Source organism: Lissotriton helveticus, chromosome 2_1 (genome assembly GCF_964261635.1).
Source record: "Lissotriton helveticus chromosome 2_1, aLisHel1.1, whole genome shotgun sequence".
Taxonomy (NCBI): domain Eukaryota; kingdom Metazoa; phylum Chordata; class Amphibia; order Caudata; family Salamandridae; genus Lissotriton; species Lissotriton helveticus.
In genome coordinates, this window is record NC_136059.1 from 1,714,544,190 (window position 1) to 1,714,832,547 (window position 288,358).

Consider the following 288,358-nt stretch of genomic DNA (forward strand, 5'->3'; position numbering starts at 1 on the left):
TACACTACGCAAACAATACAACACTACCCTAAACCCTAAAACACTACCCCCAGCATGACCCTACACTACGCAAACACTACAACACTACCCTAAACCTTAAAACACTACCCCCAGCATGACCCTACACTACGCAAACACTACAACACTACCCTAAACCCTAAAACACTACACCCCAGCATGACCCTACACTACGCAAACACTACAACACTACCCTAAACCCTAAAACACTACCCCCAGCATGACCCTACACTACGCAAACACTACAACACTACCCTAAACCCTAAAACACTACCCCCCAGCATGACCCTACACTACGCAAACACTACAACACTACCCTAAACCCTAAAACACTACCCCCAGCATGACCCTACACTACGCAAACACTACAACACTACCCAAAACCCTAAAACACTACCCCCAGCATGACCCTACACTACTCAAACACTACAACACTACCCTACACCCTAAAACACTACCCCCAGCATGACCCTACACTACGCAAACACTACAACACTACCCTAAACCCTATAACACAACCCCCAGCATGACCCTACACTACGCAAACACTACAACACTACCCTAAACCCTAAAACACTACACCCAGCATGACCCTACACTACGCAAACACTACAACACTACCCTAAACCCTAAAACACTACCCCCCAGCATGACCCTACACTACGCAAACACTACAACACTACCCTAAACCCTAAAACACTACCCCCAGCATGACCCTACACTACGCAAACACTACAACACTACCCTACACCCTAAAACACTACCCCCAGCATGACCCTACACTACGCAAACACTACAACACTACCCTAAACCCTAAAACACTAGCCCCAGCATGACCCTACACTACGCAAACACTACAACACAACCCTAAACCCTAAAACACTACCCCCAGCATGACCCTACACTAAACAACCACCACAACTCTACACTACACTAACACAACACTACACTACACAACACTACACTACACAATCACTAACCCACGAAAAAATTAACACAAACCCACTTACCTCTCTCGTCATCGTGGTTTTCACAACGCAAATGCATTTACCATACATGCCTTTAAAACGTAATTCTTTGTAAAGGCATGCGCGATAAATGCACATGCGTTTTGAAAAAATGCGGGATAATGGTATGCGAGGTCAATGACCTTGCGGGATAATGGTATGCGGACTGAAAGTCTGCGGGATAAAAAATGCGGGAAAATGGCTGCAAACCATGATTAGCAGCAGACTTCCCTGGTGAGCACTAGCTTTACTACAGTGATCTAATGAGCAACTAGAGTGCTAACATTCAGAATTTATGGCAAATGTGTGACACATCTGAATGCCTTCTTGATAGAACCAAAGTAAACAAGCATTGAAAATGCAATAGATCTCGCCCTCGTTTAAGTTAAAGCCATTCTGTTTGTAATGAGGTGGCTTTTTAGCTTTGCTTTTATTAGTGTTTTTAAAACTTTCATGTAAATAACATGCATATGTATGCATATATGTATATGTATGCATGCATTTATATTTATATAGATATGCAGATTATATATGTTTATATATGTATATTACCTACTGGCGATAGCCAGTGGGTATATATAGTTAGGATTTTTTCTCTATGGGATTTCTGAAACTTCTATGTCTAATAACTTTGGCGTTTGTGGACGGAATTGGCTGAAATTTTCAGGAAAATGGCACATTTTGTTTCTGAGCAGCCCCTAAAAATTTGGGGGGGTTTCGTCAAGGGGGGGCCGAGAATAAAGGGGGGTCCCAAAACGCGTTTTTCCCATTCATTTTTCCATAGGGCGGTTGGACTCACTTTTAGCTCGAACGGCTGAATAGATTTACATGAAACTTGGCAAAATTGTAGATATGGTTTGCCCGACGTGCCTTTGCTATGTCTCAATATATGTGCTCCAGTGGATTTTGAGAAATTAACGTTTAAAAAAATATATATATCTGTGACAGCGCTCCGGTTAGCGCCCCGGTTCGCGTACCTGACGCGTAACGGAACTTCGCGAAGTGAAGCTGATTGGCTCTCCGGTGTCTGTCAACATTCTAAACAGTCCGGAGCGGCCGCCATCTTGTCTCTCGGTAGGATCGAGAGACAAGATGTGGTGAAAAACGAAGGGGGAAATGAAGGAAAGGGGGCAAGGTAGACCCCTCCTGACCCCCTAGGATTGATGAGGGGGATATTAAAGTGCCCCGCGGGGCAAAAAATAAAAAAACATTTTTTTTTGCGATTTTACGCCGTAGAGGCGCGTCCCGGTATGCGAACCAGGCAGCTCACCGGGCAGCTAACCGAGCAGCTAACCGGCAGCGTAGCTGTCAACATTGTAAACAGTCCGGAGCGGCCGCCATCTTGTCTCTCGGTAGGTTCGAGAGACAAGATGTGGTGAAAAAAGAAGGGGGAAATGAAGGAAAGTGGGCAAGGTAAACCCCTCCTGACCCCCTAGGATTGATGAGGGGGATATTAAAGTCCCCCGCGATTTTTCGCGGTAGAGGCGCTTCCCGGTACGCTAACCGGGCAGCTAACCGGCAGCATAACGGGAGTCCGCCATCTTGTGTTTTTGGAGCGTCCGGTTCGCGTACCGGGTAGCGTCCCGGTAAGCGTTACAAGGGGAAAACCAAGAGAAACAGTAAAAAAAAAATGAAGGGAATAGATTTCCAGCAAACTTGGCAAAATTGTAGGGACTGTTTGTTTGATGTGCCTTTGCAAGGCCTCAAGATATGTGCACGTGTGGATTTTGTCTAATTAAGGTTAAAAAAAATATATATATCTGTAAGCGTGCTCCGGCACGCTTACGTTACGGGTTTTGTTTGCGCTGCAGAGCCGATACGTCACGGTTATGCGACGCGTCATGAGGCGTCTCACGTGGCTACGTGATACGTCACGTAATAAAGAATATATTTTACAGCTATAGATATTAGCTTTTAAAAAACCAATGAAATTCACTGAAAAAACCATAGGTTATAGACCATATATAGTTAGGAATTTGCATTTACAAAACCTTGAAAATTCACTGAAAAAACCATAGGTTAGAGACCATATATAGTTAGCTGGACATTTTATTGACATAAAACCAATGAAATTCCATATATAGTTAGTTGCACTAACTATATATCGCGCACCCGCAATCCACTGCTGATGATGTCACATATTACATCATTCATGACATGGTCAGTGACATCACTGATGACATCACTGATGACATCTCAAATGACATCACTGATGACATCTCAAATGACATCACTGATGACATCATGACACACCAATACCAGTTACTACATACGCACTCACTGATTCCTACGTCTACACACACATTCACTCATTCACCCATACAATCACTCATACATACAGTCACTCATTATTACAACACTATCATATGCACTCATACACCTATGCAGACACTCACACACTGCCACTCATCCATGGAGTTACTCACACACCTAGTCAGTCCTGTAAAGAATCAATCACACTTCCATTTCCTCATCTATACAGTTAAACACAGAACACCATACTTCAGTGACATCACTGATGACATCACTGATGACATCTCAAATGACATCACTGATGAAATCTCAAATGACATCACTGATGACATCATGACACACCAATACCAGTTACTACATACGCACTCACTGATTCCTACGTCTACACACACATTCACTCATTCACCCATACAATCACTCATACATACAGTCACTCATTATTACAACACTATCATATGCACTCATACACCTAGTCAGTCCTGTGAAGAATCAATCACACTTCGATTTCCTCATCTATACAGTTAAACACAGAACACCATACTTTTTCACACATATACTAACACATACTTACTCTCTTATACAATCACTGATACAAGTACACATTGATATGCACAGAGTCACACACCTCCCAGCTAGCCACACACACACTCAGTCTTCCATACATCCACTCATTCTTCAATATATAAAACATATTTAAACTTTACAAAAACACACAGACACTAGATGATGTCATCAGTGATGTCATTTGAGATGTCATCAGTGATGTCATCAGTGATGTCATTTGAGATGTCATCAGTGATGTCATCAGTGATGTCACTGACCATGTCATGAATGATGTAATATGTGACATCATCAGCAGTGGATTGCGGGTGCGCGATATATAGTTAGTGCAACTAACTATATATGGAATTTCATTGGTTTTATGTCAATAAAATATCCAGCTAACTATATATGGTCTCTAACCTATGTTTTTTTCAGTGAATATATATATATATAGATATATAAATATATACATATATGTGTGTGTGTGTATATATATATCTATATATCAATGCTCGAAGGTGTCCACCTTTGAGTAGCACGCAAACAGCAGCTTGGTTTATGTATAGGTGAGGACGGGGATCCACTCGTGGACGCCGCTCCATATGGAATCTGCCCGACGCGTTTCGAAGCTCCATATGCTTCTCTTCAGGGGCTTTAACGGAAGCTGTGTGCGGTGTGCGCAACCACCGACCCACTTCTCCATTTCATATGTAACACTAACCATTTTGGCGAAAAGATCAATACAGTTGACTCTCCACCAAACCAGCCTTAAATTATCAGTAGATGCTGTCAAATCCCTTGCACCACATTCATTATTATAGTTTGGTTTAGGGGTGATTCGTAGTTCTATCATGATTGAATTATGGTCGCCATAAATGGCAGAGACAACCATAGCTTGGGTTAAACAATCCTCGATAGTAGGAGAAATGAAAACATAATCAATGGTGGTGGCACTACCCCTTCCTCTAAATGTTGGTTCCAGGGTATCCCCATTAAAATTTACCTCAGCAATTTCCATCACATTTAACAAGTTGTGTTTATACAAGTGGTCACGTAATTCAATACCCCCATGACATTAATGTACCTTGTTACTAATCCCAATGGGTGTCATAAAATATAGGCATTTTAGCATTAAAATCCCCCCCCACACAAATACCCATAGTGTTACTGAGCTGTAGGGATGCAATGAAATTAAGCAAATTAATAAAGTTCATATTAGGTATTGAATAGAAATCATATATTATCGCTTGGAATTTATCATCTTTAGTATCTAACACCTTTACGGTGCCTCCAGCCGTAGTGCTCACCCAGATTGAAAGGCCTCCAGATGGATAGCCAAGCCTTGGAGTAAGGGCTAGTATATTATGACATTCAAACACGTCAATCTAAAGACCTTTGGTAGCCCATGTCTCCTGAAACAACAGAATGTCCTGCTCCTGTACAAAATGTATCCACTCTGGTAAAATCAAAATATTGTAAATGAGGCTCTTGAACTGTAAAAAGAAGGAAGACAATCAAACCATCAGCAAGCAATGCTGGCAGGCAAGGCTTTGGCCCAGATTTATCACAATTTGACACAACGCAGCAAAACTTGCTGCGCTGCACTGCATACAACGGGGTAGACAGGAATGCACCGTATCTATGAGTTCCTGCTCTCTCTTTGCCCTGGCACATTATGTGCATCATAGAAGCAACGCTGGCACCCATGGGCCATGGTGCAAGGGTGCCTGCATTGGAGGCAGGATTGCTTTTGGGCGGGAAGGCACACCTTACTCACAAACACAATCCTTAAATACTTTTTTTCCTCTTTCTAAATCTGCTGCACAATTTAGCACACTTAGAATGAGGAAACAACTACAAAGAGGAAAAATAAATATATTACTCCTCATTGCATCTCTATCGGGAAGGTATAGCATTCTGAGGTTTACCAGTCTTGGAAATCTGGGCATACACCAAAATCCATGGGTGGAAGCATGGGAACCATCACATTCCACCCATGAAATGCCTCTTTAGGGCAAAGTAATGCAAGGGAGTGACTTGTGCAGCCCTGCATTATTCCAGATTTACCGAGCAATGCAGGGGCACGCAAGGAGGCCTTGCTTTGTTTGTTAAATCTGACTTAAGGATTGTGTTTCCTTTGTGACATAATGCACAATGCAAGGGCAATGCTAATAAATCTGGCCCTTGGTATTTAAAAACAAATGCAGTCATGTCTGCTTAAGTATGGCCTATAAATTGCAGAGCAAGATCTCATCTGTTCTGATTGAGGAACGTTTCTAGGAAAACTAACTTTCGCCTTCCTTCATGCTTCAAGGATCAATGAATCTGCTTCTGCAAGTCAGTTGTGAGAAGTATCGTAGGGCAGGTATCTAAGCATGCATACACAGTAATATCTCCTCCATGTATAATGTATATCTTTATGCACTTGGAACACAAATATCATTGTTAAAAACGTTGATTTTAACTCTGTCGAAAACAAATAGATTGCGTACAAAATTATTGTTACATTTAAATAAAAATATAAGTCAAAAATATTGAATCACACAATATCGATTGCAATTTTATCATTAACATAATGTAATAATGATCATTAAATATATGAAAACACTTTTTACATCAAACAATGACAAATACACTCAAAATATTTTATACACAAAGCTAAATAAACTAAAAATATACTACAAAAATTTTACTATTCACTCCCAAAAATATATAATTAAAAATACAACACTCAACAAATATTTACATGAACTACAAACATTTAAACTACAACCACCGTACTCACTATGGCAGTCTGACTGCCATGTCCTTGGCAAACTGATTCGTACCATTGCAGTCAGACTAGGATCCCATGCCGGTGTTGGTGGGGAAAGGCGTGATCTGTGGCGCCATGAGATCCCAACCTTTCTTTCCACTGACCTTTTCATGGTGGGGACCTGCCACGAAAATGTTTGTGGGAAGGAAGGTAGGGGCCCCAAACAGGGCAACAGTGCACTCGACAATGGAGGCACTGCAGTGTGGCGGCATTTCCTTCAGGATCTGTATATGAGTCAAAACATGCCATCACAGCCACTGGCACACTGCTAACCTGGTGATAAAGTCAATATCCAGTGGTCGGGATACAACCGGCCTGGCAGCGTTCTCCCGACTGCCGACGGGGCAGCCTGGCGGTTCAACCACCAAGGTCATGCTCAGGCCCTAAAGCTAAACCAACCAATAAAATAAAACTATAAACAACTTTACCCAATAAAATTAAGCAAATAATGAAATTAACAAAATAAAATACACACTAATTTAAACAACTACCTACTTAAAAAATGACACATGCTGCAAGATGAGGAAATACATCAAATTTTCTCATCAGACGTTAAAGAAAAAATATACATTTCAACAACTACTAAGTAAAATTCATATTTAAACTAACACGTAATTGCTATTAGAGTTAAAAATGTTAAATAACAAATAATTAACAAGTATTTAACAAAACATTCTCCAACTTCTTTTTCTTTACATAGAATTCCTTAAAAAAAACACGATTTGAAAATGCGATAATCTTCCAGAAAATTATAATTATCACAAACTAAGAAACATTTTTGAAAGTTAGTATATATAAGTAAATACAAACGTATAAAATCACCCAAATAACGAGTAAAACAAAACCTAATGACTTCAACTTCTAAAAACTTCCAACAAATTAAGATTTAAAATGAAACTTACAATTTTTTTCATCCAACAGAAAAGAAAGCACCTGTTCCACATTTGAACACCCCCAAGAGAAAATCTGTAAAACAGTGTGTAACATCTACACAGAAAACACATGTAAGTATACAAAATAGAAGTTGCATATTTTTACATGTAAATAGCAAACTTTAAAATATTATGGCCCACATGCATCAAGCATTTTTGTAGTCGCAAACGGTGCGATTCCTTAAAATCGGACGTTTGCGAATGCAAAAGTGCTGTTTGGGATGCATCATGCCATTTTAGAAGTCGCATCTTTTTTACGATTTCTAAAATTGCGTTAGCATATAAGAAATCGCAATTGTGCGATTTCTTAAATGCTATGCATCATTACTGAAAAATGTGCGATTTTTAAAATTGGAAGTGCAAATTACCACAATTGCGAAATTGTTTAAAAATGCACAAAAATGCATTTTTTAAACTGTTAAGCTACAGACACACATGTCCTTAGGACATGTGTGTATGTAACTTATGCTGAAAAGTACATTTCATGGGTGCAGGGGGGGGTCATTTTGACCCCCCTCTCCACCCTTGAAATGCATTGATGAATTGCAATTGCACATTGTGAATTCGCAATTCCCATTCATTCCTATGGGCATTTTGGCCCATAGGAATGAATGGGAATTGTGAATTCGCAATTGAAAATTTGCATTTTTTTTGCAAATCGGTAAAAATAGCGATTTTTACCGAATTGCAAAAAAAAAAAAATATTCATGCATAGGCTTTTGCGAATTCTAAATTGCGAATCGTTATTTTTCGCAATTTAGAACTCGCAAAAGCCGATATTGATGCATGTGGGCCTATATGTATTTATATTATTAAACTACTTTCAGATTCAATGACAGAAGCTGCAAAGTAAATTACTTCACTGAAATGAAAGCAGTTACTAGCTCACATGGGCAAAATCTACAGCCAGGAAAGTGTCACATGGAAATATACTAAATGTTATTCTAAAACATGTTATGGGAGGGCAACTACAAAATATGATATTGTAATTCATGTAAGAGAGCACAACCCTCACCCAAATGTAACATAAATAGAAGTAAGGGAGATATTGCAGGATATAAAAGAGGGAAGCACTAGCTCACTGGAACCCAGAAACCCACACAGAAAACCCTTAAAAATATACTACCTAATGTCCCTGAACACATTACAGGCCAACTACCATCTATTCACACTTTAAATTGCTTGAGTTAAAAGCCAACAGCGATCCCCTGCCTGCAGCTAGAAGATACCAAGACAAACACATACCTGAATATGTAGCAATGACACATAATTAGGAACCTTTCCTTTTACATGACAAGCCCTATAATGAAAAAATAATCCTAATATTCTCTACAACAGGGGCTTATTTATGAGAGGCTTGCGCTGCCAGAGCATCAGTTTTTCCGGCGGCACAAAACTCTCAATCATATCTATGATGGCCTCATTGATAGAAGTGAGGCAAGGCAGACCAAGTCGTTGCGCTGCCTTACTCTGTGCTGGGGAGGCTTTCCATGGGTGTTGCAGTGGGTTTTTCCATGCAAAACCCATGGATTTTGATGCAGACCCAGATTTACCTAATCGCGTAAACCTGGAGCAACACCAAAACCTTATGTTTCACCACAGATGTGTAACGAGGAGAAATATTTTTATTTCTCCTGGTTATTTTTCTCTTTACATGTGTGCTTCATTCTGAAGCACACTTGGAAGGAGGAAAATGCCTTGTGCCCCTACCCGCATAAAAAACAATCTTGCATGCAACAGAATCACCTTTGCACCATGGTGCAAGGGTGCCTGTGTTGGTGCTAGGCAGCAAATTGTGCAGTAGAGCAGGCCAAAAATACAGGAATGCACTGGTGCATTCCTGCCCTTTCACATTGGCGAAGAGCAGTACAACAAGAAGCCTTGTGGCATTGCCCTATGCAAAATACCCATAAATTAGTATTTTAGAGTATTTGGTCAATACCATTTTGTCTGGTAAAACACCATGCCGGGCGGGAAGCTATCTGACAGCTTGTTGGAGGGTTTCCTCCTGAGATCGTTGGTTTCACTCTGACAACCATATTAAAATGACAGTGGTCGGAGGGAAACCTGCAGTGGGACTCAGCTGCACTGTCCACGGGTTCAAGGTGCCCATCGGAGAGTCAGAAAGACTCAGAATCCCATAAGGAAGGCGGAGCCAGCCTCGGCTCCACCGTCAGGATTATGATGTCCCTTTCCCACAGCCTTTCCATCTCAGCCTTTCCAATTAGTTATGTAATTTACAATCAAATATGTAATATGTGTTTTTTTCTATTTTAGGTGAGGGTTGCTAGGTTTGTAAGGGTATAAGGTGGCAAGTTAATTAGGCAAATATTAATTCACCATTATTTTTTCATTGAAAAATATTTATTACATATTTTATGAATTTTGTAAATTGGTTAATAGTATTTTACTTTTTTATAAGATATGTATATTTTATGTTGAGTACTAATGTTTATATTAAGAGTTTTATATTTTTCTAAATGAATATGTTTCTTTAAATATGTAACGTTTCGTAAGTGAAGTAGTTTACCTACTGCTGAGCATACTGGAGTCAGAATAGTAAATATTACCCCTCTAAATACCAGCACTTTCTCTACTGTTGCTTAGACTGGAGTACGAATAGTATTTTAACCACTCCAAAGTCCCACACTTTCCCTACATTTGCACAGACTTGAGTGAGAATAGTAAATTCCACCCCTCAAAAGTCCAACGCTTACCCTTCTGCTGCACAGACTGGAGTGGGAATAGTAAATGTAACCCCCGAAAGTTGAACGCTTTCCCAAATGTTGCACAGACTGGAGTGGGAATGGTAAATTTTACTCCTTTAAAGTCCCAACACTTTCCCTATTGTTGCTTAGACTGGGGTGGGAATAGTCATTTTAACCTCTCTGAAATCCAATACTTTCCCTAATGTTGCACAGACTGGAGTGATAATAGTAAATTTACCCCTCTTAATGTCTGAGGTTTTCCCTACTGTTGCACGGACTGGAGAGGAACTAGTAAATTTAACCCCTCAGAAGTCCACCGCTGTCCCTGCTATTGCACAGACTGGAGTTGGAACAGAAAATCTCACTGCTCCGATGTCCAACAATTTCCCTGCTGTTGCATAGATCAGGGTGGGAATAGTAAACTCCCCATGCCTCCAAAGTCCAAGGCTTTCCCTATTGTTGCATAGTTTGGAGTGGGAACAGTAACTTTAACCCATTCAAAGTCCAATGCTTCCCCTGCTGTTGCACAGACGGGAGTAAGAAGAGTAAATATAACCCCTCCAAAGTCCTACACTTTCTCTACTGTTGCATAATATGGAGTGAAAATAGTGTATGTATTATTCCCAGGCTTGAATATATTTCATAATGATGGTTAAATATATTTATTATTAATAGTTATGTTTGTTTATCATTTTAATTTGTGTTTATATTTTTATTTGTTTCTATATTTTTACCTATTTTTTGATAATTCTTTTTAATTTTTTAATTTTAATTGTTTAGCAGTTTATTTAATGTTTTGGAATTAAATAGTTATTATTTGTTACAATTTCTAATATATATATATATATATATAAATATATATATATATATGTGTGTGTGTGTGTGCGTGTGTGTATATATATATATATATATCAATGCTCGAAGGTGTTCACCTTTGAGTAGCACGCGAACAGCAGCTTTGTTTATGTATAGGTGAGGACGGGGATCCACTCGTAGACGCCGCTCCGTACGGGATCTGCCCGACGCGTTTCGAAGCTCCATATGCTTCTCTTCATGGGCTTTAACGGAAGCGGTGTGCGCAATCACCGACCCACTTCTCCATTTTATATGTAACACACCCACCAATGGGAGGCTCAAATGAGACTGTGCATTCTGGGAAGTGTGGTCAGGGAAGCACACAATCAAGTCCTGTATTGACTCCACAAGTGGGCCCGTTCTCGATTCCAAGTACGACTGCTGCTTCACTTTCGTGACCCCCAGGGTACCGGGGTGGTGTATACTCCGCGGCTGGACGACCGCGTATAAATCAATGCTCGAAGGTGTCCACCTTTGAGTAGCACGCGAACAGCAGCTTGGTTCATGTATAGGTGAGGACGGGGATCCACTCGTAGACGCCGCTCCGTATGGGATCTGCCCGACGCGTTTCGAAGCTCCATATGCTTCTCTTCAGGGGCTTTAACGGAAGCGGTGTGCGCAACCGCCGACCCACTTCTCCATTTTATATGTAACACACCCACAGATGGGAGGCTCAAATGAGACTGTGTATTCTGGGAAGTGTGGTCCGGGAAGCACACAATCAAGTCCTGTATGGACTCCACAAGTGGGCCCGTCCTCGATTCCAAGTACGACTGCTGCTTCACTTTCGTGACCCCCAGGGTACCGGGGTGGTGCATACTCCGCGGCTGGACGGCCGCGTATAAATCAATGCTCGAAGGTGTCCACCTTTGAGTAGCATGCGAACAGCAGCTTGGTTTATGTATAGGTGAGGACGGGGATCCATTCGTAGACGCCGCTTCGTACGGGATCTGCCCGACGCGTTTCGAAGCTCCATATGCTTCTCTTCAGGGGCTTTAACAGAAACTTCCCATGATGCACAGTCTCATTTGAGCCTCCCATTGGTGGGTGTGTCATATGGAAAATAGAGAAGTGGGTTAGCGGTTGCGCACACCGCTTCCGTTAAAGCCCCTGAAGAGAAGCATATGGAGCTTCGAAAGGCGTCAGGCAGATCCATTACGGAGCGGCATCTACAAGCGGATCCCCGCCCTCACCTACACATAAATCAAGCTGCTGCTCGTGTGCTACTCAAAGGTGGACAACCTTGGAGCGACAATATATATATATATACATATATATATATATATATATATATCCAACACAAGTTGCCTGCTGTAAGGGAGCCACCTCAAGTCGATTTCATTACGCTGTCAAATTTATTGCAGGAACGACAATATTCAAACAGCAGGACAGCCTCACACAATGAACTGCTGCCGACGCATTTCGTACTGTCCGTACTTCTTCGTAGGCTGCAAGCAAATACCAGCTAAGTTTCACGGACGTTTATAAAGCACTAAATAAGTACTTCAGTCCCCGCCCGGTTGGGCGTGGCCATCCACATGGCCTGATGGTTACTGTAGTGCCATAGTTTTACTTCAGTGAGTCGCCGTGTACTTGCTGTCTTTTATGCAAAAATAAATCCCAGGTGGGTTGTAATGACTAATCAAACTGTTCGTCATGTCAAATCACATTCCTGCAATCAGCCGACTTGTTCTGTAAGCTGCAACGCAGGATAGCGTCGCAGCCAGACCACACCGAGGCATGGCGGGGCACCCCTCGCGGCTCAGGCGGGGCCGCACCACAAATCCAACACAAGTTGCCTGCTGTAAGGGAGCCACCTCAAGTCGATTTTATTACGCTGTCAAATTTATTGCAGGAACGACAATATTCAAACAGCAGGACAGCCTCTCACAATGAACTGCTGTCAACGAGTTTCGTACTGTCCGTACTTCTTCATAGGCTGCAAGTAAATACCAGCTAAGTTTCACGGACGTTTTTAAAGCACTAAATGAGTACTTCAGTCCCCGCCCGGTTGGGCGTGGCCATCCACATGGCCTGATGGTTACTGTAGTGCCATAGTTTTACTTCAGTGAGTCGCCGTGTACTTGCTGTCTTTTATGCAAAAATAAATCCCAGGTGGGTTGTGATGACTAATCAAACTGTTCGTCATGTCAAATCACATTCCCACAATCAGCCGACTTGTTCTGTAAGCTGCAACGCAGGATGGCGTCGCAGCCAGACCACACCGAGGCATGGCGGGGCACCCCTCGCGGGTCAGGCGGGGCCGCACTACAAATCCAACACAAGTTGCCTGCTGTGAGGGAGCCGCCTCAAGTCGATTTCATTACGCTGTCAAATTTATTGCAGGAACGACAATGTTCAAACAGCAGGACAGCCTCACACAATGAAATGCTGTCGACGCATTTCGTACTGTCCGTACTTCTTCATAGGCTGCAAGCAAATACCAGCTAAGTTTCACGGACGTTTTTAAAGCACTAAATGAGTACTTCAGTCCCCGCCCGGTTGGGCGTGGCCATCCACATGGCCTGATGGTTACTGTTGTGCCATAGTTTTACTTCAGTGAGTTGCCGTGTACTTACTGTCTTTTATGCAAAAATAAATCCCAGGTGGGTTGTGATGACTAATCAAACTGTTCGTCATGTCAAATCACATTCCCGCAATCAGCCGACTTGTTCTGTAAGCTGCAACGCAGGATGGCGTCGCAGCCAGACCACACCGAGGCATGGCGGGGCACCCCTCGCAGCTCAGGCGGGGCCGCACTACAAATGCAACACAAGTTGCCTGCTGTAAGGGAGCCACCTCAAGTCGATTTTGTTACGCTGTCAAATTTATTCCAGGAACGACAATATTCAAATAGCAGGACAGCCTCACACAATGAACTGCTGCCGACACGTTTCGTACTGTCCATACTTCTTCATAGGCTGCAAGCAAATACCAGCTAAGTTTCACGGATGGTTTTAAAGCACTAAATGAGTACTTCAGTCCCCGCCCGGTTGGGCCTGGCCATCCACATGGCCTGATGGTTACTGTAGTGCCATTGTTTTACTTCAGTGAGTCGCCGTGTACTTGCTGTCTTTTATGCAAAAATAAATCCCAGGTGGGTTGTGATGACTAATCAAACTGTTCGTCATGTCAAATCACATTCCCCAATCAGCCGACTTGTTCTGTAAGCTGCAACGCAGGATGGCGTCGCAGCCAGACCACACCGAGGCATGGCGGGGCACCCCTCGTGGCTCAGGCGGGGCCGCAATACAAATCCAACACAAGTTGCCTGCTGTAAGGGAGCCACCTCAAGTCGATTTCATTACGCTGTCAAATTTATTGCAGGAACGACAATATTCAAACAGCAGGACAGCCTCACACAATGAACTGCTGCTGACGCATTTCGTACTGTCCGTACTTCTTCATAGGCCGCAAGCAAATACTAGCTAAGTTTCACGGACGAGGGGCAAGTACTGCAGATCGAGGATGTGAGCAGCTGGACGAGCAGCAGTTGTCGGCAGCGCAACCCACATGGGACACACAAGCCCAAAATCTGTGACAGCCTGGCAACTCACTAGAGGAAATAACGGCACTACAATTTCCAAAAGGCCACGGGGTGGCCACGCCCATGGGGGCGGAGTGAATTACTTTAAATTGCCATTACCAGAATCTGCCGAGCTTTCACTGCGAATTGTCCTGCGACCCTGAAGAAATGCTGGCAAAGCATGAAACGCGTTGGGAAGGACGTTTTATTTCAGCACAGCGCTGCAGCTGTTTGGACTCAGCTTTCCTCTATCCATAAAGTTGGCTTACGAAAAAGTACCAGTGAGAGGCTCTCCTTCAGCAGGCATCTGTTGATATATATATATATATATATTCACTGAAAAAACCATAGGTTTGAGACCATATATAGTTAGGAATTTGCATTTATAAAACCTTGAAAATTCACTGAAAAAACCATAGGTTTGAAACCATATATAGTTAGCTGGATAATTTAATCATACAAAGCCATTGAAATTCCCATATATAGTTAGTTGCACTAACTATATATTTTGCGCACCCGCAATCCACTGCTGATGATGTCACATATTACATCATTCATGACATGGTCAGTGACATCACTGATGATATCACTGATGACATCTCAAATGACATCACTGATGACATCACTGATGACATCTCAAATGACATCACTGATGACATCACTGATGACATCTCAGTTGACATTACTGATCACATCACTGATGACATCATTCATGTGATAATACGATGAACCTCTACAGACTCTAATATAACCTTAGAAACACTCAGTGTAAACAGACACTCACACACTGTCACTCATCCATGGAGTTACTCACACACCTAGTCAGTCATGCAAAGAATCAATCACACCTCCATTTCCTCAACTATACAGTTATACACACCTTACTTATTCAAACATATACTAACACATACTTACTCTCTTATACAATCCCTGATACAAGTTCACAATGATCCATACAGCCACTCACACATTCACTGGCTCTCATGCACAGTTATTTATATATGCCAACTCTCACATGTACTGTGTTTTACTTATGTACTTACTTTGACATGTAGCATTGAGATATCCATTCACTCATCAATACACTCATGCACACAGTCATTCGCCAATACAGCTGTTTCTACATGCACTCTTGAACCCATACATCTAGTGAATCAACTGCTCACACATCTATGCACAGAGTCACACACCTCCCAGCCACCCACACACACACTCAGTCTCCCGTACAATTACTTGGGCAACCAATCAATAACCCATATAGTCACTCATATAGCTACTGTTCAACACATGCAGCAGTTTACACAACAACAGACATACTGATGCACAAATTGAGACAGTTTATTCACTAACCCATGCATTCAGTGAGACACATTAAATCACTCACTCATACAGTCAGTCATACACCTACTAAATCCTTCATCCAGACAGTTATACATTCACTCATTCTTCAATCTGTAAAACATATTTAAACTTTACAGAAACATACAATGACTCGATGATGTCATCAGTGATGTCATCAGTGATGTCATTTGAGATGTCATCAGTGATATCATCAGTGATGTCACTGACCATGTCATGAATGATGTAATATGTGACATCATCAGCAGTGGATTGCGGGTGCGCGAAATATATAGTTAGTGCAACTAACTATATATGGGAATTTCAATGGTTTTGTATGATTAAATTATCCAGCTAACTATATATGGTTTCAAACCTATGGTTTTTTCAGTGAATTTTCAAGGTTTTGTAAATGCAAATTCCTAACTATATATGGTCTCAAACCTATGGTTTTTTCAGTGAATTTCAATAGTTTTTTAATAGCAAATATCTATAGCTGTAAAATATATTCTTCTTTATAATGAAGACTATATTTTCTATGCATATTTCAATTGTTTTGTGTGAGTAAAATATCAACTTTAAAGGTTTTCTAAATGCTAATTCCTAACTATATATGGTCTAAAACCTATGGTTTTTTCATTTTATATATATATATATATATATATAGCAATCCGCATTGAAGAATAAGTGGATGTATAAGTGTCTAGATGGAGGATTTAGTAGCAGTGTGATTGACTGTTTACTTGACTAATTTGTAGTGTGTCACTAAATATATTGGATAGTGACTAAACTGTGTGAATACTATTTTTTCTATGTATTTAATATTTTTTTTTGGATGTATGAAAGTATTTTTTATTTTTTTATTTTTTTGCTTCGGTACGCTTCCGATGCGTTCCCCGGGGAGCGCCCCGTTAGCGTAACTTTGCATCGTGCCCCGGTTCGCGCCCCGGGAAACGTTCCGTTAGCGCAACTGATGTGATCGAAAACAACATCGTGACGCGTCGCGTAAGTGTGACCTATCGCGTAGCCGCGTTATGCGTCTTATGACGCGCTGCGTTAGCGCACCCGTTAGTGCTCCGGAGCGCTACAGAGCACGACACGCAGCGCCCCGGAAGCGCTCCGGGGCGCGGCGCGGGGCGCGTAACGTAAGCGTAACAGGTCATGTGACCTGAAAATAACACTTTTCATTGGTTCAGACATTTTTTTTTTCAAAATGATGAAAGCCCCCACCTTTTTACCTCATTCTTACTTTATACTTCCAGAGAGCAAGACCTGTTTTTGACAATGGCTTCTGTAATAGCTGCAGCTGCTGCTTCTCAGCAACCACCACCATCACCACCACCACCACCAAAAGGACCACCTCCAACACTGGACTTTGGTGCAGAGGGAGATAATGAGGACGAACAGGAGGAGGAGGAGGAAGAACAAGTAAGGAAGTTCCTGCCAGAAACACCAAGGCAGAGCCATATTAAAGAGCACTACATATGGCAATTTTTTTAATTTCCATCTGGACAAAAGAAGTTCAATGCACCCCAGGTGTCTTGTTTGATATGTAAAAATGTACTTTCTCGTGGCAACCCCAACAAGAAATACAGCTTTGGGAATCATACAATGATTCGCCACATGGAGCGGTGGCATCCTAATAATCTTTCCCAAGCACAAGTAAGGGATCTTGCTGCCAACCCCCCAAATGTCATCCTCAGCACCTCCAGTGGACAAAGCTCATTCGCCGGACCAGAAGGCCGAGAAATGATCCACAATATTCAAACTCCTTTTGAAAACTACAAAATAGTTTGTATATATTGTGGAGGAACTATTTGTTATGGAGAGAAGAGTATTACTTTGATTAACCGAGCTGGAGAAAATCATGAATGCAACAAGAAGAGAAAACAATGAATCCTTTTTATTTTTTTTTGCTCCTGTTGAGACATGTTCAAACCCTGCTTTTTTGTTATTTCCCCTAAAAAAACACTAAAAAAACACAAAATAGTTTTCAAAAATCTTAAAAAATCAAAAAAAAATTCAGAAAATTAATTTAAAAAATTGAAAAAAAGAAAAAGAATAAAAAAACAGTTCTTTTCAGAACTACCTTCCATTTCTAACAAAATTGCTAACATTTTTATACCCTGTGTTTCTTTTTTTTCTCTTTGTTGCGCTTCCCGGAGCGCTGCCCGGTTTTGTACCGGACGCTTAACCCGCGAAAATAAAAAAATTGTTGTTTTTTTTTGCTTTATATGGGCCCTTTCAACCACCCACAGTAAACCCAGGGGGTCAGAGGGTGTCTACCATGCCCCCTTTTACCCATTCCCAACATTCTTTGCCCTCCATCTTGTGTATAAATTCTATCGAAACATAAGATGGTGGACTCCCGTAGCTATCCGGTGCGCGAACCAGGCGCTTAACCCGCGAAAATAATAATATTTTTTTTTTTTGCTTTATATGGGCCTTTTCAGCCACCCACTTCAAATCTAGGGGGTCAGGGGGTGTCTACCCTGCCCCTTTTATTCATTTCCCCTTTCGTTATTGCCACCTCTTGTCTCTCGATCTTACAGAGAGACAAGATGGTGTCCGCTCCGGACTGTTTGGAATGTTGACAGGCACCGGAGAGCCAATCCGCTTCTCCTCGCGAAGTTCCGTTACGCGTCAGGTACGCGAACCGGGGCGCTGCCCGGAGCGCGCTTACAGATATATATTTTTTTGAACGTTAATTTCTCAAAATCCACTGGAGCACATATATTGAGACCTAGCAAAGGCACATCAGGCTACCAGTACCTACAATTTTGCCAAGTTTCGTGGAAATCCATTCAGCCGTTCGAGCTAAAAGTGAGGCCAACCGCCCTATGGAAAATTGCATGGGAAAAATGCGTTTTGGGACCCCCCTTTTTTCTCGGCCCCCCCTTGACGAAACCCCCCCAAATTTTCAGGGGCTGCTCAGAAACAAAATGTTCCATTTTCCTGAAAATTTCAGCCAATTCCGTCCTCAAACGCCAAAGTTATTCGACATAGAATTTTCAAAAATCCCATAGAGAAAAAATCCTAACTATATATACCTACTGGCGACCGCCAGTAGGTAATGTATATATATATATATATATATATAGTGTACGAGTGAAATTCCCATCTAACTATAGCACCTCTGAAACCTATGCTTTTTCAGTGACTATTCCTAACTATGACAGGCCTGAAAATTATGGTTTTATCAATAAATTTTAAAGATTTTTTTAATGATAGTTTTTAAACGTATTAATTGTTACATTTATTTTTTTCGTATTGTTTTAATATATATTTTTTAATCTATTTATTTTTAGATATCTTATTTTTTAAATTACATTACATATTTTTAATACAATATATATTTTTTAAAAAGGTAAAAATATTTAATTTTTATTTTTTTATATTTTTTAAAATATATTTATAATATTTCCTTCATTGTTTTTTTTCCCAACTTTTTGCGGGAGTTGCGCACCCAAAGCGCACCTTAATCGACTACCACGTGGAACTTAGGATTGTTGTGTAGGATCCGCATAGGGTGTGCGATGGGTGCGTATTTTCCTGTGTGATCTCTATGCGACCCGTACACGACTTCAAGCACGTACGCGACATATATATATTACGCTATGCGACGCTCGCGCCTTTCCGCTTGACGTCATCAACGTGTTCGCCGCGGTGGGTGCGCGACGTCCGCTAATTTTTTTAATGTACAAAATGATATATATATGTATTTAATATAAATATTAAGGCAAGACATTATCTGAACTAATTCTTTTTGTTTTAACAAACTTATATTACTTTTAAATGCAATTTTGCGAAGTCGCGCTGGGTGCGTGCTGCGTGTACGCACACAACGCGGATCCCATGTGACCAAAAAAAGAGAGATTTGAATGGTTCATAATACTTCCTATTTTAACTATGGAAGAACCCCACCCATTTCAATCACTCTTCTTAGACCTTCCTTGGGTGAAAACCTCTCCTGAGAAGAACCTCACTTTTTCTTCATTGGAGACCTTAATTTCCTTTTTGGGGAGACAAATGGCTACATCACTGGTAGAATCATCTGATTCTTATCATTCTGTTGCTGAAGAATTTCTACCAGTACCTCCCCCTCCCGAAAGATATACATCCATCGTATGGACATTTTTTACTTTTCCGGAGGGTCAAAAGAAAGTAAATGCAACCAAGGTGACATGCATGATTTGCCAGGCAGTGCTTTCCAGAGGAGATCCTAACAAGAAATACTCCTGTGACACTGCTAGTATGCGCAAGCACCTCCAATCCCTGCATCCTGTGAACTATGCTCACAAAGAATGTAAAAGACTGCGCCAAAATGCACCTCCACCACCGACAATACCAAGTACCTCTGGGGCATCACCCTCAACATTACCACCAGACATACGTTCCCAATTTGAGAAAGTTAAAATGCACTGCGTGAAGTGTAATCGTTTAATTTGTTATGGGGTGCAATCGGTAGACCTGCTTTGCAGAGCAATTGATAACCATTGATGCTAGTTGTTGTTTTTTTTCCTCAAAGGTTATGGTTTTGTTCGTCCTGTTGACCTTTTTATCTTTAAAAAAAACACAAAAAAAGAAAAAAGTTAAAAAAATCAACGAAAATATAGAACTACAAAAAACAAAAAAAAGTTCTTTTCAGAACTAACTACTCTGGTTAAAAAAAGAGCTACATTTGATTGCTAGTCTGTGAAAGTTTAGATGAATGTATGCGTAGTGCATAATTGACTGAAAGAATGCATTTGTGGTGTATGGTGAATGTATAAGTGCAGAACTATAAGAAAGTGCCTTAGCATAACAGCTCCATGTTAACATAAGCTCTTTAGCTACAGCGTGCTGAGGTACTTCCGAAGCACAGGGATGCAACATATGTACATAAATATGTTGCAAGTCTGGGCTTCCCTCTGCACTGCTGCTTAAACTGCAGCCATGTGGTGACACAGGCACCCTTGCACCATGGTGCAAGAATATCTGTGTCATGTGGAGTTTGTTTTTGTGCAGGAAGACACACCTTCTGAACAAAAACAATCAGTGTGCGCATTGTTCTCTTTCAATGTATGCTGTGCATTGTAGCATATACTGAAAGAAAAAAAATGAGGAGAAATGAAAACAATTCTCTGTGTTATGCCTTGCTACACCAATTGGAGGATGGTGCAACATTCACACACATGTCCAGATTTATCGTTTCTGATAAATCTGGTGATTTGTCTTGTTCTATGAGTGTTCTGTGCAAATACGCACAGCAACACTTATAAAAGGCCCTTTCAATGTAAAGTGGTATGTATCATGAGGTCGTATTTACATGGAGAAGAAAAGGTACACAGAGTGCCTTTTCCTCTCTTTGTAAATATGAAAAAGTTTTTTGCGCTATCACTATGTTACAAAAAATGACATATTGTTGGCACAGGATGCTTTCAACACATATCAGGTGGGTTAGTTGGCCCCCAGTGTCACTCAGTATTCATGTTAACTTTATCCTGTAACTTAAAACACCCACAGAGCATCTTTCCACACATACCTGCTCCGTCCTTCTCCACTTTCTTCACCTGTGTGCAAACACAGGTTATTGTGTATTTTAATACTAAGTTAAACTTACAGTCACAGTAATAGAAAAAAAAATGCTAGACTTTGTTTTCCAGTTGTTTTTTATAATATAAATTTGTGAAAATTTGATATTTTAGAATTAGAATCTGTAAAAGAGAAGAGTAAATGCAGTTATAATACATAATAATATATTTTTTACAATACAGCATATTTTTTACATTTTACAAATTATTTTATTTGCCTATTTTGCTGTTCTCAGAATATATTGAATTTGACTAGAAACAGTGATTTCAATCGTACTGATCACATAACAGCGGGCAAAAAAAAAAAAATCAATAAGATTGTTTAAAAAAAATAAGACTGCATCATCAATAACATACCATATAATTGAAATCACACATATATAAAATGCTTACTCCTAAGAAAATGTTCTAACAAGTTTATATACACTGTAAATGTTGTTGTTTAAAAATATATGCTGAGAGAATGTGCAAGAAAAAGTCCGTTATTCAACCATCCACCTTTCTTTGATGCCAAATGGTATTTTTGAAATCCTTTTTATTTAAATTTTCCAATAGTAATCGTATTAAATCATATTAATAAATTCCTCAAAGGCCAAATTATGGGGTCGATTAGGATGGCGGACGGACAAAGTCCGTCTGCCATCCTGTCTGGGGCAGGTAACGTCCGCCACAAGGGCGGAGGAACCGTGCCCCCAATTAGGATGCAACCGCCACAGTGGTGGGTGCATTCCGCGTTTTTAACATTGCGGCGGATGGAGTATAAAGTACCGGCCGCCGCAATGTGAAAAATGCATGTTGTGCGTTTCACAGCACAACATGACAGACACCGCGCGGTGCCTGCCATGTTGTGCTGTGAAAGGCAGGGGGGTACCATAGGTACACCCCATGTGCACCCCCGCCCCCTCCCCCCCTTCACCCTGAGGGCCCCGCAACTGGCCCCAAAGCAGGAACCGTATGCCTTTTCGTGGCGGCATTCCCCTCAGTCCATCCTAATATGGCTGGCGGTGTCTGATAGTCACCGCCACCATATTAGAGCTTTTCCGCCACGGTCGCAAGCCGGCCGCGGCGGAAAAGCGGGGAACGGTCTTCCCGTCCGCCATGGTCCCCCGCGATTGTAATATGGCAGGGGGAAAAAAGGTGGCGGATGGGCAAGGATGGCGGACGGATCGCCACCGCCTGCATGGCGGTGGCGATCCGTCCGCCATCCTAATGGACCCCTTTGTTCCTAAAACTTTTGTTTTAAAAATATTAGGTAGGACTTTGGTAATTCGCTTGGCAAACATTGTTTAGAAACCAACTAAGCATCATTACAATATGTCCAGCCTTTATCAGATTTTAAATAGGCAGTGTAATGTCCAGATGTTGTGGAAGGACCATCATGGAAAATTATTGCTACTGCTACAAAAGTCCTTCCTGATATTGATAGTTGACTTGCTACAAAATGTTTTTTTAAATTGTCCAATTTTCTTCCATCAGCTGTACAACCTTGCATCATTAAAATTATTTATTGTCCATATCTTTGTATTAATAATGTTGATGACAATTCTGATTTGCATTGGCTACACTCCATGTTTTGATTTGCTGCTTTAACTAGTTTATTGAAAGACACTGAATTACAGTCTGGTAATGTCAAATATATTAATAGTTCAGTGTCTATGTTAGTGCTACATGTAGACATACAATTTTCACAATGATGTTCCCATTTATAACAAAGGCCAAAAAGATTTTCAATTTCCATGCCTTCATTTTCCAATATGGTAAGCATATACATTAGAAAGTCCTGAGCATCTTGTTGGATATTCTGCGTAAATTGTGTAGAACCTGAACATACATCCAAAAGATTACGAATATCACAAACGCTTTGTATTTTACTTTTATCAGTTCTCAATTTTTCATAAACAGAATGCAACAAGGAACAAATATTTTTTCCCGTTTCTCCATAATTTGCTGTTGCAAACCTTCTAGAAAAAAAACAACATTGACAACTACATAAGCATAGCGGTTGACTCCTGAACTATTTTCAAACTGATAACCAACAATTTCTTCAACAGTGCCTTTTTTCTTTTTGCTTGCAATGACAACATTATCTTGTTTTCCTTCTCTATACTTTCACTACAGATATTCTCATACCTTCTTTTTCGAGCTACTACACACTTTTCAAATACAGGATATTTACCTAAATTGGGAGTATACACTCTTCTTAACCTATTATACTCTTTTACACAGTTTGCATCTGCAGTAACCTTTGTGTCATCAAAATCAATCAAAAACAAACCAGATAAAGTTCTGACTCGCGACAAAGCAACATATGCCATACCCTTTTTAAACACGGTACTTCCAATGTTCACCAAAGCACTGTCTACACTTAAACCTTGAGATTTATGAATAGTAACTGCATAAACAAGAGAAACTGGAAACTGTTTTCTACGGACATATAAATCTTTAACAAGCAAAAAACGAACTGAACAACGCCCAATTTGTTTCACTTCTTCGATCTGATCAAATTTAATTAAAACAAATTCAATACCATCTTTATTTGGATAACTAACAAAATCCACAACTTTGCCCATTGCTCCATTAACTAAACCTTTTTCTACATCCAAATTATTCCTTAAAATGACCCGACAGTTTCTACATGTATATAGATTCTTTTCTAAATCAGCAGTTTTAGATATCGATTTTTCTAAAGAATCCAATTTTGTTTTCAACTTTTCTCTCAAAATAATAGTGATTCCTTCACGCTCTAGTTTATCAATGGCTTCCATTTTTATTATTTCTTCATTTTCCAACTTCAAAAGTTGTTAGTTGAATATAGAACACTCACGCAGTGTTGGCTTTAAGCAAATTACAGATTTTTTTTCTGCAATTTTCATATATATTTTCTTAGGAACTATATTTTCATTTGAAAACAAATTGGAAAGTAACCAACTCTGCAAAGCTTGTTTGCGATGTTCTGTCAGTACTCCGATTCTTATATCTTGAAGAATAGTTCCATAATCAACATCATTTGCCTGTCGCATATTTGTAATGCGTTCTTTCTATTCAAAATATGACCAAATGTTAACATTTCCAACACTACCCAGAGACTTTCTGGTGTCTTAATGCACAAGTGTTTTAAATTATGGTTGTCCTTTTACGGGAGTAAGTTGCAGTAGATCTCCAAAAACTATGACATGTTTTCCTCCAAATAACACGTCATACTCTGTTTAAGAATTTGCTGCATTCTTAAATGAACAAAAGCAAGCATTAAGTTTGAGACCATGCTTACCTCATCAATAATCAGAAGTTTCATTTTCTTTAGCACTCTTGAAATTTCACAACAAGCTATGGCTTGTAAAATTCCAATTTGATTTCATGCTCCACAGGTAGCATCAGTAAACAAAGTAATGTAAGTGCTTTAATGTTGTGTGCTGCCAACCCAGTTGGAGCAGTTACAACACAAGATACATGTGACTCCGTTGTTCTCTGTAGATAACTGGTGATTACTTTAATTAAGAAACATTTTCCTATTCCAGCTTGTCCACTCACATACATTCGGATAAGTTAGAATGATGTGCATGTGCATTCTTTCTTTTCATGTAGAAATGCATTATTTATTTATTTATTTATTTTATTTTAACGACTTGTAGAGCGCCTGGTGACCCGAAGGCATCCACGCGCTGTAATGATTTTGATATCCAGATGAGATGGAGGAGAAAAAAAAGAAAAGGGGGGGACGTTATTTCGGAAATAGAAGTGTTTTCAATTTTTTTCTGAAAATAAGATAGCTGGGTTCCAGTCTGAGGGTACGGGGGAGTGAGTTCCATTCGGTGGAAGCTTTCACAGAGAAGCGTCGGCCTCCAGTGCGTGTCTTTTTAAATTTGGGGATGTTGGCTACATGTTCATTCTCGGACCGCAGGGATCTGGGAGCTATATAAGGAGTTACCAGGTCGCTGAGAATCGGAGGACCAGCTCCATTAATCAGTTTGTAAGCCGTGCACATGGCTTTGAATTCCACCCTTTGACGCACCGGGAGCCAGTGCAGGGCTTTGATGGCAGGTTTAGCTGACACTCTGGAGGGAAGGTTCATGAGTAGACGGGCTGCAGCGTTCTGTGTTCGTTGTATTTTAGCCAAGGTGGCCTCTGGGGCACCCAGTTAAACCATGTTACTGTAGTCCAACCGTGACAGTATTAGCCCTTGGACTAGGAGTTTTCTGGAGGTGGGCGGGAGTAGGGGAAGAATCTTGCGGGTGGTGCGCATAAGCCCAAAACAGGTTCCTGCAGTTTTGGTCGCTTGTGTTTCCATTGAGAGCTCGGGTTCTAGCCAGACTCCTAGGGTCTTAATTTCTTTTTTCGGGGTGGGAATTTCCCCGAACACGTCTGGCCAGGCTGATGGGGGGATGGTCACCCATTGCTTTCCCATGAGCATCACTTCGGTCTTCGACCCGTTTAATTTGAGTGATGATTCACACATCCAGCCATAGATTTTCGTAAGGCAATTTGCCAAATTGTCTGGGTGGTCGTCTAGTTGGGATAGGGAGACGATCAGCTGTGTGTCATCCGCGTAACTCACTATTTTGATGCCGAGGGGTGTCACCACGTCTTCAAGGGGGGCCATATAAGCATTAAAAAGCGTAGGGCTTAGAGATGATCCCTGGGGGACCCCGCTCATGAGGGGGAGGGTGGACGAGTGGTGATTGCTGTCCCATACCTGGAATGTGCGCCCGGCAAGGAAGGACTCTATCCACCTGAGCGCCATCCCGGTGAGCCCTGCTGCCGCCAGCCGTTGGAGAAGGACACGATGGTTGACTGTGTCGAAGGCTGCACTAAGATCCAGGAGGATCACTGCCACTGACCCTCCTGAATCCAAAATGCGCCTTGCCTCCTCGATAACGGCCAGAAGGGCGGTATCAGTGCCATGACCCGGGCGAAACCCAGTTTGGGATTGCCGTAAGATGTTATTTGCCTCGAGAAACTGAGACAATTGTCTGTTGACCAATTTCTCGGCTACCTTGCTGATGCCAGGGAGGAGTGAGATTGGCCGGTAGTTTGCCATGTCTGCTGGGTCTAGCTGGGGTTTTTTAAGGAGTGCTTTCACGACTGCGCTCTTCCAGCTATCGGGGGACAGATCCTCGGGCAAGCGAGCTGTTAATAAGCTCTGTGATCGTGGGAACTATGACAGGGGCTACGGTTTTGAGGAGTCTAATTGGTGCGGGATCCAGAGGTGATCCGCTTTTCATTTTGGCCAAGGTTGCATCTACCTCGTTGCAGGTTACTGCCCTAAATGTAGCTAGTTGGGGGCGCATGCTGCTTCCTGCTTGGCTGGAGGGTGATTTATTGTCTGTGTGACTAGAGGGACAGGGGGGGGGAAGGGATGTTAAGATTCGGGCAATTTTGTCATTAAAATAGGTGGCTAATTCGTGCTTCGGTCAACAGGGGGGGCGTTGGAGGAAGGAGTGGTTGGTACTTTCAGTAGTTCTTTTACTATTAGGAAGGATTCCCTAGCTAAGTTGGTAGATTCTCTTATCCGAGTGTCGTAATGGGAGGCTTTAGAGCGCTTAATGGAGGCTTTGTATAATCTAACTGAGTTCTGGTAGGCTTCCTTGCTGGCGTGCTGCCAGTCTTTCCTCCATAGCCGTTCGGCTTTCTTGCATTTTTTACGTAGTAATCGAAGTTCCGGGGTATACCACGGGGCGGAACCTGGTTTCCCGTTTTTGTCCTCCCGGGTTCTAAATGGGAGTACGGAATCCAGGGAGGTAGTAATCCACTCTCTGAATTTACTATCTGCATGGGCAGGGGTAGTTGACTCTAGGGTCCTGGCCCAGTCTTCGGTGGGGAGCTTGGACCAGGCCCTGTCCCTGGTGTAAGTGGGAGGTTTTTGAGATTTCCTGAAAGGTCCTGATAGTTGGAAAGAGACTAAAAAGTGGTCCGTCCAGGGGAGGGGGAGGGATTCGCTAAATTGCATGGTGGGGGTGCTTGTGAACACCGGGTCCAGCAAGTGACCTTTGTTGTGTGTAGCTCCGGAGTTTAGGAGGTGGAGGTCGAGAGCCGCCAGATCGGTGATCAAGTCGGCTGCCCCAGTATCTAAAGGGTCATCGAAATGAATGTTCAGGTCTCCTAGTATCATGAAGTTGGTGATGGAGTGGGCCTGTGTTGCTACCGTGTCCAGGAGAGCACTAGAAAAAGAACCAGGGTGACCGGGGGGGGCGGTACAGTAGGATGCCTGTGAGAGAGTTAGTCGGGTCTAACTTAATTGTGAACTGTAGGCTTTCAGAGTCGGGAACCTGCGCGTCGTTGTATTTGCTGGGGAGATAGTCCCGGTGGATAATGGCGACCCCACCACCTCTGCCTAAAGGGCGAGGTAGGGACTGAATGAGGAAGCCCGGAGGGGTAGCTAGAACCATGTCTGACGCCGAGTGTGCATGGTCAATCTGTTGCTTCACTTGCTGATATATTTCTTTCTGTTCAACATTTAGTTATTCTTCCAAGTTTGCTAAGTCCGTTACATCTTCTTGAGCTTGATGCATTGCTGTTTCCACCTCATTCATAGCGATTGCTGCTTCATTTTCAACAATTGGTTGTCCTAGTGGACCTTGACTCAGTGCGGCAGAACTTTGACTGTCTTGAGAACTGTCTCTAGCAATCTCAGCTGCAATAGTAGCTTCTTGATCAATTTCATCGTTCAACATTTCCACATAATTTGCTAAAACAGTGCATTCTATGGTATCTTTACAAGCATTGAAGGAATCTTCATAGCTCTGAAATTCTACAAGTAATTCCAATTCTGAATGCCACGATTTGAACAGTTGCAAAAGAGCTAAATAGTAAAATTCAGTTTTATCAGCAGTCTCTCAACTCAGCTTTCTATGATCAATCAAATTTCCTTTCGTTTGTTTCACCAAACATCCTTCGGAACCAATCACTCCATATTTTCCATCATCGATATTCTCTGTTGCATTCCGTTTAAAAGTGTAGTTTTACAGCACTTCATAGAGACACATTTTCTCAAGATTATGACTTCTGTTTGGGTAATATGTATCCAACATATTCGTTTTCAAAATATCTGTACTTTCTGGATCTTTTTCTGCTAAATATTCAATTACTTGAACAGATTTCAGTACCCAATTTCGCATAGCAGCAAGACCTAGACTCACCCAAATGATTCTTCTAGATTTGGAGTATAGACTTGCAGATGGTAACTGATCTGAGCATTCATATGCTCCAATTTCTCAATGGGATAACATCTTCAAACTGAAACTGTATAATTTCTTACTTAGAGTCTTCTTGCGAGAAATCTCTTTCCACATTTCTTTCAATTCCGTCTTTTCTGATTTTGAAATGTAGGATGTTACATATCGAGCAACAGCAATGGAATTGTCCGCAACGTACTGAATATCCATGGTAGCATTTCACATGGACAGAATAACCAGATTGGAGTCATTTATGTATTTTGACTCTTCGCTTCTTCTCAAATTGTAGGTATTTTTTTGAGACTTTCTTGTGATGGTATGTCTCATAGCTCACATAAAACTGTTCACTCTTCGTTTGGATATTACAGGACGTGGAAAACCAAAACGACATTTGGTATAAAACTTTTCCTTAGACTTGTACTTTCGTTGACAGTATTTTCCAAAATGATGGCTTTGGAATCGTAAGACTTGTTGTCTTAAGTTGTTTTCGTCTGTGCTTTTAAGTACAGTACATGTGGCATATTCTTCAATAAAAGACAAAACAGTATCATCCGAATCTGTTTCAAATTTTGGGGCATCCTTGATCCATAACAGCATATATATATGAGGAGCACCTCTTGCTTGATACTCCTTTCTCCAAAAGAAATCCACAACTTCTCCAAGAGTTTTTTGTATTGCAGATAAAAGACATCATAGCTTCAAATCTATGATTAAAATACCTGCATACATTAGAGCACATCCAAAGACACAATTCTCTAGGTGTCTTGTATTCAATATATTTTATATTGGAATTTGCCTCTTGAAGAAATTCAAGTAAATCATCCCAAGCGTACTCAACACAGTTTAGGGTAAGAAACCATGTAGGAATTCCAACGTTCCATAGCATACATTTAAGTCCTCCATGATGACGGTACCAATATTTATTAGTGCCACACTGACATGCCATCAGATTAATCAGCTGAGATTCTAAGTGATCATTCTCCTGGTGCACTTTATCCATAAAATCCTTTGCAGAAACATTTTGCAGAAGTACTCCTGTATTCAATATGTGGTTGACTGCATATGAAAGTCCAGACGAGTCACTTTCAAACAAAAGATGGAATATATAAGGGATACATTATTAAAATCTTGGATCTTCTGCATATAATCTTGTTGTCTGATATTCAGAAGCAGGAATCTGCACAGGTCGTTCATCATATCGTCCTCCTTTTCCTGTTGGAAACAACTGCGGAAAACAACGAGCTTCCAAGCTCTCTTCCCATACACTCATGGTACTTCCCTTTGCTTTTTTCATTTGGAACAACTCAATAGTGTTCCCCATCACTTCTTTTGAATGAAGTGGATGTACACTGTAATGTTCATAGATTTCTTCACTTCTTGACATGTTCACTTTTTCAATTTGTCCACTTGACGTTTCAGTATCTTTCGCTAAAAGTATTTCTTCTTCTCGCATATATAAACATTTTTATAGCACTCATTGTTTTTTATCAAATACAAAGTTGCCTTTTGCACTTTCCTAACATCCACTAACTCCTGCCAGATTGTATTACTCTTAGTAGGCACAACATTTACTAAAATGACTAGTGGTTCATTTTCTACACACTCTACACCTATAGTTTCAATATTTTTCTTTAAATCTAATGGTAAATATACAACTCTTCCTTTTAATTCTGTTTGTAAATCTGAAGGAGGCAATTTACCTGTTTTAGACTCCATACGAACAATAGCCTGAAACGGGTGTACTCTTTGAATGAGAATAGACTCATAGGTATTTAAATCTATCAGTTCTGGAGGAATAGCAGCCAACTCTAGATTTTTATGGACAGCTCTAGCAGGCCTTTTATTCTCATCTAATTTGTTATAACAATATTTACAAATACGCTGATCATAACCTAAATCAAAACAATTTTCTACCAACAAATAAGTTGCAAATTCCTACCACATATCATTATTTTGTCTTTCACTTGTTAAATACAGATCAACAGTCCTAGTCTGATTTTTATAGTGAGTTTGCCGACAACAAATACAAGAAAGTGTGGCCTTTCACCTGAAATCACCTTAAACTTTGTAATTTGATCATCAACATTTTTTGTACTAGTATGTTCCACATTCTCTTCAATATTTTCTTCTATTAATGTATCAGTTTCGGCAGTCTCTTGTTGAGGACCAAAGTAACAAAACTCAATTCCATCACAAACCATCTTCACATCTGATACTGATCCACACAAAAGAGCATTGTTCAACTCATTTAACATTAGTGCTGGACTTTTTGCATAATACAATCTTCTAACTAGCTTCCACATTTGAGTATGATGTACTGCTAACATCCTGAAATGATGAAAAACACTTTGACAAACTTTTCTAGAAAGACAAGCCAGAGAATGACCTTGAAAACCAGTATTTTTTCTAGCTCTGCAAGGGTCTAGTCCTTGCAACATCTTAATCTTTTGTTTAACAAATTTTTTTTTACTATATTCTCATAAGAAATTACGCAAAAGATCAATAGATTCTTGTCGTACACTACAAATACTACACTGGGGTTTTAGGACGTCTGCCTAGAACTTGATCAGCTATCACTTCTTCTGCATTTCTGGGAACCAATTTTTCTTTGTCAATTGGACAACCATTTCTAACATTATGAGCTCGACCACTGGTGTCAACTGCATGCAACAAATCATTGGTATGAAAATACCTCTCTTCATTAAAGAAAGGCTCTGAACTTGATCTGTGTTTCCACTCCCCCAAAAACACAGAACAAAAATTTGTGCTGTTAATTAATCTTTTTCTCTTACTTTTGGCCTTCATTACATGCATTGGTTTATCTAGTGATCGAATTCTGTTTAAAACTAAAATGAATAGTTTCCTTTTTACTTCAAAAGACTTTTCAACAATGGATTCAATATCCTTCTTCTTTTTATAAAATATTTCTCTCTTTTTATATTTCTTCATATCTTTCAGCAAATTATGTACTACTCTATTATAAAATATTTTTTTGTGTATCTCTTTATACTGATTTTGTCTTCTTTTACTGCATGTTGAATCTTTAGACTGTACAATTGCTTTTTTTCCTTCCCTATTATTTTGATTTCTTTTTCTGGTTGAAGCATTGTCATTGGTTTTAACATTCTGAACATTCTTTTTGGGCCTAGAAAGATTTGTAATAAATTCCTTAGTAGGCTTACCAGAAGATGTTGTCTTTTTAGCCACATTATGTTGGTCATCCAATACTTGTTGTTGAGTTTTCTTCAAGTAACTGTCCTTTTGCTCTCTTTTTCTCTTTCTTGAATTTTCAGGCATGATAACTTTATTTTAATGATGATAAACAATATCTGTAAAAAATAAACATAAATAAATGTATATTAATAACTTTATGAATTATATTTTCTATTACTATACAAACACATTCTATATAGATACTGACAGAGGAATTGTAGACCTTAAATACAAGTGTGAAGGTGGTTAGACCACTACATGCATAGTGCCAAGGAGTTTGAAGCAGTTCATGTCCTGAGACCTGGCTCGTTGCATGAGTACATGCATACTGACTGAATAATTGGAGTAGTACAAGGAAAGACACTGGGTGAAGTTATAACTGGTTGAGTTTTACTTTAGTGAATGGATTAGTACATAGTATTGAAAGAGTCACTATGGCATTGCAAGAGCAGTTACAGGGTGTTTGCTGCAGTGTAGGTATACTGACTGGGGAATTGTAGGCCTGAAACACAACTGTAAAGGTGATTAGACCACTACATGCATTGTGCATAGGAGTTTAAAACAGTCCATGTCCTAAGGCCTGTTTTTTGTTGTTGAAAAAACGGAGAAAATCTGCGCAGGGTGCATGGATCTGCCGTAAAAAAAAAGAAAAAAGAAGCGCGGGCTCCTGTGCTTTTTAAAAAATTAGCTACCTGGGGGGGGGGCAAATCCCAGCATCTAAAATATTAGATTTGATGGTGGTCCAGAAGGGGCCCTGTAGCCCGGGGACTGCCATCCCTCGGTGCTACACAATAAACGGGTGGGGGGGCTCCCATGCGCCATGGGGAGATTGCATTTGTGAAGAAAGGGGCCCCTCCCTGCACAAAAGAAATCACTGCAGGCATTTTCCTCTTTCAATGAAAGAGGAAAAAACAAGGAGGAATGAAAACATTTTGCCTCGTTTCGCTTGGCTACGCCACCCCTATGGTGGCACAGCAAATTGACGCATTTCCAGGTTTCCGATTTCTCGTAAATCTGGAAATGCATCAGTGGACATAGGCATTGTGTGGGAACAGCCACTGCAACACCCAAGTCCCGCCCCTAACACGCAAAATGTTGTGTGAACAGGGGGTATATTTACAAGCACAGGGTAAGTCACGCAGGGTGACTTTAACTGTGCTTGTAAATATCCCTTAGCAGGCTGTGCCACTGGTGCGTCATGCACCGTGATGCACTGGCGGCGCATAGGGCTTGTAAATCTGACCTCACATAATTTAGAAGTGCACTTTAATGTGGAAGCCTTACTCGTTTTACAAATACATAAACAATGACTGCCTTTTAATGCTACTAAAACTTTACATCATTACAAGTTTTAAAGCACTTAGCTGTCAACAAATACATGAAGTTACCAAATGCTTCTCCCACAATGATTCCCAAATGAACACAGTCTCACAATGTGATTCTAGACAACAAAGACTACTCCCTGGACTTTAGCAGAAGAAACACATTAATCGTATTAAAAACAATAACACCACATACAACCCCTCACAAATTAATAACTTACCTTTCAAATTGATTTGTAGATTAACCCTTTGTGTGCAGACGACAGCCCCCGCCCTCCGACATCACTGTGGGCGTGTGCGGAGTACAGCCAGGGGCTGTCCTGACCACCCTCAGTGATAAATCACCCACACCGCGGCGGAATTCCCGCCATGGTCAACGGGTTAAGAAGTATGTCAGTAACACACCAGATTTTCTTATACAGAATGTTTGTACTGCACTACTCAGCAAAACCAAAACATTGCAAACTTTCCCTCTCATTCTGCACACGTATACATGTAAATATCAAATCACATTCCTTACCACATTATTTCAAAAGCTAACACACATATCTATTGGTTACACATTTCAACCCTTTCCAATTGACATAAGTTTCAACCCTACCCCAATCTGCTTACTGCCTATTACCATGGTAACAGTGCATTGAACAGTCAACTGAGCACACAGGTCACAAGTACAGCACACAATGTTGCTAATCCAAACAGCAAGTGTGCTTGACTTTTCAAAATATCACCTTATCTTATGTAATGTTCCATGCAAATAGTTTTTCTTAACCAATAAGAAACATGTTTTGAAAAAACTGGAACATGCACCCTAGTTTTTAATCTAGAATGTTTTCAAACAGCCAATCATTTCTATTCTTTTTTCAAAACTACATCTATCCACCATTTTAGAAAAATCTTACTTTGGAAACTGCCATTTCATTTACAGAGATCATCTGAGTGCATCCAGACCTCCTTTCAAGATGCTTAGAGTTTGGATTATGGGACACAGATATATTTTCTGGAGCCAAAGATACACAGAAAATAGAGTCATTGACAAAGACCTAGGTTTGCCAAATGTAGACATTAAATGGATTGGACAGCGAAGGTTAACGTGGCACCAATTGATACCATTGGTTAAAGGCCTAGCAGGCACCGTCCACCATATTATGATGCTGCCTCCCCACCAGCCAGTGGATGACGGTGAAACCGCCATTCACAGGCTGGCGGCGATTACATTTGGCAGGCCGTAGCGGGCCCCTCTTGTGTTGGGGGAGGTTGGTATGCTCTGGGGGAGATAACTATGGTACCCCTACATTTGCCTGTACCAGGTGGCAGGAACCGCGTGGTGCCTGCCACGTATTGCAGGGTAATACAAACACAGTATTTTTGACATTGCGGTGGGTGCTTCAGCCAGCAGCACCGGCCACAATGTCAGAGATACATGATGTGACCTCCACGGTCGTAATCTTGTGTGCTGCACGGTCACAATCCAGGGGGGCGGTCCCAGTATCCACATCAATGCCATCTGCTATGGTAATGAACCCCATAGTGTACAAAAGCGCAAAATGCCAAACTAGTGAAAAACGATAACAGTAATGTATTTAAATATACCAAACACCCACAAGCAATAAGATACCTACCTTTAAGACTTCCCTCCCAACCTCCCTCTACCCTCAAAACTCTTAAAAAATCCTTAAAAAAGGACTTATCTGTTCCGATATACAGCAGCACCTTAAGACATCATGGTTCTGGGACAATAGACTTAAAATGACACAAATAAATTACAAAATGGAAGGTAGTGGTAACAAATGGCCTCTAAATGAAACAAAAAGAATACTCTCCCCTCACAGAAATGAATGGGAAATATTGCATAGATGTACATAAAATATTGGAAAATATTAAACATGTTAAACATGTCAACATTTTTAGATAAAATGTTAAAAATGTATAAAGGCTTAATAAATTGAGGCAGCTGGTCATGAAGCTGGGATTGGCTGAATGTTTGATCTCCCAGTCCCCACCTCCCAAGCAAGTTGTTAAAAAAATCTATTGGGAGTGGGTACATGCCAAGGAATTAAAGAGCACAAAGCGGGGAGCTCTAACTACTTAATTTTTGGAACATAAGCCCACTAGGAAGCTTGAACCATTCTTAGATTTTGTCCAAATTCCAAAAGACAGATCACTTTTCCTGAAAATGAGGTATGGGACACTCCCTCTTAACAAATTCACAGAGGGCTGGAAAGGAATGCGGGTTCCACATCCTATCTGTCCAAGCTGCTCATGTGTGACTGAATCCTTACCCCACTTCTTGTTCGCCTGCAAAGCATACAAGAGGGCTAGATAAACATGGTTAAAACCAGTGTGCAGGGAGCTGTGTCATCGCATCTTTGGAGGTAGAGCACCAGCTCCCCTAAACAGCCTCATCACCCCTTATAAACCAGAGCGGATGCTTAGATCCTTTGGCACTGGTCTGGCTGTTGTCCCCAAAATCAGTAAAGCTCGTATGGGGGGCAGATCGTTCAGGCTTCTCGCAGCCAAGAATTGGAACCTGCTCCCCACTGAATTACGCCTCGAACCCTCTGAGGCCAAATTTCGCAGAGCCCTCAAAACCTACCTTTTCCGCCTAGCACTGCTCTAACCTCCTTACCTATCTCACATGCTCACTCTCAGCACGGGGACACGCCTGAGCGCGTAACCAAGCGCTTTATAAAATTCCATAATAATAATAATAATAATGGGAGTCAGTGATTATAGGGTTGCCTTACGCATCCTCTCATCAGACACAACATCTTTGTTTATCGTATGTGGGGTTGCAAAATATTTAACAAGTGCCTGGCTCACACGTACTATGCTGATAAATACAAATAAAACCTAGATCTAGCCTGCATAGAAAGTTCATATGTATACCACTGCTGTTGCACTTTAATTCCTGGTATCAGGTTTTTTATAATTGTATATAGTACTTTTATTGTCTTTTATATTTGTGAACTGGATAGATTATTTTAAAAGCGATTTCAGGCTCAGAATGTATGTACTTTTATGATATAATTATATCGAATAAAGTAATTCAAACCATAAGGTATGAATTAAATATTCACATAAAATAAATATACAGCTAAATATGTTAAATTAATATTGAAAATGTTTATATAAAACAAATTAAGAAATGTTAAAAAACTGGTAAACTATGTAAAAGAAAATTTAAAATGTACACCAGAAAATGATTTACATTGTTTTAAATAATAAAAAAAAGTGTTATTTAATTTTATGGGAATGTTTGTTTTTGAGATAGAATACATATAATAAAATTGTTATAATATATAGTAAATAAAAACTTAAAACAAATAAAATTAGAACAATATATGACATATACCTTCATTATACAAAACAAGTAATTAATAATATTGTTTACAAACATGCAGCTAACAATTTTCTTATTATATTTCTAATGACCAACAATAACACAACACAACACAACAAGTAACAGAGTGTTTCTTCAACATACAAATAAAAGTAAAATAAAAGATTGCAGAATAAAATTATAAAATGAAATATTAATACTAATAACTGGGTTGATGGTGATGTGGCAAGTGATGGCGCCTCTGATTCCAACATTAATATAGTCCAACACAAGTTTTCAATGGTGCTACAGGTCAGAGGATAACCCACAACCTCCAAATCAGATCACAGACCTCAAAACATAAATACAGAAGACCTTTGCACACGTAATTTTGAATTTACAGTATTAATACTGAGAGTATTGCAACAATAACACGATCACGAAATATAAGATCCAAATGATGTTTTTCTCCTTTGTCAGGTTTATTAATTTTCCAGGTGCCCAGCCAACACGTGTTTCGTTAGGGTGTAACCCAAGACTTCTTCAGGGCTATTGGACAGATGGCTATAATGTCAAGATACCTCTCCGCCGGTTCTACTTCCGTCCCGGCTGTAACGTCAGACGTATCCGAATAAATAGTTGGGTAAAGCAGTGACTGGTAAGTACCAATGTGGAGCACTAATACAGCTCTCGGCCACGCGGTGTACGAGTGAATCCTCTGGCGGCGTGCTGCTAATTCTGCAACCGGACGCAGGTATCTGACACATCCAACATAAATCATTTAAAAAAAAATGGTTAGGCGCTAAATAAATGAAATCTAATATTCCCGCTCCAATGTAAACCAATCTGGGGAAGCATTTGACACTAAAGGGGTGACATTTACTATTCTGACTCAAATCCAACTATATTGCGGTAAGATGTTAGACACTAAATAGGTGACATTTACTATTCATACTCCATTCTAAACCATTTTGGGGAAGGCATTGGACGCTAAACAGGTGGCATTTGCTATACCCACTCCAATCCAACCATATTGGGGGAAGGTGTTGGACACTAAAGAGGTGACACTTACTATTCCCACTCCAATATAAATCGATTCAGGGAAGGTGTTGACAAAAAAAGAGTTACATTGACTATATCATCTCTAACATAAACCAATTTGTGGAAGGTGTTGGACACTAAAGGGGTGACATTTACTATTCCCAATCCAATCCATCTATATTGAGGGAAGGTGTCGGACAATAAATGAGTGACATTTACGATTCCCACTTTATTTTAATCCAATTTGGAGATAGTGTTGGATACTTAAGAGGTGACAGTTGATATTCCCACTCCAATCTAAAACCAATTTAGGAAAGGTTTTGGACATTAAAGAGGTGACTTTTATTATTATCACTCCAATCCAATCATATTAGGGGAAGGAGTTCAACACTAAAACAGTGACATTTATTTACCCCACTCAAATCTAAGGATGTTGGAAAATGGTGTTAAAGCTAAGGAGGCGAAATTTAGAAAAGCCACTTCAATATAAAACATTTTAAACGAGTCAAACACTTGCTTTCCCATACAATAAAATCAACCAAAACTACAAACCTATATATATTGTGATCAAGGACCTTGACGGGCTGAAACGCGTCAAGGCTATGGAGGTCTTTGGGCAATAAATTATTTACCTTGCTGCACTACTTTGTGGTCCGTGCTACGTTGTTTTTCAGCACCTTAGAGCAATTTTACACAATGATCAAGCCTATCCGGTAGCACGCCATTTTAAAAGATTCCATGACAATAACCTGGCATGTTTGAAATATTACGTGGTAGCGGCCATTTCAAAGTCACGTAGAGGTGGAAATAGAGGTTAAGGTAACTTGAAACCACCATGATTCTGGAATTTGATAGCAAACGGCAGAACTTTTCAATTGCTATTTCAGATCTGAACGATTGCCAATTTATTGTTGGTATCTATTTTTGATGTTTATATTCTATTTATGTGTATTTTATATATATTTTTTAACATACATATATTAGAATACCTGAATAACATGTCCTGACATATTGCCTGTATTCCACTGATGCTCATTGTTCATTTTGATTTCCCAGAGTATCATAGAATCATATAGTTGAAAATGTATAAATATTAAATATTTATAGAAAGAGTGACTTTCCCCAGTTTTCTAACTATATTTCTGCTTTCCATCACCACTTTTTATCACTTTTTTGCACTTTTCTAACTGTGTTTATGATAAAATATTATTTATATGATTTTAATTATGAAATCAGGTGTTCACCTGCTTTTATTGTTATTTATGGCCATATTGAATATTTATCACACAGTCAGCACTTTAGAATATATTTGCACTAGTCTTTTTTGCACAGTTTTGCACTACAACCATACTTGCTGCTTGTTTCAATAGAGAAATTGTACTGTATGCCAAAATGAATTTTCCGTCTATTTTACTATTCATGAATTGTAATGAATCTAAATCATTCTGTTTGCTTTTTATAGAGATTTTAGGATTTATCCTTTGACTTATCTCAATTATAAATGTATTTATACAGATATATGTGGTATTACTATGCATTTATGCCATTATTTAATTATTGATACAGCTAGAATTTGTGTATCAATTTTAAGAATGATGTTATATCAAACATTCACATAATAGTATTTTTTCAGTGTCATTGGATCACGTGATCGGCACTGCTGAAATGTGGAGGCGGGTTCTCTTTAAATATTCAAAGATGGCTTGTGGTTGTTGTTCTCTGCTTGTGAACAAGGGCTTCCGAGCCCGAAACGCGTCATTGCTGCCTACACTTAAAATAAAAATTCCACTTTACCTGATCCTGTGGTCCGTCTCCTGCTTCGCCGATCTACGCGATTGGAAGTAGCCTTGGAATTTGTCCTGCGTATATATATACATATATATATATATATTCTCCAAAATGCAGTTTTCACCCTGTTGCGCTGTGCAAGGAAACGCCAACACAGTTGAGCATAAACACATACTTTATTGTGGGCAGCAGACACAGCACGTGATCCCCACCACAAGTGAGAGGCCAAACATGTTTCGAGCTCCAAGCCCTTGTTCACTGTATGTAATCAACACTGTCCTGGCAGCAGTGAGGACTGTTATCTCAGTGTCCCCGCCCAAATGGGTACCTGATAGGGAGATGAAAAGCATTGTTTTTTAAAAGTGCACATTTCTTTTGTAGAAAAGCATCAATGTGATTGGTTAAGAAAAAGCAGTTTGAACGTGGAGTACATATTACAGGATAAAATTTGATCAACTCAACCACACCTGCTACTTGCATTTGGAATGCAGTTTTCGAACTTAAAACAATTGTGAACTTTTAACCTGCATGTGCCGCTAAGTGTTCGAGAAAATGTTGCAAAACAAATCATTACGTTTAAAAAAATTGATGAACTTTTAACCTCCACATGTTGTAGAATGTACTAGAAAGTATATTAATAGAATACGTTGCATTTCTGACTTGTATGTGTACTTGAATAATAATAAAATTGTTTATGTGGAAAATTAGAAAGATGGTAATAGAGAGAAGTTTTGAAAGCTAAAAGAATCAAGGAAATATTCTAATTTGTTCTTTATTACCTACTGGCGGTAGAGTTAGGACCGAGTTTCCGTAGGAAGAACATTTTTTGTTTTGCTTATAACTTTGGCGTCATTTAATGAATCTTCATGAAATTTTGAAAACTAATTCTTACTTCATATCAGCTCATATGTTGAAAGTGTGGGGGTGATTTGTCAAGGGGGGCCAAGATAAAAGGGGGTCCCAAAATGTGTTTTCTCCATGTTAATTTCCATAGGAAAGTATAGACTAGGCTACAGGTCGAACCGGTGAACGGAATTACCCCAAATTTGGCAGGGAGAAGGGTCTTGGTGTAGAAAGCACGCTTGTGTTTACTAGGTGTAAATCTGTTTAGTAGTTTTTGAGAAATATCGAAATTTACAGATATTGATATTTGGGAATTCTGCCATCTGATTGGCTGAGGCGTTAGGAGCAGGAGCTTGCTGGTAATTGGCTGTGATGGTGCTGCAACTCGGAAGTGTTGGCCGCAATTTTGTGATTCCGTTGAAGCGAGTAGCGGAAAACAGGGCAAAAAAAGTAGGAAAGGAGGGTAGGAGCACTATAAGCTTTGTGGGGGAGTGCGAAGCGAAGTAGTCACTGTTACCGGTCTGACATTGCGGTGTTGGTCATAGTGACATGGTGCTGATATGATATGGTGCTACACTTGGGTATGAAACTGAGAGCCTAAACCGTGAGGTCATTGCTGTAAAGTGATGTGGTCTGGTGTTTGTAGCATTCGTGTGCAACTAGTGTTAGTAGGCGTTTATACCATACAGGGAGTGAGAAGCGAACTACTGACCGCTACTGTGTGTTGATAGTATACCGGAAGCGGGAAGCGAAGTAGTTACGCCTACCGGTGTGGAGACTTGGGGATGAAACCAAGGTGATTGCTGTAAAAGAATGCGCTCTGGGCGCTGTATTATACTTGTGCAAGTAGTGTTAGTTGGCATTTATACCATACACAGAGTGGGAAGCGAACTACTGACCGGTACCGTGCGTTTATACTATACCGGAAGTGGGAAGCTAAGTACTCAGGCTTACCGATGTGAAGTTCCGGGGATCAAACTGAGCAGATTGCGGTAAAGTGATGGGCTCTGGGCGCTGTAGGATACTAGCCGCTGTAGTATAAGTGTGTAAGTATGAGTTTATAGTATATAGGGAGTGGGAAGCGAACTACTCACCCCTGCTGGTGTGAAGACTCAGGGATTAAACCGTAAGCCTAAATTGTGAGCTCATTGCTGTAAAGTGATGTGCTCTGGGTGCTGTAACATACCTGTGGAAATAGTGTTAGTTTGTGTTTATACAATATAGGGAGTGGGAAGCGAAATACTTACCCCTACCGGTCTCAAGAGTCGTGGATGAAACCATGAGCTCATTGCTGTAAAGTCATGTGCTCTGTGTAGTATTCCAATGTAAGTCATAGTAGAATGTTAGTATGTAATTCTACTAGAATCTAAGTATGTAATGTTAGAATGTAGGAATGTCATGAGGGGAACCTTGCAGAGTTTGTATATGGTGCTGGAGAAGAAGGTTGACCTGCTGTGTGCTCCTGTTGGTGGCTGTTTCAGGTGTCTTGTTTTTCTATAATAAACCTACTTATTGGATCAACTGCTGTCTTTGGTTTAAAAAAAAAAATTAGGGGACAGGCCCTGGGGGATGGGGTCCCCAGGTCCAATAAATTACAAATGAAGGGGGGCTACACAGCCCCCTTCTGATAAAAAAAACTTAAAAGACCGTCATTGCGCCGGAGGCCACGCCCCCTTCTTGCAGCACTGCAAACGCACCCCCTGGCGCTTTTGCAGATGGGGAACAAATTCAACTTGAATACTTGGGGTCCCTGGGGCCAACTAGCCCACCAGGAACCTCCAATATGCGCCAGGGGTCTGCGTTGCAGAGAGGTGTTGTAAGGTCACGCCCCTTTTTACACCTTTCTGCAATGCAGCTCTGTGGCGCTTAATGGAGGTAGCTGGTGGGCTTGTTGCACCCCAGAGATGCCCAGGATTCAAGGGGAGTTAATCCCCCAACTTAAAACGCACCACGGGGCGCATCTGCACAGTGGTGAAGGGAGGGGGCGGGCCTGAGGTGACTTAATAATAATAATATTAGGCACATTTATAAAGCGCAATGGTTACACTATGACCAGTGTGTCCCCGCACTGCGGTAATGTTGCAGAGATTCTGCTACCCTCCACCGCCTCCCTCGGGGGAAGAGGAATCTAAATCATTCTGTTTGCTTTTTATAGAGATTTTAGGATTTATCCTTTGACTTATCTCAATTATAAATGTATTTATACAGATATATGTGGTATTACTATGCATTTATGTCAATATTTAATTATTGATACAGCTAGAGTTTGTGTATCAATTTTAAGAATGATGTTATATCAAACATTCACATAATAGTATTTTTTCAGTGTCCTTGGATCACGTGATCGGCACTGCTGAGATGTGGAGGCGGGTTCTCTTTAAATATTCAAAGATGGCTTGTGGTTGTTGTTCTCCGCTTGTGAACAAGGGCTTCCGAGCCCGAAACGCGTCATTGCTGCCTACACTTTAAATAAAAATTCCACTTTACCTGATCCTGTGGTCCGTCTCCTGCTTCGCCGATGTACGCGATTGGAAGTAGCCTTGGAATTTGTCCTGCATATATATATATATATTCTCCAAAATACAGTTTTCACCCTGTTGCGCTGTGCAAGGAAACGCCAACACAGTTGAGCATAAACACATACTTTATTGTGGGCAGCAGACACAGCACGTGATCCCCACCACAAGTGAGAGGCCAAACATGTTTCGAGCTCCAAGCCCTTGTTCACTGTCTGTAATCAACACTGTCCTGGCAGCTGTGAGGACTGTTATCTCAGTGTCCCCGCCCAAATGGGTACCTGATAGGGAGATGAAAAGCATTGTTTTTTTAAAAGTGCTGTTGGAACTGGCCCTTCTTGCAGGGTCATCCCCAAACTTTTTGCTTCTTCCTCCCTTATTTTTCCTGACCCGTGGCTGTTGGCAATTGGACTCTGCGCACTTTACCACTGCTGATCAGTGCTAAAGTGCATATGCTCTCTGTGTAAATTGTTATTCTGATTGGATATACATGTTTGGCATATTTGTATCACCATGAAGTCCCTAGTAAAGTGCACTGGGTGTGCCAGGGCTGGTGATGACAAATGGTACTAGTGGGCCTGCAGCACTGATCGTGCCACCCACAGGAGTAGCCCTAAAATGATGTCTCAGGCCTGACACTGCAGTGCCTGTGTGCAGTTTAGAACTGCCATGTTCTCCTGGTCAGTGTCCCCACTGACCAGGCCTAACCATTCCCTTTTTGTGCACATCAGTCACCCCTATGGAAGGCCCAAGGTACTCCCCTGGGCAGGGTACAGTGTATGTAAAAGGTAGTGCATGTACTAGTGCAGGTGACATGCTCTGGTAGTGAATGGCAGCCATTTTTGTTTTTCACTACTGTAAGGCTATCTTGCTCCATAGGTTAACATGGGGGATGCTGGCTACAGTGGTTAACAGCATTTCTTCCCATAGGAACAAGATAGGACATAAGTATCTAGTATCCCTGAACTCAGAATTTAATAACACATCTTTTAGGAAAGGTTGTTTTTAAATCCTGTGTTTGAGAACAGCACTTTTAGAAAGTTGCTGTTCTCTTGTCTGACCCTTCTGTGTGCCTGGGCCTGTTTGTGTATTGACTGTCTGGTTTGAGAGTGACAGGGGCTGGGGAATTCCCCAGGAGGCTGGATGAGTCAGCACTAGGCTGAATGACTGCAATTGCAACTGGAGTGGTGGGAGGAGTTAGCACCTGGGCTGAATAGGGCTGTGCCTGCCTTCCACAATGCTGGCTCCACCCCCCTGCTGGGCGGCTGATGACCCTGTCCCTCACTCTGAAAGGAAAGATGCAGCCAGCAAAACAAAGTACTCAGGAACCACCCAGAACTGGTTCAGACCGGCCTCAGGGCCCACATGCACCCAGAGAACAAAGACTTTAGGGGTATAAGTACAGGACCCCTGACAACAGAAAATTAGATCATCCTGGAAATCAAGAAGGAACCTCTGCCAAGGAGAAAGCTGAAACTGAAGAAGGAAGACTGTCCTGCTGTTGCTCTGCTGGACTGACCTGTTGCTTTGCTGCCAAGGAGAGGGGAAGGACTTTGCTTTGTGCTGTGTCCCCTTGCTTGAAGGAATCTCCAAGGGCCTGAGAAGAGCTGGCTCCCTGTTTTGAAGTCCCAGGAACAAAAGGACTTCACCCCCAGCTTCCCTGAACTCTGCTGAGAGAGTTCTGTCCTTCCTAGAGTGCTTGATCCAGTTGTGGGGCCTCTGGAAGTTGTACCTGAGCTGGGAAGCTTGAAACTAAGCTTGAGTGACTTTTGAAACTGAAAAGTGTCGCATCGCTCGCTTGCGGAGCGCATCCCCGACAGTGCGAGAAGTTTCCCGCCGCTACGGAGGTCGAGATCGTCTTCGCATCCTTCGTTTGCGGGACGCACCAGACCGGTGCGGGAGAATCGAACATCGCTGCGAGTATCGTCGCAGAGCCTGTCGTCGCTGGGTGAGAACGGCGCACCGCTTGCTTGCGGACCGCATCACGTCGCTGCGAGCATCGTCGGAGAACCATCGCATCGAGGAGCTGCGAGAGAGAGGATCACCGCTGGACTGCGCATCGTCGCCCCGGAGATTGTCGCAGCCCCTACGAGATCGTCGCATCGTGCCTTTGCGAGAACAGACTTCCTACGGAACCTACGCACCGAAATCCATACAAGTGGCCTTCCTCCCCATACAGACCGGATTCGTCGCAACACGCCCGCTGCTGCAGCGGGGCTGTTGCATCGCCTCCCCAGGGTCTCAGGAGCAATGCATTGCTTTTTTTTCACCGCACCAGATTCTGCTTTTGGAACTTTGTTGCAACTAAAAGGTACTGTGAGTAAACGTGACGCAACTGTGAACTTTTCACGCATCAGTAGAGAATTCTATCGGCCCGTGCCCTGGAAGAATTGAATTTGACCTTGGCCCATGAATTAAGAATGAGGAAACTTGAGATGGAGCTCAAGAGGTGTGAGGCCATGAGGGTCTCAGCTGAAGAAGAAACATGGGTAGCTCAAGAGGTGAGCTTTGCTGAGTTGGAGGTGGACTCCAGCTCAGATGGTGGCAGCATTTTTATGATATCTAGTGCTGAGGGAAAGGTACAAACACCCAGAGATGTGGAGCCTGACTTGAGGGAGGGGGTCGACATACACCAGGGGGTTCAGGTTTATGATGTAGTTCCAGTGGAGTGCAGTGTCCCTGAAGTAGATTGGGGGACTGGCACAGGGGACCATATTCCTAGTGGTGGGAGGGACACTCTACTGACTCTAGATGAGAGGTACAGGGAGAGGGGTTCCCCCATGGTAGAAACCTTGGTGTGTGTGTGTGTGAAGACCAGCCAGAAGAGTGTGGGTTGTGTGACAGAGACAGTCAGATACTGTCTTGCCAGTCTCAGAAGAGTGGTGTGGGGTACTTGTGTGAGGCACTGGAGGGTGAAGCAAAGGGTAGCTTGGTTAACAACTGTGGGGGGCTGTGTGATTCATTTGTTGGAGAGCATATTTTAAGTCCCTGTTTTCCAGAGCTATGCCAACACCCGGTAGAGTGTGATCCCAGAGAGCTTGCGCTGGAGGCAGACCTCTTGGTGGATTCCAGAGAGTCTGAAGAGGCATTGGGGAGTGATCCCAAAAGGAGTGGCTTAGATATCTTCCAGACCTGTGAGGTGGAAGAGGTTCAGTGTAGCCCAGTTAGGTCCCAGTGTAGTGGGAGGGGTGTAGGGGCTCATGTCCGGTCTCAGTGGAGAAGGAGTGAGTGTGGGACGGTGTGTCTCATGGTGCCCGAAACCCAGTCTCAGGGCCTGGAGGGTTCCTTAAGGGAACACCAGGTTGGGGACCTAGACTGTACTTGTAGGCCATTTGAGGAGGATCTCCTAGTGTCTGGGGAACGGGGAGTGCCTGTAACCAGGCCTCCATCAGTTCTGGTGCCTGGCAGTGCCGCTCCACTTGGGAGGGTACAGAAGTCCAGACTGAGGGGCAAGAGGGGGAAGGAGTCCCCAGTGGGAGAACCAGTGGGTCAGGGACCAGTCGGAAGGGCTGAGTCCCCAGTGAGTGACCATGGTGACCTCACTTCTGTCCTGGGGGATCTTCCCGCACTGTCAGGTGGACAGGGGTCAGGAGATCTGCGCCAGGCGGACTGTCACAGGACACATGAGTTGTGTGTCGCCCTAAAGGGGGTACTATGTGAGTCCCCAGAAGTCCTGGCGTGCCAGGCAAGTGCACAACCACAGGTATTGGTCCCTGGGTTGGGAGACCAGGTTCAGGATTTGCCTGACCTGGAAGGAAGGACATCTGTAACCAGTGTCCTGACCAATATGGTTCCATGGGGTACCCCTCCAGTAGGGAGGGTGCAGCGCTCTGGAAGGGGGTGCAGAGGGAGGGAGTCCTCGCCCCAGACCCCGGTACAACCTGAGGGGTTAAACCCTAGGTTGGGAGACCAGTTGCTGGAGGGAGGTCCTGAACTGGTAGGAAAGTTGTGTTCTTGGTTGTCTTGGTGGACAGGGTTTCCCCTGGAAGGAGGACAGGAGTCTCACCTTGGGGGTGTACTGGGCCACACCGTTGTGTTGGCCAGGTGGGTACTGTCTACCAGTATAGGCACCTCAGTGAGTGAAGTCCTGGTGCGCCAGGCAAGTGTTCCACTGCAGGGGTTAGTCCCTGGGTGGGGAAGCCAGGTTCAGGTGCTGTCTGACCTGGAGGCTTTGGAGCCTAGGTTTGAGGGCCAGGTCTGGGGTGTCCCCCCTGACCTAGAATACCAGTTGCAGGATAGCACCCCTGACCTGGTGGGTGAATGGTGCAGGATACCTGCCACAGGTGTCCTGACTATTCTAGAAGGGGGTACCGCTCCAGGTTAGAGGGTACAGAGCCCCAAGGAAGAGGAGGGCCGGGTGTGGGGAAGCCCACCCCAGCCTCCTGTCCAGCCACCGGATACTGGTCCGGGACTGGTGGGTCAGTGCCAGGATGTCAGACCTGACCTGACAAGAGAGGGAGTGGACAAAGGGTGCCAAGCACCTGGGGCTACTGCCCCCCACCGTCTGATGCCACAGGGGTTTGAGAGCCATGAGAGGCATGAGGCCTGGGTCTCATCCCTGATCACTGTTGGTGGTCACTGTGGCTTGCTGTCGGTCTGTTGGGACACACCTGTGAGTAAATTAAGGTTAGGTGCTGCACAGGTGTTGTCCACAGGTGAAGAGAAGGTTTCCACATGGATTGGCATGGTGGACTCTGAGAGTATGGATAGAGTGATCCAACTGGGTTTAGGACGGCGTAGACCAGGACTGCCCTGCTGTGTGGGCCAGTTTCCGTGTTCTATCGCCTTAAGCAGGGAATCCCATCGAGGTATCGTTTGGTCTACCCTGGCTTTAGGCTGGAAGGGGGTTGTGTTGGAACTGGCCCTTCTTGCAGGGTCATCCCCAAACATTTTGCTTCTTCCTCCCTTATTTTTCCTGACCCGTGGCTGTTGGCAATAGGACTCTGCGCACTTTACCACTGCTGATCAGTGCTAAAGTGCATATGCTCTCGGTGTAAATTGTTATTCTGATTGGATATACATGTTTGGCATATTTGTATCACCATGAAGTCCCTAGTAAAGTGCACTGGGTGTGCCAGGGCTGGTGATGACAAATGCTACTAGTGGGCCTGCAGCACTGATTGTGCCACCCACAGGAGTAGCCCTAAAATGATGTCTCAGGCCTGACACTGCAGTGCCTGTGTGCAGTTTAGAACTGTCATGTCCTCCTGTTCAGTGTCCCCACTGACCAGGCCTAACCCTTCCCTTTTTGTCCACATCAGTCACCCCTATGGAAGGCCCAAGGTACCCTCCTGGGCAGGGTGCAGTGTATGTAAAAGGTAGAGCATGTACTAGTGCAGGTGACATGCTCTGGTAGTGAATGGCAGCCATTTTCGTTTTTCACTACTGTAAGGCTATCTTGCTCCATAGGTTAACATGGGGGATGCTGGCTACAGTGGTTAACAGCATTTCTTCCCATAGGAACAAGATAGGACATAAGTATCTAGTATCCCTAAACTCAGAATTTAATAACACATCTTTTAGGAAAGGTTGTTTTTAAATCCTGTGTTTGAGAACAGCACTTTTAGAAAGTTGCTGTTCTCTTGTCTACCCTTCTGGGTGCCTGGGCCTGTTTGTGTATTGACTGTCTGGTTTGAGAGTGACAGGGGCTGGGGGATTCCCCAGGAGGCTGGATGAGTCAGCACTAGGCTGAATGACTGCAATTGCAACTGTAGTGGAGGGAGGAGTTAGCTCCTGGGCTGAATAGGGCTGTGCCTGCCTTCCACAATGCTGGCTCTACCCCCTGCTGGGCGGCTGAGGACCCTGCCCCTCACTCTGAATGGAAAGATGCAGCCAGCAAAACAAAGTTCTCAGGAACCACCCAGAACTGGTTCAGACCGGGCTCAGGGCCCCCATGCACCCAGAGAACAAAGACTTTAGGGAATAAGTACAGGACCCCTGACAACAGAAAATTAGATCATCCTGGAAATCAAGAAGGAACTTCTGCCAAGGAGAAAGCTGAAACTGAAGAAGGAAGACTGTCCTGCTGTTGCTCTGCTGGACTGACCTGTTGCTTTGCTGTCAAGGAGAGGGGAAGGACTTTGCTTTGTGCTGTGTCCCCTTGCTTGAAGGAATCTCCAAGGGCCTGAGAAGACCTGGCTCCCTGTTTTGAAGTCCCAGGAACAAAAGGACTTCACCCCCAGCTTCCCTGAACTCTGCTGAGAGAGTTCTGTCCTTCCTAGAGTGCTTGATCCAGTTGTGGGGCCTCTGGAAGTTGTACCTGAGCTGGGAAGCTTGAAACTAAGCTTGAGTGACTTTTGAAACTGAAAAGTATCGCATCGCTCGCTTGCGGAGCGCATCCCCGACAGTGCGAGAAGTTTCCCGCCGCTACGGAGGTCGAGATCGTCGCAGCGCCTGACGCCACTGCCAGAGACGTCGCATCCTTCGTTTGCGGGACGCACCAGACCGGTGCGGGAGAATCGAACATCGCTGCGAGTATCGTCGCAGAGCCTGTCGTCGCTGGTTGAGAACGCCGCACCGCTTGCTTGTGGACCGCATCACGTCGCTGCGAGCATCGTCGCAGATCCATCGCATCGAGGAGCTGTGAGAGAGAGGATCTCCGCTGGACCGCGCATCATCGCCCCGGAGATCGTCGCAGCCCCTACGAGATCATCGCATCGTGCCTTTGCGAGAACAGACTTCCCACGGAACCTACGCACCGGAATCCATACAAGTGGCCTTCCTCCCCATACAGACCGGATTCGTCGCAACACACCCGCTGCTGCAGCGGGGCTGTCGCATCGCCTCCCCAGGGTCTCAGGAGCAACGCATCGCTTGTTTTCCACCGCAACAGCTTCTGCTTTTGGAACTTTGTTGCAACTAAAAGGTACTGTGAGTAAACGTGACGCAACTGTGAACTTTTCACGCATCAGTAGAGAATTCTATCGCAACGTAGAGAATTCTATCGCAACCTTAAGAACTCTTTTGAAACCATAGTCTTGAACTGTGTATGTTGGATTTTTGTCGTTTTGGTCTTGTGTGGGTTTAGATTAAATACCTTTATTTTTCTAAACTGTTGTGGAGTCAGTTTGTGGTGTTTTCACTGTGTTACTGTGAGTGTTGGTACAAATACTTTACGCATTGCCTCTGGTTAGCCTAGACTGCTCATGCCAAGCTACCTAGAGGGTGAGCAGGGGTTATCTCAGAAGGTTATCTCCTTGCCCTGACTAGAAGCAAGGGTCCCTATTTGGATAGTGGTACCTACCTCTGCCAACTAGAGACCCCCAGATCTAACAAGTGCACATTTTTTTTGTGTAAAAGCATCATTGTGATTGGTTAAGAAAAAACAGTTTGAACGTGGAGTATATATTACAGGATAAAATGTGATCAACTCAACCACACCTGCTACTTGCATTTGGAATGCAGTTTTCGAACTTAAAACAATTGTGAACTTTTAACCTGCATGTGCCGCTAAGAGTTCGAGAAAATGTTTGAACGTTTGGGGGTGATTCATCAAGGGGGCTGAGATAAAAGGGGTCCCAAAATGTGTTTTCTCCATGTTAATTTCCATAGGAAAGTTTAGACAAGGCATCAGGTCGAATGGGTGAACGTAATGACCCCAAATTTGGCAGGGAGCAGGGTCTTGGTGTAGAAAGCACGCTTTTTTTTATTTGGTGTAAATCCGTTTAGTAGTTTTTGAGAAATATCGAAATTTACAGATATTGATATTTGGGAATTCTGCCATCTGATTGGCTGAGGCGTTAGGAGCAGGAGCTTGCTGGTATTTGGCTGTGATGGTGCTGCAACTAGGAAGTGTTGGCCGCAATTTTGTGATTCCATTGAAGCGAGTAGCGGAAAACAGGGCAAAAAAAGTAGGAAAGGAGGGTAGGAGCACTGTAAGCTTTGTGGGGGAGTGTGAAGCGAAGTAGTCACTGTTACCGGTCTGAAATTGCGGTGTTGGTCAGAGTGACATGGTGCTGATATGATATGGTGCTACACTTGGGTATGAAACTGAGAGCCTAAACCGTGAGGTCATTGCTGTAAAGTGATGTGGTCTGGTGTTTGTAGCATACGTGTGCAATTAGTGTTAGTAGGCGTTTATACCATACAGGGAGTGAGAAGCGAACTACTGACCGCTACTGTGTGTTGATAGTACTGAAGTGTGTGTGAAGACTTGGGGATGAAACCGAGGTGATTGCTGTAAAAGAATGCGCTCTGGGCGCTGTAGTATACTTGTGCAAGTAGTGTTAGTCGGCGTTTATACCATACACGGAGTGGGAAGCGAACTACTGACCGGTACCGTGCGTTTATACTATACCGGAAGTAGGAAGCTAAGTACTCAGGCTTACCGATGTGAAGTTCCGGGGATCAAACCAAGCAGATTGCGGTAAAGTGATGGACTCTGGGCGCTGTAGGATACTAGCCGCTGTAGTATAAGTGTGTAAGTATGCGTTTATAGTATATAGGGAGTGGGAAGCGAACTACTCACCCCTGCTGGTGTGAAGACTCAGGGATTAAACCGTGAGCCTAAATTGTGAGCTCATTGCTGTAAAGTGATGTGCTCTGAGTGCTGTAACATACCTGTGGAAATAGTGTTAGTTTGTGTTTATACAATATAGGGAGTGGGAAGCGAAATACTTACCCCTACCGGTCTCAAGAGTCGTGGATGAAACCATGAGCTCATTGCTGTAAAGTCATGTGCTCTGTGTAGTATTCCAATGTAAGTCATAGTAGAATGTTAGTATGTAATTCTACTAGAATCTAAGTATGTAATGTTACAATGTAGGAATGTTATGAGGGGAACCTTGCAGAGTTTGTATATGGTGCTGGAGAAGAAGGTTGACTTGCTGTGTGCTCCTGTTGGTGGCTGTTTCAGGTGTCTTGTTTTTCTGTAATAAACCTACTTATTGGATCAACTGCTGTCTTTGGTTTAAAAAAAAAATTAGGGGACAGGCCCTGGGGGATGGGGTCCCCAGGTCCAATAAATTACAAAAAGAAGAGGGGCTACACAGCCCCCTTCTGATAAAAAAAAACTCAAAAGACCGGCATCGCGCCGGAGGCCACGCCCCCTTCTTGCAGCACTGCAAACGCACCCCCTGGCACGTTTGCAGATGGGGAACGAATTCAATTTGGAATTTGGAGGGGTATTTATAAAGCGCGGCGTTCGCTCCGGAAGGAGCATCATGGCGCTGTCAGTCCTTGTACCAGGTTGCGGAGGGATAGAAGAAAAGGACTAGATGGCCGCTTTTGTCCAGTCATCAGGAAGATTGAAAATCCAGGTTTTAAGAAGTTTCCTGAAAGGTTTCTCAAGAGTCTGAAGTCTGAGATGTCTAGGCATGCTGTTCCAGGCTTTAATGGCTAAGGTGGTGAGGGTTTTCCCACCTTTAGACTTCAGATTAAATTTGGTGGGAGTCATGAAATTTTCATGAGAAGATCGGAGGGTGCGAATCGGATTATAATGGGGGAAGCGTCTGGACAAATAGGAGGGACCGGAATTGTTAAAACCCCTAAAGGCTATGATGAGAATTTTGAAGAGTATTCGCTTGTGTAAGGGGAGCCAATGCAGGGTTTTGAGGGCTGCAGAGATTGATGATTTGCTTGGAAGTTTTAAGACAAGGCGGGCAGCGGTGTGCAGAACACTTTGAAGTTTCAAAAGAGTGTACTTCTTAGTCCCTGCAAGAAGACCATTACAGTAGTCTACTCGGGAGAGTATAAGTGCTACCGCCACAGTCTTTCTGGAGTCTAGGGGGAGAAATTCAAAGAACTTTCTCAGGGACTTAATTATGCCGAAGCATCTTCCTGCTACGGTCGAGGCATGGAGGTCGAAAGAGAGGTCGGAATCGAAGAGGACCCCGAGGTTTCTAGCTGATAAGACCGTCTGAGGGGGGGCTGCAGAGTTGTCAGGCCACCATAAGGCGGGGCAGAATGAGGCATTTTTTCCAATGGGGAGGATTTCCGTTTTATTTGAATTGCAGCGTAGATGGTTGGCATCCATCCATTGAAAGACAGCTGTTAGGCAGTGCTTGAGATTGAGCTCTGCCTTGTTGGAATTGTTCTCTAGTGGGATAATAAGCTGAGTATCGTCGGCATAGGAGGTAACAGTTATGCCGAACGATTCTATGAGGGTGAGAAGGGGAATGAGATAAATGTTGAAGAGAAGGGGGCTTAGAATGGATCCCTGAGGGACTCCGGAGGATACCTTTTTCTCATTGGATTGGAAAGGGCCAAGGGTGACGGTTTGGTACCTATCGCTGAGAAAAGATCTGATCCATGACAAGGCTGAATTGGTAATGCCGATGTCCATAAGTCTATTGATCAGAATGGAGTGGGAGATAGTATCGAATGCTGCCGTGAGATCAAGAAGGATCAGGATGGCCTTCTTCCTTTGATCTTGAAGGATTTTAATAGTCTCGGTCAGTTCGATGAGGGCGGTCTCGGTAGAATGTTTAGCCCGAAAACCAGACTGTTGGGGATGAAGTAGGTTATGGGCGTCCAGAAAGGATTTGAGCTCTTTATGGACTAGCTGTTCAGTGATTTTACCAAGAGCAGGTAGCAGAGTGATGGGACGGAAATTAGTCAGATCCGTTGGGGGTTTGGACGCTTTTTTCATGAGCGGCTTGACCACACCTTTTTTCCAAGAGAGTGGGACAGCACCGGAGTTGAGGGAAAGGTTGATTATTTCGTTGATGATGGGGTTGACTTCATCGATGATAAGGTGGAGGATCTTAGGGGGACAGGGATCGGAGGGGGAGCCTGATTTGCAGGAGAGGATCGCCTCTCTGGTCTGAGACAGAGTCACCGGAGTGAAGTTTTTGAGACTGTTAGTAGACGGGCACAATGTGTCCGAGTCCGGAATTACATGCGCCGCAGGGGAGGGGGGAAAGTTTTTTTGAATAGAGGAGATTTTGTCGTCGAAAAAGTCAGAGATCTTGTCACAAAGTTCCTGAGATGGAGGGATTTCAGGTTGGAGGGCTTTGGGGTTGGTGAAGGTTTTGACAATTGAGAAAAGAGTTTTTTGTTTTTGGCTGGCGTCTTTAATGGCGTTTACGTAATAAGTTTTTTTAGCTGCTTTGATGGAGGAGAGATAGTTTTTCCTCTGTAGAGTGTAATGATTGCGGTCATCATTATCATAGGTTCTTCGCCATTTGCGTTCCGCTTTCCTGCAGAGTAGGTGTGCAGCTGCTAGGTCGGATGTGTACCAGGGGGCTTTGATTTTCGTGTTTTTTGACGTATTGTTCAATTGCTTAGGTGGGCATAGTTTGGTGATTTCTTGTGAAAGCCAGCTGTTAAGGCACACTGCGTCAGTATCAATGTTACCGGACAGGAGGGGGGAATTAGTGGGGGAAAAAGGATGAAGTATAAGATTTTTCTGAACAGTTTTCCAGTTTATAGAGGGGGCGTGGTGGAGAGTGCGTTTATTCCTGGTTGGGGGGGGGGTGGCTGAGGATGTGAAAAGGGATCAGGCAGTGATCGGTCCAGATCTGAGGTAAAGGGGGCAGGATGATGATGGACGGGAAGTTGGAGCATACCCCGTCTAAGGTGTGGCCAAGGGAGTGGGTAGGCAGTTTAACATTTTGTGATAGGTTGAAAATTTCCAATGTCTGCAGGAAGCTTCTAGTATGAGAGTCGGTTGGAGTCTCGAGGTGCAAGTTGAAATCTCCCAGTAGGGTAAAGTGTGGGTAGCGGAGTAGGAAGTGCCCAAGAGCGTCGTTCAGGGAGTCGAGGAATTTAGTGGCATTGCCGGGAGGGCGGTAGATTAGGCCGCCAGAGAGGGAGAGAGAATGACTGAGTTTGATGGAAAAGCCTAGTCCCTCTGCATCGGAAAGAGGGTCGAGGCAAAAAGTATGGCAGTTAAAGGTGTTCCTCAGTATGATTGCAACACCTCCTCCTCTACCTTTCTGTCTATCCTGCCTATGGAAGGAATAGCCTGGAGGGAGGGAAATGGCAATGTCAGGGTTACTGTCATTAGTGAGCCAGGTTTCAGTGATCATGAGACAATCGAGGTCATGATCAGTGATGAGGTCGTGAATGTCCTGGCTATGTTTGCACATGGATCTGGCGTTTATCAGGCCACCTGTAAAGAAAGGTCACTGGGTTTTGTGGGGGGTTGTCAGCTGGGAATCGACATTGAGAGTCCAGTGACATTTGTAGCATTTGGTAGAGCCAAGTACTTTTGCCAGGTCGAACCTACAGGGGCAGCCGGACTCGCCTCGGAGTAGGTGAAGGTCGTTGGGGGCATATCTGATGGTGGGGGGGATTAGGGCAGGGGTTCCTGCGCCTGGCGCGGTCTTGGCGCGGACGGGCGCAGACGGGCTTACCTTAGGCGCGCCTTCGGCGCGCAAACGGCGCTCCCGCTGCGCTCGTCCGCTGCGCGTCCTGTGTAAGCACATTTATAGGGCGAGGAAGGGGGCGTGGCCTCAAGTGGGCGGAGTCTGTTTGCACGCCGAAGGTAATGGCGGCAGTAAGCGGTGCGCTGGGGTCGGCGGACAGCTTTTAAAATCAGCTGAGCGCTGAAAAGGTAGGAGCGGGCAAGCGTAGGATTCTGCTTTGTTTAAGTTCGTTTTTTAAAATGTGCAAATAAAGAGGGTGACACCACACAAAGAACTAAGTGCAGTGACACGTACAAGAATAAAAACAATAGAGTACCTCCAACCCCGGCTTTCCGCCTCAGGGTTGGGTCAAGGTTTGATGCAGACCGCTAGTAGTCAGCGGTATATGTAGGGCGAGGAAGGGGGCGTGGCCTCAAGTGGGCGGAGTCTGTTTGCACGCTGAAGGTAATGGCGGCAGTAAGCGGTGCGCTGGGTTCGGCGGACAGCTTTTAAAATCAGCTGAGCGCTGAAAAGGTAGGAGCGGGCAAGCGTAGGATTCTGCTTTGTTTAAGTTCGTTTTTTAAAATGTGCAAATAAAGAGGGTGACACCACACAAAGAACTAAGTGCAGTGACACGTACAAGAATAAAAACAATAGAGTACCTCCAACCCCGGCTTTCCGCCTCAGGGTTGGGTCAAGGTTTGAATTCAACTTGAATACTGGGGGTTCCTGGGGGCCAACTAGCCCACCAGGAACCTCCAATATGCGCCAGGGGTCTGCGTTGCAGAGAGGTGTTCTAAGGTCACGCCCCTTTTTACACCTTTCTGCAAAACAGATCTGTGGCGCTTAATGGAGGTAGCTGGTGGGCTTGTTGCACCCCAGAGACGCCAGGATTCAAGGGGAGTTAATCCCCCAACTTAAAACGCACCACGGGGCGCATCTGCACAGTGGTGAAGTGAGGGGGCGAGCCTGAGGTGACATAATAATAATAATAATAGGCACATTTATAAAGCGCAATGGTTACGCTATGACCAGTGTGTCCCCGCGCTGCGGTAATGTTGCAGAGATTCTGCTACCCTCCACCGCCTCCCTCGGGGGAAGAGGAACGTTTTTAAGTTTTTCCTGAAGCAGCTCTCCTTGACCTCCATACGGAAACCCACCGGGAGAGCATTCCATTGCTTAGCAGCTAGTAAGCGGAAGGACCATCCACCCATCCTAGCTCTCTTGACAACGGGTACACACACCAGACCCACTCCACCCGATCTCAGCTGACGTGTGAGGACATAGGGGGTCAATAGATCAGAAAGGTATGTTTGAGCACTCCCCTGCAGGATCCGGTGATAGACACAGAGTGCCTTGAATATGACTCTTTCCTTTATCGGGAGCCAGTGTAGCGCCGCCCATGCTGCCCTCGCAGACGACCTTCCTGGGCGCATCAGGATTAAGTGGGCTGCCACATTCTGCACTACCTGAAGACGGAGCATACATTTGGTCGTCGCACCTAGATAGAGAATGTTGCCATAATCCAGGCGCGACGTCACCAAGGCATGGACCATGGTCTTCCTGGCCGCCATGGGCAATAGGTCCAGAGTTTTCCACAGGACCTTCAAGACCCCAAAGCAGGTGCCTGCCACTGGCCTGGTTTGATAGTCAAAAGAAAGGTTAGTGTCTAGCCATACTCCCAAATGTTTTGCCTGCGCACAGGGCATGGGTGTCGTCCCCAGATTCTGGGGCCACCATGCCGAGGACCACACTGTCGGTGCTCTTCCCACCACAAGTACCTCCGTCTTGTTGCCATTCAGCTTCAGGCAGTTCTTTGCCATCCATGCAGCCAGTTCTTGCAGGCATGCAGTGAAGTTGGAGGCAGCCGTCTCAGGTGCCTGGGTCAGGGAGACTACAAGCTGTGTGTCATCGGCATAGGATACGACCCTGATCCCAAACCCATCTGCAATCTCCGCGACGGGAGCTACATAGAGATTGAAAAAGGTCAGGACAGGGTCGATCCCTGCGGCACTCCCTAAATTAGCTTGATGACTCTAGAGTAGTGATCACCCTGTCTCACCTGGAAGCAGCGCCCAGACAAAAAAGATTTTAGCCAGCTCAGGGCACTACCCGACACCCCTCCATTCCTCAGACATTGCACCAGCGTATGGTGAGCCACAGTGTCAAAGGCGGCGCTTAGATCCAACAGGATCAAGGCCGCCGTTTGACCTGTGTCCACTAATTGTCTGATGGATTCGGTGGCAAAGAGCAGAGCAGATTCTGTAGAGTACCGTACTCGAAAACCAGACTGGGTGGGGTAAAGGAGATCACATTCCCCAATGTATGCCGTCAGTTCATTCACCACTTTTTCCGCCACCTTCGCAAAGTACGGCAAAAGTGAGATTGGTCGTAGATTGTCTATTTGGTCTAGAACAATATGCAGTTTCTTAGGGAGCGGCAGGACCACAGCTTCCTTCCAGCAGCTGGGTCCTCTACAAGTCCTAAAAGATGTCTGCACCAGATGTCTTATATAGGGCTTCAGGCACTCCAAACTCCCGTTGAGCCTTTTCGGTGGTGCCGGGGCCCTGGGGGATCCGGACTTGATGCTGCTGCAGATTTTAATTAGCAGTTCCGGGAGGGGCATCAGAAATTTCTTCAGCCCCTCTCCCTCCTCCGCAAGTTCTCTCTCCTCCGTCCCTTCCTCTCCAGCTCTGGCCGATTCAGGAAAGCTGGAGTCTATTTTCTCCACTTTATCGGAGAAGTACTTGGCTATCCGATTACAGAGCTCCTCTGAGCCCACAGCCAGTGTAGCTAGAGTAGTAAGGGAGGATATCTCCTTATAGACCTTAAATAGCTCCCGAGTAGAGTTGCTGACTGAGTCAATTCTCTCCAGATAGTGAGCAGCTTTGGCCCTTCTAATTAGTATATGGTACTTCCTTAGTGCATTTTTGTATTGCCCTTTCCCCTGTTCTGAGAAATCTGCCCTCCAATGCCTGTCCAATCGTTTGCACCCGGCTTTCGCTGCTCTCAAGGCGTCTGAGTACCACGGGGCAGATTACTGAGCTCTGCCCGGTTTCCTCTGTGCCCAGGGGGCAGTGCAGTCCAGAACCTCCGTAATCCATCTCTCAAAGTTCTTACATGCCGCTTTGGCATCTGTACCACCAGGAGGGCCCCCCCTGAACCAGGGCATTACTAAAAAGTCCCTGCGAAAATCCCCCCATCTCTGGCAAACTATTGTCTTATTACCAGTCTCTTGTCAATTAGACCCAGGTCGTATTATCGCAAAGGGGACCAGGGAGTGATCTGTCCATGTGACAGGAAGAGAGGGGTGGACTACAATGTCTTCCCAATTCACAAACAGGGAGTCCAGCAGATGTCCCTTTGTGTGGGTAGGGGAGTTGAATCTGAGCCTTAGTTGCAGTGTGGCCATTTCTTGACAGAGTTCAATGGCCGCGGTGCAGGCACTATCCTCAAAATGCAAATTGAGGTCCACAAGCACCATGAATTTCTCATATTGCAATGCCGGTTGAATAAGGTAGTCCAACAAGTTTGCCGAAAAGCCCTTGGAATGGCCAGGTGGTCTATAGATTAGGACCCCCTTTACAATGTAACTCCAGTCCACCTTAATAGTAAAGGCCCCCGCCTCACTATCAGTCAGGTTGAAATCTTCCAGCGTGCATTGAATGGGGTGTTTATGAATAATCGCTATTCCGCCCCCCCTACCGACCCTTCTATCTATTCGGCTAATCGCATAGCCCTTAGGAACAGCCTCTAAAATGTGAGGGGCCGACTCCTCATCCAGCCAGGTCTCAGTGAGAAACATTAAATCAAACTGAACGTCTACCAGCTGGTCATAGACCTCCAGTCTATGTTTCCTAAGGGACCAGCAGTTCAAAACATGTGTGCAAACAAGCCCTGTGGCGCGTTTTAAGTTGAGGAATTAATTCCTCTTCAATCCTGAGGGTGCCTGCAGTAAGCGCCACGGAGCTGCGTTGCAGGGTGTTGTAAAAAGGGGCATGGCCTCTGAACACCTCTCTGCAATGCAGCTTTCTGGTGCATACTGGAGGTACCTGGTGGGCTAGTTGCCCCCCAGGGACCCTCAGGATTGAGGAGGAATTAATTATCCAACTTAAAACATGCCACAGGGCATGTTTGCAGACATGTCAGCTCAGGCCACGCCCACTTCCTTCACCATTGCGCAAACACACCCTGTGGTGATTTGTAAGTTGGGGAATTATTTCTCTTTCAATACTGAGAGTCCCTGAGGTCCAACTATACCAACAGGTATATCCAGTATGCGCCAGGGAGCTGCGTTGCAGACAGGTGCTCAGAGGCCACGCCCCTTTTTACACCGCTGTGCAACGCAGCTCTGTGGCGCTTACTGGAGGTACCTAGTAGGCTAGTTGGACCCCAGGGACCCTCAGGATTCAAGGGGACTTATTCCCCCAACTTAAATCGTGCCACAGGGCGTGTTTGCACACATGTCACCTCAGGCCCCCACCTCCCTTCACCAGTGTGCAAACACACTCCGCGGAAAAAAGTTGATGGTACAGGATGATTTTGCAACAAGGCCTCTTTCTGCTCCTCTGCTTGTTATTTCTGCACATCTTCCTTCTTCCTGCACTTGTCTTCGTTTTTGAGGACTTCTGTTGCTTCTTTCTGCATTTCTTTTGCTTCTTTCTGTGTTTTTTCTTCTTTCTTCACACGTCGTACCTCTGTAGGCATTGGTAGAAACTAGCATTTAAAAAACCTTAGAAATTCACAGAAAAAACTATAGGTTTCAGACACGTTATAGTTAGGAATTAGCATTTAAAAAACCCTAGAAATTCACTGAAAAAAACATAGATTTTAGGGGCGTTATAGTTAGTGGGACATTTCACTCGTACAACACCATTGAAATTCCCCCGTTATAGCTAGTTCAGCTAACTATAACTCGCGCACCCGCAATGCACTGCTGATGATGTCACATTTTACATCACTCATGACATGGTCAGTGACATCACTCATGACATCACTGATGACATCTCAAATGACATCACTGATGACCTCATCCTTTGATAGAGTGGCAGACCTCCTCTCACCCTAATATAACCTTTGATACACACACTCAAAAATAGAAACTAACATTTTCAAAACAATGGACATACCAATACCACTGACAACATAGCTATTCAGTAATTACAAAATCTACACACTCATCCACTCATTTACCAACAGTCCTATACAGTCATTCATACATGTACTCACTGATCATCCATACTCATAAACCTATACATCCTGTTACTCAGTGGCACACATCCATAGAGTTACTCACAAACAGTCACACATGCAAAGTATCAAACATCCATTACATTTCATATACAGTTATACACACACACCACCACACTTACTTCTACAGAAACTTACACATACTTACTCTATTGAGCAATCACTTATAGAAACACATACTAATAAATACAGGAACTCTTCCAATCTCTCACTCTCACATATACTAACTTTTATACACCAATACTCACATATACTAGTTTAAAGCATATGTAGTTACTCATAAAGACACTATTGAGACAGCCATTCACTCGCTAACACACCCATATACATACTCATCCACACATACAGTTCTGCAAACATGCTGTCTTCAACACATACAAACAGTGAGTCACTCATTCATGCATCTATGCACTACGTAATACCTCCCACCGAACCATACAGACACTCAGACATTAATACTGATACTCAAAAATCAACTAAAAACCTGTATAGACACTCATGTAGCCACTCACCAACCCATGCATTCAACTTATACACACAGTGAGAGACTGATACAGATATTTACATATTTAAATATAACTCACTAACCCATGTATTCACTAAGATACACTTAATCAGTCAGTTATACAATCATTTTTTTTAAATCATCCATTTAGACACTTATATACCCATTTATTTTTCCATCGACCTTGAGATATAGATATATAAAACATATTTAATTTTCAGAAAAAACACACATTCACTGGGTGATGTCATCAGTGATGTCATTTGAGATGTCATGAGTAATGTCATGAGTGATGTCACTGACCATGTCATGTGTGACGTAATATGTGACGTCATCAGCTGTGCATTGCGGGCGTGCGAGTTATATTTAGCTGAACTAACTATAACGGGGGAATTTCAAATGGTTTTGTACGAGTGAAATGTCCTACTAAGTATAACGCCCCTGAAACCTTTGGTTTTTTCAGTACATTTCTAAGGTTTTTTACATGCTAATTCCTAACTATGACATGCCTGAAACCTATGGTTTTTTAAGTGAATTTATATATAAACACACATTTTAATAATAAAGTAGAATTTTTTTTTATTACTACTAATAGTTAAAATATTTTAGATTTTTGTCCTACCATTCTTAATGTTTAAACCATAAAATAACAAGTACAATATAATTACAAATTTTCCAATCATGAAATATAAAAATATATGATAATTTCGACATATTAATAAATCTAAAATTTATTTTGAAAATAAAATTCTTTTAAAACAAAAATAAAATTATAAAAATATTTTCTAAATATTTCCTTTTATTAAGCATTCTGTTCTATTTTTTAACTTTCTTTAATTGTGTATCATAAATCAATCAATCAATCATAGCATTTATATAGTGCACTACTCACCCGGAGGGTCTCAAGGCGCTTTGGGAGGGGGGGTCCGCTACTGCTCGAACAGCCAGGTCTTGAGCTGCTTCCTGAAGGCGAGGTGGTCTTGGGTCAGGCGGAGGTGGGTCGGGAGGGAGTTCCAGGTGTTGGCGGCCAGGTAGGAGAAGGACCTCCCTCCTGTGGTGGCTCTTCGGATGCGGGGAACGGCGGCGAGGGCGTGGCTGGTCGATCGGAGCTTGCGAGTGGGAGCGTAGAAGTTGAGGCGGCTGTTGAGGTAACTCGGGCCTTAGTTGTGCAGGGCCTTGTGTGCGTGGGTGAGGAGACGGAAGGTGATTCTTTTGTTGACCGGGAGCCAGTGCAGGTCTCTCAGGTGTCCGGAGATGTGGCCGTGATGGGGGACGTCGAGGATGAGTCTCGCCGAGGCGTTCTGGATTCGCTGGAGTCTCTTCTGGAGCTTGGCGGTGGTTCCGGCGTAGAGGGCGTTGCCGTAGTCCAGTCGGCTGGTGAGGAGAGCCTGGGTGACCGTCTTCCTGGTCTCGGTGGGGATCCACCGGAAGATCTAACGTAGCATGCGCAGGATGTTGAAGCAGGACGAGGAGACGGCGTTGACTTGTCTGGTCATGGAGAGGGAGGGGTCCAGGATGAAGCCCAGGTTGCGTGCGTGGTCTGTCGGTTTGGGTGCGGTGCCCAGGGCGGGGGGCCACCAGGAGTCGTCCCAGGCGGAGGACGAGGAGCCGAGGATGAGGACTTCCGTCTTGTCTGAGTTCAGTTTCAGGCGGCTGGTCATCATCCACTCGGCTACGTCTTTCATCCCTTCGTGTAGGTTGGCTCTGGCGGTGGCGGGGTCGTTGGTGAGGGAGAGGATCAGCTGGGTGTCGTCGGCGTAGGAGATGATGTTGAGGTTGTGTTGGCGAGCGATGGCCGCAAGGGGGCTCATGTAGACATTGAAGAGGGTGGGGCTGAGCGAGGAGCCCTGGGGAACGCCGCAGACGACTTCGGTGGCCTCTGATCTGAACGGGGTAGGCAGACTCTCTGTGTCCTTCCAGCGAAGGAAGGAGATGATCCACTCCAGAGCCTTCTCCTGGATTCCGGCGTTGCTGAGGCGCTGCACTAGGGTGCGGTGGCAGACAGTGTCGAATGCCGCGGAGAGATCCAAGAGGATGAGGGCCACTGTTTCTCCATTGTCGAGCAGGGCTCGGATGTCATCGGTGGCTGCGATGAGGGCGGTCTCGGTGCTGTGGTTGGCCCGGAAGCCAGACTGTGAGAAGTCGAGGGATCCATTCGTTTCGAGGAAGGCAGCCAGTTGCATGTTGACGGTCTTCTCGGTGACTTTGGCTGGAAACGGGAGGAGCGAGATGGGGCGGTAGTTTTTGAGTTCGGTGGGGTCTGCTGTTGGTTTCTTCAGTAGAGCGCTGAGTTCGGCGTGCTTCCAGCTCTCTGGGAAGGTGGCGGTGTCAAAGGAGGTGTTGATGATGTCCCGCAGGTGGGGTGCGATGACAGCGTCAGCCTTGTTGAAGACGTGGTGAGGGCAGGGGTCGGTAGGAGATCTGGCGTGGATGGAGTTCATCGTGCGGATGGCGTCTTCGGTGCTGATCGGGGTCCAGGCGCGGAGGGTGGTGGTGGAGGGCGTAGGTGCGGTCGTGGGGAGCGCTGGTTGCGTGCTGAAGCTGTTGTGTATGTCGGCGATCTTGTTGTGGAAGTGAGAGGCGAGGGTTTTGCAGAGGTCTTGAGATGGGGTGATGTCGTTGTTTCCGGCGTTGGGGTTGGAGAGCTCTTTCATGATGTTGAAGAGTTCCTTGCTGTTGTGTGCGTTGTTGTCCAGTCGTTCCTTGAATGCGTTTTTTTTGGTGGTGTGGATCAGATGATGGTGCTTACGGGTGGCGAGTTTGAGGGTGGTCATGTTGTCCGGGGTTGGGTCTCTACGCCAGGCTCTCTCGAGGGCTCGGCAATTCTTCTTGGAGCTCTTAAGTTCGTCGGTGAACCATGGGGCTTTCTTGCTGCCGGGTCTGTTAGGCGGGGTCCTCAGTGGGGCGAGGTCGTCTGCGCAGTTGCTGATCCACTTCGTGAGGTTGTTGGTGGCCTGGCTGGGGTTCGCTGAGCTGGTTGGAGGGTGCTGGGTCAGGGATGCGGCGAGCTGGTCGGCTGTGATCTTGTTCCAGCTTCTGCGAGCAACCTGTTGCTGGTGGTGGTGGGTCGTTGTTCTTCTGAAGCTGAAGTGGACGCAGCTGTGGTCCGTCCAGTGGAGTCCGGTGGCGTGGCTGAAGGTGATGTCTTTGCTCGATGAGAAGACGGGGTCGAGTGTGTGTCCGGCGTAGTGGGTGGGGGTGGTCACCAGCTGCTTGAGACTGAGGTTGGTGAGGTTGTCCAGCAGGGTGGTGGTGTTGCAGCCCTTGTTGTTCTCCAGGTGGAAGTTGAGGTCCCTGAGGAGGATGTAGTCAGCGGAGGGGAGGGCGTGCGGGCTGATGAAGTCGGCGATGTCTTCGCTGAATTGTGTGCGTGGTCCTGGGGGTCTGTAGATGAGGGTGCCTCTGAGGGTGGTCTTGGGGTCGGTGTGGATCTGGAAGTGCAGGTGTTCGGCGGTTGTGAGGGTGCCGTCGGTGTTGGTCGTGATGCGGATGGTGTTCCTGTGGATGATGGTGATGCCTCCTCCCGTCTGGTTGGTGCGGTCCCTCCGGGTGATCTTGTAGCCCTCCGGGATGGTGATTGCGATGTCGGGCGCTGAGGAGGCGTTCATCCAGGTTTCCATGAGGAAGGCAACGTTTGGAGCTGTGGTGTCGAGGAGGTTCCAGATTTTGACGGCGTGTCTGTGGATAGAGCGGGTGTTGAGCAGGATAAATAAATATTCTAACAAGAAAACACAATTTATGAAAAATATCAATGTAACAAAAAACATCTTAACATTGAAAATAATTAATTTGTATATATTTTAAATTATTAACGTACATTTTAATGTAAAATCTCCCCATCCTTATCCCCTAAAAAAACAAATATCCCACAACTAAAAACAAAGTATTAAACAAACAATGATTTATATACATTAGTACAACTAAGGGCCCTATTTCAGTTGTCGGTCAGAGAGCCTCCGACCTCTGGTCTTCAGTTTCTCTTCCAACTGTCAAAAGTTGATGGTACAGGATGATTATGCAACAAGGCCTCTTTCTGCTCCTCTGCTTGTTATTTCTGCACATCTTCCTTCTTCCTGCACTTGTCTTCGTTTTTGAGGACTTCTGTTGCTTCTTTCTGCATTTCTTTTGCTTCTTTCTGTGTGTTTTTCTTCTTTCTTCACACGTCGTACCTCTGTAGGCATTGGTAGAAACTAGCATTTAAAAAACCTTAGAAATTCACTGAAAAAACTATAGGTTTCAGACACGTTATAGTTAGGAATTAGCATTTAAAAAACCTTAGAAATTCACTGAAAAAAATATAGATTTCAGGGGCGTTATAGTTAGTGGGACATTTCACTCGTACAACACCATTGAAATTCCCCCGTTATAGCTAGTTCAGCTAACTATAACTCGCGCACCCGTAATGCACTGTTGATGATGTCACATTTTACATCACTCATGACATGGTCAGTGACATCACTCATGACATCACTGGTGACATCCCAAATGACATCACTGATGACATCACTCATGACATCATCCTTTGATAGAGTGGCAGACCTCCTCTCACCCTAATATAACCTTTGATACACACACTCAAAAATAGAAACTAACATTTTCAAAACAATGGACATACCAATACCACTGACAACATAGCTATTCAGTAATTACAAAATCTACACACTCATCCACTCATTTACCAACAGTCCTATACAGTCATTCATACATGTACTCACTGATCATCCGTACTCATAAACCTATACATCCTGTTACTCAGTGGCACACATCCATAGAGTTATCACACACAATCACACATGCAAAGTATCAAACACCCATTACATTTCATATACAGTTATACACACACACCACTACACTTACTGCTACAGAAACTTACACATACTTACTCTATTAAGCAATCACTTATAGAAACACATACTAATGTATACAGGAACTCTTCCAATCTCTCACTCTCACATATACTTACTTTTATACACCAATACTCACATATACTAGTTGAAAACATATGTAGTTACTCATAAAGACACTATTGAGACAGCCATTCACTCGCTAACACACCCATATACATACTCATCCACACATACAGTTCTGCAAACATGCTGTCTTCAACACATACAAACAGTGAGTCACTCATTCATGCATCTATTCACTACGTAATACCTCCCACCGAACCATACAGACACTCAGACATTAATACTGATACTCAAAAAACAACTAATAACCTGTATAGACACTCATGTAGCCACTCACCAACCCATGCATTCAACTTATACACACAGTGAGAGACTGATACAGATATTTATATATTTAAACATAACTCACTAACCCATGTATTCACTAAGATACACTTAATCTGTCAGTTATACAATCATTTTTTTTTTAAATCATCCATTTAGACACTTATATACCCATTTATTCTTCCATCGACCTTGAGATATAGATATATAAAACATTTAATTTTCAGAAAAAACACACATTCACTGGGTGATGTCATGAGTGATGTCATTTGAGATGTCATGAGCAATGTCATGAGTGATGTCACTGACCATGTCATGAGTGATGTAATATGTGACGTCATCAGCAGTGCATTGCGGGCGTGCGAGTTATATTTAGCTGAACTAACTATACCGGGGGAATTTCAAATGGTTTTGTACGAGTGAAATGTCCTACTAAGTATAACGCCCCTGCAACCTATGGTTTTTTCAGTACATTTCTAAGGCTTTTTACATGTTAATTCCTAACTATGACATGCCTGAAACCTATGGTTTTTAAGTGAATTTATATATAAACACACATTTTAATAATAAAGTAGAATTTTTTTTTAATTACTACTAATAGTTAAAATATTTTAGATTTTTGTCCTACCATTCCTAATGTTTAAACCATAAAATAACAAGTACAATATAATTACAAATTTTCCAATCATGAAATATAAAAATATATAGATAATTTCGACATATTAATAAATCGAAAATTTATTTTGAATTTTTTTTTATTTTAAAACAAAAATAAAATTATAAAAATATTTTCTACATATTTCCTTTTATTAAGCATTCTGTTCTATTTTTTAACTTTCTTTAATTGTGTATCATAAATCAATCAATCAATCATAGCATTTATATAGCGCACTACTCACCCGGAGGGTCTCAAGGCGCTTTGGGAGGGGGGGTCCGCTACTGCTCGAACAGCCAGGTATTGAGCTGCTTCCTGAAGGCGAGGTGGTCTTGGGTCAGGCGGAGGTGAGTCGGGAGGGAGTTCCAGGTCTTGGCGGCCAGGTAGGAGAAGGACCTCCCTCCTGTGGTGGCTCTTCGGATGCGGGGAACGGCGGCGAGGGCGTGGCTGGTCGATCGGAGCTGGCGTGTGGGAGCGTAGAAGTTGAGGCGGCTGTTGAGGTAACTCGGGCCTTGGTTGTGCAGGGCCTTGTGTGCGTGGGTGAGGAGACGGAAGGTGATTCTTTTGTTGACCGGGAGCCAGTGAAGGTCTCTCAGGTGTCCGGAGATGTGGCCGTGATGGGGGACGTCGAGGATGAGTCTCGCCGAGGCGTTCTGGATTCGCTGGAGTCTCTTCTGGAGCTTGACGGTGGTTCCGGCGTAGAGGGCGTTGCCGTAGTCCAGTTGGCTGGTGACGAGAGCCTGGGTGACCGTCTTCCTGGTCTCGGTGGGGATCCACCGGAAGATCTTACGTAGCATGCGCAGGATGTTGAAGCAGGATGAGGAGACGGCGTTGACTTGTCTGGTCATGGAGAGGGAGGGGTCCAGGATGAAGCCCAGGTTGCGTGCGTGGTCTGTCGGTTTGGGTGCGGTGCCCAGGGCGGGGGGCCACCAGGAGTCGTCCCAGGTGGAGGACGAGGAGCCGAGGATGAGGACTTCCGTCTTGTCTGAGTTCAGTTTCAGGCGGCTGGTCATCATCCACTCGGCTACGTCTTTCATCCCTTCCTGTAGGTTGGCTCTGGCGGTGGCGGAGTCGTTGGGGAGGGAGAGGATCAGCTGGGTGTCGTCGGCGTAGGAGATGATGTTGAGGTTGTGTTGGCGAGCGATGGCCGCAAGGGGGCTCATGTAGACATTGAAGAGGGTGGGGCTGAGCGAGGAGCCCTGGGGAACGCCGCAGATGACTTCGGTGGCCTCTGATCTGAACGGGGGTAGGTGGACTCTCTGTGTCCTTCCAGCAAAGGAAGGAGATGATCCACTCCAGAGCCTTCTCCTGGATTCCGGCGTTGCTGAGGCGCTGCACTAGGGTGCGGTGGCAGACAGTGTCAAATGCCGCGGAGAGGTCCAAGAGGATGAGGGCCACTGTTTCTCCGTTGTCGAGCAGGGCTCGGATGTCATCGGTGGCTGCGATGAGGGCGGTCTCGGTACTGTGGTTGGCCCGGAATCCAGACTGTGAGAAGTCGAGGGATCCATTCATTTCGAGGAAGGCAGCCAGTTGCTTGTTGACGGTCCTCTCGGTGACTTTGGCTGGAAACGGGAGGAGCGAGATGGGGCGGTAGTTTTTGAGTTCGGTGGGGTCTGCTGTTGGTTTCTTCAGTAGAGCGCTGAGTTTGGCGTGCTTCCAGCTCTCTGGGAAGGTGGCGGTGTCAAAGGAGGTGTTGATGATGTCCCGCAGGTGGGGTGCGATGACAGCGTCAGCCTTGTTGAAGACGTGGTGAGGGCAGGGGTCGGTAGGAGATCTGGCGTGGATGGAGTTCATCGTGCGGATGGCATCTTCGGTGCTGATCGGGGTCCAGTCGCGGAGGGTGGTGGTGGGGGGCATAGGTGCGGTCGTGGGGAGCGCTGGTTGCGTGCTGAAGCTGTTGTGTATGTCGGCGATCTTGTTGTGGAAGTGGGAGGCGAGGGTTTTGCATAGGTCTTGAGATGGGGTGATGTCGTTGTTTCCGGCGTTGGGGTTGGAGAGCTCTTTCACGATGTTGAAGAGTTCCTTGCTGTTGTGTGCGTTGTTGTCCAGTCGTTCCTTGAATGCGTTTTTTTTGGTGGTGTGGATCAGATGATGGTGCTTACGGGTGGCGAGTTTGAGGGTGGTCATGTTGTCCGGGGTTGGGTCTCTACGCCAGGCTCTCTCGAGGGCTCGGCAATTCTTCTTGGAGCTCTTGAGTTCTTCGGTGAACCATGGGGCTTTCTTGCTGCCGGGTCTGTTAGGCGGGGTCCTCAGTGGGGCGAGGTCGTCTGCGCAGTTGCTGATCCACTTCGTGAGGTTGTTGGTGGCCTGGCTGGGGTTCGCTGAGCTGGTTGGAGGGTGCTGGGTCAGGGATGCGGCGAGCTGGTCGGCTGTGATCTTGTTCCAGCTTCTGCGAGCAACCTGTTGCTGGTGGTGGTGGGTCGTTGTTCTTCTGAAGCTGAAGTGGACGCAGCTGTGGTCCGTCCAGTGGAGTCCGGTGGCGTGGCTGAAGGTGATGTCTTTGCTGGATGAGAAGACGGGGTCGAGTGTGTGTCCGGCGTAGTGGGTGGGGGTGGTCACCAGCTGCTTGAGACTGAGGTTGGCGAGGTTGTCCAGCAGGGTGGTGGTGTTGCGGTCCTTGTTGTTCTCCAGGTGGTAGTTGAGGTCCCCGAGGAGGATGTAGTCAGCGGAGGGGAGGGCGTGCGGGCTGATGAAGTCGGCGATGTCTTCGCTGAATTGTGTGCTTGGTCCTGGGGGTCTGTAGATGAGGGTGCCTCTGAGGGTGGTCTTGGGGTCGGTGTGGATCTGGAAGTGCAGGTGTTCGGCGGTTGTGAGGGTGCCGTCGGTGTTAGTCGTGATGCGGATGGTGTTCCTGTGGATGATGGCGATGCCTCCTCCCGTCTGGTTGGTGCGGTCCCTCCGGGTGATCTTGTAGCCCTCCGGGATGGCGATGGCGATGTCGGGCGCTGCGGAGGTGTTCATCCAGGTTTCCATGAGGAAGGCAACGTCTGGAGCTGTGGTGTCGAGGAGGTTCCAGATTTCGACGGTGTGTCTGTGGATGGAGCGGGTGTTGAGCAGGATAAATAAATATTCTAACAAGAAAACACAATTTATGAAAAATATTAATGTAACAAAAAACATCTTAACATTGAAAATAATTAATTTGTATATATTTAAAATTATTAACGTACATTTTAATGTAAAATCTCCCCATCCTTATCCCCTAAAAAAACAAATATCCCACAACTAAAAGCAAATTATTAAACAAACAATGATTTATATACATTAGTACAACTAAGGGCCCTATTTCAGTTGTCGGTCAGAGAGCCTCTGACCTATGGTCTTCAGTTTCTCTTCCAACTGTCAAACGTTGATGGTACAGGATGATTTTGCAACAAGGCCTCTTTCTGCTCCTCTGCTTGTTATTTCTGCACATCTTCCTTCTTCCTGCACTTGTCTTCGTTTTTGAGGACTTCTGTTGCTTCTTTCTGCATTTCTTTTGCTTCTTTCTGTGTGTTTTTCTTCTTTCTTCACACGTCGTACCTCTGTAGGCATTGGTAGAAACTAGCATTTAAAAAACCTTAGAAATTCACTGGAAAAAACTATAGGTTTCAGACACGTTATAGTTAGGAATTAGCATTTAAAAAACCTTAGAAATTCACTGAAAAAAATATAGATTTCAGGGGCGTTATAGTTAGTGGGACATTTCACTCGTACAACACCATTGAAATTCCCCCGTTATAGCTAGTTCAGCTAACTATAACTCGCGCACCCGTAATGCACTGCTGATGATGTCACATTTTACATCACTCATGACATGGTCAGTGACATCACTCATGACATCACTGGTGACATCTCAAATGACATCACTGATGACATCATCCTTTGATAGAGTGGCAGACCTCCTCTCACCCTAATATAACCTTTGATACACACACTCAAAAATAGAAACTAACATTTTCAAAACAATGGACATACCAATACCACTGACAACATAGCTATTCAGTAATTACAAAATCTACACACTCATCCACTCATTTACCAACAGTCCTATACAGTCATTCATACATGTACTCACTGATCATCCGTACTCATAAACCTATACATCCTGTTACTCAGTGGCACACATCCATAGAGTTATCACACACAATCACACATGCAAAGTATCAAACATCCATTACATTTCCTATACAGTTATACACACACACCACCACACTTACTGCTACAGAAACTTACACATACTTATCCTATTAAGCAATCACTTATAGAAACACATACTAATGTATACAGGAACTCTTCCAATCTCTCACTCTCACATATACTCACTTTTATACACTAATACTCACATATACTAGTTGAAAACATATGTAGTTAATCATAAAGACACTATTGAGACAGCCATTCACTCGCTAACACACCCATATACATACTCATCCACACATACAGTTCTGCAAACATGCTGTCTTCAACACATACAAACAGTGAGTCACTCATTCATGCATCTATTCACTACGTAATACCTCCCACCGAACCATACAGACACTCAGACATTAATACTGATACACAAAAAACAACTAATAACCTGTATAGACACTCATGTAGCCACTCACCAACCCATGCATTCAACTTATACACACAGTGAGAGACTGATACAGATATTTACATATTTAAACATAACTCACTAACCCATGTATTCACTAAGATACACTTAATCAGTCAGTTATACAATCATTTTTTTTTAAATCATCCATTTAGACACTTATATACCCATTTATTCTTGCATCGACCTTGAGATATAGATATATAAAACATATTTAATTTTCAGAAAAAACACACATTCACTGGGTGATGTCATCAGTGATGTCATTTGAGATGTCATGAGTAATGTCATGAGTGATGTCACTGACCATGTCATGAGTGATGTAATATGTGACGTCATCAGCAGTGCATTGCGGGTGTGCGAGTTATATTTAGCTGAAATAACTATACCGGGGGAATTTCAAATGGTTTTGTACGAGTGAAATGTCTTACTAAGTATAACGCCCCTGAAACCTATGGTTTTTTCAGTACATTTCTAAGGTTTTTTACATGTTAATTCCTAACTATGACATGCCTGAAACCTATGGTTTTTAAGTGAATTTATATATAAACACACATTTTAATAATAAAGTAGAATTTCTTTTTTAATTACTACTAATAGTTCAAATATTTTAGATTTTTGTCCTACCATTCCTAATGTTTAAACCATAAAATAACAAGTACAATATAATTACAAATTTTCCAATCATGAAATATAAAAATATATAAATAATTTAGACATATTAATAATTCTAAAATTTATTTTGAAAATAAAATTCTTTTAAAACAAAAATAAAATTATAAAAATATGTTCTAAATATTTCCTTTTATTAAGCATTCTGTTCTAGTTTTAAACTTTCTTTAATTGTGTATCATAAATAAATATTCTAACAAGAAAACACAATTTATGAAAAATATTAATGTAACAAAAAACATCTTAACATTGAAAATAATTAATTTGTATATATTTAAAATTATTAACGTACATTTTAATGTAAAATCTCCCCATCCTTATCCCCTAAAAAACAAATATCCCACAACTAAAAGCAAATTATTGAACAAACAATGATTTATATACATTAGTACAACTAAGGGCCCTATTTCAGTTGTCGGTCAGAGAGCCTCCGACCTCTGGTCTTCAGTTTCTCTTTCAACTGCCGCGTTACAATGCAACGGTCAAAAGGGAAACTGGACGGTCATTCCAGCTGGATTCCAACAGGCTCATAGAGCCCGTCAGCCAGATGGAGGCCCCACCGTGATTCCTGTGGACAGCGTTTTTGCCGTTGGAATTATGTTGTCCTAAAGGCTTTCCATGTCTGGCCTTCCGACATGGAAATCCTGTCAGAAAATGACTTTGGGGGCCCCTAGTAGGGCCCCCTTCTCCCTGCAGCCTCTGGTTGGGGGCTCTGTTAATCTCTGCACCGGGTTGAACAGATTCTCTCATTTCTCTATGGGAGCTTGTGCCACGTCGGGAGAAATTGGAGTATGCGACCGCACCATGTACTGTTGCCTTGTAATACTGTATTTGGGACCGCCAACTGGAGGTCTGTCGGTCCGGGTACTGCAATGGTGTCGGTCGGACGTGAGTCTGCCCAACATCGTAACAAGGCCCTATATTAACAAATCCCAACTATTTCATAACTAAAATTATCTTATAAAAATCACAAAGAAAAAAAAGAATCAACAGATAGAATAAAATACAATACATTAAATACATACTAATCATCACTTACAAACGATATTGCATACATTGATATTTTCTACATCAATATTTTTGACTATGTTAAAAATAACACTAAAAATACAGTATTTTTGCCTTCAATATTCCATGATATATTTGATATCCCTATATTCTTGACACAATAATTTTGTATCACAATATTTGTTTCCAATATTATGTTCAATTAACTAGTGAAGAAATACTTTTCTTGAAAACTCCACAAAACATTGGAGACTTAGGGGCTGATTTCGATGGGGGTGGGATTTCCATGCCCGACAAGCAGGCTGCGGTCTGACCGCTGCATTTCGATATGACCACCATGCTGGTGGTCAGAAAATGCTCTGCATCATGGTGGTTTGTGCTGCAGCCCAAAAAAAAGACAGCTGCACAAGCCGCTGTGGTATAGAGCACCTCTTGCACATCAAATGAGGCCAATACATGTGCACCCAGGGCCACTTTACACTGGCCCACGACACCCGGGGCCCTGTTATGTGGCCCCAATATCCCTTTACAACAGCATTTTCATGGCGTTCTTCCTGACATGAAAAGACCGTCGGAAAGGGATATTGTAATCCTGATGGCTGCTTCCCTCAGCACCACCACCATTCAAGAATATAACTCTGACCGCCACCCCATCGGGATCTCTGATCCTGGCAGAGGCAGTGATCTTCCCTCCGACCACTGTGGGCCCGACCGCTCAAGTTGTAATCTGGCCGTCGGACCGAAGGGCTATTGGCAGTTGGACTGCCAATGACGGCCTGTCAGTGGCCATCCGACTGCCTGCGTAATCAGCCCTTAGTATACATTATACGGCATTTTGGCATACTTACTTCAGTGTTGCTTAGGAGTACATTTATGTGCGCAAATAGGGTAAAATTAAACTTTAGGGGCCTCGTTTTGATGTGGGTCGGAAAACCTCCGACCGGATTTTGAAGACAGTCGGAAAGCCTCCAACCTGAATTCGGAGGCTTTCAGACTGGCATAATCAGTTTCACTTTTGACTAGTGTATTACAATGACCGCGGTCGGAAGTGAAACCAGAGGGTCATTCCAGCTGGCTTCCAATGGGCTCAAGGAGCCCATCGGCCAGTCGGAACCGTCACATAATACCTTAAAGAAGGCGTTTAAGCTGTCAGGATTACAATGTCAGTTTCCCACAGGCTTTTCATGTCGGACTTTCCGACATGAAAAGCCTGTCGGAAAAGCGACTTTGGGGGCCCCTAGAAGGGCTCCCTTCTCCCTAAGGCCTCTGTCTGGAGGCTGAGGTATCCCTTTGTTAATCCCTGCAACATGAGGCAGGCACTGTGAACAGGGATTTACACAAACTCCCATTTCTCTATGCGAACTTGTGCTGCGGGTGAGAAATGGGAGTTTACGACCGCATTATGTCAGTGTCCCAATATCGATATAAGGCCCTAGGTATGAGCTATAATTTTCTGGGTGTTCATCACATTCAAATTTGTCATTCCTGCACAGCTAACTCTGACCTAGTGATTGGAGAATCCAGCAGATTGTCCAATTAAAAAAAGAAAACAAAAAGAATTTCAAATATTTTTCTGTCTGCACGTCTACTAATCCCAAATGTGCATTTTATGCACTGTATAAAAGTAACACACACATAGGGTTGGCAATACAATTATAAATACTTTTTTGTACATACCAGAACAGGACAATGCATGCATTATAACTGTCTCTACCTACACATGAAAGTTCTAATTGCAGAATTTGGGTCGATTAGTTAATAAAGAAAATTAGTATTGTGAACGAGTGAGATCCACAAGGTGTTTGTTACATTCGTTTTTATTAGCATGGTCATTATGGATACTTTGACTTAGAATGATTTTGCAAATGTTCAATTCTCTGGTTCAGATTAGCATATCTCCTCTTCCTTAGAAGAGTGTGCCTTGCATTGTATTTCATGACTCCACATATGCAGAAAAGTTTCAGTGTAGAAAGAAATATATTACTTATCATTAAAAATCTGACTTACGGTTTGCATCGCTCATGTACTATGTTGCATGGTGCAAGAGCGACGCAAACCGGGTCATAAATATGGCCCACAGTATTTGCCTTATTTTAAGAAGTGACAGCGTGTCTCCATTGCACAAATACTGCCCTGTTTAGAATTCAGGATATGGTCTCAAACCGCTGCCTTATTAGAAGTATTCATACTATCCATAAAAACTTGTGCAGCTCAGTTGAAAAGTCGAATTACTGTCCATGTGAGTATAGCAACTCTTTTAAGTGGTACTGGTATCATGCATGGAAATATAATGCAGCCCCGCAGAGAAGAGGTAGACCAGGTTTTCTGAATGAAGCTGGAAACCCCTTACAGGCAGTGTGACTTGTGAGTCACAGCTTCAAATCTTGGCAATACATCCTTTTGAGTTCTGAGATTGATACATTGGTTCTTGTACATTGGGTAGTAGTAACATCCAATATTTATAGTACTAACAAACAAAGAAAGCTGTCATGTGTTAATAATCCCATGTACAAATATGTTAATATGGTAAAAGGTAATGCAATGTTGAAGAGAATTGTTAGTGCTGTGGCAAAGGTTAATACTGTGCCTTTTAAAGTATAGCAGCACTGATGAGATGGGCTTCTAATGTTAATGATGTATAGGAGCCCTTCGAAGAATGTGTGTGCTGGCCAACAAAAGCATGTGCACTGCATCCTGGGGTTTATCTTGTTTAGGCATAAAGGGGAAGGAGCAGAAATCATTATAGAAAAAAGTGCCCTCACAAGCTGTGAATTGTGTCTTTTTCTATATACACCACACTAAGACACAATTCATTGTGTTTCAAATTATTATGTTGTTAAATATGTAGCCCTATTAGTTAACATAGCTTCATCACATATAAAATGTACAAGACAAACAATATTTAACATAAATCATAAAAAGAATACTACAGAAACATCTATCTAACAATTAAAATGATGCTGATTGTTTCACTGCAAGGTGTGAAGGTGAGTAAAGATAAGTTTTGCCTTACATGCTTCCTTTTCTGCCAGCTCAGGTGTGGAAGCTTAACTGCCACAGTCATGTCAGCAGTAAGTCTTATCGTGATAGGGCGGGTGGGGGAACTGGCGGTCCGCCCTCAAACAGACGCATTGGCCTATCTTGCCGCAGTCAAGATTTTCTGGTGGTGGTGGCTGTACAGTGCATTTTTCCGCCTATGGGAGTGCATGCATCATAATAGGGCGGTCGGACTGCCAACTCGGCACCGGTGATTCTGACACTGTTTTTATGGCAGTCGCGTTACCGACAAACTCGTAATCAGGCCCAGTGTCCTAAATAGGAACTGTTCATGGCATTACAATTTAGAAAAAGTAAGTACTCTTAGGTGCAGTTCATGGAGTCCCTTGGTGAGGGCTGTTTTCCTTCAAAGAACAAGGCATTTTTTTAAATAAAAATGATTGTTCATCATGTGGAATATTAAGTGAATGGTTTAATTCTCCTCTATCCTAGATGATGTACCAATGCGTTTTGACCTCCGAGGGTAGGGTGCTAATTCTGGTTGAGGTCTTCCTCAGGGCAATGTCCAACTTACATGTTAGGGCACAACTCTGCAATTTTGAGGTGCATGAAAATTTTAAGTAAAGAAAATATACCAAAGAATATGCAAGTTAGTGGCCATGTGCATGAAAACCCTCACCACACTTCTTTGTGTAACTGTGTGAATTCAAAACTCTCCTTCGAGAAAGATCATATGAAAATCACTTTAAATAATATATGTGTGTACCCAGTGATTGTACACTCACATTTTGTAACAGTACTGCTAATACAAAATGAACCTATGATTTTACTTGTTCCCTGGTACTTTCAAAGGGTCTAACACTTTATTCTTGTGGCTTTTCAAAGTGCGTGTAGTACAGTAGCGGCCATGCTCTTACCTCGTGATGTACCTGATAACGGGGTGCTTTCTCAGATGCCTCTTCAGCCTGTCTGCTGTTCTCGCCAGGCTGGAGGTGAATCCTGATAATTTCTCTTTCTGCTGTGTCTCGTTTTCTTTTCTGTGTTGTAGTTATTGATTACTCATCTTGTCATATGTTTTTAGTATTTAGAATGGCAACTTTTGCAGTTTAGGAATTGTAGTCCCCTCAATGATTGTTATCACTTACTTCTTTAAACATTATACAGAGCAAACTTTCTTGACATGGGTGAGCTAATTCTTCAATATGAAGCCATAAGTGCGATTCCACAATAGTTTAGATATAGCAGATGGACCGTCCTGACTGCAATTCTCAATGGCATTTAGTTCTCCCATTCCATAGCTCTCCTGTTATTTGGCCAAAATTAGAGAATCTTCAAAAAAGATATATATTTCACAAATACTTGATGGGCTAGGAGGTCTTGGCTGCACGACGAAAACTAAGTAGCCCCTGTAATAAAAAGAAATATAGCTGATCTCGGATAGTTTGTTGAGCCCTGTTTCCACAGTTCTAACTTCTTGTTGTAGTAAGTGTGTTTCTGTGTTGCCTACATTATTCGCAAATTGTCTTAGTTCCATCCATTTAAGGTAATCCACAGAGTCGTCTTTGCTTCAGAAATGTTTCACGAGTGGGGCAGCCCTAATTTTGTATCTTATCCTCAATTCATGCTGCGCAATTCTTCTTGTGATTTCCTGATTTGGATTTGCCTATATAAGCTTTGTCACTTGGGCCGTTTACCAGGTATTCAACATTCCTTGTGTTGCAATTAATGAATTCAGGATGTTCTATATTCATATTGTTGTAGAAACTTTCTGACTTATGGATAATGTGCAACTGAGTCAAGTACATCTTCAGCACTTGACACTAAGTAGTAGCATGGGTCGAGCAGTCGAAGGGCCTGATTACGACTTTGGCAACCTAAAGCGGACAGGGCCACGCGCTGTCTGCTGTAGGACCGCAAAAGCCACTGGGGTTCTGTCTGCCAGATTGGGACTTCAATCTGGTCAGGCAGGCGGTCCTGCAGCATCCTGACAGCGGTGGTCTGTTAGTCTCATAGAAGAGCCTAACATGCAGATCGCCACTGCCAGAGAGCCAACTTCACCTTCCTGCATGGTGTGGCATACATGCCACACCGTGCAGGAACTGGGGTTGAAAAAATCCAGGGGGGCACAATATGTGCCACCCCACATGCATCCCCAGGACCAGAGGCACCAGGGGACCCCCTTTGTTGCCTCTCAATGAACATTTTCATGGTGAACTCACCGCTATAAAGAGGGCAGGGGAGAGGCAGCTCGAAATATGCTCGGTGGTACCGCTGTGGCACCACCTGCATATTTCAGACTCTGACCACTGCACGACTGCCACGGGTCCTGGATCCTAACGTCACTTTGGTCCGACTGCTACACCTGTAATACTGCGGGCGGTCCCACAGTGTGGCAGTAGTCGGACCACCACCACAAGGTTGGCGGTCCTATGGACTACTCCTCGCAATCAGGCCCCAAGTCTGCTCGGGGGGAGTTAGCTGCAGCGGGGTGAGCACAGACTCACAACTCAATACACATTCTATAGAAGTAATTAATGATTGTCAATTCAAATACTTGCTTTTATGAAAAATACAGCATTAACCTACAATACACACAGTCCCCTAAAGTCAGGGCTAAAGAGCTCGAAAGGCAGGTCTCTAAGCTCCACTTACCTTTCCCTAATGGTAGTGGTTATTCCCTATTCACTATAGGCAATATTCAGTTTAAGCCTCACTCATATATTAGTCCCAGGAGTCCAAATCGGACTCTTTTTTAAAGTCAAACGTTTTCCTGCGTCTGTAGCATTGAGTAGCAGGAAAAGTTCACCCATAGCCTTCCACTCCTACAAGAGTCTTATCTGCTCCTGCAAGCGTTGTGCGACTGGAGTCCCCAGGAGCGTTTCACTTGCGGGCATCGTGGAGGATTGCAGCAGCTGCTACTGAAGAGTAACACTTGTGGCTCTGCACAGATAGCAGCTGGGCATCCACCTTGCTTCCTCCAGAGAGACTGTAACTTCCTTTGATCCTTCGCATATGTGGGAGGGGGTCGACTGCTCTTGTTCTGATCCTCAGTTGGGGTCCGGACCTGCAAGGGTCACCACAGCAGCCTCTCCTCTCAACATTCTCTTGAAACAGGCAACAATCCCTGTCTTTCCCAGTGGCCCCCTGTGGCATACGAGGTCATTGTCCTCACTACACACACAGGCCACGGCCCGATTGGTACAGCTGCGAATTCCTCTTCACAACAGTCCCCTCTGGCATACATGGTCACTGACTTCACTCTGAACGTGGGCTATGGCCTAGTTGTCACAGCATTAATTTTCACGGCCGCCCCTCAGACATACCATGTTACTTACTTCACTCTGCCCACGGGCAAAGGCCCAATTGGTGTTTACCATGGGTAACTTCATGTTGGCCCCCTCTGGCATACTTGGTCTCCAAATTGAACGTACACATGGGCGACAGCCCAATCGGTGCCGCATTTGTCTCCTCACACCTCGCTACAGGGATCCAATCACAGGATCCCCCACTGGACCTAGCACCGTCAAAGTGCTCTCCTTTCTCAAAGGGCACAATGGTCTAGGCAAGCAGACAGGCACTGGTGTTCCAAGCTAAATGGGCAGGTGGCCTTGCATTTTCCTGGCTGATGTTCCTTCACCCAGCTGGGAGGCTGAAATGCCTTATCCCACAGCCCTGGTGACAGGCTAAAGGCTTGCAATGTGTACCCTTCTTGCACAGAGCACCTGGCTGCTTGACATTTGACAATTTTGGGTGCCTCGAGTTCCCCTTCTTATAGTCCATCTTCAGACAGCAAGGGCCGCGTTATAGGTGCTGGGCATTTCCCTTCATTGTGCTGGGCACACCTTTTTACATGAAAAATTGCACTGCCCCCAGGACAGCCGTGAACTCGCGCTGCCCCGAGGGCAACACATTCATGTGAAAACCGGAGCAGCTGCAAGCAGCCGCTTCATGTTTCAACAGTGCAGGTAGCAACCCGCCTGCACTTTGAAAGGGGTTTAGAGATCCCCTTGCAGGTGGGTGCAGTCAGTGACTGCACCTCTTTGCAAGGGGATGTCTGGGGGTCCATAGGATCCCCTTTACCTCCTGCAGAGGGCTGCTCTCAGCAGGTGCACTGCCAGTGCGCCTCCTGAGGGTGTCTCTGCGCCCATGTCTTTAATACGACGTAGGCGCAGAGGCAAGGGTTTTCCCTCATTTGCATGCGGCACGGTCCCATGCAAATGAGGGCACGCCCCCTTGAAGATAGAGATGGCAGTGTATGTGTGCCAGCGCTATTGGTATTACAGAAGGAGGCGCACAACTGTCTGCGGCCCCTTCTGTAATACCAAGGTGCCCCAGGGGCGGGCAAAGCAGGAGCAAATTCCTGTTGTGCCCGAGGGGGCGTGTTGTGTAATACGACCCCAAATGTGATTTAGGAACTGGAAGTCTGGGAATGACTGGAGTGGAGGGGCTACCCAATACAACATGAAACCAACCAACAGCCCCCATGGTCTGGCTACAGCACAACTCGAAACGGACACCGCAACAGAAGAAACAGTCGACTCCTACCAAAGATCAGTTGCAGCAGGAACTGTCTAAGGTGGTACAAGAATTGAAAGAGGGCAATCCCTGAACTGTGGCCACCACATGTTTAACGTCCCCCCGGGACTCCATTGACTTAGAGGCCATCAATGATGGCTCAGAGGCAGAGGCTGGGGACACCGATCCACCCATAGTGACACCAATGACACAAATTAAATTATTTGAAGCTCCTGAATTAAGGGCGGTTGATGCAGTGGAGTTTCATTGTGACCAATCAAGGGGCACAAGTTGACTGTCAGGCCTGCGGGTCCAGACTCCTTCACATGAATTGTTCTATATTTGATGTCTGTTGCTGAGTTGACCACAAATTTTAAAGAGGTGGTGACAAGTACCTCAGCCATTTGGGAGCTGGGTAGTTCAAACTTCTCAGCATGAGGGGACGGGAAGGGTACTGAGTCAGAAAGGAACTCTAGGGCTACAATGCAGAAGGAACAGATGTGTAGGCTATTGTTGGATAACCCCAAATGGTGGGTCACTGGGCGCACCACATCAAATACCGACATGGTCCACACGCAAAGGGTTCACAGTAACACACGAACACCCCTCAAGATCCTTTCATGGAATGGACTGGGGAACAAACTGAACAGAGAAATGGTGATGAAATATCTAGCACTGTGTGCCATGGACCTTGTTCTGCTGCAAGAAACCCACCTACAAAGTTATAACTGCAAATTTCTAAGATGGGACAGATATACACTCATGGCTCACTCAGGCTTCACCACAGGCTCCAGGGGTACATGTATCCTGAAGCAGATGCTGGCTACAATGAAGTCAAGCATCTGACCAAGGTCATTTAAGACCATACTCCGCTGAGTCTATGGTTGACGTAGCCCTCTCACCACATTGCCATGGGTTTGGGACTTGACCCCTGGGTGCTGACAGACCAGTCAACCAAAAAGTTCACCTAGTAGACATCGGACTTATTTTTTCAGGAAAATGAGGGTTCTGCGACATCTAGGGTTTGTCTGTGGCAGGAGGACAAAACGGTAATAAGGGGCCACCTCATTGCCCATGGAGCTTGAAACAGAAAAGATAGGGACAGACAGACTAAGGTGCTGTAACTGGAAACCTGGGAAACCCAATACACCCGGCATCTAGATTGGGTTACCTATATTCCTACTGGGCCGCACAGTCCTATACAAAATCATTAATGTCCCTAAATACATATATGCACTTCAGAACTCTCTCTCCCCGGTCCGCAAATATTTCTTCAGAAAGGCGGAAGCTGTCACCAGGCTACTCTTGTATAATAGGGGTGCCCACGAGTAGCACTGTCAACGCTCCCCCGGACGACCATTGATGGTGGCATAGCCCAACCAAACATATGTCTCTATTCTGGGCAACCCAACTGGTGGTAATAAATGACTGGGCCAGCATGCCATTGACCTTCTGGGGTGCTTCAGGTAGGTTTACAGATGGGGAGGTTGGGATCATTCCCATCTCTAACAGCGATGGTGATCCAAGCATGGAAGGAGGCCAAAAAAAAAGATGGGCTGAAATAGCAAAATTACAGTGGAAATGCCTTTGTGGGATGCAGTAACCTTGGATCTGTTGCTGCAAGTGGAGGGTGATCGGAAATGGAACCTCTGAGGAATATCAAATGTGGGGGATATTTGGCCTGAGACAGGCATGTTGTCCTTTGCAGATCTCCAGATGCTTTCTGAACGCATTAGCACCCAATACCTGTGACATCTTCAAGTCAGGCGCATCTTTTTGAAATGCATAGACACACCAGAGGTACCAGAGGAGAGCCCCCTAGAGGATAGAGTGCTGGGGTCTCCACTACACCGCCATGCAATCTCATAGATTCACAGCACCCTAGGGAGGGCTTCGACTTATCCAACTCAAAATCCTCCAAACAGCTTACTACTCTAGAATGCCTCTATACGTGACGGGTAAGGCCTCATCGGATCAGTACCAGACAGTGTGTGCGCAGCTGGGCACTCTAAGGCACACGTAATGGAACTGTTAGAAGTTGAGCCCCTTATGGACGGGGGTCCAAAACAGAATAATATAGGCACTTGAACAGCCCTGGAACTCAACCCTAAACCGGGACTCTTAGGAATTTGGGGGAGCAAACACAGGGCAGATAGACACTCCTATTTTGCAACATCGCCTTAATGGTGGCTAGGCAAGCTATTGTTGAATTATAGGGGCAGCAACCATGCTAAATGTAGACAGGTGGGAAGCAAACATGGATTGGTGCATGAAAGCTGAGTGACAAATCTACAAGGCCAGAGCATGCCCAAGTAAATTTACCAAGATATGGTGCCCCTGGCAGGGCCTAATGGAGGACATGGGCTAAGTGGTCTACCCCAGGAAGTCTGGAACTGACTCATATCACAGGCATCTGGAGACCATGAAGCAATCACCCGGGCTCTGAGGGGGACTAAAGTATAGGAAACTGTGCAAAACACTTTTGAACTGAACAACTTTTCTTTTGATCCAGTTGGCCAGCATGTTGTTGAGGGGGGTTGGGAGAGGAGGGTGGACCGGATAGTCCAATGTCATAGTTGTGTTTCTGTATTCGATGCCCAAGTGGGAAACCTTGACTAAACAAATTTTCAAGAAATTTGATTTAAGATCTGAGTCTTTGACATTTGTTATGGGGGTCTCCTTCCTTGTGAAGTGCCGACTCCTCTGTCCTGCTCTCCTCCACAATGCAGTCTGTCACAGCTGAAGGGACTTCAGATCTGATATCTCACAGCTCACGCCACGTGAGTGACTAGTGGTTCACATTTGGATGTCAGCCCAAGTGACACGTTCATTAAAGTGTTACCTCATGGCCCAACCTCACTCTATGATTTTCTTATCAGCCATCATCTCCTTTCTTAGAAGTGCCTCCCCCTTTCCAGTGACCTCTCCCTGAATTAAAGAGCAATCTTTGAAATGTATTGAAGAGCCTGGTTCTTCTTCCTCCTATGGAGAAAGCTTATAAGAATTCAGCAACCCTCAAATCTGTCCGAGGGATTTTGGAAATTGGGACTCTAGTTGGCAAAGGTTTGCACCATGTCAAATAAGGACCACACTCCTAGTCAGGGTAAGCTAGATACACACTAAAAGATGACCTGTGTTCACTTTTGCAACATACATACACTGTTACACAATGAAAACACCACAAAAAGACTTCACACAGGTTTAGAGAAGTAGAGAATATTTATCGGAGTAAAACAAGACCAAAACAACAAAAATCTAATAAGTAGATCCGGAGCTATGAATTGTTAAAAAATAAACCAAAAATAGTGCTTAGTAGTCAATAGCACTAAGGGGTTACTTGAGGTTGCTCTAGACAGGGTAAGATCCAAAGTTCCGACTGACCATGATGGAAGGCAGGCCGGCTACATGACTCAGACAGGTCCCCCTGACAAAGTACCTAGGATGGAGCACGTGTCAATGTAAGTTGATGAAAGCTTTGATGTCGAACCCCTTAACGATGCAGGTGCTGCATCGGTGTCAAACAGCACTGTCCATTGGTATTGAGCCACGCTGTTCATTGAGGCTGAGGCAATGTTTTTGATCGGCTCCTGCGTCGGTGTCGAAAGGCAGTGCATCAGTTCCAATCTGTGCAGGGTTATCACTGCATCAATTTTGATACAAAAACAGCTGAAGAAACCCACTTCTATGGCTTAGGGCTGGAGGAGGCACCTTAAGCAAGGTTAGGACTCACGGATGGCAGAGTTCAGCACCACCAGCAGAATTGCACAAAGTCTTTTATGACCCTAAGACTTCAGAAACATCAGGCAAGCCAGCAAGCCCTTGGAGTCACTATGGGATCAAGTGAGATGGGTCCTGTCCCTGTCTTTAGCAGGGCAGAGATCAGCAGGCAGCTGACAGCTCAGCAATCCTTGTAGCACAGCAGTCCTTACTCCTGGCAGAGCTCTTCACAGGTTCAGAAGTGTACTGTCTTGGTAGGTTCAAAGCCACAGTACTTATACACAAATGTGCCTATGAAGTGAGGGTGACGTTGAAGCAGCTCCTTGAAGCACACAGGTCGGCTTTCATTCCATCCCTGCCTACCAGGCTATCTGTAGGGGGGTAATCAGCATTTTGTGTGGGACATAGGACTCTGCCTATTCAGATGTAAGTGTCAGCTCCCGCTCCTTCTTCCTGCTCAGAACGCAGGTGAATGCAGATGAGCCATCTGTCACACTCACCTGTCCTGTGTTTGTGGCTGTCTAGAGGGAATACACAAAGTGCAGCTGTCACCCAGCCGAGACGTGTATTGGAGACAGAATTCAAGGCTCATACAGCAGTAAGAGCAGAGAAATGTCCGCGTTCTAAAAGTGGCTTTTCCAAAATAGTAATGTTGAATCCAACTTCACCATTAAAGAGGATTTATCATTACCATTCCAAAGATATGAAACACAATGTAGCTACTCCTTTCTAATCATGAATTGATGTAAAAAAAAGTTCATTAAGGAATTCCGAATGCTAGCTTATGAGAAGAGTAGGCCTCGCAGTAGTGAACATGGAATTTAGCTGTTCTCTACCCGGGCTTGTAAAACATAAAAGTATATGTCCTACCTTTTACTTAAATAGCTCCCAGGCCTTACAGCTACCTAGTGTGAGGGCTCAAGCATCATGCAGCATGTTTTGGGACCGGCAGCAGACAGAGTGTTAATGCGTGTCAAATTCCAATAGGTCCACTCTTTGTGGATCTCTCCTTTCCACTGCAACATGGGAATGAATCAGAAACTCTTTTGACATGGTCCCTAACTCACTTAAAGGGACGCATCAGCAGTCAGCCATTGCTTGGCTTACTGATCAGTTCATGTGACCACGCCTCCTTGGTCGAAGTATCAACTTTGTATCCTGTCGAGAATCATCCAGCATTTCCAGATTGTTTGTTTCTTCTGATTACGTGACAGACCCGATTCACGTAACTCTACCGCATTTCCCTCAAGTGTGTGATGCACGCATACGTGCTTCAGCTCAGCTGTCCACTGTTCTTCGATCTGACATTGTGCGTTAACCTTGCGGAGACTCCCCAGCTGCATTGTTTTTTCCCTCCGCTCCTGCTGCTTTAGTAGCCCTATTCCTTTGCCCCTAGGGCAGCGCGCACCCTCTCCTTCCCAGCACTCTACCACTTCCCAATCCCGAGTAGCAGGGAAAGTTAGGATAGTTTTCTCGTACCCTTCCTGCATGTTTATATGCCCCACTGATGCCCTGTATTACCAGGCAATACATGAATAGGGTGTCCCACTCTGTGCCACTCCTTGTCAGCTCCCCACTCTTTTGAGAGTCTTCATATTGAGCTCCTTACAAAAGACTCCGATCACCCTCTTTGAACTGAAGTATCTTCTTATTTTAAATAGAGCAGTGCTCTTTTGTTTTGGTCCAGCCTGCTGTGACGCCACAGAGTAGCCCTGAACTCCATTCTTTCCTTCGGACAGGGAAATGACGTTAACTTGAGCCTGTCTCTTTGGAGGAGGTTATGGACTATTAAGCTGGTGAGTGGACTTTTGCATTTTGCCTGGATTTGACATACATTATCACTGTAAGCTGGGGGACTACACACTTGAGTTGTAGTGTTAATAGGTGTGTATTTTCTTTGCAGCTCACTGTTGTATCCCATTCCTCCACACGGGCGCCACCTGTTTCTACAGCTGGGGAAGAGTGGTGGTCACTCTATGATTTATTTCCGCAACTCCTAGGGAACAGTTACCTGAGAGAGAGTCTGCCTGGACCCCTCGCCCCCCCCCCCCTTAGTATATTCTAGGCAGACCTTGATGTGCTGTGATTCGGCGGCTTGTCCGCTACCCGACAGAGTAAAACTGAAACTCAAATGGGAGGGGCTTCTGAGACCTGATGTAAGCTCTAGGTTGGTAATCAGGGCCACGTCACCAGCCTCTCCATCAATGCAGGCCAGCAGGCAGGGGTGTAGGTTCTCATTACTTAACACCCGCTCCCTACAGAGGCACTGTCTGGAGGTTTTCTCCCTTTTGCATGAGGATAACCTGGACCTTCTTTGTGTCACTGAATCCTGGTTGAACGAATCATCGACGCCAGATCTGGTGGCAGCCCTGCCCCTTAAGTTTACGGCTATTTATGCCAACCGCTCAGATAACATGAGGGGGGGGTGGGGTTGCCTTTCTTTTCAAAGACACTCTGTAAACGGAAATACTCTGTTCGGAGTGCATTGAAGGTGCAGACGTCCTGGGTGTGAAGTTCTGTTCCACCACAGATTGTGTGGTATTCTTCTTGGTATACCGTCCACCTAGCACAACAATTAGGTTCATGGAACCTTTCTTGAAAGTGGTTCATGACCTCCGCACCCGTTATGAAGGATTGGTGGTGCTTGGTGACTTCAATTTTCACTGGGAAATAACCCCGAAGGACGGCCAGGCTAAACAATTTGAAGAGGTTCTAGCTTCTCTGGGACTTACACAGCTGGTGGGGGAGCCTACACATGAGAAGGGCCATACTTTGGACCTGATTTGGTCATCCTGCCCATTTGTGGCCCCGCTTGTGATCTCCCCATGCTCCTGGTCCAATCACTACCTGATTGAAGGCCATTTTGCTCTCCTCACAAGACAGCGGGAAGTTAAACCAGATTGGAAACTGCTGCGTAGCTGGAAGCAGATCAAAGCTTCTGACTTAACAGCCATTCTATCACAATCTGACTATCCCCCGTCTTTGGTGGACAATTTGGAGACTGAAAGTGCTGCCCTGGTGTCTATACTTAAGGAGGCTATTGAGGTAGTTGCTCCGTCCCATACAATTAGATTGAGAGATAAGGGCAAGGGAGCATTATGGTTCAACAAAGCTCTCAGGGAACAAAAACAAGTCCTCCGCCAATTTGAGAGAGCTTGGCGTAAGTCTCGCTTGCCCAGTGCGCGAGAGGCCTATACTATGCAGCTCGCATCATATAAAAAAGCTATTCGTTTGAGGAAGGCCAAATACCATGAAGCAGCAATCCAAGAGGCTGCCAATCCACAGAAAGAAGTATTTAAAGTCTTAAACGACCTACGGACAGTCAAAAGGTCAAATCCGACTTTTAATTTAAAGGACTGTCAAGACTTTCAAAATTTCTTCATGAATAAAATAATGGATCTGATGGTAGAAATCAGGCTGACCCCAAATCTTCTTTGCTCTGTCGATCCTCCCTCTATCCCCTCGAGGCTAATAACGAACGGCCTGACGGGGCTGTCAGCCCTCACCAAGGAGTCTCTATCTACTATAATGAAATCACGTTCTCCAGCGGACCCCTGCCCGCCTAAGATCTTTAAGCTGGGATGGTCTGGGATAGAGGACAAAGTTCTTACCCTGCTGAACCGATCCTTGGAGATGGGACTTGTTCCCTCCAATCTCAAAGAGGCAAGGGTGGTTCCCCTTCTAAAGAAACCAGGTGCTGATCCAAAAAACCTAAAGAACTTTAGGCCAATCTCTCAGCTACCTTTTCTTGCCAAAATCCTGGAGCAACATGTGTTGCATTCTCTCACCCACTTCCTCGAAGGTAATCATCTTCTCGAGCTCAATCAGGCGTGTTTCAGAGCCCATCACAGCACGGAATTGGTGATGCTTCCTGTGCTTGACGACTTGAGACTCAAGGCCGACAAAAAAAACCCTTGTGCCCTGGTCCTCTTGGACTTATCCGCGGCGTTTGATACCGTCAATCATTGCCGACTTTTATCGCGGATTAAGGATCAAGGGATACAGGGCACGGTCCTGGCCTGGCTGACGTCCTTCCTCAAGGACCGCTCGCAACAAATTCAGCTAGCAGACCTAATGTCAAAACCAGCGAAGTTGACATGCGGTGTGCCCCAGGGTTCGGCTCTTTCGCCATTGGTCTTTAACATTTATCTACAGCCTCTGATTGCAGCACTGAACAGGATGGACTGTAGGGTCTATAATTATGCCGACGATACGCAAATTCTAATCCAGATTGACCACTCATCTATGGCCCACTTGAGAATGCAAGACATTCTCAAGTTTACCATCAACTGGATGTCGGAAATAAACCTGGATAAAACGGAGGTTCTGGCAGTCACCACAGCTTCCAATTCCGTGGAGCGATCTGTTCTGGCCGGCCGAACTGGGGCCACTCCCAAAACCGGCAGTAGCAGTAAAAAGCTTAGGTATCAGAATTGATGCCCTGCTATCCATGACACAGCAGGTATCGGCGGTGGTGGGCACCTGTGTTAGTCTGCTGCACCAGCTGCGGAAACTATCTTCACTGTTGTCCTTTTCCACCCTCAGGCTGGCTGTCTCTGCCTTGATCCTGGCACGGCTGGACTATGGCAATTACTTATACTATGGGCTCCCAAAAAACCTTCTGGCCAGACTTCAGACTGTGATGAATGATGCGGCCAGGCTCATTTTTACAAACCTAGGCGAACCCGGGCCTCGCCCCTACTACGCGATCTACATTGGCTGCCAATCGCTCAAAGAGCTAAATTCAAGAGCCTCTGTATTGCACACAAGGCCGTCTATGGCTCAGCCCCCAGCTACATCAAGGACCGGCTCCTCAACTACACGCCAAGTAGTACCCTTCGGTCTGCGGAGGCGTGTAATTTGATATGCCCTCGGTTCAACTTTGCATCCAAGGGTGGCACAGCCTTTTCTAGCACTGACCCCCTGGCATGGAACCTTCTCCCAGCTGAACTCAGGAAAGAACCCAATCTCCTATTCTTTAGGAAAAATCTGAAAACCGTGCTATTCTTGGAGGCATGGGGGCCCCTGTGATCGGGTGGTCTGGTATCCCACTGATGTTGTGTGTCCGCTGATAGCGCTTAGATACCTCTGGGTGATAAAGCGCTCTACAAGCTCGTAATAACATAACATAACATAACATAGTCCTCTAGGTGCTGTTTTGGGAGTTTGGGAGACTCATCTTCGTTCCTGTGGAATTCTGGCTTGGGGGAGGCTGAGACTCTGAATCCTGTACCGGCAGAACCCAACACCTAGGGCCTACCTTAGTGGTGACCTATGTGTAATAAGAAGATAGTTTAAGGCTTGGCAAGTGGTTTTAAATTAAAAGTCAAAGTGGCAGTAAACTGCACACATAGACCTTGCAATGGCAGGGGTGAGACAGGTTTTAAAGGCTACTTGTGTGGGTGGCACAAGCAGTGCTGCAGGCCCAATATTAGCATTTAGATTACAGACCCTTGGTATGTGGTATACCACTTTACAAGGGACTTATAAGCAAATAAAATATGCCAATTAGGTATATTCTAATGTCACCACCTTTTAGAAGAGAAGTACATGCACTTTAGCACTTGTTAGCAGGGGTAGGTGCTCAGAGTTCTAAGGCCAACAAAAAGATACAGCAAAAAATGGAGGTAAGCCAGCAAATTGTTGGGGGAAGATCACTCTAAGGATGACAGGTCCAACAAGGGATTCCTCTATCTCCACATGTCCCTTCCATCAGCCCTGGGTCTACAAAAATGTAGTCCAAAGACTTCCATGTAATGTACAGCTCACAGGCAGACATACACCTAGCATGTGATTGCAACAAACTAACTTGATGTAGGCAAATTGTGAATTATGCACACAGCAGTGGAACTTTACATAAATGAATCCGTAGGCCTCCAACCACTGATACAGGTGAAAAGGCCTGTTCACTTCTACTGATTAATACACAGTACGCTGCCAACACTGCCCTTGTGGTACCTAACTCCTGTAATGGCAGTAGCCTTTCACCACTATGAAGATAGCTCTTTAAGTACCCCTTCTAGTCCATGAGACAGATCTATGTCAAGGTGCACATGCATGATCTGTGTTCACCCATGACAACCAAGATCAACACCAAGGATCCCGATACCATTTCAGCTGGGGCACTTAGGGTAGTGGTGCACGTCCTTCTCCATGTGAGAGACTTTTCTATCCCAAAAGCCACTTAAGGTGGTCACACCGACTAGTTTACTTATATTGTTTTTCTTCTTGTGCACAAGTAGATATTTTCTGGCATTATACTAGACTTGTTTCATTGCTCTCCTCAGCAGTTTATATTGATAAGTTCTCTCATGTAATTCATCCAATAAAGTTTGGTCAAAATAGTCTACTTTTTTCAAGAAATTTCTCCTTTTCCATAACAATTGACTGAATTCTTTGTCACTTAAGTTTTGTTGGTGGAAACTAGAACAATGTAAGAATTAATTCCTATTTGTCTCCTCAGTGTGTTGGCTAGTATACATATGGTCTTGTTAATTTTTGATGACCAGGTCCAGGAATTGAATTTCCTTCCTGCTGTGTTTCATTGAAAACTTTGAATCTTGGGATTTGATGTTTAGCCAATTAAAGAAACCCAGTGGGCCTCTTTCCCTCCTCTCCAATCCGTAATGATATAATTGTTATATCTTTTCCAGTGTGCACGTAGTCCTTGAATGGGTTCTCACTGCATATCCATTTGTCTTTGTAATTTGCCATCAACTTTGCAAAAGGGCATCCCATTGCTGATTCCTTTACTTGCATATAAATGTATCCGTTAAAGTTGAAGAAATTCCTTTTGAAGCAGATATTTGTCAGGGTAAATATTTATGGTGTGGGGATCGGATGTGGTCTAGGTCTTTCTTCTAGGAACTATTCTGTACATTCCAATACCACTTTCTGGTTGATTTTAGTACACAGGCTCACAATGAGGAGAGTTACTAGTAGTTTGTCTTGATCATTGGAGTCCATGTTGTCAAGCTGCTAATGATGTCCATAGCTCACATAGCATGGTATGGCTTTAATCATTGGTTAAAGGCACACATCCATTCCCCACAGAAGCAGCAGACATAGATCGACCACAGAGCTTGTCGGTAATAAGTCACAGGTTGCTACAGCAATACATAAAGGATATTAATCAAACTAAAGTGGGGAGTGATGGTTTTACTGATCACACTTCTAATTGGCATGTGTCGTTCTTTGTGAAGAATTCACGGAAAAGTATTTTGAGTGTGGTGCTGTATGGTACTAGTGCATCTTACTACCCTATATGCACATGGTACAGGTGTAAAAAAACCTCTGTGTTTACACATACAAGACCAGAACTACTTGACCAGATAACCAGCCTTCAAGAAGCCACTTGTGTGACAAAACACGTGTCGGCTGTTCTTCAAATTCAATACAAGCTGCATCACAACACTTGGCTCCTGACTTTCTAATTTGTGGGATGGAGACATCATATGTTGACTGTTGTTTGAGTGCTGTGATACATAAACATTTCTCATATTAAGGATATTGGCTATTAGTAGATTGTGGTGCCTTTAAGAGATGTGAGCAAGGCCTATTGAGTTCGGAGGTTCTATAACATGGGATGATTCTTTGAGTAAATCTTCCAGCACTTCCTCTTATTTCTTTGAGGGACACGCATTCTCGTGTAAACTAGAAGATGTGCCCTAGTGTATAGAAGTGATGCTTCAAGAATTCATAGCAAAACTCATTAATTTTGCTGTGAAGAGAAAGGACAGTTGGGTATAGGTCCTGAAGACGGTGGTTGCCATTTATTGACCTAAACAAATCATCCGCTGGCCATTATCTGAGCTCCCTGGCTGAGACACAACAAAGGAAAGCTTCAAGTAGTGGTCTGACTGTGTATGATTTGGGGGTTTTGGTAGGATCCTGAGAAAGTAGTGGGGTTTTTGATGATTGAATATGATGTTTTTACAAATATGATTAAATAAGAGATGTATCGTGTTGTAGAGAAATTGACATTATCATGCTTTATCATGAAACTTTTATGAAAGAGTTAAAAAGTTAAAAATATTTTTTTTAATGAAATCAAAATAATATTGTGATGATTTTGTTGAGTCAGTGTCTATTGAGGATTAACCTCATGTAAGAAAAATACAGGCTAAGCAGGTATTCTCTGAGGTACTTCAAGGTTAAATGATAATGTATTGCCCTGTATTAAGTTCCCCATATTTGTTCTTCATCTCCAGTTTATCTAATCCTCTCACGTTTGTTTACTCAAAAGAGAGAATTTTAATCAGAGTGATTTGAGAGGGAGGGCGGAATGTAGACGATCGTTTTAAACCTAATAAATCTTGAGTTGGGAAACTTACAATGTTTACATTCTATGTTTTTTTAAGAAATGCATCATCACTATTCTCATTTGGACCACGTCAAAACTCTTGGTTGGCACAAAGGATAAGCCTTTCGCTTAGTGATTCTCAATTTCATCCAGAGTGCTCTGTGAGAGATTGTAGATAGGGATTATGTTTCGTTACCCATCAGTATATTTATTTCTGGGTTTTGATCCCCCATATGCTTTGGCTCTGCATCGCTCTAACTAACACCCTTCCTCTTCCTTGGATTGAACTGGTTGAAGGTTCTAAATCATCGGTGCTGTCAAATGCAGGAAACCTTTGGAAAAAGTGATACATCTTCTAATGCGTGATTCATTTTGTGGGAGAATCGTTGTCTTTTCTGGTTTATTGCAACAGGCCTTTTCCAGATATGGATACACAGCTACAAGGGAAATGTTTGCAATGTTGCAAACTAGTTTTTTCTGTTTCTTCTTTTCAGTATTTGTTTTGAATTCTAATAAGGCGTTGTTGATTTTAGCCAGGAGAGATGTAGCATTCGATATTGCAGCAATTCTTTTGCTAGCCATCTTCAATTCTTTGATGGTTTTAATTCTTTTTTTGTTAACACTTTCAGCAGTTTTCTTGATAAAACATCCAATACATGGCCATTTGGTTGCAATTACACTGAAATCGCTCATATATTCTGCGTCTTCAGCAAATATGACGAGGATGTTTTTTTGAGGCGTAGTCCTTGAGGGATTGCATTAGCTAGTAGATGTTCTAATAATACTTCCACATGTAAGTTGGTTCAAACTTGTTTCTTTTTGAGTCTCATTAACTTATCACGGTCTGTCTGTTGTACACTCGAGGTGCCGTCTCTTGTACTTGTAGTTGTAGTTGAGGGGCATTTAAGCAGTTCCTCAATTTCTTATTCGGTATAGCGCGGGGTTTCTGGTTCTGTCATACTAGTCTCCACAGGGTTGGGCGCAGGCTGGCTGTTCAGTTGATGTCTTCAAAAAGTGTATTCAAAACGTTTAATGAAAAAGAAATTCCCTATGAAAACAGCATTAAATGGAACTTATATTTTCTTGTTCATATATTCCCATAACGTATGTATGAAAAACTCCGACATTAAATAAAAAAAAATACTGTTATAGTGCAATAATACTTGTAATACAAAACCTAAAACTCCCTGATATTGGCCAGTTGGAGTAGCTTATAAATACCTTTACTCTACTACCAACTGCCAATCTTATGAACTCACACTATTTATACCAATAAATGACAGACACTTACAGTTTACATCATAATATAAAACACTTCTCAAAACAATGAAATCATACTGTGTCCCACAATGTCAATAGGTGATTATATAATGTCACCAGTGATGCCATCAATGTAATTCGTGATTTTATATGTCACATCATGTATGAGGTTGTGAGCAGTGCATTTGGTGGGCGAATTATATTTTTCATGGACTGGGCGCATTTTATGGTGACTATAAAGCGTAGTTGTCTGTGGTAAAAAGAAGGAACAAATACCTAATGATGTAATTTAAAATGAAGAATTTTATTTAAAAAATCCTTACTTAGTTAAGAACACATCCTGTGCTTAGCAGTCACAGCTTATTGAAGCTGACCTCTGCTAGGTGCAGCTATCAAAGGGCACTGATTGTAATTAGAACATTCACGTTTTGTTTACCTTTCTTGAATAGAATATTGATTCGATAATGGACAACAGCAAAGCTCGGCAGAGCAATTTGGGGCTGTCATTATGACAATAAACCCTATATTTCGCAAGGACTTTCAAATATTTTGCACATCTTGCATACGTGTTTGTATATTTTGCATCGTAAACTAGATTCATAAGCAGAAACAGAATCATAGCTCTGTGGTAATATTACACTTTATCATGGATAGACCGAAACTGGAGGAATCGTGATATTGTTTATCTGTCCCATTTCTGAAGTGTAGCGTTCAAAATGATAATACTGAACCTGTAAATTCAGCTGTCTGAAATATTAGTATTTCCTGAGTGCCTATTACATCACCAAAATCATGCCTCAATGGAATAAACAGCTTGAACTCTCCTGCACATTAAATTATTGTACATGCCCTTGAAAAGTAATTTATATGAAGCACTTGTATTTATCATCTATATAATGCTGACACCACTCTCCTCTAAGAATGGTAACTTCTATATAGCATTCACAAACATCATCATATCTTGAATATTAATGTGCAGATTGGTCCAACAGTCTAACAGAGTGTGCTGCCATTTCACCTTACCCCCACAGACTGCTTAAAATGATCTACAACAATACAGGAGATGTGGTCTACTGTTTAAATAAATAATCTCTTTTGGTATAGAAAACCAGACTGCTAATCCCATTTCCACAGTCGATTACCAAATTGCGGTCCGTGTCCTTGTGCCTCAGTTCTTTTATTTCACAAACGTGGAATCATTGACAGTTCATCTAAATGTGAGTTTAATGCGACATATTTGCATATATACTCCATCAAGTTAATGGGAAAAAACAGAGAAAGTATCACTAAAAAAAAATGAAAGCACAATATCATATGATTGAAAGAAACTTGCAACCCTAGACCTACTCTCACCAGATTAAGAACCATGCAAGAAACAACAGCTCACACCAGAAGGGCACAATACCTCAAACAGAGTTCCCTTCACCAGAATAAGTCAGTCCCAAAGAAAATATAGTACAACAGAGTTGCTGCAAGTGGTGGTAGACCTGCTGTTAGAAATGGGGCCTCTAGTTGGCAGAGGTAGGTACTTTTGTCCAAGTAGGGACCCTTCTTCCTACTCAGGATAAGGGAGTTACACTTCTAAAATAACCCCTGCTCACCCCCTTGGTAGCTTGGCATGACCAGTCAGTCTTATCTTAGAGGCAGTGTGTAGAGCATCCGCACATAACCAACTGTAATACAGTGTAAGCACTACAAAAGGACACCACAACAGTTTAGGAAAATATCCAATATTTTTATATACTTAAGACAAGACCAAAAACGATTAAAAAAATCCACAATACAGTACTTAGAACTTTTCAGTTAGCAAAATACATTTGAAAAAAAGTTCCTTGAAGTCGATAGCTCCGTCTGGGGATATCATGGCGTCTTGAACAACAAACTCTAAACAGTTTTGGCTGACCGCAGCGTCGCTGGCCAGGTACGGTGTCGTGGAGACCCGCAAAACAGTACCTTTAGATATGCAGGGCGTCGGTGACCTCTCGTTGAGCTTTGAATGCACGGTTTCCGCAGGTGTCGGTTCCGGGGGTCGGTGCAGGAGTCGTCGGCCCTTGAAGTCACAATCTCCTCACAGCTTCTACTGCTCTTCTTCTGGGCAGTCTTCTTGGTCCAAAAGAGTTCTAAAGTTCCGGGGTCTGGGCTCCAATATTTATACCACCAAATTCTTTGTTCTCTGAAGGCAGAGAGTGTCTGTGCCCAGCCAAAACCAGTTCTGTCCTCACTGGTGCAGCTTCCTGGCAGGGAGTGGAGACAGCATTGTGCAGGGCAGACCAGACCCTCCTCCCACTACTCTAAATGCAAACCAGATCTATTCCGCACAGCCCTGACCCATCCAACTTCTGCCCCTCTCCAGCCCCTGTCATCCAAAAGCCAGGCATGCAATACACAAACCTAGCAGAGGCATACTGGAAGGTTAGGCAAGAAAATACCTACTTTCTAAAAGTTGTATTTTCAAACACAGAATGTAAAAATCACATTCACTAAAGGATGCATTTCAACATTCTGAGTTTAGGCTGATGCAGCGCCCATGTAGAAAAACTGTCTCATATACTAATCCATTGGCGACAATAACCAACCATTCCTAAAAACATTCTGACTTGTCTCTGTGTTTTTGGAGGTTGCATTCCCTGAATCATTCTAATTCTCTCAATTGTTACCTGTCTAATTCCTTTTGCAATCCTGTGACCAAGATATTTAACTTCTTGTTTGCAAAACTGTAATTTTGCTGGAGACATTTTATGTCCTTCATCTGCCAAATGATTCAAAAGAGTAATTGTATCTGTAACACAGTTATCTCGTGTTTTTCCAGCTACTAGCAGATCATCAATTTATTGAACCAATGTTGACTTTCCAGGTAAATCTAGATTTTCCAAGGGTTTCTTTAACAACTGATTAAAGATAGATGGACTCTCTGTATACCCTTGAGGGATACAACACCATGTTAGGATGCGATCCTGGAACCTGAACGCAAAAATTTGCTGGCTATCTGGATGCAATGGAACAGTAAAGAACGCATTGCAGAGATCTATGACTGTGTACCATTCTGCATCATGCGGAATCTGATAAAGAATTACCGCAGGGTTTAGAACAACTGGGCAACATGGAACTACAATCTGATTAACTTTTCTCAGGTCTTGAACAATCCTGTAAGTTCCATTTGGCTTCTTTACACCCATAATCGGTGAATTACATGGACTACTTTCAATTTCTTTCAAAACACCTTGTTTTATGAATTTTTCAATCACAGGTATAACACCTTCAATTGTTTCTGCTTTCATTTTATACTGAGGAATGTTTGGAAAATCTACTCCCTGTTTTACTGTAATTTTAACTGGATCCACATTTTTCCATTAAACCCATTTCACTTCCTGTTAAATCCCAAATGTTGGCATTAACTGTCTCTTTTAATTCTTCTGGAAGATTTTCTTTATCAAACACAGGAAATAATTTATTTTCCTCTACTTCAACCATTAACATTGTTAATTAGTAAAGCCCATCTTCCTCTAGAGTTTGAAGCTCAATACCATCTGTCGAGCAATATATTTTGCAATTCATCTTGCACAATATATCTCTCCCTAACAGGTTTACAGGACTGCTGTTACAAACTACAAATCTATGTTTGTCTTTAAATTTACCAATTTCAACATTTACAGGATCTGTTAAATCTGTTTTAATTTGTTGATTAGCTACACCAACTACTTGAATTTGTTCACCCGAGAGGGGAAGGTTTTCTATTTCCACTGATCTAACAGTAGAACGGGTAGCACCTGTGTCCACAAGAAAAGTGATTTCTACATCATTCACTTTACCATTAACAAATGGACCAGATTGGTCTACCTCAAGAGTGGCTCCAAGCACACACTCTTCCTCCTCTCTCAGGCACCGTCATAAGTAATCATCAGAATCACTCCCTCCATTATCATTCAACAAATATTGTTGTGAAACATTTTGCACATTCACTCTTTGCGATCTGTTTACCTGATCACCTCCACAGAATCCCGTCTCAGAATTGTATCTCTGTACATTCACACAATTTGGCAATGGTGGTTGTGGAATCTGACTCTGGTGATTCACTACCTGTCGCTGTACCGGTTGCTGTAGCTGTTGCTGTAGCTGTTGCTGTAGCTGTTGCTGCAGATTTATCTCATTCTGCATCTGTGGATTTAACGATGCATTTTTAAACTTTCTGGGCAGATTTTTACATTCACGCTTCCAGTGTCCAATTTCGCCGCAATTAAAACAAGGGAGCTTTTGTTTCAACTCTTCAATATTAACATTAAACTTTGACTTATTATAATTACCCTTAAATTGACCTTGATTCTGATTTTGATTAACATTGACATTTTTATTTTCCAAATTTGCAATTTGCTGTTCAGCTACCTTCACCTGTGCCCACATTGCCTTTTCTTTAAGCTTCTTTTGCTCCGCGTCTATCTCATCACTGCAGTATTTTGCTTTCCTCAGAATGTCATCAACTGAGAGCGATTGCCAACCAACAATCCCATTTCTAATCATCTCACCAATTTCAGGTCTCAAGCCATAAACAAATCTGTATATAAAGTGACTCATGTCTTTTTTACTTAATTTTTCATAGCCACTGTACTGTTTAAAGACCAACAGTAAGCTTTCATAAAATGAATGTACTGATTCTTTTGGCTCCTGATTTGTTCTATCTATTTTAACCCAATCAACTTCTTTCGGGGGAATCTTGTTTTTCAACCAATAAATTACTTTATCATACAGGCCCATAACTTCTGATGATGGCGCACCTGTTATTGCATCTCGAGCAGGTTCTACTTTTGGCCAACTTACAGAAACTTTACATTCTGTCGAAAGATCTGATAGGACCACAATGTCAAAGAATCCATCAAGATCAATCCACAAAACTTTTGAGAGTTTTATGAATTTATCCACCTGTCGATACCATTCCACTGGTTTTTCTCTCAGTCGAGGAAAATCATTTGTGAACAATAAGATGTCCTGTCTTGACCAAGGAACATGCACATATCCACCTCCTGCTATTTCCCTCATTGGATACTGGTTTGCTATCATGCCCCTTTCTCTCCTTTCTTCCTCTCTTTTCCTTGTCCATTTCACTCTCCATTTGCTTAAATCTCCCAATCGTTTTATATATTCTATCAAATCTTTTATATGCAATATTCTTCCCATTGTGTTGAAGTTCTCAATGTCTCTTTCAGTGAATTCTAATCTGTAGTGTTTACCCAAATTCTTCTGTTTGCCCAAATCAATTTCTAATTCGTTAGCTAACTCTTCCAACTGCTCATATTTGTTTTTCGTTTTTCATTGTACACTTTTACAAATAAATAATAATTCATCATCTTGATAATGCTTTAAATTGTCAGGTCCAATTGTGCCAATTATTAATTCCTCCAATTCTGCTTTTAATCTAGCAACATCAAGTTTTTGGGTCATTGAATCTGTTTTATCAACACTCTTTTCTGGGGTTTCTGTATCAGATTCTGCACCAACTGGTGTTCTACATGATGAACTTTGATTAAAAGTTAAATCAGGCATCCTTATTTTCTCTCTGTGAATTTCAGATAAATCTGAATAAAAATTTTCAGCTACTTTCTGAATTTCTGCATTTAATGGAATAGTTAAAGCTGAATGTCCCATTTCTCTTTGACCAAAAACTGGGTGAACTGGACCAATCGTTATTGGAACCGTTACTGCTTCCATACTTTTAGTTAACTGCTGTATTAATTCTTCTTTCGATCGGAAGTATTCTGAAGTATCTGGTATTTCCTTACTTCTTTCTAATCTCATTACCTTTCTAGAAGTTTCATGTCTTAAAACTGGGGTTTCAGGGAAATTTCTATTTTCACCATATACACTAGAATTAGTTCTCGTTTCTACTCATTCGGGAGTTTCTGTATTATTCTAGTATAATCTGGGTGATTCTTCATTAAGTGGTGGTGCACTTGGAGTAGTTTCTGAAGAAACCATCGGGGTAGACCATGTACAAGCTGGTTTAAAAGGAGTCTGTTTCTAATTTGTAATGTAAATTTCTTCTAAAACTGGATCTTCTAATTCACTATCTTCAATATTATTTTTCTTTTGGGTGTTCTTTTGACCTGGTATCTCTGTAACCATCACTCTTACTGGGTACAAACCATCACACATATCTGCTTGCCTCCATCGACGCATTCTGTCTTCATGAGTTTCTCTATTAATGTTTAACTTTGGACCTCTTATTATACCACTGTTTTCTCGTGCAAGTTCAAACATCTCATCCTCCCATTCAACTAAAGCTTCAAATTGAGTAGGTCTAGGCTTTGGCACAAGAGCCATCATTTTTTCTTTCAAATTTTTCAAGACCCTTATATTAAATGATCCATCTTCCGGCCATGCTCAAACACCATCATCTTTGGTATAATCCATCCAATTATCAAACCAAAGGCACGTATGATAACCATATTCACCTTCCATATAGGCTGCAGGTGTTTTGTACTTATGAAGTAACTTTCCACCTCGCGTTTCAATTTTCCTATCAGGTGTAAATATATTTTTCAATTTCTGAAGCCATGTAAGCTTTTTCTCCTGTTTTTTTGTAGTAATAACTCATGTTTTTAATCAAATCTGCTTATTTCTAAATGTCCGTAAATGTTTCCTAGTTGTTCCGCAAAATCAACCAATCCGTGCGTGAAACACACCAACAAGCCAATCAAGTTAAGCTACGTCACCACCTTGCTCAACCAATAGAAATACTGCTTTCAGGATAAGCCAATCAGCTTACAGCTTGACTTTGTCACCTGAGCCAATCAGTGCGCTTGCTGTGACGTATGTTAGCCAATCACAGCGCGGACCCTTGTGACGTACGCTGCCGCTGCAGCTTCTCTCCTCTCGCTCTTCGAGTTCACCCCTCCTTCACAAAATATTTTCACAGTGCCATTTTAAACCAAATTTTTCAATGAATTTCAATTAGTAACTCCAGAAAAACAAACCATTTGTCTGTTTCGCTAAAATAAAGTGATAGTTTTTACAGTCATACAAGTATTCTTTGCGTGGAATAGACAACGCTATTCTCACAGAATATTCATTCGTTGATAAAGTAAGACTACTCTACCCTTCTTACAGGTAATAACAAACTCGATCCACTCTGAATGCACTTAAAGGGACAATTCAAAGTTTCACTTGAATGTAATTACAAAATCATGTTTGCACATTTAAATGGAAAATATCCCTAACCATACATACATGAAATCTTGGCAGGACTTTAACCAACCACAGATATCCTCACTCGCCAGTAAGAATAGGCGTCACTACCTTACCCTTCACTCAAGCTTGGATAAATTCTACTACTCTTTTCACAGTGAGTTTTAAAACAGGCACCAAGTCCCTATACTCGAAAGCTACAATTTCATAGACAATCCTCACTATGCATTCTACCTAGCACACCTAGAGTCCCTAAACTTGTGCTGTACGTCAACAACGCTAGTGATATATGACAATACCATTATTTTGAAACAAAACAAATGCACTGTGTAACTTCACCTGCTACACTACTCTTGTACCGGTACCAAACCAGGAATTTTCACACTGCTGGAAAAAACCTTTCGACAACATGTAACAAGTGAACAAACTCAACATGTGTTCAAACATTGATCCTATGTAACTACCATGTAGCATGTCCGTTACCATAGTAACCGTCCTCTGCTACCAAGAAATTGATGCAGCGCCCATGTAGAAAAACTGTCTCATATACACTACCTTACACCATAATACTCACCTTTAATCATAAATCTCTCACAAGGCCCATTAGCAACCGAGACAATTTTTGGGCGACTGAATCATGTGACCTAATTAAACAGAACCTATTCACAAACTATTTACACATTTATATACAACTGCAGTATATCCTCTTTTACCATGGTTGTATGCAAATAACGTTTTAATTAAGTCACTTAGGTAAATGGATCAACTAATGGTAATCAGACCTTAAATAAACAAGACCAGCTTGTCATTTCGAAATCTAATTTATTAATTTTATTTCTTCAAGGAAAAAGCATTTCTTTAATAAGTCATTATTTTATTAGCAAAATAGCAGCATTAAATCAGGTAAAGGCATATTAGACTGACATTTTAAAGAATCATCATTTAGCATGAATTAAAGCAAATAAACAGTTTTCCAAAACCTAAGTTCTACTTTCCCTGTCTAAAACTCACTTCATCTAAAAGGAATTAGTCATAAAGGCCTACAATCCTTACATGCTCCAATTGTCCGTCAGCACGTCACGCCATTCAGGATTCAGAAAGCGAGCAGCCCCCTCTTGCCCAAAGGGGCAATTTTTATACCTTTCTAACTAGCTAATCTCACCAAAATGTATTCTTTGTCTCAACCGTTCAGAGTCCGGATTGGCTGACAGATGTCAGTCCATATGAGATCACATCCTTTTCAATCCAAAGGTAAACTTTTCTAAAAGACCATTGTTCACTTTCTCACAAGACCATTAGCTTCCTCGGAAGTGCAACATTTCATTGTGCAACATTTCATTGCTTCCTTTGCTTGGCTGCTTTGCCTTATCCCGTCCTTGAGTTTTGTCACGTTCAGAGCACATCCTGCACAAAAGCCATTTTTCAGTTTTTTCCTTTGACAACAGTCAATGTGGTAAAAGTTTTCCACTCCAGAATACGTGCAGGGCTCCACACTGGACAGGATTCAATTTAGCATCTATCGCAGGTCTCAGGCCTTAGGCCTCCCTCATGGAGAACTAGTATTTAAAGAAACACAAGACATCAATTAATTAGAGCATTGAATACCCTTCTGTTACCCACCCCCTTTGCTAAATATTAACTCGTTAATAAATGTTACCTAGCTTAAGCTCAAGCCTCAGAACTCTCCACGAGCTTAAGCCACAAAAAAGATGAAAAACATAACATAAACACACAAAATAAGCACGTCATTATTAAAACAGCCGCATTTAATTCTGACACATGCAATTGACAAGGTTAATTCATTATTTTCCACAAACTTGCAGTTTGCTACATAAAGCACATATGTTAATCCCCTGTGTCGTGTGGTGCATTTTAATCTAGGTTGATTAGTACATTTCATTCCCAAGCTTATTAATATGATTATATTATGGAAGATTAACTTTACGAGTCAGAATAAAATGTTACTCTGAACCTCGCTCCATCAACTCATACTAAACTTTATTTTCCTACCTTGTTCCCAGGGCCAGTTATGTTTATAAGATGTTCTAAACAAACTCCCCATTCTGTCCCATGAGAACAGGCAGCCTTGCAATGGTGAAAAATTAAATACACTGTAATTCACCACCAGTACATGTCACACACAGCAGTACATGTAATACCTCTAACATACCCAGCACCCTGCCCTCAGGGGTACCCTGGGCCTACCTTGGGGGTGACTGACATGTAGAAAAAGGGGAGGGTGGGGCCCGGCAAATGGGTGCACTTGCCAGGTTGTCATGGCAGTTATAAACTGCGCTCAGACCCTGCGGTGGCAGGTCTGAGTAACCTTTTCAGGGCTACTTCTGAGTGTGGCACAACCAGTGCTACATACCCGCTAGTAGCATTTGATATACCATCACTGGCATCCTCAGTGCATTTTACCAGGGCCTCACCAGTAAATCAAATATGCCAATCATGGAAACACCAATCCATAACATCATTTACAACAGGAGCACTTGCACTTTAACATGGAACAGCAGTGAGAAAGTGTGCAGAGACACTAAACCAGCAAAAACAGAGTCCAAACCGGGAGGTCAGAAAGCAAAAAGACAGGGGAAACCTGCCAAAAGATGCCAAGTCTAACACCTGCTCATTTCCCACTTTATGAGAGCTGTGTACCACAATCCTTCAAACACCCTATGATTCTCCCACTTTTAAAATAGCCCAATCTCGATCCTACTAACTGGGCTAATTTTAGGCCCATCTCCTTGCCGCCTATCTTTTCCAAACCTTTTAGAAAAGCACATAAACTCACCGCATAGCATCTTTGTGGAACCCAGCAGCTTCTTCAATCCTCTCGATTGGCTTTTAGGGCTGGACACAGCACTGAGTCCGCTCTTCTGGGAGTCACTGAACATCCAAAATGGCTCCTGAATGAGGGTGAACCTGCCACGCTGATCTCATCAGATCTCAGCGTGGCCTTCAATACTGTGTCCCACTCCATTCTATTAGACTGACTGATGACAATGGGTCTTGATGGAACAACCCTAGCTTGGTTATCCTCTTTTTTGAAAGACAAGTCATTTCAAGTTTTCTCGTCAGATGCTAGGTCAGGAACTTGTGCCTTGACCTCAGGAGTACGTCAGGGTTCCACGCTGAGCCCTATGCTATTCAGTTTATATGTTTGGCCTCTGTTTAAACAGTGTTAGATGCGCAGCCCATTTCTTGCTCCTTTCTGGTCTGCATATACCTATTGGACAATGTTTGTCTTTCAGTCTGCCAAGAGCTAAAGGGTTGGCTTATATTTACAGATGTACATGCGGGTGTGGCGGCCATCGTGTAATGATGATTATCGAGGCCGTGTACTTTTATAAATGAATAAGAAATGCTTTTCGTTTGATTTTCCCTAAACTAAAACGTTAGTTTCTTTTTGTACATAAATAAATATTCTGATACGCTGGCCGTTTAACTAATGGTGTTCGCAGAAATGGCGTACCTCAAATTTGATATTCGATCTATGTTATGAATCCATCTTATTGCGTAGCCCATTTTTAATATCCTTTAAGGCTGTATATATTTAAAGGATAAACGCTTTGTTTCTAGTCTACTAAGACCTAAAAGCTTTGGCATATACAATGCTTGATCTTATTCTTATAGCCGTGATCGTGCTTACATACCCATATTCGCGGTCATGGTGGCCATCTTATAGTGATGACCGTCGAGGCCGTGCACTTCACAATCAAATAAGCACTGTCATCCGTTTGACTTGCTTAAAATTATAATGATTCGTTTTTAAATGTTGAAAATATGAAAACTTAATGAAAGAGACATGAATATGTATTTCATTTGGTTACAGACCAGGTGCAACTGTACCACATTGGGAGAAATTCGATGACATTTACAACGGGCCCAATAAAAAGAAAACATTTTGACTTATCAAAAATAGAACGGTATGAAAGATTTTTTTATATATTTTAGCACAAACTTTAGCTGCGTTTATTATATGTGATAAAATACTTTTGCAATAGAAGCTGATAACTACAACCCAGTGAATATTTTCTTTCTAGATCTTACTTTTAAAAAGAATATTTCATCTCACCATTGAAGTTTTGACGCTGTGATGCTCTAGTTTTGTTTTTTAATTCAAGAATAGACATAAATACAGAAAGGTATGCATGACAAATTTTAGATTTTTGATCTAAAAAAATGCTGGATGACAATGTTCAATTTAGGCAAAAGGGCAACTTCTAAAATGTGAATGGTCATTTCAAGCTATATGATCTCAACACTATCGAAAAAATTTGAATTGTTATTTTTTAGTCACATTAACATAGACAAAATGATCTAAAACCCTGTAAAACTGTTTTTGTTACCCTCTTGTTATGGAATATGCTGCTGTATATTCAGTGTAAACTTTTTAGTACAGGTATCATGGAAATGGGTCCCCATGTATGTTTCTCGATGTACATGTCACCATTATAGTAAAAAGATGATAAGTTTGAATCATGTACATATATTTTTGTTAAAAATAGAACAATCCCCTTGTATATTTGAAAAGTGTTTTTAATGATCAAAAGAGCAAAGTTTTAAATGTTGCATAACAATTTAAAATTGTTTGAATATTGGTTAACACAAAAAAAATGTGTTTTCCTTACGCACATTCTTATAGCCTTGAAGAAGTCTCATGGAGACAAAACGAGCCGCGTCGGCAATGATGGCTATGATTTTGCACAATATTTTAAATGAATGATCGTCAATCAAAACATTAAATGAAGAAGAAAACAAGTATTTTATCGGCCATTTTGAAGCAATATATTCGAGTAACCTAACGGAAGATGTGTCAGACAGTCTTCCTCCTTCTTACGAGATGCAGGGCGTTGTTTTTGAGGTTTCTGAGGTGGAGAAGGCCATTGATCAGACCCTAAAAAACAAAGCCCCTGGGCCTGACGGAGTCCCTGCTGACTTTTTTAAAATGGAGCCAAAGTTTTGGTCAAGGGTGTTGTGTGGTGTTTTTAATGCCCTAACTAGATTTAGTATCCCGGCCTCCTGGAAGGAGTCTGTAATTATTCCCGTATTTAAGAAGGGAAGTAGGGTAGACCCGGCATGTTATCGCCCGATATCTCTTATTGATTCGTCAGTAAAAATTTTGGGTAGGGTCATCCTACTTAGACTCCAGTCATGGCTGGATAATAGAGGGGTCTTATCCAACCTGCAGTATGGTTTTAGAACTAGACGGGGCACTATGGACCAGTGCCTTAATCTGCAGATGCTAGTGGACAAATATACTAGGGCTAAAGATGGGTCGTTATATTTAGGGTTCATGGATCTGTCTTCGGCCTTTGACCTCGTGAACCGTAATAAATTGTGGCATATCCTTGCAGATCTGGGTCTTGATCGAGCACTTGTAAATCTTCTTGCCGATCTTCACTCAGACCTCCATGCTTCCGTTAGGGTTGACCTTGGGGAGCGACGCACTAGCCATTTCAAGTCCAAAAGAGGGGTGAGGCAGGGGTGCATCTTGGCACCCCTGCTCTTCACAGTTTATATTAACGCCCTTGAATCAGAGTTAAAGACGGCAACACCGGACATACCGCGTATTGGAGAGACTTGTGTCCCTGTCCTCCTGTACGCGGATGACGCGGTGCTCCTGGCCAGTACAGGACTGGGACTACAGCGGTTATTGGATGCATTTGGGCTCTTTATGGCTTCTTTAGATCTCAAAATGAATGCAAAAAAATCTCAAACCATGGTGGTGGGTAAAGGCTCACGCTGTAAGAAAGCTAAAACCTTCTATTGTAGCAACGTGGAAATGCAAAGAGTTTCGACATTCCCATATTTAGGAGTCACGTTTGAGGATAAGGGGAGCTGGTGTCCTCAAATAAGAAACAGAAATAGTGCCCTAATAAGAACATCTTCTGCCATCTTGAGTTTCAGCAGAAGGCTGGGGGCTAGGCCAGTCCCAGCCCTCATGACCATCTATAACGCCAAGTGCGTGTCTGTTGCAACCTATGGCTGTTTACTATGGGGTTATGGATCAATAGATTGTCTTCAGGTTTCTGAAAATAAATTTTTCAGATCAGTTTTGTCTTTACCTCAGTCCACACCGTCTTATTCGGTTCATTCTGAATTAGGGGCCGATTTTATCTCAGATAAAATTCGAGTTGCCCCTTTAATCATGTGGCTTAAAATTTGGCTCAATAACGAATTATCTTTAAATCAGGCAATTTTGAAAGATTGTCTTTTACTTGATAACGCCCATAAAATTAAGTGGTTGACCTACGTTAAAAATGGCTTTAGTGCCCTGGGTCGACCCAATCTCTTTTTCTCACCGGAGTCTATATCCCGGAATGACATTGTTAGAACCAAAAATGAAATGCTTGAGAGGTTGTCATTATTAAGAGAGGAAAAAGAGTTGATAAAACCCTCGGTTAGAGCACATACTTTGGTTGCAACCTTTTCAGGCCCTGAATTTTATTTAAACTTGGTTACCCGCCCTTTTCATAGGTTTTTATTAACTCGTTTCCGCTTCAATATGATTCATCCAATACTAGGTCAGTATACAATTTGGGGTAAACCTGATGAACTTCCACCCTGTACCTGTGATAATTTTTCTATCCAAGATACCACTCATTTCACCATGTTTTGTGATCATTTTATAGTGGAACGGAGGAAGTATCTTGTGCCAACGTTAAAAAAGGCAGGGTTTATGCAAGTAAGACCAGCACTTCTTTATTTGAGCTGTTAAATCATCCCAGTATTGTTTTTTGTGTAGCCAATTTTTTGGTGTGTGCGGTGCGCACCAGGAAAAGACTTATGGAGAACGAGAGATTGGCAACATTGTTATGAAGTCTTTGTACCTAGCACTTTATTAGATAAATACTATCATATACTAAGTATTGGGTTGATAGCGGAATGATGATGTATTTTAAAATTTTAGGACATATCTTTTTATGAAATTAATGATGATCTTAAAAAATTTTAACTCTTTTTGTATTGTTTTTATTTAACCATGATATGCTGTTTTTAAACTCAAAATTGCTTGTTTTTAATAATGTATAATGTGTGTATTTTCTGTATGTACCGTGCCTTTTTTGATATTGATTTATCGAATAAAGATTTTTGACTGACTGACTGACTGAAGTATTTTATCCAAAAATTTGGAGCTTTGCATATTTTCTTTCGGAGGATGGTCTATTGGTTCTTGAATAACTTTGGGCTTGGGATTAATAATCCTGTGATACGCATTATATAATATATGGGTTTGTGCTGATCAGATCTGAACCTTCATTTCAAAGCCCTAAGCTTTATCTTCAAAGGTAGGGTTGGACTAGGCCCCCGTTATGTCCAGGATCTGATCTCCCTGTATCAACCGAGCCAGATGTTGAGATCTGAGAATCAGGCTTTATGCTGTGTGCCCAGAATCTGTCTGGCATGCACAGGAGGTCACTCCTTTGCATACCCATGCCCAAAACTTTTATAATACCCTTCCAGAATCTTTAAGACACTGTACATCTTTGTTACTATTTCACAAGAACCTTAAAACCTGGCTATTCTAATTTCCAGTCAGTCCTTTCTACCTATGCTTAGCGCCGGTAATCCCACTGTGTAGTTGTGCACACTGCAAACGGTAATTATAATAACAGAGGGCTGGAAAGGAACCGAAGTGAATAACAATATATTGAGGTCTAGACAGACAAAGCACATCACTCAGAGTTGCAAACACCACACCAGAGAAAGTTTTCACCCACTTTAAGAAAAAATGTCAAGGGGTGGAAAAAACACTAAATCTCACACTGAACTGTCTACACAGTAGTGTAAGTTATCAACCAAGTAAAATAAAAGACACATATCAGAGGGCTAGAGGGACATAGTACACCATCAAGCGCCGGTCTCATGAAAGCAAGCCATAACCCAAAGAATAGTGACAGAACAGAAATCTTCAAGGAGAAAGTACCTTACCTAGAGTCGCCTGCAAAATGGACACGTACCGATACAAAAAAGAGCAATCCAAAAGAGAACCGGAGGAGCACTGCACTTTCACAAAGCACATTATTACCCTTGAAATGCTGACACACTGAAGGCTGACTAGACTTCAGGCATCTCCCATCCTGCATAATGAGAGTAAGACAAACTGGATTATTATTAGGGGTGGGCGAATGCCCTCCTCAAGCAATAATTACAACTCTTGTCAGGATAAGGCCGCAAAGCCACTAAATTAACCCGAGCTCAACCCCCTCAAAGCCAGGGCACAGAGCAGACAGGCTTACCTTACAGCCATGTGTGAAGTACTTATGCAGTACCAAAATAGTAAGTAAATAAAAATGCCAGCAATAAAAACGCAAAACCTAAATAGAAACATACAGTGAAATGTGAAAAATAAATTAAAACCAAAAAGACAAAAATCCAATAAGGGGAGCCGGAGATATGAATTGTTAAAGTTTTAAGTACACGTAGCACCACAAAGTGCAAAGCACCAATGGCAGTCTTTTGTCATGGGAGACCAGGACCAGTGCTCAATTTCATGCTGACCCCAATGGCATGGCCAAATATAACATCCAGATTTAACTTGGTCAACTATTTTACCTTGTGACTTAGTATGTTAAGTCAAACATTTTTAGGGTTTCTGGAGCAGCTCCTGTGGGTCACTTCTAAGGTACCCATGACCTCAAGGGCAGTACTCAGGGCCCAGGACTTATTCCAGCAGAGGCTACCAGCAAGGTCCAGTTGATCCAGTTGATACTGGTCAGCATGACTCACCAGGGAGCAAGCCTTTTGAAGCTTGTTGTCTCCCTGGAGTTGAGACGAGCTGGCCATTGAAGTCCACTTCGTTGTCCTGGATACAAGAAGGAACAGGTACAGTCACTCAGATTTCCTCTCAGGTTGCAGACAGGAGGTCCAGCCCACTACTGATCTTCCATGCAAACACAAAAATTATGTCTGAGTTGATGAGGCATATTGTTTGATACCAAACATAACATATTTTGGCAGTACCATAATGGAGCTTCCAACCTCAGGGATGCTCATTTGCCAGCCCATGTTATTCTTTGGACCACTGATCACTTATAATAGCCCATAATGGAAAAGGCTACTATAGGGGCAGATAAGCTTGCACTTCTATGTCCTTATTTTCAATATAATGCACCCTGCCTCCTGGCCTCAGGAGGCCTTCCTTAGGGGGGACTGGCATACTAGTGCAATGACCTTGCCACACATGCTAAGGGCAGAGTCGAGTTTGAGCAGTTTGCACTGTTCCTGCATTTTGAAAAGGTAGAACTGCTGTCATCTGTTTACCTGAATCACTCAGGGTGGTATAAAAAGTGCTTCAGGCCCTGGTGACCCCTTTAACTCCCATGCCCTGGGTACCGGTGGGACCATTTACCAGGAACTCATATGAGGGTTAAAGTCATTGCCAATTAGGGTTGCCAATTCACATGTATCAGTTTTAGGGAGAAAGCACTGGTTAGCAGGCTTCAGATAACTGTCTGAGTCGAAAACCCGCATCTAGTAGTCAAACAGTTCCAAAAAGCTGGGTGACTCCAGCAAAAGGGCCTGTTTTCTTCCAGCATCTACCTGTCGAAATTCATATTGGGAAAAGGCTACAAAAAGGCAAAACGTGGAATTCAGTGCATTAAAAACCAGATGTTATGCTTCATTTTTATGTTTATGTTTAAAACTCGGAATAGGGAGCATTTGCCATGTGTGATAAATACCCCACCCTATTCGGACAAACTGATTATGAAGCAAATTCTGGCATACTGGTAATGAGGCATTTAAACATTTGGGCTGTCTGAAAGTCAAAAGAAACAAGTGGAATTAGAATAAAAGATTTTACTGTGACATACTTCCTTTGCACAGCTGATTGGTCTCATGACTTTAAAATGAAAACAGGGTTTCCTACTGAAAAGTACATTATTTACTTTACAAACCTGAAATAACACCCAATGACCTATGAAGTCAGCCGCAGCCATGAACCCGAATTCAGTTTCTGTAACTGTAAGATCTTTCAACATTAGACAACTCCTTCCCACCTCTAAATTTGAAGATACGAGGCTTGAATACAACTGTTAGGAGGTTTTTGCAAAACTTCCTATCTCAGTTCATACAAACAACGTGCAGATGGCAATAACTATTGTTGCATTTGCATTTCAAAAGGCTGGGCTGATCATTGGTAGGATTTCTCCTATTCGTTTTCTGTTAAGAGCAAAGCGGAGAACAGAAAAACAGTGATATCTATTGATACCTCATTAAAAAAATGTAGTTGTCCTTGTATGATCTGTACCTAACATCAAGGAGATTGGAGGCAGCTGGATCAGAAGCCTGACAACTACTATATTGTACTTTCCAAACTAAGGCACATCTGTAGAAAGAAAGAGCAGCTGTAATGGTTCCATGGTGAATAATAGAACTCAGGTGTAGGAGCATAATGACTTGCTCCTCTGTCTCAAAATCTGAGTGGAATTGTATTAAATGCAGCATTTCCAAATGTATAGACGTTGTAAAGCATTGACTGCATGGTTGGAGCCACATAAAATGGTGAAGAGGTGATTTAGAATTGTTCACTATTAAACCATCAAGTAACTTGGTCACTTACTCACTGAGATTCCACTGTGTGCAGCCAGCACTTACTCTTACAGTTATGTAAGGCTAGACACTGGTTGGAGGAGATTGAATTAACAGTTCATTACAGATTCATAAACACCAATGTACCACTTTCCTCAAAACAACTGTCCATCAATGAATCTCAAAATCTAACGTTGCATGCTAAAACCCCCTACCTCATACTGCATGTACAGCATACATTTCACTATAGCAATACCAGGCACATGCACAAGAAAGTCCCCTGCCCTACAGCCACCAAAAACTCCTGGATTATCCAACACAACATAAACCATTTAAAATAAAATTTAAGAGAAAATAAAATTAATAATTAATAGCATCTGATTTTTTTTAGATATAAAGATAGATTATCTTTTTAAGACTGAACGTTATGTAATATCCATCAAAAAATTAAATATCCTGTCTACCCCACCTTTGTAACCTCTGCCTTGCTTAGAAGTTGGGCATGCCCGTTTTCCTGAAAGCTGATTGACTTGCAAACCAATTAGACTGATCACAGGTGAGTACTGCATTGTAGAACCTGTGATATTCATGTCAGCCCAACCAATGTGATTCCGCAATGCTGTTTTCAGTCTTGGGCTGCAATGCTGTTCACAGATGTCAAAATTAGGCAAAAATGCTCTAATGTCCTCCACTTGCTGGGAGAAAACTCTCAGTGTGCAGGAGTATATCATTCTTATTTTTTGAAGACAAGGTAATACTTTGGTGGCCTGCCTTTGGATATGTTTTCCCAAAGTACAGAGTTGACCACCAAGCCTCCCATTGTAAAGTTATTCAGCTTTCTCTTCTTGGTTTTTGGGTGGGCAGTACCTCAACTGCCCGAGAATTCGGCAGCCCACCTACCAAACTCTACATAGCGCACAAATCTTCTCATTCTGCAAGATAATCAATGTTCATAGGCTTTCAGAATTGTAATTGACGTCCTTGCAGAAACACTTGCTTAGTGGCTTGTGCAGAACCTCAGCCATTTCCCTCCACGTTAAAAACTTGCAAACATTCCATATTTTTTCCATTTGCAGTTTTACCAGTTTTGTAGAAATTCTAGAGCCTGATGGGCAGTAGAAATTTAGCACTAATGTTTACCAAGTGCAAGCAGTATTACAGTTGACACTGAACATCACCCTATTTTAAATTATGCCTATGTGTAAACATACTTAAGATTGAACCATTTACCACCTGTTTTCCTACAAATTCCTCTGGGTCTTTGGGGACCTCACCCCCTTCCTATAAAAATATAATTTAATCCCATTGAGTTCAGTATTTGTGAACCGTAAATCATTGCACAATGATGACTAGCACTTTCACAGGGGCAAGTGGAATTCAGAAATTCTCAGTAAAGTTCACTTTATGTAGTTTATCAAGTTCCTACTGATTGTGCTGTTCCAGTGTGCATTGTTATGCCAATCTGACATACCTTTTGACAAAAAACCCTCAGCAGAGAACCTTCAAATCAACAATCAGATCATAGCCTCAATCTGAGTTAATTTTCCCAACAAATACTTATGGCACAGGTTCTTAACATTTTGACATCTGCGGACCACATTAAATCACAACTGGAAGTCAGGATCCCCAAGCCATTTTTAAAATTCGTACCTCTGCAAAAATAAATAACTAAATACACAAACAATTGTGCTCAATTCGAACTCAGCACATCTACGTACTTCTGCCTCATGTTTAAATATGAGAGCTCCTACATGCCGTATTTAGACCCAAGTCATATTCACAAATCAGTATGGAATCATGTGAAATCACTGCTCTCAGAAGAGGGGGGGGACAGAAGTGGTACCTGGATTGACGCTGCCCTCGGACAGACACAGGGGGCCTCATTTATGAAAAGTGACGCATCGCTGCGTGAAAACAGCGATGCGTTACTTTTCACTGCGCCCTCCTTGCACCACCACTGATGCGTCATATTTACAGTATGACGCATCATTGCGCAAGGAGTTACAGATACGTCAGTATTTCTGACGTATCTGTATGGCGCAAAAGTGGCGCATTGCTGGAGTGTGTCACAAAAGTGACGCAACTCCAGCAATGTATCCTTTCACATGGTGCAAGCCCCGTGTGAAAGGGCCTGCGTCAGTCTTACGCCTGCTGTGAGGCAGGCGTAAGAAATTGACGCATTTGTGTCCTAGAAGTGGCGCAGTGAAATCACATAGATTTCACTGCGTCACTTCTACGACCCTTTCTTTCGTCAATACGCCCCCCCTGCATACATTATACCTGGCACAGGTATAATGTGGCGCAGGGGTTTACAAAGTGACGCATCTACTTAGATGCGTCACTTTGTAAATATGGCGCAACAAGGCGCATTTTTTACGCCACTGGTGCATCACAAAAAGTGACGCACCAGCGGCGTAAAAGTGACGCATAGCCTCATAAATGAGGACCAGGGTAGTTAACGAGCTTGGTAGGGACAAAGATGAGGCCAGGCAGGGTCTTGAAGTAAAAAGGTGACAAAGATATTGATTGCTTCAAAGCTAGAAGATGAAGTGCTCATTGTGTCAGAGTACATGGTGCCTACTGGGAAGTTAGACCTGGCTAAAAAGTGCAGCATGTCCCCTTTTGATAAAAGTGTAAGTGCTAGGAATATGTAAGTGCCTTCTCATGTAAAGCAGTGGATGGAGAATTTGCAGCTTCAAAGTGGCTTTTTATGCAGTCTACTGCTTGTACATGAATAGATTACTGAATACATAGAACGCTGGCTCAATAAGTATATATATGTGTATGATTTTCTAGAAAATCATGAGCACTTCAAAATAGTTTTTAGTCTGAACTTGATCACTAGTTCAGGTAGGATTTTGTTTGATTGTAAACAGTGCGTGCAGGGGAAGATTTGGTATGTGCAGGAAGATCCCCCTTCCAGCACATAAACAATCTTGAAATGCAGTTTTGTAACTTCTAGGTGTGCTGCTAAATGCAGCACACATAGAAGTTGCAAAACAGCATTTTTTAATGATTGTTTAGATGCAGGAAGGGGGACCTTCCTGCACATAAACAATCTTAGGCAATTTGCTTTTTTATGTGTGCTGCACAAGGTAGCACACATGGAAACAGCAAAAAGGAGAAATAAAGGATTTCTCCTTTTTGCCTGTCTAAGACCAGGTTTTCCCTTGTCTTAATTTTGGCACTGGCTCCTATTTACGCTGCCCTTGTAAATAGGAGGCAGCGTCAAAATCAATGGGTGTTGAGGGTGGAACGCCCACCGCCAGTGATGCTGTGATGGCAATAGGAGCTTGTAAATATGCCCCCAGGTTTCACCACTTTTCTCGTGTTCTAAGTTGAGATTTTCATGGCATCCATATCTGACTCCCATGTGAGAGCATTAATGACCTATTTTGTGATATGTATTCAGAACCAGTTTTACAATGGATTTACAGATGGACACGATGTACACCTGTGTGCTGGATGCACATCCAACCTCACTCCATTTCTGTGGGACTCTCCTAGCACATAATCTCACTAGTTTGCTGGATAGAAGTCTGGATAAATTGTGTCCTGCCACTTTGCCACAGATGTCTCCTAAGTGTCAGCGATGTCACGTCATTTGCACACACGCCAACTGTGCTGATTTCTTCTAGGTGCTTCCTCAACACTGCTGGTCTTTGGGACAACACAATGCCTTTTACTAAGTATTTTGAGACATGATTGATCTCCACCTGCAGATTGGAACCCAACTGTAAATCTAAAGTCCTGTTGCTTGAGAAATTCTTGTGCTTGACTGCCATGGCATCTAAAGTAGGGTCTCAATTCTGATGGTGCTAGGAAAACTGGTTAACCAGCTCAGAGGAGAGTACTGCCTTTGAGATGCATTTTTGACATTCTTTTAAAGCGAGAGGTCTGGAAGGACATTTCCAAAGAATATGCATGTAAGTGTGGGTCAACTGTAGACTATGACTTGTCTGCAATTCCTAGGAGGGCAGGCTTTCTCTGGAAGTGTTTACTTTCTAATTGGCTCTGGGCACTACGATTATTGTTGACTGCAGAAACCAGAGAACTGACATTAATGAGAGGAGCTAAAAACATTCAAGTATGATTTCAGAGTTGTCATGCAGCCTTTCTGTTTTTCTAAAAAAATTGAATTTTTCCACTATTTTCGAAACGTGCTTTCTAGATGAACATGACATTCGGTTAAGAAGCAACTGTAATGATTTGCAAGCATTTCGTGCTGATAAATTATAAAAGTGTGGATCCAAGCGGAATATATAATGTTCCTGAGAAGTGAATATGCAGGTTTTGCCTCGTATTCAGATGAGCCTTTTGTGTAACGTAGACTCATATGGTTAGGCTTGAATTTTTGAAATTGGATTCTATGATCTTTAATTAAATGTTTATAAAAAGTTCATGAAGATAATAGATGGTTCAGTTACTTCGCATTTTTTTCTGGAATGACAGAAATGAATTAAGAAAGGCTTAATGCATGGCAAAGTCATGCATTATTCATTTGGAATTTTACTGACCTTTTCTATTCATAATTGCTCTTCTATGATTTAAACCCTGCTATACATCTTCCAGAATGGAAGGAAGGCATGGATGTTGCCTAGACTTTCTCACTCAGCATCCTATATATCCATCAATGGTGATAAGAAGAATCATACATGTACGATTGGTTCTTTAGGGTGTGCACCCTGAATATCGATAATATGGGACACAATATTGAGGACAAAATATCAAAAGTAAATTAGTGACAGGTAAGTAAGTCTAAATTTTCCATACCTAACTCAACATTAATATACCTTGATGATATATATAGCTTGCACCCTCACCATACACTGCTAATTAACCCACATATTACATCACTCATGACATTTTCTTTGGCATCATTGATAATAGCACTGCAACATTTGCAGTGAAATTATTGATGATAAAACTGTGCATGGTGGTGGCGAAAGTTATAGTTATCCTAGGGCACAAGTTGTAGTTACTTGAAATATATATAACTATAACTGCTGAATGTATATGGTTTTGTGTGTGTAAAATCTGAATCTAACTAGAACAACCTTGTAACTTAGTATTTTTTACATTCTATTTCCTAATTATAACATTGTCCATGTAACCTTTTGTTTTTTTAGCAAAAAAGCAAAACATTTATACATAAATATATATCTATATATGTGTGTGTGTGTGTGTGTGTGTGTGTGGGGGTGTGTGTGTGTGTGTGTGTGTGTGTGTGCGTGTGTGTGTGCGTGTGTGTTTGTGTATTTCTATCTTCAAGGTACGTAAATGGGGAGTTAGGAAGAGTAAACCAATACTTCCCTATATACGCCCACCTTTTGATATATTGGCCCTCTATATACTGTGCTCGATATTGTTGTCCCACAATTTTCTGGGAGTAGTACTATTGTTCTCTGAATATCTTGATTCTCTTCAGAGGGTGCTAAGGATACACTTCCCTTCTTAAAGCTTAAAGGACCCTACTGAACACAAATATGCTAATTGACTATTAGAATCTGGGGATCAGGGTTCGATCCCCGGCTCCGGCGGCAGGTTAGCCCAGCACCATGCGACTCTGGGCAATAGCTCGCTTAATCTTCCCGACGGCCCCCAGCGCCTAGAGACCCTAACGGGTGATTGTGCGCTATACAAATGTGGATTATTATAATGTAAGTCACCTAATAGTACACCTAGAAAATGATTTGCAGATTACACAAAGCCCATTAGGTGAATAATTGCTCAGGTGAAAAAGTTGCTCTCAGTACTCAAAAATGCATTGTTAGAAAACAATATGTTGCATTAAAGTTAATTGATGCTTTCATTTATGTGAGTCTTAGTCCAGAGGGTACAATTTGTAATAGATACAAATTTACAACATTTTGAGAATTCTGGAAAGATACTTCAAGAAGAAAACTAAGAGGATACTCTGTTGCACTGGGAATAGAGTAGCCTTTGTTCTAAAAGTCTTGGTCTACAAGCCCAATTTTAACCCCATCTGTGTAAACCTACCTCCAACAGCTTAAGTGAGTAGGGACTGTCAGAGGTGAGCTACCTGACTATTCATCCTACTTAAAGTGGACAGTCCGATGGCATTTGTTTACTGTCTGTCACTGCCAGTAATATGCTAGTGGTGATAAACAGTAAACCAAGAATTAAAAATTGACCCCATGCCATGGTGTGGGTCTCATTACTTTTTTATGTTTAAAAAGCTTTATTTGAGGGAGAACATGGCGGCTGCACGTTGAACCGCGGCAGCGCCTGAAAATGTTCACCCGATCCTTCAGCGCTCGTTTAGCCACTCAATGGAGTGCCGTGAATTAATGGCGAAGTAACCAACCTCCTATTGGTGCTCCCTGGGTTTGTTTCTTTCATTTTTTCCCCGTATGTGTAGCAGCGGGCGGCATGTGCGGCAGTGAGGCTGCGGAGGTTGTGTGGTCCTGGGTCCGCGAGTCCCGGATCAGGTTCGGGGCTTGGGGCTCCAGGCTTGGGGCTCAGGGCTGTGTCTCTGGGTGGAAGCGCTCTTTTTGCAGCGATATTGCGAAAGCTGGGGTTAGCTGCTAAAGTTGAGGCTGAGGTGGTGTTTGCCTGCAGACTTGTTCTTGCTTGGGCTCGGTCTTCGGCTCTTTCCCTGGTTTATGCTTTGCCTGGAGTTGGGGGTCCCGCCTCCCACGGATGTATATCCGCAGAGAGTGTGAAGACGAGGGCAGTCTCCCCGGCTTTCCTGGTACGGTTATCAGGACTCGCACCTCTTTGTCCTCTTTTGGTTCAACCTCGCTGGGGGCCGCTGCGCTGCGCTGAAGCTGAGGAGGAGTCGCAGAGTTGCGGCCCATGGTCTCCTCAGGGGAAGCATTAAAGGAGTTGCAGTAGTGGTCAACCTGGAGCGGATCGTGGAGGAGAGGCTTTTGGAGAGGAACTGTGATGGCAGCCACGTACAAAGTTCTTGTAAAGTGGAGTCGGGCCGGTGAAGGCTCCCACTCAGGACACTCAGGACCGCGAAGGCTTGCAGGCTGACGCGGCCAACGGGGGTCCTCCAACCTGGCGGGACGCGCTCCCGCTGAGGGATAAGTGGGGGTGAACATTTCTGTCTCTGCTCCTGCCTCTGCTGTTTACCCTGCCTCTCCCTTGAATAACAGTAAGAGCCATGGGGAGGGTAGGAAGCGTAGGGGGGAGGAGGGCTTGAAAGGATTAAGCCCGTTAAAAAAGCCACTGACCAGCTGCGGTTGAGTAATTTAGGGGGGTCAGATACCAGCAATCTTACCCCTGGGGGCATCTTGAGTGACAGTAATTGCAAGGATCTTGACAGTAGCAATAATGGCAGTAGTGGTGGCACAGATGGGGCTGGCTGGATGGTGAAAACCCGAAAAGGCGGGAAAGTCGGTAAAAAGAGCATCTCTACCTTCTTATCAGGGGAGGTTAAAAAGAAGAACCCCAAACTTTCTAAGGCCAAGACTAAGGGTCCTTTCTCAGATTCTAAGCCAAGGATTACCCCCTCCCTCAGGTCTTATTTTAAGGTTTTGCCAGAAGTACTGTGTCTGGGGGAAGCTGGCAAACCGGTAGGAGAGGTAGGATTTTAGTCAGAACCAGATTCAAGCGAGTCAGGTACCCCTACCTTAGTAAAAGTAAATCCAAGGAACTACAGGCTTGTGGGAGATCGTGCTTCAGTAGACGCAGACAGCCCTGGGCCGGCAGTATGGGACAACAGGATGGAGATAGTGAAAGAAGGTGGAGAGGATTTCGCGGGCGAGACACCTCATGAAGTCACCTCAGGAAACCTTCAGGATACATTCAAAGACCGGAGACCTGTCACTGTGGAAGAATGTTAATATGGAGTGGCGATGGCCCAAAGTTTAGAGGATCTCACCCCAGCTCCAGCCCCAACCCCAGCTCCTGTTCCAGAGGTACACTCAATCTCCTCTTTAGAACTTCTCATGACCTCACTGGTGGTGGATATAAAGAAGGGTTTTGAGGTTTCTGCTTCAAATCAAGCGGAGATTAGAAGCTTTTGTGAGTCACTAGATAAAAAATTAGATCTTCTAAATGTAAGTACAGAAACTTTAGAATCTGAAGTGGGGGCACTAACTGGTCAGCTGAATGTCATGAAGGGGGACTTTGCAGCCTTGAAGAAAGAGGAGGGAACGCTGAGAGATAGTCTTGGAATTATAGGAAACAACTCTCGCAGGAATAATTTACGGGTACTAAATGTCCCAGAGGGCAGTGAGGGGAATGATCTTAAATCCTTTATGACAAACCTTCTAAAAGATTCATTAGATTTAGAGATTTCAGCTGAGGAGTTGGATAGAGACATCCAAAGAATTCATCGGGACCCCGTCAGACGCAACCTGAATCACCCCAAGCCAGGGAAAATCCTTATTAATTTCCAAACCTACTCATGAAAGACAACATTTTGAATTTCCCTCTCAAACTTAAATCACTGAGAGGTAAAGATTTTCCTTTTCCGATCCGATCAGACTTGGCTAGAGCCATGCTAGATTGACAATGGGAGTTGGGGAAGAAGCTGTAAGAATTTAAAAAACTGGGAGCAGTGGCCCAACTCAAATTCCGTGCTTCTTGAGGGTTAAGTGCAAAAATAAGATGTACAATGTAAGATCAGTACAGGAGGCTGAGGACCTACTTGGAAATTTACAGTCGGGCTAAGCACACCTAAGCAATCTGCGATTTCAGCTCCTACATTAGCTCCCAGATTTGCATTTACATATAAAATAAGCACTCCTTTATAAGTACTCATTTATGTAGAAAATTTTGGGAGGATGATCGGTCGGGTTTTTCTAGATAACATGGGAAGAGGGAGGAGGGAGATGAGATAAGGGAGATCAAGACAGTCATTGATCAGGTCTTTCTCTTACCTTCTTGTTTTTCTATTTCTATTCCCACCCCTCTTATAATATGGCAGGCTTATACACATATTTATATTTAAGGTTTAGTGTATTAAGAGGCACATTATGGATGGGTGTGGGCAGGACGGTCTTTTTTTAAGGTGGGGTCTTCTTTTTCCTGTTTTGCACTCTTGGGTGAGTTTTCTTTTTTTTGTGAGGGGTTCTGGGTGGAAATTTCAGGTTGCAATTATCTGGACTACACCTGTCCGGATGATTGGGGGTTGAGTTCTCCAGGGGTGGGGGGCAGAGGGGGTAAAAATGGGTGGAGGGAGGGTGAACATTTAAAAAAAAATCCTCATTTCCGCTATTTCGAATATGTTTTGTCTTGGAATTAAGGTAAAGGGCGTAGGCAAGGTGATGAGGGCATTAACAGCCAACATCTTGCAGTTTGATATGGTAGAGAAGGGGGACCCACCATGACCTCTTTGCAGATTCTTTCCTGGAACATCAATGACCTGCGCACTGGGCCAAGGAGAGATAAGATCTTAAAATATTTGCAAGACTCTACGGCTCAGGTCATTGTCCTCCAGGAAACACATCTATTGGAAGATTGAATGACTTTCCTGTTAAAGCCCCCTACTTGGGTGGGCTCCCATGTCAGCACAAACCAATCAGCAAACATCCGAGGGGTATCAATTATTTTCAAGAAGTCAGCTAGGGCCCATGTCTGCTCTTATATAAAAGACCCAAATGGCAGGTTGATGATTGTTAAAACCTTAATTATAGATACCTTTTTAATCTTAACCCGATACTGCGGCCCTAACCAAGATGACCCTTCCAGTTTAAAAACCATTTTTTCACATTTACTGGATTTCCCAGAGCCAATGGTCCTTGCAGGTGAATTTAACATTGTTTTAAACCCTGTTTTGGACAAATCTCCATCTAACAGGGCAGTGGCCCTGTCTAAGTCTCGAGAGTTTTTGTTGGGGGCTATGAAACAGTAAACTCTATCGGACATTTGGAGAGATAGATCTGGGCAGCAGCAGGGGGTGTCGTATCAGAACTTTAAATATAGACATCAGTCACGTATTGACTTTGTGTTGGTAAGCTACTCACTAAAGAGCTAGGTTAAGTGTATAGTATATTTGGCACCCCACCTTTCGGACCATTCTGGGGTCCTTCTGACCCTCATATGCCAAGCGCCCAGTCCAATCAGGACCTGGTCTTTCAATCGTACTATACTCTGGGAGAAGGAAGAAGAACTCTATCTTTCACAAGAAGTGTCTTGGTTTTTAGAGGTGAATGTTGGCACAGCCTTAATCACCTCATTCTGGGACTCTCTGAAAGCATTCTTACGGGGCAAATTACTAACAGGTCCTGTTACAAGAACATCAGATATAAGGAGGAGATATCAGATATTGAGCATAGGTTGAAGGATGCAGAGGTAGATCTATCTGCTGCCATGCTTTGAAATCCTACAGGAGAAGCAAGATAAGATTAGGGATTTGAAATCCCAGCTCGAAAGAATTTTGAACACAAGGCTTATCCGAAGGTGGGAAGCCAGTAAAATCTCACACTTCGAATATGGGGAAGGAGCGGGCAAACTCCTGGCTTGGAAGAGTAAATCTGACCGAGCAAGGAGCAATATTAGAGAGATCAGAGATGAAAGAGGAACTTCAGCAACGGATGAGGAAATCCAAGATTCTTTTCAGTCCTTCTTCCAGAACAACTTCCTCGAGGATGGCAAAGTAGATAGCCAGAGTGCCCCGAGGTGGCTTGAGGACATGTCGCTTCCCTCCCTTAGTTCGGAGCAGTGGCAAATAATGAAAAAGGTCGAGCAAGGTCACGGGCTGGCCCAGCAAGGATCAGGAGATTCACCACAGCAAGGGGAGTCAGGACAGGCCTGGGGCAACCAGGGGAGCCCAAGAAAAGCAGTGTTGTTGCTCAAATGAACACATAGGATGAAGGCATAGGAGTAGCGAGGGGACCTCTAGCAGTTTCACAAAGTCACAGCTTGCAAGGTACAGAGTACGAGGAGGCCAAAGTCCTTTACATAAAAAGTACACAGAGGTTGGGGCTATTGATAGCCCAATGCACTTTGTTGGGGAACGCCAACAAGCCTATGTACTTACAAGAGTACGCGATGCACAGGGGTTTGGGTTAGGCGGGCCCCACGATGGATACTAGTATCAGACTTGGTGAGAGGGCAGCTTGACCTCAAGGAACATAAGATCCCACCTCCTGTGTTTCTGTAGCCTTTGGAGTCCGCAGGAGCTCAGGATCAGCAGACCGGTCAGTTGCATTATGGTGCCTGCGAATGCAGGGGAGTGACTCCTTCACCCCAAGGAAGACAACTTCCGTTGTCCTTGATACTCCATAGATCCTGCACAGAGCCTGAATGGTGCACAGACACAGACAATGCATTGGACGGAGAGGGAGACGAAACCAGGCCCTGTCGAAGTCAAGCAAAGTCTGGAGTTTCAAGACGGTCGAAGATCAATGGTTTCTTGTTCAGAATCTTGTCCACGTTGAAAATCGGGTCCTACAGCCAGGTAAGCCCTTTTTTACCCATGGAAGAGGGTTGGACAGAATCAGGGGAGGGTCAGGACAGTGGGGAGGATACTCCCATGTCCTCTGTCCAGTTTTGTGCCAGAGCAGGAGCCAGCGGCTCCCAGGAATGGTTTGAGCTGGACTATGCATGGGGACACCAAGTGTGCCTCAGGTGCAGACTTTCAGGTACTTTGGAAGTATACCCACCCAGGCCGTTACTATAAATCCTGTCTGGGGGTGATCACACCAACCCTGTGACAGGATGCCCATTGTCCTGCCTTCCCCTGCTCGAGCTTGGCTCAGCAGCAGGAGGGCAGAAATGTGTCTCTGGTCGGCGGCAACCATTTTGTGATGTCCGGGTCGAGAAGGCTTGTTCTGGGAAGACCAGGGACCCCATGAAGCTCGTTTCAGAAGGGTGGAATCATACCTCCCACACTGGTTACCGGTATGGAGGTATGATTCCAAGGTGTTTGATACCAAACGCAACATGTTTTGTTGCAGCCATTTTCGGATAGCATTTTATGCAAGCATATAATGCATCTCTACCTATATGTCTGGCTGCGTCAACAAAAAACTTGGAGAATGGTCTCTGAAGGATGCAGATGTGCTCTGCTCATGCTGGGGTACCCACTCATGTAAAACCCGACACCCTGCCGCCAGGATTGTCAAGGCCTGCTAGAGGGGTGACTGACTAGTCAAAATGGTGTAACATCAAGCACACAACCCCCCACAAATGTAGGGAGATGAGACTAACCCTGCCCAGTTGAGTCTTCATGTTCTTAGTGGAAATATCTGGAGAGTCCATCTGCATTGGCATGGGGTCTCCCAGGTCTATGTCCCACTGTATAGTCCATCCCTGTAGGGAAATGATGGACCGCCTCAAAAGTTTGGGGTTTTCACCTTTCATCTGTTTTAGCCACAAGAGGGGCTTATGGTTTGTCTGAACAATGAAGTGAGTGTTAAACAAGTATGGCCTCAGCTACTTCAGAACCCAAACCACAGCAAAGGCTTCCCTCCCAATAGCTGACCAACGTTTCTCTCTGGGGGTCAACCTTCTGCTAATAAAAGCGACTGGTTGATCCTGACCCTCTGCATTAAGTTGTGACAACACAGCCCCTACCCGCAACTCATATGCATCTGTTTGGACAATGAACTGTTTGGAATAGTCAGGACTTTGCAGAATGGGGGCAGTGCACATTGCCTGCTTGAGTTCATCAAATGACGTCTGACAGTTAACTTTCCACTGAACTTTATTGGGTATTCTTTTTGAAGTAAGATCATTCAAGGGAGTCACTATTGACCCATATCCTTTCACAAATCTTCTGTAGTACCCATTCAGGCCCAACTATGCACTAACCTGAGTCTGGGTAGTGGGGGCAACCCAGTCCTTGATGGTCTGGATTTTGCTCTGCAATGGTTGAACCTGGCCTCCACCCACAAGGTAGCTCAGGTACACCACCTTATTCTGCCCTATTTGGCACTTGGTGGCCTTGATACCCAGGTGGAGCGAAAGACATCTATATCATCAAAATATGCTGCACTAGAGGCTTCCAGACTTGTAAGGACTTTATTCACCAGCATTTGGAATGTGGCAGGTGCATTCTTCAAACCAAAGGATATGAAAATAAATTGATAATGCCCACAAGGGGTTGAAAATGTTTTGTGTTTGACATCCTCAGCTAGTCTGATTTGCCAATATCAAGCAGTGAGGTCAAATGTGCTCAAGAACTTGACTGAGGCCAAGGTGTCAATGGGTTCATCTGCCCTAGGAATAGGGTGCGCATCAGTCCTAGAGACTTCATTGAGCCCCCTGCAATTTACAAAAAACTCATTTATCGCCTATCACCAGTCATCAGTAGCCATGAGCAAACCCATGTCTGCCCTGTCCACAAAGGGTTTGAGCCTGTTTACATGGCTCTCCTTGGAGTTCCAAGTTCCACCAAGTAGGTGGCCTTTCCCTTCTGCTCATGAATAGTATGGGATCCACTCCACTTGTCTGGGAGGGCTGCTTAGGCCACCTGCTCCAACAACCATACTTTCTGTCCTGGCTGATAAGCAACCAGTGCAGCCTTTTGGTCATGCCAAGCTTTTTGCAATTCTTGACTTGCCTCAAGGTTTGTGCTGGCCTTCTTCATGTACTCGTGGAGAAGTGTGGCTCACTGGTTAGAAGCGGCAGATCCTGAAGCAGAGATCGGCCCGGGACCAGGGTTCGATTCCCGACGTGGCAGGGTCTTGGGTCAATGTCCGCGGACTCGATAATTCTCGCCGAGGTGCCTACGCCAACCATGGGTCCCACTCTGCAACTCTGGGCAATAGCTTGCTTAATCTCCACAACGACCTTATCAGCCCCGGGGAGGCTTGGCTTCACCTTGGAGATGCCCAGGAGGGACCATCTCACAGGGAAAGCCAGCGGTATACAGCGCCAGGACACTCCGAGATGGAGTAACAGTGCGCTTTACAAGTATACTTACCTACCTACCTACTCAGCCATCCTGGAGCAGAGACCAAGTACATAGTCCACAATGTATTGCTTAGGTGGTTTGAGAGGTAACTCCCATCCCTCTTTCACTAAAAACAGGTGACCCCTAATTGGATGCCCAAACAGAAGTTCAAAAGGGCTGTAGCCAACCACCTTCTGTGGGACCTCTCTGTAGGCAAAGAGGAGGCAGGGCAACAGGACATTCCATTTTTGCCTAACCTTTTCTGGGACGCCCTTGATCATGCCCTTGAGGGTTTTGTTGAATCTCCCAACCAACCCATTGCATTGTGGGTGATAGGGTGTGGTGAATTTGTAGTTCACTCCAAACTCCTTCCACGTAATAGTAATATCACTTGACATGAGGGCACTGGCCACCACAGGTGCTGTGGTGGTTGTAAGGGGTATTGCTTCTGGATTCCTAGGGGAATGGTCCACCCCCCATTAATATGTTTCTGTGCCCTGATGCAGTAGGAAGGTTCATGGGACCAATTATGTCAACCCCAACCCTCTCAAAGGGAACCCCTATAACAGGTAGTGGTATGAGGGGGGCCTTTAAGGTACCACCTGACTTACTACTGGCTTGACAGGAGGTACAGGATTGACAAAACTCCTTGGTGTCCTCAAACATGTGAGGCCAGTGAAAGTGAGCAACAAGCCTGTCCCAAGTCTAACTTTTGCCTAGGTGTCCTGCAAAGGGAATGTCATGTGCTAAGGTGAATAGGAAGCCCCTAAACCTCAGAGGAATGACCAACCATCTGGTGGCACCAGTCCTGGGGTCTCTACCCCCTGAGTAAAGGAGTCCCTCGTCCCATAGATCCTGTGGGATCCACTGACACTCCCAGCAGCCTCATCAGCAGCTTGCTGTGTGAGGGGTTAAAGAGCGGGGCAGGTTTGCTGCTCCTGGCTCAGATCTGCCATGAAAGGGCCCCCTGTCCCCAAGAACTCAGCCTGATCAGGTTCTAGTTCCTCTGAGGCAGTTCCTTCACAGGCACTGAGATCGTCTCCCTCAAGAGACTGATCTTCTCTCTGAGCCTGGGGGGTAAACACAACCTTACCCCTCCTGCTACGTCTCTTGGAAGGCACCTGGTCCATGTTTTCAGAATCCTGGGCCTGTTCAGTAGAAGTCAGTTTGGCCTGTGACCTGGTCACAGCAACCACATCTGCAGAGAGGACCAGCATTGCGATATGAGTCCTAAGTTCCACCTCAGCCCAGGCTGAGGTCTCCAAATCATTGCCCAACAAGCATTTCACTGGGAGGTCTGAGCTAACCACAACTTTCTGAGGGCCAGTTATCCCTCCCCAACTGAAATTAACAACTGCCAAGGAATGATAAGTCCTGACATTGTTAGCATTGGTCACTTGGTACATCTCACCAAGTATGATCTAGTCAGGGCCCACGAGATCTTTTGTCACCATAGTGTTACGTGTACCTGTGTCCCTGTAGGCCATGGCCTCCTTGACATATATCAAAGGCTGTTGCCTGTATTTGCCCAGGGTCCTGGGACTGACAAATAAGGTAGCAATATATATGCCACCATCACAAACAAGTAAAGCCTGAGATGGAGCCAATCTCAGAGCCCATGGTTAACCCTACTAAACCATTGTTCCCTGTACCACCACTTGAAATTGTACTAGGGGTGCAGTTGCCTTAGGGGCCTTGGTGGTTGGAGTTGAATCTTTGGCCTGTGGACAATTGGCATCTATTGTTCAATTGGTCTTTTCTTTACATAAGTAACATCATGGTTTCTTTTTGCCATATCCCTTGTTGGACTGTGACCCCCCCCCCCCTCCCCCCAGATGCAGGTCTTTGGGGCCCCGATGAAGACTTTTGATCTTTACCCTGGCCCCTACCCTTATCTGGAGTTTTAGAATCTTGCTTCTTTTGGTCACCATCAGTGTTCTGGTTTTTCTGCTTCACCCTAGTTCTGACCCACGTATCTGCCTTCTTTCCCAATTCTTGGGGAGAAGTCAGATCAGAGTCAACCAGGTATTGATGCAACAACAGATGTTGGCAATTATGGAGGATCTGCTCCCTCATAATCAAATTGCACAATCCTTTAAAATCATTCACTAAAATTAGGACTCCTAACTTTACTACTCCTGAATTGAGAAAAATCCTAACTTTAAGGCTTTCGGTATTCACAGAAGGCACTTAGGAGTCCTAAAGTTAGGAGTCCTAACTTTACTACTCCTAAACTGAGATTATTATTCTTTGTTGCCTAGATATATACAGTGCAACATTCCAAATACAATACCTCGCTGGATGGGGAATTGCTCTTTGAAGTGAACCCCTCCCCCCCTGTTTCCTACAAGTATTTGGAGGGGTTTGACTCCATCCTATTCTAGTACCCTGAAGAAGTCCTGTATAAGGACAAAATGTGTCAGCTGTTCGTTGTGTTGAACGCTGTGTTTTATCCTGAATGGAAATGAGATAGAAATAAAGAAAGAAAAAATAAAACATCAAAGCCTTTTTTGCTTTCTGCATGTGGACAATTTATTTGTTTGTGTTGATATAAGTGTCTCTTTGGATGGTGCACCTTTGCTTCTTTTGAAAAATTGTTAGGTCCCGGTTGGGAACTAGTACTGTGACGGTGGGTACCTAACAGTGTGCGTACAGCTCCCACTTAATTTATTGGGGACATCCTCAATAGAGTTGAAAATCAGGTAAGGTGCTGTAAGCTGGGAGGCTCCGCTGTCAGTTCTTCTGTTTACTGAACTAGGAAAATCATTAGTGAATGAGGCAAGATCACTAATACTCTAAGGTACTAGAACGTAACCTCAAGTAGGTTTCTCTAGTGAAGGTAGAATTGCAGTTCCCTCTCCCCCACTCAAAAAGGAGAGATGGACCCCCATTGACCTCTTGGACTGTTCCTATTTAAGTATCTAACTTTCCACTTATCCAGTGTGCTCCAAATCCGGATTATTTGAATTGATTCCCAAATTTGCATTTTCAACCCCTGCTTTCTCATATTTTCTAAATTCTGATCACAATAGGCCAGTCAGGAATTATTCTGCAAAGCTGTTGTCCATTCCAAATCTATTATATATTTCTGAGCTATTTCAGATACTTTATCATGAGCTTGCCACGTTCTCCTAAAGCATCCTTACTCAAAAACAAAAGTTAATTTTTTGATGTGTCTAATCAAGCCAATTTAAGACTTACACTTATCATTTCATCAAATTTGAGTCTTAATTTAGCTACAGCCACCTACTTAACTTCCAATGTTGACAGAAGCATTCTGTGACTCATCTCTGTGCCCCTACTTTCATTCGAGGTGGTATTAAAAACCTTTATCCATTTATCTAGCTCCTGAGCTTCAGGTATGTGTCCCCGCAGAAGTTTGTGGCACTGGTCCGTCTTTGCTGGTGCTATTTTGCCAACCAGGGGTGGCTCCCAATTAAGTGAACCTAATTCTGGATACCCCCAAAATGACCTCAAAGGTCCATATATGGTCTCACTCGCTGATGGGTCTGCACTGGCACCACAACGGGAACTCACATATATTGGGACCGAGGGGATAAACTTTACATTCAAACTGGAAGAGCCTTCTCTGCGGCTCCTAACTCAGTTGAAACAGCCAAATTATGTGTAACGCTCCCTGTGGGGCTGAGAACATATATAGGTACCACAGGACCAATGATAACCTGAACGGTTCGCACATCGGGAACATTCGTAGTTGCCATAATGTTCGTAACTATGGAGGGGCAGGGGCACAAATCCCCAAACTCCCTCCCATTGAGGTTTGATTCACGTTTGCAGGGGTGCTCTCCATTATATTAGAACTCACAGTTACTGGTGCCATAGGAATTCCAAAATGTCCACTAGTATTAGCACTTTCACCTCCCCTTGTTTGGGTCTCATTGTAGGAGGGCGGACGCTCCGACAACAACACTTCTAAGAGACTATCACTATCATTGCTTTCACTGTTTTGACTCTCTCAGCTGATTCTTTTGTTTCCTTACCTCTTTCTCTATATTACTTCTCTTGTCTACCTTTCTCAAACTTCTCACCTGTCAACACCGGATACAACTCAGCTCCCTCTATCATATCCGTTCTCCACTTCTTCTGTTCTGCGTCCCACCTTGCATCAACATAAATGTGTACTTCCTTTCTAGCACTCCCTGATATCTTTCCTTCTCTCTAGCATGAACTTCACTATTCGAGGCACGTAGCACTTCACACTGTGTAGGTCTAGAATGTGGTTCCATCTCATATAAAATCCTGCTCAAATTTTCAATGATTCACACATTAAATGCACAATAGAACGGAAACGTCAATGCACCTTCTTTCTCAGTGACCTTGTGCCATTGCTTAAGCTTCTTCTCCCTCCCTAAAAGGTATACACACATCTCCCCTAACCAGATTATTTATGACCGTAAAGCGTTTCATTTTTCACATACAATTTCAACATTCAAAATTAAAATTGTTTATTTCAAAATGGAACTCAATAGTCAACTCACAATCCTCGTTCCAAATCAACAACCAATAACAGTGTGGCAGTTTGTGACGAAAACAACCAATAGCAGTGTGTCTTTACACCAACCAACCAATCCCAGTGAGGCACACTGTGACCTCAGTCTCACTCCTTGCAGCAGTTCACTTTACAATTTTCATGAACACACACACTTCATCAATACACATAGAAAATATTCCAATAACATTAAAACAAAGAACAATTGTGTGATTTATTAAAGAACTCAACAGAATTCAATCACTCGTGGTATCATTTGATCTACTCTGACACACATTCAAAAGAAACCTTGACCTGCAAGGAATCACTCTGATCAGTACAGTTTCCCTCTTGGAAAAGGTTCACCACCTCACAGTTACACATAAAGTTATTTTCCCTATCTCAATTGAGCTGTTGATGAGGTCTCTTGAAAAACCCTACAAAACCATAACAGACCATTACAATACAGTGTCTTTTACACTTTTAATATCATCCAGGGATCTTAGGCCACGCTTGACCCGTTGAAAACTTCTACTTCTTGAAATAAACACCACTTTTAAACAACATTGAAAATACCTCCACCAAACATCACATAACTAATATATGTAATATGTATATGTGCAACCCGATTAATACTCTCTCCTCCACTGTTACCACTTCGCCACAAACCACTGGAACTCTGCCAATCTTCCAACTCGAACTATTGGCTATTGAATTGGGACTAGGACCTTGACTATTTTTATTTCAAATCATAGAACATGGACTCCACCTTCCTGGCTCACTGCAAAGGAAAGTTCAAGGTGCCTGAAGGTCTAACTACAATTTACCAATTACAGTGTGACCTATTTGGTCACACAGTAAAGCTCAGAGGCAACTTATAGTACTGAGTATGGATTTATCACAAATTCAAAGCCAAGCTGATATAAAACACCATCAACTGGGCCATCATCAGGGTCCTGTGAGAGGAGCTCCGGGAGTGGGTCATTCTCTTCCTCCTGTCCCACATCAGAGGCCATGAGCAAGCCCATGTCTGACCTGTCCACATAGGGTTTGAGCCTGTTTACATGGTGCTCCTTGGAGTTCCAATAATTATAGTACTAAGTATGGATTTATCACAAATTCAAAGCCAAGCTGATATAAATCTGTTGCAGAAACATAGTATAAACATACAGAATCACTAGAGGATAGCCGAAATAATACAATTGATCCTCAATAACAGTAAACAAATGAGGAATTCAGTGGCTGCTATGCACAGGATAAGGAATACAGTCTGCTGTGTAGATTAAAAGTTCCAATCCTCTTGCCTATACATGAATTTGTCTGGAAAGCCTACCAAACCATATTCTAAAGATTACACATTAGATGCACTTTTCTGTTATTGTTCAAGTGGATTACGTTACATTATCCTGTCAGCATCTTGCCTCCACTGCTATGATACCGTTGCCAGGCTGTTGTATAGGGGCCCCTGGCTCTTCATCTTTTGAATCAATGTCATCCACATTGAGGTGTAGTCCACCCCTGGTCGTTTATTGGGTAAGATGGCACAGTTTGCCACTATTTTGCTCTGGCTATCTCCAGAGAATACTGGAGTGCACCTCCACTTTTGTGAAGGCACCCGAATCTTGATTTGAGCATGCAGAAGGTCCTTTCATTGACAGCTCTAGTGCGTTGATGGAGAATGTTATAACGCCTCTGTCTCATTATGGTCTGCAAGAGCTAGTTCTGGGGTCCCAATCCATGGTCTCACCCAATGAATATGCTCTGTCACCTGGTGCTAAAAATTGTAATTGTGAGCAGAGCAGGACCTAATAATAGAGAGACACATATATACCATCACCTAGTAATATCCATCATCAAACTCCCACATTCCAGGAGTTAGTGTACTCCACTGTGCTTGAAGATATATGCATCACGTGTGCTCCGTGGGTATTTTGTCACTATATCTGTGATGACATTATGAGCATCTCATACCACCTGGATATTGAGAGAACGGGTAGTTTTCCTATTGACGAACAGATACTTGAGATGTGCAGGAGGACAGACAGGAACATGTCTCATCCACATACATTATTACATGTGGGAAGTTAGCTGTCATGTAAAATAGTTTGGAGTTGTGTATTTCCTCTGTATTCCTGGGAAGTTATATGTAGTTGCTCATGTGTAAGGTCCTGGCATCTAGGAACCTTCTAAAGAAACGTGACAAGGCACATTGGGGCAGTCCACCAGAGACAACAAACACCCCATGGTAGCTACCCGAGAGCAAAAGTTGTAGTGAGCACAACACTTGCACATGGGTGGGGATGGCGCAGCTGCACAGGGTACTGCTTTATAGATGAGGTTTAAGCATTTCTATCGACTCTAAGATCACTGAGCTACTCAGCCTGTATTTTTAATATATTTCCTCTTCTGTCTGTTGGAACATAGAGAGCTTGGTTCTCTAGATCCTCTCCTATCACCGCATTCTCCTCCTATGCTGGGCGTCCAGGAATTGTCTCCTCATTGCTATCACACAAAGTGTAGCCATTGTGGAAAACCCTGATGCATTCTGGGGCAGCTTTTATAGTTTGAGGCTACTTACCACCTGAATGGAATCAGTGCTAAATTGCATGTTCAAATAGGCATTTTTGCAACTACGTGCAAATTGCGACACCCTGGAGCATAAGGTTTGCAACTCACAAATACCAATTCTATTTTGGCTGGAATATAACAGATACTGTTAGTCACGAAGAAATGGTTCTTCTTTAAGCTAGCTGATTTTGTAAATTTATAAAGAAGTTTCAATGAAGGTTCTAAAAAGTCCCCTATAGCTGATTCAAAGGGGGATTGATTCCAAACAGAAGTCTGTGATGGAATATTCTGATCATCTGCTTGAACCAACCTTCTGTACCAAATCGAAACTTCCCTCTTTAGCTGTAGAGCCGAAACAAATAGAACCTCTGTGTCCCAGTCTCCCCTTATACCCCCGCTGTCCAACTCAAAACATGATTTCCATTGTAGAAACTTAAATTTAGATAAGCCAGGACCTATCCTGGCTCTCAAAGTTTCCCACGAGTGGATCCCATTCATATCCCCCAAACCTGACCAAATAGAGACTCCAGCTCTCCTAATGGGAGCAGACAATCCGTCTTTAAGGCACAAGGGAGTCCCCGGAGAGTCCCAAACCGGGGCATGGTCATAATAATAACCTATCCCGCACCTAGTCTTTACATTAAACCAAGTTCCTAATGCGTTTTTAACGACCTTCAGGCGCACTCTTTTAAAAGATTTTGATGACCCAAACTTGAAAAGAAGCCCCTCTGCACTACCCCCGTTTTCATTCTTTGCCATTTCACTAAGCAGTGACCCCCAAGCTGAAGCCGCTGGGTTTGTCAAAAGCATCCGAGTAGCTTTAAATTGAAATGCTACCAGGTACCAACTAATATCTGGGAGGGCCAAACCGCCTTTTACTAGCCTCTGCCTCAGTTTCCTCCATGATAGTCTCACTCCCTTATCCCCCCATACAAAGCTCCCTATCTTGCTTTGGATTTTTGAAATGCCCTGTTGAGGAAACATATGGGGAACAGCATTAAAAATATAGGCAAACTTAGGGAGGATAGTCATTTTCACTATATAAAGTTAGGGGGAGATTTTTCCACCTAGCGAACGGGCGCTATAGTTCTTTCGTGACTTTATTAAGATTTAGAAGGACAATCTTCTCGAGATCTTGGACTATGGTAATGCCAAGGTATCTCTGTACTAATCTGCCCCCTCCCCCGCCCTATGTACCAGCACATTACCGCCGTTTTAGATGAATTGGCTAAATAGCCGGAAATTGAGCCAAAATCCTGGAGGAGGGTCTCGACCCGTGGCATTGATACATCCGGATCGCTAGTATATGTTATGTTATGTTAAGTTAGCCGGATTTGTAGAGCGCACAGATGCCCCAGCAAAGGGGCGTCCTGGCGCTGACAGAACAGAAAAACCGGGCAAAAGCAATAACAGGAGCTCAAAACACAACAACACTAAGGGTCTAAAGGAAAAAGGAAAGTTTTAACAGCCTTCCTGAACAACAAGAGTCCGTCAATCATACGGATATGGACAGGAAGGGAGTTCCATAACTTGGCAGCAAGCACTCTAAAAGAGCGGCCGCCAATCCTAGACCTCTTGAAACGCGGTACTGTAGCCAAGTGGAGACCAGAGGACCTCAGAGACCGTGATGGAACATATGAAGAGATGAGGTGGTTCAAAATCTGAGGGGAAGAGTGTTTCAGGATTTTGAACGAAAGACAAAGAGACTTGAACTTAATTCTCTGAGCAACAGGGAGCCAATGGAGCTTGTGGATGATTTTTTTGGCTGAGCAAAATCTTGGTAAGCCAACCAGAACCCTGGCGGCAGCGTTCTGAACGCGTTGAAGTCTAGAGAGTTCAGCCTGATTAGCTCCCAATAGAAGAGAACTGGCATAATCTAACTTCGACAGAATCATAGCTTGTACAATAAGCTGTCTAGTAGGCGCATAAAAGAATTTAAAGATGGATCTAAGCTTACGCAAGGTCCCGAAACACATGGCAGCAACCTTTTTTGTGTGGGTGGTAAAGCTAAGTTTAGAGTCGAACCAGACCCCTAGATTTTTAACCTCAGAAACAGAGATAGGGGTAGGACGGAGCTCTGATGGCCACCAATTGTCGCCCCATAGGTGACTCTGTTTCCCAACAATGAGCACCTCGGTTTTCTTAGCGTTCAATTGAAGGCAATTATCAGTCATCCATCGAGCCACAAAAATAAGCCCCTCACGGAACTTAGCAGCCTCAAGATCGGAAGCACCACTTATTGCAACCGCCAGCTGCATGTCGTCAGCGTAGGACACCATAGTCAGGTTCCCACGCTTGGCGACAGCAGCCAGCGGCTGCACATAGAGGTTGAACAAAGTGGGGCTAAGAGCCGATCCCTACGGGACTCCCTGGGCAAGCGCATAAGGTTTAGATTCAAAAGGTGGAGTGGCAACCTTGAAGGTACGACCAGATAGAAAAGATCGAAACCATTCAAGTGCCATGTTGTCGAGAGTATAGAGGATAGAGTATAGAGGATAATATCATCGAAGTGCCACAGGTGCATGACCGCTAATGCTAATGACATTCATATTTGAGTGTCCAGAACTGGGTCCGTTCTAGAAAGGGATCGGCAGCTATCTGTGCAGGATTTTTAATATAAACATCACGGTTAATGGGTCTTTAGTTTATTTTGCCAACGGTGGCTCCTCATCAATGGGCCTCGCAGCGACAGATAGAGGATCATTGCTATGCCTTATCCTGCTGGCGCGTAGAGAAATATGTATGAAATGGAAAGACCCGAGTCCCCCAAGCAATGGCGCGCCTTGATTTTGTTGACCCCAGTAACACCTTAACTAGCCTCTGGCAACCCCTTATCAAAATAGGCCGGGACTTGAGACTGCTTTGACTCCTTTTGACAGAAGGGTACCGGGTCCTATGATTACACCTTAAACTCCAGCACAAGGAGTTGGTTGGGAGACCTAAGCAAGTGCAGTTGGCTGGAGGGCACCCAGGGCCACAACAACGGCTGTAACATTCTGCAATGTGCTTAAAGGTGAGATGAGGTGAGATTATTTAAAAAAACAAATACCAATTCTATATTTGCAAGTCGCAAAAAACGGCCAGAAAAGAAAACAATTTGCACATTGGCGGCATCACTATTTGTGGATACGAATGGCGTTCGTACATACTGAAAGGCTATAATGGGTTTGCGGCCACTTTGCGACTTGCAAAATGTTTTGTATGTGGCCCTTAGTCACAGCCGTGACAACTGTTGTAGAATAGCTGACTGGGAGAAAAAAGGGTACTTAGGACGTCTAATGTCGCTAGATGGCCCAATTAATAATAATGTTTGCATATGCCTAAATAAACCATGGACAGGTTACAAGAGCAAGAATTAACACTGGCCTGCACACTTCATACTATATTCTGATTTCTTTTTTAAAAGGTTGATTTTATTTTCCAGAGGTTTTAGATCCTTCACTGCTTAACTTTCAATCTACCTCAAATCCTCGCTCACTGAACCTTTTCCCCACTCTGCCATTTATGTGTATAAATGCTAGTTGAAAATGTAATTAAATAAAATAAAAAGGATATATTTAATATCAAGCGAATCATGATGTTCAAACTATGCAAGTAGGTTAATGGCACTTTAAGTCAATACATTTTCAAAGTTGTGTTAATGTATCCAGCACATTATAGTGCTTTAGCAATCTGAATATTTATATTTTAATATATGATACATTGGCTGTGTGATTGATGAATGAATATGAGTACTGTTGATAGGCAGTCTGTTTATTTTGAAGACTCCCTTTGTGGTAGTCTCATTTGTGATTTCAAGGAAAGGTTTTCTTTCGTTCAGACCCCAATACTTGAAGAGAGAAAGCAAACAGAAGGGGGTCAGATGTGGGGCAGAGTAAGGGGAAATGGAACACAGATGTACAGAGGCAGTGAACTGCAGAACAGAGGCAGAGTAAATTAAAGGTTTAAGGTATGGCTCAGAGAGTCCCAGCCAATCGCTAATTGCACAAGCCTGGTCACAATCTAGAGAGGAGCCTTAGAGAAGCCTGAAAGGCAACTGAAAGTGGTACTGATGCTGAGTTGAAGCAGAGGGGGACGTTTTGCCAATAGCTGAGTCCAGTGAAGAGTGTCTGAAAAGTTTCAGCACTCCATCCATCATCTCCTTGTGTTTGCTTTGTTTGCCCTAAGTTGGCAGGGTGTTCCCATAAATGGGTATCTTGATCACTTTGCCACTGGATTCAAGCTAGCCTGGCTGATGAGGGGTGTTACCCCGAAACTGGTCCCTGGATACTTGTTTTCAGTCCAGGGAAGACCTGGCTTGGCAGTTCAGGCTGAACAGTTACCATGAGGCACAGGGTCCAGACTGATTGGCATATGGCTGGGTCTGAGCTGGGGTGGCGAAGTGAGCTAAAGAACGATGATGGATTTAACCCAGATCTGTGTCTGGGGGTGAGTGTCTGAAACGTTTCAGTGCTCCGTCCATCATCTATCTCCTTGTGTTTGCTTTGTTTACCCTAAGTTCGCAGGGTATGCCCATGCGTGGGTCCCTTGCTCACTTTCCTCTTGATTTAAGCGGGGTTCGCTGATGAGGGGTGCTACCCCGAACACAGTCCCAGGATGCTTGTTTTCAGTCTAGTGAAGACCTGGCTGATCAGTTTGGAGTGGACTGTTAAAATGAGGTCCAGGGTCAAGACTGATTTGCATATGGCTGGGGTGGTGAAGAGAGGTAAAGAACAATGATGGATACAACCCAGCTCTGTGACTGGGGTTGAGTGTCTGAAAAGTTTCAGTGCTTCTTCCATCATCTCATTGTGTTTGCTTTGTTTTCCCTAAGTTGGCAGGGTATGCCCAGAAGTGGGTCCTTTGCTCTCTTTGCCACTGGATTCATGCTAGCCTGGCTGATGAGGGGCGTTACTCCAAACCGAGTCCCTGGATGCTTGTTTTCAGTCCAGTGAAGACTTGGCTTTTCAGTTTGGGCTGGACTGTGCCCACGAGGGGTCAAGGCACCGCAAGCCCATTCGACAGGACCCTCAATGACGAAACATCAGGACCTTGCAATTGCAGCGTCCTCGCATCTCAGAACTGATGAATTGCCTCTGCTAGGGCGACACATCTTTGACGCGGATCCAGGCAAACTCTCCATAATCAGGATTTAAGGTACTTTGCTTCAGCAGGCAAACCTATGTGCCTGTAGCCAGCCCATGCTCTATTGCGGTCGGTCTAAACTTTTGACTTTGTGACGGTCTGGTGTGACTAGTTCTCCCAAATAGTGCATTTTGCTTCTGATTGGAATTTTGTCATTTTGGTCTTGTTTTATTTACTAAAGTAAGCTCTATTTTTGTAACCTGGTGTGGAATCTTATTGTGTGGTGTTTTGCTGTTTGAAGTGTTGCACAAATACTTTACACATTGCTTCTAAAGTTAAGCATGACTGCTCTGTACCAAGCTACCAGAGGGTGAATACAGGTTTATTTAGGGTTTGCCTGCCTCTTATGCTGAGTGGGATTGTGGTTATTGCCTGATCAGGGCTTTACACCAGTCAACCAGTAACCCAATTTCTATCATGAACCATCACAAGTGTGGCGAAGAATAGGCCCACAGATGGCCTCAACAGAAACAGTTTGTTTTTATATTTGGTGTGTGGCTAATGTAAAAAAACGTGAATGGGCAAGTGTGCATGGCACAGCGAGACAAACAGTAGGACACAACTATTTTAGCAAGTTGATTGAGTGGTGAGAGATGACCATGAAAGGAAACAAATTCAACTGATGGTCGGCAATAGACCTTGCAATGAGCAATCATATCAAGGGGCCCTTCTTAGAGTTCGGTGAACAGGGTACTCTTTCACAAATGGGAAGGATAACCCGCTCCACCAAACTTTGGACTGCCTGTCCTATCTGCAGTCAGTTTTCCATAAATGATGCCCCTGTTTGGCTTCACTGACAAAAGCTTACTATGACATCCTGGGTGAGTGGTTGCACCCAAGGGATCACACCGCCCGCCCTATTTAGGAATTAGGGTCTGATGGTCATTTTGTCACTGCAGGGGAGAAGATAGTGTTGAACAGAATATTTCTTTTAATGACTCTCATACAAAGGGAAAAACACTCCCTGACTGTGGAGGTCATTATTTATTTGTTCTTCGAAAACAAACTCTCACTTTGAGAGTTTTCTTTTGAAAAATAAACATTTGGTGAATGTCAGTCAAAACCAATGGCATTCATCTGCCAAATTGGGGTACCTTCAGAGATCCACACTGGGCCGGCGGTGGTCTCTAAATTTGGTGGGTGATAGTCCGTCAAGGACGCATACATAATGCCCTTCATCACCCTGATAGACAGGGGGGGTCAGCCTACCAAACCCTATATCAGGCAATATGTCTACAATGGCTGCCTCCATTTCTTAAATGAACAAGATGCCTGCCATGCCTAACCTTTCATTGCCATGCTTGGCTGTCAGTGAAGATTCAAAGGACTGCACTGCTTTATCATGTCTGCCGCTTCTAAGGGAAAGAGACGTGCATACTTAGGTAAATGGACACCACGATTGGAATAGGTAACTTGCATCAATGCATGCCAAAGGATGACTCATGTGATGGATGGGAGGGGCTTAGGTAAACTTGGAAGATAATGTTTTGGTAATCAGTATGGATGAACACTTCCACGTGCCACTGAGGGTGTTACTTGAGTGATCTTTTATTAATTGAAGTTCAGCATCTCTTCGTTCTGTTGAAACCTCTCAATTAATATAGAACAGAATAAGACTCAATTTCCTTCTATTTTCTTCTTCAAGATGTCTGCCTCTCTTTGGAAGATAATCAATATTGAAGTGCTTGCAACAACAACTGTGAGAATGCCTACCTGTAGGAAATGGGACTCAAAGAGGACTACACCTATTGAGTGGAAAAATGTGAATAATTTAAAGTAGTGCAGACTAGTGGCTCAAGATGAAAGTGGTTGTTTACATGGTGGGCAAAGCTACATTTTGGTATTGTTTGGTTGATCAGAGTACATGTAACTAGCTATCTGGTATTGTTACTAGATTGACACTTGTATGTCACACTCTAGCTCCTCATGCACCATTCTTACATTGATTCTCAAATATAATCAGTTTCTTTTTCATTTTTATTCTCACATATTGTCAGTTTCATTTTCATTATAAAGGCTGTCCCCTCCACCAAGAAACACTGATGTGCTCATGTTATCTGGTTTAGCCTTGCCTTTAGTCTTTGTCATTTAGCTTAATGTTATGTTGCAGAATGATAATCCTTTTGCTGGCTCACCTGCTCTATTCGGAGTAACAAGACCCTTTTTTTTCTTGTGACGTTTTCCATGTATGGGTGTGGTAGGGACACCAGCACTTGGTCCCTTTAGCAAAACCCCTACATCAACAATGAGTCTTGGGGGAGGTGGCGGACAATACAATACCATTTATGCTCAGGTAAGAACTGGAAGGAGGGAGTGGTTGGGCTTCGGGTTGAAAGCATATCTAATGTGACACTGTTCCTTGGTGGTGAGTGAATGAAGATGATAGAGCAAGGCACAGCTATTAGTGATAGGAGGGTGGCTGTTCAGTGCTCAATTGACATCAATTCATGAACAGTGGAGCATAAGGTGTGCCTGGTCAGTTTTCTAACACCTATTGCAGGTGGGAGGACTGGAAGTTCGCATTGGAGCTACCTTGGTAAAGATGCTCGGGTCGAACAGGGCCTAAAGAGAAGATGATGATGGTGGCCAATTATACAATTTCTTTTGATTGGCCCCGTACGTGGCTCTGCCTTTGTTGATAGGCAAGAAGGGCATTCTGGTAAAAGAGATGGTACAGTAAAGAGTAAAACAAACTAAACAACTAATAGCCATAATATGCATAAAAATAAAACCCATAATTTGGGGAAAAGCATTTATTCTATACAAAATATAAACCCACCTACAACAGGCCTTTCCCTTTCCCTAAGCCCTAAAAGACACTCATCCAATTCTACTTCTTTCCCAACTGTTTCCACCCACAGCACTGGCAACAGGCCCACCCTATCCCTAGTGAAAACACCCCTCTAAAACTGTAAGTTTATTGGCAATGTCTGTATGGGCCTCCTTGGCCTTTTCTTGACATTTCAAAATGTCCATGTTTCCTCCATGGTGGAGTGGGGGGAAGGGGTTGAGCTGCTCCGAGGGCCATTAGTACACTCGGTCGCCTGCGTGTGTGTGGCAATGTTGGCGCCTTCTGGGTTCTGCTAGCTAGGCACTGGAGGAAGTGGCCTCCTCCATCTAAAGAATAACCACCAACAAAAGGCCATATCTATGGCCTCCATCGACTGGCAGAGCAACAGAACAACTATTTACCACCATCACCGGTCCTCCTTATCCCTGAACTCCAGGGCCGGGCCTTCAGTGGGGACTGCTTGATGGTCAGTGGAAATAATAACAAGCATTTGCAATACAATCGGTCGCACCTTTGGGACCTTATATGTATTTAGCTATGCAGGACATTAGCCTGGGTGCTGAAACATCTAATGTTCTTTAACATGGAGGCACCAACTGCGTGACACACCAAGTATGAGCACACATGGAGAACAATATTGTCTTTCAGCAGGAAATGGTATAGTCCAAAGCTCTGTTTTTAATATAAAATCAGGGCCTTTAATGGTCTCTACACTGAAAATACAAGATTTAAAAAAATAATTATTATCTACAGGTGCTTGGACTATGGACTGGAATCTAGAGAATGCTAAAGTGATTCTGGTATTTTCCTGACCTCTGCTGGTCGTTTGCTATCAAAAAAGTTAAATAGAGGCAGTTGCCAGAAAAATTAACAAAAGAGGCAGTTGAACAGAAAAAAAAGTCTCTAAACGGAAGCAGACAAGTTCCAGGTCTGATTTCCAGAGCCCAGAAAGTACAAACACATATAAGTATATACTAAAGTATGTACTAAAGTATATATACTAAAGTATATACTAAAGTATATACAAGAGGTCTTGAATGCTCGACCTAAAAAACACAGATTGTGATACCCACTGCAAGCATGATTCTAGAGTCTGAAAAGCGTACAAGGTTGCTGGTCCCCAACGGCCTCTGGATTTTAATTTTCTGTGAATCTGTGCCCTTGGCACTTTTTTTACACATAATTCACATAGTATTAATTGAAGAAATGATTAATACACAATCACTTGCAAAATTATTATTATTATAAATGGTTTTTGCTAATATGGATGAAACAAGTGCACCTAGAGATATTCTCACACTGTGGAGATTCACAGCCAGATTCATCATACTAAAATCGGCTCGCAAAGGGCCAGATTCTGAGAATCTGGCCCTTTGCGAGCGCAATTTTTGCATTTGGGATTCATCATCCCAAATGCAAAAATCGCTATACTAGAAATCGCTATATTGCGGAGAATCACATTTAAGGAATCTCAATTAGAGATTCTTTAAATGCTATTCATGAACCTTTTTGAAATTGCGAATTCGCAATATGGGGCCGCTATTTACCGCGAAGTGTAACTTCGTGGTAAATAGCGAGAACTTTGAAAAATGCACTTTAGTGCATTTTTCTAAGTTGTATGTTACACACACACATGTCCTTTGGACATGTGTTTGCGCAACATCAGTCTACATTTTCATTTCAGTGGTGCTACAGGGTGTCCTTTGGACACCCCTGGCACCCTAGAAATCGCTTCCTTATTTGCGATTAGCAATTTGCTAATCGCAAATAAGGAAGCAGTAGAAATCGCAAATAATATTGCGATTTCTACATGAATCCCGTTTTGCGAGTCTTTAATGGCGATTCCTTAATAATCGCTATTAAGGACTCGCAAAATATGACAATGATGAATCTGGGGGTCAGTATACTAAGGGCCTGCTAATCTAAAAAGTGAAATGCATCCATCTTTTGTAAAACAAAATTGCAGAGACTTACTTTTCACAATCACGTTCTCAATAGCTGATGAGTGACAGTGTGGCCCCATCCAGTGACAGATTCTCCAGTGTCTATAGGACCAGGCAATATACCTCTCTTCGTTTCCCTATGGTCATGATATTCCTCTATAATGAAACAGAACGCTAGGCCCTATTCATGGAGCAAGGACTCGTATAAAAGAAAAAGAGACTTGCTTAGATGCAATCCTCTCATAAAAACCCATAACATTGTTTTGATAATGTATTGTGTAACTAATATGCACCACATGACATATTTTTAGCTAGACGAAGCTTGCACATGTGTTTTACTAACATGTAACCCAAGTGGAACTTAAAATGGCTGCTAACGCGGTAAACTGTACTGCGCATGCGTCAACTGCATCTACACAGAATGACGTCTTTAAGCTTGGAGGGAAAATTCTGCTTCTGCGCAAATGCATCTAAAATGGCCGCTTGAACGGTTACATGCTAAGCATCTGCTTTACTGAAATGAAAATGAGCTATTTACTAAATGCTAATGCGGGGAGAGTCCTTATAAGTAAATGGGATTAGAGTAGAGATAGGTGGTATACAGTGAAATCATTTTATTTCGAAATTAATACTTTTTTCTTTTGACCTCCCTATCAGTTAGTATTTGGGCCTCTGAATGATGCTAAAGTCTACACTACATGTGACTCCTCACGCAGGTGCAGTGATGCCAAGCCAGAAGCCATGATGTCAAATCTTGAAACCCGTCCAAGACATTGCCTGGGTACATGTCCTGGGAACCTGCTGAACATCCTGAAAACTCAATTGACAACTGTAATATGTATACATTGTTGTTGATAAAAATGTGAATACGGCTGGGAAATAAAGCTTTGGAAAACAAATTGATGAGCGGGAACATAAAACAAAGAACTAAAGAAAATTACTAAAACTTAGCATGGTGTGATGATCATTCCCCTTGGCTTGTCCAATCAAGGACATAAAGTTAAAACATTTATGGGTGGCAAATGCCCTTAGAAAAGATATAATTGAGGTAGTTTAGTTAGAACAGTGTGGCAGTCGCAGCAAGACTAGAACGCTGAGAGACCGGGATGCGGTCTGAGTGCTGATCGAAAATTGAAGAAGCAAACTTAGAAATTTAAGCAAAAGAATTAGAAGAAGATCGCAGAAGAATTGAGGAGTTAATCTTTTAGAAGAAGATCGCAGAAGAATCGAGGCGGAAGTTAGTGTCAGAGAGGTGTGCAACGCAGGCGTCGAATCCAGAAGAGGTCATCTATCCTATCCTGAATCCTGTCCTGAAGTCTTTGTCACCTGATCTATCCCAGGGGACCCATCATTTTCCTGGCCAAGTGTCCGATTTCCACACCATCCTAGGTAATTATATTTCTGTGTAGTATGTCAATGTGCTGCTCTCTCTATCCTCTTTTTCCTGAGGTACTGGTATTGTGATAATCTCATTTAAAATAGATGAATAAATATTGGGTAAATTGATCTTACTTCCTCAGAGAGATGGAGTTCGTACTGTAATTTGTTTGGCTCATATGGTTTTAACTAGATAAAACATTTAAACTTTTCCCGATTATGTGGTTATTTAATAAAATAGAAGATAAAATAAACCTATGTAATTTCACCATCAACTAGTTCAAACTAACAGGTTCATTGACCAGAGGAAAGAACTTTTTGATCAGTGAACAGATTAGTTAATGAAACAGGTACCATATCTTATTAAAGCATTTATAAAAATTGACCCCCAGGGGAGATAACCAGCCTATGTGAGTGTGTGTTTTTATGGGCCCATGTGAATATGTGGAGATAGAGTTCCTGAGGTTGGTAACCCGCTGGATCACTATATATTGTCTAAAAATATTTTGCGAGGTAAAGATTATGCACACATGGCAGACAGAACTCCTACTTGAACATATGCATGTAAGGGATTCCAACTCTCAGGAAAACGGAGGAAGATGTGTTTTGGCATCCCTGCCAGCTAGCATGTTTGTCATGGAGAGGGGCCTGCCAGAAATGTCCGGTTTATATGAATAATTCCATAGATATTCATGGGAACTTCATTTTAACGTGGTCTTCTAGACAGTCATTAATTAGTAATGCAACCCTGCCCACCCTAACCACCCTACATATCTAAAGGTATGTAAAATCTGAACATCGATCAGTTTGTTTATTTCTTTGCAATCACATGGTTGGTGTCTACATGGTGTCCAAAAAAATGTTTTAGGGATACAATTGAGTAAAAAAACAATATTTGCATTTGAAATATAGAGCCCCTAAATACACCTATGCAAATTACACAGGGACAGGATTCCGACAAGGCTTAGAAGGACCAGGATTTACATCTACTAACATCCAATTTCAGCAGGGATGCTTATTGTAATGCAAGCAGGGGCTTGGAAGTTTTACAATATACATTACAGATTCTACCTCCTCTAAGCCCTCCTGTGTTCTATAAAGAGAAGGGAGAGGCGATCCTGAAGAAATGATGCGGGCTACAAAATGGAAAAGAAGACCGATGGGCCATTGTCAATGCCTGGGAGCTGACAAAACCTCTTCAAAGACACAGGTTTGGCCTAGGGGAACAATTTAAATTAGCCACAGACATTCTCAACTACTGGGGAGATGGAAGGATATCATTTTGTGAGGAATGCTTGTGAAAGTTCTGAAGTGATTGTTTTCTGCAAATCCTTTGATGAAACCGGTCATGCAGAAGAGGGTCAGCCTCCCATCAAAGATTTGTAAATATGTCAAAAAGAAAAAGGTGAGTGTCTTACTGCATTTACTGAAGAATAAGAATTGTTCTCTGAGGTAAAAGAGGCCTACAACATCTTTAGTGCCTCAAAAATATCTGGGCTGGCTTGGAAAACGCTAGGTAGATACCACGAGCACTATGTAAAACATGTCAACTACAAGAGAGTAATCCCCACACAATCTCTTAACTAGACAATCTGGATGCGAGAGGTTTCCAACAGCAAATATTTTTAAAATGTATATACTGCATGAGTTCCCTTTGGTCATTGGGTCATTTTTCAGTGTAGCAAACCAGTGGGATCAAAATAGTAAATATAAAACTTTGCAGTCGAATCAGCTACTGCCTGATGGAAACTGAAGGCAATTATCAACTTTTGAAATAAAGTGCAGAGTTTCTGAAAAAGTAACATTTCTACTTTGTCCTCAGTCCAGACTATCATGGTGACTGAAGCCAATTACCCATCAATTGAGGCATATGGTTGTGGTATCTTTGAAAATGGTTGGTCTGTGATTTGGCAATCATAGATTACTTGAATGCTTGTTAATAGGTCAAAGCTGTGGACCATCCTTTTGGCATATGGGCTGGATGAGCTGTTGGTACACTTTTTAGCGTACCTTCACAAAGATCTCCAGGCACAGGTGAGGATTTGGCATGGGTGGAGAGGTCTCGGGTCCTATTAAGGTAGGAAGGGGGGTAAGACAGGGTTGTGTCTTGGCCCCCTTCTTTTTATTATTTATATTAATGGGTTGAATAGCTTATTGAAAACTGCAACTTATGACGTTCCCCTCGTTAATGGGAAACCAATTCCCGTGTTATTATACGCAGATGATGCGGTTCTTATAGGCCGCACCCCAAATTCTCTGCGTATTCTAGTTCAAACTTTTGTAAGGTATATGGATGACTTGGACCTGTGCGTTAATTTTAACAAATCGTTTTTAATGTCTTGTTGTCTAGGGAGCGACAGTTAAATTCTATTGTAGTGGGCAGTCAGAAATTGACATGCACCCGCATATTTTCCTATTTAGGTTTTATCTTTGCTGCGAACGGCTCCTGGACCCAGCATTTTGCTCACTCCAGGAGCAAGATCTCAAGGGCCATCAATTAAATTCTTAGCCTTCCCCGCCCAAGGACTGCTGGAGCTATTTTAGCCATTCAAAAGATTTACAAATTACAGTGCATTCCTGTGGCTACATATGGGGCTGAGATTTGGGGTATTGCAAATAGTTCATGTATCCAGCTGGAAGAAAACTGGTGCTGCAGAAAACTGCTGGGCATTCCAATTTCTACCCCACAATACATTACCATTGAGAACTTAACCTTAATTTCATATCTGACTTCATACATGCTTGACCTGCGCTTTTTTGGCTATCGATATGAAAGAATTCGGCTGCCTCCCTTACTAGACAAATTATTAATGACTGTGTTATGTGCGAGAAAGGGATGGATATCCCTTGGCTGAGTGGAGTGCAACAAAGATTACGTAGTGTTAATAAGGAACGTATTTTCTCAGATCCAAGCATAGTTGCCCTCTATTCTCTATATAACACAGAAAGGATAGATTTGGAATCTAAGAAATCTACTGTTCTTAGTTATATGACCATAGAACAGTATTATTATCCTTTACCTATATATCTCACTTTATCCATGAGTCACTGGGAAAGGAGCCTATTACTCCGTTTAAGAGCAGGAACTGTCAGATTTGCACTGTGTGTTCCTCTTGGTTACCACTCTAACCTCAATCATACACTATGTCCCTGCGATGGGAAGAGTGATCACTCAATATTACATTTTTTATTTTTTTGTGAATATTATACAAAATATTCAAAGTGGCTTTTAATCCCATTTTTTAAAAAGAGAGGGCCTATTAGTCTGGAGAAGGCATATTCATGCATAGTATCTTTGGCTGATGAAGAGTTGATTTTTCCTACAAGCACATTCCTCAGAATTGCTACTACAGCACGTAAATCAATGTCTGATCCCTGAGATTGTATCTTTGTATCATTGCAGGTTGATAGAATGTTTTTATATTAGTAATTTATTAATCTATTTATTACCAATGAAGTTACTCCTATTTTTGTAATTAATTTACTGTGGTCATATCATTGGGAATTTCCATATTACCTTGTGTTTTCAAAACTCTCTGATTGTCATCTTATTGTTATAATACTGTGCTTTAATGGGAACCAAGTTACCCGAATAAAGTTTATGAATGAATGAATTACTTGAATGTCTCCTAAAGGTGGGGGCCTGCACTGTGTCCAAATTAGAACCCGTGACAGCCCAATCCCCATACCCATCAATAATATACAAATGTCTAGTTTTCTGAAACGTAGCATTTGTGATGGCACACATATTGTACGGTATGCGTAATGTGTAATGCGTCGCTTCAACTTGCTACTGCAACAGCCCTAAGAGAAATACAATGTCTTACAGATATTTACAAATGAATGTATATTGTTTTTTCATGTGTTATCTCACCCCCTACTGGTAATAGCATTGAAGGGTATATTGTTGTAGATAAAGGTGGTTCATAATCTTGGACTGAAGAAACACGTTTGAAAGCTCAGACTGCTTTCTATTTTCATGTCTTCAATTTGCAAGTAACATTAAGGTATCCCTTCTTATATCAGATATACCATTGTATCATGGAACTCATCTGCTCCCTCTTAGCCTCTTCCCAGTCATGGCTAACACAAAACTCATGCAGTCTAAAAAGAAGAGATATACATTGATCTCCATCACCCTCCTTGCGCTTCAATTCTCAACCCTACCTATTGAGTGAGATTTACTCTATATTCTCCTTTCCTCCTTTTATTTCCATCAATGGCGTTAAGACATTTTTATGGGTGGGGCTAAGAGTGGGACACCCAGAGGCACTGCTAAATCTTTCCATTGTGCCACTGTTCTTATTTTAATCCCTGTCAACCAAAGAGGCGCCAAGACGACCCTGGGGCAACAGGTGAGCCATGTATGCAGATCTGGGATACCCCAGCATTCCGTACCACCTGGCTGACCGACCTGCTTCCAGCCTCCCAGATCCATCTCCAGTCTTAACAGTGATGAAGACCTCAATCTGAGTTTACACAATTCATCATGGCAACAACCAAAACAGCAAAATCTGCCTGGGCTTTCTTATCCCCTCGCGAATCTCCTTGTGACTTTCTATCTGATGCCCTGCAGTGCAAGAACATACCACACTTGCCACAACTTCCAATTGTGAGCAGGTTATGACAATGGATGACTTTGAAATGTTTCCGTGTGGTCCAACAGGTGATATTTGCTACATAAGAACAAGAGCACCAAACTAACCTTTAGAAAGTTGCAAAGGGAAGTCACCAGTAGTTTCCAGGCATAAATTGGGTGCCACCTGTGCACAACACAGCTGGTGCAGAGCGAATTGAGATACAATCTGATGCAACACGAAGCACTCCACAGCAACCTTCACAGAGTCTCAGAGGGTTTAATGAGGCTGGGTAGGTTTTGGGAAGTTTGAGCATTGTGTGAGAGGAAGTTAGTGAACTCCCCAACTTCACAATCTCTTCGACCTCCACTCAAGCCATGCCGCACTGCCAAGCTGCCTTCTAGCTGGTGAAGATTAACCACTCTTGTTTTTGCCACTTTTCAGCTTTCTGTATGGTAAAAACAGCACTCGAAGAAATGTGAATGCACACCATCAAAGGATTTGAGCATGACAAACCACTGTTTTTGTTGTAGTAGTCGTTGAGAGCAATGCCACTTTGTTATTTCATTGGGCCAAACTTGCAACCATTTTCCCATTTGTGATTGGTCTTTTTATAAATTAGTTTAGCAAAGTTATCTTAGTTAAGCCTTCTAGATCGGTGGTTCTTAATATATGGTTGGGGTCACCTGGGGTCTGCAAAGCCTACTCAAGGCTCCACAACTGTTTAGAAAATTAAATACTATTAAAGATTATCAGATTATTAAAGCCTATATAACTAAAGAAGCAAAATATGCAATTGAAAATGTTTAATTGTTTGGTAAATGTGAAGGAATTTGAAATTGGACGCTAAATATTAAGGGCCTCATTTACAAGGTCCTAGCAGCACTTTTGCACTGCTGAAGCATCACTTTTTTTTACGCCATGGAGGTGCAATGTGTAGCAACATATTTACAAGGCTACACAAAGCCACTTTACGTGGCTTTTCATGGCGTTGTAAATATGGGCCCCTTTCTGGCTGAACACTGAATGAAAAGGGCGTTCCTTGGGTGTTGCTGTGGGTGTTCCCATGCAAAACACAGCAGCCCGGATCCTCACTAACACCCCCGCCAGAGTCTCGGCCAAACCAGCTCTGAAGCGCCTCCATTGGCTCCCGGTGAGAGAACGGGTAAAGTTCAAAGCCCTCTGCCTGGCACACAGGCTGACCCAAAATACTGGCCCCTCAGGACTAAAAAAATTTATCAAATCCTATAAAGCCCCCAGATCCCTCCGATCCGATCAGGAACATCTAATCGTCATCCCTAGAGTCAGAAAGGCTCGAACTGGAGGCAGGCGCTTCTCGGTCCATACCGCACGCCTCTGGAATGCCCTCCCTTACCATCTGAGAACTGAACCTATCTACTTAAGGTTCAGGAAGCTACTGAAAACTCACCTCTTCCCTTAAACTTCCCTCTCCCCCCCGCTGACCCGCCAGGGGTACTGATCCTAGCGCTGGGATACCCACGGGTGACTACGCGCTCTATAAAATTAAATAATAATAATAATAATAATAATAACACCAATGGAATCTGAAGCATTCCCAGATTTACGAGGAATTGTAAATCTGTGAATGCGTCAGATTCTAACACCACACCAGAGGAGGTGATAGGGAGGTGCAATGAGGAGAAATATACTTATTCTGCCTCTTTTTTCCTCTTTTTATGTTTGGTGCATTGTGCAGTACACATAGAAGGAGGCAATCGCCTCCATTGATTGATTTTGTGCACAAAGGTATCCCTTCCTGCACAAAATCAATCATCCTCGCAACACAAGCACCCTTGCAACATGGCACATGGGTACCTGCGTCGGCGCTAGGCTGCTTTATGGGGCAAGGGTCAGTACAGGAATGCACCGTATTCTTGTAAATAGAGTGAATTCCTGCACTTTTAGAATGACGCAGCATGGCACTGCAAAACTGCTTGCTGCACAGCGCCACGCCATTCTATTGTAAATAACGTCCTAAATTAGTTTCCTCAGAATGATTTGAGGGAATAGTGCAAGTGCATCAAACAATATAATATAGACAATATGTGGCTCAACTGAGGTTAGAAAAGCCCCACCCTTCCCATTAGAATTTACATTTTATATTTGTGAATGAAAAAAAATATTTCATCATTGTTGTATGTTTGATGAATTCTTGTTTCTGTATATTTGGTGCATTGTTTTGCGATTCAAATCATCTAAAATACTTAGGTAGGGGTACTCGGCTTTCAGCAATTTCTCTTTGGGGGCTCCTAGAGTCTAATAATGATTCTGTGGAGGGTCCCTGGGTTGCAGGAATGATTACATGGGGAGTCCACAGAAGTCAAAAAGTTAAGAACCACAATTTTAGTGTTTCAGCAGAGGGGAGTTGGGCCCTTTTTATCCCCTCTGGACTTATGGGGTCATTAGAATGGTGGAAGGACCGCCACCGCCGGTGGCAGCACTTCCGACATCACTAAGCGTATTAGCCCACCATCCAATTAGGATGGCGGTGGGTACCACGGCGGATGCAAACTCCATCCTCCGCTTCACCGCAAAAGGCAATCCTACTGATTGCCTTGCGGACGGTGCAGGGCTGCTAAAATGGTGGCGGTGCCTAGCAGGCACCGTCCACCAATTAGGATGTAGGTAGAGAAAGGCCTTTTGATGCCGCCATGGAAAGACTGGCGGGGATTGGGTTTGGGGGCCCGTTGCGGGACCCCTTGTTTGGGGGAGTGTTGCTGCATTGGGGGGTAATGATGGTACTCCCCTGTATTTCCCTGCACTGCGTGGCAGGCACCGCGTGGTGCCTGCCACGCAGTGCAGGAAAATGCAGTGCATGTCAGTTTGACATTGCGAACAGTGCTGCATCCAGCAACACCGTCTGCAATGTTAAGGGCCCGAGATGCGCCCACCAGTATGGCGGGCGCATCCTAATATGTGTGGTGGGACTTGCAGTCTCAGCACTGCAACAATGGCGGGCGGACTGATGTCCGCCCACCATCGTAATGAGCCCCTAATTTTTTTTAGGGTGTTTGAAGAATAAAGGGGTTAGTTTACAGTTTACATTTTTAATACAGTGTAACCCAATTGTCTACACAGTAAAGCTCCAATTCAAGATTCAGATTAAGCTTATTTTTATTACAAATCAGTCAGCGTGATATAAATAAGTAAAAAAAAACATAGCATAACAATATAGGATTATCAATGGACTTCCAGCTCTGCGAAGAACATTTATTATCAACAGCAAATAACCAATGAGAACTTCAGTAATGATGGCACAGAGCAGTGAAACCACAACAGAATAAGGAGATTTAAAAGTTCGACCTTCCTGACTAAAACGCATGAAGAACTCTAGACCTTTAGTATACTATTCTATAAAGCTCCAATTCAATCTATATAATAGAAAGAGAAAGGTGTCAGCATGAAACTTCAGTAGAAGTTTCAGAATGGAGTATCGCACAGCTTGAAGTCATTCCATAGGAATGTAGGTCACAGAGGTCTAACCTCTCCTACATCTCAGCGTAATGTGCTAAATATGGTCACAAGCATTGCCTAGTTATACTCTCAAAGGCCCTCCTAAATTATCACTCTCAATCCAATTGAGTACAGCTTTCAAAGAATATTTCCTTTCATATGACCTAATTGAAATTCCTTCTCTTCAAATATATGGCTTCAAAAACATGTCAATAACTCTTCTGTTGCTCTCACATATCTTTAGCTGACCTTGAATTTATGCTTTCATGCCGTAAAGCCTTCCTTCTGATCATAACTTCACCCTTGACTTGAGTCACACAACCTTATAAACTTCACACAAAGGAGCCTTCTTTCCCATCCCTGAGCCCTCATACCAGGCGCCTAAAAGAAAGTAGAAAACCACATCCAAAAGAACATTCGTGTAAAAGATTAAACATTGCGAAATCCAATTGCTGAAGGCCTTTGCTCAAGCTAACTAATGGAGCTTTAATACACTCTACAAATAAATGAGGCTAATACATATATAATCAACTTTATGGAATAAATGTATTTCTCACATACATGTCCATTACATGCCAGAACAAAAACATCTCTCATAAATACATACAAAAATGCCTGTGATTACAGTACATGTGCACGTCACGATTAACTTTAAGTGCACTTTTCTCCCACAGATTTCTTTAATTTTCATGGCCACATAAGGGCATAATATACATGGGCGGCCTAATTGATAATAATGAGGGTAGAGACAATTTTATGCATTTCATGTATGTATAAGTCTTATTCCTATTGGACTCCCAATAGTCTAATTAAATAGACCAGCTAATGAATTACATCCTGGGGCACATTTTCCTTCAATGTGTTATACATTAAGGAAAAGAGTCTCTCAGCTTACCGAGCTACAGCTCAGCCTTGGTGCCTTTCATTTTTTCAAACTTATAGTTATGAAGTAACTGTGGAAAGAGGTTAACGGTGTTGGGAGTGGGAGGGGGCACAAGAGCAATGCACTTTCCTTTTCTTGTAATAAGTACTCACAGGAAAATGTAGCTCCTATCAGAACTGATTACAGCTTGTCCCTGGAGGACTCTTCCATCATAAAGAATGCATTTTTATCCTACGAAGCCCTTGTTCTCAGGCCTTTGTTTGATAGGTTTCTGCTGCACTGCTGATTGTGCAATGATTGCGTATTGATCTGTCTGTGGCTGCGTGTTAAGGGGAAAAGCTCTTTCCTACTATCCATATCTGTTGAAGCCTTCTTCTGTATCTTGTTTCAAATGCATGCCTTTTTCCCCGGGTCATACTGCACAGAATCTCTGGGCTTTATGTGTATTTCTTGTTCAGTTAATGTGTTTCTTTCCAGCTTCAAATCCTCTGCACAGGATTAATTCTCTCATCTAAGGAGGATTACATCACCTTGTTACTCTCATATCTAACTTTTACTTTTGCACATGGAAGGGAAGGTTGTTCATTATTCTCAATATCATTCTGACAGATTTTCTACACACCCAAAAATGAAATTGCAATCTTCAAGGAACTAATGTGAGACAGATTGGCAAATGTTGTTACTACACACAATAATACTTTATTTGATCTGTTTGTGTACAGTTTGTTCTTTCTGCCCTAAATGAGGAATCAAATACTTTCACGGTTTAGGGCTAAAATGTATGGCGGAGAGCAGTTGCATTTAAATTGGTAGTAAATCATCCAAGCGATCAGCTGAGTCTGCTATGGAGAATTGAAGTGTGTGACCCACTCATGTGCTGGACACTTATGCCCATATTTATAAGGTTTTGCGTTGCTCATGCGCCACACTGCGGGCTGTAAGTGCGACGCAAAACTTAACTGGCATTCATCAGGCCCTGCATGGCTTGATAAATCTAGAGTAACACAAGGCAGTGCAATTCACTGCCTTAGATTATTGCAGGTATGTTTTCCATGGGTGGACTGTGGGTGATACCATGCACCCACCCTTGGATTTTCCTGCATTCCCAGATTTACCATTATGAGATTGCGTCAAAATGCTATGCCTCCCCAGGTGAAGTGTAACAAGGTGAAATATCTTTATTTCTCCTTGCTTTTTCCTATTTCTACATGTGCTGCATTCTGCAACTTGACGCAAGGATGCCATTGTTGACCCTCAGCAGCCAAAAATGTGCCAGTGCTAGTGAAGAACAGTAATGCGCTGTATAATGGTAAATACACCACATGCTTGCCCTTTACCTTTCACACTGCACAGCAAGGTGGCTTACTGCATTGTGCTGCATGAAAGAATGATAAATCTGGGCCTAACATTGCCATCTTCGATTGCAAACGTACTGCCCCACTACTTAGGGTCACAGAAATTATGCACTAGGATAAGATCAAATTATGCAGCAGGGAGAATCAAATTATGTGACAAGAAAAGGTAAATTGTGCGCCATAATGCAGCACATTTTGTAGCAGTATAAAATCATTACATTGGCATTTTTGCACATGTTAATACTGACTGGCTAAAGCTTTTACCCCATTAATACCAGTGTAACAATCTAATACAGCAGTAATCTATTGAAAGATGACCAGTCAACCTTTGTAAAGGTCCTTCCACTGCACTGGAACACAATTGGCCATGGTTTTAGTCGCTTTGCATAATTCCAATGGCTCTGCTTATACCCCACAGCTGACTACTAATCTGATGCCAGAGGAGGACATGGCACCTCCTCAGGTTTAAAATCTTTCAAATCACCAGGTTCACACACACTTGAATCAGGAGAAATGGCTACAACTCAAGTCCCAGACTACAAATAAGATTATTCTCCGCACAGTTCTCCTTCTTATATAAATGCTTAACTTCCAAAGGTGGCTCCTGTTACTGTCTCTACACAGAAATCATAAATTTAGAAAACATCTTCAGCCAGATATACTTACTGCCAGTTTGGCAACCCAAAACACTGAATTCTGTTTTACTCTGTGAGCAGCCTGGTCAGTGGTGTTGATGCCCAGAGGGGCTGTGCAGTCATTTGATGACTCATATCATTATCACGTCCTGCTCCTTTGACATTGTCTATTTCAGCAGGAAAAGAGGAAACCTTCTTCCATAGATCCCTGCTCTTTACAAGTGGGATAGCAGGGGCTATATTTATGTAGGGGTCATGTTGTTTTTGCACCACACACTGTGCTCCATAAAAGACGCAATCCCAAAAGGCGATTTATCAAACCAGGCACGGCCACTTTTTTATGGCCCTGGGTGGCTTGATTAATCAGGAGTAACACAACACAGCACAAATCGCTGTGTTGCGTTACTCTGCCCCAGGGAGGCGTTTCATGGGTGTTCAGTGGGTATTCCCATGCAACTCAGAGAAGACGAGGTCCTCATTCTCGTACCCCACACCTCCACCTGGGAGAACACCTTGTGGCCCTCCACGCTCGGAAATTCACCCACTCCTACAGACCACGCACAAAACCTCAGCATCATCCTCGCCTCCTCATTCTCCATGAACCACCAGATCAAATCCGTCGCCTCCACCAATTTCAACTGCCTACACATCCTCCACAAGAATTTCGAATGGATCCCCCGACTGCAGAAAGATCGTCACCCACACGCTCATAACCAGCGGACTGGACTACAGGAACGCCCTGTACGCCGGAATCAACAGAACTCTACTACACAGACGCCAAACCATCCAGAACGCCGCTGCCAGGCTGGTCCTTGGGACACCACATCACAAACACATGACCCAAAACCTATGAGACCTCTACTGGTTTCCCACTGAGAAAAGGGTCAACTTCAAACTCCTCACCCACGCCTACAAATCCCTCAACAACATCAGACCCAAATAACTCAATAAGAGAGTATCCTTCCACATACCCAAGAGGAACCTCCGCTCTGCCGACCTCGCCCTGGCTGAGGTCCCTTGTATCCGCAGAAAAAGAACAGGTGAGAGAGCCTTCTCCTACATGGCAGCCAAGAACTGGAAGGAGCTCCCTGTGAACATCAGATGATCCCCAACCCTGCATACCTTCAGGAAAGACCTCAAGACCTGGCTTTTCAACTGATCCAGAGCTGCCCCTCCAGTGCCTTGAAACCCTCATGGGTGAGTAGCGCACTTTCTAAGCCCCTGATTGATTGAATACCTATGGATTTTAATGCATTCCCAGATTTACCATTGTTGGTAGACCTGGGAATGCACCAAAATCCTACGTCTTTCCAGGGGAGGCATAACGAGGAGGAATATCTTTAATTCTCTTTGTTACTAACTTTTTCTGCATGTGATAGAGGAGAATGCTGCAGGGGATTGTTTTGTGCATGAAGAGGCCCCTTCCTGCACAAAAGCAATCCTGCATGCAATGCAGGCACCCTTGCACCATACAGCTATTAGCTGATTAATACTTTGATGAACTTTGAACTGAGCGCAAAATATTATACTACATCGACAAAGATGCAAATGGGGAATGGCGCTCTGATGTTTAAGCAGTGTGCTCCTAACCCCATTTTCACTGTTTAAAAAGGCTCCCATGCGCCTGCAAGCTGACAAGCTTTAGAACCCCTGAGTGCCCATAGTGTGATTCTGCCTGAGGAAATTATATGGTAGCATGACCAGCAACCCCAAAATATTTTCTCTACTAATGATGAAGAGATTCAGAGACACATGTCTAGAGATCTGATTTAAAGCTGCAGCAATAGCTGATTAATACTTTAATGAACTATGAACTGAGCCCAAAATATTGTACTACATTGACTAAGATGCAAAGGAGTAATTGCGCTGAGATGACCAGTATGCTCCTACCCCCCCACCCCCCCCCCCCCTCTGACCATAGTGCATAGGTGCCTGCATTGGGACTAGTCAGCCCATTGTGCACCAGTGCTGGAAAAGCTGGAATGCACCATATTGTGATAATATGGCACATTCATGCCCTTTAACTGGAACTGATTATGCCCAGACGTGGGTCACTTGCTCACTGTGCCACTGGATTCAAGCTAACCTGCCTGAAGAAGGGTGACATACCCTGAAACCGGTCCCAGGATGCTTGTTTACGGTCCAGGGACGACATGGCCTGGCAGTTCGGTCTGGACTGTTACCATGAGGCACTGTGTCAAGACTTATTTGCATATGGCTGGGTCCAAACTGGGGTGGCATAGTGGGCAAAAGAACAATGGATTTAACCCAGATCATTTGACTGGGGGAGACTGTTTGCATTGTCAGCATTGCGTCCATCATTTGTTTACTGTAACACTTTACCTGGAACTCAGCACAGCGAGGTTACTGACTGCACTGTGCTGCACTAATTTTAGATAAATATGCCCCTAAATGTTTTCCCCCATTAGCATATGGAGCAAATTCACATTGTCTAACTGGCAGCACATGGCAAAGTCTTTCTGCAATAGGAACTAGAAAAATAGGCATCAGTATGCACATATGGGACCACATGTACATACATTTCATGTTGTGATTTCCTAATAGTGAATTTTTGTAATTCGTTATTAGGAAATCAAAAACACCTATGTAATAATGTGTCTTTGACACATTTTGCATTTCCAAATGGGGTCGCAATTGACCTACCTTATTAATAATCATGAGGTAGGTCACAATTTGCGACCTATTGGGAATCGCAAAAAAACACACAGGGATTGTAGCCTGCTGGGGACAGCAGACAACCATATCTGAGGTTGCTTTTAAATAAAGCAATGTTTTATTTTTTAATGCAGCCTATTTTTATGACTTTGAAAAAGAAAAGTGAAACGCTTCAGTTTCATTTTTTAAGAGTAGGCAGTCGTCCATGGGACTACTGCGTCCTCTGAAAAAATGTTTTTGCATACATTCGCAATGGGGAAGGTGTTTACTGGGGACCCTTTTCCATTTGCAAATGGGTTACCACCTACTTGAAGTAGGCAGTAAAACGCAAATGTTTTTCAACCGCATTTTGGTAACAAATCATTCATACATAGCACTGCGATTTGCTATTATTAAGAGACTCCATTGGCACATCCCTTCCTAACCCATTATGCAATTCGGTAATACGTTACCGAATCACAACATGGATTTAGTACATAGGAAAATGCTTTTTTCCAATTGGTAATGGCCCGATTCTGGGAATCAGGCCATTTGCAACTGGAAAAAATCTACGTACATGTGGCCTATGGTCACTTATCTTATAATTTCCACTGCTGGCATGAACAAGAAACGCTTCATTGAAAACGATGTGCTGCCTTAGAAGACGTCTCCCTGCAGCAGCGGTTTCTGAGCATGGGTGGAGGGGCCATGACCTTCTAATTACATTGGTTATGAATGGTAATTGCACAAAGCCATTAACATCCAATTTAAATTATGTTATGCTCATTCACTGCCTTCACCTACCTACAACATGCTAGTCCATTCTCTGAAATTGATGTCAGGCAGACTCAGTTTTAGTTAGGCATCTGTGCTAGTGCGCATGTGCCTGTTACTTGGTGGCAGCAGTGAGTTTTAAACAGCCTATGGGCTGACATGCTGCCAGCCTGGATGTGCAATGCTTTGGTTCTCCAGGAACCTTCCACTAATGACACAGTGTCACTTTCTAAAGCAGCCCTGGGCATGTACAGTATCAGCCCTGTCATCCTGAGGCTGCTTGTTAGTTATTTACAGCTGCCTTTCACCACCTCCATTTCCTAAGTAGTCACAGGGTGACGAGTTGTTAAGGGGAGGGGTTGCAGCTAAGTATGGGCGGATCTAGCGGATCTCGCGTACGCGAATTTGCGTATTTACGGATTCGCAATACGCAAGATCCGCGAACTCTCGCGGATTTGCGGATTTTTACGTTTTTTGTGTTGGCGAGCGTTCGCGAGGATTTGTGGACCATTTCGCAATTGCGAACTTACTTTTCGGCTCGCAACGGCCGCGACTATGTTGTTTCTACGTCTGGTTTATGATCACAGGTTCACAGCACCCTCTGTTTCACCACTGCCACCCTCTGGTACACCCATGCCACCCTCTGGTACATCCTCACTGCCACCCATTAGGTTTGTTTATCACTGTAGATTATGGGGGTGAGAAAAAGCAAGCACACCTGCCCTGCTTCAACTGCCATGAATTAATTTGGGGTTGATTAATGTGTCAGTGATTTTGAAAATTCCAGTCTGGCTGGCACCAGCTTCCTTCCTTATCTGTAATTTGCTTTCTGTTGCAGTGAAAGCAAGCACACCTGCCCTTCTTCAACTGCCATGAATTAATTTGGGGGTGATTAATGTGTCAGTAATTTTGAAACTTCCAGTCTGGCTGGCACCTGCTTCCTTCCTTATCTGTAATTTGCTTTCTGTTGCAGTGCAATTTTTTTTCACAGGACCTTTATGGTCTACTTGTAGCTATTCTATGAGCCTGCTGTTTGGGTCATAGCAGGGTCATGGAATAGTTGCAAATAGGCAACTGAACTCTGGAGGGGCCCCTCAGGAAGCACTAGAGTGAATGGTTACTAATGTTAAGTTTGAACTTTTGCACCTGCTGATTGCTTTCAGTTTAGCAAAAATCGTTTTTCTGCAATTTCGCGCGATTTGCGGGGCGCAAATCCGTGCGAGATCGATTTCGGAAGCTGCGAATGCGTGCGAATACAATTTTGTTTTTTGCGGCGTGTATGTTCGCGTGAGTTTTTGCGTGTTCGCAAGGCGCTTGTAGCTATACGTTTGCGAAGTTACCCTAGCGGTCGTACACGGGCGCGGCCATCTTGTTTGCGGGACGTAATTCCGTTTCCGGCCGCTATGTGTAATCTCGCAAAGTGTGCTGCTCGCTAGTACAATTTCGCGCGTGATCGCGAGGAAAATCTCGCGCGAACTTACCCACGCGGTCGTGAATGTGCGCGGCCACTTTGTTTCTCATTCATTGCTATGGTTCTGGGCATGCTTTCTGTATCCTCTCTGAATCTCTGCCATCCTTTGCTTTTTTTGAACTTTATTTGATCTATTTTACTTATTATCTATCCCTCTATTTTTCTAGCTCTATATTTTTGTGTTTTCTGCAAATTTTTGTTAATTTTAAACTACTTTTTTAAACTCTTTTATTTTCTTCTTCCCTATTCTATTTCTTCTTTATTATTTAACTCATTTCTGCCCAGACTATGGTAAAGGGAGCCGGGAAGCACCCTGAGAAGGGGAAGGGTCCCGCACCCCGTGCCCGTCTCCCGTGCGGGCGTTTGAGGGGGGAGCAAGTGATGCCACGGGAGATCTTTAGCGCGGAGGAGGTGGCCGCACTCATCTTCCACATCCAGCGCCGCCTCCCCGAGACGATCCTGGGAGGCGGCAAGATCGCAACCGGCTATGGCATCCGGGAGCGCCGGAAGCGGTGGGAGAAGGTGTGCCGGGCCATGTTTAAGCTCTCTGGGGTCCGGCGCACCTATAACGAGGCCACCCACCGCTGGACAGATGTCATGGACCGGGAACGGGACTTGTTGGACGTGCTCGGCGTAGAGATCCCCGGGCTTGGTGAGTAGTAGTAGCCATTTCTAGCTATTTCATCACTAATCTGTTTTATCCGGCTCTGTTATTTGCAAATCTTTGTTCTTTACCAAGAGCAATAATGCTGCCGATTACATTAGGTAAATTATATTTCAAAATCTTCTATGCATTTCAGGTGCACTGCTCTCCTTCTCAGTAGCCTTGCTTGCTACTATGCCTATTTGTTTTGTATTTTGTGTTCATTTCATTGGCCTGAGAAATTATGTATGAGTGTAGTGTAAAGAACTGCGTAATGCTAGACACTAAGGGTCATATTTTCAATTACCGGCGCATCCCTGCAAAGTAGCAGGGATGTGGCAGTAATTGTGCGCCATGCCACCACCACCCATTGGCCCAAAACGTCACAGAAGCCTTACGCATCTGTGGCGTAAAGGCGGCGCATTGCTGGAGTTGCGTGCCAACGATGGCGCAGCTCCAGCAATGCTCTGGGGTGCCCTATCTCCCCAATGCTGCATCAAGCCGTAGGTCGGCTTCAAGCAGGCGCAGGGTTTGAGTCACGCATCATTGTCCTAAAAGTGACTGATTGACATCTTGTAGATTTCCCTCACCCACTTTTAGGATTCGTTCCTGCGCAGGAACGCCCTCCCTTGCGCCGGAACGCCCCCTGATGGTGCAGGGCTTTACAACGTGATGCATCTCCCATATGCGTTTTTTTTTATATATACGTCGCACCATGGCGACTCTTTTGTTCTGCCGCTGCGTCACAAAAGTCACGCAACAATGGAGGAAAATGAGCGGCAAGGGACTTCTAAATCAGTCCCAACAGACTGAAGTCCAGTCCTTCCTTTAGACACATGGCTCTAAGAAGAAATAGTGGTGGTGGTCAGTGGATTGATAGTTTGAGTATTCACTGATCTGCAAGCAGGATGGACTTTGTCTGTCACTTTGCGTGCTGCGGACTGCTGCCTGCCAGGCCTAGGCAAACCTTTTTAGTAGTCTGTTTATTGAGTTACATAGGAACTTTGAAAGTCAACAGTCCGCAAATCAGGCAATACGAATAACGTAGTATACCACATGAGATAGGTCAATATATCCCGTGGAATAGTTGTCTATCTATTTGCTATTTCTCAAAAATATTTTGTTATAGTTCTTTTGAAATGTTTAATTTTTGTTGACAAATCTCATCCATGTTTTCTGGTCTTTCTTTCTTTCATGTTGTACATCAGCTCCCCCCAAGGGCAAGAGGACACAGGAGGAGGGTGCTGTTCAGGAGGATGCAGGCCAGGATCGGGCAGGCGAGGGCTCCTTTGCTGGCCCCAGTAAGTTTTAATTTTAATAAAGAGTACCTATTTTTTCCTAGCGTTCCTCATTCGATTTTTTCTAAATCGTCTTTGATCTTCTTGTAGACTGGATCTAAATTCTTATCCTGCCTCGACTATGACTCCCTGTGGTATTACTAGATTATTCTTATTAGTCTGTGTGTGTAGCTAACTAAGATTGCACATTTGGCAATTCCATTGGACTCCCATTCTAGTCAGCAATAGCTCTATGCACTGAGTGCAGTCCTCTGGGATTGTCCATAATGTCTTTTCAAGTCTTCTAAATGTTTATGCTTTGACAATTGCCAACAATAAAAAGGTGAATGACCACCAAGAAAGAATAAGATACTACTTTACTTTTGTTTTGGATAGGAGGACAATCCATGCTACTACTGTTGCAGGGACAAATCTGCACAAACCGAACTATGAACACTAAATAGTGCATTGTTTATCAATTATAATAGGCCCAGGTAGACTTTCTTTCCACATACCTCAGTGATATCAGACTTTGAAGAACCCCCAATCTCCTTACTGACTAGATAGTGTGGCAGAGTCATTTAGCTCCCTAAGTCACCGATGATTGATCCCCAATGATCATTAGATTATCCTACGCAGGGCAAGAGTACGGAGTCACAGTCAAGAAGTGTCAGAGGCACTCATGCTTGCAAAAATTCCAAAACCTTTAGCTCATCCACTCTAGTCTGGAGGACCAAAAACCACAGAGTCTATTTAAGTTTAAAAGCTTTATTAAAACTAAACACATTTATTAAAATCAACTTTGTCATAAAAGTAACCGTTTAACTGAAAATGGAAAAGTGCTTAGTGCTAACGATTAATTGGACACATTTCTTGTGGTCGAGCTGAGCTCTCACCTGGTTTGAACTTGAGCTTGACCCTGATCGTGTTCTTAGAAGTCAAGCTTCTGTTAGGAGAAAAAGTGTTGTGTGTTAAAAATAAAAAGCAAGCATTCATCAGTTGTGCCAAAAAGTGCAGCAAGACAACAGCCTTCCCTGGAAAAAGGGACATTTTTACTGTAGAGTATACAGTTACAAATTATTACATTGTATTTCGTTTTTTTTAACTTTCTTTATTCCTCCTAGACCAAATATTATATAGTAGTGAGTGGTGTATTCTAACATTCTTAAATGTACTTTGTAGGTGGAACATCTGGTGGCTGGGCCAGCGCGAAGGTGATGGATGAGGAGGACAACACTTCTGGGGAGGAGGCGGTGCGAGTGCCGGACGACACCAATGTGCCTGTGAGGGTTGACACGGTGGTGGCGGGCACAGGTAAGCTATATATTCGAAAAGCGAAAGAAGGGTGTAAGTAAGTGTGGAAGGACGAGAAATTTTATGATGGCTGGCAAAGAAGAATGATATGTGTTTGCTTGGCACCCGAGGTGGCTGGGAAGGAAAGAATATGGTATGGTGCATGGCTGGGTCAATGATGAAGCAAGGATGGGTGGAAGGACAACAGCCTGGGTGGGTGAAACATAAACTGTATGTGTGCATATACTTTGAATGGATGGATGCCTGGAGCATGGTATTATCTGACTCTTAGATAGCACATGTGTATCTAGAGAGAGCAGATGGTCACTGGATGAACTAAGTGTTACCTTGAAGAGCATGTAACACCGCACCCGCACGTCCGTTCCAGTGTAGGGAAGGCAAGGAAAAGAAATTGTAAATTTGTCCAATACTACCATGAATAGTAGCAATAGTTTGTATTGCAACTGCAAGCACAGCATTTATCCGGTTATTACGGTGGACACTCCGTACCTCTCTTAATAACTTTAGTTTAGTAGTAGTACGTCATTCATGTGTGGGTGTATCACTGTTCACTCAATAATAAGCAAAGCACCTAAAGTCATCCCATATGTCATCAAATACATCCCATGTGAAGTGATAGATAATCTAATTATTTAGCTTCTTCATTTTCCTTTTCTAGTACTCATTTGCACTGTAGGGTGAAAGGTAAATTAATTAAGCAGTAGCCCTTGTAACAGAGTATTCTCAGTGCCACCCGTAATAGAAAAGTAATAGCTTCACCACCTGCATGTACTGGACCGGTACAGTAACGCAAGTCTGTCTCACTCATCATGGTGTGCGTCTGTTTTTCTCGGGTGCAAGTTCACTGCGCTGGCATTCTGCCGGCTTGCATAAGATAACGTACCAATTTTCCGAAACAAGAGAGAAGAAGAAGAATAAAACTGGTGTACTGTCATAGTCGACTGTAATGGAAGTCCATAGTGGTCGTAGAATTTGTTCATTAAACTACCACTAATGTTAGAGCAAGGATGCAGAAGTGGGAGGTTAGATAGATACTGTCCTCAATAGTTATGTACTGTGCTTTTAATTTGCTACTTGTACTGTGACACAACTTTCGGCTCAATCACTTTGTGTTATTAATGTTCAGGAGCATTGGTTACAGACTATGTCTTTCTTTCTTCATATAGTTGCTCCTTCCAAATCGACATCACGGAGGGAGCAGGCTCGAATGGCCCGGCAACGGAGGCTGGATGCCACTGTCACGGAATATCGGCGGCTGGTGGCCCTGGAGGAGTCGGAGGACACGCAGTCGACCGGTGCAACCACAACATCCTCGACTGGGACAGCTGCATCCTCCTCCGTGACCCCACGGGCTGCCAGCCAGCGCAGTGCTCCAGCGTTACGGAGCCGGGCTAACAAAGCCAACCGCCACCGCCAAGCAGCAAAAAGACCAGCTGCCCCCCACAGGAGCTGCAAGGCACGCCAGCGCCGCCTAGGAGTGAGAATGTCCTACCTGGAGCAGGAGGTCCATAGGTACAAGAACTTGGTGGAGGGCCTCCGCTTCGAGCATGCCACCCTCCGCAAGGAGTATGATGCCCTGGCCACAAAATTCACCAGCACCCTCCAGTAGTGGAGTGTCCCTTGCCCTTTCTTTAGAGACTTTTGGGGGGTGGGATTTGGGAGTTGGGTGCTTTTTGGGACTTTTCAAAGACAATCGTTGGGGTTAGGGAGGGTCTTGAGGGAGATTATTTTGTTAGGGCTACATAAATATACTTTTTTAAACTTTATCTGACCATACCTGTTTTTTACTGCTTTTCAGTCTGGTGGGTGGGGGTGTAACAGTAAGTTTGTTTTCCTGAAGAGTCCTAGGACTTTAGTAGTACTACCGTCAATCTCTCGTCTAGTCCTAATACTCCATTATACTACCTCCCACCAAACGCTTATCTTACCTGTAATTTGTGTTAGAAATTAGGGCTAGGCCCAGGGCTGGCTCCACGTGAAATGGGGATTAAGGTTGGCAATCCTGGGCGGATGAAATTTCCTCATTGCGGTGGTACTAGTGGTGTGACACAGTTGCAGTTGCATGCCTATGGAAAAAAAGAAAACGAAACCTGGTTTGTCCTTACTGTAGCATTACAACGGTTACGGTACGCTCGAGAATATAGCAGGTGACAGTACACTAGAACAGTGCCACAATGTAGCCTAACAAATGGTAAAGTATTGCAAGTATAACTAGTACTTGCGTTGAATTTATTTGACATTGGCTCCTACTACTACAAGAAATAGTACTGAGTAAGTCTAGAATATATCCTCGTATTCCTTCACCAGCCTGTTGCTATGACCTTATCCTCCCCAGCAAGTGTGTGGAATTATTGATGTCATTTAGTCAGACATCAAGCAAAACCACACAGCCCGGGGGAAGAGGGTTAGGGTTTGGAAAATGGATGGGAATGGGGGTTTCTTTTTGGGTAGGTTTTGTTGAGAGAAGAAAAAAAAAGCACAGCATGGACAAACAATAATTGAAGATAAAGAAATCTTTGGGTACAAACTAAAGCTAACCACATGCAGTCACACTCATAGAAGAAAACAATGGATACTGTATCTGTATTCTGTATGTTGTTGGAGTTGTCCTGTTGAATTTGGTAAGTAAGTTGCATGCAGCAAACAATTCCTCTTATTAGCGGCACAACTCCATTCCAGCTGACGCTTCGTCCATCAATGTTGGTGACCACTGACAGAAGACACCCTGTCCACTGCCTGCCTGGCGGATGTTGACTGAAACCCGGCCTGTAATTATTGAACGGAAAACAGGAAGTGCTATTACAATACCACTGATAAATAAATATAAGGTATGTACGCTGTGTAGTGCAAAAAGTCACACTTTGATTTCCCTAATAGACAGTACAATATTTTTGAAATTGCGTACTCTGTCTGAGTCACCTTTTTAAGGATAAATAAGTATGGCCAAAATATTATAGCGGATCTTTCCCCTCAAGGTAGGTGTACTGTAAACTGTGTTTTAGAACAAAATTTGACCTTCCCAGCAATGCTCCCACCAAGACCCTTACTAAAGCCAGTCGCAAATGTAGAAGACCCCCAATCAGATCTCAAAAAACGAGGCCTAGCAGAAAAATGGTGACAAAACGTACTTTAAAAGTAAAAGTAGGCCCAAATACACCCTTACCCACCGTGGATTGTATTCAAACCACTTGCAAGCAAGCAAAAGTATCCATAGCCAGCATCGCTCCAAGAGTGCTCTAAAACCCCAGAACTGAGTTGCAATAGAACACCCCGAAACACATGCAATCCTGCTGCTAGGGCTAACCCTAACGAACCCTAAGTAACAAAAAGTGCCAAAAGGTTTTGCCTTATGGATTTTGTCCAAAACACTTCTATCCGGTATTAGACCTTCCCAGGAATGCCCCAAGACCCGCCAACCCACCCGCAAAAAAGCACGCGACAACACCCCCAAACAGCAAAAAAGCAAAATCTCATACTTACAATATCTCTCGGCCTTCGGTCCAAACGCGCTGTGCAGCTAGGTCATCATCATAACTCCTGTTTTCCACCACGGATTTCCTGAAAAGCAAAGGCAATCAACATTAGACTGTTGCAGCAGTGCTCCCAGACCCCAAAACTCACCCACAAACACCCGGAACCCCGCCAAAGAGCACCTCAAAGGCAAGCAAGTCAGCAAAAACGGCAAGAAATTTCCGCCTCATATTTGGTCCAAAACACTTTTATCCGTTATTAGAGCTTCACAGCAATGGGCCCAGAGCGGTCAACTCACCCGCAAAGAAGTAGAACACCCCCACAAGTGCTGAGTCTTTCTTCATTGGGCGTAATCCAGCCCTCTGCTTTGAGGGAAATCGGAGTCTGGAGGAGGAGGATAGAGGAGCATGTTCTTCAGAACTTGTGAACATGAGGAATGTAGACTGCGGCACCTTCAAATCAATAAGCAAACAAGTGAAGACAGTTCTGCTGATGGGCTTGTTTTTGGGAATAGGTGATTAAAGTTTGAATTAAATTAACTGTGCAAAACAAAGAAAGACAGACACACAGGAATAAAAGTGAATAAGGACGAAAAAGAAAGTTATTGATTCATTGTCTCATTTTCAGGGCTCGGTGTCAGGGAATAAGAAGAAGATTTCGTCATCATACTCTGCGAATTCAGGCAGGATGAGGTCAGTGTCACCGAACAGAGAACAAATCCCCTCATCTACGTTGCCGTCCTCCTCGTCTTCATGCGGCGTGATTTCTCGTACTTTGTAATCTGGTGGTATGAGGTGCTGATTCATCTTGATCATTGTCAGCCGCTCCACATTTTTGGGCGAGAGGCGGCTCCGTTTGGGTGTTACAATGCCACCAGCAGCACTGAAAACACGTTCAGAAGACACACTTGCGAGTGGGCAAGACAAATAGTTTATAGCCAGGTTGGAGAGCTGTGGCCACAATTGTTTTTTCCCATGCCAATACTGCAATGGCTCATCATTAAGAAAGACCTCTGTTGAGTCATTCAGATAGTCCTGCACCATCGACTCAAGGTCCTCAATGGTTCCTCCACTTTGCTTACTTTTTGCTGTGCCTGTGACATTTTTTCGAGAACCATACCCAAGCAAAGTTAGCCAATCCTCTACAGCAGCCACTGTTACTGTTGTGTGTGGTGCAGATGATCCGGTTGCCGGTGTCTTTAACGGCTGAGAGGTCACTTGTGCCACAGCCACAGGTGCAGAAGTGGATTTTTTTGACTGGGGATGGCCTGCTGATGCTGATGCTGATGTACTGCCTTCTCCTTCAATATCCTGCCGTTCTTTTTCAAACCTCTTGGCTGACCAGGCTAGCCAATGTTTGTACTTTTTAACATCTTCATCAGCAAAAGGAAAGAATGCTTGGCCTGCCAGCGCCTTTTTGTAGCGTGGATCCAGAATAGTAGCACAAATGTAATGCTGTTCTGAGTTGATCTTTTTAAGACGTTCATCACCACGTAGGCGCTCTAATAATTTCTCCGACAAAATAAAAGGGTCTTTTTTTATTTCATCTTTTTCAAACTCAGAAGACACCGCCTTCAGTTGGTGCATGCACAACAATGGGATAGCTTTTCCCAAATTACAGTCCTCCTGGCTGACTGCACGCGTGAAGAACTCAAAAGGACGAAGCATGTCTGTCAGGCTTTTAACTATGTCCCATTGCGCCGCACCCATCCGCAGGTCCTTCTGAGCTGTACCCTCTGTTAAGAAATAGTGATCGAGTACCGTATGCTGCTCATACAGACGCTCAAGCATGTAGAAGGTTGAGTTCCAACGTGTTGCCACCTCCTTGATGAGTGCTTTCACTGGCATTCGACGTTCAAGTAGCAGGCTCCTCAGATGCTTCTGGGCCTTAAAAGAATGGCTGAAATGGTTGCACATTTTGCGGCAGGTGGCCATTACCTCGAACGCTGTACTGTCTCTTTCACTCAAGAATTTTTGAACTACCAGGTTGATACAGTGCGCCAAACACGGCACTCTGAAATATGCACCCAGCGCCATGGCCTTAACTACATTGGCGCCATTATCTGTGGAAACATAACCAATCTGGCGTTTTTTTGGGGACAGCCAGTGAAAGACCTTTTTGTTAAACTCGTCCAAAATGTTTTCTGCTGTGTGACTTTTCTCCAAGCCAAACATGGCTAATGTTGCATGTTTCCGAGCAGCTTTAAAAACTTGGTCCGGGTCAACACCTGCGTTTAGCTTTGCTTTAACACCTGAAAAAGAGACCCAGTGTGCAGTGATGCACATGTAATCAGCGCCTGCGCCACTGGTCCACATGTCTGTTGTCAGATGTATAGTGTGAACAGCACTCTTCTGCAAAGCTGCCCCAATCGCCTCCAGCACATCTTCATGTAGTGCTGGAACCGCAACTCGGGCAAAATAGAACCGGCTAGGAACCTTCCATTTAGGGCAGAGCGCTGCCACTAATTCTAGAAAACCTACCGCTTCTACAAAAGAAAAAGGGAGAAGGTCCACAGCTAGCATTTTAGCCAGCTTAGTGTTATACAGACGCGTCAGTGGGTGGTTGCGTTCATATGGAGGGTCTGAAGAAAACATGGTTCTAATGTTGCCCTGGACCAAGCATTTACGGGATGATAATGACTTCGTTGACCCAATTATGCTCGCTGGTGAACTTTTTCGCGTTGGTGTCTCACTCGCTCCAACACTCTTAGTGTGCCTCACATGGGGTGTGCTGCTGACAGGGGTACTGGGTGTAAGTGAAGTGTTTGACACGTCTTCTTCCTCCTCGTCATCATCAGATGAAACATCAACGTTTTCTTGACTTCCAATTCGGGCTTCCTTGATCGCCAGTGTGCTGTCTCCTAAGATGACCTCTCTGGCCTCCGGTACCATAGTTGGTACCAAACTTACCACAACTAACTGCTTGCTTACAAATGGTACAAATGGCGAACTTTTCCCTTTGTGGGAAAACAGTAAAGAAGTCCCAAACTGGGGACTTGAAGTGTCTGTGGGGGCCGGAGGAGGCGGCGATACTGGTGGTGGTGGTCATGCTGCTAATGCCAGATGAGGATCTGGATTGCCCAACTTTTGTACATTGTGCACTTTCACCGCCACTAATTAAGGTCGAGGTGGATGGAGGTCCCTTCTTGTGAGAAAGAAATATGGAAGCGGTACGAGTTGGTGTACTACTTAACTCCAATGATTGTGGTGTTTCCACTGCCTCCTCGTCGACAACATCATCATCATCACGCTCAGCAGCTTTTCGGGCTAGGGTCAAAATGTCTGTTTGCTGCATGCCCGCTGGGGCTGCAGTGACCTTTATGATGACTGGGTCGTCGTTGTCAGAGTCTTCATCAGCAGCAGTATCCGCCACTTCTTGCTGAGCCTCATCATCACACTCCATAAGTCTGAGACTTTGGACGAGCTTCCTTTTACGCTTAACTACCTTTGTCAGATCATGGTGTGCCTCACTCTCAGACGGCAGTGGTGCTGGTTCCCAATTTTGATCCGTATCATCAGAAGGAGGTGTGCTTGAAGAAGATGTAGACACCACCCTTGATCTCTTCCTTGCTAGGGGTGTGGAAGACAATGAATGATCATCAGGAGGAGTGTCTTCCTCAAATGATACCTCGCCTTGATTGTCGATTTTCTGATGTGCCCCTACTTTGGGAGGAACAACTATTGTGGGCACTTGTGACCCTCCATGCACCTCTGCTTGCGCATCTCCTTGCGCTGCCTCTCCTTCCACATGTACTTGGGCTTGTACTTGCACATGTGATAGTTGTTGCGGCTGTGGTTGTTCAACACTCGTCAGATGAGCTACAACAACCTGTGTTGATTGAGGGACATTGCTGCTGCTTTCTTGCGTTGAGCCAACATCACTGGTCGATGGTGATTGAACAACTATACTGGCTGCCTCTGCAGCACTCAAGGGCTTGGACTTAAGTTGGCGTGGTGGTGGTGGTGGCACTGAGCCCAATGGAGCGGGGGTGCTGCTCCCAGCTTGGTCCCCAGCAGATCCCGCTGCTGCTGCAGGCATACTTTTTTTTTTACTCCCAAAAAAAGGGGCGGCCGGCACACCAGTCTCCTTGGTAACTTGCTTCTTCTGCTCCTTACTGGCACCTTTCTTGCTAGAGGAGCTACGGGTAACTTTTTTTGGGGCCATCTTCTTCAGAGCAGGTCAGAACAGCAGGCAGCAGTTGCACGAGTTGCAGAGTTGTCTGTGTCCAGACGTGACGTCGCGTGACGTTATGCTGCACACACACACCGCTGCAGGACTTCTTCCTGGCACTGGTGGTTCTCTTGAGTCTTGTGCACCTAAAAGCAATGGAAGACAGAGGAACATCAGTTCAGTTATACACCCCAAAAAATCGACAAAACACAGAAAAATCAGCACAATCCCATGCCATCCATGATGTTTACATTGAAGACACCCCACAGAAAGACTAGGGCCATGCAAGTATGCAACACTCACTACCCCTGGGCATAATGGATGAAAAGTAGGCAAAATAAGTGCAGGCCTCAGACACTGCCTCTCTTCAAAATGGCCCCTTACACCCCAAGCCAGTCCACATCAACAGTACACACCAAAAAAACTGAAAAACAGCCAAAAATCACCACAATCCAATGCCATCCAGGATGTTTACATTAAAGAGAGTGAGACGACACTACAGGCACACTTAGTCCATGCACCACTACCCCTGGGCAAAAGGCCACACCAGCAGCCCCAAAAAAACGACAAAAACAACAAAAAACAGCACAATCCCAGCCCATCCATGGCCTCAATGGTGTTTAAATTCAAGAGGACACCCCACAGAAAGACTAGGCCCATGCAACACTCACCACCTCTGGTCAAAGGGCCCCACCAGCAGCCCCAAAAAACGACAAAAACGACGAAATTCAGCACAATCCCAGCACATCCATGGCCTCAATGGTGTTTAAATTCAAGAAGACACCCCACAGAAAGACTAGGCCCATGCAACACTCACTACACCTGGGCATAATGGATGAAAAGTAGGCAAAATAAGTGCAGGCCTCAGACACTGCCTCTCTTCAAAATGGCCCCTTACACCCCAAGCCAGTCCACATCAACAGTACACCCCAAAAAAACAGAAAAACAGCCAAAATTCACCACAATCCAATGCCATCCAGGATGTTTACATTAAAGAGAGTGAGACCACACTACAGGCACACTCAGTCCATGCACCACTACCCCTATGCAAAAGGCCACACCAGCAGCCCCAAAAAAACGACAAAAACAACAAAAAAACAGCACAATCCCAGCCCATCCATGGCCTCAATGGTGTTTAAATTCAAGAAGACACCCCACAGAAAGACTAGGCCCATGCAACACTCACTACCCCTGGGCATAATGGATGAAAAGTATGCAAAATAAGTGCAGGCCTCAGACACTGCCTCTCTTCAAAATGGCCCCTTACACCCCAAGCCAGTCCACATCAACAGTACACCCCAAAAAAACAGAAAAACAGCCAAAAATCACCACAATCCAATGCCATCCAGGATGTTTACATTAAAGAGAGTGAGACCACACTACAGGCACACTCAGTCCATGCACCACTACCCCTAGGCAAAAGGCCACACCAGCAGCCCCAAAAAAAAAATGACAAAAACAACAAAAAACAGCACAATCCCAGCCCATCCATGGCCTCAATGGTGTTTAAATTCAAGAGGACACCCCACAGAAAGACTAGGCCCATGCAACACTCACCACCCCTGGGCAAAGGGCCCCACCAGCAGCCCCAAAAAACGACAAAAAACAATAAAATCAGCACAATCCCAGCCCATCCATGGCCTCAATTGTGTTTAAATTCAAGAAGACACCCCTCAGAAACACTAGGCCCATGCAACACTCACTACCCCTGGGCATAATGGATGAAAAGTAGGCAAAATAAGTGCAGGCCTCAGACACTGCCTCTCTTCAAAATGGCCCCTTGCACCCCAAGGACATGTTGCCTGTACCAGCCAGCACTCAAGATGGCCACCACCACCGCCCACATGGCCAGTCCACATCAACAGTACACCCCCACAAAACAGAAAAACAGCCAGAAATCACCACAATCCAATGCCATCCATGATGTTTACATTAAAGAGAGTGAGACCACACCACAGGCACACTCAGTCCATGCACCACCACCCCTGGGCAAAAGGCCACACCAGCAGCCCCAAAAAAACGACAAAAAACAATAAAATAAGCACAATCCCAGCCCATCCATGGCCTCAATAATGTTTAAATTCAAGAAGACACCCCACAGAAAGACTAGGCCCATGCAACACTCACCACCCCTGGGCAAAGGGCCCCACCAGCAGCCCCAAAAAAACGACAAAAACAACAAAAATCAGCACAATCCCAGCCCATCCATGGCCTCAATGGTGTTTAAATTCAACAAAACAGTTGTATCATGCACCCATAACCAACTCTGGTCCTACTGGATACTGTGGCTACCCACAATATAATTTATTTAATGTTCTGAAAAAGTTCCAAAATTGTAGTTGCAGCAACTGTAATGCCCCAAACAAACTTACTTGTGAAAGTTGATTTCCAATCCAAAAGTGATCCAAAGAAAGTCAAAAAGGCCTCAAATCCAAATATCCAGCAGCACCCACAAAAAGTAATCCTTCCAGCTCCAGATCCAAATGAAAGTGACCAGGAGATGGACAAAGCACTGGGAGGAGCCTGCTGGACAGGAACAGGAAGTTGGAGACTGTGGGGCACTTCCTTCCCCCCCCCCCAAAAATGGACTCCTTGCAAAAAAAAGGCCATGCAAATGTCAACCTGAGGAGTGATTCTGATAAAAATCATCATTTTCTGAAGGTTTATCCTGTTTGCTGGTAGATTTCATGTGCAGAATTGCAAAATCTCTATTTCGCGAATGCGGGATTGTTCCTTTCCGCCGCAACTACGTGTTCGCAATTGCGAACTCTCGCGAGATGTGCTGTGCAAGGTGGCAAGCCGCGATTACGTATTCGCGGGCGCCAAACTCCCGCGGGATCACGCAGCAAGATCCAAAATGGCGCGGCACTCGCAAAATATGATCGAGAAAAACAACTCGGCAAACGCTTAATGACGGAAAGTGAACGCCGTGCACCACGCCGCGCGCCGCAACCAAGCAAAAAAACCGCCGCGAGCGGATTCACGGATTTTCGACAAATTCGCGAGAGTTCGCGGATTGCGAATTTGCCGAAAATCCGAAAAATACGCGAGCGGAGCGGATTTTATACCCATGCTTAGTTGCAGCCTTCGGAAGAGGGCCTGACAAAGGCCCAGGACACATGCTGTAAACAGATACACTGCGCATGTTTCTGCGCCTCGTGTTCTGTTTACAGCATTCAACCAAAGAGGGGATTTCACAAGCTGCTAGCTCATGGGGAAGAAGAGCCGCGATCTATTGGTGTGTAATATGTCCTGTGCAGTGCAAAACCAGCCGGACTACAAGACTGCAGAGGTAAGTGATTTTGACTTGTTGTAGTGTTTGGGTTCACACCTCATTTCCCCTCTTCTCCTCCCTTTCTCTATTCATTCTCCTTCGTTTCATTTTCTCTCTGTGCTTGTCGAGTCACTCTCTTCTCATTTTGTTGCTATTTGCTCTATCTCTCTTTAGCTCTAGTAGCAGCAGCAGCGCTGATCCTAAAGAGAGAGACAAGAAGAACGCAGAACAAAGAGCGAAGCAGGCAATTAATGTCTTGTTACTTACCGGTAATCTTCATTACCCCTATTAGGGTCCTCCCCGTCCCAGTCCTTACTACGTGAGGCAGTTCTGCCTCCACCCAGCCAATCACAATGCCAGTATGTTTAAACTACATAAGCCCCTCCCACTTACTGCCATGCCTGTTATCAACAAGACTCTGTCACAAACACAGCGGGGGAGGGAGGGTCGAGGACTGGGACGGGGAGGACCCTAATTGGGGTAATGAAGATTACCGGTAAGTAACAAGACATTACCCCCTCATGGGTCCTCCCAGTCCCAGTCCTTACTATGTGAGGAACTCACAAGCAGAGAACCAATAAACAACGCAGGACACCAGGGATCCATGCAGAGTACAAAACTTTAATCAATAAAAGATCAATGAACAACAGCGTTCAAGACGCCAACAGAAAAACTGTCAGCAGAGGCATGTAAAATATCAAGCCTATAATGTCGCACAAATGTGTGATGAGACTGTCAAATGGCTGCCCTACAGATCTCCTAGATCGAGACCCCCGCCACCTCAGCCCAGGAAGCAGACACAGAACACGTTGAATGACCCTGTACATGAGACGGAGGAGGCAAATCCAAGGACTTGTAAGATTGGCAGACCGCCAAACGCACCCACTGACTGATCGTGGAAGTGGAAACCTTCTTCCCTTTAGACACACCCCCAAAGGAGACAAACAGGGCAGGAGAAAGCCGGAACCCCAGGGAACGTTGGAGGTAAATCTGGAGAGCCCTGCGAACATGAAAGGAAGGGGGAATTAGGGAATCCCCCTCAGCAGGCAAATCAGGCAAAATCACCTCCTGCTTCAAATGAAAACTTGAAGAAACCTTAGGTAGGAAGGCCGGATCAAGCCGTAAAATGACTCGATCCGGAAGGAACTGCAAATAAGGAAATTAAATGATCAAGGCACCCAACTCGCCCAACCGGCGAGCGGATGTAATGGCCAACAAGAAAGCCCCCTTAGCCGACAGCCACAACAAATCCGCCTCCATCAAAGGCTCAAAAGGGGGCAAATGTAGACACCCAAAACAGTAGGTAAATCACAAGAAGGAACGAGAACAGGAGAAACCTGCCGACGAAGCCGAAAGCTCCGAAGAAGCCGACTGCCCAAAGGGGCAACACCCTCCAAGGAGGCCTCAGGACCCCGACAAGCACGAACCGCCACCCACTGAGCAGACAACGTGGAAGGGGAAACACCTTTCAAAAAACCATCTTGGAGAAAGTCCAACACAGAAGTAGGAACCCTCAATACAGGATCCACCCCATGAGAAGAACACCAAGAAACAAAAGAACGCGAATGACGACAATTGCACTTAAGGGACGAAGGACGTCGAGACAGCTGGATGTCTCGAGCCACCACCAATGTTCCCTCTAATTTGTTTCTTCTATGTGCGGCAGTGTATGGTCTCTGTGCGCTGCAGCCAATGCTATGTGCACCAAGAACCAGACCGTGCAAGTGGGTGCAGCGACAAATATCAGTGCAAAAATCACTCCAAACTTTTTGCTTAAATAGTGAAAATACTGTTCATTTCCACACATAAAGCACCACATGATGAGTTTTAAGTCAGGTTTGCAATTTACATACACACACCATGACATGAATTGGTTACACAAGCAAGCTCACTTCGTCTTTAGTAAAAGCACAAGACTCCAATGGTGGTACAAAGATAAGATTTTACTAAAGATTCTCAACTAGTGCTCTGTTCATAGGGTGGAGAAATGTTGGGAGCCTATACAAGATCGCGTAACTGGGGAAACATGCAGGGGGGCACATGTTATGCCCCACTGTGTGCATGCAGCCCTAGTCCCTGCAGGGCATGAACTGTTGACACATCGACTTCAAATCAATTCTTTGAATGCTATGAGAACCCTTTTGAATTACATTTGGAAAATTCTCTTTCCAATAGAGAAAGACTTGGTGGTTCTCCCTCCTCCAGGGCACCAAACGATACATGAACATTTAAGAAACTGACACTCATGAATATATTCTACCTGTAATGAGTGAGTTGTTTGTGCCTACATACCCAGCCACATTCCTTTTCTCTGTGTGTGTATATATATATATCGAAGCAATGAGTGTGTAACTCTAAAAAACCCAGACAGCACACAAAAGCTGAACCTAACGTTAGGTAACGCCTCCCCGATTTCCTTGACCCAATCCCCCTTACATCCAACCCACGTGCTTTTATAACACCTTTTTATTTTTACATCACTTGCTTGGTAATCCAACTAACACCTAACACCTTCCCTTTCCTAGTCACCCGACCTACGCTTTCCAGTGTCCACCCAATACGGGTCTTTTACCCCACACTTCTCCCAAAAAACAGTAAACCAGCCCTACACATGGTCAAACCTCGTAACATAAGCCAACTGGGGCAACACTGGAGACACCTATCCGGCCGGGTATAAAGCATTAATTAAGCATGGTCAAGGGATAAAGGGCAACATGATAAGCCATACTGACGTGACAGGGATAGCCGATTTTTGCCATATCATAGCTGACAAAACCATAATTACGTAACAAACATATGAGCATGCTGCACATTGTAGACACACTAGTGTGAGTAAACATATTAGCAGACTGGGGGAACATGACGAACACCAACCCCACTGACGGGAAAGCAGAATAATAAAGCGTACATCACAGATAGGTGCCATACAATTCTGTACGAACATGACCAAGTACAGGGATTTCAGACATAAAGATTACTTAATCTTTTTCGGGAAGTACAGCTTTCTGGGCAATAGTCTACAGTGGGGAAAAGGCATTGTTCGAATTGGTTGTAAACTCTATTGGAAAGCCGAATGTACATATGGGCACGAATCTCGCATAATAATTCACTGTTTATACACCAGTATTATCACTTTTACCACTGGCGAAAGTAGGTTTATCCTTAAACCATGTAGGAATCACCAATGTTATGTGTTTAGCAAATAAGTTATAATATGCTGAAATATTTAACAAATGAAGATAATTTAATGGTGATAGAAGAAACACTGTCAGACTTACCATGACTAATCACCTGTCACGCAGGCAGCACACCTCTTCTATGTCATTGTTTTTTGGAAGAGTATCCATGACAACGCACGTACACTGTTACCAATCAAAACCATCTGTATATCATGCACCATTCTTAGTGTAGCCAGATGTTGTGAACAAGGCGGTTCTACCGCCAAAACGTGTCAAAGCATATTGTATGGAATAAAACTGAGTCAGCGCCTGTTTGTACACGGAAAATTTCAGGATTGGAATTCTTATATATATATATATATATATATATATATATATATATATATATATATATATATATATATATATATATATATATATATATATATATTCACTGAAAAAACCATAGGTTATAGACCATATATAGTTAGGAATTAGCATTTAAAAAACCTTATTTTACTCACACAAAACCATTGAAATTCCATATATAGTTAGTTGCACTAACTATATATTGCGCACCCGCAATCCACTGCTGATGATGTCACATATTACATCATTCATGACATGGTCAGTGACATCACTGATGACATCACTGATGACATCTCAAATGACATCACTGATGACATCACTGATGACATCTCATTTGACATCAATGACCACATCACTGATGATATCATTCATGTGACAATACAATGCATCTCCTCACATTTTAATATAACCTCTGTTTCACCCAGTGTTAAAAACAGAGTATAATTTTTGAAACCATTGACACACCAATACTAGTTACTACATACGTACTCACTGATTCCTACGTCTACACACACATTCACTCATTCACCCATACAATCATTCATACATACAATCACTCATGTTTACAACACAATCATATGCACTCATACACCTATACAGACACTCACACTCTGCCACTCATCCATGGAGTTACTCACACACCTAGTCAGTCCTGTAAAGAATCAATCACACTTCCATTTTCTACTCTATACAGTTAAACATAGAGCACCTTACGTTTTCAACCATATACTAACACATACTTACTCTCTTATACAATCATTGATACAAGTACACATTGATCTGTACAGAGTCACACACCTCCCATCCAGCCACACACACACTCAGTCTCCCATGCAAATACTTGGGCAATCAATCAATAACCCATATAGTTACTCATATAGCTACTGATCAACACATGCAGCAGTTTACAGAACAACAGACATAATGATGCACAAATTAAGACAGTTTAGTCACTAACCCATGCACTCAGTGAGACACATTTAATCACTCACTCATACATTCAGTCATGCACCTACTAAATCCTTCGTCCAGACACTTATACATCCACTCATTCTTCAATATGTAAGACATATTTTAACTTTACAGAAACATAGTCACTGGATGTTGTCATCAGTGATGTCATCAGTGATGTCATTTGAGATGTCATCAGTGATGTCATCAGTGATGTCACTGACCATGTCATGAATGATGTAATATGTGACATCATCAGCAGTGGATTGCGGGTGCGCAATATATAGTTAGTGCAACTAACTATATATGGAATTTCAATGGTTTTGTGTGAGTAAAATAAGGTTTTTTAAATGCTAATTCCTAACTATATATGGTCTATAACCTATGGTTTTTTCAGTGAATTTTCAAGGTTTTGTAAATGCTAATTCCTAACTATATATGGTCTATAACCTATGGTTTTTTCAGTGAATTTCAATGGTTTTTTAATAGCAAATATCATAAGCTGTCGAATGTCAAGTACGTGGTAAGAATTTTTTTTTTCGTGTTTATGCACACTGATCTGCTTTGATTGCTGCCCCCCACCCCTCATTTCTATTAGGAGTACTCTCTCTTTGCAGATAGTGAAGGGTAGTTAACGCAGCCCTTTCCCCCTTTGTAATCCGTCGTGCCTGCTTCTCTCTCCATTTGATTGATTGTTCTCTTTGGTTCATTCTCTATTTACAAACAAGCACAGAGTCGCAATACTCTGTTTAGTCTTTGCAGATAGCGAAAAATCGTGTAAAAAAACAAAAGGAATCGAGCAAAATCAGTAGGCCACTAATGGAATCTCTTTTGACCTCGCTAAAATAGAAACATTAGGAACAACCTGTTGAAAATAGCAATGCGTATGTATATAAGCGGCGTTCATTTGTGTTCACAGTACCCCTTGTTGATTGTTTCAATCGAGCATTGAATTGTTCGAAGTTAATTCTCTTAACGATCTTCTCTACCTGCAAACGAGGAAGAATAGGAATATTCTATCTCCCTTTGCAGATAGTGAAGGGTAGGTAACGCAAGCCTTTAACACGTCGTACCTATTTCATTCCTCATTGATTGATTGATTGTCCGAACATTGACTGTTTGGGAATTAGTTCTTTTTGGAGGTATTCCCTGTTTGCAAATAAACGTAGGAAAATCTTTGCAAGTAGTGAAAAGGTACGTAATGCGGACCGTTCTCCCCCGTTGTAATCTGTCATGCCTATCTACTCCCCACTGATTGATGCACCTTTTTCACCCGGACCATTTACTAGAGATACGTCATCTGGCCCGACCAGAGAGCACCCCTAGTGAAAAGGACATATGCAATAATAACGAAGTGATCACTGTATCCTGTTAACAGAAACTTTACCATGAAACAACCTGGAAAGAAAAAAATAGGAAAACGAAAATCAGTAGGCCACTGATGAACATGAACTTTTATTAAACAACGAACAAAGAAACGATAACATAACGTAATGATAAAACCTATTAATGTCCTAGAAACAAGAAAACGTTAAAATATGCCAGTGGTGAGAGACCAGAAAAACAGTAAGAGAAACCAAATCACCCCTCGCTGTCCCACCGCCTGCCACGCCCAAAAAATCGATAGACTAGGGAAAATGCAAGTCAGTAGAACATCCACCCCCACTCTGGAAACTTCCAAGGTGGGGCAGGGTTCCGGCTACGCCCAGCCGGGAGCAGCCCATATAAGGCAGGTCCTGCTGCCACGCCTCGGCCAGGAGATCCTAACGTAGGGTGTAGCCGGAGGAGAGGCCGAGACCAGCGGGACCCGGCCAGGGGATTGCCTTTACAACGCTGAACAGTTGCAGGGGGGGGGAATGTCTCCTCGACCCTCCCCTCTCTCTCCCAGTCCGGCCGCGGTGGCCCTTGAGAGTTGCAGGTAGTCCCGCCACATGCTCTTCCGGTCCGACCACCAACGGTCGGGGGGCCGAGGCCGACGGGATCCGGCTGCAGCCGATAAACCAAGAAACCCGTTCATGGGGCCAGAGCCAGGGGCGTCCGGCCGACATCCACCGGAAGCCCGGCCCGAAGACGGACGGGACACTTCTTTCTTTTATAATGGCTGCGACAACACTGGAGGGGGATGTCTTGCACATGCCTCCGACCCCCCCCTCGTCCTCATCGCCTGGTCCGGCCATAACAAATCTCAAGCGAGACGCCGTGGGGTGCACTGGGAGGGAGAGACGGTGCGAACAGGCCTCTCCCGCCTCCCCAGGTGGAGGCTTCCCAGCTGCACCCTCAGGGCTCCAGGCGGTGGCATCCTAACAACTACAGTGCTGCACAGTTTCGGAACGACCTAGATAACGGTTCTTCCACTGTGGCCATGCTGCAACGTCTCGCCCGGCAGGGTGGAGCCCGTCCGCTCATGTGACCCCGCGATCGCCGGTAGCTGCCGAACTCTCAAAATGGCGGTCGACCTGGCAAGAGCGGGCCCAACATAAAGAAATGGCCCGGTCACTGGTTGACTCCACCACCGTAGTCCTCCACGACCTTGAAGATTCTAGAGGAGCCGCGGGAGTCTCCGACCCCCGATGGGGAATGACTGCCATGATCGCCCGTGGAGTGACGAAACTGTATCCGCGGGACGTCGGCGCTCCCATGCTGGCGCCAGCCTCACTTTGAATTACTACAATCCTGCAGACCTCACTTCCGGTGAAAGCACAGTGTGACCCGGTAGGAAAAATTATTGCACCCCCTCCCCTTTTTGACTGATAGTTCAAACCACCGATCCTTTCCTTTGCCCTTTTAACGGAACTTTGGACTGCCTCCCCCTCTTTTACATTTTCTAGAGAAAACAAAACATTAACCACTACATTAGCATAGCAGTTGACACCAGAACTGTTTTCAAATTGAAAACCAACAACATCTTCAACAGAATCCTTTTTGTTTCTGCTGTGACCCTGCTACAGCACAGGCATTGTCCCCAGCAGTAATTCTGCAATGCCGGTAAGAATAGCTGTGGTGCCTACTGGACTCACTCACCCCCGCGGCGCCCCACGCCGTTTTTTGCTGGGCGGCAACTTACTAGACATCACTTTCGTGCCATCTAGATTTCAGCGCGTTCTGCTGCCTTGGAACTATTCGCACAACAGACCGCTACTGACAAGAATATTTCATTATTGGTGCTGTCAATTTCAATAAATCTATTGGATAATTAAAAAGAAATTGCCACGGTCTCTTCGTTGTTTAAATGTTTTTACTGTTTTTGTTTTGTTGTATATATTTATATGTTATTAAAGTTTTATATTCCTACTACTTTGTTGGAGTGCTATATATTTTTAATGTGACACATAATTGTAAAAACTTTGATGTACAAAGAGTCATTCCTGGAATCTTCCGCTTCAGGCTCGGTCCCCTCCCCAATCACAATACAGGATGGTTTTCAGATAGTAGGAACGCGTGTGCTGTGACGGATCACATCGGGTGTGGGCCTTGATCTACTATAACTCCTTTGAAGAGGGGTGATTCTTTACAGCTGGGGCCATAAACTACATCTGCAGGGCTAGCTGATAGCCTAGGACCGGCCTGGACATTCGGACACAGAGGAAGAGGAGTGTCAAAGGGTGCGGTAGTGAATAGGGCGAAAGGGAGGTGTCGGGCGGGCACAGAGTGTGATTCTCAGGGAAGAGCAGCGCAGATGGGGGAAGGTTTATTGCCCATGCATAAGACAGAGAGCGGTGGTGACCAGTGCCTGGGGGAGATGCTTACGAGGGTGAGGAGCCATGCTACGAATCGACAGCGTGCAGAGAGTGGGTCTGGTCAAGACATCTAAAATGGCTGCCGTGCACGACAAAAGTGTGGCATTTCAAAAAAGGCAAGATGGCGCAGACAATGTTTTTCAACACTTCCTCATTTCCTTCGAATCGAACGTTAACAGACGTTGGGGCATATTACCAAAGTTAAGCGATATTTATCGCTAACGATGCTTACCAACCAATTTTTTACCACTAAGCATCGTCAGAAATTATCGAAGATAAACCTTACTATTATCAAGGTTTATCGCAAATGCGATAATAAACGGCCGCAATGCATGAATATCGCTAAAAACTCAGCGATATTCATGCATTACCGAGCTAATACTCTTAGCCATGTTATCCACCTCCCATTGGATAACATGGCTAAGAACTGCTCAGGGCAGGTGTTACTTTTTGGAGATATTCGCGCTTAGCGCGAATATCTCCAAAAGTTGGTAATAGGAGATAGATATCTTGCATGTTGTAATGCAAGTTATTGTGGTATATGGAACTCATACCATAATCTCTCAGGAAAGCAGAAACTGATCCTTTTGGGACCGCCTAAAAAGGCCTAGGGGGTGAGGAGTACTCTACTTTGCCCCCTTTTCACGTTCCGAACTATTTTATTTTACTCTCTTCTGTAATTACACAAAATACCAGCGATAAGATGCATCGGAGACACACACTGAGAGAAAGGAGGCCGGAGATGAAGAAGACATGTCAAATACACATTGGAGATAATATAGTGGCAGAAGGGAAGTAAATATGAGTAAACTTACCATGTAACATAAAAATGTTGCACTCTATACTATAAGTCTCATTTTATACTACAATCACTTCGCTACAACCTCATAAATTAAAAATAAAAATAAATAATGTCTCAAACAATTTTTGATTTCTAAATATAAATTTATTCTTCAGAATTTTCTAAATTTGAAACAACTAGTAACATGTCCTCATCAGTAATTTCCTCTTCAATCATCTCATCTGGAATCTCCTCATTAAAAGTCTGCAATGATGATTCTTGTAACTCTATGGTCTCCAAACACTCGATAAATTCGCCATCAAGAGATTGATCAAAAAAATCATTCAAGTCATCTCCTCCTTCTGACAATATTTCATTATTGGTGCTGTCCATTTCAATCAATGTAGTGGAATCATTCAAGTCATCTCCTCGTGACAATATTTCATTATTGGTGCTCTCAATTTCAATCAATGTAGTGGAATCATTCAAGTCATCTCCTCCTTGTGACAATATTTCATTATTGGTGCTGTCCATTTCAATCAATCTAATGGAATCATACAAGCCATCTCCTCCTTGTGACAATATTTCATTATTGGTGCTCTCAATTTCAATCAATGTAGTGGAATCATTCAAGTCATCTCCTTGTGACAATATTTCATTCTTGGTGCTGTCCATTTCAATCAATCTAATGGAATCATACAAGTCATGTCCTCCTTGTGACAATATTTCATTATTGGTGCTCTCAATTTCAATCAATGTAGTGGACAATTCAAAAGAAATTGCCACGGTCTCTTCATTGTGAGCCATTTTATTTTGAAATTGCTTGCTGTAAATTGCAGAAAAAAATAATCACTTTCATTTATCGTTTTTAGTAATACATAATATAAAACTAACTTCATCAAGTATTTAGTATAACAGAAGGACTGCAAATAAATAACAGAAAACATTTTTCAAATTATCTTCAAGTGTACAACATAGTTCCCCTTACAAATTAACAACTCACCTTTTTAAAAGTAGCAGAAGTGTTAGTACTGTGTAAATCAAACACCAGAAATTCACCACCAAAAATTCCTCACAAATGTACCTCAGACAGTAGTATCACAAAATGGCTGTGGTTTCCTCTCATTTGACATATATACATAACCAATTAACTTTCATCACACACAAATACAAAACCAAAGTAACATTTTAATTGGTTCTAAATTTCAACACTTTCAAATGTGTTTTCCCCATGCAATTTTCCATAGGACATTTACATACGTCTACAGCCTGAATGGCTGAACGGAATTACACCAAACTTGGCAAAATGGTACATCAAACCTAAGAGGTCAGGAAGGATCTACTATGCCCCCTTATGGTCATTTCCCCCTTCGCTTTGGCCTCCTCTTGTCTCTCAATCCTACCGAGGGACAAGATGGCGGCCGCTACGGACTGTTTGGAATGTTGACAGACGCCGGAGAACCAATCAGCTTCGCAAAGCTCCATAACGCGAAAAGTACGCGAAGCGGAGCGCTGTTACAGATATATATCTTTTTTTCAACGTTAATTTCTCAAAATCCACTGGAGCACATATATTGAGACCTAGCAAAGGCACATCGGGCTACCAGTCCCTAATATTTTGCCAAGTTTCGTGCAAATCCATTCAGCCGTTCGATTATTATTATTTTGGGTTTTTTTTGCCCCGCGGGGCCCTTTTAAAACCTCCACATCAAACCTAGGGGGTCAGCGAGGATCTACTATGCCCCCTTATAGTTATTTCCCCCTTTGTTTTGACCTCCTCTTGTCTCTCGATCCTACCGAGAGACAAGATGGCGGCCGCTACGGACTGTTTGGAATGTTGACAGACGCCGGAGAACCAATCAGCTTCGCTTCACAAAGCTCCGTTGCGCGAAAAGTCCGCGAACCAGAGCGCTAACCGGTCCGCTGTTACAGATATATATCTTTTTTTAAACGTTAATTTCTCAAAATCCACTGGAGCACATATATTGAGACCTACAAAAGGCACATCGGGCTACCAGTCCCTACAATTTTGCCAAGTTTCGTGCAAATCCATTCAGCCGTTCGGGCTAAAAGTGAGGCCAACCGCCCTATGGAAAACTCAATGTTAAAAACACGTTTTGGGACCCCCCTTTTTTCTCGGCCCCCACTGGACGAACCCCCCCCAAATTTTCAAGGGCTGCTCAGAAACAAAATGTGCCATTTTCCTGAAAATTTCAGCCGATTCCGTCCACAAACGCCAAAGTTATTAGACATAGAATTTTCAAAAAACCCATAGAGAAAAAATCCTAACTATATATACCTACTGGCGACCGCCAGTAGGTAATATATATATATATATATATATATATATATATATATATATATATATATATATATATAAACAAACAACCATTCCCGGCTGTTCCTCGTCTCAAGATACGGCGAGCCTGTGTGGGTGCCGGACACCCTTAATTATACGAACCAAACTTCTCCCAACACGAAGAAATACACAGGCTGCTTTCTGGATGCTTCAGTGTGAATTTATTCGAGGCACGAAATCAGGCAGCTCTCTACCGACGCGTTTCGCCACTAAGGCTTGGTCACGGTGAAAGTGATCAATGCTAGGTGCTATTTACATATCAAAACAATATACATAGAAAGAGGACTGTTGCTGGTCACTCCTTGCAGAGTTGTAACAGCCATCTTGGAGTGGTGTATGTTCTTAATATACACGTATTGTCACATTATACATGTTTTGAACAAAATTAATCGTCTTGCCCAAGTGGGCTATTACATTATTATGTCCTTTGTATCAAATAGCGAAGTCTCGCTCACACATATTTTTGTTGGTCTCGCCCAAGTGGGCTGGAAAAATGTCACCAAATGACAACACTTAATCAAAGATTCCCATGATGTCTCCGGATGTTGTATAAGGTCCTACACTCCTATGTAAAAAGAAAAATTGTGTCTTTTAAAACCAAATATAGTAAAATACATCATTATTTACATGTTAAAACAAAAATCGAGATATTCAGACGTGTTCAATTTTACATTTTCATAAGTGGACTGCAAGTTCTTCACTACAATTCATCCCAATGGGATGTAATGTCTCGAAATCAATGATGAATTTAGATTCCAAAATTCTCAACTGGCGCAGTCTATCACCCCCTCTTACAGTTTGCTTGACTGCATCCAACACAACATATTTCAGTAAATTGTCATTTTGGTTGTGGTGTGTCTTAAAGTGTCGAGCAACAGGATATTGTTCGTTGTTATTTCTGATTGCTCGTTTGTTCTCCAATATCCTGATCTTTGCCCTGTGTTTGGTACTCCCAACATAGAATTTCCCACAGGGACAAATAAGACAGTAAACACAATATTCGGTATTGCAGTCAAAGGGACCCTTGATGGTGAACAATCTGGAACTGTTAGGTACTTTAACTTTTTTACAATTAGAACTTCCCTTGCAGGCCATACATTTCATACAGCATTCAAAACCAACAAGACTCTTATTTTGTAATTCCTTTCTGGACGAGACCATATTTTTGCTCAGATTATCTCTCAGGCATTTCCCTTTTCGAAATGTTATCTGTGGGTGTTCTTTCACATGTTTACTTAGACAAGTGTCAGTGGTTAAAATAGGCCAGTTTTTAGTCAGTATATTGCGAACCCTGTATGCTTGACCTGAATATGTAGTGATGAACCTCACTGTGTCATCTTCCTCATTCAATGATTTCTGCTTGGGAACTAACAAGTCAGTTCTTACTACCTTGTCAACTCTTTCAACTGCTTGTCTGATTGTTTTGTCAGAATATCCCCTTTCTTTGAAACGGTAAATCATCACTGATTTCTCCGCTTCAAATTCTGTACTGCTGCTGTAATTCCTTTTAGCTCTTAACAATTCCCCATAAGGGATACTTTGGATAAGGCTATAGGGATGTGCACTGGAAGCAAATAATAGGCTGTTTCCCGCAGTTTCTTTTCTATGGAGACTAGTGGTTAGTTTGTTATTTTTGACCTCCACTTGTGTGTCAAGGAATATGACCTTATCTTTACTGATATGAGATGTTAATTTTACATTTAATTCAGTGTTATTAAGGTCTGCAATATATTTCCTGGCACTTATTTCATCTCCCTTCCAAATGCAGAAAATATCGTCTATGAAACGGGTCCAAAGTATGACCCTCTCACCCTGGTCACCTTGGCTGCTGGTCACCTGCTCCTCCCACCAGCCCATGAATAAATTTGCGTAGCTGGGAGCAAAGCAGGTGCCCATCGCCGTCCCTTGTATCTGCCTGTACAGTTGATCATTAAAGTAGAAAAGTTGTTAGTTAGGCAATAATGTGTCATATCAACCAACATTTCAGTATGTGTTGAAGTGTTGATTGATCTCGCTCTCAGGAAATGCCTTATTGCAAGAATACCAGTTTTATGCTTGATGGATGTATATAAACTGGTTACATCCATGGTGATCAATAGGTAGTCAGGTTCCCAGGCTAAGTCATTGATCAAATTCAGGAAATGCATGGTGTCTCTGAGATATGCAGGTAAAGACATTACAAATGGTCTCAGAAAGAAGTCTATATATTTCGATGTTATTTCCAATTGTGACCCCATAGAGGACACAATGTGTCTGCCTGGTGGAACTAGTGGGTCTTTGTGCAATTTGGGTAGGAGATATAGGACTGGTGTTTTCGGATATTTACAACTTAGTCCCATGTATTCCCCTTTTTCCAAAATACCACTTTCATGGCAATTCAAAAGCATTTCATCATATGTATCGTATGAATTTTGTAACTCTTCAACAGTCGCTTTACGATAACATTGTGTATCTCCTAGCTGTTTAAGGCCTTCAGTTAAATACTCCATCTTTCCCCACACCACAACATTCCCTCCCTTATCCGATTGACGAATTACAATAGAGTCGTCATTTCTAAGGGAGTCGAGTGCCTCGCTTTGTTCTCTAGATAGGTTTTGCTTCGCTAAGCCTTTGGTACAATAAGCGTATTTTTTTCAAGTCTCTAGTGACACTCCGTTCGAAAACATCTATGGCATCACTTTGGATCACTGGTACAAATGTTGATTTAGGTTTGAAACCACTTTTACAGGGTTCATCTGTTATCAATTCCCCATTGTCAAGATTAGGAATAGGATCGGATGCTTCATCTAGCCTAGATATGTTTTGTATGGTCTCCACATTAGATACAGGCAAGCTTTCTACAGGGTCTGCCTCGAAATCTCTTGCATGGTTGAGTGCATTGCATTGAAACCATTTTTTTAATTTTAGTTTGCGAATAAAACAAAATGTATCTATGCGCGTTTGTACATAGTCCATCTTGCGCATAGGGCAAAAGGACAGACCCAAAGCCAGTAAATCAATTTCAAAATTGTTCAACTCACGGTTGGAGAGATTGACTACAGTCATTTTGTCCCTTTTCTTGCTCTTGTCTGCATAGGTGCGGGCGTATTGGAATCGCCTTTTCTTTCTTCTCCTTGTTTTTTGGTTCCTCTGAATCCTCCGGCTTTGCCTCGAAAGTTTCGTCCTCGGCCCCTGTGAAAATCCTGGTCATCTTGCCCACCTTGTTGATTTTGCTTGGCTTTATTCAGCATTTGGAATTGTGTCAGAAAGTTAATCTGGCCTCTGCCCACTCCACGCATTGGTGTCCCTGTTGCGTTCCCTGGTGCATCCGAAAGGTTACCATCTGACACGTCACTCTCTTCAGGGGCAGTACTATCCCCTTCCACTGTGATATTAGCTCTGATGTTTTCATTTGAGTCAGCACTCACTTTTTGAAACAGATAATCGTATTTTTTGTGGAATGTCAAGGTTCTGCCCGTTTGATAATCCTTGAAGTCCCTGATAAATTTGCGTTGTTTCTTTGCTGTTATATCATCTTCAAGTTTTTTGAGTACCAATGTTCTGGCACGCAACAACACTACTCCCAAAAAAATGTCCAGTTAGTGCCTTTTCTTTTAAAAGGGAAGAATACACTTATTTCAAAACCACACACAACTATTAACTGATGAATATATACATCAGGTAGATGAAAATAACTTTGGTGACATTCTCATATCACATTTCACCCTTAAGGGGTACTGAACCACATCATCACAATCACCGCCACTTGTATCAGTTATAATATCACATTATAAGGTAGTATCATTATATAAAGCAGGATGACTGGTTTGCTCAGGTTATTACCTTTACCACATTAGTAACAGAAACCATGTAATACTGTGTAAAGGCTATACATTAAAAGGGATGTCAATAGGTAGAAGGCAGGCCTACAGGTTTGTCACGATTTCACCATGTTTATAAAATAGCATCGTATTGTGATTTACCCTTGTAACATAATTTAAACCAATGGAATTAATAAACATTTTGAAATGTGTTTATAAAATGTATAGGCATTGCATTGTTCATTATTAATACTGTCAATAAAGAAATGCAACTCAGAGCAACCATTTTGAGTGGAGGGGTCTTTGTTCCCTTGGCTGGGTAGCAGGGTAAATTAATTGTCCCAGTTGGTTGGTTGGGGGTACAAAGGCTTGGAATCTGATGAGAAGCAGAGTATGATAAATAAAACAATTCATGTAGCGCCATAAGATGTGGATGTGCTATGTTGAAGCCCTGTACGTTCAAACTCACTGTATGAGTTTTACCAATTTGAGATCTTGCGGGACTGTAGAAGCTTATTTGGAGGGAAACTCACTGCAGATTTTCCAATAAGCCTTAATGACCTCTGTAAGAATGCCTACTAATAATGTAGGGCCTACTCCAGGTCAGCACCTATTAATGCAGAGTACCTTCTGTGCCAGAATAGCTTTGTGCAATTACAAGGCTGTGCATGACTATAGTTTCACACGTGCAGCCCGCACACGTGTGTTTACATGTGTTCACGTTTAACCAGCTTGGTGCCTCTAACACTAACAAAGGCAGACACTGGCAGTAAACACGCCCACTCCACTTACCACGGATTTACCATGTGTCAGACTCCAGTAGTGAGACTCACCCACAGTAAAGGTTAAATAACCAGATAGTTAATTGCAATAAAAAAATTCTGGTTTAACTAAATGGCCAGAACACATGAAAAGCAAACAATTTAACTATGTGCATAGCTGTCAATGTTTCAGATTGCCATGCATGACATTTTCATAATTTCAGTTTAATTATGAGTGACATTTCAACGAACGACTATGAGTGACACTTCTCGCGAGCAAAAATCAAGGAATTAAGGCGTGTCCAATCTGTCGCGGTCACACACTGGCACAGCACCGCTGCAGGAAGCTCTCCCCTCAGCTGAGCGCCCAACAGGCCTCTCATGCGCAGCCATGATGCTGAGAGAGAGTCAGTGTTCATTCACGATGCTGTGCCGGGGTCCAAGGACATGGGCCAGCAATAGCAGTTTAAGCAGCAAATAAAGTAAGATAACAAAGACATGGTTTATCACACTCAGGCCTTTTATTATCTGCTACTTTCCCAAGCCATTTTCTCTTTTGTTCCTGAGACAAACCGCAACTGAGTTCACTCTGTCTAAAATAGATCCGAAAAGTTGAATACTGAGTTTCCTACCTGCTTGCAAGAAAAATCTCCTCAGTGTAGTGACTAATTAAGTTTTCTGCACATTGAGGGGATGATAGAGTTAAAACATGAGTTCCTGCTTTTATTGATGACCTGGCTACCGCTTCCTGCTTACACTGCTCAGGGCTTGACAGCGGAAGTGCAGAGCCCATTCGGTAGACTCTGCTGAAGCTCCCGTTCATCATCTCCATCAAAGCCCACAAGAAGAGCCCAGGATGCCGGCCTACCACTCTACATTGATGGAAGCAGAAAACCCTGGATGGCGGTCGATTGATCGGAAACATGATTCCTCTCTACCTGAACATCCCCCTGCCCTCCGAGCAGGGAGTAGCTGTCTGCCCCAACGCCGTATCACCTACAGCGATTAACTGTAATCGAGGGTGAGGGTCACGGCGCTGTTGGTCCAGGGGACCCGAATTTCCCGCCTGCAATTCTACCAATCTAATAACGGCTCACTCTCCCAGCCCCCACTGCTGCCCGCTGCCGCTACTTCTACCATACTGGCCATCTGCTCCGGTGTGTGCCTTCTAGGTAGGGGGGTGAGGGAGCTGCGTTCTGTGGACTCTTCAACATTGATGCCCCTGTGGACCAGAGCCTCTGCACAACTTTTTTTCAGCCTGCCGTCCACCTTTGGTTTCATCGCTGCGTGGCCCCTCTGATTCTTCGCACTTAAATCCTGCACTCTCGTTCTTCCTTATGAAATTTGGAGTTTTGGACATCCCGCCATTTTGTAGTTGGACTCCGTTGATACCCACTACTCAGACCCGCCACCTTGCCTGACCCCAGTCCTTTCCCTCTTCCCTCCGGTCTCCCACTGACGATCCACTATTGTGTTTTTCCTTCTTTCTTGTCTGCCTTAACGCCATCCCTCCTCGGGTTCCCTCCTCTCTCTACACCCTCTCTCACAGTACTACTCTTGTCCCCCTCTACCTTCTCCCCCCACGTTTTTCCACTCACTCTGTTATGATTGTGCAACTATTTGTTTAATTTATCGTACCCATAACTCGCTACTTGTTCTTCTCATGTTAAATGCTCCGATACCCTGACTCTTGGGAATTATTTACATCACTCTATTTCTTGGTGGAGATGGTCTCCGTCGATTCCCATGATCCGGACCTGCCATCTTGTATGACCCCTGGCCCCTCTTCCTTCCTGACTCCTTCTGATGACCCTCGAACGTTTTTCTCTTTTTTGCTGGTCGCCCTTACCCCATCCCCCTCAGGTGCCTTTCTCCCCTTGCAGCTATTCCCAGACTCCTATTCTTGTCCCCCTTTTTTCTTCTCTGACTCCTATTACTTGTCATTACTTTGTAAATTGCTGTGCAAAATGATTACAGTATTGTACCTTGTAATCTCACTATGTTGGTTCCTTATGTAAAGCGCTCTGATACCTCCGGGTCTAGCCTGCGCTATATAAAACTGAATAAATACAAAATACAAATACCAAATTAATTGGCAATATTGCCATGCTGCCAATTAAAAGTCAGTTCAAAGGACCAACACCGAGAGAAACCAAAAATACAGATATAATCGAGGAGGCTCTTTATTACCTCAAAGTAAATGTCTTTTTCAAAAACTATGAAATTAAGAACGAAGCAGACAGAACCCTGATCTATATAACACTCTACATTTCTGAATGCTTGACAAAGTTACAAATGTGTAATTCCAAAGGCCAGGGAGAGAAAGAAATGTACACATTGGGAATTACACTGTTTCCCATTCCAGGGGAGCCTGGTTTCCCACTCAATGCAATGTACAGCAAGCCTGCAAACAAACAGTGAGACGAGGTGATGAGAGCGTACCTGCAGCAGCTGAGGCAGGTAACCGGTCTAAGGCTCTGAGAGAGGGTGTTTGATCCTGAGACTGACAAACCTAGCAAGTGGTAGACCTGCTTCGTGAAGAGACAGTTCGTGAATAAGTCTCTCTCCGCACCCCGACAATGAACAGATACAACTGCAGTGAGGGCAAAAACCTCATGTGGATTTGTATAAAGTTTTTGTCGTACTTTTATATAACTTGATGAGAACCCATTGTTATCCTTTGATCACCTGGCCACACCGGAAGACACTGGCAGGAGGCACCAATGATAGCTGTAGCAATTACCAGCACTTCTCTATTAACAAATGAAAGGCAGGAAGTCTACAAGCACAACGTGTGTGACACACACGTCATGCATGTAGACTTGCTGCCTTTCATTTGTTGATAGGGCACAGCTGCAGGGCAGTTGAGTGCCTTTGTTAAAGTAATTATGTTAATTGCAGCGCATGGCGGGCACAGAGATTAACATGATTACTTTAACAAAGGCACTCAATCTTACTGTTTTCGCGTCGCACGCATTTTAAAAGTGGTGGCACCACGATCCTCAGTTGACTGTGCGCGCTTTCTATTTTACAGTGCGCGCTCCAGGAGATATAGGTGCGCGCCAGAGCACGAGCGCACGTTAGAGGGATCAGCCACCACAGAACACCAGCCCACAGGCTCCAATGTCAACCACTCAATAGCCAAGATGTCAGCTGCAAACGAAAAAGACAAGGCAGGGACAAGAGCGGAAAATGAAGAGGAGACGAACACAAAGGAAGCCGGACAAACCGACCCTCCGCCAGCCGCAACAGGAGAGGAAACCAAAGGCGGCGAGGCCAAAAAGGAGCAATCAACATGACCGAAACCTTCTCCCCCCGTATCTTCTACAGCACCCTCGGGAGGACGGGAATGGGAGGGAATGTATATAGAAGACCCGAAGGCCTGGGAATCGAAAGAGCATCCACCACCCAAGCCTGAGGACACAGTACCGGGGAAGGAGAGAGTTGAGAGGAGACGCAAAAAGATCGATCCATGGAGTCCTGAACCGAAGGCAAAGGGACTGGAACAGAGGAAGAGAGAGATGGTACAGAACAGAAGAAGCAATGTTGCGGCTCAGAGCGTCTGCATGAGAATTCAATTGTCCTGGAATCTACACCACCCTCAAGGCCAACAGATAAGATTCCCCCAAGCACAAATCATGGAGGCCAACATGTTCAGAGACGCGCACCTGGTCCCCCCTGACGGTTCAGCTAACAACAAGCCACTTGGTTGTCGGTACGAAACAACAGATTCCACCCAAGGAGATGAACCTGAAAGAACTGCACTACCTCCCAGATGGCCGCCAACTCCCGCCACTTCAAGAAACGGGTGCCGTCCCCCCGAGACCACCAACCCTTGGCTTCCAAGGTCCCCAAAGTGGTCCCCCAACCCCAAAGACTGGCATCCGTCGTCAACAAAAGGGGAGGAGGAAGACGAAACTGCACCCCCTTCTCCAGATTGGGAGTGCAAAGCCACCAGTCCGAGTCCCGAACCAGAACATGAGAGAGAGGAACCATAGCCTCGTAATCCACCCAGGAAGGGTCCCACCGAGCCAACAGATGAGTCACTAAGGGCTTGAGATGGAGGTAAGCCCAAGGAACCACATCAGTGGTTAGGCCATCAAACCCTGGACTCGCAACCAAATACGAACCATGCGGAGGGACGACTCAACAGATCCCGCAACAGAGTCTGCAAAGCAAGGATCCGGGCAGGAGGGAGAAACGCCGCCCCCAGAAAGGTGTCGAACAGACCCCAATGAACTGAAGTCTCTGCACAGGATCCAGATGAGACTCGGTCAGATTCACCTTGAACCCCAGCTCCTAGAACAGGACAACATAGCCTCCACCGCCAGAAGAGCCTGAGGAAAAGAGGAAGCAGAGACCGAACGATCATCAATATAGGGAAACACGGAGAAACCCTGATGTTGCAAATCCCCCACAGCAGGAGCCAATAACTTGGTAAAAGTCCTGGGAGCAGTGGAGAGGCCGAACGGCAGAACCTGAAACTGGAAATGCCTCCCCTGTACAGCAAACCCCAGGAACCGCTGGCTGGCAGGATGGACCAGAACATGAAAATAAGCGTCCTCTAAGTCCAGGGAAGCCAAAAAATCGCCCTCCTGGATGAGGGGAATGACAGACTGTAAAGTGACCATCCGAAAATAATCCAACTGCACCAATTTGTTCAGGGACCGGAGATTCAATATGGGGCGGAAGGAACCATCAGGTTTTGGAACCAGAAACAGATGGGAATAGAACCCCAGGACCACTTCCTCCACTGGAACCGGCACCACAGCCCCTTTCCGTAACAACATGGTTACGCCGGACAACATGGCAGATCGCCGCATGAGTTCTTTTGACAACGGGGTAACCAGAAAACAATCCAGAGGGGGAGTGCCCCGGAAAGGAATCTGGTAACCCCACCTGATGACAGACAAGACTCACAGGTCGGAAATCAGAGCTGACCAATGGTCCAGATACAAACGGAGATGAGCCCCCACAGCGGCATAGTCACTTCTGTCCTGCACCAGAGGGAGGCTGTTGCTGCTGCTGCTGTTGCTGAGGCCGGGGGTTATAATGGAACGCAGCCCCCCGACCACGGGCCCGACCATGAAAGGGCTGAGATGACAAAACCCCTTGAAACCCCTGCTTCTGGAAGAAAGACCTTTTCTTAGGAGCAGGCTGAAAAGGCTTTAACAACTTCTTCCCCTCTGCAGAGCACTGCACCATCATATTCAAAGCATCCCCAAAAAGACGGGGACCCTCAAAAGGCAGTTTATGGACCAAGGCCTTCTGTGCAGCCTCAGGACGCCAAGGTTTTTTTCCACAGAGACCTTCTTCCAGCCACCGCTGCCCAAGCAGCCGAGGAAAAAGCCCACAAGGAATAAAAAGTGACATCCTGGAAAAATTTCGCCAAGACCTCAATTTGAGCCAACACAGGAGTAGGGTCCCCCTGATCCTGAAGACAGTCAAACAGTTTATTGAAATCCTTAAGCAGGACCTGCTAGCACGCACCTTAAAGTGAGAAGCAGCGTAAGAACGCTTGAGAGCAGACTCCACCTTACGCTCCACCGGGTCAGACAGGGAAGCCTCCTCCGAGGACAAAGAGGAGGAAGAGGCAGAAGCCATAGAGAACAAAAGAGAATTAACCTTTGGAATCGCAGGAAACTGGGAATCAAAGTCCACCAGGCGATACCTCTTCTCCAGAAATCGAGGAATACCCTGCTTGTCCACCTCAAGCCACTCCTTTGTGAGGATATCCTTCAGGACATCATGGAAGGGGAGGTCATCCACCACAGAGGAACTATACTGAGCGTAAAATCCCTTCACAGCCAGGGATTTAGAGTCAAACCCAAGCACCTCTCGAATATGAACCCGCATGTCAGAAAAAACCTTGCCCTGGACGTACTTTCCCTTAGGGAAATTGTCCATGTCTTCCTCATCGTCCTCAGCCCTCTTAGCTGCAGGCTCCAGCAGCATAGACTGGACTGCAGAATTAATCAAGTCCTGCAAATCCGCCCTACAAATCTGCAAGATGTCATTCTCCTGCAGATCCTGAACATCATTCTGCTTAGAAATCGCCTTAGCAGGCACAGGTGGAGAAGCCCATTCACTCATGGCGAGAAATCCAGTCCCAAACAAACAGGAACTCACCACACAATCAAAGGAAGTGCCCAGCAACCTCCAATAAATACTGCCCCCAATCATCCAATCACGCAAAGGTGAGACAGGTGAATGAAAAAACAAAAAGGGCAGCACTGTAGTCTCCACCCACAGCCATAGATCAAAAGACATTGGCCGCAGGGGCCGGACGCTGCACGACAGCCCCAGCGCCGGAACGAGCCAGGGCCAGGACACCAAAAAACTCTCTGCCCCAGCCCAGCACATGAACAGGGAGCGTCCCTGACCCCAGAACAGGAGCGCGGTTGACCGGAATACCGGAGCGGCCGCGCCGATAAAATAACAAAAAAAAATGCAGAAACATAAAACTGCAAATACAAACACTCACTGCACCGTCCTGAAGAAAATCCAGACCAGGAAACAGGAACCGGGAGCACCAGCGTTCCGACCGCCGTCGGAGCAGAAAAAAAACAGGAGGTAGGTGGGCAGAGCTTATGTAGTTTAAAAATACTGGTGTTGTAATCGGCTGGTTGGAGGCAGGACTGCCTCACGTAGTAAGGACTGGGACAGGGAGGACCCATGAGGGGGTAATTAGACAATTGCAGGGCTTTTGGCAGCATAAGCATCCCAAATTCTGCCAGTCTGAGAATGCTTCTTAAAGTCATTTATCCCGGATGTACATTCTGTGTCTACAAAGCAAGTCACCTATTAAATTACGCAATTTGCTTTCTGGACACAGAACATACGTATTTAAGAAATGTGTTAATTTATCCCAGAGATGTGTTTTATGTCTAGAAAGCAAGTTTCCAATTTAATTAGGCAACTTCATTTTTAGACACAAAACTTATGTACTGGATAAAAGCCCAGTTTTTAACCTTTTGGGTGCCGGGAATGTAACTTTTATGTCCTCGGCTGTGGCACTAGTGTGCCGAGGACATAACCGTTACATCCTCTGCACACCAGTGAACAATCCCTCTGCTGTAAACAGCAGAGGGGTTTCTTTTTTTTCAGCCTCACAAGCTAGGGAAGAGCTTCCCCAGCTGCCTGAGGCATTTTGTTTTCAGTACAATGCGCGCCAACGTCATTACACTGAAAGTGAAAGTGCTGATTGGCTTATCTCACTTTCACTGCCTATGTGCTCGCGGGCTTTCTCAGCCCACTGAACAAGTAGGCAGAAGGGATGGGTACCATTGGAAAGGGGAATATCTCCCCTTTCCAATGGTACCCTTCCCTAGTTGAGTCCTGCTTGGGGATCACCACAAGAGGGGAATCCCCAAGCAGGGATCCACCGCTAGACAACAGGGAGGAGGGAGCAGACCCTTGGGGAAGGGCCTGTGCTCCCCCATATACATTTGGGCATAGTCAGTCTTGTTGCCCCCCTGGGGGTCAGAAAGCACACTAGTTGACAGATATTATTTTCTTTTGAAAAAATAGGGATGGGGGCTGCCCACCCCCCAAAACAAAAAGGACAATCTTCTTTCCCCTGGAGGGCACATTGGTGTTCTAACACCTTACCTGCCCCCGGGGGCGAAAGGCTACTAGACACAAGTTTTTTTATTTTTTATTATAAATATGAGATGGAAGCTGCCCATAATGGGCAAGACCATTCTCCCACCCACAATAACAAAGAAAATGTATTTCCAACCCCCCCACCCCCAGGGGTGCAGAAAGCCCACTAGGCGCCAGGGATTTTTTTAAGAGCTACCCAAAATAGGCATGTCAGTGCCCAAGCCCTTCCCAAACAAAAAAAGGGACAGTCTTTCTGCCTGCTTTGGGAGACAGATGTTTTTTTTTTACCTCCAATCTGACACTGTGGTGGGGGGCAGCAGAAATTCCACTAGACACTAGGGTTCCATTTTTTAATATAAGAGGAGTGGGGACAGCTAATGGGCAAGACCTGGCCCCCACCCCTCCAAAGATTACCCGCAGTCTTTCTGCCTCCCAGGGACAGATGGGGAAATTGCCCCCAATTGAAAGCCCACTAGGAACCAGTGATTTTTTTAATGTCAATTTAGCGGTGGGGGCTGCCCTAAATGGGCATTGTAATACCCCCACCCCACCAAGAAATAGGCATTGTCTTTCTGCCACCCAGGGGGCGATGGGGGCATTAGCCCCTGATCTGCCTCCTCGGGGGGTAGACAGCCCACTAGGAAGCCAGAATGGGGATGCAAATGCCCACACCCACCCCCCAAAAAATAGCCACAGCCTTTATGCCCGCCTTAGCAGACAGATGAGAGTTATTAGCCCCAATCTGCCACTGAGTGGCCCCTGAACACCAGTTTTCTTTTTTTAAAAGGGGGGCATGAGGGCTGAATTCCAATCGAAGCCCATGTTAGATGTGAACACATCTAACATGAGCTTCGATTGGAATTCATAGAGCATATTATCAAGGCCATTATCGCCGCTTTATCAGCAGTTTCCTGCTGATAAAAGCGGCGATAATGTATAGCCTGTCCTTGATAATATGCCCCAATATTCCTCTAAAATCACATAATTTAAGTGCAGGAGCCATTATCTATATTTTCTGGTTTCAATCTATACAAATCAGTAACTAAATGAGTATCTGTTTCTCTTTCATCATGTTCAGGATTTCGTTTTTACCCTCTTTGTGCAGGTTTTATATAGCGCAAAGGCAACCTGCAGATACTGACGTGCTTTACATGCGTGCCAATTACATTAAACAAGGCCACACACATTTTTTAGGCACAGGAGAGAACAAGTGATTTGCCTACAATCAGAGGGCGTTGAGTCAATTCCCAGAGTTGAACTTAGGGGCATATTAGCAAGAACCTCGTTAAAATTATCGGCATTTTAGCAGCAAGAAACTGCCGCTAAAACAGTGATAATGGGCTTGCTAATATGCGTTATAGAATTCCAATAGAGGCCCAGGTTAGATGTCCTGCTCATCTAACCTGGGCTTCTATTGAAGTGCCTGTTCCTTTTCTATTAAGCTTAATACTTTGTATCATACCTTCCCTCAAAATATAAAAAGAGTTGGGTACAGAGCAATTAGCCTTTAGACATCTTATTCTTAAAAATTATTATCTGGAGCGGATTGCCATCACTGGAAAGGTCAAAGCGTAAGAGCAAATGATTACTGATGGAACAAGGTGTTCAACTTCTCAGCTACACCATGGGTTTTGTGGTGGCTGGTGTTCATGTAGAAAACTTTTAGATATCATTTGGAAGCAACCCAAGACTACTGAAAAACACATGATGAATTCTTCTTTTCGTCATATAACTACTGTGGGGCTTTCCTTCACAACGATGCAAAAAATCTAGTTTGGCAGCAGTAACTTGGTTTATTTGGTTGTCCAGCACATTAAACCTTACTGAATGTTTATCAAGTATAGTTCCAATATATACTGTGGAGCTTATTTATGAGAGGCTTGTGCCGCTGAAGCCGCATTTTTCCTGATGGTTTGGTGGTGCAAACCTCTCAACAATAACTATAGGGCAAAGCAAAGCCACTTTGCGTGGCTTTGCATTGCCTCATAGATATGAAGTAAGAAAAAGTCGCTGTGTTGCCTTACTCTGCACCATAGTGGCGTTCCATGGGCATTGCAGTGGGTTTTTCCATGCAAGACCGACCGATGGATTTTGACGCTGCCCCAGATATACTTAATCATCTAAACCTGAGGCAGCACCAAAACCTTACGCCTCCCCAGAGCAGGCGTAACAAGGAGAAATATTTGTAGAATTTGATTTCTCCTCATTTTTTTTCATCCCTGGTGTATGCATTCTGCAGCACACATAGAACGAGGAAGACACCTCTCGGGATTGATGAAGGGTGCCTGCATTGAAGCTAGGTGACATATTGTGCAACAGCGTTGGAGGAAAGGACAGGAATGCACCATATTTCATAAATGCGGTGTATTCGCTGTCCTTTCACATATGCATAGGCATAGGGCAGAGCAGCAAGAAGACTTGCATTGATACCCTACACCAATTCCCCATAAATGAGTCCATGAGTTTTAAGCTTTTGCTAGAAAAGTTGGACTCTTTCTTTTCAGACTCTCTAAGATTTTGTGGGCTGGGATAGTAAAGTTTGTGGCAAAAAAGCAAAATTTGTGAGTAAAAACTGCAAAATGTGTGCGATTTTTGCAGCAGGCAAAACATGTGCTTGTCAAAACAATTCTGCTCGGTAACTACTGGATAGTCTGACAAGTAACTTTCTGTGACCTGGCAGAGCGCCCAGCAGCACGTGCCTTGGAACAAGAAGGTGTCTGATGCCAGAGAGTGCAGATCTAAATTTGTAAACTGTGCTCTCTTCGGATCGGCCAGCCACTAGTCCTAAGGTGCAAGGGCATTAGGGGAAAAATGGAGCGTCAGGTATACTAGCGATTCAAGAGTGGGAGAGCAATGGGGGTAATGAGATGGGAGCCATGATTGTCCTCGAATTGTTGGTTGAGGAGTATATTTCACTGAGCGAGGAGGCACGGGGTGTCATTTTAGAGGAGAGAATGTGGTGTTATGCCCAGTTATACCGACTTTGCAACTGGGGTACCAGGTTTGAGTCCTGGCACCGGCTCAATATCCTGTGATTCTTACCAACTGATTAAATCTTACCTGTGCCGAAAAATACATGTTTAATGTAACTGGAGCTCATGTAATACAGCCCAATACATGTAGAATTCAAGCTATATAAAACAACAACAAATTAAGTGGCAGCAGGTTCCAGGAAACAAAGGGCAGGGGAGGACGGTGCCCATCAGCACAAGAGGAGGGCCCTGTGCATTTAAGAGGCAGGTCGACAGAGGAACTTAAAACCTTGTAACTCACCCTCTACTTATTGGCTCAGAGCAGAGCCAATAAAAGGAGAATTAGCCTCAATTTAATTATAGTGCCAATATTTGAAGGCACTTTTGTAAAAAGTACGATTCCGTGATTTCTTTTCTAAACGTGAAAACACAATATCCTGGTGTGTCAGCCTTTTATGTCTCATAGGTTAGGTCCTAACGTCTGTGCTCTATGGGAGCAATCATCATCCTGTTAGTTCATCGGTTTCTCCCCAACTCAGCTTTAACCCACAGCCTCATAGTTTCACCCCCCACTTGCCTTCAATATACATAGGGTAATCAGCATGTATCTCTTCGGTCAAGCAACTTTTTCCCAACTGACATTATAGTATTGATGTTTTTCTCTGACCTTCCATTTCCTATTGCAACTCCTGGACTGGGTCTTTGGAAGGCAATGTCTTGCCTATTCTGTGCTTGACTGCCCTCAAAGGGTGATGTAATTTTGTCCCAGTTGGATGCTCTGCACTCTGTAACAGAAGACTCTGCCCCCTGCCTAGAACATTGCCAGAACTGAGAAAGGATTGGACATGGCCACCAGATGGGCATTTGGGGCCTCGTTTACAAGAAGTGCCACATCAATGTGCTGTGGCAGCGATGCGTCAAAATCACCTACGAAACGCGACATCATTTTTTGCGACATTGATGCAACATATTTACTGTATGGTGCACCATGTCTTAAGCTGCGAGCTACATAAAAAAGAATGAGCTGCCACTGATGTAATGACATTGCAAAAACTGGCATATCTGCTGTAAAAGTGTAAGGCAGAATAGAGTCATGTAACACGAGCCAAACAACCTTAGCAACATGTTTTACTGGGTGTAACGTACAAAATGGATAAAAAACAATGGATATTAAAAAATAATAATAATCATTTCACTGAAGGCGGCCATGGAGCAGGGAAAGAGACCAGCAGCCAGGACAACAACCCAAACAACCCCAGCACCAGCCAGGAGGTCTAGTCAGACTTCCTGGGGAAGAGGAAAAGGAAGAGGAAGTGCAAATTTTGCAAGGAGGTTAATCAGATCCTGATCATTGAGGCAACAGACCACCAACACCAGCTGTTTGGCACCTCAAAATAGCCATTATCAAGGAAAAAAAACATTTGGCAGTTCATACTGGCCAGATAAACAGCGTGGGACAAGCGAAGAGTACAATGACTGACTTGAAGAAACGCTGGCATGAAATAAAGTGCAGGATGAAGAAGAAAATGGCAAACAACCTGAAGGCAGCAATGCAGGCTGGAGGAGGGAGGAGGGAGCCAAGTGGACTAGGAGGAGCTGAATGACCTGGAGGAGAGGGTAGAGGCTGTCATTCCAGAAGAGTTGGTGGCAGGACTTCCAGGACAAGACAGTGCAGAACATGATGAACATCCTGACCTACCTAGTAAGTCTCAACAAGGAGCAAAGTGGGCAAAAAGATCATGTCTTGAAATCCAGCTAGCTAAGTACCAGCACTCCACTGCGTCATGTGCAGGGTAAAGGGCAGGTATGCGGGTCATGTAATGTTAAGCATAATATATGCCAGTCACAATGGCCAGTCACATGTTGCACAGCTCACTCCAGTTCCGTCATGTTGTTCACTTCGATGTGTGAACTGCAGCACCAGTCCACAGTCACCTCTGTTAACCACCACTTGTAGTTGTATGTAGAACATGAGTCACCAGAACGACAAGTTCCCCAATACCAAAAGGCCTGTGCTACAGTGAACCTCCCTTTTCATTATACTCTGAAGGTGCTGGTCTCTTAATCATATTTGTGTTGAGATGCTTAGCCACCCCACGTGGCTTTGAATGGCCTCATAGGTATGGATTTTGGCAAAAAAGTGCAAAGCATTTCCTTGCCTTAATCTATGCCAATGTGGATTAGACTGGCCTCCAAAGTGATGGGTCTGCACTGCGAAACTCAGGGACATCAATAAAAGTGATGTTATAGGTGCACAATGGGCTTATAATAAGCACCTGGGTGTGGGGATGAATGCAAGTAATGCGAACCAGAGGACCATGTTTCAATATGGCCCCCTATCATGAATTTCTCTGCATGAAAGGGAGGTTCAATGGGTGTTGCTGTGGCTGTTACCACGCAACATTCATGGAATCTGATGCAATCCCAGAATTACATGCTCTCGTAAATCTTTGAATGTGTCAGAATCCTATACCTCTCTAGGGGAGGAGTAAAGGAGGGGCAATAAGGAGAAATACCTTTATTTTGTTTCCCCTTTTTTCTATGTGTGCTGCATTCTGCTGCACACATAGAAAGAGAAAAACAACTTGTGTTATTGTATCCCTGCACAAAAACAGTCACCACTACAACGCAGACACCCTTGCACAATGGCACCTGCATTGGCGCATGGCAACCAATTGTACAACAGCACTTGGGAAAAGGACAGGAATGTGCCATATTTTATAGAAAGGGCAGATTCCTATCCCCTTCGTTTGATGCAGGGCAGTGCAGCAAGAATTCTTGCGGCACTGCCCTGTGCCAAAACCTCATCAATAAAGCCCAGTGTGTGGCTCTGGGGGTCCTCTGCCTCATTGTAGAATCTGGGCTACATGAGTGTGTTGCAGTAAGTTGTGTCGATGGTCGAAAATAAGAAGTGCCAGCGGAGATAAGTACATGTCCAAGTGAGGGGACCTGATTCAAACAATGTGTGATACCTGAAGATAAACTACTCTTCCAATGATGAAATGTGGTGAGCGTTCGTGCTAGCAATCAACATAGTTTCACTGGCCCATCCCTAAAGAGTTACTACACTGTTCCCACTGCCCACTAATATGGAGCCATGTGTGTGTACTTAAATCACATCAGTGTCCACCACTCAGAAAACCATCCTAAGAGCATGCCCTCACACAGTCAAGGTTTGAAGATGTGAAGGGGACATGTATGAAGTACAGATCCCCTTGCCACATGAATGCACAATGTGCATGCAAGACACTACAACAAACCAAAGTGCTTTGATGTACTGCAGGTTTCCCAAGCCACATCACTTCCACAGGAGAGTACCGCTGAGTACTGATGGATCTCAGGGAATTCTGCCTCCCTGGGGATTATTGTGCAATGTGCATACTAGTGGTGTCAATACGTCCAAATACTTGGGGGCGTATTCACAAGCCCAGTGTGTGACTAGAGCTTCAATTTTAAAGATGTTGCTGCCATGCACTGGCCTTACACATATCTATAAGGCCACATTAAGCTACCCTGCATGGCTCTTCAAGACCACGAAGACACTGAGATAGGCAACACAGTGCAAGTTGCTGATTGCCTCACACTACTATGAGGCATGCCATGGGGCTCATGATGGGTGTTCCCAGAGAACAATTATGGCATTTAAGACATTCCCAAATTCATAACAAGCTGTAAACCTTGGAATGTGTCAATATCTGTTGCCTTCCCAGGGGAAGTGTGGGGGGGAATAACAAGGAGGAATCACATCATTTCACAACAAGTTTGCTTTTCCTATGTATGCTGCATTCAGCAGCACAAACAGAAAGAGTAAGTAGCCTCCATATCTTGTTCCTGGTCATGATGGTGCCCCTTCCAGCACAAAAACAACCATCCCAATAATACATGCACTCTAACACCATGGCACAAGGCTGCCTGCGTTGGTGCATGGCAGCAATTTGTGCACCAGCGCCTGCAAGTGGACAGTAATGCACAGTATCTCATGATATGGGGAAGTCATGTCCTTTTCTGTTTGATGTAGGGCTGCATGGCAGGATGTTTGTAATGCTGACCTACACCATAAACTTGTAATAGAGGCCCTGATTGTCAACCTTTTGACTCTGGTGAGCAAGTGACGAGAATCTCCATCAACATATATCTTTACCATTCCAGAAGATGAAATAACTGCTCCTGACCAGCTGTATTTGCTGGAAGTGGTTCTACGGAGGATGAAAGACTGCTAAGCCTCAATCAAGACACCCTCCAGGAAATCCTCAACTCCAACCAAATACCCTGTCCAATCACAAGAAGTGCCAACAGCATTGCACGGTCTCCACATGACCTGCCTCTCACACACCAAACACCACCTGCTAGCCCACCCCTAGCACAGGACTCTAATGACCCTCAAACAGTTTTCCAGCATTGTGTGGTAAGAGGGCAGCATGAGCTGGTAGATGAGAAGCAGGCTTGGATGGGGACCATCACAGCTCCATGGCTTGGACCAGTCCCTGGCTGAAATTGATGGTGTCATGATGCAGAGGCATGGGCAAATGCTCTGGCAAAGTGGCATCAGTGAGGTTGCCAACAAGCTGGGGGCAATCCAAAACATTCTGGAGTCCATGGAGTGGAAGTAGTACTGCTACGTTGCATCAATGGGTGCCTACCCCCACAATGTTGCTGCTGTCAAACCAGCAGGTCCTCAGTGTTTTGCTGCCTTACTTGGTTCAGGGAAATGCTGCTGGGAACAAGGGGTACAAATCTTCAGCCCCTGATGTGTGTATGTCACCATTTGCTCCTGGCGCTTTAACACCAGCCTCAAATGAGGCACCACACACATCAGAGGACAACGATGTAGAATTCAGTTAGAAAAACTGCCTGGTAGCATATCATTGTGCCACATGGCCAGTTTCTCCAATTCCCTAGGCTTATACCCATACCAGTGTACCCCTCAACAGGTACTGTCCTCCAATTATTTGCCTACCTGTTCATGCCATCCGTATGAAGACTATGTGGTGTACTTCATAATAACACTTGGATTCTTCCACCTCACTGGGCCATTCCTCTCCTCATCATGTCCTGTGACATGTATCCCCCATGGACTGTGTCTGGACACCTAATGACACATTAACTATTTTGGGGTTGTAGTTCCAAGGACTGTCAGTTGTTCTTTGCTCTGTGGTTGATGTGTAAATAAATATAGCTTCACTTATCAGCATGTTGGATTTCTAGTCATGAGTGGAGTAAGTAGTCCATGGTGGATGTACTGCCTCTCAAGGCCCTATCTGACATCTAAAGTATTACGTGGGTCTGAAATCCAAGGGTAAATATGCACAGTGCATGCAAAATAGTATATGTCATTCCTAACTACCACAAAATTAGCAAGTCATAATTCAAGGTCGAATGCATGAAGTGCAACAATAGTCAATCAGTCAATGGTAAGACTAAATATTGGTTCTGGCCTTTTGACTTATAAACCATGCATACTAGCCAGGAAACAACAGTGATGCTACTGCAAGTTGGTGCCAGGGAGAGTGTGTAAGTGACTGGCATCAGTGTGGCACCAAATGCATCCTAGATTAGTCACAATGGTTTTACTTCATCATCCATACAAAATATTTTGCATCACATACACACACAGTGCAACATCGCGTTAATATCTGTTTTGGCTTGTGTATCCATTCACAGAAAGAGTATCATTTGCAGTGACCATTGACGTTTGGATATCCCTTAAGTCAACCCCCATCCAATTATCAAACTACCCACCAATAGCCTCACCTAAATTACAGATTTCTAGTAAAACTATATTAAAACACTATCCCCAAACTAACCTACCATTATACGAATAACTATTCTACACTAAGCTAAAAGTCTATACTATGAAATGTATAAAAAAAGAACCGGGAAGGGTATGGAGGTTTGAGGGAAGGTCTAAATCATTTGCTGTATTCGGTCCAAATCCTGCTACAAAGTCTTTAGCATCTGCAGCAGTGTTGCCAGCTGCAATCAGACTCTGGCCAACTTCAAGATCGTGTCCTGCTGGACCTTCTGCAACTGCTGCACCATGTCCATGAATTGCATTTCTGGGATTGTGCGCCACCTGTCTGTGCTGCCACTGCTGGTGGGGCAGTGTAGGGTCCAGGCATTGGGGCAGAGGAGGTTCTGGATAGTGGGGCAGAGGACAGTCCGGGTAGTGGGGCGCAGGAGGGTCTGGGTAGTGGGGCAAAGGATGTTTCGAGTAGTGGGCCAGAGGAGGGTCCTGCGACAGGCCTGAAATGCCACCATGTCAGTTTAGCCTCTACAGTGGTGCAGGTCCCCGACCTGATGAAGTTCAGCTCCCTGCTGCCCTGGCTCTGTCATAGGTGTCCCCCATTTTCCGGTAGGCCTTTGCTAAATGCCGGATGTGCTGGTATCTCTCAAGCCTGAAACTATATACCTTCTTTTCTGCTGGGTTATGTTGGCTGTTGGAGAGGAAGGACACATGAATCAGATAAAGTTTCTTGTCACGCTTGATCATATGTACATGCATCATTTAATATTAGCAGCACAAGTGGCATGGCCTGCCTACAACACTAACATCTAAGTAACGTAGAATGACAAACCATCATGAGAAGCATGTCCTTCCCCTAAGATAACAATGGGTAATAATCCAGGTTGTAAGCGTTTGGGGGCAGGAGAGGCCAGTAACAGGCCTCATTACCATGTACCTATGTGCATATGAGGACAGATTTTGATATATACTGTTACATACACATGGAATGATACACATGGTCCTTCTACGTGCTCTTGGAAGTATGACATGACACATGCTAGAGGGTACAATCTATGGCCAATTAGCTAAGTAAACTGAGTGATTTGTACTCAGTACATGTATGGCGTATACACAGGCCGCACACCTACCAGCACAGATATTCTCAGTGCCAGGTAGTTGAAACTTAGAATGTTGTGATCTACCTCACATTCAACAGAGCTATTGTAAATGTTTTATAGAGATTGACAAATGGCCATGCCAACAACACTATACCATAGGTAATTTACTGAAAATTAGACAAAAACATGTGCTCCATGACATACCCCTTAATCTGTTCCAACCTTCCAGTACAAATTGTTACAGAGAAGCACATCAACTCATACTTAGACCATGTGATGAGTGTGTACAAGCATGCTGTAGAGTACACATTAGTGAGTCTTTTGAGCTGTATCTGTCAGTTATAATGCAAGAAATTGTTGAATGAAGAGGAATCCAGGGGCGAAAATATGGAGACCTGCAGCATTTTGAGTAGTGTGTAAGGACCTGTATGCTGACAATTCAGTGCATTCATGCCTGTTGGACTTTACACATTGGCCTTATGTCTCACAAAAGCCTACAGGGTAATTGAAATGTGTATAGTGCTGGCTGTTTGATATGTGGGACAGGAGTCAGGCATGTTACAGCATTGCCATGTGTGGAATGTTTACATGTCCCATATACACATTAAGGGCCTCATGTACTACAACTTGCCATAGAGCAGCGCCAATGGGCTTCATGCTGCACTGCGGTATAGCAAAATAAATGTTCAGAACTTCACCCTGAAAATCAGGTTCCTGTCCATTTCACCTGTACTGGTGCACAATGGTCTGCCATGCATCAATGCAGGCGCGCTTGCACCATGGTGCTAGGGTGCCTTTGTTATAAGGGTGATTGTTTTTGTGCTGGAAGGGACAACTTCATGCACCAAACAATCATGACAGGCGATTCCCCCTTTCTATGTACGCTGCTGAAGGCAGCACAAAGAGGCAGAGGAAAAATAAGGATAAATAAATAAATCTCTCATCTTAGTCACTCCCCTACACCACCCCTGGTGAGGCAGAGCCTTTTGATGCATTCACAGGTTTACAACATATTGCAAATCCATGGATTCGGCACATGCCATGTGTGTTCTGTGGGAACACCCACCATAACACCCATGGCAGACCACCATAACGCAGGGTTTGGCCACGCAGCCACTTGTACAGCGTTTGCCTCACTCCATATCTATAAGGTCATGAAAACCCACGCAGGGTGCCTTTATGTGTCGTTGTGAATGTGGCCCTGCAGTGTGCATCGCCAGACCGTCACTAAAAGTTATGTCCCGGCTGCGCACAGGCGCTCTTAAATTAGGCCCTCAGTCTATGGAAATCATCACTGTCTGTGCTGACCTGCCACACATGAGAGTTTCCTAAATTACCATGGGCCAGATTCATCAATGCTTTTTGTGATCGTAAATGGGCCGATTCGCAGAATCGGCCCGTTTGTGAACGCAAAAATGTGTCTGGAAATGTATGAAAAATTTTGAATTGCCAATATGGGTACTCGCAATTATTTGCGATTACCTAAATTGTGAATGCAGTTAGAGAATCTGTGGTAATGAGTTCCACACAGGTTGATGTAGTTCAAGATGTGTTTTTTAAATAGATACAGGATATGTAGATCAGCCCCACCTAGGATACTACAGAATCGCAATTTGCGATTCCCTAAATGCAATTCTTGTACCTATCGGAAATTGTGAATTAGCATTAAGGAATCGCAAATTACCACCATCTAGAAGTTTCGTAAATTCCTAACAAATGTACTTTTTTGCATTTTTCTAAGTGCCATGTGGCGCACATCGATACCCTTAGGGCATGTATGTGTGCCACATGTTCACACATGCATATTTCAGGGGTACAACAGGGTATCCTTCTGGCACCCTTAAAATTGCATGCGCAATTTGCGAGTACCTATTAGGTACTCGCAAATTGCGCATGCATTTCCCATTCATTCCTATGGGCCTCTAGGCCCATAGAACTGAATGGGAAGCCATTCCTTATTTGTGATACAATTTGCAAGTCACAATTATGGAATGCGTAGGAATCGCAAAATGTTTGCAAAAACCTACATACATTGCATTTTGCGAGTCTTTAATAGCGAATCGGTAAAATTCGCTATTATAGACTCGCAAAATCCAATGTTGATACATCTGGCCCCATGTGTACACATTCAGCAACAATATGCAGTAGACAAGCAGATAGGTTTCATTCCACAAATTCTATGTTAACATTGAATTCAATCACAACGTCCTTTGCACCATCGTGCCATATTGCCTATCTCTCCTCTGTCACACCATCTCACATGTCACTGATATGCAGTACTCTGAGGAACGTGCTTGTACCCATGATGCAGGGTGACAGCTGTAGCATATCAAGATCAATGTTGACTATGGGGTGAGCCCAGGTAACTCAATGACATGGACAATGGACTCATGGACTCACTAAAACAAATGGGCATATGCGACTTGACCACTCGCCATGTCATCTAAAATGATACATGTTAACTATGCCACCTCACTTATACATCTGCTGTATCTATACTAGGATGGAATTATGTATTGTTACGGGGAACCTGCTTACTCAAGTCCATTGAAGTCCAGACTTCGGCTAGAAGATGTACTACAGATACATGTATGGAAGGCCAAATAATATGCTGTTTGTGTGGCATGAATGTCTGACATGATTTCCATGAAGCGCATTTAGCCTGTATCCAATGTTAGTAGGGTAGAGGAAAGTAATTGGCAGCCATGTGCTTGGTATGATGTGAATACGCAATATTTGAACACATACATTGGTCACATGATCATTGGGCACATGTCAACATCCAATTTGCTTTTGAGTATTTGAGGGGTTGTGTGAGATATGTGTTACACTTCAACCTCTGTGTCCTGGCTTATATATGACTTGGGAAAACCAAAAGGAATGATGGACGGAGTGTTGAACATTGCAAGCACTCACCCCCAGTCAACTGATCTGAGTTTAATCCTTCATCATTCTATAGCTCACTCCGCTTGCACACACATACTGTGTCAGGGAGTTCATAGCCTAGACCATGCAACATTTGTGTCATGAAATTATAATCAATTTCCATCATTAGGGTTTGGGGCAGATGATGGTACATGTGCCATCAGTCTCTACACCATAGCTGACACAACGCTAGCACAGCATAATAAGAGGCATCCATCATGTGGGCCTGCATACATTACTAATAATTCCAGATAGCAAATCGGGCCTGTCATTGCCCATGGAAGTTTATCTTCCTCCTGTTATAAATCACCATGTAAGTTGCAGCTCATCTCCGCAGGCTGGTAATGCCCCTTGCAGATCTCACAGCAAACCATGTCAGCAAACACAATTGTTACACACCACAGTGATAATGAGGTGACACTCACCAGTAGATTTGGTATCTCTAAATGCCACAATCTCTGCAAATTTGTATGGGGTTATTGCACCCACAGGACAAAATCATGGTACATTGCTCTGTGAATGCTGAACATTTACACTGCGTACATGTGAAGGACCGTACATTTGGCCTTCTTTTCAATTTTGAGACACATGGCAGTGAAGCAAGCTTTCCTGCTGCACTGCTCTGCATCCAAAGAAAAGGACAGGAATGCACCATATCTACAAGATACAGAACATGTATATGCTTTTCCCCTGCACTGGCACCCAGTAGGCTGCCATGCGCCAATGCAGACACCGTTGAGCCATGGTGCAAATGTGTCTGCATTGTAGGGGTGATTGTTGTTGTGCAGGAAGGGACATCTTTCTGCACAAAAATAATTACAAGAGATATTTTCCTCTTTCTATATATGCTGCAGAATGGCAAAAAAAGGAGAAATAAAGGTAATTCTCCTTGTTGTGCACCTAGGGAGGAGAAGGAATATGACACATTCCCAGGTTTACGAAACCTTGTAAATCTAAGATTACGTCAGGGTCCATGGATGTTGCACAGGAACACCCACAGCAACACCCACAGAACACCCATTTCACACCGGGTAATGCATGAAAGAGGGCCATATTTACAAGAGCTTAAAAAGCCATGCAGAGTAGCTGTCGTAACCTTGTAAATATGGCCACGCACACTGAATCGCCTGTGCATACCAAAAAATTATGCACTGATGGTGGAATGGCATGTAAATAATCCCCATTGTCATAACAAATGCATGATATTGTCTGTATGTTAGACTTGTAGCACAAAGCACAGTTGGGATGCCCTCATGATGGACATATGTATGCCATGTGGCAGTGTTTTCAGATGATCGCAGGCACATCACATATGAGGTACACAGAGTGCAGACTAGGTACAAGATCAGCCTAGATTGAAACATGGTCAACATTGATTGACCACACTCTGCATAGTATGACAGAGCTGGAGCCATCAAAGGGTCATACATAAACTTTACCAGGCTACACACATCAGACTATGGCCATGCATGTTTGTCTCCTCACTTAGCTCCTTATATGTGACCAAGGCACTGTAAATGAACAATATTCAATCATGAACCCTAAAGGCTCATAAAGGTATGATGAAGAAGTTATGTAACAGAGCCATATGTATGACTATTTTTTTGGGGGGGGCAGACACCTGATAACATCTGAGTGTGAGCCCCTGCAACAAATATGGGAGGTGGGCCACACAGTTCAGAGTCAGTAATGATCTAGCAGGCTGGGTGACACTACTGTCTGCAAAAAAGTGCAGGATGGGTCCTAACACATATGGGCCTTCTCTGCACTGCATTGTGTGCTTTGGCCACTATGATGCCCTTGTGAACAGGCCCCTGTGTCATGTTCAGTGTCTGTAATTTAGTTACCACGTATCATGCCATAGTCACCTAGATAGATATATGACCCTCTCAATTACAAAAGCATCAAGAGTATTCTGCTACAGCCAAATTGATACAAATTTATGGTATATGGGAACTTTCCCACATTTTCTCCAACTTCTAGACCTAGGTGATCAAGGAGATCCTGCTCCCGATTGACAATGTCAGCCCACTGGTGCTTGTATTGTTTGAGTTTCTGGTCAATATTGAACACTTGTTCCATTTGGAAGCACATCTTCTCCCACTAGTGCCACATCTCCAGGGCTAGGTAACCCTGTAGCACCCTGCCTGCACTCCCAATCATGTTAGGCAGGTATCTCACAATCAGCCACAGCAGGCCCGCATACAGCTCCTCGGTCATGTTCCTGGACCTGCCCCTGCACTCTGATACCCTAAACCCAACTACAAAAAAAACTACCCCTTACCCCTACAACTATAACTAATAACCCCTATTTAGACAAACACCCTGCAATACACGACACAAACAATACAAAATACAAATACAAGACAAAAATAAAAATGTATGGACACTTCACATAAAGCACAGGCACCTGAACAACCAGGAAATACCACCAAACTCCCCAGCAAACTCCAAACACCTCTACCACCCAGCATGGACAAAAATAAAGTAAGCGAAAGAGAAAGAAACTTCAAACTTCCTGGTCTGCAGCATGGCTGTGTCATTACATAACTTCTTATGTGGATAAGGCATGTTTTTTGTTGTATGCATCGTTTTTATGAGTAAAGCGTGTTTTTTTTCTGACGCATGGCTAAACAAATGTCCAAATCACTAATTACACTATGGGCAAAGCATTGTTTTTAATGCTGTGACCTTGACGTGTGGCTTCCAGGGGATGCTCTTTCCATTCATGCATTATGTTTAGTAGTAAAGCATCTGTTTATCTAAAAAAAGTGGCACATTCAATACATGCAAATCAACTTGCATGCCATTGAGTCAAATCAAATCAAATCAAATCAAATAAGCATTATTCGGTTTTTAGTTTAAAACCATAAAAGCAACAAGAAAAAAAAATACATACATACATAGATGACTCATCATATCATTACAAGGTAAAAAGAAACCAACTATTAAAACAAACTAAAAACAATTTAACTAATCAACTAATCAAAGTGCGTGCATAGTCAAGACTAGTTAAAAAGTACAGGATTAATAGCACAGGGTACACGGAATCCCCTTTCACCAAGAATTATGATTCAATGACATTTGTCTTGGTAACGGATTGTATCGGGGGCCGGGATAAAAATCATGCAGGTCCCAAATGCAAATGGGGCCATCTCCTTCTTTAGGCTGGGAAGAACGTAGGTAGGGGACAATGTTCCTATTCTTAAATTTAATTAAAATCAAGTCCCCCGAAATGTCTTTGGGCAGCGTACCTAGCCACCCCACCCTCCTGACGCTCAGGATTCCACCATCTAGTGCAGGTGGCAACGGTCTGTTGTGTTTTAGCCAGAAAATGGCTTTGTATAGCAGGTCCTGGTGTGTTTCAAGTTTGCCCTGACTCAATGCCGGGACCCCAGAGAGAACAGTCACGTATGGGGCGGCTTCGGGAGGTAGATTAATGCGATGCCTTCTTTCTGGAGTGGTCCTGGGAGCTCTATGAGGTACGAGTACGGGGTTAAGAGTAGTATTCCGGCCACTTGGAATGAGTGTAGTGAAGGGGGGTTCAAGAGTTTGAATTTTCCTGCATGCAGTGGGCTTAGGCTTTTCATTGTTGATGGAGGGAGTAGGGCAAGTAGGTGTAGCAGATTTTTCAGTTGGTGAATAGTTCTTTTTTATTGTTTTTTCAATACTGGTCAACTTGTCCCCTAGATCGTTGATTTTTGTGATCAGAGGTGATAATGCCGAGATTAACAGTTGCTCGATCTGAGCCAGTAAGATCAATTGAAGGGGCGATAGCGAGTCATGTGTTCTGTTCTTAGCCGGTGTTAATATAGTTGAGTTGGAGGGGCATAATGAGGGGCTGGTGCACATTTTGTCTACATTAGGTAGATTATCATTGACATTATCCTTATCCTCATCATGCTTCCTTTTACTGGTTAATCCCCGGGACAGTGTGTTGACTTGAGCATGGGTTTTATTGGGGGATAAAGGTACATCCTGAAGAGTGCAGTTTAGTTGGTCAGCGTCTCTACCCATTTTAGGGGGGGTCGATCCGTCCGGGACATGCTTCGTGCCACACAGGGCATTCAGCTCCTCCCAGATGGACATGATTAATGGGAATCAGGATAACAAAAGCGACAATAGACAGTACAAATGCAGGAATAATAAGAAGGTAAAAAGTATCTGTACCTCCTCCTCCGATAGATCCAAGTGGGGTGGCCCGTCCCGTCCTCCTATGGCCTCTGAGGGCCACAGGGGGCCCGCCCTTTGCCCGGGCTTAGCTCGGCGTCCCTCTCGCATCCCGCAAAGCGGCGCAGAGCGCTGTTTATGGCGCCTGCTGGCGCTGCTGTGCGTCACAGAAGCTGCGCCGCCGCTGTGGCAGCCGGGAGTTGTGGTCCGGGAGCGGCGGCGCTGATCCCTGCAGCTGGTGACCCCTGGCGGTGGCGGCTTCGGTGTAGGGCTTCCTCTCCCTGCCCCCGGTAAGTGGTTTGCTGCCATTGAGTCATTGTTTCAAGTCCAATGTTACTCTTAATGGTAATGCGTGGTTTTCCATGCCAAAAAGTCATGTTTCATACAGAAAAGCCACCTTTCATGCCATTGAGTCACTTTTCCTAGTTCAATGTCACTTTTAGTGGTCATGCATGACAAAGAGGCAAATTGACTAGAGTCACCTTTCATTCCTTTGAGTCGTTTTTTCTAGTCCAATGTCACTTTTAATGGTAATGCATGACTGTCCTTGCCGAAAAATCATGTTTCCTACATAAAAGTCACCTGTCATGCCATTGAGTCACTTTTTCTAGTCCAGTGTCAATTTTAGTGGTCATGCATGACTTTGCATAACAAAAAGTCACATTGAGTAGTCACCGTTCTTACCATTGAGTAACTTTTTATTTGTCAATGTCACATTTATTGATAATGTGTGAATTTCCATGGCAAAAAGTAATGGTTCCTTCAGAAAAGTCACCTTTCTTTTCATTGAGTCACATTTCTTAGTTCTATGTAACTTTCAGTGTGCATGTGTGACTTTCCATGCCAAAGAATCACATTCACTACAGAAAATACACCTTTCATAGCATAGTGTAACAGTGTGTACCAGAGTGTCACCTTCCCTACTGAAACATATTTGTTTACTGACACAGTGCTATGGAATTGGTCAAGGTGCAAGAGACACACAACACTTGACAATGCACGGTGGCTTGTTTTAGGGGATTTGACATTGATGCCTGGCTTCCAAACTGAATGTACACTTCTGAGGGCTCCTTCTAGTTGACGAAATGTGTGGATGTAGATGTTTCATGGAAATGTGACAAGTAATTGTTTCAAACATTTATTATCATGTTGAAACATTCATTCATGTTGTTTCATGGTCCATTCACAAATGTGTTTCATGTAAGAAAAACATTGTGCAATGTGTGCACTTCTGTGGTTGCATGCAGCTGTATTTTGGATTTCTCAATCCTCAGCATCCTCCTCATCATTATCATCCTCAATCAGGTCCTGAAGTTGTTGGTCACTGTACCAGGGGAAATTAGTCCGCTCACAAATGTTGTGCGGTATTGCACAGGCAAAGATGATCTTGCGGACCATTGGGGGGAAGTAGAGCAATCTATCCCCGAAATGCCAAAGCAGCAGAGCATGGCCTTCAACGGTCAAAAGGTTATTTTGCCGATGTTCCGGGTCCTGCTGAGAGTTTGGCTATAGGCTTTCTCCAGCTCTGTCTGGAGGTATGCATGGGGTATTCTGACCCATGGCTGGATCCCATATCCCTGGTCTGCTGTAAGTGAAGCAAAAGGACAACTGTCAACACTTTAGAAAGCTGTTACTGATACATGGCAGGCCATGTGCGTTAGGTGTAGTTACATCGTCATACATAGTTCTAACATTGGTTTCAAAATACGTATTAGTCATACAGTTGATGATAGGTTGACACTTTTTTTGCTAAGCATGGGCTAATAGATTGTACACTTCTACATCATGACTGTGAAGCAGATCCTGTTATTTTATATGATGTCTATTTGGAGTAGCTCGTGACCACTCAATGGTATGTGATCAGACAACATATGTGAACTTGCGATTGTGATACATATTTGGGTACTTGGTCCTCCGCAGGTAGATGTTTCCCTAGGAGACATGCCTTAAACTGACACATGGATATGTCCATGGTTAATCACAGATGTGGGTGTTGGGATACATGACATGCCTGATGAACCATGGAAGGAGCATGTAGACACCCCCACAACTCCCATAGAAAACCTCCCTTACACACAAGGATGCTTCACTGCATTTGGGCCAGCAATGCATTGCTCTGTACCCTCCCACCATTAAATGGACACTATAGTGGTTTTGTCTGTCTTGATATTGGTTCCTTGTTGATTTGCCTGACATGTACCATGATACATGGTGCATGTACGAGCCCCACCCCTCTTACTTCTGCTCCTCACAACATCAGCAGACACAGTCAGGGCTATTATGTCATCCATTTCTGTTAGTGGTGTGTTAAGTATTAGAGATTAGCTTACCTACAATTAGGCTAATCCTATATTGTCCTTTCTGGAATCGGTCATTAATGATGTAGTGCCTGCCATGTATGCATCATGCACACTGCCAGGGTATATGGCCAGCACATTGGTGAAGAGGCCTGGATGGTCCACAATGGCCTACACATTTATGGAGTGGCTGTGCTACTGGTTTCTGTAGAGATGGGATGTGGCTGCTGAGGGTACAAGTTGCAAATGTGTGACGTCCATGGTGCCCAGCATGTGTGTGAACTCAACAATGGCATAACATCTTTGTTTGGTCTCTAGATGCAGTACCTGGGTGTTGGGGAAGAGGAAGTAGAAAGGTGATGGCATCCTGGATGGAGGGAAGGAATTATGAGAAAGATGGCTGGGAGATTCTGGCAACTCCCTCAGCTGTGATTTGAAAGGATCCTGAGGCCAGCATATGTAGTACAGCCATGAGCTTCTCCTGTGGAAGGATCTTGGTAGCCTGGTCAGTTGTTGGCTGGAGGATTGGGGCAATCAGGTGTAGCAGGTCTACAATGGACTGCCTCATCAGATGGTAATAGGTGATTACCTCATCCTCGCTGAGTCCTATTAGGGCAGTCCTCTGGCAAAATATGCACTCTATCCTCCTGCATTGCCTTCGTGGTGGTGGTGGACTGGGTAGGGATGGATGATGGTGGTCATCTTCGAGCAACTCTCAGCTGCAAAATAACTACTTCCATGGTGTAGTTCTGGTCATAAACTGACTGTCTATCTTTTCTTTATATAGCAAAATCAATGCATCATCTTCTTTGCTTGGGTTTCACAGGCACAGGAATGTATTGCACTGCTGCGTCACCTCTGCAGCCACCCCATCACTTTTCAATAATGTCATAAATATCCATGTATCTCATTTATGCTGGAAATTACAACAGAACGGCTACTTTGCATATATTAATACTTATGTGATACAAGAAATTCTGATGCAGGCTCCATTTGTGGCACAAGTCTAAAAAATCAGGCATCCTAAAAAAAAATCACCTTGTAAATATGCAGCAGTGATTCCAATACCAATGCATCAAATATTTTGAAGCAGTGACGGCTCAAGCTCCTTGTAAATAGGCCCCTTGGAGTATTCTATTTCAGTGCAGTAAATGAAGGGTCTACAGGATACAGCAGGCCAACACTCTAACTCTTGCATAAACAATGCCACTCCAGCCATGGGAGTCAGTGAGAATCCATTGGGGAAAACACTTATGGTCGCCATACTGCCCCAGAAGCCATAGCATGTGAGGAACTGTTTGTCTCGCAGTACTCCATGTCGTATACATCCTTCACCCTTCAATCAATCAATCAATAAATCAATCAATCAATCAGCGTTTTGTGAAGCATACTTCTCACCCGTGAGAGTCTCAAGGCGCTGGGTGTGGGTGTGAGCAGCTCCGTTGGGGTCATTCAAAGAGCCAGGTCTTGTGGTCCTTCCTGAATTGGTGTAGTTTCGGGGTCAATCAGAAGTGAAGGGGGGAGTTTGTTCCAGGTCTTGGCTGCGAGGTCGGAGAAGGAATTTCCACCTGCTCTGGTCCTGTAGAAGCATGGGGTGGTGGCTAGGGAGAGGCCAGCTGAGCGGAGGTTTCTCTTGGGGGCGTGGAGGGAGATTTGGTCATTGAGGTAATGAGGTCCAGTGTTGTAGAGGGCCTTGTAGGCATGTGTGAGCAGCTTGAAAGTTATTCTTCTTTCTACGGGGAGCCAGTGGAGGTCGCAGAGGTGTTGGGTGACGTGGTTGTGCCTTCACTACTTCAGCTCTGTCAACACTTCTGTCCGAGCAGCAGAGGCCAACAATTACACAAGCATCTCCTCGACTGTAGCTTGGGTGTTTGCAGCACTTCTCCACTTCAGAAGCGCATTTGTCACGGATACCCATATCCCTCCTAGATGGGCGTCAGCATTACGTGCTAGATGACAAGAGCATAAAGCTGCCTATTTGACTATTTAAGAAGAATCCACTTGACATAATTGCCTTTGATTTATAGATTTCTTCATTTGGAGAACCGTCATGGAGAAATTGCATAAGATTTAAACTGTTATTAGGAGGAAACCGCATTTGCTATATTTCCCCTTACTGCAGGTGCTCTTGATAGGCCCTATGGCATTTTGGGGGTTAAACATATTGCTGATAATGTGTAGTAGGAGCTCCATAAAAATTGCACTACTCATCTCTTATGTACTGGTCCCAGAACCCACGGACCTAGATAGTACTCAAGGCCTCTTCTGACTTTCAGCACACATTATCTGCTTGTTTTCAGGTTTAGAATAATCTATCTTCCATTGATAGGGCATGTCTAAGGCTGTTATTACTGCTGTTGTGGTGTAATTGTTTTTATCTTAGTGGCCCTGAGCCAGTGTTGCAGCAGTTTGCTCCCAAGATTAAAGAGTTCGCAGAATAAAGCGGGGTTTATGGGGTGCTACAATTTTTAAAACAGAGTAAGCAGGTTAGCAAATCAAATGCTGGGGTGTCGGGTCACTGAGGATCCAGTGGCCCCTGAAGAAGAACAACTGAAGGCCTTTGAGGGGGACAAACAAAGTTAAAATTCTCGGTGGTCTGTGCTCAGGGGAGGTATTACTGCATGAAAATGAATTAGCACCAATAGGGAGAGGGACATGCAGGGGCATCATGAACCCCCAGCTTTGGCAGCGGCAGCGGGGGTGGAGCACTTTATGGTCCTCTTTTGTCTACAACTTGGCAGAAAAAATCTCATAATTCACACGATGGAGGAATTCAGCGTCAATAGAAGAGCATGCAGGAGCAAGGACAAACAAAAGATGGTAAATAAAAAAGGGAAAGAAGGATGGAATATGGAATAGAAGGAAGGGTGAAGGGAAGAATGGAGGTATGTGTAGACAGATGAATGTGTAGGTAGATGGATGAATAGGTGATATTGATGAGTGGATAGACAGGTGTCAAGATGACCCAGTAGATGGATGGATGGATGGATGAGTGAATCAATGGATAGATATGATGGACAGGTGAAAGGATGGTATAATAAAGGGATGAATGAGTGGGTGAAAGGATGAGCAAATGGATGGTAGAGTGGACGGATGAGTGGAAGGATGGTAGCGTGGATCGTGGATGGAAGGATGATGATGGATGGTGTGGTGAATGGATAGATGGATGAATAGCAGAGTGGATGGATGTTAAGATGGATGGATGGCAGAGTGGATGGATTGATGGAATGGGGAAAGATTAACTGATGCCTAAAAAAATGAATGTATGTAATAATGTAAAGGTGAAATTGTGGGTATCAGCGGGTGCATGGAAAGTGAAAGGATGAATGGCTATATGTCTGGATGGAAGAGACAGGGGTGCTCTTCTAGGGAGGGGTACAGCTCACTTACTTTATTTACTTTTGCCAACAGAGCTTTCATTTCAAAATGGGTGGTACTTAAAATCTCTGGCTTCTCCCTTGGGGACATGTAAATATAAAACTGGCTGTAACTGTACAGTCAGATAAATGGTGAACTGCAAAAACATATAGAGTTGCACCTAGGCATGGTAGTAAATATGTAAGTGAGTAAATATACATGTAAATATTTACTTTTACAAATAGGCCCCAGAGACTCCACAAAACAATTATGGGTATTTTTTACTTCCTTAGTCTCATATACCTTTTCTGTAGGAAGTCTGTTTATAATTCACATTTTAGAGTGAGCTTGTGAGCGAGGGCTAAGGCACCTGGTGCATTTTTATAAATCATGATCTTCCTAAACGAATTCACTAATACTGAGATCCTTCAAATTTAACTGTGTTGTCAAGTGTAAAGAAAACAAAGATATGCAGAAGTAATGAACAAGTCCACCATGCACAGAGATAATCGAAAAATGCTCCACTCCAATCCATCACTGTGGCGTATCTGTACATCAAAGGTTACTTAAAGGTATGAAAATATAAGATTGTGCAGTTCCGGAATCTCATTTGCATAAACCTATTTCGTTTCGATTATTGCAATAGTGTATCACATGTTACTCATAAGAAAAATAGACGCTTGGTAATGTAAACAACTACACAGTTTCGTTATTCTAGTACATTTGCTTTTGCAAGATGAGAAACATATCTCCATTGAATTATCTTTAGGAAATTCCACCTTGTGAATTGCAATTTCGACAAGAGTTCTTGTTAGAAGTCTGTAATGTAGTGAATTATAAATTATTTTCACTCCAGAATTCTTTTTAGACAGAAATGCCCGGATTCATGGAATTGTACGAGCGGAGATTTATGCCTTCGCCGCAGTACTTTTCGGTTTATTTCCTAGTCACTAACATCCCCGGAACGACACCCTGAGAGCTTGGCTTTGAGAAACTTTTAGATTCAACAGGTCGCGAAGATAAATACTTGGAAATCCAGCAGCCGCAATGCTGCAAATTGGAGCCTTACAGAATAAGAAGTTTGTTGAGTAAGGAATATCTCTCTATGAAGGAATATCTCACAATGTGGAATAATTAACACTTTCTTTTGACACATTTTCATTTGTAAGGTCCTTTGTTCTTGCATTATCTTTAGAGTCCCAGGGGTGTATTTACTAAAATGTCTTGCAGCACAGCGCAGTAAACAAAACTGTGTTGCCCATTGTGTGCGAGGGAGAGAGCAGGAAACCTCCACGTCTCCAGAAATATAGTGCTGTCTTGTTCTCTCTAGAATGCTTGCTCACAGTCAGGCTGCCAGTGCCACACACACACATCTGTGCACCACAGTGCAATGGTGTTTATGTCATGTCTAGCACAGGTTTAGTGCTGCAATGGTACCCTTCCAAGTCAAAATACTATGCTTAGACTAACCTTTAAACCTTTCCCACTTTTGGATGTGTGCTGTAGAGTTCAGCACACATGGCAAGTCAAAAAAGATTGGAGAAATAACTACTCGATAAAGCAAATGTCAAAATGGTTATTTTTTTATGCCAAACCCTGTCTACCTTTTCAAATAGAAAGGCTTATGGGTTAAATAAATTTCAAATAAAAATGTCAAGCTGATGTGCATCACTCCTGTGATGCAAAGCCAGTGAAAAATGGTAATAAATATATCACACTCTCATGATCCCTTCCACAAATTCAAATGAGACATTGTAGTTTAGCTCCACCACCAGGTCTTCCTACACTGTTACTTAGAGAACTCATGGATATATTTTATTTAATTTTCCATGGAACAACAGTATTTGAGGCTATACATTTACAAACCATTTGGCCTGTTACCAGGACCCTAAGATGGCAATACACGAGCATAATGCACAGAATGCCTGTGATTTTGTTTATATCACAAGGCTTGAAAAAGTTGTTTTCTTCAAAGTGAAGCTAACAATAGGCACTTACTGAAAATAGAATGTTTGGATTTAGTTTAACTTTCATAAACAAATTGTAGATAAACAGGGGATAATGGTGAGTGCCAGTGGATTGATGTGATGCAGTGGATGTAGCATGTAAAGCGTAATTCTGAATATAGTGTATTTGCCACACAATTTTCCACCTATTATGCAGATTTCCCCAAAAAGAATGGGGCAGATTTACGAGTTCTGGCGCATCTCTGCAAATCAGCAGGGATGCGCTAGAACAGATGCAACACGCAATACCCTCCCTGCGACACCACAAATGCATCGCATTTACAATGTGGCGCACCGTTGCGCAAGGATAGGGCGATGCGTGTCGCGTCCTGTGGCCTAAGGGCAGCGCATTGATGAAGTTCTGTTGCAAGCGTGATGCGGCTCCAGCAATTCGCAGGGGCGCCCTATGCCTAACATGCTGCATCACTCCATATGCCTGCTTCAAGCAGGCACATGGTATTGACGCAGCATGGACGTAAAAGTGAATCAGTGAAATCTTGTAGATTTCACTGCGTCACTTTTACGAGGTGTTCCAGCGACCGAACGCTCCAACTGCGCAGGATCGCCCACATGAAACCTAACGCAGGTTTCATGTGGCGCAGGGCTTTAAAACGTGACACATCTCCCTGGATGCATCACGTTGTAAATAAGGTGCAACGTGGCACATGGTTTACGCCACCGCTGCGTCACAGAAGTGACGCAACAGCGGCGTAAATGTGGGGCTTGTAAATCTGCCCCTTCATTACTAGCTAAAATGGATTGTAATAATACTTCCAGAAAATGATTGCAAACTTTAAATTGACAGAAAATTTGCACCTGAACATTGCATAATCCCTATTGTTCTTAAAAAGGCAAAGCTATGCAGAGGCGTTTGAGAGGCTGCCATTTTGATAATTAAGTCCATATCTATCTATCTATCTATCTATCTATCTATCTATCTATCTATCTATCTATCTATCTATCTATCTATCTATCTATCTATCTATCTATCTATCTATCTATCTATCTATCTATCTATCTATCTATCTATCTATCTATCTATCTATCTATCTATCTATCTATCTATCTATCTATCTATCTATCTATCTATCTATCTATCTTTGTATTTATCTATCTATCTATCTATTGTTATTTGTATATCTCATCTCTCTATCTCTCTCTCTCTCTCTCTCTCTCTCTGTCTCTCTCTCTCTGTGTCTCACTCTCTCTAAGAACCCAAAGTGCATGATTTTTTTTTAATATATTGCACAGTGGTAGTCACCATTGTGTTGACATAGGACCAAGTTACCATAGGAAATTGATTTTTTTGTTTTGCTAATAACTTTGACAAATCTTCACATAACTTTCCCAAAAAAAGAGCATCCACTTGGCTTCACTTATCTTAAAAGTCCTTTGAGCTGGAATTGAATGCTCTTCAGCTGAAGTGTGGGCCAACTTGTGGTTGGCCCTATGGCTGCATTATGGGGCCTGAAGAATGTTAAATGAAGACTGAAAGATATGTTCATAGTTGTTTTAAGTTGGAGTGCCTAATTCAAAATACTTTAGTGACCATGATTATTAATGAGCAATGCAATGTGTATGAATGCATTGGACTATAGCTTTTGGTTCTGTTGGTTTTAATGGTAAATTATCACATGTGACTGATTTATTATTATGGTGGCCCTTGGATAAATCATTATAACTGCGTTTTATATATTGATGCGTTGACCCCTTGACAAAGGTGATAGGCTTGTCCTATTTAAAATGTTACCTCCTTATATTGTGATGATGCATCTGGAATAAGTAAGAGAGATTGTTATTATGGGCATAATTGACCCACTGTGGGGTTATTGTATTAACGCACCATATTTAGTAATGTGTGTAATAAATTAGCTTTTCTATTTTTTCAAGAAAGCACACTGGCTGGACAATAATTTATTCAGTGTTATTGTTGTGTACCAGCTGATTTTGGATTGTTAGTCCAAAACATCTACCCTGTATAGGTCTTGGACTGCTCTGCTATGCTACCATGAGAGTGTCAACTGCCACAATATGGTATTGGATGCTCAGTAAGAACAAAATTGTGGACTTATTACCTGAGAAATACACTTGAAACAATACCTTTTAAAGGGATGTTATAGTTAATAATTTCATACTGTCCCTAGAAATTAACCGTAAAAACAAAGGTTAAGGTGGCATTATAGTTAAGTCCGGTAATAAAATCTTACAGTGAATTTAAAAGAAATTTACTGAAATATCAAAGGTTCAAGTGATGTTATGGTTAGGTGAAAATGGCAATTAAAAGGCAACACTGCATCCTTGCTCTTGTAGAACTCCTATGGGAGTCTACAAGGCAGAGCTGGCTCCTGCGCATCACCCATAGGATTATTGAAAGGCCCCCAAAAATATTTTATAAAAATGTGAGCACCAGGGGTAATCTTGTGGAATCTTCCACAAGGTCCAAGTGGTCAGGGTATTCGGCTTTATTATTTCAGGACATGACGACAGAGTCCCCATGTACAGAAATCGTGTTTGCAACATTTCTCTTCATGTTGCGGTGAGCCAATCAGAGTGCAAGTTCCCGTAGGAGTTCGCAGGAGCCTTTCACACCTGTGAGACTGGGGTGACTGATGGGAAAAAAGCCCCTTCAGCCAGTCAGATCACTCTTTTGTGTGAAGATGCATAATCGCGGTACTCTACTGAGCATCCCACAAATAAAACAGTCCGGATATGCAAAGATTTTTATTTACAGTCCATTGAGCTGCTTTTCGCAGTATCACTGTTCCTTTTTTCCTTTTAAAAATTGCTTTTGGAAATTGTGTTGTGGAACCCACCTCTTTTCTCTGGGCCCCGCTCAAAACTTTCAGGAAGGAGCTGAGGTGGATAGTTTTTTGGGGGAAAATTTGTCACATGGTTATAACCGAACCAAAACACGCTCCTCATCTATGTAATCACTGAAAAAATCAAAGGTTTTGTCCACAAAAACACATTTTCCTCACATTTCTCTGATTGAAAGTTCTGGAATCAGTGTGGATCCACAAAATTCCCCGCACCCCGCATTCCCCAAAGTCTTTTGAGAAAAATGGTACCTCACTCGTGTAGGTGGGTCAAGTACCCGCAACAGTCCAGGGCCCTAAACGTATTGTGGTGACTTCAAAATTACCTATCATAAGCAACTTGGTTTTGCAGTGGGGGCACCTGGGTTTTTGGCCCTGGGCTCAGCGGCAATCAAGGGAAACCTACCAAACCCACACATTTCTGAAAACTAGACACACTGGAAAGTCCAGTGAGGTATGGCTTGCGTGGCTCCGCCAAAGTTTCCTTCCCAGAATCCCCTGCAAACCTCAAATATTTTTTTCAACTGTTTGTGTTGGAAAGTTGTAGGATCACTGGGCTGACACAAACTTCCTACCACTAACTAAGTGTTCCCTCCAGGTCACCTGATAAAAATGGGGTCAAGTACCCGCAATAGGCAAGGGCCCTAAGCATATTGTGGATGCTTTATAATTACCCATCATAAAATGACCTGGTTTTGCTGGGGGGGGGGCACCTGGGTTTTTGGCCCCGGGCTCAGTGGCCATCTAAGGAAACCTACCAAAATCACACATTTCTGAAAACTAGACACTCTGGGGAGACCAGTGAGGTATGGCTTGCATGGCTCCCCCAACATTTCCCTACCCAGAATCCCACTGCAAACCTAAAATCTTGCTAAAAAAATCAGATTTTTCTCAAATTTGTGTGTGGGAAAGTTGTAGGATCACTGGGCTGACGACTTCAAATTTCCTACCACCCAGCATTCCCCAGGTCTCCTGATAAAAATGGTACCTCACTTGTGTGGGTAGGCATAGTGATGTATGCCTGCCCACACAAGTGAGGTACCATATGCATACCTCACTAGACACCCAGGGGAATCCAGTGAGGTATGCAAGCCATACCTCACTGGACTCCCCAGGGTCTCTAGTTTTCAGAAATGTGTGGGCTTCTTAGAATAAACTAGATAGCGGCGAGCCCGGTGCCAAAAAACCAGGTGCCCCCCCCTCCAAAACTAGGTCATTTATGATAGGTAATTTTGAAGTCGCCACAGTACGATTTGTCATCAGTGATGTCACTGACCATGTCATGAATGATATAATATGTGACGTCATCAGCAGTGCATTGTTGGGGTGCGAGTTATAGTTTGGTGAACTAACTATAACGCGGGAATTTCTACAATTTTTTCCAGAGAGAAATGTCCAACTAACTATAACATCCCTGAAACCTATAGTTTTTTCATTGAATTTCTAAGGTTTCTTAAATGCTAATTTCTAACTATAATGTGCCCGAAACCTATGTTTTTTTAAGTGAATTTCAAATGTTTTTTAAATGCTAATTTCGAATTGTAATGTTCAGTAAACCTATGTGTTTTTCAGTAATTTTGAAATTTTTTTAGTGATGTTTTGTAACTTCAATATCCTAAAAATAGTTTTGGGATTTTTTTTGTTCTTTATTAAAGTAATATAATGTCTTCTGTGTACCTAAATATTAATATATATATAAATTTCGCGCACCCATCATGTACCTATCTCGGTGGGTGTGCGGATTCAAACTGCCATATTGGTTAAGTCGTGAAGGATGCGCGTTTCAGCCAGCCCACTCCACTTACGCTTACAGGGAGGGAACTACAACGCTACATGTCCCAGGTCTTCCCCGTAGTGATCTGCTGATCACAGGTCTAGTTGTCACCATGCCACAGCCACTCCTTCACGGCTGGTTTACACCCACACCACACCCGTGCAGCACAGGCATCACAGGACATGTGACCGCGCCAATAAAAAAGGCCAGGCGCACATGCTTGACGCCATTTCCACTCTCTATCTGGGTGTATCTGTGTGCTTATTATGTTGGTGGCAGCGGAGGCACTTTGGCCGACATGGGCCTCCCACAACGTGGCGATGACTTGAGGTGCACAGTGTTTGTGGCAGCCAAAGCACTTTGCCGGACACTGACCTCCCACGACGTGGCGATGACTTGAGGTGCACAGAGTTGGTGGCAGCAGATGCATTTTGGCCGACACCGGCCTCCCACCACGTGGCGATGACTTGAGCTGCACTGAGTTAGTGCCACCAGTGTTTAGCGGGTGTGCAGCCTGCGATGACGCGTAGGCCTCGTTACATCATCCTGCCAATCAAGACCCGATTTCAATTGTGTGCTCAGCTGGACCGCGTGTACGCCAAAGGCAGCTGGCTGTACAGACATGAATTCTCAGCACTGTGCAGCAGGATGCACTGGGGGCCTGTGCCGCGGTATCCAGCGACAGCTGAGGAGCTTGCTCCGGCATGTGGTGGGCCCTCTTGGAGACACACAGGTGGCGGCAGGTGAGCATTGGGGTCTGGGTACGCATGGTCGGGCAGCCATCGCTGGGCGGAGGACTGGTCTAGGCACCAGGGCTGGGATGTTTGTGAAAGATGTAGGAATCATGCACACTGCCTGAGAGGTTTGTGACAACATTAGTGTACAGGCTCCGGTAGTCCAATTTTGCCTGCACATTGTTGGAATGCGTGTGGTTTCAGTTTCGGTGGTTGTGTGCAGTGTCGGCAGGGGGCACAAGTAGTACATGTGAGCAGTCAGTTGCCCCCAACACGTGCAAGAGGGCTACTATGGCGGGGTTCCCTTGCTTTGTCTCCAGCTGTTCCTAAGCAGTGTGAGTGAAGTGAACATGCAGATGTATTAGGCTGAAATGAACCGTGATGCTTACAGGTGTGATAAATACTGTATAATGAGACCGTAACAGAAGTATGGGTGGTTGTAATGTTCCTTATGTTTCCTACGAAGGTTACGACCATGCAAACTTCTTTTACGGTCATTTTGTGCAGGATTGATCATACCTGTAAGCAATCCGGTTTGTCCAAGTGCAATACATTGTACCATATTACGTTTGTGACCATACTAACGCTTGACCATTGTCTTGATTTATCCAACAGGTTTCTGCTGAATACGGATTTTGGGGATTTCCAGAACGATCTACAGTTATTTTGATCCACAAGTTGATGTTCCCTGTTGGCAATGCCACTGTTCTTTCACTACCGTGAATACTAGACTTCATGACCTGCCACAACCCCATTTCCGTGACTACAATCTTGGATCTGGAGCACATAGGCGTCAAGCAATGGCTGGGGTTGAGGCTGGTTGTGCAGGAATACTACAAATAGGGAGGAGTGAGTGGTGCGGATACTGGGGCCCTACGTTACGTTTGTAGACATGCATCCAAGACGTGTGAGGTAGTTTAATACGGCTGTCTGTGAGACTCCTCTGACTCTCGCAGTTGTTAGTTAGTTAGTTGTTAGTTGGAAAGTACCAGAGTCCAACAGGTGCAGCACAGCCAGAAGCTTTGTCGGCATAAGGATGTTGATTGTCTGCTGCTCTGTTGGTACCATCACCCTGTGGGCAATGTGGCAGTGTGCACTAACTTGAGAATGGGGCGATAATTCATTTGCCACATTTGCTGCGCTAAAGTGCTGATAACTCAGCAATAAGTCCCCACTGTTGGGCTATAGGGTGACTCTAAAATGAGCCCTTGTGTTTATTAGGACTTTGTTGTAGTTACATGCCTGTCACAAGAAAAAAAATGAAAAAACAAGAAAAGTGGGCAGGGTACAAACACCCTGACCCCATAGGCCTGCTCAGGGGATCCCACAAAATCCCCAGGGCCACAAAATGATTACTATTTTTTTTTTAACGGGGCTGGGTGCACGAATCCGGATGAAAAAATAATAAAAAACAATGGCGTGTATTCTGAAGCTGATTTATAGGTACTTTAGGGCAGCGAAAGTATTATCATCCCATTCTCAACCTAGTGAAAACTGAAGATATAGCCAGTTTTCCAGCGATAGCTTCCGCAAAAACCCGCTGCAAAGGAGAGCGAAAACAAATGCAAATGATATGCAGAGTAGGTGTTCCCGTGCAAAAAAAACATGAAAACACCACTTCCCGATATTTTCAATGACCAGCCAAATCTGCGATGCGATCCAAAAACAGGTGATAAGCCGAGTTAGCAGTAAGTATTTAACATCTGCCTTTTACTGGTGTAAAGCAGGACAACTACCTACTGTGTAAAAGGGAGCCCAGAGCCACATCTGAAGACCAACACATGTCATAGAGCTACTGATCATGCAGCTCCGACACCCAAAAAAGCCAGAACACCCACCTCTACCACCCCCAGGACCTCTCTCTTGGACCACTCCCCTCCTACTACCACCGAGGCAGCGCAGAACAGGACAGCAGACCTTACCAAAATGGCCACGCAGTAGCTGAATGTTGGGAGACGTGGCAACCAAGTATGTGTGAGGAGGCAAGTCACCCTTCAATAACAATGCACACAATGCCAAGTGTACAGAGATGTGCTGGACAGACCTCACTATGCAGAGCACAGACCTCTCCATGTGTACATATACTGCTGGTGCTTGTAGTGTTGTGGACAGTGGATGCAACCATGTTACCTCAGGCAGTGGGGAGAATTTGGGTCGTGTAGCAGTGTCTTTCCCCCCTGTAAGCAGAAGCGGAGTGGGCTGGTCCAACGTACTCCACTCCAGCATAAGAGTGTGAATAAATTGGCTGGGGCTCTGGGTGTGGTTCACGTCTGGGAAGGCCAACGCATCTGCCAGAGCGGTGGACCTCACCCTGCCATGAGGCCGCCACTGTAACCCGCTGCGAACCCAGCGCACAGCACCGCAGAGTTATGTCAGTACAGACTACTGCCTCCGGCCAACACTGCGGTCAGCAGGGCTCACAATTCAGATCGAGTCGCGATGGCAGATGATGCAGTCCAGTAGACAACAGAGATTGCTCCCAGTGCGGCCCGCCTGGACCTCGCATCATCGCTGGTTGCGCACACGCTGAGTGCTTCAGGTGCCACTAACTCAGTGCACCACAAGTCATCCCAACATAGCCTTATTGAGGCAGAATTCATTAGGCAAAAGACATTGCTGCCAGTGCGGCCCGTCCGGGCCACGCATCATCGCAGGCCGCACACACGCTGACTGCTTCAGGTGCCACTAACTGTACATCTCAACTCTATGCCACATGGCTGTGGGCTCTTGCTGACCGCTGCCGTAGGCAGATGGAGAGGGTGTTCTAGTTTTTTGCGGCGAGGTGGGAGAACGATCTGCCACCAGCGGTCGGTCGATGGATGCGGGGGACGGAGGCGAGGGCGAGCTCAGCGGAGCAAAGCTGGCGGTTCGGGATGTAGAAGGTGATTTGTTCGTTGAGTTATGCTGGTCCGGTGTAATGGAGACCTTTGTGAGCATGGGTGAGAAGCTTGAAGGTGATCCAATTGTTGACGGGGAGCCAGTGAAAGTCTTTCAAGTGTGCTATGATGTGGCTGTGGCAGGATGTCATGGATGAGACGTGCAGAGGCATTCTGTATGTGTTGTAGTCGTTTCTGGAGTTTGGCTGATGTTCCTGCATAGAGAGCATTGCCTTAGTCCAGTCTGCTGGTGACAAGGGCCTGGGTGACTGTCCTTCTGGTATCGGGGGGGATCCATCTGTAGATCCTGCGGAGCATGCGGAGGGCGTTGAAGCAGGAGGAAGAGACAGCATTCACTTGATGGGTCATTGACAATGCGGAGTCCAGGATGACTCCCAGGTGGCGTGCGTGGTTAGTGGGCGTCCCCCCCCCAGTGCGGCCGGCCACCATGAGTCGTCCCAGGCGGAGGGGGTGGATCCGATGATGAGGTCCTCCATTTTGTCTGAGTTCAGTTTCAGGCGGCTGATCATCATCCATTCGGCGATGGCCTTCATTCCTTCTTGAAGGTTAAATTTGGAGGTGGTGGGGGCCTTGGTGAAACAGAGGATCTGCTGGGTGTCGTTGGCGTATGAGACGATGTTGAGGTCGTGCGATCTGGCGATGCTGGTGAGCGGTGCCACGTAGATGTTGAAGAGTGTCGGGCTGATGGACGATCCTTGGGGTACGACGCAGATGATCTTCATGTCTATAGAGCAGAATGGGGGGAGGCGGCACTCTGGGGTAGTCCAGTCCAGTGCTTTGTCGTGGATCCCTGCATTGTGGATGCATGTGCAGAGTGTGTGGTGGCAGACGGTGTCGAAGGCAGCCGAGAGGTCCAGGAGGATGAGGGCCGCAGTTTCTCCGTTGTACATCATGGCCCTTATGTCGTTGCGGCAATTAGGGCTGTTTCAGTGCTGTAGTTGCTGCAGGAGCCAGATTAGGACGGGTCCAAGATGTTGTTCTTTTTGAGGAAGGAGGTCAGTTGCGTGTTCGCGATCTTCTCGATGACTTTTGCGTGAACGGGAGGAGGGAGATGGGCCGGAAGTTCTTGAAGTTTTTGGGGTCAGCTTTGGGTTTCTTGAGTAGGGCGTTGATCTTGGCATGCTTACAGCTCTCCGGGACAGTGGTGGTCTCGAAGGAGCTGTTGATGATTTTGCGGAGATGCGGTGCGATGGTGGGGGGGACTGTAGATTATGGTGTGCAGTAATGCAAGTCAGCGACTTGCGCTGAATTGTGTTTCTGTGCATGTTCCAAGCAAAGCAGGGCAACGCGTGGTGTGTATGCATAGTTTGGTAAATGTAATGTAAGTATTGAGTTTCCTCTTTGCAACACTATGCAAACACGCATGGGTAACACAATAAAATCCCAAATTTGTCCCCTAGTGATATATAGTGTGCCACAGTATGCTACTCCAAGTTAATGGTATACTGTGGTACATTGTGATAAAAAGCCACTGTATAATTGGTTAATGTCCACCTTTACAAAGTTAAAAGACAGCTATAATCGTTTTAGTAGACTTTTGGAATGTTTTAGTTTACGGCCTTAAATATAGGTAACAAATTGCCATTTTTTAATGTGGAAACAGGCATGGGAATGTATTTATAATTTTCTATATATTTATTTAACCAATTGATTCTGTACCACGCATGTGTCCAGCACGTACCTTTTTTTTTTTTACAAAATGTTCCTTTTTTGGTAACTTTTTTAAGGAACGCAGAAATTTCTAGGTATTACTGTGATAATGCAAAGACTTTTTTGACATAAAATATGTAAAAAAATGAAAAGACACTATAATACACTATAAAAATTGTTTAATACAGTGTTTTTCAATTTGACTAAATATGATTTTATTTTTTTAGGATTCTGCACTCCTACTTTTCTAGTACCCAGGTAGTAGGTTTTCCTACCAATTTCCACTTAAAGCATGTGGAAATATATAGGGAAAACATATGAAACCTAATACTTACCTATATTTAAGGCCCTAAGCTACAGCACTGGCAAAGTGGCCTTAAATAACATGGCTGCCTGCAATTTTAGTAAAGACAATCATTATCCAATCAGATAATACGTTTTCTTTGTTCTGTACTGTGTGACTATCTCAAAAGTACTTTGCTAACAGACATCCCTAAGTTAAACAATGCTAATAACTCCAAAAATACTTACCCTTTCTAGTTTTCAACTGCACACTATAATCTTCAATCCTGCCAGATTTCATCAAAATCCGACTGACCATTTTTGTGCTACGTGAAATACAAACGACTAAGTAAAATGCATTGGAATCCAAGTGTGAATTGGGACCCCCTATTTTTCTTTGCAACCCTTTTAGCACACACTGCCAAACTTTCAATTCTTCATCAATGTGATAGTTGAAATAGGTCTGCAAAGTTTTGCAAAGATTCATCTAGTGGGTGCCACTCTGTAAGATGATATGGCAGCGAATTTCCAGCCTCACGGCCAGTGACTTTATAATTGCTCGTGCTAACGCTTTGTTCCTCCTGTGTCTCGAAGTTCGAATTGTGGTATTTAAGTCTATCATAGTACTGTCGATAGTCTTCGTGTTGCGCTTTTACTGACTGCATTTTAACCTTTTTTAATTGTATACACTTTATATTTGCTATTTGCACTCTACTCACCTCTTGCCTGTCCCCAGTCCGTCACAGCTCGTGCCGGTGGAGCGGAGGGACTCCAGGTTTCCTTCCACTGCTACACCCTCCGAGAGAGATACGTTTCTGGGCAGGTCAGTTTTTTAGCATCTGGCCCCGCCCCCTCCTGCTATTTAAACCCACCAGGGCGTGGATGCGTGCCTGACCGCCGCCAGGACCACTGTGTTATTTATATCATATTTCCTGGTAAGCTCCGGCTGATATCATGTTGTGTTATTCTAGTGCGGAGCTACGAGCTCTAAACCCCCTCATTCCACAAAATCATGTAAGTTCTTCTTTCACGATTAAGCCCCATGACAATAATCAGTCCGTCACCCATAGCGAGATAAAGACAAACACACTCACGCATGATATATTTAATACATGTGTCATTGACACAAAAGTAGCTCCAAAACCGCTCACGGCTTTATATCTTAATGCTAGGTCTATACCTAAACATGCATTGGAACTCTGGAGCCTTCTGCAGGCCGAAGAGCCCAACATTTGTTTTATACCTGAAGCATGGCTTTACAGCCAGGCTTCCTCTGATGTTACTATAGCCTTTCCCCCTCAGCACCATCTAACCAGACTAGATAGGGAGGTTGGTAGACGGGGAGGTTTTTCAGTTGCCACTAAGGCCCTGCTTGTGATCAATGTACTAGAGTCCTTTACTACTACAATACATGAGATACTGATTTTTAATATCAGAACTCTTGGTTCCGAAACCTGGAGAGGAGGCACAGTTTACAGACCTCCAGGCCCAAAAACCAAATTTGTAAATCAATTGTTGGAAGTGATAGTGCCACATGTTTTAGCTACTGATCATTTCTTTTAATTGGTGAATTTAACTACCATGTGGAGCAATTGTTGGACTCTGACTCCTGCCACTTAGTTGGTACTATGGAAACACTAGGATTGGCACAGAAGGTAGTAGGCCCAACACATCTAGCTGGTCATACATTAGAATTAGTATTTACAAATTCTTCTAAACTGACTATTGAACCACCTCTTCCAGCATTATGGACTGACCATCATCTTTTAAAATTTTGTATGCCCATAAATTCTCATAGTAAACCTGGACTGTACAAAAGTACTTTGATTCAGCCTTGGCATAAAGTAACTCCAGACGCTTTCTCAGCTCATTTAAAACCACAGCAGGTATGCCATTTCGATACTGTGGAAACCCATCCACAACTGTTTTAGAAACCTCCATCATTTCCGTATTAGACTAGGTCGCCCCTCTAACCAAGGTTAAAGTAAAAAGTAAAGCTTCACCCGGGTTTACAACAACGCTAAAAACTGACAAACAAATTAGAAGAATAGCTGAAGGTCAGTGGAGGAAAACCAAAACTGACGAAGATCGCAGGAACTACAGACAGTCTCATCTTAAATTTATAAAAAACATCAAATCGGCAAGCAAATTGTATTTAACCCAGCAAATAGGCCGCACATTCTAGTAAGGAACTCTATAAAATATTGAAAGAGTTCATATCCCCTCAGGTTGAGCACTCCTCATTTCTCTCCACCCAAGAGTGGGTAGATTCTGTATCCTCCTTTTTTGATAATAAAATTAAAACCATGTATTCGTCTTTTCCACATTATGACACAGATTTCCATCATCAAATCAGTACTATGTCTATAGCACCTACACTGTTGGAAATAAATGTTGTTCCCCCGCTAATGGAATTTGAACCTGTAACCATCACTGAAGTGTCAGAAGGTTTAACCAAGATTACATCAGGTTCCTCAGTTGACCCCTTTCCGCCCCACTTCTGCAGAAAGATTATGCCCCTACTTGTCAATATATTAACTGTAATTTTCAATATGTCACTAGAGCAAGCCAAAGTTCCTACAAGGTGGAAACATACTCAAGTCAAGCCTATTCTTAAGAAAACTTTGGCTGATCCTAATTTATCTGTTAATTATTGGCCCATCTCACTGCTGCCTTACCTTGGGAAGATATTGGAGCATCTAGTTAATAAACATCTCACATCTTGAGAACCATGCTCTCCTGGATCCCTCACAATCGGGTTTCAGGGCTGCTCATGGCACGGAGACGGCGGTTGTTGAGATCACCAATAACATCAGGCTCACATTTTATAAAAGAGAATCAGCACTCCTTGTTCTCTTGGATTTGTCTCCAGCCTATGATACCATCTCCATCAGTATCCTGAAACACCTGCTGTGGGAGATAGGTATCAGAGGGAAGGCCCTAGACTGGTTTGAAAGTTACTTGGTGGGTCTTACCACCACCGTTCTTGTAGATTTGATAGCCTTGTGTAGTCGTCCACTCATTGTGCACATGATTGGTGGCCTCTGGAATTAGGCCCATGTCCTTCCCCCAAGTTAGCAGTACGGAATCTCGGAATTACCATCGACAGTTTATTATCTATGAACACCCATGTCAACCAGGTTCTGAGTGTCTGTTATGGGACTATGCGTAATCTCAGCAGAATCTTCAAGTGGCTGCCCTCTGAAGCTAGGAAACCTTTGGTGCAGGGTCTTGTCATCAGTCGACTTGACTATGGGAACGCCTTGTTCGTGGCACTCAATGAGGACCTACTTTCCAAGCTTCAGATTCTTCAAAATACCGCTGCCAGACTTATCCTTAATCTTCCCCCTTGATCCCCCTCCGCCCCTAACCTCAAAACCCTTAATTGGCTCCCGGTACGACAAAGAGGCCATTTCAAGATTTTAAGTCTTACACATAGCACAATATATGACACTGGCCAAAATACCATGCAAAAAAACTTCAATGGTACATACCGGGAAAATCTTTAAGGTCCGGCACCAAACTGCACCTTGTTCAACCTCGTATTCCAACTTCTCGCAATGGAGGCCGTGCATTCTCTTACCTTGCCCCCATGCAATAAATTACCATTACACCTTTCGTCCATAGTTGACCATAGATGTTTTCGTAGAGAATTGAAAACTTGGCTATTCCCTCAGTAAGCTCGCCTCTAGTGTTCTTTTTGCTGTCCATATCGCTGTTTTTTTGTTGCTAGCGCATGAGACCTCCCAGTGAGATGTGCGCTCTACAAGAACATTTGACATTGACATATAGACATATATATTATCTACCGGAAGTCGCCAGGAGGAAGTTATAGTTAGGACCATGGTTTCATAAGAAAAGCTTTTTTTTACTTGCCTATATCTTTGGCACTGTTTGACTAATCTTCCCGAAAAAAAGTGTCAACGTGAGTCTTGTTCTGCATGGAAATTTTGGGGGATCTGTAAATTGGGGATTGAGAAAAGAGGGGGTAAAAAAAGTGTGTTTCCTATGGTAAATCCCATAGGGGCTTTGAACACTACCCCAGCCCGAACCGCTGAACGGAATTGCACCAAATTTGGCAAAAAGGTAGATTTGGTTATGTAGATCATGCTTTCAGTCAGTTGGTGTAAATTCATCCAGTAATAAATTCATTCAGTAGCTGTTAAGAAATTTAAGGAAATCAAAATTTGTATATCTGCGATTGAGGCTAAATCGTAAATAATAACTAGCCCGTGCAGGGAAATGCAGAGCTTTGATTGGCTGCAAACACTTTAACTAGCAACTGTTGGCAGTCATTTTGAGACTCAGCTGTAGCCGAGTCTCACAAAAAAGCAAAAACATAAAAAGAAAAGGGGGCAAGTTAGGAATACCTTGACACCCAAGGTTCGGTCTTTGGGATTTCAAGCATAAAAGCATTTTATTTATTCACTGCGATTTTTGTGAAATATTTATGAATATCGCTGTTAAATTTTTTTAAAGTCCTTGTTTTCATTGTAGGCCCTCGATGGGCCCAGTCCTGGGGGTACGTGGGATTTAATGAAAAATGGAGAGGGCACAATGGCCACCCCTACTAGGCTGTTCCCGGGGTCCACCACCTCCCCAGTGAGGCCTGTGCAAACAGAAGAAGGCACTGGGGATCGCCACCCCCCAGGTCCGGCTCCTGCTATGTCCTGACGTCACCTGGGAAAAAGCTGTTAGTTTTTGTTTGGCGGGAGCTTTGACATCTCCCTCCAAGCAAAAGCAAATACTCTGGTTTCAGTGGGTGGGAGTTGTCAAAGTGCTCCTGCCCACTGGTAGTGGAGGTTTCATTTCTTTCCCTGCTTGCAGACATGCGGGCAGGGAAAGAGTTGAAACAGTTGCTTCTGCATGTAGAGAGTTGTCTTTCCAGCAGCGCCCTCTGTGCAGCAGCAATGGTGGCTCTTACAGGAGGCAGTGAGCCGGCAGGGACTGCAAAGGCATTTACTTCCCCCACAGTCCCCAATGCTGATGACTGGGTGCCCGGGTGGGCTCCAGGGCACCCAGCATTACATAGCCGGGACCAAGGGATGGGGTCTTTGGGCTGAAATTCGTCTGGGGGTGGGGCCCCTGGGACCAAAATCAGCCAGGGGAGGGAGGCTTCCCCATTTAAATATGGCCTGGAAACTCACACGGCCACTCTCAGCAGGCCCTCTCAGACCCATATAGACAGTCACACACCCCCTCACTAATAAAAAACTGTTATTCAATTATTAATAAATTAACTTCCCACCCTAAACATTTTTACAAAATGTGCTTTCCTCAGTACACGCTAATGTCAACATGTATTACATAAATAACAAATATCACCATTTCTTGTCTTCCTTTGTATTTGTTAGGTTTATTCTCATAAGTATTTTTTCTGTTCTTTTTTTAGCCTCTTTTTAGCCAACATGTGTTTTGTCGCCCATGGCAGGTGGCCGCAACTTCTTCAGGGCTGTTTTGTCGGTATGGTTAGTGTTATATTTTAACCGGTTGTAATTCCGTCCCGGTTTCCCCAAATAATTTATTGTCTTCGTTGGTTTTCCTCTCCCAATTGTGTCAGTATTGTCCCATATTATTTGTTGTCATCCATATTACCGCCTTCTGAGCGTTTGCTTGTGCAGCCCTCCGTCGTCCCAGCAAGTACGATTTTACCTAAAACTTTAACAAAAAAAATCATATGTCAGAATTTTCATACTTGAAATCAATTAAATAATTAACAATTATCATTAATTAATTATTACATAACTTACAATCCTAGACCATTGCACACCTAGCAGCTCGCAACCAAACTATAAATAAAATAAATAAGTATTCCATAATTTACAAATTTAAATTCAATTAAATCATTATTTTGCTAATAATAGTTAATTAAGTATTAGTCAATTAACTTCCTAGCAAATACCTCAAAACATATAGCAGTCCACAATTAAAATATACTTTCAATAAATCAGTATTTCATCATTTACATAGTTAATTAAAAACAATTATATTATTGTACTATAAATATAAATTAACTGTTAATTATTTATTACTATGTTAACTTCCTACCCAAGACTCATACAAACCTAGCAACCTGTAACTAAAATATAAGTAAAATAAATCTGTTTTCCATAGTTTACATAACTAAAATTAATTAAATTATTAATTGTTAATCAATTGTAATTGAATTAATTTCCAACCCCTAATCCTACAAACCTAACAGTCCACAAATAACATATAACACAAATAAATCAGTATTACATAATTTACATAATACATATCAATGGTATAATAAAATGTAAATTATTTAGCAATTCATGATTAATTATTACCTAATTAACTTACCACTTTATACCCTACAAACGTAACAACCTGCTACAACACTAAAAGTTACTATCAATCATTAAAGATTTTTTTCTAAAGCACTTTAAATTAAAAGGTATGTTAAAAAAATCATAAGATTTATATAAACAATGGCAATTTAACATTTAGCAACTATATTATTGAAAAATATATTAAGAGATTGATATTCTTTAAAACTAGATGATTTGCCTAAAAAAAACTATATACTTGTCAACGATATATTTGTGCATTATGATATTTGTGTATCACAATATTTTAATTTCCAATATTTATGTCTCCCGATATTTTATACTCGATATTTTGTCTAAACACCTTCACAAATGCACTTCATTCAGAACATGCACTCTGCACTACAGGGGAAGCTTCCTAGCATGCCACATGGCTGTGATGGGTATTGTTTTGTTAAATGGATTAATTGTGGAAGAAAATGAAATTGTGGTTTTATAATACATCGGGTCCTGCATTCCCTGTGCCAAAGCAGGTCTCCAATTTCCGTAGTGTATTAGAGTTAGTACTGTCTGGTCCTTGTAATAAGAAAATTATGCAGCTGCTCAATTGTAACAAATTATTACAGTTGAGTTGTGATGGCATAATGCCTACTGCCAAAGCCAGCAGTCAGTGTGAAAGGCAGATCACAACTCTTAATGGCAGTTGGAAGTTAAACCACCAAAACCGAGAGCTGGCTTTTTCTATTTCTGATCTGTTTCTGTAATACACACAGTGATTAGAAGAAAGAAGATATTAATGGCAACATGTTTAATTGTTACAGTCATTAGAGGACAGATAGACTCTCTACTCGCTTTTACATATTCTGAGCTGTTAGCATTTCTATTCTAATTTACTTAAAACTGATTCTAGTATTTTTTTTATAAAACAAATTAACTGTTTCTTGTGTTTAATTTCGTAGTACATATTCTGCTTTTATATTTCAAATCTTCAGTCATACTATCTGTTTCACGTGAATATTGTGGAAAAGGTGATGTGTGACGTTATTAATGATTAAAACGATATTGCAAATCACCTTGGAGTTCCTAACTTTATAAAGGAGTTTGGCCGTCAGCCTTTTTGCTGTTTGTGTTACGGAAGTCCTCGTGACGTGAGGCAGGGCTAGTATATCTCATATATAAGCGAACAAGAAGCCCATTAGTGCTAGAATGTGAATGTCAACATGTGAACGTAAATCTCCACTTTGCTATTTACTTGACGGATAAAATTGTGATTGCCCCAAAGAATAAACGAAAGTTGACAAAATTACTTTTTTTTTAATATTGCAAAACTACCTAGGCTATTTCAAATGTGGTTAATGGTTGTTAGAGATCCACAAAAAACTGTTCACATTTTTATTGAGAGTGCACACTTTTTTCTTTCATGCATAAATCACGCTTGATGCATGCACAATGACTAACCACCAATTTATTTTAGACAGATTGAGTTTTAAGCATGCACATTAATCTCACAACCAAAAGGATTGTGTAATTCCTGGCTGTCAGGCTGTCATTTTACATTTTGCTTGTTTACCCTGTCTTGACCTTCAGCACAGATCTCAAGTTGGCCAATGTCAGACGGCATTTTTCTCTTTATACTTTGCATTTTGGTCCTTGGTTAATCTAAATGAAAAACCTCAAAACACGACTGGTAGACCTTTTTCCTCATGAGACTGAGGTATATGTGCAAAAGTTATCACTCAGTGAAAGATATATTATTTCCTTGCTTCACAACCAGTAGAGATGGTAGAGAAAACCTGGACTGTAATATAACGTCTGTTTCTGCATTTTGCGTGAAGTATGCATTTTGCATAAATCATTTTTGGGGGTTTTGACTAAATTTGATTGGATTTAGAAATTTCTTGACTGATTTTCTACCCATGACAATTTGCATCGTGCCACAGATTATTACGCATTGACCCAACCGTTGTAATTGAAACTGAACCAGGTACACATGAATACCAGACAAAAAAACATCGGAAAAAAACTAGGCGAGAAAAAGGTATAGTGACCGAGAGATGGCGACAGGGAAATATGCAGACATAGGGGCAGAAAATTAGATTAACGGTGAGATAATAACAATGATAATAAAAAAAAGGGTTAGGGAACTATAAGAAGATAGTACCAAGAGAAAAACAAGCATTTACAATGCAACGGTTTCGCCTTTGCAAAAGTGAGCTATTGGCATTGTAAATGGCAACCTTTTTATTTATGAGTTGATTTTGAAAACAGATAAATAAATGGCATTGTCATTTACAATGCCAATAGCTTAATCTCTCGCAAATGCCACACACACACACCGAGAGCCCCCCACACAGAGCCCCCCCACACACACACAGCCCCCCCCACACACACCCACACAGAGCCCCCCCCACACAGAGCCCTCCCCACACACCCACACAGAGCCCTCCCCACACACCCACACAGAGCCCCCCCCACACAGAGCCCTCTCCACACACACCCACACAGAGCCCCCCCCACACAGAGCCCTCCCCACACAGAGCCCCCCCACACCCACACAGAGCCCCCCCACACCATATACGTTTCCGCTCTCAGACTGGCTAATTTGCCGAAATTGTAATTTTGAGGCCTGCGTTCTAATCCTATCTTCAGTTAGAAAGTCGAGTGATTGTGAGCTTATTATTTTCTCTCTGCTTCTAAAATTGTACATATTTATAATAGTGCAATATAAAAATGTGAACAATGGACTACTTTGCCATTTATATTCCCCAAACCCAGAAAAAAGCAGTCCTCTTTTCTGGTAAATGACCCCTGTGCCTCCCTCACATGCACCATATCGTTCCGTTCCATGTACAGACCTGTTAGGGTGCGCCTGATCCAATAAAATGCTGTCTGTACCATCAAGCCACTGTTCATCGGAGCTCCGCGAGTTCTATATCTTATATATACAATTCAAGCTACATTACAAGGTGTAGTCCACACCACTTTTAATTGCTAATAAAAGATGTAGGAAGGAGACGACGACAAAGCATTATCAACAAACAAGCAAACACCCGCGCACGTATGACGAAAAGAAATGTGTTCATAAAATGTCAGAAACAAAGCAAACAAGCTCCCTTCGTGCCCCCCGCTATTTTCTCATTTAACTCAGAGGAGAAAGGGAGCGCATTAGTCGGACATGGTTCTCTCGCAAAACCAGTTCTATCGAAGGCGTAAACAATGTAACTGTTCGGAAAAATAGAGTCGTTTTTCAATCGATTCAATAAAAAACGTTCTGAACTTATATCCACATTGGAGTTGGAGTGCACAACAAGGTTTTGTACGGAAAATGCAAAGAGAGGAACTATCATGTGAGGATGTGTGTGCAAAAACGTAATAATACAACCATTTAAATCAGAGTGGGACACAACAATGTTCTTCCTGTAAATATCTGTGGAACTATATCAGCAAAGGTCTTAAATGCAGGTCAACATACCTTACTATAGGATTTTTTTATTTGCAGAATGCCGAAATAAAACTCGTGCTGAAGAAATCCAGTTGCATTCATTTATTCTCCCGTTTGAGTTTTTACGTGTGTGTGTTCTTGTTGCTTTTCAGCGCGTCTTGCGCATTCTGCAAACGTGTCCTTATGTAACGTTACTAGTGCTCATATAAAGCCTCCACTACCTTCGAGGCAAGTTTGCGCTATATAAAACTGCAAAAAATAAAAAATAAAATACCCGGAGCAAACGAGTGTTGATGGTTTATTTTTTGGATGATGAAAATGAATAGATATCGGACGTTTTGTGCCTGGTCGAAGTGAGTAATATTTTCGTGTTTCTGTGAGCTAAACAGGCTTTTCGTTGGGGAGAGATTTGCTCGTAAACGCCGGAGCCACCTTGTTAAAATTATGCCCTACAGGCCTCTTCTTCAGACAGATGTCCTACAACGGAGCCATATTTTCTCTTTACAGGGAAGAGGAGGCCGAAGGGAATTGCGTGCAAAAGGAAATGGAGCTGGGGGGATAGCTCAGAGCTCGGGTGACAAACCGTGGCAGGAGGTTCATGAAAAATACTTGTCGGGCCTGCTGCATGTTAAGGGCGCGGCGGAACTAATTTGGGTCTTTGGCCCTGTCACTCCTTCACCTTGATAGCCGATTAGATTATAGCACCTTTAAATTACTAGCACTGCTGTCAAAGTAGGGCGCGCAAACTCAAATTACTAGTACTACAGCCAGATCACATGCTGCTAGTCTAGTATCTTCACGAACATGCTGTTAGTTACACTACAGCCGGGGCCAACACAGCACCCACGGTTATAAGTAGCAGTAATGCATCCGTGGTCAGTGCCTCCACGGCAAGCGGGGGCGCACGCCCACGCTGCTAGCACCGCAGCCAGCTAACGAATACACGCGGCTCCCATAACCAGAGTAAGTGCACACATACACTTTACTAGTACTGCAGCTAAGGTGTGTGTGTGGGGGGGGAGGGGCACAAAAGGGATGCACACAGTACTAGAGAACGCCACCGCACACAGTACTACACCCAGATTTTGCACACACGCACTCTTAGTATAGCAACCACAGTAAACCCACTCATTACAGCCACAGCCGACTCCTCCCCATCTACTGTCAGTATACTACTAGCACAGCAACCTTCCTCCTGACAGCCAAAGCGGCCACTAGCACTAAATACAGGGTGAAGGCAACACAACAAGCAGCTGTCGGCCATTACATACAATGCACTATGCAGCGCTCGGCGGTCATGTCTCAAGCTCTCGCATTCGCCTGCAGCGCCGCATTGTCCATTCCAAAGCACGGGACCCTGCACGCCCGGCGCTGCTCCCTGGGCAATCCGGGGCGCTGGGGAATAGGAAACCCTGCTCGTCCCTGTCGGTTCCGGAACATAACCCCCTGGTATCTGAAAGGCAGCACCTGCAGCTTGCTCTAACACCCTACTCACCTCCCGGGTCTGAAGCGTTGGCGGCGTGACGCGCTAGCAACCCCGACACATATAAACAAGTCAGGTCCCGGGCCGCGCTGTGATTGGCTGACGTCACGGGGGTGTCCCGGGCGGCAGCCAATCACAGCGCGGCCCGGGAATGACGTCACGGGGGTGTCCCGGGCCGGCAGCCAATCGCAGCGCGGCCCGGGACAAAGGGGCGGGGCTTAAAAAAAGCACCAGAAACGCCCCCGAATCGCGTTTTCGAGAGAAAGCGCGATTGACAGCCTCTGCCTCCCAATGGCTAGCCTCCATTTATGGAGCTAGCCAATGAGAGGCAGAGGCGGTTCTAACATCACTACTGAAAACAAAAGATTTCGAGCTGGGAGGGGCTTCGCCCCTCGCCAAGTCGAAACCTAAACAGAGAAAGAAAGAAAGTGAAAGAGAGGAATACATATTGGTTGGAAAAAAGGCAGAGAGGGAAAAGTCCCAGAAGAGAGTGAACGAGAGGGAAAGATTGAAAGGGATACAGTGGCGGGTTGCAAGACAAGTGAAGGGGTTAAGAAGCAAACCCTTATGGTTAAATGTTCTACTGCTTCTATACCATTAAACACAATATAAATTAACTGTGTTGAATTTAAATACCAGCTTAGAACTTCTCAGTTTATTATCAGATATCGAATTTCTTGCTTCACAAAGGAATTTTAGTATTCAGAGGTAAACTTGATTTATTATTTATTTTCCGCTCATTTGTGCGTCAAATCCTATTTTTATATGAGGCTTAAATGTGAACCCCTTGTGCTCAATCTATGTTATTCGCCATGTTCACAATTCCTCCATTAATGTGCACCTCATCAGCACCTTTTTGTTCTGGATAATGTAAAAATAAGGGACAGCACCAGGGTCGTGCTGGTCTTTATCACAAACTAGCAATGTTGTATTGGCCAGCCTGACAAGTCTGTGTGTGGGCTGGTTTTGTGGCTATGTGTGGGGTCAGTTTTGTGGAGACGTGACTCGGTTTGAGGCTGTAGCTAAGCCAGTGTTAGGAACTTCGTTATGTAATGACCAGGAGGCAGTAGCAGGTAGCACTGTGCTGGCAACAGTCATGTCATGTCATGTCAAAGGTTCTTATATAGCGCCTTATCAACGCAAGGTCTAAAGGCACTTGCTTTGGGAACCCGTCCTGCCTTTTCCCTGTGAGATAACCCCTACTGGGCATCCCCAAGGTGAAAGCCAGGCATCCCGCCGCGGGGGGGGCGTAGTGGAGATTAAGCAAGCTATTGCCCAGAGTTGCAGAGTGTGAACCCGTGATTCAAGTAGGCACCGAAGCGAGAATGATCGAGTCTGTGGACATTTGGGCTCAAGAACCTGCCACGTCGGGAAATGAACCCTGGTCCCAGGTCTGACCTCTGCTTCAGGGTCTGCCTCCTCTAACCAGTGAGCCACACTTCTCACACCTCACCAACAGTAGGTTGCAGTAGAGACACAATGCAGCTGTGTCATATCTCAGATTGTATGCATCTAGGGATGTATTACATTAGGTGCCCCGGAGGCGCAACTGGCATTTGCGTCCGCTTTCGTGGCCTCAGGCCACTTTGGTATTATACAAGAGGGCGCAGACGCTTGTGCGTCCCCTTCTATAAAACCGATAGCGCTAGTGCTTTAAGTATAAACAGACGTTTTTCCCTCATTTGAATAGGGACATGTCCTATGTAAATGAGGGAATTCCTTTGACTCTGCTCACGCGCCATATTACAGACATGGGCGCCATATTTCAGACACTATTTAAAAGGTGGTGCACTGTCAGTGCGTCTCCTGAGAGCAGCCCTCTGCAGGGGTTAAAGGGAGCCCCATGGCCCCTATGACATCCCCTGGAGGCGGGTGCAGTCACTGACTACACCCACCTGCAAGGGGATCTCTAAACCCCTTTGAAAGTGAGGCTGTGAAAACATGGAGCAGCTGCTCCGTGTTTTCACATGAATACACTGCCCCCAAGGTAGCGGAAGTTCGCTGCTGCCCTGGGAGCAGTACATTCACCATAATGGGGCCCATTGGTATTGTTTGCGTCCGGTGCACCTTTGCAAAGGTGCGCTGGGCGCAAACAATACGTAATACGGACCCTGGTGTTCAGCGGCAGGCGGTGCACCTCAAATATTAAAATCAATTCACCCGACTTCCCATGGTTGCTAAATACAAACCTACTCTGAATTCCCCACTATCCAACTTTGTGTAAATCCTACTCATGCAGGCACAGAATGCACCCATGAATGTCCAATGACCATTGCCTAATCCCGCCTGAAGCTCCAGCAGCTTCTTATTGGCAGGATGTGATGGGTGGGGAGAGTGGACAAGCTGGCTGTACGTGCAGCAAGAAATCCACAGAGGTATGAAGGGAGAGATGCTGGCTGCCTGCCTGACACGCTGTCATGCAGTGATGTTTTTTTAAACTTATTTACGGAAACATGTTTTGTTTTTTTGCACTCCTCAGGTAGTTTTAGAAAAGTTAGAATCTGTTCTTTTTTTATCAGTTATCATTGCAGGAATAAAGTGAAACAACAAAAAATCGTAACAATTTACACACATTTCTTATAGCTGTTATGTTCCAGGGGCCTCATTTATGAAAAGTGACGCATCGCTGCGTGAAAACAGCCATGCGTCACTTTTCACTGCGCCCTCCTTGCACCACCAATGATGCTTCATATTTACAGTATGACACATCATTGCGCAAGGAGTTACAGATGCGTCAGTATTTCTGACGTATCTGTATGGCGCAAGAGTGGCGCATTGCTGGAGTGTGTCAAAAAAGTGACGCAACTCCAGCAATGTATCCTTTCACATGGGGCAGCCCCATGTCAAAGGGTCTGTGTCAGTCTTACGCCTGCTGTGAGGCAGGCGTAAGAAATTGACGCATTTGTGTCCTAGAAGTGACTCAGTGAAATCACATAGATTTCACTGCATCACTTCTACGACCCTTTCTTGCGTCAATACGCCCCCTTACATACATTATACCTAGTGCAGGTGTAATGTGGCGCAGGGGTTTACAAAGTGACGCATCTACCTAGATGCGTCACTTTGTAAATATGGCACAACAAGGAGCATTTTTTACGGCACTGGTGCGTCAAAAAAAGTGACGCACCAGTGGCGTAAACGTGACGCATAGCCTCATAAATGAGGCCCATGTTTATTTATTTCATTTGCGTATGTTGCGCTCGGGCCTTTAGTCTATATTCCACGACATCATACCCAGTGGCTTTTAGTAGTCTTATGATCCATTATTAGCAGAGTCATGTTGTAAAACTTCAGGAAACGGCATCCAAATGTCTCTTGGTCGGGATGCTTCCGGGAGTAGTTCATTATGCAGTTCAAGTTGTTCACTACAATAAGTCATCTATCTTGGACAGCTTTTGTTTTAATGTGGGGACCAGGCCGCAGACCAAGTGCTGCGCCACCAATTGCAAAGCCCAGGCTGTAAATGAACGTTTAAAGTAAGGAATTTTCTGTACCCATCCTAGTAGTGCGATTTGTGGAAATGACTGTACAAAGATATTGATTTACTGTTTCCCAATCTTTCCAAGAACGTTGGTGCATTATTATTATTTATTTATTTAGTATTTTGTAGAGCGCACAGCTACCTCCGACGGAGGTGCCCCGGCGCTGAAGACCATATCTCAGGAGGGTCAGGGGAGTGTGACAGGAAGGACTGAAATTAGATCTGGGAGAATAGCCAGGTCTTTAGCTTTTTCCGGAATAGGGGTTCAGATGTCAGAAACCTTATCTCAGATGGAAGCTGATTCCATAGTTTGGAGGTGGACACTGCAAGGGACCTACCTCCCGTGCGTGTGAGACGAAAGCGGGGGCAGTGCATGAGGCTGAGGTGGTTGGATCTGAGGTTTCGAGGTGCTTGTGAAAACCTCATTCTGCGGCGTAGATAGGTGGGGCCTCGGTCATTGAGAGCTCTAAAGGCCAAGGTTAAGGTTTTAAATTGAATGCGCAGTTTTATAGGGAGCCAGTGAAGTTTGATCAGGTGAGGTGAAATGGAATGGCGGTAGGGGATATTGCAGATTAGTCTAGCGGCCGCATTCTGGACTTTTTGTAGTTGGTAAATGAGGTAAGTGGGGGCACCTACGTACAAGCTGTTGGCGTAGTCCAGATGAGAGGTGATAAGGGCATGGATAACTGTTTTGCGAGAGTCAAGCGGTAGGAAGGGGATGATTTTTTTTATCATTCGTAGCTTCCCGAAACAGGCTGAGGTGACTTTGTTGATTTGAGTCTTGCAGGAAAGGGCGGTGTCAAATTGAAAGCCTAAGTTACGGGCGGCTTGAACTGGTTCCGGGGGAGGGTTGAGTTCCGTTGGGGCCACCATAGGTTTGAAGGTAAGGGTGATTTTTGATTAAAGAATAAGACTTCAGTCTTATCTGTATTGAGTTTTAGATTGTTGGCAGACATCCAGGAGGCGATGTTTAGCATACAGAGGCGGAAGTTGTTAAATGATTTATCTGTGTGGTCTTTGAAGGAGAACACCAGTTGGGTGTCGTCAGCGTAAAAAGTTACTTTGACGCCCCAGGATTCGACTACTTTTGCTAACGGTTTGAGATATACATTAAAAAGGAGAGGGCTAAGGGCAGAGCCCTGCGGTACGCCCCAGATCAGAGGTTTTTTGGAGGAGAGAAAGGATCCCAGCATCACTTGTTGCACTCTGTTAGTCAGAAAGGATTTTACCCATGCGAGGGGGGCTCCACAGATACCTACTTCTTGCAGGCGAGTCAGTAGTTTATCATGAATTTGAATTTAAAATATTTGTATAGCGCTACATTCACCATGCGGTTTCTTGGCGCTTATGGAAGCTAAATTAACAGTTGGAACAACAAGCCAGTGAAGGGGGAATTAAAATCAGATAGCATTGGGAAAAGCCTGGGTAAACAAAAAGGTCTTGAGATCTTTCCGAAAGAGGGGGTAATGTCTAGCTAGACGCAAGTGATCGGGAAGGGAATTCCAAAAGGATGGTGCCAAAATTGAGAAATTGGTTCCGCCCCATTTCTTGCGTCGGTAGCGGGGTACCTGGAGAAGAGATTGGGAGGATGATCGGAGCTCCCGAACAGGGGTATACTCCTTTAGCAAAGAGGAAATGAAGGCAGGAGCCGTACCCTGGCGCGCCTGGAAGACCATGCAGCCAGTTTTGAAAAGGGATCGCTCCCTAACCGGTAACCAATGTAGTGCCTTCAGTAAGGGGGTGGAGTGATGGGAACAAGAGAGACCATACACCAATCTAGCCGCCTGGTTTTGAACCAGCTGGAGCTTCCGCAGACTATACGCCGGTATGCCGTTGTATAGCGCGTTAGCGTAGTCCAGCCGGGAGATCACCAGAGCGGACATGATGAGTTTAAGTGCAGGGGAAGAAAAAAAACGAGAAACAGAGCGAATAGTTCGAAGAACGAGAAAGCAAGAAGAAACAACAGAGTTAATTTGTGAATGAAGATTAAGCTGACTATTGATTTTGACACCCAGAGTTTTAACTGAAGAAGAGGGAGTGGGAGTGGATCCTAAGGAAGAAGGCCAAAATAAGGAGTTCCAGGGACTGGAGGGACCACCCGTAAGGACCAATTCCGTTTTATCGGGGTTCAATTTCAGATGGTTGCGGTCCATCCAGTCCCTGATGAAAATCATAGTAGACTGAAAATTAGAAATAGAATGGGGAGAGGGAGAAAGAGAAAAGATAAGCTGGAGGTCATCCGCATAATTATACACGGTGACCTCCAGTTGTTGAAGAGCAAAGATCAGAGGATAAATATAGAGATTAAACAAGAGAGGGGATAGAGAAGAACCCTGGGGGACACCACAAGTGACCTTAAGTTGTGTGGCTGAAAAGTCCCCCAACCGGACCGCCTGGGTGCGGTCCCTCAGGAAGGATGATAGCCAAACCAGGGCTGAGCCCCCGACCCCCGCCGCTCAGACACGGGAAAGTAAGATGGTATGATCAACCATGTCGAAGGCGGCGGAAAGGTCGAGGAGCACCAGAGCCTGGTAGTTGTTTTGGTCCATACCCTCCCTAAGGTTGTTCAGGACCGACACCACGTCGGACTCGGTGGAGTGCCTAGGTCGAAAACCTGCCTGACGAGATGCTAGGACTCCATTGGCTTCTACATGGGCACTAAGAACCGATGCTACATGTCGCTCCAACACCTTGCCCAAATAGGGCAAGAGGGAGATGGGGCGGTAATTGACTGGAGTGGAGGAGTCCGCACCCGGCTTCTTCAGGATGGGCACTATGATGGCAGATTTAAGAGCTGGAATTACCACACCCTGAGCCAGCGAGCTATTAAGGAAAGAAATTGGTGGATTGGGGCAAGTAGTGTAGATTTGTTCTAGTATGTGAGCTGGGCAGATATCTGCCAGGGAACCAGACTTAACTTTAGGAAGTATTGCGAGGAACACCTCTTTGGTAAACAGGGGAATAGAAGAGAGACAGCCATGGGCAACCGGGGGGTGAGGCTCAACAAAAGTAGGGGAAGGGAGGGGAATGTTGGCTTTAATGTTGCTAATTTTTTCCAAAAAATATAAGTTTAATGCATCACAAAGGGACTGGGTAGGAGGGGGCTTAAGAGTGGCCCTATCAGAATAGGCCAGGTCATGGACAATGGAGAAGATCTCCCTAGGTTTATTTTCTGCCACCAATATTTTGGCAGAGAAATAAGCAGTTTTAGCATCTAAAATGGCCCTTTTATAATCACTCAGTAGAGTCGTATAGTGAGTTTTTAACAAGGGGCAGTACTGCCTTCTCCATTGTCTCTCGGCTTGCCTGAGAGTCAACTTTTTTTTCTTTAAGTCGTCGCCGAACCATCGATTGGACTCCTTAGGTCTCCAGATTGATATCCGGCGAAAAGGGGCTACCTTATCGCAGCCTCCAGCGAGCCAAGTCTCGATGGCAGCGGCTTGAGAGATGGAAGGTAGACCCTCTAGATTAGGTGCAGAATTCAAGAGGGAAGAGGACAGCGCAGGTAGATCTACCCTGTTCCAATTCCACGCCCAGGTGTTTTTGGCAAGCGGGATTTTTGCTATCGGCTTAAGGCAAAGGGAAAAGGAGATCAAAGCATGATCAGACCAAGGGCAGGGGGACACGGTCATGGAAGAGACCAAGGTATTGAGAGACCAGACCTGGTCTAATACATGGCCGTGAATATGTGTGGGAGTCTGTGAATGAGAAACAAAGTTCAGAGATAGGAGAAAATCCGAAAATTGCTTGGAAGCAGAACATTCGTGAGGGTCTAGGGGCCAATAATTAAAATCCCCTAATACCAGGACTGAGGTGTGATTAATGGCTAAAGTGGCCAGTAAGTCCTGGAATGCTGGTAAAAACAAATGGGATGGCTGGGGAGGACGGTACATTAATAAACAGGTAAGTGGGGGAGAAAAAGCAAAGGAACGAGCCACCAGGTGCTCGGTAGGGATAATGGGAGAAGAGGACACAAGTTGAAAATTGTGCTCAGTTCGAGCTATTAAGGCCACACCACCCCCTGCCTTACCCCCAGACCGGTCAGCACGGAGGGCCACATAAGATGAAGGAAGAGCGGCCAAGAGGGAAGGCAGGGAGGTAAATGCATCAATGCCTAGTAAATGTGTCTGTCAAACAGACGATATAAAGTTCCTAAACAATTCTTTTTTTGGTTGGAATTGTTGAAGTTTGGTACTTATAATTGTGATTTGGTTATCTGTAAACTAATTGATTTGCTCAGAATAATGTTATTATGGGAGATGGTGTCAAATGCTGCGGATAGGTCGAGGAGGACCAGCATGGCCTCCTCTCCCTTATCCGTGCATTCTCGGATCGACTTAGATACCTCGAGAAGCGCTGACTCCGTACTGTAGTCAGGTCTAAAGCCTGATTGGGTATCCTGAAGTAAGGAGTTAGATTCCAGGTAATGGGACAGTTGATTTTGAACAGCTTTTTCGAGAACTTTTGCAGGTTTGGGTAAAAGTGAGATTGGTCAGTAGTTGTTAAGAGATGTAGGATCAATGCCAGTTTTCTTCTGGATAGGGATCAGCATTGCGTGTTTCCAAGCGGAGGGAACAACTCCCGTTTGTAGAGAGGAATTCCAGATGTCAAGTAAGGGGTTTATGATTAGAGGGGCAATTTCGTTCATGATAAGGGCAGGGGCTGGGTCCAAAGGTGAACCAGATTTGCAGTCCAGAAATAAATTCAGAGCCAATTCCTTGGTGAGTGGTTGGAAGGCATTGAAAGAATGATTGCAGTTGGAGGTTAGGTTTTCGGTGATGTCAATGCCGTTCTGCATCGCCCTGCGAAATGCATACATGCTGCAGCTTCCATTTTATATAACTCACATCTATATAACTCACATCTAGAGTCAGCTCTCAGTCCCAACTTATGCAGTTTAGTATACCCCATGAATATAACGTTAGCTGCAATCTAGTATTAAGTATGGGCTCACTGTTTGTTCGCACCAAGTTTCCAAAATCGGGTCGTGAGAAGAGTATCCAAATATTCGGCCCATTCAACCATGGCATTCAATTAATTCCGAGTGAGCATCTCACCCTGGGGCAAATGTACAATGGAATTGCATCACTGGAATGTCACTTTTTGATGTTCTGGTGGCGCAATTCCCCTCACCATATCTATAAAGCGGCTTTAATGATACTTTGTGTAACTTATTGCCGCTTTGTAAATATGGTACCCTTTCACGCAAGTATCTGTGTGAAAGGGGCATGCAATGGGTGTTCCTTTGGGCGATCCATCACAACACCCATTGCTTTTTGATGCTCCCCAGATTTACAAAGATTTGTAAATCTGAGGTAGCTCCAAAAACTAACGCCATGCAACAGGGGCGGCCTTAGGTATGTGCAAGCTGTGCACCTGCACAGGGCCGCCAAAACCCAGGGGCCGCCACGCCAATATATATCCTTAATATAATAATCCTCTGAGGCTGGATACATATTTGCGTGGCGGCCCCTGGCAGGGATTTGGCGGCCTCCGGCTCTGTTCCACTTCCAAACACCCTGACCTCCCCCCTCTTCACTGGCCTCCGTACCTGCATTCCTCCAGGGGTCCCCTACCTACGCTCCGTGCCCAGGGACCACCATGAGCCTAGAGCCGCCCCTCCATGCAAAAGCAGGTATTAGATTGGCGCAATGCGGATAAATACATTTATTTCTCCTCATTTTTGCTCTTTCTACATGTGCTGCATTCTGCATTCATGACTGATACTGAAATTAATAATGTTACAGCAAGGGTACCATGGGTCCTAGTGAAAATAAGTAATTCATCTCTACAAACCAACAATTCAATTCCACATACCTCTCCCATGCTTTGCCTAACACCTCTTTGCACATTCCCTTTTCATATATTATTTTCCCTCATTTCCATGTTATCTTTCCATCTTTCTATTTCTTCTTCTGCCTCGCATTACATTTGTTTCCTATCTATCCTGTCGCCTCTGTTGTACTCACATTTGTGCTGGCAAAAGTGATCTATCTACAAACCAGTGCTAGAAAAGAAAGACAAAAATAGGTAAAATATACCACTATCCACTCCCTCTTTTGGAAAGCCTGGGTAGTATGTTTAAGCTTTAGTTGTATGAATCACATGCAACAGAGACAGACTGAAGAAGTCACAGCAGGCATCTCCCAAATGTCCCTACTAGCTGGCCACAATCAGGGAGAGGAGGACTGTGTCATCTGCCTGCCATTTTTGAAGTGCTATCACATAGAAAGCAATGACTACTTCTGCTCTTCCCTGAGTTGAACAGCCAGCGCAATGTCGCTATGCATCCATTGCAAAAAAATGATGTAAAATTATCAAAGGTGTGCATGCCATTAATCTTCACCCCAATAGCTGAGTTGCCATTTTTGTTTATTAATTCAAGCGAGAGAGGATATTTGAAATAATTCTAGGAGACATGGAAGGAAGAAATAATGGTCTATGTATCCATCCATGTGTTTGACTCTGTTTTATATCTTATAACACATAAGATAACCAAAAGCACTTGTCAGAACTGCTGGGTCTGGTGGAAGACCTCTCGACCTTGGAAATTGTCCAGGGTGTGTATCGGATTTGCAAGAGGTAGGCTTGTCACTTTAACTAAAAGTGAAATTCGGAGTTTATGCTCTGCCCACCTGAAAGTGACGCTACTGTTTATAGCACACTTTTATTTGATAGACATTAATGTAAATAGACCAATGGCGTAGCCAGTGCTTAATTTGTGAAATATGAAGTGCAGGTACTCACAGTTTTTATATAGGCCACACCCCCTTCCCCAGCCCCACCCACTTCCTCCAGTGGATCCACCCACTTCTTTTATTGGCTTCACCCACATTTAGCACATTTCGAGCAGACAAAGGGAGAGGGCCTATTTATCTGAGGAGACTCCACCCCTATCAACAAGACAGACCTGTAAGATCTGCTCAAAAAAGCTTTCTCACCACACTGCCATTGTAAAAGCAAGAATGCGAGGCAGAACATTCAAAGTGGGTACCACCAGATCTTGGAATAATCTCCCCCCTCACATTCGCATGATGCAGTCCGTACTGGAATTCAGAAGGGCCTTGAAGATCTGGCTTTTTAATCGGAATGACTAGTCTAGCGCTGTCCTCTGCCTTGATCACTGTCTACTAAATTGCCGGAACACCCCATTTGGGGTACCTGCGCGATCAACAAATGCCTTTTATTATTATTACTAGCAGCCCCCCGACGTTGTCCGGGGCAGAAGGGGACTGGGGGCAGCACCGCTGCAGGAGACGTGCAGCAGAGCGGCCATCAGCGGGAGCAGCAGAGCGTACTTACCAGCTCCAGCTCCGCCGCTCCTCCCCGCATGTCGGGTGTGTGTCCCTTGCTCCTTCCTGTGCTCCCACCAGCATCGCCGCTCCTCCCCGCACTGGGCACTTCAGTGTTGTGTGTCGGTCCCGCGCCACCGCTCCTCCCCGCATGTCGTGTTTTGTTCCCTTGCTCCTACCTGCACTCCGGTCCGGACAGCGAATGTCGCGTTGACGTGACGTCACGCCCACACGCCATTGCGCCTCTCGCAAGCGTTGTGACGACGCCGAACGCCGCGTGCAATCACTGTATCCATACGCCCATGCGGACTACTTTTCCCCTAACGTCCCCCCACCCCCTAATGTATATGGTGTGGTTTTCTATAGCCTATGTCCATCTCCTGGACCTCCCCTTTCCAACGCTGTTTTGGGTGTTGTGATTGGTGGTGTACTTTTCGAGTTTACCTGGCTCAAAAGGCACAGTTCTCTCTTTATAATAGTAGTATAGATTATTTATTTTTATTATTATTATTATTATTATTATTATTATTATTATTATCATTATCCACAAGTGTCAACAAATCAGAGCCACCTCCTCACTACTTGATTTCCGCAAGAAGCTGAATGCCTGACTATTCACAAAAGCACCTCAGGCACCTCACACCTGCCAAGCCCCTGGGTACCCTCCTGGGTGATTATTGCACTATACAAATCAATATAACATAGCATAACATAACATGTAGGAAGCCTATGACAACAACTTAAAAGTGAACTCAAATTAGAGAATGTGTGTAAATCTCAAAATGCAGCTTTAGAAAAGGTCATTTGAGGACTTGAGGCAGCTTTGCAAATTAACGGAAATGTGCTTGTACTGTGCTGTTTAAAGGAAAGGAAAGGATGAAGGAAGGAATAAATTAAAGAAGGCAGCAACAAATGCAGGCAGGAAGAGGAGCCCTAGACTGGGGAAATAAGAATGGATGAAAGAAGGAAGAAATAAGAAAAGAATGTGAAAGGAAGAAATTAAGGGATAGAGGGAGAAACACACCACGTATGTTTGTACAGCACATATTTACTAGAGGGGGCCTTAACACCAAATTAAAATGTTGCTATCCAGCACAATTGCACTAATTTTATCTAAAGATGAAAGATTCAGTGGCCACACCAAGATTTCAATGTATGACCCTGCAATAGAACACAGATTCCAGAGTGGATATAAACATATGTGCAAGAAGAAAAAAATTAAAAGGGAGAGTGAGGAAGGAGAAGAGGTCCAAAGGCAAAGACAGATATGGTTGGCTAAGAATGTGAAGAGAAATGTGGAAGGCAGAGATTGGGATTACAAGATTGGAGTGGAATGTGATGAGAAGAAAAAATGAAAAGAGGAGATAGGAGAAAGGAGAATGGCAAGGGAAGAAGAGTGGACAACGGGGAGCGTGTAAGAGTACAGTGGAAGGGAAAGATGGAAAGATGAACAAGCTTTTATTGAGGGGAGGTGGCGATTAAGAAGGAATGTGGATGTAGGGCAGAAAGTAAAGGAAGATTGGAGAGAAGGGAAGGAGTGAGGTGTGAAGGGGGAAGAAAAGCAGATACTGAGGGAGAGCAAGAAAAGACTACACCTCTGCTTCATTAACTATACAGTAATTAATTATGTAAAGTTGAGGGGTTACAGGAGTGTATCATTCTTGGCCCGTCTCATCAATGCATAGCAGTGTTGTCCAAGACACACAATAGCGATTATTTGACTGTTTTACGTTTTATGCCATCAAAAGATGTTTTGTGCCATCACAATAGGTAACATAATAAAGTGTCATTTATACTATTGGGATTATGCTTTGTTGGAGAACCATGCTCTCATGCTTCAAACAAATAGTTCTATTACATGATCATGCTATAAGCCGTGAAATGCCACTGCCACCTATTTTCAAACAAAGTCAGACATTCAACTCCATTTAGAGAGACTTCCACACACACTATTTAACTAACAAAACAAAAAAATCGACTGAGTCGGCCGCCTGTGTCATATTAGGATTGTAATTTATGATCAGCGAGTAACAAAAGGAGGTCTGTGACAAAAAACAGAAACCCACTGAGCTATCCACATAAATAAAGTTGTGTCATCTGCATGGTACATGTTCTACATTACTCCTCTGCACTACAGTCAAAACTACAACTAGACAAAACTCTGATCTCTCTCCAACAGGGACATAAGGTTGTAAGTATGCAGCAGGGGTTTACATGACATGGATCTTTGGAGGTGAAGAGACAATGTGGGGCGATAGATCTCAGCAGGCTTGTGGGGGTGGTGCGAGGTACAGAGCGCGTAACATAGCCTAGCCCCTCTGCTAGCATGTTTTGAATCAATGCTATTTTTCTACAGGTCGAAACTAATACATTCCTCGTGTATCCTCTCTCTGGTTGGGGGAATTGGGAAAGCTTCCCGGTTTGAGTGGCCAAGACTGAGAAGGGCTTCATGGTCTCATGTGCCAACTCTTAAAGTATGGGTGCTCAGGACCCAGTTCAAGCTTTAATTAAAGTGATGGTGGGGAGGGATGTCTGTGAGAGCAAGGGCTGGAGCCAAGGTGCACTGTAACAGCAATGAACAAGTGCTGTGGCAGGGAGGGGCATTGTGATACAGAGGTAAAGGGGAATGTAAGCAGAGGGGCACTGAGATACAGGTAAGAAAGGCACTGTGGAGAGAGGAGCACTGTGATAGCTGGAGAAGGCCACTGTGGAGCGAGGGGCACTGTATGAGATAGCAGTGGGGGAGCAGTCACAGTGGCAGGGATGAGAGGTATTCATCAAGGCGTATGTGGCTGCAAAGGGTGCCCATTGCAGAAGGGAGAGGATGGGTGTGATAGGGACGAGACAGTACTGGGACAGGTAGGAGCGAGTATGAGTATACAAATACTTTCCCCACAAGCCTGTGCCTCCTGCCAGCGTAGGGCAAATCCATTGCCTGCGCACGCCTCATTACACTGCCCCTCTTGACAGAATGCTTTATTAATCACTCAGTAACATGCAGTGTACTGTTCACACACTTGCCGCCTATCATGATTTACTTAAAATAAAGCTTTCTCCATGTCAGACAAAACTTAGTGAAACCAGATTGCACTCTACTTCTTATTGCAGTGCCATCAATATTGAATAATCTAGGTACTAATACACTAACTGGCAGGAAGAAAAGTTTTTACTTTTGGACCACCCTCAGCTCCTTCCCACATTTTGCATTGCTGCTGCAAGGCCTGGTCTGTGCTACTGAGGCAGGCAGTTTGCTGCAGGTGCCACTGTGCAGGAATTCATTGATGGTGTCACACGGCCAAGGAACACAATTCTGTCACTCTATTACCTGTAGGACAACAGTTGTGTGTAAAATAACGCACACACAACTCATCTAACCTCACAGCTTCAGATACACTGGAAAGCGCAAAAGTCTGGCTGGCGCCGCTGAAATGTGCTTCCAGTTGATTGTGTGTGCAGTTTATACTGCGTATGACACAACACACCTGCCCGTCCCCCACCCTTGAGACCAGGCACTGGCATGCACCAAAGCTAGATTAGAGAAAAGAGAGTATAGCAAACCAGTAATATTTAAACTACCTTTGTAGTGCACATAATATTGTGCGACTTTAAATAATTGTTGACTGAGACATTGATATATCAAAAATAGGAAACCATTTTATTTGATTTTATATTTTCTTATGCATTGATAGTGCTTTTTTTTGGTCTGTTATTATTATATATATTATGCACCAAAGCTAGCACACTGGCAGCATGAACCCAATTTGAACATGCAGGTGCACCAGCCTCGCACCGGGGCAGGGACGTTTTAATGGCCTGTGCACACTGCTGGCTGTGCTTTAGAGAAAAATTCGATAGGCCCTGAGAAATAGGTGCCGGTGCTCAGCACCTGAAAGTACCTGCACAAATTAAGCACTGGGCATAGCTAGAGCTTCTGGCGCCTGGGGCTTGCTGCCCATGGCCGGGGTGCTGGGGAAAAAGAACGGCGAGCAGCGGGGTGGATTGGCAAGGTTTACGTTACAGAGCCACTCTCTACTCCACTGCAGGTAAAAGCAAAAGTCGAAGCGGAGATGCTCCGTGGGTCCACCCACTATTTTCACAGGGTGAATGCCATCCACCCTGCCAAGAAGTTGGGCCACACAGAACTATGCTGAACTTGTCCCTGTGTCATTTTCAGACTCCTGGACACGTTCAGCAGCACCTGCACATTGTCTGCTTTTCATTCCCATCAGCAACGTGCTGACAGCGAGGGGGGCTTTTTTATCTTCACCTCCTGATGGGCCAAAGATAAAGGCCAAGTTAAGGGGCCATTGGGCCTCCTTTTGATGGAGTGGCCTGGAACCTCACACTTAAATATAAATGCAACAGAGGGAAACAAAAGCACACAGCTTGTTATCTAGATACTTAACAGAGGCATGCTTTTGACTTTTTTAGGTCCCTTTATGTAAGTGCATGAACTGTAAGAATATCATATGTGTTGGTCTTTACCAGTATGTAAACACAATTTAAATAGCAATATTTTCATGCAAGTGTGTAAATCAGTGTACAAGATGTGTTGCATGAGTCAGTGAGGGTTAAAAGGTGTAGCAGTCACATATCTCACTGTGCTATATTGAAAGGCTTACTATTTATGAACTGCAAGTAACGAAAGGATCTGTGTTCAAAGCAGTAACCCACTTACCTAGCTACATTAAAAAAAACATTCTATCATCTGCATATTACATGATGTGCTTTGCAAGCACATTAACCTTCTATACTACTTCGAGTTAGTTCTGGGATTAAACAAAACAGAAATCTCTCCAAGAAATACTTTAACCACCCAGGTTATCTCAACAATTATTATTCCATGGTATATACTGGGCACCTCTGCAGCAGATGTCTTTCCCCAGACATTGTAAGCAATTAAGCATAAAAGATATACCATCATGCTTGTCCTTGTTGCCAATTTCTTTGAGGCAGGGTTTTAGAAAATTTGTAAAATTAGTTGAAGGTCAGATTACGCATTGAGATTGCGTCCCTTTTTTAGCACAACCCCAAAGCAAAATCTAATTTGTTAAATCTCATAATGCGCTTAAATGCACTCCTGATATGTGATGTCACTTACTGTGATGCCACGTGTGAGGTCATGCATTGTGACATCACAGGCTGTGATGGCACATACTATGATGTCACTTGCATACTGACTAACTAGGTTAGTTCCCCCCCACATGCTGGAGATGCAAGAAAGTCCATAGCGTAAAAAAATAAAATGGACAGATTTTTCCCACAGCACAGGCAGTTTCATGCTTTCTCACCCACCGCATGCATTCCAAGAAGGCCTGCCCCGGGCCCTCGCCTCCAAGTAACTTCATGTTGTGTCAGGCAGCCAGCACTGAAGTCCAGCAGTCATTCAAGACTCCTTTGAAAATCACCACCACCAACCCACCTGTTGCCCCCAGGTCAAAACTAGAGATCCTTGCAACCGTCAGTGTCATCCATATCCAACAAGTGATACCTTAAACTGACAGCCACCCTAAACTGACAACCACCATTAAAAGGTTAAGTTCCTTCTGCTGCGGTATAGGACAGAGGAATACAAATGAACATTTCATTCATTTTCACTTACCTTAATTAGGCTGTCAGTGTCATAGCTGCCAAGGTTTCAGGTTGTTATGTGTGACATTTTCAGAATTTTAGTGTGATTATGAGTGACATTTCAATGACTAGGAGTGACACTTTCTCCTGAGCAAAATCCAGCAATGAAGAGGAGGGAAATATATAAAATTAAATTAGAGCAACAAGAAAATCGTAAAAATGCTGCAAAGCACCAGGCATGCATTAAGCCGCAGGCTGAGAGACAGGGAAGTCTCAGGCATAGCCAGCAGCTAAGGCACTGTAGTGTTTATATTTTTAGAAACGTGTCTCTCTCAACACTTACACAGGTGTTTTGAAGTTCAAGGAATGGCTGGTTCAACTTGAGGCTGCCAGCATGAATTAGTTAATATACTGAATAAACATCCTGTTTCCACTTTCCATCTGCATGCTCCAATACCTAGTGTATGTTTGATGCGCTTCAACTTCAGTTTAGTTAGCCATTCACAAATATTGGCACCACCTTTAAGAGACACCCATCAGCCTCTCCTGAGCCGGATTTAATTGCCTATTGTGACTAAAGTAAAGCACAGTTAGTTGTTGGCTGGCACACAGCAAAGTGAAAACAAATTGTGGCAGACTGCAGCATGTACGCTGGGCATCTGGGGCAAGGCAGCCTCGAGCCAGTGGGCTATTATATGAAGATCGTGCAGTTGCATTAGTAGATGTCAAGTGACTGTTTGGGCCAGCACAGAGAAGTCATGCTACATTAGCTGAACCGCCTGAGAAAGGTGTCACGCCATGCATGTTGTGTGTGCGCGTGCATCACTGACTGGCCGCTATGTGCAAGTCTGTGTGTGGCTGCGAGTGTGGTGTGTGACCTGTGTGTGCGTGGAACTTGGAGGAAGTCAGAATGCAAAGCCGGGAGCACAGATTATTCGGAACATTATTGCCAGAAAGGAATCTTATTTTACTCCCCTCTCTAACTTCCAGGGCAGCTAAGCACACACTTACTTGAAAAGAAATTGCAGCTGTGGCCATCTCAAGAGCCACTCCATTTCACGAGATGCCAACCCCCTGTCTTGCCTCTCTCTCCCTGTTGTGACCGGCCGCCCAGATCAGGCTCGCTCTGGCCGGCCGGCTCAGCTGCACGGGCCATTATGGTGGGACAGGCTGGGTCGTCAGGTACGCGTGATGCAGCAGGCCAGGGGAATCATTACCTCGCCGGCTGTGAGCTCAGCAACAGAAGCTATGAGCCATTTCCGAGTTCAGCTGCTGCTCATGAACTCACAAAAGTGAAAGCAGTGTCTCTCTTGACTCTCGAGTAGACTCGAGGCGTCACTGCAGCAACGCGTGCCCTGGCCAAAAAAAAAAATGCCCAGGGCCATCCTTGGTAGCACTTTCGGGCGCTACAAGATTGACGGCGCTGGGACCCATATACATGGTACTCTGTGCGGCACACTGGCGCCACACCACCACTATGCTAGGTGGTGGAGGATTTGCTTGCAAGCATGTGTGCTTGCACTTTCTACTCGTGTGGTGTACTGGCTGCTCAGCAACAGCTGTTGTACATGTGCCCACCACCCCCAAAATAGTGCCTCCTGGGGCGGATCGCCCCCACCGACCCCCCCCCCAGCAACGCAAGTGAAATAGACACACACCTCAACTTTTTTTGCCACCTCCCACCTGTTACCATAGCCATGCAGTTAAGTAGCAAAGTTAATGGGAGTGACAGGCATCCGACTCAGGAGTGCTTAGTTTAGTCACACTAAAGGAATGAAAGGCTCAGTTTGCAGCCGCAAGATGCGAGTCTGTCACATTCTGGTTGCTGATAATCTGTAAAAACTAGACCAGTGCACTTCAGTTCGGTTTTGTGTTAGGTAAACAGGTGCTCCCTAGGTGTCGTCTCCCTTCCAGTTGAGGAGTATTACTGAAGTTATGAGGTGCATTCAATTGGCAATTGATAGCATCCCTGGGGGCACACTTCTTGGAAAAATGTTTCCTCAATTATTCCTTTGATTCAAATAAGAAACTCTTGTTGAAAGTTTTGAAACTTGATTTATTCCATGATAGTTGTTATATTTTCCATTGTATTCATTTTCATACAATATTTCATTTTTCATATCCACACATTTTTTAGCTCCAGTGCATTTCGGGCATTTGCCCTTCGTCTGGGAGCATATCTACAAAGACCGACATGTATTTAGTGTGCTGATACTAATAATTAAAAATTTGCTAACATTCGTGCCAAGAATTTTCAATTCTATTAAGGACAGGAGGCGAGGATTATGCTTTCTCTATTTCTTTACTGGCAAAAAACAGCAGCCAATCAGTACACAGTAAAGAACAAAACTCCAATACCCATGAGTACACCAACAGTATAAATAGGGTCACAGAGGTCATAACTTCCTCTTTCTTTGTCAGTAAAAGTTAATCATGAAAGTCGAAAACATAGAAGAAAAAACCAAGGATCCATGAAGAACATCTGGGTCATCCAGAAACCAAGGAGAAAGGTAAATCCAAGGACCAGAGGGGCGAACCAAAGCAGCAACCGAAGGTGGTTAATCCAATGATCATTTGAGGTCGGAACCTGAAATTGGAAACAAAACCGTAATATCTACACCCACAAATATGAAGAAAATAATCATGACAGGGTGGGATACATTGCATAAACAGTGATCAGAATATCAGAACAATCAGTTATAAAGAACTGAACATAACAATGCAATCAGTACAGCATAACAAGGGTGGGATAATCCTCGCCTCCTGTCCTTAATAGAATTGAAAATTCTTGGCACGAATGTTAGCAAATTTTTTATTCTATGGCAGGACGGAGGCTCCGATTATGGTTGTTTAAAGCTCATCCACCACTACAGAAGCAACATCAATAATCGGTTTAAAATAGAACGTCTTGAACACAGATTCAGATGACCAATCCGCAGCCTTCATGATATCATGAAGACTAGCACCCATGGAAAAAGCCTCTGAAGCCATAGCTCCTCTAGCGAAGTGAGCATCAAACAAAGACATATCAATGCCCGCTTCCTGAATGAGACAAAGTAACCAACGGGCCAGAGTAGCAGGGGTAACAGGCTTGAAAGGCTTTTGCAAAGCAATAAGGAGTTGACCTCGTAAATCCTGTCGTAAAGATGCAGTGCTTACCTCGTAATCCTTGATACACTGAACCACACACAACTGAGGATTGTGAGGAAAAGAAGGGTAAGAAATGGAGGAAGTATTGCATTTCGTCCGTTTAGAAATAACAAAAGTGACACCCTCAGGGGAGAAGGTGCGACCCGCGAGATCCAAGGCTCGCACATCCGAAACACGTTTGCAAGAAATTAAACACAAAAGCATTGTCAGCTTGGCCGAAAGTTGTTTGCGGGACAATAAAGTATTAGAAGGCCAAGAAGCAAGGAAACGTAAAATAACAGACACATCCCACAAGTCAACATACTTGGGACAAGGAGGCTTTACCATCCGAATGCCTTTCAACAACTTAGAAATCAAGGGATGTTCTCCTGCGGGCTTGCCATCAATTGAAGGATGACCTGCCGAAATGGCAGAACGATAGTTATTCACTGTTCTGTAGGCTAGCCCAGAGGAAGCTAAAGAGGCCAAAAAATTGCTAATCAAAGCGAGATCATCTGAAAGGGGATCCACCGATCGTTGTGAGCACCAATCACACCAATGTTTCCAACTTGACGCATAACGCTTGTGTGTGTTGGGGGCGCAAGCTTCAGTGATAATTCGGGTAGCGTCTCCCGATAACCCAGGGATGTGCCAGCGTCCCCGGAATCCTCCAAGCCACTAACCGGAGCTGACCCGACAGCACCAGAGGATGAGGCTCGTGAAGGGGATCCAAAAGAAGGTTCCGCATGTGCGGAAGAAGTATCAGCGTCGAGCAGCTCATCTCCAGAAGAGCTGGAAACCACGCCTGAGCCCTCCAAAGAGGAGTGATCAGAATGAGTTCCGAAGAGAACTGGCGCGCCCGAGCCAGAACACGGGGAATCATTATGAAGGAAGGAAATGCATAACAAAGGCGAGGAGGCCAAGGCTGGAGAAATGCGTCCGTCACCAGGGCTGCAGGATCCGGGCGCCAGCTGAAGAATTGGGGAAGCTGGGAATTGAGACGGGTGGCAAACAGGTCGAGATGACAGGACCCCCAAGCATGAGTCAATCTCCGAAACACCCGAGGGTGAAGCCTCCAATCGCTGAAGTCTCGTAGATGGCGAGAGTTCCAATCCGCAATCTGATTGCAAGAACTCGGCAGATACTCTGCAATAACCGTGATCTTGCGTTGCAGACATAGATGCCAAAAGTTTGTTCACATAACGGACTGCCGAAATGTTGTCCATCCGTAGAAGAATGCAACAATTCGTCTGATGAGGGGAAACACACCGAATTGTGAAAGAACCCGCCAGAAGTTCCAGGCAATTGATGTGTAAGGACAGTTCCTCTGGGGACCAACGACCCCCAGTCGTCACCGAACAACAACGGGCCCCCCAACCCCAAAGGCTGGCATCAGACTCGATCAACACATCGGGAGTCCCCCCGAATAGCGCCCAGCCGTTCCAAGCCTCCATGTGGTCCAGCCACCACAACATCTCCGTTCGGGCATCCTCCGAAAGGGGAACATGATCGGAATATCGCAGACCCTTCTGAAGATGCCGGATTTTGAGACGCTGAAGCGCCCGATAATGTAGTAGGCCCGGAAAGATCGCCTGAATGGAGGAAGACAGAAGGACCACAATGCGAGCCACCGCGCGCAAGGAAACAGTCTGTTTGGCTAGAAGCAACTGCAATTCTCTCCTGATGGACCTGATCTTCTGTCCGGGAAGAAGCAACTGGCAAGAGACAGAGTCTATGCGAAAACCCAGGAAATCCATCGACTGAGATGGTGAAAAGTCTGAATTCTGGGGATTCAATAAGAAACCCAAAGACTGCAAGAGATCTATGGACCATTGCTAATGAGTACGAAGGAGAAGAGGGCATAGCGTCAAAAGAAGGACATCGTCTAGATAAACAATCAGACGAACTCCGCGAGACCTCAGAGACTCCATCACAGGGCGGAGAAGCTTCGTGAAACACCACGGAGCTGAAGAGAGGCCGAAAGGGAGGACTTTGTACTCGTACCAAGCCCCCAGCCATTGAAACTGAAGATAACGGCGATGAGGGGCGTAAAAAGGCACCGAGAGGTAAGCGTCCTTGAGATCCAGGCGAACCATCCAGTCGCCCTCTTGAAGAAGATCTCGAAGAAGATGGATACCCTCCATCTAGAAATGGTGGTAGACCACTCTGCCATGGAAGTCTTTAAAATTTAGGACCAAACGAGACCCTCCCCCTTTTTTCTCGACGAGAAAAACATTGCTGACGAAGCCGAGGGGATGAGGAGTTGTTGAGACGATGGCTCCTTTGGCAAGAAGGGAAGCTATCTCTGCGGAGATAACCCTTTGATCGTGAAGGGAAAAAACAAGAGGCTGAGGCCGGAGATGCTGGCGAGGGCGAGAGTAGAACTCTATCTTGTACCTATGAACCATCTCCAGCACCCAGGCATTGTTTGAGATCAAACGCCAATTTCGGAGAAAAAATTGTAGTCTGCCCCCCAACACCACATTGGAAGCGAGAATTAAGCTCACCTGAGGTGGAATCCTGTCGACCTCCTAGATTACCGGTGTAACCACCTTTGCCATAGGTTCCTCTGCCCTTCTTGGAGGGGTAGAAATTGGACTTTGAAGTGGAGAAACTCTGGTCACCTCTCTGGGACTTGTTGCCCCGCTGTGAGGCCTGATCCGCACCACGGCCGGACGAACGGCCCCTTCGTCCGGCCCTGCCAAAAAGTGGGCGGAAAGCTCTGCGAAGATTAGCTTGGGCCTTGTCCAACCCACTGAAGGTAGAGACAAACTTAGTCAATTCCTTTAGAAAAGGTGCTCCAAAAAGAAGGCCTTGAGCTTGGGGACCGGACTCTGAGGACGCTAAATCAGTCAGTCTTGAATCCAACTTCATTAAAATAGATCTACGGCGTTCAGAGGATAATGCGCAGTTCGCAGTTCCAAGCATGCACACAGCACGTTGGGGCCACCCCACCAGCTCATCGGGCTCAATCAGAGCTCCAGACTCCTTGGCTCTGTACGCCAGATCGAGGATCTTCGTAAGAGGCCCTATCAAATCCAAAAGTTTATCCTGACACAGCCGCCAAGACCGATCCAAACCCTTAGTTGGATCTTTGGAAAATTTCCTCATGTTTGTAATCATAGTTGGATCCACCTTCGGAGTGACTTTTATTGGCAAGATCAGGACGAGAACACTCAGAGCGCAACCGCGCCCGCACATCTTTATCGAAAGGGGTGCGAATATGGTCCTGGATGTAAGTCGCCACCTCCGGAGAGGGCAACCAGGAAGATGACTTACGATGAATGATGTCTGCTGGATTAAAGGTTAGAACTTGCGGTGTGGAAGGAGCATCCACATAATGTTCCTTCCTAGTCTTCTTGGAAGGAGGTGGCTTTGCAGACTCCGAGGACGAAGAAGATGAAGAACCATTGTCAGAGTCAGAAGATGGAGAATCCTGAACAGGAGCAGGACGTTTCTTAGCCGAAGGCGTAGACAAATGTTTAGCCAACTTGACAAAATCGTCACGATGAGGGTTATTGGGCGACTTCTTGCTGCGGCCCGAGGAAGGAGGCAACCAACCCTGCTGCGCAGCATATTCAGATAAATGCCGTTTTAAAGGCGCAATCGCCTGGAACAAGGCTTGACCCATGAAGTCATCCATGGAGGCAGAGGGCTCATCCTCATTATAATAACCATATTCCTCATCATCATAATATTCAGACATGATGAAAATGTCGAAAAACAGTGCTCACTTGAAGAAATTTAAAGAAAATCCAAAGATTTCCACAATTAGCAATGGACAATGCCAAAATTTGGGGGAGTGGAACCCCTAAAGCAAGCCAATGCGGTGACAGGAGCAACCTGACAGACCAGAAATAAATAAATAAGTAAAGTGGAGGGAGGGCTTGCTGAAAACAAAGTTTTGCCACTCTAGGCAGAGCCTATGCAAAATTTTATACAACCCTCTAATTTTTCTGAGAAAAGGGCGTTATTCTGGGGCTCAACGGCAAGCTAACAGGGCACAGCAACCAAAGCGAAGGAACTCCGTGTGTGACGAGCGTCTGAGGAAGCGCGCAGCATCACAATAGTAAACAAACACCGTCGCGCATGCGCGAACGGCGACCTTGCCGCTAGGAAGAGGACGCGCAAGACACGCGCGTCCTTCCAGCCCCGAAATCTCCCACTCCACTGCAAAGATGTAGACGCCGAAACAGCGCGTCTACATGAGAGGTGACACGCGCGGCGGGAAGCCGACAACCGAAGACCCGCGATAGCGGAGAACAACAATGAAGCAAGCGCTTACACAAGGTACAGGCAATAATGTAAATGCGTAGCGCACAAAGCGTTAAATAAGCAATAGCAGAAGCGCAAAGGCAAGAAAGGTAAATGCACTTAACTGGCTGCGAAGCAGCAAAGAAAGAGGAAGTTATGACCTCTGTGACCCTATTTATACTGTTGGTGTACTCATGGGTATTGTAGTTTTGTTCTTTACTGTGTACTGATTGGCTGCTGTTTTTTGCCAGTAAAGAAATAGAGAAAGCATAATCGGTGCCTCCGTCCTGCCATAGAATCAAAAGTAAAACGTCAAAACGAGTGCTAATATGGTTGTCAAAACCTTATATCCCAATAGTAACAATCTAAAGTATGAGAAAAACGGCACCAAGGCAACACGACATGTAGAGTGTAAAAACAAAAGGTCTCTGTTAAATGAAATCTGACTTACTCATGTGGACAGTTCTTAAATGTTAAAGCGCGCATGATCTGAAAAAGAAAAAATTACAAGCGGTAAAACAAAATGAAACGTCAAGTATTAAGGCAATCTGACAGGTGGTAACTCAGTTGTCAAAAAACGAGAAAAAGAGCGTGAACCGCTATACTCACTTGCAGAATCTAATGTACGAAGCCACGGACGTTGGCTCAGAAAACTCCATTAGGTGCTCAGTTTGTGTATGGTTTGCGAGCAAGATAACGCGAGTTTGTAAAACGGGGTTGAGGTCACGTGAAGCTTCACGTGATCGGAATTCTGTGTGACGATATCAACAACGGACTAAAACCGAAAAGTGACCGAGCTGAAGAGTAATGTGATGTTAGTCAAGCGCTAAAAAGTGAAAACGGGCTATCGAAAACCATGTGGTGTATGTATACAATGTTGCCAATAAAATTACGGAAAATTGAAAACTGATAACAATACAGTAAAAAACAGTACAGTGATGATCTTCTACAACCCACAACCAAACGTAAAAGTGACAGAACAGTCATAGTGTCTAAATTTTCAAATGTAAGTTGCAAGTTCAAAGACATTGTACTAAAGCATTGGCCAATAGTGCAACATGAAACGGATTTTAAAGGCATGTTTGATCATCCACCACTATTCATCCTTTGTGATATGACCAAACCAAGTTGAAGCTTTTGAAAGGCGGCTTTTAGAAGTAATTCATGAGAATTCGGTCTCACACAAATGACAGATCAGCGTGCTGAATCCACATGCTATTTTTATTGCGCTCCCAAGAGTGCCCAATGGGGGAGGAATATGGATAGGCTACCAAGAAGACTTATTGGTCTGCATGGTGGCGCAGCAAGAAGCACACTGCCACCTTGGGTTAGCAAATCCCTGATATTCACACCTGCACTGCTACCCCAAGAACACACCCAGTCAGCCATGGTCATTCCCTAAAGTTTCCTGAAACCAGAGAAAGAGAGTGGGTTGATTTGAAAATCGTCAGCTCCACATTGGTGGAAGCATCAGATTATTTACCCCCATGGACCAGGCTACTAAGTCCATGTTGAAATGAGGTTGGAGTTATAGGTGGCGGAAAAAGTCTGGGATCATGTAGTTTAAGACACATCAAAACAAGGTGGACCAATGCTTCATTACTCTGATTACAAAGCCTACCGGTATCATTTTGTAGCCGAGTAGAAATGTATCATTTAATAAACTTGAAGTTACTAATGAACTGAAATCTATAATTCATAAATTCCAAGCTCACTAGGGCCTGATTATGACTTCGACGGTCGGACCGCCGCCAGGCTGATGACACACCGCTGCCACTGTCAGGATCGTGGATACCAACGGTCTGAACACCAGGTTCATAATTAGGCCTTTAGTGACATAAAGGATCATCCATATATCTATGAATGGCAGGCAGTTTATATACCTAGATGCACACAGATGCAATTGAGTGATACAATGTAGACTGACTACATTTCTCACAGTCGCCTAAAAAACTGAACAATGTCATATTAGTTATAATATTTTGTTTTTACCAAGAGTAGAGATAAAAGTATCATTCTTTTTTTTTTTTTAAATATATTTTTATTGCAGAATCAGGAAGAAACACAACCAACAAACCAACCCATGCTTCAGCGGGTCCCATCATACAGCACTATTGCAATGCAATACACAGCCGATTAGCCCACATCCCGGAGGCTGGGCGGCGCGTCAATGAAGCAGTTCGCTGGAGGTACCTCGGTGCATGCCCTATGCGGGACACGGGTCAAGAGTAGTACTTCGTTTCTGCTTTTATCCCAAAACAACCAACCATCTCCTCCCCACCCAATCCCAGGTCACTTCAATGTCATATCACAAAATCAACACGACTACGTTCCTGGGCCATCCGGTTCCGGGAAGTTGCTGGCAACCCACCCCTACCCACAACTCCTACTCTAAGCCCCCCCCCCCCCAACTGCTGCTAACGCGGGTATCTCCAATCCCCTCCTGCTCTAGGTTGACAACTATCAGGAAGTTGTAACAAACAAGCGGTCACATGGAATCCCCGTTCATAACTGATCAGTTTCGTCGCCTTCAGTTAAGTGGTCCCTCAATGCCTGCACCACCATCTCCCATGACCGTGCCAGATCCAAGCTCTTTTCATTACCCGTTCTAGTCGCCTGGCGCATTCGTGACACACTCTCACAGCCCGACCACTTCACCAATTCGTTCCTCCACCTCCGTGCAGACGGCCCCTCTTTAGACCTCTTTAGACTTCCAATGCCAAGTGAGTTCTCGCTGCGCCAGTATCAGACCCAACCCAATGAATTTACTCGTCACCTTGGTCTTTTTGGTATGCGGGAACCAAAGAAGCAGGCACGCGGCCATGTCAAAGTCCACCTCCCGATCTGTGACAGCATTCAAGAGGTCTCCCACCTCGGCCCAGTAGTCCCCTAACCTCGGGCAACCCCACAGCATGTGGTCAAGATCTGCCTCGGGCTCCAAACATCTCGGGCACATGGCGTCAAGCACTTGGAAGTGTCGACGTAACCTCTCCGGGGTCAAATATGCCCTATGGAGCACAAAATAATGCACCTGTTGGAATCTCGCATTCCTTGTCTCTTTCCAGGCCCTGTGTAGCACCTGACCCCAAACAGAGTCCGGAATTGGCCTACCGATGCTGGCCTCCCAACGCGACTTCAACTCGACCAACGGAGCCAGACCCTGGTTCAGCATCCTATTGTGGAGGCAGGTCACCGCCTTGACGGTGCCCGCAGCCATCACCACATATTGGCACACCGCCGACACCTCCGGTTCAGCCAATCCGCCCCCCCAGTGCTTCCGCAGAGCCGCGACCACCGCCGCATGCAGCAAGAAGGAACCATTCGGCAGGCCGAACTGCTCCTGCAAGGTCTGGAACGGGGCCAGCGTCCCATCCACATACAGGTCACCGACCATCTGCAAGCCCAGGTCCTCCCACTCCAACAATTGGGACCAATCACCCCCGTGCGGTAAGGCAGTGAGCATTCCCAACGGAATCTCCGGGGCGTACGGCCGGCGCTTCCCAGCCCTTTTCATATATCTGTTCCAACACAATCTGAGTGTCCACTCCTCCATCGTGACTTCCCTACTGGCCAGTCTCTGTTGCATCACGATAGACGACAAGACATGCCTCTGAACGCCGACCCCCCGGCCAACCTCGGGCCCCCTGAATTCTCTGGCCACGTTCTGCGTCAGGACCTGGAGCTGCGCTGCCAAATAGTATAACTCGTAGTCGGGGACAGCCATCCCTCCCTCACACTTGGGTCTCAGCAGGGTGGTCAGTGCCACCCGTCTGCGACCGTGGCCCCAGAGAAAACCAGTCACCATCGTCCTCAGCTCCCGAAAGATGCCCTGCGGGATCCACACCGGCAACGTTCTAAAATAGTAGAGCAGTCTCGGGAGTGCTACCATTTTCAACAGCGCCACTCGGCCCAGTACAGACAGCGGGAGGGAGGCCCAGAAGTCCATACTGCCTCTCAACGCCCTAATGCAGCGCCCCACATTCCCCTCAAGGAGGTCCGCCGTGGCATGGTAGATGCGCACCCCTAAGTACAGAAAACAAGACGGTTCCCACACCACCGGCCTCGTGAGCCGTGGGCAGAGCGTGGCCTTCCGCAGCGGAAACACACAAGTCTTAGTCCAGTTCACCCTGAGGCCTGAAAGCCTCCCAAACCTGCCCAGCATATCCACCGCGCCTTCCAGAGCCCTTCCAGCGTCCGCTAGGTACAGTAACAAGTCGTCAGCGTACAACGATATATAATGCGAGTCAAGTCCCTGCGTAATCCCGTCGTATACAACTCCCAGCCTTGCCTGTGCCGCTAAGGGTTCCATCGCCAGAGCAAAGAGCAGAGGGGATAGCGAGCAGCCCTGCCTCGTGCCCCTACATACCGGATAAACCGAGGAGACCAGCGTCCCTAGCCGCACCCGTGCCTTAGCCGATGAATAGAGCACTCTTGTCCAGCCTCGGAACCCCTCCCCAACCCCGAACTTCAACAGCACACCATCTAAAAAATCCCATTCCAAACTATCAAACGCCTTTTCAATATCAACCGCCAGCACCACCGGGCCCGGATCCGACAAGGCAGCACTATCCATGACCCCAATCAGCCGACGGATATTCATCGAGGTACTCCTGGAGGGGATGAATCCCGCCTGATCCCTATGTACCAAAGAGGTCATCAATGGCAGGAGCCGGGTGGCCAGGATTCGGCTCAGAATCTTATAATCCACAGTCAACATAGACAACGGACGAAAAGAAGCGACATCCAAAGCATCCCTGCCCGGTTTCAGCAGGGGCACAACCAGCGCCTCCGTCATAGAATCAGGCAGTCGCCCCAGTTCTTTCGCCTCCGCATATACAGCCTGCAGTCTGGGCGCCAGAACTTCGATAAATTTGGCGTAGAACTCGATCGGCAGCCCATCCACCCCAGGGGTCTTATTCCGCGCCATATGGCTAATCGCCCCTCTAATTTCGGCCAGGGTGACAGGGCCCCCCATACCCCGGGCCTCCTCCTCATCCAATACCGGCAAAGGAATCTGATCTAAATAATCGCTAATGTCCGTGGCTTCCACTTCGAGGTGGCTGGTATAGAGGCCCGTGTAGTAGGATTGAAAGCGCTCCAGGACCGCGGACTGCGAGCAAACCACCGCCCCATCCCCCTTTCGTACACTCAGCACCGGACAACCCCTAGGGTTCGGATCAGCCAGCTTCGCAAGGAGCGTGCCCACCTTATCACGTTCCTCATGCACTTTCACCGCATACAACTTATAGTCATAGCACCGCAGTCTCTCTGTCTCAGTCACCACCGCTTCCTTAGCACGCAACAGGCTGTCCTGCAGCTCCGGCTTCTCTGGACGCTGCTGTTCCACCCCTCTCAGCACCGTCTCCGCTTTCGCGAGGTCAGACAGCACGGTTCCCCTCACAGTCAGAAACCGGCCCATGCATATCCCCCTCACCACCACTTTCATCGCATCCCATTCATTCGCTCTGGTCGCCGTCGACCCAGCATTGATCGCGAAATAGTCGTCAACGCTTAGACGGACCGTATCGCAGAACGCTGGGTCCTCCAACGTCTCCGGGCGGAGTCGCCATGTGGGGACCGCCGATCTCGCCAACTGCCATTGCACCGAAATCAGCAGCGGGTTATGGTCCGAGATGGTTCTAGATAAGTACTCAGTGTGCCGCACCACCTTCGCCAGAGACTCACAACACAGCACTGAATCCAAACGAACATGCAGATCATGCAGCGCCGAGAAATAGGAGTAGTCCCGAGTGTCGGGGTGCTGCGCCCTCCATACATCCACCAAGCCCCACCTTTCCTGCCAGTCCCGCCTATGGGTCGCAAGTCTGCGCACTGGGGAGTCCACCAAAGGCGGGTGTGACCTGTCCAACTGCACATCCGTAATGGAGTTAAAATCCCCTGCCAGGAGGATAGGGCCTGCCAAGTAGCACGCCAGTGAGCGCGACAAGCTCTCAAAGAAGTGGGCCTGCTCAGCGTTGGGGGCATAGATGTTACACAGCACTACTTCCCTACCATACAGCCGTCCCTCCACCACTACATAACGACCCTCCGGATCTATTTTCTGACTCGTGACCTGGAATGGCGTGCCTGCTCTGACCCATATCAACACTCCCCTGGCAAATGCCGAGTAAGTCGTGCCAAACACCTGACCCCGCCACCTCCTCTGCAATGCCCCGCATTCCTGCTGTGTCAAGTGAGTCTCCTGAAGCATCGCTATCTGAACGCCCCGCCTCACCAAGTAGGCATGCACCTTGTGGCGCTTGACCATAGTACGAAGACCCCGGACATTCCATGTGACACATTTCAAATTAGGTAACGTCCCCATAGAGCATCAAACCCAACAGTGGCGCACGCCAATAAATGTGACCCGCATCGCAGCAATTGTACAACCCCCTCAAAACATCCCCTGCAACTCCCACCCTCCCCCTCCCCAGGACAGGGCCTAGTAACCAGGCTTCAGCCCCGTTCCAAACCTCAAACACCCCACACATCACACTAATCTGTGGTCGACACCACAGAAGACCTTAAGGGTCTGATGGGGACTATGGAGCCCCGAACCAGGACGACAGAGCAACCACCCCGCGCCCATAGCCCCGTGCTGCCAATGCTGCCCCATACCTGGCAGTCCAATAGAAGTCAGGAGCGTCCAGGCCATACCAAAGTTCAGCCGCCACAAGCCTCACCCATTAAAGATACCATCGGATGTCTGTGGAGTAACCTCCGGCCCCTGCGCTCCCCCCACCTCTGAGTCCTCATCACCAGTCTTCAAACCTTCACTCTCCGAAGCCGAACCCCTGGAGGCGTCCTCTTGCTGCGATCCCGTTATGCTCGCTGTGGCCTCCAACGCACTCCGTCTATCGGCCAGCATTTGCGCCTCTCGCTTGGCCCGTTGACGTCGATTCCGGGAGCGGATGCGCTGCGACTTCCTGACCCTGACCGGTTGTTCCCGATCTCTGGCCGGCCTGTGCGCCCGATCCGTCCCCGCTCGATACAGTTCCAGCCAGGACCAAGCTGCATCGGGCGTTTGGAAAAATTGAGTCTTGCCGTCAACGATGATCCGCAGCTTGGCTGGAAAAAGCAAGGAGTATTGAATCCCCTCCTCTCTCAGCTCCTTTTTCACCGACAGGAAAGAAGCCCTGTTCCGCTGCACCTCCTGCGTATAGTCCGGAAATATTGTCACCTTGCTGTTGTCCACTTGGAAGGGCCCACGATCTCTCGCCGTTTGGATCAGCAGATCCCGATCCTTATAGTGCAGCAGTCTGGCCACCACCGGCCGGGGCGGTCGGCCCTCCAGGGGAGGCTTCGCGGGCACCCTATGCGCTCTTTCCAGGGAGAAGAAGGGGGACAGGCCCTCAGGCGCCACCACAGTGCGGAACCAGTCTTCCAAATAGGCCACTGCATCATCCTTCTCAATTTTCTCCGGAAGCCCCACCACCCTCACGTTGTTCCGGCGGTTGCGACCTTCCGCGTCCTCCACCCTACGCTCCAAAGTCGCCAGTCGATGGGCAACGTCATCAAGTTTATGCTCCACCGTGACCACCGCTGGTTTCAGCTCCTGGAGCAGTTGTTCATTGGACTTCACCCGGTCCGAGAGCTTGGCGTGGTCCGCCCTCAGCAGGCCGAGCCCGGACGCCACCTGCGCAATATCCTGGCGCAGCTCCTCCTTCGTAGCGGTTATCGCGGCTAAGATTGCGTCAAGGCGGAGGTTGAGCCTCTGTTCTTGCGGCGAGGACTCCGTCGGGAAGCCGCCAGTCACGTCCTCCGGCCTCCGGCTCCCCCGTCCAGATGGCTCGGCGTCACCATTTCCCTGCGCGGCCATCTTGGATGCAGATATTCGGCCACTCGAGCAGCCCCTCTGGACAGAGGCGAGGCCCACCAGAAACGCCCAGCGGAGCACCCCCAAGAGCGCGGCTCACCAATCCTCAGGACAAGCGGGGGCTCGCGGCGTCAACTGCACCCCACGCACAATCCTCCGATCAGATCCAGTCCGGAAGTGCGCTCCACGGTGCCCCACAGTTACTCAGGAAACACCCGCAAGGCCCACCAGGGCTAGGGGGGGCAGAGTCCATGAAAGGGGCGGCCAGTGAATCAGGCGAGGCCCCGGGCAACACCGGCCCCCGCGAGACACTATGCGCCGTGGGGCTCAGCACCACGCCACCAGCCCGGCACGTCCTCGCCGCCCAGCGGGCGGGACCCCCGCCTCCGATCGGGCCGACAGCCACCTCCAATTCACCGGGCCCCTGGATGTCGAGGCGCCGTGGGCGGCCGCCCCCCCCAGCGCCCCACCAGCTCACTGTCCACTTCTGCGTCCCGTTGGCCCTTAGGACGGGTCAGCCAGCGGGTGGGCGGCCTCCCAGGCCAGCAGTTCCTCTGCCGGCACAGCGCAAGTGCAGGCTCCGCTCCTCTGCCGTCCCAGGATCAGGTGGGGGAGGGGCGCCACACATGCCGCACACGCCGGCAATTCTCCGCCGGTCTCCTCCGCGGCGCGGGGTCCGCTCCGATGGGCCCCCGCTCTGCTCACAGCCGCACAAGTGCTCCGCAGGAGCCTATAGCCGCACCGGTGCCCCACACCGCTCCGCTCCCGGAGCTCTCAGGTAGTCGGCGCCGCCATCTTGGCTTTGTCCGCTCGCCAAGCGAGCCGAGCACCAGGTCAGCCCGCGGCCACCGGCCAGGGTCCCGACGGAGCCAAATGCTCCTCAACAGGTCATCAGCCCCCCGGACCACGATTCCAACCGCCAGGCAGCTCGGGACGATGGTCAGCAGGAGAAAAGACGGGGCATGGCGCGGAGCAACTCGCTCACGCAGCCATCCCGGTCGGCGCTGTAGCCACGCCCCTCGAGATAAAAGTATCATTCGACACACCTTTCAAACTATTACCTGTCATTTTCAAATCCTTGCCTCTAGCAAAATACTCCCTTGCATATCCTAACAATGTGCCCAATGTCACCCTTTCCACACATAAACAATATCATAAAAGTGCTTTGTTTGGTAAGAACTAATAAATGGTGAGCACTAATTGCTTGAGGGAAGGTTTGCCTTAACCTCTTCAGTGCGCATGACAGCCCCCGGCCGTCATGCATCATGGTGGGCGTGTGCGTAGGATGACCAGGGCCCGTCCGAATTCCACCCACTATTTAAATCATCCGCACAGGGCGAAAATGTGCGCAGCGCCAAAGGTGTTAAATGAAACTGCTAATAGTTAACCCCACTATTCAATTTGTGCTGGAAAACTCCTTTGGTGTAGCTGTGCGCTTTATACATTTATAGATAGAAATTCAGCCTAAGTACCTTTATGGTATTCTGTAAAGACATATAGTATTACAGAAGAAACTTTTGCTCTATATCAGTTATTGGAGTGATTTAAACTACTACGTGCAGCTAAGATATTTGTATGTAAGCACCACCATTGTAGTTTTTAACCACTCCAACCTCTTTTCATTAATAGACCAAGAAAAACACACTTGTCTTATCACACTTGATAACATTAGTTTTGTTGATAGGCAATTAGTTTCTTTTCACCTTTATAAGATGCTAAATGATCTAGCTGATACTTGATACCAATAGGTATCACTAGATCATCAGCATACACACACAATATAAATTGGGGCAAGATAATTTGGAAATTAACTCATCTCATATGGTAGGGTAAACCTGCCAAGTGCAAATTAAAAAGAGAGCTGTTTTAGTCTATTGTTAGTTTGTACTTTCCTGCTATACTGACCGGCCTTGCACAAACATAGCCAAACACACATGTCTATATGGAAAGCCTAGAGCAACATTATAAAGCTACCATTCAATCCCAATATGCCCTGTTTCTTCTAAAGCATGTGCTGGCTGATTTTGTTAAAGCCCCCCCATTGTCAACCATACACACATATACACTGGTGCTCTCCCTCAGTGCTTTGATTGCAGCTCGTGACAAGATCATTGTATCAGAGTTCTTTCTAAAGGCAAGTTACACTTTTTCAATCATTTCAGTCAAATGGCCCAAAGCAAGATAAGCATGGCTTTTTCTGTCGTTATCCAGCAAGGTTATTTATCTTTAATTGATTAGATCTATTCTTTCTGTGAATGGCAATCAGGTGACTACCGATCCATGATTCTGGAATCTTATCTTGCACCTTCTTGTCACTTTGTGAAATGTGTGTAAAATCTGAGAAGAACTGAAACCTAGATTACATTGATGTAACACCTTCACAAGTCCATTTGGACTAAGTGGGTCTTGATGGCTTAACTTATCAAGAATCTGGGAATTGTCCAAATAAGTATTGCCTTGCTCACCAGGGATAATATTATCTCTTCCATAGACAGAATCAATATATGCCACCCAGTGTCTTTAACTATTTATAGAACATAAAAAAAACCTTCACAACCATCTGCCAAAAGTGTTTATAAAGGATTGGCCAAACTCCACTAACAAGTGTTTCCCACTTTCTCATCACAAAATCTTGTTTGCCAGAAATAATTTATGTTTTATACTTTGGATCATACGGGCAAGAGCCAAGGTCTGTTTCCTTAGGTTATGACGTTTACTATGACACCAGTGTACACGGATTTAGAAGGACTTTTTTCTTTTGGTAGGAATGTTGTAGATATATGTTGATCCCTTCTTAGGGGCCTAATTACAAGTATGGCGATCCAAGGACCGCCAGACTCATGAGGGTGCAGCAGTGGTGGTCCAGCCACTGCCTCACCCACAGTCTGATTGACCCATTACAAGTTGGCAGTCAGAGTGCCATTGAATTGCTACAGCAGCCAGGGAACTGCTGTTCCCTGGTGGTGGCACTGTGGTCAGGGCTTCAGTAATATGCTGGGGGTGCCATGCATATTACGAGTTTCAGAACTGCCAGGGGTGTCATGGAGGTCTTTCCTACATGGAAAGAGTGCAATTCCTGAAACAAAGTGGCCTCTTGTTGCCCATGTGCATGGCGATGCATGCAGGGGACTCAACATGTGACCCCTGTGTGCATGCACCCCAGTTCCTGCACAAAACTTTTTTTGATGTACCCATTGTGGCGCCCGTTTTCAGGGGCACCGCAGTGGGACCGACAAAAAAAGCCTCCTAGACATGAGGAAACTTGTAATCTGGCAGGCAGTGGACACACAGGTTTGGCAGTGCAGGATCGGACTGCCGACATGGCAGTCCACTCCTGCACCGTCAAACTTATAATTCTGCCTGAAACCCTGAAACCTGTTGAAAATAAATTCCTCAGGAGGCTGTTAGCGGTCCCAAAAAGCACCACACATTTTATAATCCACACAGAAGCTGATCTCCCCTATATGATTGACACAATAAAAATCACGCCTCTTCTCCTTTGCTTGAAGGTTTAGAGTTCTCGTTACTCTAAATTGTCACGCCACATTCTTGTAGACTCTGCCAAACTAGACCATAAAGATGTTATCCCTTGGTTAGCTTACATAAACAGAAAACGTATAGAATTTGGTATTCCTAATCTATTTCACTCTCCAAATGTAATCGATAACAACACAAGGGCCATGGTAAAAACTCTTTTTCACAACCATAGAACATAAAGCAGAGCAACCAAGATTCAGACAATAGACTCAGTCCGCTGCTACATAGAGATTAACAATAAGGGACCTAACTCTATTTACTATGGATCCTTAATCTTGAACACAGATTTTATCTAACTCGTTTTATATTGAGCACAGTTCATTTCATCAAAGCTTTTCCACAACTGGGCACCTGCGTTTCTACTCTGCACTGCTACCCCTGTGATAACTTTACGCAGAAATCTTTTATTCATGTTATGCTTTTTAGTGACTTTCATGCCATAACTAGAACCCATATTTTATGTCCTATACTGCATGACATTAACCTTAATTCCAAACATTGGATGTTTGGGCTCCAGAAGAACATTTGGAAACTTTTGAGATCTTCATCCAGGGCATCAGAACTTCAGAGCTTCACACTGCCCCCGGCCCAGAATCTGTTTCTGACGGGCAGTGGCATATCATTGGATTGAGTTTCAGCAATGTCTCGCCTAAGGCTCCTAGCACCAACAAACACACAATTAACTGCATTGAGCTCCAGCTGACCAGACTGCTTTTGGTGTATAGTCTTTGGTTCCATAGCATCCGCCCCACCTAGGGGTAGTAAGCTCCATATACATAATGCAATACAACAGAATATAACTACAATTTCAGTGGCCGCCGAATTGGGGAAGATTCTTCTTCTCACAATGACAATGTCCAATTCTGCATGGGGATTTAGAAGAAATGTGAGCACTTTTCTCCAAAAAGTGACTACAGCTTTTTCTGAAGTGGGACTAAGATACAATTTCGAACTTTCTGACTTCCAGAATTTCACTAGGACCAATCCATTTGGTGTGTCCGACCACGGCATCATCGTGGTTTGCCTCAAATCACATCTAGGTCTCCGTCCACCACTTCCATAGGCAGCCATTTGCACTTAATGCTTTTGGTGTTATTTTTGGTTTTTTGGTGTCAATAAATAGTACTCTTTTTAGGTAATTCAGTTTGGAATTTTATTGATTGGTGTTTTTACATTATTATTGTTTTGGTAAGGCACTGATGCACTGCTCTACATGAAAGTTTGATAAATTTGGCCAATGCTTCCTGTCACTGCTGTGTCCTAGATTCAACACAGGGCTTTATTTACAAGCCCATTGCACCACCTGTGCACCAATTTTTTAGACACAATGGTGGCGCAGTGTGCTTCCCTTATTTACAAGGCCAGGTAAAGTCACCCTGCATGACTTTTCATGGCCTTGTACATATAGGCCCCTTTCACACATTACTCTGCTTGTAAGGGGTGTACCATGCGTGTTGCCGTAGGTGTTCCCACACAGCATCCATGGAACCTCACACATTCCCAGATTTACAAAATGTCATAAACCTGGGAATGTGTCAGAATCCAATGCCTCCCCATGGGAGGTGTATGACTGGTATAACGAGAAGAAATACTTTTATTTCTCCTGGTTTTAGGACAAAATATAATTACTGATTGTTTTTGTGCAGGAAGATTTCCCTTCCTGTACAACTGCAATCATGCCTTCAGTGCATGCACCCTTGCTCCACAACGCAAGGGTGTCTGCGTTGGCTCATGGCTGCTGTGTTTGCGTTGGTGCAGGGGCGAAGGACAGGAATGTGCCGTAACTTGTAGATATGATGCATTCTGGCCCTTTTATTTTGACACATAAAAGCACAGCAGGAAGGCTTGCTGCGCTGCTATGAGCCAAAATATAGTAAATGAGGTCCACAATTCTTTATTTTCTATAGTGATTTTGGCACAACCTTCAAACTACCATGAATTAGTTTCCTAGAATAGCACCCGGAGAATAAATAATTTCTGTTTGTGGTGATGCCGTAGTATTAACCTGTGCTCCTAACAAGCTACGAAGATTACTAGCAAACTTTGAAGAGCAATACCCAAAGAAGGACACGGTAATGGATGGACTAATGCAAAAATTAGGTGCTGTGGACAAATGAAGGAACCTTCCCTGAAAAAATGAATATATGTATCCATTAGTTGTATTTAATCATTATGGGCCCGATGTAGGTGGCTAAATACCGGTTGGTAACGCCGAAATGTGTTAAATTTCTGCGTTACCGATCGGTATTTAGCCATTTGCAATGTAGGTGACTTTAAACCTACATGCAAAATAAGGAATCGCAAAATAGCGATTCCTTATTTTGCTCTTGAATTTAAGGAATCGGAAAAACCGATTCCTTAAATGCAATGTACGCAGCACTGAAAACAGTGCACCTCAGCCTTAAGGAATCGCTATATACAACCAACTTCAAGTTGGTGGTAAGTAGGGATTTCCTTACAAGGGCGCACATCCATGCCCTTAGGGCATGTATGTGCACCACATGTGCACACATGCACATTTCAGGGGTGCAACAGGGTGTCCTTTGGACACCATGGCACCCATGAAATACCTCCTGCTATTAACGATTCGGGAATATCGAATCACTAATAGTGAATCTCCTCCTTCATTCCTATTGGCCTCCTAGCCCATAGGAATGAATGCCTAGGTATTCCTTAATAACGAATCAGAATTACCGATTTGTTATTAAGGAATGTTAAGGAATCGCTAATATTTTAGCGATTTCTACCTACATTCCATTTAGCAAGTCCTTAATAGCGATTCGGTAATAATTGCTATTAAGTACTCGCTAAATGGAAGTTAGCTACATCTGGCCCTATGTTATTAAGTTATGCCTTTCTACGCTCATTTCTGGCAAAAGAAGAAAAGAGCATCCATTTTATTAAAGCAATTAGCCATGCTTTCCAAAGTTTCAAATAACGGGGTACAAAAAATGACACAGTGACTATCAAAGTTTTCTGTGTATTTGTGAGGCTGAACTTTAGAGAGGGACAAATGTAACTTTCTTGTAAATTACATTTTATTTGTCTAAATGCCCAACTGTCTTTACTTTAAGGGAAAAGCTGGTTGTTGCAGGTAGTGATACAATAAAAGCTTTTGAAATTGTATTTTGTTTGGCTAACTATAAAAAAAATGGATGCATTGGTTGATGCTTTCAGGAAGCTCTTGGAGATCGCCCTGTGCACCCGGATAACAGGAAGATCATTTATTGCACCTATGTCAGGAGCACCTAAAAGAATTTGTAGTTGTGTTGAATGGAAGTGAGGTAGAGTGCCATATCTCTTCAATTCTCTACCTGCACTGGTGCACTTGAGGCTGCCTAGCACCAACTCAATAAACGTTGCGCTATGCTCTAAGGGTGCCAGTGTTACAGGTAGCATTGTTTTGTGTAGGGAAAGAACCTTCCTGCACAAAACAATCCTAAGAGGAAATTTCCTCTTTCTACTTATGATATAGAATGCATAATTCATAGAATAAAGAAGTAACAAAGAAAAATAGACATATTTCTCCTTGTTATGCCACTATCTGGTAGACTCACCATTTTGAATGAATGAATGAATGATTGATTGATTTATAAAGTGCAACAATGCCCTGAGGTGTCTAGGCACTACCTGAAAGAATGTGCAGCTAGGTAGAGGGGGGATATGTGTTTTATGCCCATGTTTGTAGTCTCTTTTTGGAGCAATTTCAGGTTTACTACTGGTAAATATGGGAATGTGTTAAAATCCATGGAGCATTGGAACGCCTATGCTCTACTCTTGGAGCACATACCACAGGAAATATAATCCAACAAGGCACAAGCTGCTGTGTTGAGTTACATTAATTTACAAATACAAGAAAGGTGGTGCAAATATTTCCCTTGCATGGCTTTGTAAATCCAATTAAAGGACTTGCATTGCATCATAACGACTTGCGTCACACAATGACAAAGCAAGTCTGTAATAAATCTGGAACCAAATATTGGCAAAATGCTTTGTAGATAGGACATTATCATGCTTATTTAGTCTGCATTTTGTTGTTCATTAATTTTATCTATTTTAATAACCAGCTCTGAGCAGCAACCAAGGAAAGAACAATGCAGAGTCATCATACTAAATACACTTGTTGCTGCTATCTTCTCCTATACTGGTGCTCAAAGATGCTGTTATTCCAACCCACGCATCACACATGGGATGCCACCCTGGGAGAGTAATGCAGCACAGCGATTTGTGCTGTGTTGCGTTACTCCAGTGCCATTCAAGGTAACTTTGTATGACTTGATAAATCGCACAAAAATGTTGCCTGTAGAACTATTTCTAAGACATTGTTTGGTCACTGATACTGTACTAAATGTAATTGTGCCAGTTGTGACTAGGGTCCAGGGCTTTCAAAAAGGATTTTGTAAAACACCCTCATGAAACTAAACTTTCACTGGCTCTGCACCTTGAATTAATATCAAGGTATTAAACACACAAAAGGTGATGGTAGGCTGCTTGTAATAGGTCTAGCCACTGGCAATAGCTGGGGGTAGCACTCACAACCCATCTTTCTGTTGCTCATCATGCCACCTCAGTTTGGAACCAGCAAAATGAAAAACAGTCTTGACCCTTTTCCTCATGGGAATAGTCTAGCCCGAACTGCCAAGCCAGATCCTCCCTGGACCGGAACACAAGCAACTATGGGGCATATTATCAAGCAGGGCGTTACATTTATCGCCGCTTTTAGCTGCAGAAAACTGCCGCTAAAGTGGCAGTAATGGGCTTGATAGTATGCCCTGGAGAATTCCAATAGAAGCCCATGTTCACACCAGAACATGGGTTTCTAATGGAATTCACAAGGCCATATTATCAAGCCCATTATCGCCGCTTTAGCAGCAGTTTTCTGCCGCTAAAACAGCGATCATTTTTAACACCCTGCTTGATAATATGCCCCTATATTATTAGATAAACAGTTGTACCGTTTCCTCCTGCCTTTTTGTTCATTTCTGGTTTTGCTTTAAATGTCCTTGCAGAAGAGAACCAATAACTTGTGCACCCCACTGCATCACTTCAGAGAGTTACTTATATGAAATGGACAGATATTGACTTTATTTGATGTGATCTCGAGGACCAATTACTCCAAGGGGAAAAGTTGATGGATGAGTAATCAATTCTGCAGTTCTGCAGAATCATTAAGCTTACCTCTAATTAAAGCATTTCCGGTGATTGTGGCGACATATTACGGCCACAAAGATTGTAAACATTTATGAAATGAGACATGAGGGAAAATAGAGGGAAATAGATTAATCCTACTGAATTCAACAAAACAGTGCCATGTAAAGGCTGACATTACCAGGGCTTTTTGAGATCATACAAACATTATAAAAAGCGCAATTTTTCCAATCTTCTTAACACCGTGTTGAAATTGACAACGAAATTAAGAACACATGTTTAAAAGGTCCATGCAGAATTAGATAAAACATCAGTGCATTATTTAAACCCAGTTACTCACTAAAATGATGTAATTTTACATCTCATTCTCTTTGTCAAATTGGCGCCCCATCAATCCAAATTGCATTCACTGGCTTTTACCCTTCAGCTGACTGCTAATAATTGTATCTATTATTTAAGATTTTCTGTCCTTTGTTTTTGAAAGATAAGTAGATTGTAAATGATAAACAAAGAGGAGTTTTACCCCAGCAAATAACTTCTAGATATTGAAAGTAGGAGGAGCCCTAAAAATTTCACATTTCTATATTATTTGTGACAGCTGGTAGCTGCCATAGTCTTTGTAGGAGACGAACAGTGATGACTCAATTAGAAATAAAGAAAAACTAAGGCTTTAAAAGAAAACATTTAAAGTAGGAATGGTAGTGTACACACAACTGGACTTCCAGCATTAGTCTTGAGGTGGTTCAGCAGCAGCCATTTGAGTCCAGGAGGCCCATCAGACAGTTGGAAATAATAAATTACTTCTCAAGAATTTGCTATCGTCCACTACTGATGTTTATTAAAAATCTTTTGTATGATTAATACCAATAAAATTAAAAAGGATCAACATTTCTCCATATTCCTCCTTAAATGGGCAGCAGTCTCAAGTTGTACACCTTGAACATGTCCAATACAGTTGAATATTTACAAAGTCTCTCTCACCTTTCCCACTCGCTGTCCATTGAATTGCTAATGGAGAAGTATCTTAGACCACAACCTCCCCCATTCAATTGACAATCATTGTCTCTATCTTTGGAAATGCATTACAAATGAATTTTCACTTTGAATTGGTGGTACAAAATTGTTGAAGCGAAATGGGCACATACGAACAGTCGCTAAAACACTAGGGTTGCGAGGCCCCCCTTCGCTAACTATTATAGTTCTGGGGAGTCGGCTCTGGGACCTAACCTTTACCCTGAGTCTCTGTTTGCAACAGAGCAAAAGTCTGCAGCCAGCTTCTGGGACCATTTTTAAAGCTCTCGTCTTGCTGGGAGCAAACTTTGTGCCTCATTTATGAGGCCCCTAGCGTCACTTTTGCACCTCTGGAGCGTCACTTTTTTGATGCTCCTCTGGTACAATGTGCTGCAGCATATTAACAAAGCCACGCAAAGCCACTTTGCATGGGTTTTTATGAACATGTAAATATGTGCCCCTTTAACGCAGAACATTGCATAAAAGGTTAGTTCCACTGATATTGCTGTGGATGTTCCCATGCAGCACCCATAGATTCTGAAGCATTCCCATATTTACGAGGAATCGTAAATCTGGGAATGCGTCAGATTTTAATGCCACCCCAGGGGTGGTACTAGAGAGAAACAGTGAGGTGAAATATCCTAATTATGCATTCAGCGGCACACATAGAAAGAGGAAAATACCTCTTGTGATTGTTTTTGTGCAGGAAGGTTTTCCTTTCTGCACAAAAACGATCACCCCTACAACTCAGATATCCTTGCACCATGGTGCAAGGATGCCTGTGTTGGTGCATGGCAGCCCATTGTGCGCCAGTGCTGGGGAAAAGGACAGGAATGGGGCACATCTCATAGAAACAGTGCATCCCTGCCTTTTTCTTTTGACACAAGGCAGCGCAGCAAGATTCCTTGCAGCACCGCCCAGCGCAAAAACCTCATAAATGATTGGCGTTAATAAAAAATGCTCCCACCATGAGGGTGCTGATGATTAGTGGCTCGGGGTGGGCGGCGCATGGCCACCCTCCCCTTAAGTAATACAATTAGCCCTGTGGGGATGTGTTCCCTAGGGCCACCATTTTTTCTGAGTTTTGAGCCCCAGGGGGTTCCTTCTAGGCAACCCTCTGTTGGGCCTAGAAGTTCTGGGTATCCCTAACCTGTCCCCTTATATTATTATTCTTTTTTTACTACAGGATAGGCGACTAAGCCCCTGAATTGTGTAATGACTGCCAGCAACATTTTTCTCATGTTGCTGGCAGCCAATCAGAGCTTTAGCTCCTGCACAGGAGTCTGGCTCCCTTGGGAGAAAGATGGCCCAAGGGAAAGAAAGCTATCTCAGCCATTTAGAATACTCCCTTTTTGAATTGGCGCACCTATGAGAGTCTCTCGAGCCGCTCGGGAATCCAACCATCCTGCTATACAGTTCTTTTTTAACCTTAAATCCTCATAAATTGCTGAACAGATTTACACCAAATCACAAGAAAGCACAATCTGGGGAGCAAAATCAAGCTTTGTGCCAAATTTGGTGTAATTCTGTTCAGCAGTTTTTGGTGTAGCCCTGCCTAAAGAAGTCTATGGAAAATGCATAGGGATTGTGTGTTTTGGGACCACACTTTTTTCTCGGGCCCTGCTTGAAGTATCACTCCAAAAACTTCAATACACAAACTAAAATATAGCACCTTTTTTGGAAAGATTCATTGCAGTTCACCAAATGGTACCAAGTTTATTAGCAACAAAAAAAGTACTTTTCCTATTGTACAGCTGACTTAATTATAACTACCCAGTGGTGATTGCCACCGGGTATATAGATAGATAGATATAGATAGATAGGATTACCAGGTATAGGAATTTCTCAGAAATTTAGTTGCTAATAACTTTGCCCCGTTTGATGAATCTTCACAAAATGTCCAGTTCTATTGATTTTTCTGGATTGGCGGAAGATGGAAAGTTTCACGATGATTGGTCAAGTGAGATGGGGTGCAAAGATAAAACGGGGTCCCAAAATGCATTTTTCCACCAATGCATTTTTCATGGACTTTTGCACCTTACATAGCACAAAAACAGATGAATGGGTTTATTAAATTTGCAGGATTACACATTATGGTGCATGGATGATACATTAGACTAATACAAGTACATAGGGTAAGTATTTTTTAAGTTATATAAGGCATTTAAACTTAGTGATATTGATTGTTGCTGTATTTTTGCCAAGTTTTGTGGTATTTCACAGTATTTTGCAGAAGTACAACAGTACACAGCGATGACAAGTCAATATATGATTGGCTAATGACTAACATTACAAATGCTAGAGGCATCCATGTTATTTTTCGGTGCACTTTGGCTGTGTTCTGCATTTCACACTTAGATAAAGGTACGCTTTAGGTTTGATATTTTTCCCCTACCTATTGCAACATTATTCAAGTGGAATTTGTAGGGAAAAATATTTCTAAGCTCTTATATATATTGTTTTTTAATTTCTTCTGTGGTGCCTCCGGAGTACTGCTGTATTAAACAAATGAAAAATACACTGTACTACCCTATAGTTTAAAATTATAGTGTAGTAGAGTTTATTTTCTATTTTTAACATATTTAAATCTTCACAAAAATGTCTAAGCAGCACTGCAGTAAGCCCTAAAAATGACTGCTGTACTTTAAAAAATTGCAAAAAATGTGAAGCTCTCCCTAAACACTTTAATAAAGTAGTAAAAGGTAGGGAACAACAATAAAACATAGTACTTACCACTGTCTAAGATCCTAACTCAGAATGCAGTGAAACGTAAAACACCAAAAGCAGCCGAACAGTGAATAAAACTACATGGCTGTGTTTTACGTTTAGTAAACACTGCTCCACCACAGTTATTATACTCTATTCTATGAGACTCTACTCAATGGTATTCTACTCTGTTCTACTACTGCACTCTACTCTCCTCCACTGTATGTTACTCTATGCCACTCAACTCTACAACAGTCTATCCAACTCTGCTCTACCGTAGTGTACCGGACTCTACTCTACTCCACGCCATTCCACTGTACAACACTTTATTCCACTCTGTGACAAATTAATCTAGCATATGCTATTCTACTCTAGACTACACCACTCCATTGGATTCAATTATACTCGACTCCACTTCACAACACTTTACCCCACTCTATATCACTGTATAGCCCTTAATTCTACACCGTCCCACTGTACCAGACTCTACTCAATTCTATACAACTCCACTGTAAACAACTTTATTACACTCTCTGCCACTATAAAAAAAGATGTACATCACTCTATGCTCCTACACTACACTGTGTAACAATCTACTCCACTCTATCCCCCGGCAACCCACTGTACAACGCTGACCAACACTTTCCAACACTCTACGACACACCACTCCTCTATACAGTACAAAACGACATTCCAATGTATAACACTTTACTCAATTCTACACTACTCCTGTCCACTCTGGTGCACTCCACGCCAGTGTACTATACAACATGTCACTACACTATACAATTAGGGCCATATTTATGTAGGGGTTGCATCACTATTTCGCCAAGTAAAGTAGTGCATGTGCGACACAATGCCAAAACTCGATTTATCAAACCACTCAAGGCCACTTTGTATGGCCCTGTGTGGCTTGATAAATCCAGAGTAAACCAACTCAGCGCAAAGCACTACATTGCATTAGACTGGCCTAGGAAGGTGTTTCATCGGTCTTGTCTGGGTGCATCCATGCAACACCCATGGATTTTGATGTATTCCCAGATTTACAGATACTGGTAGACCCGGGAATGCACCAGAATGCTGCTCCTTTCCAGGGGAGGTTAACTAGGAGAAATATCTTTATTCCCCTCATTACTTCCTCTTTCTATGGTTCCTGCATATAGCAACACACATTGAAAGAGGAAAATGCCTCAGGGGATTGTTTTTGTCCAAGAAGGTGCCACTTCCTGCACAAAAACCATCCTGCCTGTAACACAGGCCCCCTTGCACCATGCTGCAAGAGTGCCTGCGTTAACACTAGACAGCACATTGTGTGCCAGTGCTGGGAAAAGGCAGGAGTGTGCCAGGTTGTGATAAATACGGCTCATTCCTGCCCTTTCCCTATAATGCAATGCA

At 44.0% G+C, this 288,358-nt stretch overlaps 1 pseudogene; it reads left to right on the plus strand.

The window, feature by feature from the left end:
• Positions 1 to 190,331: 190,331 nt before the first annotated feature.
• Positions 190,332 to 192,058, plus strand: LOC144819914 (actin-related protein 2/3 complex subunit 3-A-like; annotated as a pseudogene).
• The last annotated feature ends 96,300 nt before the right edge of the window (positions 192,059 to 288,358 follow it).